At 41.8% G+C, this 281918-nt stretch overlaps 22 protein-coding genes, 1 long non-coding RNA gene and 1 pseudogene across 37 annotated transcripts in view; 15 read left to right on the forward strand and 9 right to left on the reverse strand.

The window, feature by feature from the left end:
* Window positions 1–5315: 5315 nt before the first annotated feature.
* On the reverse strand, window positions 5316–13158 carry ythdf3 (YTH N6-methyladenosine RNA binding protein F3). 2 transcript variants are annotated; one of them, XM_058633952.1, is made up of 5 exons: window positions 13030–13158; window positions 12454–12478; window positions 10943–11022; window positions 8696–10465; window positions 5316–6345 (listed from the first exon to the last, which is right to left on the reverse strand). In XM_058633952.1, exons 3-5 carry the CDS (start codon window positions 11006–11008, stop codon window positions 6322–6324), a joined length of 1860 nt encoding a protein of 619 aa, XP_058489935.1. In that variant the 5' UTR covers window positions 11009–11022; window positions 12454–12478; window positions 13030–13158; the 3' UTR covers window positions 5316–6321. The 2 variants fall into 2 exon arrangements, with proteins under 2 accessions (XP_058489935.1, XP_058489925.1); XM_058633942.1 differs by having other exon boundaries at window positions 12940–13074.
* On the forward strand, window positions 13115–19755 carry abhd10b (abhydrolase domain containing 10, depalmitoylase b). Of its 2 annotated transcripts, none has more exons than XM_058633966.1 (5): window positions 13115–13256; window positions 15612–15798; window positions 18261–18372; window positions 18618–18755; window positions 19030–19755. In XM_058633966.1, exons 1-5 carry the CDS (start codon window positions 13115–13117, stop codon window positions 19369–19371), a joined length of 921 nt encoding a protein of 306 aa, XP_058489949.1. In that variant the 3' UTR covers window positions 19372–19755. The 2 variants fall into 2 exon arrangements, with proteins under 2 accessions (XP_058489949.1, XP_058489957.1); XM_058633974.1 differs by lacking the exon at window positions 13115–13256 and adding an exon at window positions 15058–15203.
* Window positions 19756–21496: 1741 nt separating this feature from the next.
* Window positions 21497–25052, forward strand: tagln3b (transgelin 3b). The gene is made up of 5 exons (XM_058637056.1): window positions 21497–21663; window positions 22363–22567; window positions 23595–23769; window positions 23849–23951; window positions 24034–25052. Exons 1-5 carry the CDS (start codon window positions 21566–21568, stop codon window positions 24173–24175), a joined length of 723 nt encoding a protein of 240 aa, XP_058493039.1. The 5' UTR covers window positions 21497–21565; the 3' UTR covers window positions 24176–25052.
* Window positions 25053–26559: 1507 nt separating this feature from the next.
* On the forward strand, window positions 26560–28524 carry c1qtnf9 (C1q and TNF related 9). Its single transcript, XM_058638127.1, has 3 exons — window positions 26560–26905; window positions 26998–27060; window positions 27335–28524. The coding sequence occupies exons 1-3, from the start codon at window positions 26719–26721 to the stop codon at window positions 28096–28098; spliced, it is 1014 nt and encodes a 337-aa protein (XP_058494110.1). The 5' UTR covers window positions 26560–26718; the 3' UTR covers window positions 28099–28524.
* Window positions 28525–29568: 1044 nt separating this feature from the next.
* On the forward strand, window positions 29569–46003 carry spata13 (spermatogenesis associated 13). Of its 2 annotated transcripts, XM_058639034.1 has the most exons (13): window positions 29569–30114; window positions 36565–38139; window positions 40347–40805; window positions 41105–41249; window positions 41464–41594; window positions 41884–42063; window positions 42565–42744; window positions 42993–43172; window positions 43268–43500; window positions 44368–44497; window positions 44610–44985; window positions 45133–45207; window positions 45301–46003. In XM_058639034.1, the coding sequence occupies exons 1-13, from the start codon at window positions 30106–30108 to the stop codon at window positions 45480–45482; spliced, it is 3855 nt and encodes a 1284-aa protein (XP_058495017.1). In that variant the 5' UTR covers window positions 29569–30105; the 3' UTR covers window positions 45483–46003. The 2 variants fall into 2 exon arrangements, with proteins under 2 accessions (XP_058495017.1, XP_058495025.1); XM_058639042.1 differs by lacking the exons at window positions 29569–30114; window positions 36565–38139 and adding an exon at window positions 39382–39899.
* Window positions 46004–46260: 257 nt separating this feature from the next.
* On the forward strand, window positions 46261–55027 carry tmprss7 (transmembrane serine protease 7). The gene is made up of 18 exons (XM_058638208.1): window positions 46261–46479; window positions 47302–47506; window positions 48106–48236; window positions 48324–48391; window positions 49248–49438; window positions 49515–49550; window positions 49621–49849; window positions 49989–50113; window positions 50481–50593; window positions 50688–50794; window positions 51027–51163; window positions 51290–51397; window positions 51480–51587; window positions 51785–51901; window positions 53054–53237; window positions 53798–54066; window positions 54452–54588; window positions 54793–55027. Exons 1-18 carry the CDS (start codon window positions 46405–46407, stop codon window positions 54952–54954), a joined length of 2502 nt encoding a protein of 833 aa, XP_058494191.1. The 5' UTR covers window positions 46261–46404; the 3' UTR covers window positions 54955–55027.
* LOC131465475 (suppressor of tumorigenicity 14 protein homolog) lies at window positions 54954–67045 on the forward strand. 2 transcript variants are annotated; one of them, XM_058638188.1, is made up of 20 exons: window positions 54954–55036; window positions 55590–56017; window positions 57684–57870; window positions 57950–58074; window positions 59102–59169; window positions 59274–59467; window positions 59560–59655; window positions 60385–60604; window positions 60691–60833; window positions 60933–61030; window positions 61196–61305; window positions 62028–62161; window positions 62256–62360; window positions 62484–62594; window positions 62676–62789; window positions 63678–63797; window positions 63871–64054; window positions 64135–64406; window positions 64507–64643; window positions 65661–67045. In XM_058638188.1, the coding sequence occupies exons 2-20, from the start codon at window positions 55919–55921 to the stop codon at window positions 65826–65828; spliced, it is 2685 nt and encodes an 894-aa protein (XP_058494171.1). In that variant the 5' UTR covers window positions 54954–55036; window positions 55590–55918; the 3' UTR covers window positions 65829–67045. The 2 variants fall into 2 exon arrangements, with proteins under 2 accessions (XP_058494171.1, XP_058494179.1); XM_058638196.1 differs by lacking the exons at window positions 64507–64643; window positions 65661–67045 and having other exon boundaries at window positions 64124–64290.
* Window positions 67046–67920: 875 nt separating this feature from the next.
* flt1 (fms related receptor tyrosine kinase 1) lies at window positions 67921–117665 on the forward strand. The gene is made up of 30 exons (XM_058638162.1): window positions 67921–68204; window positions 70962–71058; window positions 72023–72228; window positions 74630–74754; window positions 78112–78289; window positions 78386–78522; window positions 78706–78877; window positions 79119–79236; window positions 79983–80152; window positions 80274–80421; window positions 87461–87584; window positions 88744–88852; window positions 91210–91521; window positions 93675–93821; window positions 93903–94034; window positions 94926–95032; window positions 95669–95804; window positions 110026–110130; window positions 110218–110331; window positions 111101–111189; window positions 111639–111756; window positions 111851–111942; window positions 112037–112159; window positions 113257–113368; window positions 113498–113597; window positions 114421–114526; window positions 114648–114745; window positions 114903–114972; window positions 115671–115774; window positions 115883–117665. Exons 1-30 carry the CDS (start codon window positions 68150–68152, stop codon window positions 116046–116048), a joined length of 3870 nt encoding a protein of 1289 aa, XP_058494145.1. The 5' UTR covers window positions 67921–68149; the 3' UTR covers window positions 116049–117665.
* Window positions 117666–117888: 223 nt separating this feature from the next.
* Window positions 117889–133786, reverse strand: pan3 (poly(A) specific ribonuclease subunit PAN3). Its single transcript, XM_058638221.1, has 18 exons — window positions 133077–133786; window positions 132011–132132; window positions 131285–131357; window positions 131112–131182; window positions 130799–130943; window positions 130223–130440; window positions 129872–129976; window positions 129702–129759; window positions 128832–128993; window positions 128328–128444; window positions 127199–127300; window positions 124351–124516; window positions 123976–124063; window positions 123681–123820; window positions 123096–123225; window positions 121399–121463; window positions 121172–121310; window positions 117889–120407 (listed from the first exon to the last, which is right to left on the reverse strand). The coding sequence occupies exons 1-18, from the start codon at window positions 133414–133416 to the stop codon at window positions 120267–120269; spliced, it is 2382 nt and encodes a 793-aa protein (XP_058494204.1). The 5' UTR covers window positions 133417–133786; the 3' UTR covers window positions 117889–120266.
* A 921-nt stretch (window positions 133787–134707) lies between these two features.
* flt3 (fms related receptor tyrosine kinase 3) lies at window positions 134708–147175 on the forward strand. Its single transcript, XM_058638176.1, has 24 exons — window positions 134708–134964; window positions 135882–135964; window positions 136264–136415; window positions 136507–136631; window positions 136733–136844; window positions 136934–137076; window positions 137160–137335; window positions 138541–138679; window positions 138774–138951; window positions 139064–139164; window positions 139477–139594; window positions 140125–140321; window positions 140394–140503; window positions 140592–140724; window positions 142441–142545; window positions 142627–142737; window positions 143157–143316; window positions 143430–143530; window positions 143647–143762; window positions 144327–144449; window positions 144547–144658; window positions 144753–144852; window positions 145773–145878; window positions 145972–147175. Exons 1-24 carry the CDS (start codon window positions 134955–134957, stop codon window positions 146191–146193), a joined length of 3033 nt encoding a protein of 1010 aa, XP_058494159.1. The 5' UTR covers window positions 134708–134954; the 3' UTR covers window positions 146194–147175.
* Window positions 142456–145878, reverse strand: LOC131465502 (uncharacterized). The gene is made up of 4 exons (XR_009241320.1): window positions 145726–145878; window positions 143963–144118; window positions 142602–142712; window positions 142456–142527 (listed from the first exon to the last, which is right to left on the reverse strand). It is a non-coding gene; the product is annotated as an uncharacterized LOC131465502 (long non-coding RNA).
* Window positions 147176–148041: 866 nt separating the features above from the next.
* Window positions 148042–151723, forward strand: urad (ureidoimidazoline (2-oxo-4-hydroxy-4-carboxy-5-) decarboxylase). 2 transcript variants are annotated; one of them, XM_058635762.1, is made up of 2 exons: window positions 148042–148255; window positions 151082–151723. In XM_058635762.1, exons 1-2 carry the CDS (start codon window positions 148081–148083, stop codon window positions 151429–151431), a joined length of 525 nt encoding a protein of 174 aa, XP_058491745.1. In that variant the 5' UTR covers window positions 148042–148080; the 3' UTR covers window positions 151432–151723. The 2 variants fall into 2 exon arrangements, with proteins under 2 accessions (XP_058491745.1, XP_058491736.1); XM_058635753.1 differs by lacking the exon at window positions 148042–148255 and adding an exon at window positions 149064–150943.
* Window positions 151724–153104: 1381 nt separating this feature from the next.
* pdx1 (pancreatic and duodenal homeobox 1) lies at window positions 153105–157701 on the reverse strand. The gene is made up of 2 exons (XM_058653610.1): window positions 156129–157701; window positions 153105–154549 (listed from the first exon to the last, which is right to left on the reverse strand). The coding sequence occupies exons 1-2, from the start codon at window positions 156556–156558 to the stop codon at window positions 154161–154163; spliced, it is 819 nt and encodes a 272-aa protein (XP_058509593.1). The 5' UTR covers window positions 156559–157701; the 3' UTR covers window positions 153105–154160.
* On the forward strand, window positions 153126–153872 carry LOC131456953 (2-oxo-4-hydroxy-4-carboxy-5-ureidoimidazoline decarboxylase-like; annotated as a pseudogene).
* Window positions 157702–158497: 796 nt separating the features above from the next.
* On the reverse strand, window positions 158498–162580 carry si:ch211-140b10.6 (protein POLR1D-like). Its single transcript, XM_058641147.1, has 3 exons — window positions 162428–162580; window positions 161130–161204; window positions 158498–159393 (listed from the first exon to the last, which is right to left on the reverse strand). The coding sequence occupies exons 1-3, from the start codon at window positions 162451–162453 to the stop codon at window positions 159045–159047; spliced, it is 450 nt and encodes a 149-aa protein (XP_058497130.1). The 5' UTR covers window positions 162454–162580; the 3' UTR covers window positions 158498–159044.
* A 763-nt stretch (window positions 162581–163343) lies between these two features.
* lnx2a (ligand of numb-protein X 2a) lies at window positions 163344–175507 on the forward strand. Of its 2 annotated transcripts, XM_058641136.1 has the most exons (12): window positions 163344–163504; window positions 164599–164726; window positions 165935–166492; window positions 170360–170595; window positions 170711–170848; window positions 171462–171661; window positions 172172–172585; window positions 172697–172870; window positions 173043–173220; window positions 173315–173540; window positions 173681–173839; window positions 174722–175507. In XM_058641136.1, exons 3-12 carry the CDS (start codon window positions 166089–166091, stop codon window positions 174855–174857), a joined length of 2265 nt encoding a protein of 754 aa, XP_058497119.1. In that variant the 5' UTR covers window positions 163344–163504; window positions 164599–164726; window positions 165935–166088; the 3' UTR covers window positions 174858–175507. The 2 variants fall into 2 exon arrangements, with proteins under 2 accessions (XP_058497119.1, XP_058497109.1); XM_058641126.1 differs by lacking the exon at window positions 164599–164726.
* Window positions 175508–175597: 90 nt separating this feature from the next.
* On the reverse strand, window positions 175598–177986 carry gtf3ab (general transcription factor IIIA, b). Its single transcript, XM_058639451.1, has 9 exons — window positions 177783–177986; window positions 177601–177695; window positions 177408–177504; window positions 177236–177324; window positions 177075–177148; window positions 176912–176992; window positions 176549–176781; window positions 175939–175992; window positions 175598–175832 (listed from the first exon to the last, which is right to left on the reverse strand). Exons 1-9 carry the CDS (start codon window positions 177894–177896, stop codon window positions 175698–175700), a joined length of 972 nt encoding a protein of 323 aa, XP_058495434.1. The 5' UTR covers window positions 177897–177986; the 3' UTR covers window positions 175598–175697.
* Window positions 177987–185168: 7182 nt separating this feature from the next.
* On the reverse strand, window positions 185169–188089 carry rpl21 (ribosomal protein L21). The gene is made up of 6 exons (XM_058628782.1): window positions 187983–188089; window positions 187199–187277; window positions 186999–187060; window positions 186525–186637; window positions 185404–185554; window positions 185169–185293 (listed from the first exon to the last, which is right to left on the reverse strand). Exons 2-6 carry the CDS (start codon window positions 187263–187265, stop codon window positions 185204–185206), a joined length of 483 nt encoding a protein of 160 aa, XP_058484765.1. The 5' UTR covers window positions 187266–187277; window positions 187983–188089; the 3' UTR covers window positions 185169–185203.
* Window positions 188090–188440: 351 nt separating this feature from the next.
* Window positions 188441–194898, forward strand: usp12a (ubiquitin specific peptidase 12a). Its single transcript, XM_058628758.1, has 9 exons — window positions 188441–188601; window positions 191060–191140; window positions 191237–191450; window positions 191775–192010; window positions 192109–192185; window positions 192594–192677; window positions 192845–193042; window positions 193768–193846; window positions 193924–194898. Exons 1-9 carry the CDS (start codon window positions 188554–188556, stop codon window positions 194023–194025), a joined length of 1119 nt encoding a protein of 372 aa, XP_058484741.1. The 5' UTR covers window positions 188441–188553; the 3' UTR covers window positions 194026–194898.
* A 2946-nt stretch (window positions 194899–197844) lies between these two features.
* On the forward strand, window positions 197845–201240 carry gpr12 (G protein-coupled receptor 12). Its single transcript, XM_058628771.1, has 2 exons — window positions 197845–198180; window positions 199881–201240. The coding sequence occupies exon 2, from the start codon at window positions 199893–199895 to the stop codon at window positions 200919–200921; it is 1029 nt and encodes a 342-aa protein (XP_058484754.1). The 5' UTR covers window positions 197845–198180; window positions 199881–199892; the 3' UTR covers window positions 200922–201240.
* Window positions 201241–205395: 4155 nt separating this feature from the next.
* On the reverse strand, window positions 205396–219518 carry wasf3b (WASP family member 3b). 2 transcript variants are annotated; one of them, XM_058644298.1, is made up of 9 exons: window positions 219448–219518; window positions 214437–214595; window positions 211377–211511; window positions 210350–210503; window positions 209400–209517; window positions 208485–208666; window positions 208119–208394; window positions 207199–207503; window positions 205396–206194 (listed from the first exon to the last, which is right to left on the reverse strand). In XM_058644298.1, exons 2-9 carry the CDS (start codon window positions 214567–214569, stop codon window positions 206037–206039), a joined length of 1461 nt encoding a protein of 486 aa, XP_058500281.1. In that variant the 5' UTR covers window positions 214570–214595; window positions 219448–219518; the 3' UTR covers window positions 205396–206036. The 2 variants fall into 2 exon arrangements, with proteins under 2 accessions (XP_058500281.1, XP_058500279.1); XM_058644296.1 differs by having other exon boundaries at window positions 207193–207503.
* A 1376-nt stretch (window positions 219519–220894) lies between these two features.
* Window positions 220895–228720, reverse strand: cdk8 (cyclin dependent kinase 8). Of its 2 annotated transcripts, none has more exons than XM_058634893.1 (13): window positions 228250–228720; window positions 226866–226941; window positions 226513–226623; window positions 225882–226022; window positions 225182–225239; window positions 224932–225063; window positions 224711–224854; window positions 224032–224101; window positions 223762–223834; window positions 223574–223671; window positions 223290–223413; window positions 223025–223183; window positions 220895–221953 (listed from the first exon to the last, which is right to left on the reverse strand). In XM_058634893.1, exons 1-13 carry the CDS (start codon window positions 228375–228377, stop codon window positions 221828–221830), a joined length of 1440 nt encoding a protein of 479 aa, XP_058490876.1. In that variant the 5' UTR covers window positions 228378–228720; the 3' UTR covers window positions 220895–221827. The 2 variants fall into 2 exon arrangements, with proteins under 2 accessions (XP_058490876.1, XP_058490884.1); XM_058634901.1 differs by having other exon boundaries at window positions 223335–223413; window positions 228250–228719.
* Window positions 228721–229898: 1178 nt separating this feature from the next.
* On the forward strand, window positions 229899–235697 carry rnf6 (ring finger protein (C3H2C3 type) 6). Of its 2 annotated transcripts, none has more exons than XM_058634872.1 (4): window positions 229899–230069; window positions 231595–231750; window positions 231866–232030; window positions 232226–235697. In XM_058634872.1, exons 2-4 carry the CDS (start codon window positions 231609–231611, stop codon window positions 234070–234072), a joined length of 2154 nt encoding a protein of 717 aa, XP_058490855.1. In that variant the 5' UTR covers window positions 229899–230069; window positions 231595–231608; the 3' UTR covers window positions 234073–235697. The 2 variants fall into 2 exon arrangements, with proteins under 2 accessions (XP_058490855.1, XP_058490864.1); XM_058634881.1 differs by lacking the exon at window positions 229899–230069 and adding an exon at window positions 230084–231498.
* A 507-nt stretch (window positions 235698–236204) lies between these two features.
* Window positions 236205–281918, forward strand: part of atp8a2 (ATPase phospholipid transporting 8A2) — a 55994-nt gene continuing 10280 nt past the window's right edge. The window contains exons 1-29 of one of the 6 annotated variants that reach the window (XM_058634823.1): window positions 236206–236547; window positions 239394–239501; window positions 246573–246750; window positions 250005–250104; window positions 251199–251297; window positions 251467–251512; window positions 251792–251832; window positions 254200–254273; window positions 254489–254558; window positions 255066–255193; window positions 255415–255526; window positions 255734–255902; window positions 256011–256138; window positions 256230–256307; window positions 256493–256581; window positions 257213–257257; window positions 257451–257526; window positions 257628–257816; window positions 257922–257971; window positions 258055–258124; window positions 258214–258298; window positions 258637–258776; window positions 260161–260299; window positions 261142–261206; window positions 269727–269899; window positions 277885–278068; window positions 279306–279416; window positions 280520–280594; window positions 281026–281148. In XM_058634823.1, the coding sequence (XP_058490806.1) occupies window positions 236505–236547; window positions 239394–239501; window positions 246573–246750; window positions 250005–250104; window positions 251199–251297; window positions 251467–251512; window positions 251792–251832; window positions 254200–254273; window positions 254489–254558; window positions 255066–255193; window positions 255415–255526; window positions 255734–255902; window positions 256011–256138; window positions 256230–256307; window positions 256493–256581; window positions 257213–257257; window positions 257451–257526; window positions 257628–257816; window positions 257922–257971; window positions 258055–258124; window positions 258214–258298; window positions 258637–258776; window positions 260161–260299; window positions 261142–261206; window positions 269727–269899; window positions 277885–278068; window positions 279306–279416; window positions 280520–280594; window positions 281026–281148 (2988 nt within the window). In that variant the 5' untranslated portion in view covers window positions 236206–236504. Of the gene's footprint in view, window positions 236548–239393; window positions 239502–245872; window positions 246443–246572; window positions 246751–250004; window positions 250105–251198; window positions 251298–251466; window positions 251513–251791; window positions 251833–254199; window positions 254274–254488; window positions 254559–255065; window positions 255194–255414; window positions 255527–255733; window positions 255903–256010; window positions 256139–256229; window positions 256308–256492; window positions 256582–257212; window positions 257258–257450; window positions 257527–257627; window positions 257817–257921; window positions 257972–258054; window positions 258125–258213; window positions 258299–258636; window positions 258777–260160; window positions 260300–261141; window positions 261207–269726; window positions 269900–277884; window positions 278069–279305; window positions 279417–280519; window positions 280595–281025; window positions 281149–281918 lie in introns of those variants that run through there. The other 5 variants (XM_058634830.1, XM_058634838.1, XM_058634845.1 and 2 more) reach the window with 5 other exon arrangements.

The following is a 281918-nucleotide window of genomic DNA, read 5'->3' on the forward strand; positions in this document are numbered from 1 at the left end:
GCCTAGGGGAAAACCTGATCACAACATGCATAATGAGACTCCCTCTTTTCAACTCCCAAGAAAACTACTAGCAACAAGTCAAAGCAAACCATTTTAAAGGTTTATTAAAATCAAGCACAACACATCTACTGGCAGTCTGGCTGTGAGTGGTTTGAGGAAGTCCTCTGCAGCTGCGATGTTCAGGCCTCTTATTCAGAATCCTTCCGGGAGGACCAATCAGCTCCAAGGATCCACCTAGACTCATTCACACAGGTCAATCACTCAAAACATGCACACCTGCAACCCGTCTCACACTCACATGCAGACACATACACACAGGGAAAAAGCAGTCATGACCCTGGGGTCGTAACAACAAGACTTGTCAACTCCTCACTCGACGAGTCCTAGACTCGCAAGACTCGTCGAGTCGAGTCACGTGAATAGTCGACTCCTCACTCGACCACAAGACTCGTCAACTCCTCACTCGACGAGTCTTGCGAGTCTAGACTCGTCGAGTCGAGTCACGTGAATAGTCGACTCCTGACTCGACCACAAGACTCGTCAACTCCTCACACAACTTGTCGACTCTTGGGAAGAGTCCTCGCAAGACTCATCGACTCCTCACAAGACTCGACGTCTTTTCTGTTCACGCCCTAGGTTGGAGTATGACTGAAGTTTCAGACGTGAATTCTACTGTCTTTCATCAGTTTGACCTGGTAATGCTTTTTTGTCTCCGCCCACCCCTGCACTGCTGGTGTATATGCGCTAACAATCCCTCAGTCAGATCTGATAATATTAGCTTGTTTGTTCTCAGATCAAGGATGTGGCAGACAAACAATATGACAAAGAATCAAACAGGAGCAGAATAATAACACCAGCAAGAGAATTCATCAAAGGTTACGTACTGCATCTTTAAGTCTACGGCTTTTTCTTTTTGTTTTACGTCACGGCAAAAATAACGTGCACTTTTCATCCGTTCAGGGTGATAAAATCAACACCACATCATCAGAGGGCCCTCATTATATCAGAGTTTTCACATTTAAGAGTTTCTACATCTCGGCACCATCACACACACACACACACACACACTCGCACATAACTAGTAATTGTGTGAGCCGTGTGCTGTGAATAAATAGCTGTAGTTTGTCTGTTGTTCCCAGACAAATGGAGGCAGGAGGAGTGTGGTGTTCCCTGTGAAACCCTGATGGATGCACAAATGAACACACAGAGGAGATGAAGTCGCATTCCGAGGCCTCCAGTGTTATAATTACAGCTCTTTCGTCCTCCTCGACAAACATAAAGGGGGGGATTTTTGTCACTCGGTGCTCACGTCCTCTTACTCCCTCTCTCTCTCTCTCCTCCACCTCTCAGCGCACAGCGTGGTGAGCTGGCATTAATTGCTCCAAAAGCTGTGGAAAGCACAACAAGTGCTTCTCATCATCCTGGTGTAATTGTGTCTGTAGGAGTTGGAGAGCACGAGAAGAAAGAGGGCTTTGTAGTGTAGTCTTATAGCTGAGGACGCGAGGCGCAACGTGGTGTGATGGCGCCCTCTGGTGGGCAGACACTGACAGAGACGCTAAAAGAGAAAAGCAGATTTACTGGGAAAGATATTGTTGGTAATGATACAGTAACTGACAGACGTGTAGCTGCATAAAAGTACTTGTTTTGTTTGTTTTTTATTAAGAAAGGCAAATTCTTTTGGTCCCTTGTCGGTTATTTTTCCTTCATTTGTGCCCGTCCTCTCTCTTTTGAGATAGGGAAGGATGGATGAAGAAGGCTGTAAAGATTCTGGATTTTTACTTATATTTTTAGTTATATATACATAACCAAACTGAACAGAAGAGGGGAGCACACCACCTCTGACCTTCTAACCATCACCTGGAAAAGAGGGTAGATTTACACAAAGTCTTGTCAAATAAAATCAGATCTAGTCACTTTTATATACTCAATCCATTTGGTACAAATCCTATAGAATATTTCTTCTATAAGTACTTTTTTTTTATCACACAGCACCAAATAAAGTAGTTTCTTTAATTCTTTGAATGTAGTACACATAATTAAATACAAAACATGCACAAATCACCTCCTGTCTGCAGTTTATGGATCAGAAATTGGCCTTTTATGTAAACTTCACAGTCAGTCGTATTAAATCAGTGATACAAATATGTTTGTTCATTATTCCTTTTTTTTTTAAATTGTCTTGTCTTGTGTGTCAAACATACAGCCCGTGGGCCAGAACCAGCCCAACAGAAGGTCCAATCGGGCTCGCGAGATGAATTTGTGTAAGAATGATGAATACTGCTGTAAGAATGCTGCTGCCCCTTTCATTTTGTCCCCTGAGGTTCACATTTTTATTCGCTCCCAATTTAGTTTCAGGAATACTACATAGATGTCATTTCTGGATCTTGACGTGTTGTAATTTTTAGTTCCAGATGTATACCTGTGACTAAATGTTTTGTACTTTTGTAGATCCACTGCTCCATGTAAAGGTCAAAGGCCGTGATACAGTCGTTTCATGCACCTTAAACCTTAGTGCTGAGTCTGTCTTCACCTCAGAGATATAAAATATAAAACATTTAAACATTTTAAATGAACAGAAACTGTTGTGTCCAGCTGTCATTTTAGTAGTCAGAGGTGGAGCTGTTAAATCTGAAGGATCATGAGACGATTACCGTGGAAGGAAACAAGAAAGGTTTTCTGTTCGTCTTCAGTTTACTTTTAATTTTTTTTACTATGCTACTGAATCATTTCAAAATTATTTAAATTAATAGAATACATTTACTATACTTTACTGTACTTTATTAATCCCAAACTGGGAATTTAGAGTGTAGCAGCTGCAGCAGCAAGACACAGAAATATACATAGAATAAAAATAGAATAGAATGAAAAATATAGTAAAGATGAGGAGTGTAATGAATAATAAATACGTAGTAAACTGTTCGTTCTGTAAATGTTGGGGTGTACAAGGGACAATAGTATTATGACTATAAAATAATAGAATGATAAAAAATGTAATAAATAATGTTAGGCATTTGACAAACTGAAAAACTGCTACAACAGGAATCTGAAACAAGAGTTTATCTTATCGTATCCATAACAATTGCATGTTTTTATAATCTGATATCATTAAAAAAAAACGAACTAAATGCCAAATAAATAAAAGTATTTGAATATTAAACGTAGAGAAAAATGTAAACTGATTTTCTATGAAATATTCTGGCCTAAATGTATAAAGTGTCATCACGTTTGAATACTTTATTCATCTGTTTTATAGTTATTTCTCTTCTTACTTATTTCAGTCTCTGTTTGCCTTTTAATGGCAACCTTTGCAAGTCCATAATGTTTAGCTGTTACGATCAACTGCGTGCAAATGTATTGTGCCGATAACTGAGTAACTGCACACAGGCATTTTACACCTTTGTTTATTTAAACTACATAGTTACTCCCTCCTTCCTGCTGTAACACATGCAACAACCACTAAAGATAATATGATGTCATTTAAAGATGATGTCTCCATGATTAATGCACACATTTAATTGAAGCACATTTATGAATACACTCACCGACCACTTTATTAGGTACGGCTGTTCAACTGCTTCATATAATCAGCCAATTACACTGCGACGAGCTTCAGACGCTCAGAATAGTGATTTAAGTGACTTTGAACATGACATGCAGGCATGAGTTTTTCACAAACTACTGATCTTCAGGGGGGGTTTCCATGTACAAGCATCTCTTGGGTTTGCCGAGAATAGTCTGAAAGCAGCAGTTCTCTGGGCACAAATCCCTCATTATCGCCAGAGGAGAATGAGCATACTGGTTGGAAACAGTGTGTCACCCCTGTCACCTCATTGTGTGTCCTGTGTAACTAATAAAGTGGCTGTTAGAGAAGAAAGGTCACTGTCTACTACTTTATCCACCACATGAAGGTCGCTGGTGCCAATCAAGGTTGTTATAGTTTAACGAAAATTGAAAAAACATTTCCGTTAATTGAAATAAAAATAAATACTTCAGATTAACTGACTGAAACTGAATTGTGTATTTATGAAACTAACTAGCTAAAATGTGCTTAGTTTTTGTCTGTTGTACATTTACATGATCCTTTTGGGTTCATATGAAGTGTATTTCCTTTTTTATTTTGAGGCTTTCATAATAGAATGTTTTCAATTTGATTTTGTTTACAATGTGGGACATAAGGCTATGCAAGTAAAACATATAATTTGTTATGTTGTTAATTAGGTTGAGTTGGTTTGTCTGTTATTGGGTGTGTTGAGCTTGAGCTCCCTGAGACTCCTGGCTCACCAACAATGTTACATGTCTCATTAAGTTTATGTATTAATATTATTTATGTTGATATGTTCATATTATACATTATATTTTTTACCTAACTGCACACTTATATCCAACCTCAGCAGTATGATGCACATTGTTGTAGACATTTATATTTGATTCAGGGATGGTTGTTCATTTTGTCCTAATCATGTTTTTTTTTAAATGGCATCTTTTGCTGGGTTTTTATCACAATACATAGTGTAACCTTTCTGACTCTTGCACCTGGCAAATACTCCATATTAGGGCTGCAACGATTATTTTCATAATCAATTAATCTGTTGAGTATTTACTCGAATAATAGAGTCTTCGCTTGGTCCATAAAAGAAAAGAAAATGTTGAAAAATATTGATCAGTGTTTGTCAAACCTGGAAATGATGATGATGACGGTGTTCTCAAATATCTTGTTTTGTCCACAAATCAAAATGATTCGGTTTTAATGATTTATTTGTTATGTGGAGCAAAGAAACAAAGAAAATACTCACATTTAAGAAGCTGAAAAATCACAGAAACTGGTTTTAATTCTTTAGAAAACACTCAAACCGAATAATTGACTATCAAAATAGTTAGACGATTAATTCAGTAATCGATTTATTAATCGATTAATCGAGTACTCATTTCAGCCCAACTCCATTACACAAAAAACTAACACAAAAATTAAACTAAAATTAAGCATTTACAAAAAATAAAAACTAGCAAACCCGTTATAAAAACTAAAACTCATAAAAAATCCCACACTTTCTACTATAACCTTGATGCCAATCTCAGCTGACATAGGGTCTCAGGGACACACAGAGACAAACAACCGTCCACTGTCACACCGTCGGTCAATTTAGAGTGTCCGATATTGGAGGTGGGAGGAAACCGGAGAACCCAGCGAAAACCCTTGTTCCTAACCACTACACCAACCATGTGGCCTAGGGGCTATTATTGTTTTATTTTTGTAATTACTCAGTGTGTAAAGCATAGATGTAGTGCATACATAGTAAATACACAAAACAAGATGGTTGCGCTAAACATGGGTAATTTTTATTTAGCTTGCGAGTTACCTAGAGGAGAAAACTGTCACATTCTTGCAGTTGATGTCTTGCCGTCTTGGGGAAGCCCCCGTTCAAGCTGAGCAGGAGGGGTGGTCGTGTGGGAGGGTTTTCCCAAAAGTGCTAAGAATTGTTGAGGACAGACAGTCTGATTGAGCCTGAGGTACAGTCGAGTACATCAACGTCAGATTCCTATCAGAGCAGCAGGTTTCTCCTCAGACAAATGCACTTCAGAATGACAGAATCACAAGACAGAGCGAGAGAAAAATCAAAAGAAAAACAAAAAAGGTGTGCACTGGCCGGCGCGTGCCAACCCACTGCATAACTGTATCTTTTGGTACATAGAAACAGATGCAGAGAGGAAGGGAACAGGTAGAGAGAGAGAGAGAGAGAGAGAGGATACATCCAGTGATTGGCATGAATGTGGCTGTTTCATCCCACCTGTCAATCACACGCAGCCTCCGTCACATGGCTAAAACACAAATTCAAGTACAAGATTAATTTAAACATAATATCAGTTTTAATTCTCGTCGGGAGCCAGTGAGGCTCGCCAATATCCCAAACATTTGAGGCATTAAAAAAATTACAAATAAGCCTGGTGAAAACTGGTCTGACTCCTCGGGGGTTAGTCAGTTAGTCGCTCACAAACAAAATCAAAGAGTAACAGAGAGTTAGAGAGTTAAGGGTACTGGTACAGGCCGTTTAGAAGGACTGAAAGTGCTTAAAAGACAGAGTTCTCAAAGTGGGTTCATTTTTCTTGTGAGATGGAGGAGACACAGGGTTTTGACGCCACCGGTCAACAGATACAGATGAGTCCATCTATTGTCGTGTTCAAGTGTTCAGATACATTGTCGTCTTCGGTAGGGAAGAGATTGCAAGAGATCGTTGCTTCTTCCCCCTCCTGGTTAGGCAAATTTTTATTTACGGTCCTACATCGTTAGTGTTGCACTTGAAGCAGGCGGCTCTCGCTTGAAGGTTACTGTTTATTTCTATTGCGCTCCTGGGAAGAGAAAACAAGAACAGAGAGAGAGAGAGAGATGATCAGTGGATGAACATGAGAGCGACTCACCTCCAGGAGATGACCAGAAGCTGTTTATGAAGGTGATTGATTTTAGTAACGTTTTTGTCATGGACTGCTCTCACTGAGTTTGCACGACTCTGCAAAGTGATTCTCCACTTGTCTTGTATTGATATTTGTTTTGAGGTTTTCTTTGAGCTATAAATAGAAGAATTCGATTATCGTCTTAAAATAGAGAATGCTGTTACAGCCCGAGATCATTCTTGTTACTGTTGAACTGTTCACATTCCTTTGAATCTGAATGTAAATGGTATTAAAACGAACTAATAATACAAAATCTTTGCCTATTGTGACAGTTACACAGTAACAGTGTGACATCCCTCTTTCTACAGGAAGTACTGGTTTCCAAACCTGTTTTCGGTGATTTCATATGGAAATAGATGTATGGAAATAGATGTTGTAAAATCAAATTAGATGAGACCCTTTTGGCTACCGTTGTCAATGTAGCTATAAAGATAAACATTATGCTGGCTGGAAAACTAATCAATCACTTAGCACTTAAGTAATGATACTCACTCTCTCTCTCTCTCTCTGTTTAGTCTTGATATAAATAAGACACCGTATATCAAGAGAGTATCCTGTTTGAAAGTTGTCTCAGACTTTTGGAACCAAAAGTGTTTACACTTGAGGCATGAGACTGCAACTATTCACTATTCACACAGCACAATGTACAGTATCTTCAAAAACCTGAGTAACCATAACACACCTCAAATATCAAGTAATCCAGGGAGTGTCCTGGATTACTTGATATTAACAGGCAGAAAAGGACAAAACTGTCCTTGGATCACAGATGAATAAACCTTTAAGGTGGAAAAATATCCCAAACAAGACTGTGCGCCATACCACACAAAACCATACCACATAACTTGATATTAGGACTGATTTTTAAGTAGTGAAACTCAATTGTAGTGCAAAGCTAAAGCCACTTACATCTTTATTTATTTATAACACAGCTATAACCATAATCCTGTGCAAGGATCCTCCTTATTACAGTACATCCATTCATACATCGTATTATTTGCTAAATTGCTGATAAAATCCTGGAACAATATTTATATCCAAAGTGATCTTAAACACTATGGGAGCTGGTTTTCTGGATTTGAAGCCTCTCAAAAGTTCAGAAAGGACAAGACCAAACAATAGAGAACAATTAACCTTGTCAGGCAAAGTAGGACGAGGCCTCAGACAGGCCCATGCTGTCATGTGCGAGGTCAAGGCTACAAAAAGCTGCACAACACAATGCCTGCACCATGCCGGATGAAACAGGCTTTCTACTGACAGGTTGTTTCAGAAGCCTGAAAACATTGACTTGAAATATTTATGAGAAAGCATCCCAGTGCATATTAACAAGGTCAGCAATGAGGAGTCAATACAGCATCAATGGAGCACCAGCAGAGGGGGAATGAGAAAGAAGCAGGAAGCGGGTCATGAGGGTTTTCTAGGCGCAATTAGATTAGCATAATGGTGAATCTAGGAATAGATGCAGCCGAATTCTTGCAATGACAACTTGTTATTCTCTCCTTGGATGCCGTTTTCCTCCACAGTAGCATCCCACAGAGTTTGGAGTACTTAGACAAACATTTGTGGTACACCACTGTTATTACCATTGGAACATATTTAGTTTACCCTCTGAGGGAGCAGGCCTGCACTCTGTGTGCGCTCTTCAGAATTATGTGCACTGACAAACACAATCAAGCATTGCTATCATGATTTTTTTTGCTGGGAAACATTTTCAGAATCAACACTTTCAGAACATCTAAGGCAAGCCGTACCGTGCCGTGCCAACTCTGAGGCATGCTGGAGCCAGTTTGCAGGCCAAGGGCTTATGTTGTTAAAGACTAATAAAGCACGGGGAGCCTGTGGAGAGCAGAGAGGCTTGGTGTTCAAAGGGAGATCAGAGCATACATCTGCCTTTGTCTGAGAGAGAGAATGCTAGGAATGTGGGCTATTTCAAGAAACCTCAATGCATCTAAATCCACTTGGGCACACCATCGAAATCTCAACAGCACAAGATGGCTGATGAGGAATCAGTGATTCCTGAACCTGCTTATGAGTAATGGTGGCATATCAGCCTGCTGACAGTCCCCTGTGTACTTCCTTTTTTTATTAGTCTGTTCATTCAGCTACATGATGTTACAATCTTAGTCTAAAAGCGGATGCAACAAGATCAGCCGTTGATAGTTTATTATAAAGTGAATGTTGACCTGAACTATTTCATGAATACTAACAAGCTTTTTATAAATGCCATGACTCACTTGTGTGTTTATCTTACCTTCCTCATAGCCTCCTCCTCTTCCTGACGTTTCTCATAATGTGCAAAATCATCAAAGATTGAGGTGGTATGCTTGTAAGTGGCGATAATTTTAAGCACTTGTTTAGCCTTCTCCAGAGGCACTTCCTGAGTGTCCCTGGAGTTGGTCACTGGCTTGTTGTCATTGTTCTCCAGCCGGATGTGTCGCAGCTGGTTGTTGGGCACGTCTTTGATGAAAACCCATTTCACCTCAAACTTGCCCTTCCACTTGTCCTGAGACCAGACACCTGCATAGGCATTGTAGTCCACCGGTGAGCGCATCTCTGCCACACCGCAGAAGTGCCCACTGCCGTTGACGCTGAACAACAGGTACAGGGGTCCCTTGTTGCCCAGTGAGCGATAGGCACCATCCAGGCGCTTGTTGCCATGTTCTGTACTGCACCAGATAGAATATTTGATTGAGCGGTGGATGTCATCTTCCGAGTAGCTCTTGATAATGAAAACACGTCCATTTTTCAAGTTCCAGTCAAAGTCTTTGGGGTTGTAGTTGTTGAGGGCACGAAGTTTCTCCAGCACAGGATGCACTTCTCCAGAGCAAGGGGAGGCACTAAGGGGGACTCCCCCACCCAGTCCAAAGCCTTCACCCCGGTTCCTTGGAGCTACCCAACGGTTGGGGGGTGGACCGGGGTGCTGGGGTTGTTGCTGATGGGGGTTATGTGGGGGGCCAGGCTGAGGGGGGAGGTGCAGATGCGGGGGGCCAGGGGCAAGATGCTGGGGGTGTTGGGGGGACTGGAGAGACTGAAGCTGGAAGGGTTGGTGTTGGTGTTGATGTTGATGTTGATGTTGATGTTGGTGGTGTTGGTGGTGTTGGTGGTGTTGGTGTTGGTGTTGGGGCTGGGGCTGATGTTGAGGCTGATGGGACAGGTGTTGAGGCTGATGGGACAGGTGTTGAGGCTGATGGGACAAAGGGTTCTGCAGTAAGGGTTGGGAATGAGCTAGGAGAGGCTGCTGCACAAGAGGCTGTGGGGGCATCATAGTCTGAGCTAATGGGGATTTATTAAGTGAGCCCTTATCGTCCCAAGTACCAATGTTCATATTGTGCTTTATGGGGGGCGGGGGAATGGTGGCAAGTCCACCCATCCCCATGTTGGCTTTGGGTTTGACCTTGGGCTGTGGCTTGGCCGGCTTCTTGGCAATTGCTGCCCAGGAGGCAGGTTTAGGTGCTGCCAAGCTGACAGAAGGAGGGAGGTTATTGGCTGCCATACTGGTCATACCTGTGGTGCCTCCTAAAGGTGACCCCACAGTTTTGGTGACAGCTGCTACCATATCTGTACCCAGTTTTAGCCCTGCCATACCCTGCTCAATGCTATTCAGTACCGGCACCTTACTGAGCTGGGTGTCACTTCCAAAACCTGCTTGTCCGTCCGTGATGGCTCGACCCAGTGAGCTGGGGGCATAACCATAACTATTGCTGTAGACTGAGCTTTGGGTGGACTGTCCCTGAGAGACACTGGTACCCCAGGTGGAAAAGTCTGCATTGCCAGGGAAGAAGTTGAAGCCATGCTGGCCGAGGAATGGAGGGGTATTCCCCAGAGCTCCTGGCTGGCTGAACACACCATCAGGGATGAAGTGTGGCTCACCATTGCTCATCTGTCCATAAGTTGTAAGGTAGGGCATTGGAGGGTCTCCTGCTGTGGACCAAGCAGCCTCTCCCAGAGAGTAAGGGAAACCAATAGATGGAGCATAGTAGCTGGGCATGTAGGGGTCAGACATTGGTGGATAGCTGTTACTCTGTAAAGAAACAAACAAAAACACAAAAACCAAGGGACAATATATTACTATACAGACAGATAACAGATATACTGTACATTGTAATTAAAAGGTACAGTAAGCAGGAATTGTTTGGGCTTGTTCCACACACTGATGTAAAAAACTTCCTGTGCTGCAAATAAACCCACAAAAGGAAATAGTCTAACAGAATTTCAGACAATAAATGCTGTACAACATGTCATTATCGGCAAAGAGATTCAGAGATGGGGAGATTGCCTCAATTCATCTGTCGCACATGAAATAAGTCTGTCGGTCTGTGTTCAGGACAGAGAACGGCAACTGCAAAACATGAGAATTTTAATATCCTGTGGGTGAAATTCAACAATCAACTGTTTCTCTAGTGATCTTGCCTTACTGCAGTTTTTGATTATGAACTGGAGGACAGATCATAAACACAGACTGTCACTCTGAACAGACTAAATTATGATGCATTGTTACCTGATTTGTCTGGCCGCTTAAATAAGGCTCAAAATCATCATCATTCACACCATCCTTTTGATGCATTGATCCGTTTTGCACTATAGATGGAGAGAAAGACAACATTATAGCATAGTATATGGTAAAATGTATATAATATGTAAAACTGCAGTCTGTTGATTATATTTTTCTAACTGATTTTGAGGTTTGGGAAACACCAATTCATAACTTTCATAATTTTATGACATTTTATGGACCAAAAAACTAATCAGTTAAATGAGAATATAATCATTAGTTGCAGCCCGAGCTAATTGTACAAAATAACGGCCAGCACTGACTAGGCATGGGATTATATGAAAAATTCATGTGACAAACATCCTGAACAAAATAATTATGAATCACAATATTAGTGAAAGGACATGTGTAAAAGCATGCTTTAAAATTTAAGGTTTAAGGTTTTTTCTTTAGATTAATATTCATAAATAGGCAAACCCTTCTGTCCATACTTATCTCTTGATTTGTATCAGTAAACTTTTAGAACAAAAATATTACTAAGGTATCTTCAGGTGTTAGCGGTTGTCACCTGGATTTGCTTGATCAGAGGAGTAGTGGACGAGAAGTGAAAACTACTTTAACTTAACTCATGCAAGTCCAGTTGCCTACAGATAACTCCTGAACATGAGGACTATGACCTGATTGACTGAGAACCTTCACAGATATTACCAAGATACATATTTGAGTGAAAAGTAAATCATGAGGTCCTGGAATTACTGAAAAAATGCCTTTCCTAGTTTGTGACTACTGCGCTGTTTAAAATATATCAAAGTATAATCATCTTCAATTGCAATATAACAAAGGTTTGATGTTACTGTGTTATATTCTCCTACATTGTCCCTAGTTAGCTGTGTTTCCATCATGGTACAGTTTGGTTTGGTTTGGTACAGTACGGTACGGTACGGTTTAGAATGAGCCCTGGTAAAGCTTGCGTTTCAACTGAGAACAGTAGCTTTACACTAGACGGGGTGTGCTCTATGGCCACATCAGTGAGATACTTCATGTGGTGCCATATCGGTGCGACGCCGACGGAGACTAGAAAAGCGCTATATAAATACAGACCATTTACTGTACCATTACTGTGGTAGCCCAAGGGAAGGGTTCCCAAAAAATGAAACAGTTGGGACTAGTTATTTTGGTACTATTTCTAATGGAAATGCAAAAAAAATGTCCTGTATTGTACCAAACCGACATATGTTATTATGTAACATAACATAATGTTTTTTTTTGTTTTTTTTTATGTGGCACAAAAGCATAATTTCTCAATTGTAATAATGAACAAAAAAAATTGTGTCACTGTAAGTTTTTTGTATTTTTTCCCCCAATGAATAATTATGAGGGGTGCCTCTTTTCACTAGAGCCCCAGCCCCTGTAATGTCTGTGAATGCCAGTGGCACTGACAAAACATTTTAAATACAAACTTCTGCTCCCTCAATAAAAATCACAGTTAATTAAAATAAAAAAAACATAATCCTCACCTTTATTTCCTTGTCCTTTAGGTCTCTGAAATAATGGACAGAAGAGGGAGAGAGAAAAAAAGAAATGAGAGTATGGTCAGGAAACAAGGAAACATGTCAGTACACAAGGCCTGGTTCTGAGAACAACACGGATTAACATAAGAGCAGGCGCGAGCCCTCATCAGCCCGGATGTTCACATTCACAGGTTGCTTCGCGGTATTGACCGGATGTCAAACGCGGTGACATCCAGTAAGCGATGCCGCATTGGCAACCGGCTAAAGCCGGAGTGGGTAGGCAGTACGTGCAGTTGGCCTACATTAGGGCTAAAAAAAAAAAAAAAAAAAAAAAAAAAAAAACGCTACCACAAAAAAACCCATCAAACACTTTAATTGGAGCCTGTTTGATCCGGCGGTCCGAACCGGATCAAACTCTTGTCGCTAAAAGTTTCCCTTTTTTCCGCCTGCACGGCTAAATCCACGGCACGGTTCCGCTGACAGAACACGAACCTGATCCACTGTGGTCGCAGACATCCTCCAGGAACCGACACTGATCGCTGTTAGTGAGATTGTCCACGGCTTCCCCTCTTTCCTGCCTACCTCTCTGTCTGTCTCTCTGTGTCTCTGTCTCTGCACTTCACCGCTCTCCTGGCTCGTCCCTCGGTTTTGTCCAATCACTCTGTTAATGTTACAAAACAGAGGCTTTCTTTTTCCCCTCCCGTGTTCCAACAAAACAGCCGCCGACGACGATGATGTGCCTCTCCCACGGCGGTGTGAAACGGTGACTCGGGCGTCGGTTGTGAGTGCGTGCGATCCAGCCACAGACGGTGATTTTGGGTTTTTTTATCAGTCAATGTGAAACTGACGAGTGTCTTACTGGAATATCCCTCACCATATTCCACAATGGCGGACAGCAGGCTTCTTTACTCCCGCTTCCGTTCCGTTCTGCTGCTCCGTGACCTTCCGCCTGTGACGCTCTGAGTCATGTAACAAAACTGACACTTCACATGACTGTCACAGTCAAACTAGTCCACACAGAGGATACTAGCTCTGTTTGTTTGTCAATTAATCTTAAAAGAATACACACACACACGCGCGCGCACAGTCCCCCTGCTGTTTAATCCCTCTGGTTTAGATTGAATGAGAATTTAAATTGGGGGAATATTTGGACAAATAGTTTCATACAAATAGTTAATTTGATTTCGAAATAAAAAAGATAAAGATGGATAGTTTTTATCTCAAACACACATATTACAACACATTTACATTTACATCTCGTCACATGTTTACTGAAGTTAAAACAGCCTAAATAAATAACTATATAATACTATGTACTCTTTTCAGCAACATGGAAATACAAATAGAGAAAGTTAGAAAACTACATAACAGTTATAAAAGGTTTTAGATGTTATAAAATGATCTCCAAATTTGACGTGAGGGAGTGTTCATGTGCATTTTGCACGTCAGGAACTCGTATTTACCATAATTCTGATAGAACATGAAAGCAGCATAAGTCCTTCTCACTACAACCATTAATACTTGACATTTGCCAATGACTAACCATTGCAGTAGAAGCATTTGTTTTCAAGCTGTTGACATCATTTTACATCTTTTGTGTGTTTTACCATTGACATAAAGTCATATTTTTACAAAAATGCTCTTTTGTGAGACATGTTAAGCATTATCGGGGGGCCCGACCCTGTTGTTGTAGCCTTCTGGTCTAGGTTTGCTGATAACTTGAGTTGGGGAATATTTCCCACTCCAGGATGAACTGACCGTGAGGAGGCTTTGAAAATTAATAGATTTCACCTTGGAGTAGCTTTAGAAAGTCAAAATAATACCATTTGACTACTTTTTTCAAAGTTAAATACTTCATCGGAAGCACTTGTGAATGCACTCACAGCTGGCAGAGCACTAAATATTGTTTAAATTGATAAATTATGTCTTGACAAAAGCAGCAGAGGGAGTTTCTGCGGCTCCTCTGGGCATAACAGCCCTATAATCACACATATCTCAGTTAATATATGTCTATAGATGTGTAGAGCTCAAACTGAGGTCCACTTGAGGCTCTTTGTGGCATCAGGTCTGTTATACAAATATTTATTGGGCTCTACACAGAATGTGATCTAGCCCTCCTCACCACAACCATAAATACTTAACTATTTTCACTGTTTGATCATTCAAATGAGGCCAGCATGAATTTACTTAATTAATAGTGTTTGTTTTCAAGGTGTTGCCATAATATTGCATCTTTGTATGATCAACAACAACAAAAAAGGAAGAGTTACAATCACCTGATTGTGTGAACTGCTGTTTTTAATAACAATAATGCAAAATTGAGTAAAGACAACTTAAATTTACTGTATTTTTTTTTGCACATTAAAGAAATAATAGAAGCACAAACAAGCACACCTAAAATTAATATAGAAATACTTAGTAGATTAAGAGTTTGCTTAGAAAACATTGGATTATTTTATTAAACATGTACATAACATTGCACAAATATATATAAAATGAGCTCCACCTTGATCAGCTACAGCATGTAAATCAATTCTATACATTTATTTTATGTGATATATGTAAGAATTGACATCTACGCGACTAAAGCTCCGTGATGCTTTCAAGTGCTTCACTGACTCCTGTAACTCTCGCGATACTACCTCCGTGATCTTTTAGCAGTATGGCAGCTATCTCGCTGAGGTGCTGGCGCAGAGGACTTTCGCATGTTTCCACTAATGGAGGGCTCTCAGTTTTGTCTCCACTGCGTTTTGAAGGTTTGTTTTAAACTCCCGTGTTGTCACAGTTGATTTGTGTTCGCGTGAGTTTCATATAACGACGCTTAAACGGTCACGAGGGGGGTGTGGCACACACACACATTGCGTCGTCTTAAAAATGGTCACATAATAGTTGACGTTTGTGGCCGTTATTGCTCCATCTGCGTCAAATTCCGATGTATTTCAGGACGATACGGCTATAAATAAGTTTAATTATGTTAAGTTAACATGTCAGAATGACTGGCTTGTTTGAATAAGACCCTCATGTTTTCCCCCTCATTGCCAATATGCCGTTAGCATCTGGACAAACGTTAGCATCAAGAGAGTCACTTATTAACATTTGTTAGATTTGTCATATTAATAGTCATGTTTTTTTTTTTGTTTTTTTTTCAACCTTTGTCCCACCAGGAGACAGAAGACACAAATCCACAGTTCAGTATGCTTCACGACCACAACTGCCAAAGTTGGCCTACAGAAAAGTGACAGGGAAGAACCCAGGTGTGGTCTTCCTCCCAGGATATGGCTCCAACATGAATGGACAGAAAGCTGAGGCACTGGAGGAGTTCTGCAAGTCACTAGGGCACGCCTGCCTAAGGTAAGGCACCAAAACACATCACCTAGAGTAGTAAACCTCACTAATATTACTCACTAACAAGAGCCCCATTGGCAGAGCAAAATACACCAAGTCCTCCACACAGATGAGCATTTGTACATATAAACTGGTCATCCCACAAAAAAGAGACAACACAGTCAGTACATTTTCAATTAAGACCATATTTACTTTGGTTTACTAAATTCTGGGATGAGCCGTATTTGTAGTTTGTTCAATCACCTTGAGGCTCTTGATAGTTTTCATGTTGTCTCACAGGTGCATGTGCTTATGAACAAAGACATACACTTCTGTACAAGTGCTTTCAAAGTGGGGAAGTGGTGAAGTCTGCTTCAGAAACCAAACTCCAGAAGTGGCCAACACCTGCTGAGTTCAACTTAGAGAGTGTCATTTGTTTGCAGCTCAATAATTTCACCTTCCAGAGTGGCACGATTATCAGGGCAGAGCTGTGTGATGGTTGGAGTCAGGGAAAATACGTGTGTCTCTTTGTCCCCTCTCCGGCGTCTTCATGTTGATGATTTTCTTTTGCTACTCCCTCAAACTCTATATAATCGCTATTCCTTACAACGCAGTGTGTCTCTTCATCTGGTCTTTGTCTTTTCTTTATTACTGGCTTGTGGAGCTAATGTAACCTGCAAGCGTGCACTGAGGTCAAGTGAGCCGGTGTTGTAAACAATGCTGTAAGTGTGCTGTGTTGCCTGGTTTGACAGTTAACCCCCCAGTTAATGAAACATTAACTGAGGTGAAAGGAGAAATATAGTGTGGATGTTTGTAGTTTAGTGTTCATTATATATTTTATATGAATAAATTCACCTTCATCTCCAACACTCTGGTGCTGGATTGAATTTTCTGTCTTAATTTGTTTTCACACCTAATAGTCCCCCCTTGGGTACTCTGTTCAATTGGGGGTTGCCACATTCAGCCAGTCCAAGTTTGCTTTCACACTTTCGCACTTTAGTGAAACAAACCGAACCTTTTGAATAACGTATTCCCCTCCTCGCCTGAGGTGGCGCTGCATCAATATTTATTGAAGGAGAAGACAAAACAAGACAAACAATGAACAAGAAAACCCGCTCATCTGTTGGTTAATACAGGACAACTTCTGTTTCTGCCACAAAAGAGCAAAACATGGAGCTTCATCAAATCCACGCGTATGTTGTGCTTGTGTTTGTATTTCTCCACAATGCCCTGGGTTGTAGTCCGCTTCCTGCATTTGGTTCACTTGAAGCAAACCGAGACCTGTTTTTAGGTGGACCAGAGTTCGCTTCTTTGGTGCGCATCACAGTTCGGTTGCGCATTCACACCTCCCCAAACGAACCAGATTTACCGAGCAAACGAATTAGGATTGGATTAGGAAGGGCTGGTGTGAATGCACACTTACTGGGGAAATGGGGATGTCTCTGTACTACTTTCTGTCTGATACCAACACATAATAAATCTTAGCGACAGAGATATCAGTCTGTTTACCACTGACTCGTAACCAGCAATTCAAAAACATAATGCTCCTGTAGTAACAAATATTCTGTTACGATACAGGAAGAAACTGATATAAAACTATATTCCATAAAAAGAAATTCCATTTGTGTGTCTTTTTTCTTTTTTCCCCACATATGCTACTTTCAAGTCCCTCAAGCATAAACACTTAAATGTGGCTATATTTGCAGATATTCTTTTGAATTGTCTGTGTTTCCATACAGGTTTTATTGAAGCAAATTCCCACCAGACATATAGCTTCCACTCAATGTTCTGGTCACATAATAGCAGTGGCACTGGCACATGCATCATATCAGATTTTAAAACAAATTCCAATATCTTATCCACTGTCCTTTACGATACAGGCACTATTTGAAAACTGAGAAACACAACTACTCTCTGTAAAAATTCAACTCTGCACACATTTATACAAGTTGGGCAAGAACTCAAATCAAATACACAAGCAGGGTGACCTTGAAACCACCCACCACATCCATGACATCACCACACCAGTGAACAAAAGATCAGGCACATCCTTGTATGAATGTATTCCAGCCTATTTGTTTTACATAAATTGGTTGACCCCTGTTACCATAAAATGGGATTAAATCATCTCTGTCTTAAATAAACAACAGAAATTTTAATAAAATGACTAACTGAGAATTAATACTGACAGTTTAAACAGTCTTAAATTCCACATAATTCTTTGTCCTTGTTTTGTCGACCGCGTTATCCTCCAGCTGGAGAGAGGAAAAAATCATGCTACGACTTGTGCCACTGATGTCGACGTGTTGACACATCAGCTTTTTTGTATTTGCCCTACTAGCCACACAGGGAAGTACCTTTAGTTTGTATAACAATCTACAAATGTCAGAAATTTCTAATAGGAAAATATAATAGATAATAGGATTATCCCTGTCTTTTGCCATTTACGCTCTGATACTGATAATCGTGATTTTTCCATGTTTTCCCAGATTTGATTACACAGGACACGGAGCGTCGGAGGGCGTGATCTCAGAAGGAACAATCGGTACCTGGAAAAAAGATGTCCTTTTTGTGTTGGATGAGCTAACAAAGGGGCCACAGGTATGACACAAGTGTGCATTTGCTCTACTGAGTTCTGTTGAATTTGGAATTAAAATCTTCAACCAGAAATGCTGGCAATTGTGTGCAAATGTGTGCATTCCTCCATATTGCCAGATGGTGGCACTGTGCTACCATATTATCAGTGTACCTGTCATGATTACACTGGAAGACTTGTAAAGATGCATTTGAATTACGTTTATTCCTTTGATTACAGTCTGATTCAGTCTTTTTTTGCGTCCTCGTAGATACTGGTTGGTTCCAGTATAGGTGGTTGGCTCATGCTGCTGACTGCCATTGCAAGACCAGAGAGGATCGCTGCACTGGTGGGCATCTCCACTGCCGCTGATCACATTGTCACATCATTCAAGTCTCTTCCTCTGGAGGTAGGAGCCCATAATATCATTACATACGGTCCCAGGGCACCAGCAGCTTTGTTGTTTTTATGTCTATCATATTCTGTGATCACGGGCTTTTGGATTTGAATGATGTGACTTAGAGTTGGTCTTGTATGTTTGCAGTCTGTCGATGAACATGTGTATGTGATGCTCAAGCATTCATGTCTTGAATAGACAAACAAAGCACTGTACACATCTTATTTTATTTTGTATGCAGGTTTGTCATTTTCTAAGAGCAATTTGGCCATTTTTGAATTTGCAGACACGCAAGGAGTTTGAGGAGAAAGGAGCATGGACGGTGCCCACCAAACACTCAGAGGAGGGGCTCTACAAGTTTAGTATGGACTTTCTGCAAGAGGCAGAAAATCACTGTGTGCTCCAGAGTCCTATCCCCATCACCTGTCCCATACGGCTCATTCATGGGCTCAAAGACGAGGACGTACCCTGGCACATCTCCCTGCAGATCGCAGAGCGCGCCCTCAGTCCTGATGTGGACGTTATCCTCCGGCGACATGGCCAGCACCGCATGTCTGAGAAGGATGACATCAAGCTTATGGTCTACACTGTCGACGATCTCATAGACAAGCTGACGACTATGATATGAAAGGGTTCAGTGAGTGAGCTTGAGTGGTTATGAAGAGAAGGACTGTGGAAAAAGAAAACCAAACAATGGCACGTTCCTCTGCCAAATATGACCTTTTATTCATCTCTGTTATTCTCTCTTTACGTCATCTGTCATTTTCAGATGCTGTTACAGTGTAACCCTGTTCCCTTATTTGTTCAGGTTGCATCTATACATGTTCCAGGCTGTTAAATCTACAGTCATGTTCCTCAGCCATAGTTCTGCCATTGCTGTTGTCGCCAATGTTCTTACTGTTTTGACTCTTTCACCTCCCCCCTTTAATTAGATGCATAGTTTTTTTCCTGTGCCTTTTTTTTAAAAATCTCTTTTCACCCAGTTTGGCCAATAAAACCTATGCACACTAGAGTGCAGGTCTCAGTCTGTTGCATCGACTAACACTGCATCATAAATAGACAAACAGCATGAATGAAGTGTTAATTAGTGACATCTAATGAGATTTAAAACTAGAAACCATCAGCAAATTACTTGCCAGTTATCTCTCAATAAATCCTCCTAAAGGTTACACACTGGACCTTTAAAGGACAATTTTGACAGATATTGAAATGCATCAAAACGACTACAGAACTGTACATATTTACCATTTAATCATATACAATTGAGAGCTGTATTAGGGGAAACATTTTAAACCAGATTGGGTTTTTTTGGTTATTTAAACGGATAGATGATATCAGAATGAATTTTATCTTCATACAGTGAGTCAAAAATCATTCCGGGTTGTAGGTTACAGTCATGTGAAGTTTGGACATTCTGTTACATGACTCCCTGTACCTGCCAGCCTGTAGAGAGGCCTGCTGAATGGAGCCACTGGACTGTTGATTATTAACATGTAATTGACCACTCGCTGCACTGTGCTCAATGGGGCGGAGCCGACCACTTAACTCTGTCATGTCTGCTTAACTGCGGCTTTGACCTTTAACTTATGGTTAAGCTATCTGTTCAAACCATTTCTGTGTCAAAACTACTATCAAAATTTATGGGTTCATACAGTGTGACATTTGTAGTGCAAGCTGTAGAGATGTCGTAAAAAGGCACGTGATGCTCCTCTTCCTAAAACTAGATTTGTTTTAACTTGTGTCGTCGTTTACCAGGAAATGCTCTTTCAGTGTCCTGACTTTTTCTTTACAAAAAAAAAAGTTGTTGGAGCCAGACGTGCTGGTCTGAGTATTTCAGGAACTGTTCAAGGGTTTACTGGGAATGGTCCAAAAATTAAACGATATCCAGGGAGTAGGAGTTCCCTAGGTGAAAATGCCACGTTGATGCCAGAAGTTGGAGGAGAATTGTCAGACGCTTTCAAAAATACATCTAAAATGACAACCAAGGTCTGCAGAAGACCATCTCTGAACCTTTAGAGAACGTTCTCTTTTGGTTCTCAGAATGTTCCAAGAATATTTCTGTGTCACAACCTTCATACAACCTTTATAGAATATTCTCTTTTGGTTCCCAGAACGGTCCCCTAACGTTACTTTTCTACAACCTTCATACAACCTTGTGAGAATGTTCTCTAAAGGTTCCCAGAACGTTTCCGTTACTACTTATGTCACAACATTTATACAACCTTTAGAGAACATTCTCTTTTGGTTCCCAGAATGTTAATTTGTCACAACCTTCATACATTAACATGACAACTTTCATTATATGTAATTAATAGTAATTTAAACTGTGTACATTAGCAGGTACACTAGCAGTCTTGGATAATGAAGAGGCAAAAAGTTTTATTTTTTAATGAACCAAAAATATACAACACAACAAACTCTAAATAAAGAATAAAAACAAATGAACACACAATATAAATTAAAATCAAGCTTTATATACAGTGCTTAATAAATGCAAAGTCTCTATTAAGGGGTTGGCATTTATGGATAAAGTCCACTTGACTTCAAATCACAAAAAACTTATTTTTAAAGCTCAGTTAAAAAACAACAACATTGCATTATTATGTGTGTTGCTGAGTGGGGGTCACTTCCTGCTGCCTCCACCTGAGCCTGCACTTCACTGACCATGCACTGTCCGGCACCGGTGTCAGGTCACATACTGTGTAAGTGTTGGCTGTCTCTCGGGACTCCTCCTGGACGAGCTGGCATATAAAACGAGCCACTCTCTCCTCGCACGCACACACACGGACACAGTGAGACCAGGCTGGCCTGTGCTGCGCTTCATGGACGCTTCAGAGCAGCATCCTCATCCTCCTCATCCTCCTCATCCCTCCACAGCTCACGGTGCTGCCGGATCACTCTCACCGCGCTCTCCTCTGCAGTGAGTGAACATCTGAATCTTTATTCATGTGTTGTGTTTTTATGGAAACATATTTAAATGTGCATTTGTGTCGCAGTAGCTGCTTTGTTGAGATTTGCGCAGTTGCTTTTTTGGGTTTTTGTAAAAACGCTCACGTTGCAGAAAGCGTCGTGACGCGACATTATTTATTGTCGCTACTTCATTTTGGAATTTGTTTGATTTGATTTTTACAAAAGCAAAACAAGGGACAGAATGAGCTTTATATGCGGCAAAGAAGACTGACGTAATTTAATTAACGCAGAGCTAAATATAGTACAACTGTGTGGTCTCCACTGCAAGAGGTTTAAACTTTATTTAAAAAGGATATCTGATTATTTAATGTTTGTCCTTGTGACTTATGCCTAGTGTAGGTTAAACAGTTATCACATGGAACCAGGCTGCCGGAAACGGTTTTAATTGTTACCATAGCAATAAGAGGGGGCTTGTCCCTGCTCGGGACAGCTGCCAGAGACCACACCCTTCTCTCTCACCACAGCCTCCAAAGATGCTTCTATAGCTAGAGAGAGACAGGTGGACATCCTGGCTTTTTGTTTGTTTTTTATTATTTAGAGAATACAATAGTTTATTATTGTTGTTTCTATTCTTCTTAATTCATTCTCCTGTTGTTGTTTTTTTTGTCAGAATTGTGCAGTTTCAGCATCTCATTATTGTTCTCTGTAGGTCTGCTCGTGTCGCTGAAGCTGCCATGGCGAACAGGGGGCCCAGCTATGGCCTGAGCCGGGAGGTGCAGGAGAAGATCGACCAGAAGTACGACCCCGACCTGGAGCAGAAGCTGGTGGACTGGATCGTGGCACAGTGTGGAGGAAACATGGAGAGACCACAGTCGGGCAAACAGAACTTCCAGAAGTGGCTGATGGATGGAACGGTGAGTGGCTGCAGAGACTCTTCTTAATATTGCAGCTGCTGTTACATATATATGAATAATTTAAAGTGCATCAGTGCAGACCAAACAACTCCGTTAGATTTAAAGAGACTATCATTTATCATCATCATCTTTTACTGATTTATCCTCCACATGAGGGGGTCATAAAATAAGCAGACACATTCATGTGCCTAGTCATTATTGAAGTGTAATGCAAGACAAATATCAGCTGAAGCAGAGGAGTTATTGATAGATAAAAAGAAGTCTATGTTCCATTTTACTGGATTAATATTTGTAGCAGACACTGAAGTTTGAATTCCTAACATTTGTGACTCTGTGAGTGTGTCTGTAATTTCTCCTGGCATTACATTAATTACTCTAATAAATGTTTTTTATAATGATAAAGGAAGAAGGGCAGACTGGAAAAATGTGTATGTTCAAGCTTTGCCAGTAGGTGTGGCCATTGTGTGACTTAAATTGTATTAACCCTTAGAACACAGAGCATTTAGGCTGCTTTAAACAGAGAATGTGCAGTATAGAGTGCCTTGTATAATTTCTTTCCAGCACAAACTACAGACAATTCTGTATTTTCATTTTCCCCAACTATACAACCATATAACCCCGTATACGCCACAGAGTTAGCTCCGCTCGTTTTTAGGAACAAAATTAAAGAACAACAGTCTATTATGTGACTTTTGCACAATTAGCGCAACTCCAATTTTTTAAACCTTAAATCTTCAGCCATCTTTAAGTTTAATTTCTCACATAATTTAGGATAAGACCCAAACTAGGCGCCTTTCAAGGTTCCCTCCCTAGATACCAAGGCCGCCAGGCATCTGGACCGGATACGCTCTCTCAAGTCTTACTACCTATACTGTGTGTATCAGAGCTGGCACGCTGCTCGCCAGAACCTGCGATGATGCCTTAACTTTGCAGATGTTAGCCGCTGTCTCAGTTCTCCTCAGATCTGAGCTGTCGACAATAAAACCTTGGCTTCAGTTTTTCCCCATTCCCCTTTGTCTTTGTCCAGATCCTCTGCAGACTTATCAACAGCCTGCATGCAAGGGGAAAGGAACCGATCAAGAAGATTCCAGAAACTCAAATGGCCTTCAAGCAAATGGAGAAGATCTCTCACTTCCTGCAAGCAGCAGAAGCGTATGGAGTGACAACCACTGACATCTTTCAAACCGTGGACCTGTGGGAGGGTAAAGACATCTCACAGTATCTTCTGCAGAGGTAAGCAGTCATCACTACATTCATAAACCTCTTTTACTTTGGCCACAGGTAAGGACATGGCTGCAGTGCAAAGGACTCTCATGGCTCTTGGGAGTGTGGCGGTCACTAAGGACGATGGTCATTACAGAGGGGACAGAGACTGGTTCAATAGGTAAAAACAAAGACGACAGAACATAATTGTGTTGTAAACTTTATTTCCTATTCCTCACATTTTCATTGTCTAAAATCTGCAGGAAAGCCCAGGGCTATCGACGGGAGTTCACCGACGAGCAGTTGCGCCAAGGACAGAGTCTGATCGGTCTTCAGATGGGCAGCAATCGCGGTGCTTCTCAGGCTGGTATGACGGGCTACGGTATGCACCGTCAGATCATGTAGACCACTTCCTGCCTAACTCGCTCCTCTGCTTCCACACCTTATTTTCTACTAATACCACCGAGTGTTGTAGCCCCCCCCCACCCCAAAAAAAACCCCCTTCCTGTCCTTTGTAGCACCTGCCATGTTAACCTCAACCTCCCTGGAATTGCTGCTTTTCCCAGACTGTGTTCAAATCCACATCTTAAAATAATGATGTCAGATGCTGTAGATCGCCTTCTTCAAGCCGTCTTCCTTTCCGCCGCCTAACTTTGTTGACTGTTTCCCGACTTTCTCTATTCACTTTAGTATGTGGAACTTAGCGTCATTCAACATCACTGTAGTCTTACGGGAAAACTGTAGATTTAAATGTCCTCACAGAAACAAGCCATCCGTGTTATACATACTTTAAATCTGAATACTGTCCGCCGCTGTTAGAGCATGTTGTATGCTAATGATTTGTATGTACATATTCTTTACATCGTTAGTCATCGTTTCAGCCATTTTTTTCCTGTTACTCTGTCATTATTTTAGCCTTAAACTTAACGAAAACTCTGACGACGTCTCCACCGTCCTGTCTGAAGACTCGTCGCAGTATCCTCTGTAACCAAATCAACCTCACGTTTGTGCCTGGTTTTTGGGACTAGAGAGACCGGGTCCTGATACATTGGCCTCAAGTTACAAATGAGTTTTGAGTTATTTGTGAGTTGACGTCGTTCCGTAACGTGTCCGTTTTGTGCAAAACCCCATGTGCAGTAGCCAACATGTATGACAGTGTGAAGACATTGCTTGAATGTGCACATTTATGTATTGTCATGTTTATATTTTTGAATATATTTATATCTGGAGGCTTGTGAGAGGAATTATGTATAAAAAATAAATAAAGTGAGCATATACAGTATTCACATGGTGTCTGTGTAAAACACGGTGTGTCTTGAGAGCTGGGGACTCACGGGTGTCTGGTGTTTACTTACTATCTTGATTTAGTGTTCCAGCTCCTCCCATGATGTGCCCATCCCTCCCGCCTCTACTCACTGTACACACAATCTAATAAAGAGGCAGCAGTGTGGCTTAATAATGACAGTTCATCAACCAGAGAGGCTTTACTGAAGCCAGATCACCTCTGGCTCTCTGAAGTGACCTTGAGTAAGGTATTAAGTCTGGCTGTTTAATGGTTAATCTAACATCTGTACGCTTGCCTTTTTTCTGCAATGAAGAGCCACAAAAACTTCCACTTAAAAGTGACTGGACACTTGATTTTCATCCATACAGCTTTATACCTGCTTTTAACATGAAATTTGTTTTTTCAACATCTGCGAGGTGAGCAGAAATGTTTGTCAAAGTCACTCTGGTAAGAGCGAGCTGAGCTCCAGACCATGAAAGGTCACGTTTGATGTCAGCGATCCAGTTTATGGGGTCACTCGTGTTGACATTTTGAAGGGACACATGAGAAAAGCATGCATGAATTAACATTTCATTAGCATCCAGCAAGTAAAGTACGACGGAGTGTTAGGGCCAAAGAGAAGAGATTATTATTAAATAGCAGCAGCACGCAGATGTAACCAGCGTTATCCTTGCAGTCGACCACTACCAGACATTTCCTCCTCCAGTCCACAAAAGAGATGATTTTCTCCAAGTCTTGTGTGATTCTTTCTTCCAAACAGACTCAGTTTCATTCACAATCTTTTCAAAGTCTCTGATGCTAAAGATAATGTGGCGCTGATGTGAGAAAAATATAAAGCTTTTTCTTTATTTGTGAAGCCCCCAATCAAAATGTAACTTCACAAAATGCTTCGTGTTTCTCATCTTGACACAGGTTTGCAGCTGATCCTCTGAGATTTTGCTTGAATAATAACTATGACTTTATTCTCGAAAGATTAAGACTTTTTTCTTATAATATTACAACTTTATTCTCATAATATTATGACTTTATTCTCAAAAGATTCATATAAAAACAACCTTCAGTTTGGCCCTAAAACTCGTTGTTGTAAAGAGAGCACATTAAAATGCCGGATTTTATTTCTGTCAAGTGTCGTAGAGCGAGAAACTGAACGTCTGACTAATCCTGATGCAGCATCATCACAGTGATGAATGGATGAATAAGACATTCAGTGTAAAACACCTTGAAAATGAAGCATCCTGCTGTGACAGCCTGTAATAATCATTGGCTCAAGCCTTTTTTTCTCTGTACAGGAAGGTAAAACATGAGAAACTACTTTTTGACCTTTTCGCACGTCTGACCCCTCACATACACTTTGACTCAGCTTATTATTAGCCTCGACCAAACTGGCAAAGTGTCCAGATGTCTAACCGACACACACTCAATAAGTAAGCCGGAAAACACAGACCAATGAGACGGCTGAGACAGAACTGACGTCAGCCTCGTCCAAAGTTCTTGTCCATCTTATTCGTGTTCTTTTGCTTGTCGTGTTTTGTTCCACTGCCTCTCGACTCTTTGAGGATAAACTGCGGCACCTGGTCACGACGCTTATTGTGCCCTTGCTTTAACTTTGAGTGCAAACGCTTTTGCATTGAGGGATTTTAGAGGGTTCTTTTTGAGACAGACAATGCTGCAGATCATGTTCAGGGTTGCCCTTTTGCTCCTTCTGTTGGTGGTCTGGTGTGTTGCGCAGGAACAAGCCCAAACAAAACCGTGTGTTTGCGGACACCCTGGCATACCGGGGGACCCCGGGCACAATGGCAGCCCCGGTAGAGATGGACGGGATGGAATGAGAGGTGACAAAGGTGATGGAGGTGAGTTTAAAGAGATTCCACCACAACGTCTTAACCTTCAACTTCACATTTTTATAACACTTACACTATGATTATCAATCATCCACGAAAAGGTGAAAGGGGTCCAGCTGGTCCAGCAGGCAGTAATGGACACAAGGGAGACAAAGGGGAACCTGGTAAGTACCTGACAATACTGATAGATAGATAGATAGATAGATAGATAGATAGATAGATAGATAGATTTCACAAAACATGAAAAATGTATTGGAGTAAAAGTATTAAACTCGTCTAAAATATGCAGTGAAGTACAAGTAGAAGTAAGAGGAAAAAAATACTCCAGTAAAGTACAGCGACAGAATTTTAGTACTTAAGTACAGTCATGAAGAACGGTAGGTAGGTAGATATGATGATGTTGTATTTATAAATCATAAACATGTGTGTCATTTCCAGGTACCGTTGGCCCAGTGGGGCTCAAAGGAAAAAGGGGAGATAATGGAGAACGGGGCCCTCCTGGGAAATTGGGACCCCAAGGCGTCCAAGGACCCTTGGGTCTGAAAGGAAATAAGGGAGAGCTTGGACTGCCTGGACCTCAAGGGCCTAAAGGTGATCTGGGGCCAGAGGGTCTAAAGGGAGAGATTGGTCTTAGAGGTGACAGGGGAATTCAGGGACCACAGGGCCCCTCTGGTAGGCCAGGTCCTAAGGGGGACATGGGTGTCCCAGGTCACAAGGGCAACATTGGGTATCGCGGGGAAAGGGGACCTCAAGGGGAACAGGGCGATAAGGGTGAGAAGGGAGACTTGTCTGTTTTGTATAAGAGTGCTTTTTCTGTGGGACTCACGGCGGTGACTAAACTCCCAGCAGCCAGTGCACCGATCCGCTTTGACAAGATCATTTACAACCAGCAGAATCACTACGACCCACAAACGGGGAGGTTCACGTGCGCTGTAACGGGCGCCTACTATTTCACCTACCACATCACCGTGTTCTCCAGAAACGTAAAGGTGGTTCTCATGAAGAACGGCGTGAGGATCATCCACACCATGGACAACTATCAGAGCAGCGAGGACCAGGCCTCAGGGGGCGCTGTGCTGCACCTGGAGGTGGGTGATAAGGTGTGGTTGCAGGTGGCTGGAGGAGAGCTGTTCAACGGGCTCTTCGCTGACGAAGATGATGACACGACCTTCTCTGGATTTTTAATCTTTGCAGCACAATAGTTTTTAGTATATACACATTTATATGGAATGTAGCCTAGATTGTATATATGCATGTATATGTAGACAACAACTAAATATTGTTTTTGATTTATTTGATTAGTGGTTTGGTTCATAACATGCAGGAAATGCTGTGTTAAATCCAGTGTTTCCCAAACCTCAAACATTGGATTTATTTTATTTACTATATTGTCACATTTAAGAAGTGGAAAATTATAAATATTCCAGAGCTTCCTGAACTTCAAACATCTGAGGCCTACTGTATATTCAGATTTGTGCATAGACTGTGAATGTAGCAGAATATATGGAATATGTTTTGCTCTTATTACAGATGAATAATTGTCATAAATATTCATGAGCTCAAACTGTGAGTAACATTTTGACTATAACTGAGAAACACATGTCATTAAAATGCCAATAACAAAATAAGTCTGTGTATGAATGTATGAATGTATGAATGTATGTATATGTGCACACTCACACACACATATTATTGTAGAGCATTCTTAGTGAGGACACTAATAGACATAAATGCATTCCCTATCTTCATTCCCTAAATACCTAATACCTAATCCTGAAATGTCTTTACCTTCAGGAGCCCTTTAAATGTCTTCACAGATACTATGACACACACAGGTTTGTGCAGCTATTCTTCTTAGGACACTGCACTGACTGACAGCCTAAACAAACCTTAACCCTAACCAGTCAATGCCTTATCCTAACCTTAACCTAGCCCTAAACTTAAACCAATTCTTCAAAAACTGAAGTTCTGCCTCATTGATCCCAGGTCTTGGTCTCCATGGGGTCCTGGTAAGCTCACTGTTTATGCCAGAGGTAACAAATACAAGTACGTGTGTGTACATGTCTGTAGTAGGCTGTGTGGACCAATTGTCAAACAAACCTATCTTTGTGAGGACATTTCGGCTGGTCCACACAACTTCAACAGACTTTTTTGTGGATTAAGACCTGGTTCTAGGGTTAGGGTTAGAATTAGGTTTAGGGTAAGGCACTTGAGATGGTTGAGAGATGGTTAAGGTTATAAGAGGTTAGTGTATACATTATGTCCTCACTTTGGTACAAAACGTGTGTGTGTGTGTGAGTGTGTTCATACATACACACATATGTCACTTACATGTGTCATGTTTTCTTTCTGAGTGTCTTCTTGTCTGTTTGTCTGACAGTAAAGACCAGCAGCACTCTTTAAATCATGCTGTCTTCCTGGTATTTTGGGATGGGCATTGCTCAACAGAAATATCCAAAACATTAAGGCGTGATGTCACAGAGACGTGACACGTGGGAGACAACTGGAATGCCCAGTCTTTTTTTGTCTCCAAGACGCGCAGGAAGTGAGGACGAGCTGTATTGTCTCGTCTTAACCTGTTGTTTTTTCTTCTTCTTCGTCTTCAATGGAGCACGTTCCACAGTGGGCGTGGCCGCCCGGTCAAGGACTAATCTCCTGAGCTGTCATTGGCTGTCAGGAGACTGGTCACGCTGTGGTCATCCACTCACCTCTATCGTAACCTCTCTAGGCCCCGCCCCCCTTTGCAAACACTGCAACAAGTGCATTAAAGATGCTCGAGTGTTTCGGACCTTCTTCTTTAACTGGAAACACAAGGAAACCCACGGCTTTTTCTCGAGAAAACGCGGAAGATAGGACACTAATGAGCACGAATCCTCTGCGCTTGTTTGACTAAACAACAGGTTTTGCCGGTCGGCGAAAGGGAAATTACAAACCGCGGAGCTTGCGCAACTGGGAGAGAAGTTTCTCCGCGAGAGCCCGTGAGCTAGCTCAAGTTGCTAGCCCCAGTGTGTCCAAGAAGCCAGCTATTTGTCGCAATATGTTGCGGGGTAACAGCTAGTTAGCACAGGCTGCGCACTTGTTTGCGTTTCCTCTTCCGACATGTTTTGGCGACAAGAGGACAGAGAGTCGTGGGAGAAACACAGACGTCTTCACTATGGCTGAACACAAACAGCTGCTCTGTTGATGTGAGGAGGACAACATCAGCGATTATGAGCAGGGTGAGCACAACTTTTATCGTTTTATCTGTGTTTAATGCTTAGGTAGATGAATGGATGGGACATATTCCAGTATCCAGGAAACATTGAACAATTAAAATCAGTATCAAAAACAGGGTAAAGAGCCACAGAGCTGCCAATGACTCACTAAAAGTGGTGATAATGTCTACAAAAATACGTTGATAGAATTGTTATTTTGTACTTAAAATGTATTTGAATTAGTGGTCAATCAATATCATATTAATCCTATAACCATCAGTTACACATTTATATTCATTGTCACGCTTTCCAGGATTGCTCCAAAGTACACTATTGATTTGTTTCAAATCCAAGTTATTATTAAAGGCAAATTTCAGGTTCTTTGTGTATTTAATATTTCGTATACACATTGTTTATTATTGAGAATATTTAAGTGCACTGTGTAGGTGCAGCTTGGATAAAGTTTATAAATTTTGTATGTATTATTTGTTATTATAAAACTGTTACTGTGAGGGGTTAAGGAAAGGAAAGCCAAATGTATATACCAAAAGTATCCTAAATGAGCCATATCAATTGACCTCTAATCATTAGTTTAAAAGACAGGTTAAACAAAACAACCTAAAATTGTGTGTGTGTGTACCAATAAACAATTAGATTCATAACATTGTGCCGTTGTTGTAATAAAACTGTTTGAATGATTAATATCATCCGCTCACACTTGCAGTTGCGGTGATATCCGCCCTTGTGTTGTAGGTTAAAATGGGACCGGTGGGGGTTATTGTGGTGCATTACAGCCGTGGTTGTTATAGTGATGTGGGAGATGCCAGGCTGTGCTGGGAGTTGGTGAAGGAGGGGTTGGGGGCAGCAACTACAAAGAGCTTTATGGCCAAAGAAAGTTAATTAATGCAGAAATAAATAAGCAGTTTGAACCCCAGGTTCTTTATGAGCTTGGAAAACTACTCGCTGTAATCCCTTTTTCTGAGCTTATTGTTTTCAGGGACTATTTTATTTCTCGCTGGTACTAACGTAGTCTGCAGTCATTAGAACAACTTACTCTGACTTAATTAACCTGTTTCCATTTCTCCCACGATAGACTTTAAAAGCTCGGAGTAAATTGTGGTGTGTGCACCATCAGTAATAAACAGTCCCTTCCTTGTATGTCAGTCGTTTGCTTTATAGTGCTACAAAAGTACCTTTTAACAGGATTAACAACTGTGCAATACCGTTCACGAGGCTGCTTTCTCTTCTCTACAGTTGTTATTTATACTTTATTGCAGACTAACGGCTGGGAAAGGAAATAAAAACAGTACAGCCACATTACCCAAGACAACACTTAAAAAAACCAAAATTAAGAACACACACACACACCAAGAGAGAGAGATCAGTGACGCACAATGAGACATCTGTACCATTGTACCATTGTCTCTACAGCTAAGACTGGTTATTCTCATCTCATACACAAAATGTATAACACCTACACCTTTTGTTTCTGTAGTTAATTTACCTAATCTGCTTTGCTTTAATTCCTTTTGAAACTTCAGTCCATTGGAGAAGCAAGGAGTTGTTACTTTAAAACTTTGAAAGGTTAAAAAAAGGCACCAAGGAAGTTCTCTTTTTCTGATAAATGAAAAAAAAAAAATGCATTGACACTGTGGGAAAGTGAATGGCCTTGGCAGATGTTTCTACTCTCTAAGTACTTTCTCTAGTTGTCAAGTGCTTTTAGATAATTGGAGTAGGAGTATAAACTCCTTCCAAGATTAAATGCCAATGGGAAACTGTCTCAGCTGCTCACAGACTTCTGTGTCATATTGGTCAATTTGGATTCTTCAGAGGTTTTGTGTTCATAGAATGAATATCGACGAATTGGCCTTTTGATTATTGTTGTGGAGCAGTCGGGTTACATTGTGAACGATTGAGTGGCGAGACTGCATTGTTCTGCCAAGCATTGTTCACCGCGGTGTTTGATTTCTTGTCGTATGTCTCTGTGACAGTTCAGATGAGAGCAGGTGAGTGAAAGGCTGCCTGTGTTAGAGTGGAGACACTCCTTAGTCTGGCTTGTGACCACACTTCCCACGCTCGATAGAAAAGGGGCGTGGCATCTCACGTAATCCTCGTGCCTTGCGTTATCAAATAATGTGAACCCGGGGTCATGGGCAAAATATGAGAATTTAACCAGGAAGTGCTTATGTGCTCGCCTGATCCAGGACAGGATCTTTTTGTGCAGTGCTGTTCCACAACAGTTGATGTGCTCCTCATGAGCTTTCTTGCTACAGTTCTAATATTTATCTAATTTTCATCCTGAAACCACATTACACACTCAGGCTATGTTGTTCCCCCCTACAGCCAAGTCCTGGTGGGCTGTTTTTGGCTTCTGGTGTCACTCTCAGTCAGCACTGAATAGCCTGGTTGTCTCCCTGATTAGGCTATCATGTGCAGATGAAACCAGTCCTGAACACAGACTGGTAAATCTCTGCTAATCAGATTATAACTGGGAAGGAAGACACACACACACACACACACTCCCACTTCCACATGCTGACACTTAAAAACAATAAAAAGCGTGTAAAGCTTGCATGCAAGCGTGAAGAATAAGAATATTTTAATATGGATAATAATATGAGCCAGCCACTTTCAGCCACTTTGTACTTTAAAAGTCCAGCATGTGACATTTGCTGTGTAGAGCACAGACATTTGAACAGCTTTTTATATATGTAAGGCTTTAAGGATGCTGCCATCTAGTCTTATGACACCATTAACCCCAAAACCTAAAAATGGATGTAGTCTTCCAGGTGCAAAACAAACTCCCCTTGTGAAGCCAAGAGATTTGTAAATTTGACGGGCACCATTTCACTCTTTGAGACAGGAAGTTTCACAGACTGTGCTGTATTTTATTGTCCATTTTCCTCCAAATTGGAACATAATTTACAAAATCACGATTGAGACCATAAGCACAACTGGAAAATGTTAACTCAAGTGATAAGTAGGTTCATTTTACCATAGACTTCCATCCTTTCTGCCATCAGTTGAAATGCTCCATGGTGACAAACCCAAACAGACAGACCCAGCCAAAGTGGCATTTTGAAAACGAAAGCTATGCGAACTAAAAGAACCAACATCCTTTCTGGTTCACAAAAGCAACTGTGGTACCTGTGTTGACGCACGTGGTACAGGGGGTGATTACGTGTAACTAATGCTCACACAGACACTGACTGGGCACACTGTGTAGTGGTGTTAGGAAATCTGAGCGAATCGTCTTTTCTCAGCCTTTATCCGTCAAGACAAAAAAAGCAACTGGTAAAGTGACGGCTTAAAAAGGAATGGCGATGTTGCTCCAGGGCAACTGTGTGTCTCTGAGTTAAGCTAGACAAAGGAAAATGAAAGAAGATCTGGTCTTTCCTTGATGCTCTCTGTCTGGTGGTCTTTGAATTCAATGCTTGGTTCATTTTGGCCTAATGATGTTTATCCTGGCCTCAGGCAGGACATACCTCTGCAGAGGTGAACTGTGGCCAGGAGGTTACCTATCTCTTTGCATATAAGATTGATTATGTAACTGCACAAGCTTCTAACAAAACAGGAAGGGAGTCTGTGATTTAAGCACCTTTACTCCCTGTTCAGTTCTGCACATGCACACACTCGCACTATTTGAGAGGATGCTCCAAGTATTCGCCACTGTGTTATTGGAGTGCATACCTTTAGCCTTTATACACATGTTTATGTATCTTGGTGCATGCACATCCTCATCTCTGGGAGTCTAATCTGAGGCTGGCTCCAGCTGGCTGCCATGTGTGTGGGGGGGGGAACTCCTCCCTTAGCTCTTAATTAACTCTGGACCAGGGCCCCAGTGTGCCGCTCCCATCCATGGCTCAGTAGGAGGAAGACGGAGAATCAGTGACACAGGAAGGTATATACCGGAAAGTTTAATGTTGTGAAATTGATCTGCAAAGGCTGTGATGTTGACGTATACGTAAGTAATATTTGTCTGGATGTTACAGTATGCATAGTTGTAGACGAAGCAATTGTATTTGCGTAGCTTTTTTTTTTGCCATATTTTCCTTTCGTTGACTGGAGAAATTAACACAATTTTAACATTTAACTGAACTGAACAAGAGCCTTGGCAGTACATTTAAATCATCATGAGTGCGGCTTTGATTGCAAAACACTGCCACTTAGATTGATTGATTGCTCATCAAACCCTTATAAAAGGGACACAGGTAACAGGCGCACAAGCTAACATGCTTAACACTTGTGTACATTGTTGTCTTCTTGTGACATGGTGGCCAGTGTCCTCAGTTTGGTGCTGAGGACACATACTTCAGCTCTGCCAAGTATTAGTAGACGCCAACTAGCCTGTGACAGTCAGCGCCAAGTGCGGGGAAGAGAGCATAAAGGTGTTTTTAAAGTAGAGCACTGTTGAGAGGAGCGCTGATAGTATGATATGATACTAGCAAAACCAAAATAAATGCCTCAGCTTTGAGAAATTCTTTATCTGCCCAGTTTATGCTTGGAAAACACAGAGTTTTGGATTGGGCATTTTTCCAGTTACCACTCAACGCGATTTCTCTGTGGCAGAGCAGATGAAGAAATGACAAGAAGACAATTCAGCAGTGCTTTGAAAGCAGCGCATTGTTCATGAGGGACTGTTTACTGTCTGTCAGCAGTGGTGCTTGGCAGGAGCAGCTCTGTGTTTACATAAGTGTTCAATGTGATGGAGCGAGCTGGTTGAAGTGACAGCTGATTTCGACGGAGAAAGCCCATCTGCTGCTGAACGTGCATGAGGACGGGAGGCGTTGGAGCATTCCGACTCCCTGTATGTGCACACACGAGGCAATGCTGCATTCAAACCCTCGTTTAATGTATGTTGACGCACTGATGCTGACGAAATCGCAATATTTTGAATTGAAAATAATTATAATCACAATATTTCAGGGGTATTTGGTTCCTTTTCCACACAAGCGGCAACAGAATATGTTAACACTTTTAGCAGTATAAGTAATCTATAGAAAGTCAGTTGCTCATTTAAGAAATGCTTGTCTTTTTAAAATGGTATTGTTAATGTTGTGGTTAATAACTGAACTGGTATAAAAACGAACAGTGGATTACATTATAAAAATTGTAATATTGCCTTCATTAGAGAAGTTAAGCACATGCAACATTTAAAATGTTCCTATGTGCTTATATCTACATGTACATCTTATTTACTTATATTATGCTGTATTACATAATTCCAGAAACATGTTACGAGCATGTTACTGTGTCACGATTGTAGTCTAAAACTAGTGCCATGATTTTAATATCAGAACACTTAATCACCATCAAGTCAAAAAAGCACTGCACAGGGAAATGACTGTGTTTTATTCATGCATGCTGCAAGGGAAACATGCTGATGCCTCAGGAATAAGATGCAATAAAGTGATTTCTATGTGCTCTATATATTTGTTTTGTTTTTGCTGGCAGTGCAAGGGGGTCTTCATTTTAGTAAATCATCACAGTTTGTATGACAGTCTTATTCAGTTGACTATTTCTGGAAAATGGCCATTAAGATAAGTTTCTTGCATTCTAACTTGTCTTGATTCAGTGGCAAAATTTACACGTGGATACTCGCAGTGTTGTTTTTCAGAGTCTGGAAATAGTGACGTTTTAGGACACATTTGAGAAAGGACAATAAGCTTTGAGAGATCTGGAAGACTGGTCTAATCATTCAATATTTGATTTTTGTTATCTTATAGTCATTATATAGCACTGAACACGAGCCAAAAGTACAAGAGTTCAGGCCTAAAAGAGACTTTGTGTCTTGATAATGGCGCTATTTCACAGAAGACATTGAACCACAACATAGATTTGTGTGCTTTTTCTGCTCTGACAGGGCAAAATGTTGCTGTAAAAACCACCAAACGGGAGCAAACTTGTAAGGGTCAAACTCTCACTGATTTGATGATCACACAACCCTTTACCCTGACATCACCTCACCATGGAGGCAATCTGGAGAAGACGGAGCAATTTATTGCATTAATCACAATGGATTAGCAATTTTTTTTCATTGCTTAGTCATGCTCACAAGGCTTCCACTTCAAAGGCTCAGCTGCATTAACCACTGCTCTGAATCTCTCACACACACGTACACACATACACACAGCACGCCACCACCCCAACCTGGGCCTCAGTGTTCTGTAGACATTGAAATATGGCAGTCAAGGACAAATGCACATAGTGTTCAGTGAAAGATATTTTACTACGTTGAGTCTGTTAGTCTGTGTTTCTTTCCAGAAAATGTTCTCTTAAACATACTTGCATAGATAATGCTGACGCTCAAGCACACTGCATGTACTAATTTATTCAGGCTAATGTTCTTTTGAGCAAATTCAAGGCCTTCCTTGAACATTGTGTGCTCTTTTTGTTTCACTCATTTTTATTTTATTTAATTAAAGCAAATGTTAACGAGCAAAGCTCAATAAATGATTCTGTTTACTTTTGCAGGCAGAACAACAGGACGGAGGCTTGTCAACAAGCGAAGAACATTTGCCATGCTTCCATAACTCCAAGGCTGACCCGCTGACCCGGAGCCGACCGCTCAGTGATATATATCCATTTCATAACCTAGGTGACAGTAGTGCAGTCCCGTATCTGCTGCCTGGATGTGGAACCCAGGAGCAGCCGGTGACTCCAGGTCCCGTCGCTGACGAGAACAAACTGAACAGCATCCACTCCTCTGCTTGGTCCAACCCTGTCATAGGTCAACCTGAAGGAAAGCCTTATTCATCAAGGATTATGAAGCTTTTTTCCAACTCGAGGAAGGGCCCAGTCCCTGCTCACAGTCCAACTGCTGACGGTCCCACATCAGTCCACAGAAACAACAGTGCCCCTCAATCCTTGTCAGGACGCTCAGGATTGGGTGTGGTGGACTCTTTCAAAAAGCTCCGCTCCTCTGTGCTTCAGGGTATTCAGAGTAGAGGGGCAACAAACCACGATGAAGATCATGTCGTTTCGTCAAATCAGGAAATGGTTAGTGGCGCAATTGTGGCAAAAACTGACCCTGGTCTAGAGAATGGAATGAATCATTTAAGGACAGCAGAAGGATGCAGTTTGTCTAATGGAAATTGTACTGAACAGACATTGGCAGCAATAAGCCGAACTGGCTTGGACATTGAGGAGTATGATGATGAGGAGGAAAATGATGAAGGAGATGTTCTCACCCGGAACTCACGATTATCAAGGAGTATCAGGAGGGCGTACGGGGCAGGACGCATTTCTTTACTTGACACGGGGAGAGGCAGAGATGCAAAAAGTGGCATGAGAGAAGCTGTGGACATTCAGAAACCAGATCAGACATCCAAGGTGAATATTCAAACAAAGAACATGAACCAAGACATGAATATGAAGGTGCCAAACAGAATGAGCAAAAGCGCAGAAAATCTTCATATATTTAAGGCACCATTCAGACGCAAAGCCCCATCTCAAGGTTCTCTTTCGCCTCAGGAAGAGCCTCAGAGGACTCCCATGTCAAATGGGACACCATACATCCAGAGAACAGCCAGTGCCTCCTCAGTGGACCTTCGAGGCATCTCCTGCAATTGCAGAAAAAGCCCTGCAAAGACTAAGGGGCCAATGCTGAAGCTAGTAGGCAGTATGACTGACCTAACTGTCCGGCGCAGGCAAAGTCTCTCCCCCAGCCCTACATCTCCCATGTCACCCCTGAGCCGTCTCCATGACGACTACTCCCGTCGTGTGCCTTGCTTACAAACCAGCGAGCGCCAGCGCCGGCCTTCGCCTGTCAGAGTGCGTGCCATGTCTGTCGAACACACACCACTGGTTCATACGCGCCACCCTGAGCGTGACACAAACCCAGAGCAGCACCAGGTTCTTATCAGCTCCGTCTCTGTGGATCTCCCAGATAGAACAGAGACTTCACCTGGTTCTTCTTGTCATGAGATCTTCGTTGTATCCACAACAGTACATGGCTATAAAGAGGTGACAGAGTGTGATTCTTCACCACTCAGCCAAAAAGAGCCGTCACAACAAGAGCAGATTGAGGCCAAGTTGCTACCAAACAAGGTGAGATGAAGTTTTAAGTGAGTTGGAAAATTGTGTGCATGGAGTTGTCAGGAGACTGAAATAATTTTGTTTTTTATATGCCAGTAAACATTTCTAATGACATCAGAATAGATTTGTATCTGTTTTAATGACGCAGCTTTTCAGAGCTTATGAATTCCTGCCTACCACATTTGCAATTTTTGCTTTGAGAGTGCTGACGGAGAAGTATAGAGAAGGAGATTGGTGTCATTTTATTATCGGGTGCCAAGAGAGGAACTGTGGTATTTTACGAGGAAGTTGGGAGTGGCAGAGAAGAATGTGTGGGTGGTGCAGGACATGTTTGAGGACAGTGAGACAGTGGTGAGGTGTGCAGGAATCCACGCTGAGCCCTTTATTATTTGCAATGGTGATTGACGGATGAACTCAGGCCGGAGTCTCCGTGAACTATGTTGTTCGCAGATGATAATGTTATCTGTAGTGAGAGTAGGGGACAGGTAGAAGAGAACCTGGTGAGGTGGAGGTCTGCACTGGAGAGAAGAGGAATACCTGTGTGTGATGACAGTGAGACAGGTGGTACAGTGAAGATTCAAGGAGTAGAGGTAGCAAAAGTGGGCGAGTTTAAATACCTGGGGTGAACTGTCCAAAGTAAATGCAGTCCACAAAAGAGGTGACGATGAGAGTGCATGGTGGCGTGGGTGGAGATGAGTGACGTCTGACAGGAGGATAGTTCTGCAGGATAGCAGCAAGTGAAAGTGAGATATGCTACTGTATGATGTATGGCTTAGAGACATTGGGAGTGACCTGGATTGGCAGGACTAGAAATGAGCATATTCGAGGGCCACACCGTGAACACATGAAGTCCTCTATATTTTAATTTAATAAAGGATGAAAATGTAAAGATATGAGTTGTTTCCTAGTATGATTTAAATTACATTTGTGATTTTGTGATTTCTGTTTATATGCGATTAATTGTTCAGCCATCATTAAAATACAGCAAAGCTGCACATGTTCCAAGAGCTGCCTTAATCGCTACAAACAAAAGCATTGGATTAGAAGTTGTTGGGAAGACAAATCTACAAAGAGGAAGGAATCACTGAAAGACAGAGGGAAGATTTCCTCTGTTCCTTATCATGTAGATCATTAATGGGTGCCAGTCTTTTAGCTGAATGGCACTGACCTTTGCCTTACGTTACAATTTCATGAAGTGCTCTTCAACTTTGACTCATTCTCTTGTCAGTGTGATATTTGCTAAAGGAAAAAAAACTGAGCTGTCAATTAAATAGTGACCTAGGCACAAAGTTGCTTTTCTTTTCCAGTTGGTGGTGTCTGCTGAGGCAGGGTCACATGCTGAAGCCAGATGTTCTATGTGAACAGGCACACTGAAGGAGCACTCGGAGTTAATGATTAGGCTTTGTTTATGATTAGTGGGCCTTGCGCAAAACAAATCCGTAGTCCTGTGGTGTTGTGAGAGGGTAGGAAACCACGAGTGAGTTCATCCACTGCCCCGCTTTCCCTCCCACTCCAACCCAGAGGATCAAAGTCCAGCACCACGGATACTGGGCCCGGGACAGGGAGCAGCACCACCACACAGATGGGACTATAAACACACTTTTGCAGAGAAATATTTTTTTTTTGTTTAAGAGATAGAATTTGCCTTCGAAGATGAGGAAGAAAAATCAGATTTGTTTGTTTTAGACAACGATGTTTGTATGTGTTCCACAATGGTGCTACCTTTCCAGTGTATATGCTCGGGACCAGACTCCGATCGAGAAAACCAAGAGGTGAGGTTAAATATCACTCACTGAAATGTATTCCAGATGAGTAACCTTTAGTCAGTATTTGACCGCTGAGCATACAGTACTTGCTGACATACATACAGTATGATAACATGTGATAGTGGAGATTTCTGTTGCAGTTTCTTGTTTGAGCTTGATAAGCCACTGACTGTGTGAACTCTCAAACACTAATCAAGTTTCTCACGAGAATTCTGCTCAACTCAGTTGAAATAGTTTCACTCTGATTCTTGTGGTTCTACGTCAAGAGCCAACCAAGACACTTGTTTCTACTTGGGGCGTTTATGACTCGCGGCACCACTCTGCTCTGTTTCTGATTAACAGATGTTCCTCCCGACAGATATTGTGCTCTACATTTCAGATTGTTGAACTTCGAAAAGGCAATATCATCAACCATGCTGAGTTTTTATCTCTCACTCCTCTTTTCATTTCTAGGTTACGTCAGAGCAACAATTACGAGAAGCACTTCTCCAAACAGACCAAGTGTCTCCAACAACCAGCAGCAGCACACCGCCCATCTCCCCAACATGCCTCCTCGATTCACCCACATCACCCACAGACGCGGCAAGGGCTTCCACTGAAGCATCCTCTGTTAAACCCAGGCGAAGAAGTGGGCGCCCGAGACCTCGGCCCATTTCTGACTACGGGCAGCTTTTGTCCAGGAAACAGTCCATTCCCGAGGAAGTTGCAGATCTTCACGTTGAAGAAAGGACAGAAAATGTGTTGTTGCATAAAGAGTGCAGTGATAGAACCACCTGTGAGAATGGAGAGAGCCCTGAAAACTGTGGCATGAATGGGGATGTCCTGTGCACGAGGTTGCGGCCCGTCTCGGTGATTGGAGTTGTGGATCTGTTTTCTCCTGATGCTGAAGAGAAGGACGACCTGCTTCCTTCTGTGAGCTGCTTCTACATTGTAATTTAAAAAATGCCAATAGTCCACTTGTACATTTTCTACTTTTTAAGAGCCAAAATGATTCATTTTTGCAAGCAAACTGTCTTCATATATATGAAAATGGCTGTTTCAGTTTAGAGAAGAAACCAAGAAACAATATTAAAAAAGTAAAAAAAAATTAGTTTAGTTTAAAAATAGTTAAAAAATAACTAAATGTAGTTGTCAGTGCTGTTTGTGTGACTCATCTGGAGAAATTGAGCTCTTTCTAAATCTCAGGATTTCTACTCTTGTCCTCCCTGTAGCCTGTGTCACGGCCGCCCATCCCCTCCCACCAGGTTCCCCCCTACAGAGCAGTGTCTGCTAGGTTTCGCCCCCCGACTCTTTCCCAGAGCACCCCCATCGGGCTGGATCGCGTTGGGCGACGAAAGCTGCACAGAGGGCTCAGCGGTGAGAGCTGGCGTTACTGCTATGCGACACAACATCACAAATTCTAGTTTGTGGGGAAAAAACTCAAGTTTTGGAATTTTAATACTTGTGTTGGAGGAAAATGTTGGTTCAGAGCCATATGTGGGTGTGCATGCATCTGTGGCTTGTTGTGTGGGTCCTCCCAAATCTTATCAGAAATGTTTGCAGCTCTTTAGCCCCTCTATATATGTTGCAGATGGTATCTCTGAGTGCGTGGTGACACTTGACGACAGTGTGAGCGAGGAGGAGGAGGAAGGCAGCTTTGATGAGCTCACGGATGTCACGCCCTATCTCCAACCAGGGGTGGAGATCTCTGTGCTCAACGAGGTGAGGCTGACGAGGGTGACTCACTTGTTGTGTTGCAACGCTCCTCGACATCTTCCCCCCCAAGAATGCACTTTAAATTTATGATGCAGCGTTTATCTTGTGTGCATGCCTCGCGAACAGCCATGTGAAAATATTTTTGCGTGTGTGTTCTCAAGATGTCTGGCCTCAGTTCAGCACAGCAGACAACCTCAGCAGTGTCCACATGTCTAGACATAATCTTAACATGTTAGACATGGGCTTAGCCTGCATGTAATTGCATATTTATCTCATCTGTGTGTGTCTTCCTCAGTGGATAAGCTCGGGCCACACGGTGTATGCTGAGGCTCTCTGGGACCATGTGACCATGGAGGAGCAGGAACTGGCCTTCAAGGCTGGAGATGTTATCCGTGTCCTGGATGCCTCTCATAAGGACTGGTGGTGGGGCAGGGGGGCTGACAGAGAAGCCTGGTTCCCCTCCAGCTTTGTGAGGGTGAGTGGACTATCTGACCTGTGTGTGTCTGACACATGTTTGTTTTCCTGCGGGCACAGAAAAGTCATTGGCTCGTCTCCAAACAAACCTCGCAGCCCTCTTAACGGTGTTTGTGGAAGGGTTTAAACCTCAGATGTTCAAATGGTTTCTGTGGTGACCACAGCTGATTGACAGCTGACTCTTAATTAGACAGGCTGCAGTTACCATGATGAGGTCATTTGATTGGCAGATAGGCATCTGCTGTGTGTTTGCCTGCAGCTGAGTCCATTCTGCCCAACAGGAGCTGTTTAAGCTTAAACCTTTCTGTTACTATAGTGATTTGGAGTAGATCTGAATCTTTTGAAGTTTAAGTAGCTATTGTGATGACTTTCATTGTGTCACATGAATTTGTACAAAAGAGTGGATCAAAAATGTATCCTGACTTGAAGTTGGCCTTAAGCCTTTGACGTATTCTTGATCGTTTGGTGTGAATGCTGCTCATGAGGTCCCACTGTGTTTCAGGTGCGAGTGAACCAGGAAGACTCGAGTGCAGAAAGTGTCGAGAGCGTAGCAGACCAGGAGGATCCAAGTCCCAGGGACACGCACAGTGCTCAGCACAAGGAGCAGATGAGAACCAATGTGGTTCAGGAAATCATGAATACTGAACGCATCTACATCAAACACCTCAAAGACATCTGTGAGGTATGTTTGTCTGCTTTTTAGTATAAAAAGTTCAAAAATATTTAATATTTGAAATGGCATACTGTATTATAATCAAAGAGGAACATTCTTATTTGGAAAACCAAAGATGTGAACAAAAAATAAATGTCAATCAGGGTACTGAAATTTATATACAGCCATCTTAAGCTGAACTCCTCCATCCAGCACCTCCTGTTGGCCAGTATTTGAAGTGTTAGCAGAAACATGACCATTTTAATGCGTCTTTTCAGGGTTACATCCGCCAGTGCCGTAAACACCCGGAGATGTTTACCGAGCTGCAGTTGAAGACCATCTTCAGCAACATTGAGGACATCTACAGGTTTCAGAGGCAGTTTCTGAGAGACCTGGAGAAACAGTACAACAAAGACCAGCCGCACCTCAGCGAAATAGGCTCTTGTTTTCTTTTACACGTAATGACCACACACACTTAATCACTGTGTTTTACTTCATACATATGACTGATTCAGTCGCTCTTTAATTTTTAATGTTTGATCTTATTTCCCAGGGTGAGGGTTTCTCCATTTACTCAGAGTACTGTAACACCCATCCAGCAGCCTGTGCTGAGCTGCATCGCCTCATGAAGTTGGGCCGATATAAACACTTCTTTGAAGCCTGTCGGCTCCTCCAGCAGATGATCGACATCTCCATCGCTGGGTTTCTGCTCACGCCTGTCCAGAAGATCTGCAAATACCCGCTGCAGCTGGGAGAACTGCTCAAATACACCCCCAAACACCACAGGTACTCATAAGGAAATGTATTATTTACAGTACACCTCTCTTATATTGCTGTTAGTTAGTCAGAGTAAAGTCTTAAGTCCTCTACACTCACCAGTCCCTTTCTCACCTATTGTTCAAGGCTAAAGTCCTTACACCTTTTATAGTAAAATCTATAACAGTTTGCATCAGAAATGGTCACAGAGCCAAACTGATATCTTTGATAAGAGGGAGAGCAGACATGGTGAGCAGATGCTGTTACACTTCATCAGATGCGTGCTATTTAAATCGCACAATATGCCAGCTGTGTTGGATTCGGTGTGAAGAAGCAAAGGCAGCATAACCTGATATCTGCAGTATGTCAGGATCGTTTGAAGGGCAGCTGCTTATTCGTGTGGGATTCAGATGCTTTTATAGTGTGGATGAATTCCTCTGACTGCTTTTAAGCTTAGAACCACTTCATCACCTTACCGTCCTGTCGTCGCCGCCGACAGGATTTGGCATGCGTACTTCTCATTACCAGAACTCCTAGACTGTTTGTGATATCTAGAAAATTACAAAACTACCAGAAAGCAAATTAGTAGAACCCAGCTACTTCTCATTAGGGTAGCCCCTCAGGACTTCTGTGGAGCGGCCGTCCAATCACAGACAGAAGATTCACCAGAGCTTCACACATGTGGGACGTCAGGTTCTCAGTACCATAATTCCTAAACGGTTGAATAACTGCCAGAAGTTGAAGTTATCTTGGAAAAAGTGGCTGAAGCACTCATTCACTAAGCAATAAAATCAAAGTAAATCCAGGTGGCCTGATTATCATGATGGTCATAAGTACACCTCTATGTTCAAGGCTGAAGCAGTGTGTGACCATAAATTACTTTTTTTTTTATTGCAGTGACTTCATCGGAGTGAGCAAAGCATATGAGGCGATGAAGAACGTGGCGAGTCTGATAAATGAGAGGAAGAGACGTCTGGAGAGTGTCGACGCCATCGCTCACTGGCAGGTGGCCATTCTGCGCTGGGAGGTGATCATTTATTTATATTAAATCTGGTTGTTTGGCCAACCTGTTGTGGTTTTGCGTTGTTTAAATCATTTGACCCCTGCGTGAAGGCCTCATTGTAAATGTGTCGTCATAGGGACCCGATGTGCTGGAACGAAGCTCAGAGCTGATCCACTCTGGGGAACTGACCCGCGTCCTCCGACAAGGCAAAATGCAGCAGCGCAGCTTCTTCCTGTTCGACCACCAGCTGGTCTTCTGTAAAAAAGACGTCCTGCGCAGAGACCTGCTCCACTACCGCGGACGGCTGGACATGGACCAGACCGAGGTGGTGGATGTGGCCGACGGGCGGGACCCAGACCTGGGCCTGACCCTGAGGAATGCTCTGCGCTTACGTCATGCCTCCACGCTGGAGTTTGTGTGCGCACTGTGCTGCAGGAAGGCCCAGGACAAGCAGAGGTGGTTGGAAGCGTTTGCCAAGGAGAGACACAGAGTCAGAGAAGATCAGGAGATGGGTGAGTGGAATCAGATTCCTTTCGATACAAAACAGCTTCTGTGAAGAGACGTCAAATAAAAGGTGAAGAGGGTGAATAGATTGTTGGAAAATGGGGGTGTGTGTGTGGGGAAATATTTTGACCTGAAGGTGTCATTCATTTTGGCAGGAATGGAGATCAGCGAAGAGCAGAGAAAACAGGCCATTGTTAATGCCAGACGAGCCAAACAGGGGAAGATCAAATGTAAGGAATTGTTTGTTTGTTTGTTTGTTTGTTTTTAAATGTTTTCTATTTAATTCACACCATATTCATTTAATCCTTTCCCCCTGTTTCTAGCCATTGGTTACTCCGGTTCTGTCCCACCTCACCACCAAAACCTCCACCCACTTCACCAGCGTCACGTCACCATTCCGACCAGCGTGCCTCAGCAGCAGGTTTTCACACTGGTCGAGCCCCAGAGACGAAAGCCTTATCACCTGTTGTACAGCATCACTCGCAATGCCTTTTTCAGGAAATGAGGCTTTTGCTCCCTCACTGTTAATGTTTGTTTTTTTGTTCTGTGTTTAAACCGTCCTAAAGACTTTAAGAACATCTCGGTTTTTTTTCTTGTTCTTTCCTGTCTGTGAATGTACCTTTTAAGTTTTGTCCGTGTATGTCGTTCTCTACGTGTCTGTTATAGTTGCACATTGAAGTTGAGTGCCTTCACTTTGTATGGGGGCATGATGAAAGTGTTAAAATAGTGTCTGTTTGTTTTGAAATGCTGCTCTCGAAAGCCCATGAGACCACCCCCCCCCCCTCCTCCCCCCTTTGTTTTATTAATTCCAGCTGAAAGATTTGTTTTTATCTAAATTGTGACGACGATGCATCTTCTGCTTTTACATTGACAAACATGGTTGTAGGTTATTTCACGAAGGCTGGACCCTTTTTTTTTTGCTGTGAGCCTGTCAGCTCTGAGCACACACACACAGCCAGAGGATAAATTGACTAACATGTCCATCTACCCTGTTAACACTGTAAATAAAAGGCTTGTACAAACAAATCAAGAACGTGTTCACTTGTAAAAGTAAAGTAATTATTTGCTCATGCGACTTGCTACTTAGCAAGTGTTTGTCCTTTGTGTTTATCCTGCTGAACATTAGTTTATGTGAATTTGTCAGAAGGTAATGAATGAAACCTAAGCCACAGACCTGGAGGAGGTGCGATGCTGTCAGCGGGCGCTCTGTTTCTCCGTTGCTCGTCTGAGCTGAAGGATCTGGTTTCACACACCTGTCAGCTGTGCATCCACACAGTGCACTGTGTGGCTCTACAACACAACGTTTTATTGTGTCTACTGCTGCTGCTGCCTTTTTTTCAGTTTTTCTTGTGAAAGGAAACAGGAATGGACCTTAAGACTCGGACATCAGGAACGAGATGATCGAGGCTTGATAGGATGCCACTGTCATGGGCACAGAGTGCGAGGAGACCCAGCAGGCGAGCGCAGGCGATGATGGTGCAGCTCAACAGGATGCTGCCAGTGTGAGTAACAAATATTCTCTTGTTTTAAAAAAGATGAGTAAATAAAAGAGTAATCTTGAATTTAATTTGTCCAGATCAAATTTTAAATACTGGATTATAGATAAAGTAATTCTATACATCAAGTCTCTTCAGACAAATGTGTTATTTTACTTCTTATACCATAATATTTATAATTTTTAAAAATATTTTCCCCTCACTGGGGGAATCTATACCCGTTTAACTTGTGATAGATTAAGAGCAGCTTGCACAGTATGGGATGACACTGTATGAATAATATATGTGCATTGGGTAATTCAATGAGTGCCAAATGTGAACTTCTGATGGACTTAAGTGCATCTTTAAGCCATTTTCCTTTTATAATTTTATAAGATAAAGCAAACCGTGAAGGGGGCGTCATCATGAGCAGACACAGGCTCTTATAACTGTTAGTACACCAACGACTAACCGTCTCACTGTAAACACCAGGGTTTATCATACATGCTCTAACAACCCTTCAGACACTTGCTCACCAGAGTCTGATGTTTTTTTGGATCGTTTAGCCGTCACTTAGTCTATTCTAATGTAAACTAGCTGACCTGGATAAGAGCGAGCGATGGTATCGGCAGGAAAATTTGAAATCCGAGTGCTCTCGTACACTTGGAGAGGCATCTAGAATATCAAGAAACTCTAGTTTGTTCTCATATTATTTCGGCATCATTAACCACGTCCTTGTTACACATCGAAGCGACTGCTTGGAAAGGTCAAGTGAGATTGACTCCCACCATAACAGCACTTTGCATTAGAGTATGAATATGTCTCTTCCCTCCTCCATCCTGGCTGCAGATTGCTGATGTGTCCGTGGAGGTGGCCACAGTGGACCACACTCTGCAGAAGCTTTACAGGAAATACAGAAAGACTCGACGGAAGCCCAAGGGACTCAAGAGGCTTTTGGCCCACCTGTTAAACGTCCCACACCTTGCTCTCATCATTGCAGCGGTGGTGTTTGTGGTGGTGGTGATCGTATGGTCACTGCTATGGGTCTTCATATGTAAGTGGAGGCGTTAATATAAAAAGTAATTATATAATGAATGATATTTTTATGTCTAGTCTTGGAAAAAGCTTTGTATTAAAGTCGTTTTTAAAGGGTCCAGAGTGTAAGAATGATCAATTATCATTGTTGTTGTAATTTGCAGCTCACTAAAAATGAATTTTAAACACTTTCAAATCCACAGGTGTTTCAAAGTACAGTGTGAGAATTAGTGACATCTCATGGTGAGACAGCAGATTGTAACAGAGGATGATGCTGCTTCCTGCACTTACTGTACCAAGTGCATCAGGGACCGACGGTATTCTTCGCATGTCCTTTGTGTAGTAAACTTCTGTCTAGAATAGCAGATTCTGGCTGTTGGAGCTGCTGGCACAAGATGTCAGTCTCCATAAAGCAAAGGCTTATTCTATTTTATTCTCATTTTTAAACAAGTATAGTATAAACGTTTGGGAATTCAATATCTGCCAGTAGTCCACACCAATTGTTACACACTGGTCTTTAAAAATAAAAAAATAAAAAGTTTTTATATGATCTAGTATGTTTTGTGTCATGATTCTTGAAACTGCTCCACATCCACATGATGCACAGTTTGTCTTCAGTCCGCAGGGAAAGCAACAGTGGAGCTTACTTTGCCGGGATGTTTCGTCTTGCCAACGTGGAGTTTATGCCCGAGTACCGCCAGGCAGAGTCCCACGAGTTTGTATATATGGCAAATAAAATACAGCACGTGGTACGTATCACTGTGTTCTTGTTACTTGTGATGTTGCAAGTGTTAAGCTGAGGGAGACTCTTGTTGTTAAATGTCGGTGTCTCATAGGTGAGCAACGTGTACAAGATGTCCTCAGTGGCCCGACTGTACAAGCAGACTGTCATTTCAGACCTCAGGTACAGTAGGATTGTTAGTCAACAACATGAATCATGTTTTTGCTCCAGTCCTAAGCATTTCCACCTAGAATAAGCAACATATCCTATTTTTTTTTTCCAACTGATACAGTTGATACAGATAAAAGTTGTTGTTTTTTGAAAACCCATGGATATAATCATATAGTAATAGAAAAAAATATTTTTTATTTGTGAACTGGAATAATGTCAGATGTCGGATGTATGGCCCGCGGGCCAGACTCGACCTACCAGAGGTTCCAATCTGGCCGGCTGCAGGAATTCGTAAAAATTTAACATGATTAGAATCTAATTATAATGTGAAATACTACATTTTTCAGCTCCAGATACCTTAATGCACATGTGTAAATGGTACATTTAGGCATAATATTGTTGAAATTGCACTTATTTTATTCAAGAAAGTTCAGATTGTTCATAATGTGTTTTGTAAAAATTAAATTAAAATAAATTAAATGTAAGAGTTCTTGTTTATAAGTTAGTATGCTATTATTTCACTGTCCTGAGTTATACCATGTGAAACAATATTGGGGTGTGAGTGAATCAAGGGAAATAAAATGAAAGTTACAGAATAAATATGCAAACAAATGAATAAATAAATAAATAAATACATGTGGAGAACATGTGCCACCATGCAAGTTGAAGAACCTGGAAGGAACTAGCCCTTCTTACCTCATTGAGCAACACATTATTATTATTCTTCTTGTCTTATTGTCCAGCCGCAGATTACTGCAAATATTAGCAGTTTATGTTTAACACATAACCAACAGCATTTTGAAAGGTATGTGTAATGTACAGTGATAGGTTTTAATCATGTAAACCTGTGTTATTCTCCTCTATCCAGCAACAGTGACAGCGGTATTTTGGTGCATTTCTGGATGTTGTTCGTCGTCCCTCGTCTAAAGAGCCCGGCCGTGTGTGAGGAGTGCGTTGGCGTGATCTTCAGAGACTCCGTCCACACGAGCCTCAGGAACCGGACGTCTGTCGGATACCTCCTGGGTCTCCCGGTCGACATCGACTCCATCCTCATCAATGGTGTGTATTATGTTGTGTTATGGTTGGTTTTTCTAAATGGCCGCAGAGACTGACTGTTGTGTCCTCCTGGCTGCAGCTGTCCAGCGCTCAGATTACACATCAAACACAGCAGGTAGGTGAAGACATTTCGTTTTTGACAAATAAATGTATTGTTTCTCCATGACTCCCCTCATTCCTCCCAGGCTCACAGTGTGTAGATAAGATGTATGCCAGCCTTCCCGGGGTGAAGGTCCCTTTAAACATCTTTTCATCGTGGGGTGGGGTGAGTTGCCATGTGAAGCTCACGGCCATCCCCTGCTCTCTTATCCGTCTGACCATCAACTTGTTCCTCATTGAGCCCAGTGACTGTGTGAATGATGCTTTGACCGTGTACGACGCTCTGCTGCCCATGAGGGGGCGCATTCTCCACAGGTGAGTGTCCGGCTCCCTTTCTAAACCACCAATTGTCTCACTGTGTGTTTAGAAGATAAGCTGCATGAAACACACCAGGCTGTTAATTTCCTTATACACGAATTTAAACGTGAAGTGAGGTGTGTAATCTGTGCTACAGGTTGTGTGAGCCAGTGTCCGGCTCCATCTCCCTCGTCTCTACCTCCAATGTCATGTTGCTCTCCTTCAGGATGACTAAAGGCAACAAAACGTTCAAAGGAAACTTTGAGGCCATCGCTGCAGAAAGTATGACACCTTTCTATGATTAGTTCATACTCTGGTTGTTCCCAACCTCGTGTATTAACTCTGGAATCATTTGACAACACATTGTTGGATTAGAAAGCAATTTATGTCAGCGTTTGAGTTTAAACTCATTTATTATTTACAAGATGTTTGTTTTTAAATGCCCTGCTGAAGACTTGGATTCAGTGGAGCATTGTTCTGGTTTCCTTTATGCTGGAGAAATGAGTTATAAGGAATCTGGGATTTTGTTTTTATTTAGTTGTACTGTGAGGTGTTTTAAATATCCACTAAATATCCACATCTGAGAAGGTACAGGATGAGTTTTCCAGTCCTTATATTATAATACTCATTGAGTCTGTCTTTCTTTCAGTCTGTATGTCTCAAATTGAGACGCAGTCAGGGTCTGGCATCAGCGCTCAGATCTACAGCCCCTTCTACCCGAGCCTGCTGCCCCCTCAGTGTTCCTGCACCTGGAGGTTTGAGGTAGATCTCACACATGCATACAAAGATATTTAAAACTTGTAAAACTGTACATAAACATCTTTGTTTTTTTTTCCCTCTTTGTATTTTATTCTAGACTTCAAATAGTGCTCTGGGAGTTGCTCTGCACTTTCAAAACTATGTACTGAATCCAAAAGGCATGAAGGCCTGTGACCACGGCTGGTGGAAGATCAATGAAGTCATGTATGTGCATACAACTCTGTACATTAAGCTCAAAATCAAGTCTTTCATTGTCTGTGTGTCCACTTTTACACAGCCAGCAATGAAGGGCAATGTCTCTGACAGCTACAACAAATCATTTGGTTATATGAGTTAGTGTTGAGGATATTTTCACGTAATATTCATCGTGCATTTACTCATTTGTCCTAAAACAACATCCTGTTATGGTTCGCCGGTTCTTGTTCTCTTCCCACAGCTTCTGTGGCAGCTACGTGGGCCACAGCACAGTGTTCCGCATCTATGACCGGAGCCCAGAAGTGGAGTTTCGCTGCAGCTCACGTAACGCCGCTCTGCCGTTTCAGGCGTCGTGCAGCAGCTACAACATCAGCCAACGTAAGCAATGCAAGAACAGAACATGACTCACGAGAGGAAATGACTGCAGGTGTTTCATTGTGCCTCTCGGGGCCTAACAATTGTGAAGTACTTAAGAGTTACTGTAGAGTCACTGTTTTCTTCCAGCCTGTGCTGAGAACCACTTCCTGTGCTCCACTGGACTGTGTGTGGAAAAGAACCGGCGCTGCGACGGCCTGGACGACTGCCAGGACGAGAGCGACGAGGACTTCTGCTGTACGTTGTCCCGCGTGTTGGGGGTGGTGACAGTTGACCTGAGAAAATCCACTTATATCAGTCTTGTTTCTTATTTTCACAGCGAGGCCCACAATGAAGTGTGGTGGCAACCGTCCTCCGCACCCTCTGTTTGTGTGCAATGGAGAGACGGACTGCACTGATGGAAGAGATGAGATCAACTGCACTCAGGGTATGGATTCTGTTAAAGTTTTGACTCTTAAATGTGATGCTGACAGTGCTATGTGCAGCTGGAGACAACATGGCTACTAGTGGGGTCACAAGGAAAACACACAGAAATATTAACATAAGCAGGTGCACATTCTAATAGGTCAGGCCGCACTCAGCATAGACATTACCTCAAATAACTATCCCTTCTGTTTTTGTCAGAAACGACCTGCTCTGCAATCAGGTACCAATGCCGCAGTGGCTCCTGCATCCTGAAGAAGAACGCTAAATGTGACGGTGTTCACGACTGTGAGGACCGCAGTGATGAGGTGGACTGTGGTGAGGATTCTTCACTTTTTTTTACATTTTGAACAATCGTCTACATTTAGAAGTCACGCCCATTTACAAAACCAGTTCCATACGTCCTCTCTCCTGTCCTTGTAAACTCTCCATAGACAATGTTTTATTATATTTAATGTCTGATTCTCTTTTTAGAGAGTTTCCTTTTTTAGGTTTTCTTTGCTGTGCAGTGATTTGTTGCAACTGGAAGTGGCTCGTACGCAGAATAGGAACAGCCAATAGCAATGAGCTCTGATTGGTCAATGATGCTATAGATTTAGTTGTGTGGCTGTAAATGGAGCTGAGAGGAGGTGCAAAGATGCCCTGACATACAGTACATGACACTGAAAGGTCAACATGCAAACATTTATCCATAACGCCAAATTGTACCTTTTAAATGACAAAACCTAGGATTTATTGATGTTCAAGACCTCTAACTCTTTGATAGCATTTTGAACATTTTCAGGCTCATTGCTTTACATTTCTTGCTTATATGAAGATCCAGTTCCAGCCAGAAACATTTTAAATAATAATAGAAAACACAGTTACAAAATAACTTCACCCTTTTATCATCAACTGGTCTACGACTTCTGAAAGAAACATGTCTTAAGTAATCCAGTGCAACAGTCACTACATTTAAGCTACACCACACCTTTGTAATGCAATCACTGATGCTTCTGGAACCAATGGACTGCCACTTCTCCTCCAGTCCTCTGATGTGGAGCCATGAGAAAGTCGCTGTTATTTCATAATAATTCACTGGGCAGTGACCTGCAGCAGCGAGGTGACCCCCACTGTTATTTTATTACCATGAAGATCCAAGGTGACGAGAACAGGCCCGTCTTTGATCACTTGCTGATACTGGGGCAAACACACACACACACACACACTGACCAGTGCGTGTGCACACACACACACACATGAACACACACACATCAAAGCTCTACTTTTTTAATAAGGTGGTATTAAGACCCGTCAGTCATGGCAGTGATTCAGCATCTCATACTGTGCAAACATGCAGACTATGGGCATATAAATCCCTGATTGGTGTATAATAAAATTATAATAGCTTGTATATATGTGTAGAAAGATGACATTATATATTATAATAATAATAATAGTAACAAAATCTGTCACTGTTTTGCTCTTAAGCTTGTGGTCTCCCCCCTCCGGTGAAGAAAGACGGCCCAGAGCGCATCGTGGGCGGGGTTAACTCTGTGGAAGGGGAGTGGCCGTGGCAGGCCAGCCTCCATTTCTCTGGTAACATGTACTGTGGCGCCTCGGTCCTGTCCTCTGATTGGCTCATCTCAGCCGCACACTGCTTCAGCAAGGAAAGGTCAGGGACTGATAATACACCCGTTCCCAAATTGTGATGAAACTCTTGTCAAAGGTTAATGTCTCTGTGTAAACGTGGATCTTCAGCGTAGGAAATGAGAGATTACCACAGGTTAGGAACCAGTTTGTGTACGAGCTTCATATCAAATTCATCTCATGTCAAATTCTGTGCAGTTTATGATAAATAAAAAATGAATTTATAGGAATAATATGGTTACTGTTTGTCGTCATTAACGTTAATGCCTAATGTGTTTTGAACCCTTCAACACCTAAAGTCTGGACTTTAGGTGCACAAGTGCACAAGTGAAATTACCGTAATAACCACATGTTGGCTTTGACATGCAACTTCTCAACTTTCAGAAACTGTTGGAAATTTTTATTTACGGTCATGCAAAGTGTCTTCGTTCGGTGTTAAAGGGGTAATAATCATCAGAAATCATGATTTTACAACCCATCTGTCAGTTAATTTATGGTTTATGGTATTAAATGAGCTTTCAAGTTTTATGTCCAGTATCTGGTATAGTATTCATTGCCTGTGTTACCTGACCTCTTGCTCTGCAGGCTGTCTGACCCTCGTTACTGGACCGCTCACTTGGGCATGCTGACGCAGGGCAGTGCCAAACACGTGGCCGAGATCCAGCGGATTGTGGTGCACGAGTACTACAACGCGTACACGTTTGACTACGACATTGCTCTGCTGCAGCTGAAGAAGCCCTGGCCTCCTTCCCTCGGCCCACTGGTCCAACCCGTGTGTCTGCCGCCTACTTCACACACCGTCACTGACAGCCACCGCTGCTGGGTTACTGGCTGGGGATATCGCTCCGAGGAGGGTGAGCGGCAACTTGACGTGATATAGCTCAGGTTTTTTTGTGTAGTTTTGTACGATGCTGACACACAGTCTGCACTGATTTCACTGTACGCACACCCAGCACACAGAATCAGCCACAGACGATTTGGTGTGAAAGAGTATGCTCTTTACAAACTGTATAAAGGTGAGAAAAAGCACCTTTTCTCACCTGGGGGATCACACCACAGATTCAGCGCCAACGATGTGTCAGTATCTCATAAATGCAACCACACTTTCAAAAAAAAAAAAAAAACAGAATTATCACTTTAAGCAGAGTTAAGACACTTCATATTTTCTGTTAACGTGTTGCAGGTTCACAGAAATAACCTCTCCTGTCCTCTTTATGTCCATGTCTTGTCTCCCTGCAGACAAGGTTTTGCCCTCAGTCCTGCAGAAAGCGGAGGTTTCCATGCTGAGTCAGAGTGATTGTAAGAAGAGATACGGGCCGGTCTCGCCGCGCATGCTGTGTGCCGGGGTTCCCTCGGGAGAGAGGGACGCCTGCAGGGTGAGTTTCCATCTGACTCTGTCACCTGTGTTCAGGAGCATTGTAACAGGGTTGGCTAAGCTGGAAGAGGGTCCATAAGAGTGGCTGATTTTTGTGAGAACCCCCTTAAATCATATGACAAGGCTTCACACATGAGGATGAAAACCCTCATAACAAAGCCTGTTGTGAGCAGTGATTTAAGCTTGTGTTTTGTTTTTATTTCAGGGGGATTCTGGGGGTCCTCTGTCCTGTCAGTCATCAGACAGGGGTCGCTGGTTCCTGATCGGTATCGTCAGCTGGGGCGCCGGTTGTGGCCGACCAAACCTGCCTGGCGTCTACACCAGGGTCAACAAGTTCACCTCTTGGATCTACAACCATATCAGCTGACATGACGAGAGTGGCAGCAGGCGTGTGAACCGTCTGCTGCTCGGAGCAAATAATAAAAACATTTTCAGACACATTGTACCATGTATGTATTTCTCTTATATCTCCTTTTGGTGAGACACCTTATTACCCTTATAAATAATCACTATTTTAATCATCTTTATTACATTACCTCTTTAAGTCCTGCAGAATGAATGGAAATGGAAAAGTTTTATTTCTGTGTTGGATATCACCCCAGCTAACAATGTTTGGTTCCCTGAAGGTTTCCGCCTTGCTTCTCCTGTGGTTGATATGGAAAGTGTACATAACACTCCCCTAAAGTTAGTTTTCGGTTGCACATTTGGTTCCCAGAACATTACTTTGCCACAACCTTCATACAACCTTCAGAGAAAGTTCTCTTTTGGTTCCCCTAACGTTACTTTTAAACCACTGCTAGTTTAGTACTAAAGTTTTTTGGGGGTTAGTTTGAGGTCCATTTTTATGGGGCCCCTAACTATCCCTTGAAACGCCTCTGGTTGAACACTGTTGAGTAAGTGCAGCTTCTGTGTGTGTGTGTGTGTGTGTGGATCATCAGTGTCTCAGCAGCCAAACTCCAAACCTCACACACGTTTCCCTCAAACAGTCTTTTGTCCTTCCAGATCCAGCTCCTTCATACACAGTGAGGGAGTTTGCCCACATTATCTGTGGCACGGATGGTTGTGGCGATTGTACCCTTTTCATAGTGGTCCCATTGTCCCCGCACTGCATTCTGGGGCTCCGTGTTACACCTGCCGCCCAGTTCAGGTAAACTGGAGGCGGTGAATGGCAGCAGCATCCGAGCCGCTCAGGGTCAGATTTCTGCGCTTTTTTTTTTTATTTCAAAGGAAGCGACAGCGGGGGTTTCCTCTCCCTCTCTCTTTCTCTCTCAATCCATCGTTTCTATGCCTTAGCTACTGTTGCATATCACCTCTTCGGAGCCAACAGTGCTATGAGGACTCTCCCCAAAAGTAAAACTTGCGAAGTGTACTGCGTCTCTGGACATGGACACTCATCCTGCACCACTGCTGCCGCTGCTGCTGCTGCACAGGTAAGAAGACTGCGCTCTTTTCTCACTGTGCGCAAATGAGACTCTGTGTGCTTTTTCTGCAGGAAGTACTTCCTCAAGTGATGCACATTTATTATTAAATGTGTTGTATTTTGCAACAACAGATGCATGCTTAAAGGGATAGTACACGTTGTTGTGTAGCAGTATGATGTGCCTGTGCACATTAACAGGGCCGACCCTATGCATTTTGTTGCCCAAGGCAAGATTGTAATTTGCCCCCCCATGATTTTAATACACTTTATATATATATATATAAAATCATATCTGCACGTTATATGTTAGAGAAGTTTATGTTGCTGTCAGGCCTTCTCTAATCACATAGAAGCTGTGTGCGTTATCTGTGAGCACTGAACGTGTTTGATATATTGCCATGAATTGGAATTGGTATAAGCACAGACAAATTCTGACAGTAAGAACATTTATATGCATAAACAGTGTACTGTTTCCTTTATCTTAGTGGGATGAGTGGAAGAAAAACCGCTGCCAACTAGTGTTTAGAGCAGGGATGGGCAACATTTTTTCCAGAGGGCCAATGAAGCAAGCAAAGGTCCACAATTACAAGTGTTTAAATCAATAATAATTATTAAACCCAACATGTGTAACATTTGCATTTTAAATTGTCTTCATATGTCTCACTATATCACGACTTGAGGTCACCTGTGAGGACATCCAGGGGCCGGATAAAGCTGTTTTTTGGGCAGCATGTGGCCCCAGGGCCTTATGTTGCCCATGCCAAATTCAACACAAAACCACTGTGAGGAATATTCAGATATAAATACAGTGCTTAAATAATCTATACTCCTATACTTCCTTCCTGATGTTCCTGTTCACATCAAAACGGTTAATGTTCCAGTTGTCCTGTCTCCCTCTGCAGTCAGACAATCTGAACGCTGTCTACTGACTCTCTCCACCTCTTCAAATCAAGACTGAAAACTCACCTGTTCCGGACCGCCTACTCCCTCTAACCCCCCCTCATTTTACTGCCACTTCCCCAAAGTTATTGTGTTGATTTTATGTGCTCCTTTTTTGGTTTTTACGTAATTGTGTGATTTTAATTTTAATTCATCTTGCTTGTAAAGTGTTCTTGAGTGACCTGAAAGGCGCTTTTAAATTAAATGTATTATTATTATTATTATTACTGTATGTAAAACACTGACTCTGCCTGAGAACAGTATACACCTCTTAAACCCCCCCCCCCACCACAATTTTTTGAGATGAGTACAATCAAAACGAGTCCCCGTTGCTTTATTTTGACAGTGAAATCAGTCTCTGGGAGTTTGGGGCCGGCTTCTCATGAATGTCGATGCCACTCGATTGAGTGGTGACACGACAGAGCCAGGCCGTGGGAAAGCGCCCCCCCCCTCAGCCACGCTTTGTCTTCTCCCCCGGGGAACCCTGCCAACCTCTTTAATGTTTTAGGAGATCCTTTCAGCTCAATGATGTTCAGCGTTGCTCCCAGTAAATCAGCGTCTGCTCCGACTTAAAATCAATGACGCATTGATTTTGGCGCACAGGCTGCTGCATTTTTCTTTATTGCTCTTTTGTGTTCGCACAGAAATAAAATATACCAAACAATTAATAGCGCGACTTGAACGCGGACATAAAACAAGCTGGTATGATATCTGAGTCATGTTCTCGTCTCTGGAAGGGAGAGGGGGAGTTGAAGGAGCCCACCCAGTCACTGAGCCCCCCCACGAAGCCTGAGGAGTGGGCAGAGCAGAGGGCGGAGGGGGGTCGAGCTCCAGCCTGTGGCCCCTGGAGAAGGTGGATGTTGGGTCTGCTGCCTTTCTTTCCCTTCACCGCTGCCATTGCACTGACCCTTCACTACTTATCGTGTGAGTACATCTCTGTCTTCAAACGTGTGTTCACTGTGACGTCCAGTGCATCTGTTTAAATCTTCCTCTTTCTCCTCAGCTCCGCCTCCCTCCGTGTTCTTCATTGGTGGCAGTGTGGAGTTCCCAAACCTGAGCTTCTCCTCAGAACTGACTGACTCCACCTCCCCTCAGTTCCGCCTGCAGGCTCAGGCTTTGAACCATTATGTAAGTGGAGCTCAGGACGTGTCTGTGCCTCTTCTCTGGATGACACTTAAGAGTCCTTGCTGACCTTCCCACTCCCCGCAGCAGCACTGCCCTCTTTCTCCGTCCTTCTCCATCAGTCAGCCTTTGCATTTTTTATTCATTTCCTTTATTTCCTCATCTGCATTGTCCTCCTCTATTTTCCTTCCTTTCTTTCTTTCTTTCTTTTTTCCCCCCGCACACCACTTTCCTGTCCTCTGTTCTTCCCTCTGTCGGTGTTAAATGTAAAGCTGAAACAGGAGCCGTGCACAGTGTTTGTGCAAGTTCCCAAGAACCCCAGGGACAGGGCCCTTTCAGGGCCGAGGACAAGCCCGGCATTTGTGAGCGCAGCTATGTCCAGGCAGCGAGAGTGAGAGGAAGAGCAGGCCTTCAATAAAAACATTGTCTGTGTGGCTTTCACACAATCAGCCACTCTGTGTGCGACGCTGTGTGTGTGTGTGTGTGTGTGTGTGCAGCAGAGAGCAGTGGGACCTCAGTTTGACACTGAGGTTGAGAGGGAGAGACAGGGCAGTAGGGCAGGCCGGGACGACTGATGGGTTGGTGGCAGGACAGAGATGCGAGAAGTGTAACGGCCGCACATTCCTGCTCAGCATCTGCGATATTTTGCGATTAGATAAGTGGAAATTCCCAAAAATCTGCAGTCCTACTATCCAAAACAATCCCTGTAATCCGCCGTGAGGGTGACTCGTAGTATCTGTGCAGGAATCTGCTCATTAAAGAACAGGTGAAGTTGAGGCCGGGAGCCTTCTAACAGCCAGGGTTTGTACCTGTGCACAGCAGGTACACACACAATGGAGCTCTGTGCTGCTCAAAGTCAACATACACACACACATGCCGAGTCCATGCTTTTGTTGAATGATCCGACAGGTTCATGTGTTGATTGCGGGCGAGCGGTGACCTCATTTGCACTGCTGTGATGTCATGATGTCACCTGTAGCATGTACAGCGTGTGGTTTATGTTCTTTCTTCTTTTAATTTTTTTCAACAACAGTTCTCTGATCTGTACGAGCCCTCTCCGTGGAGTTCTTACTACCTACGCTCGGGAATTACCGCCTTCAGGTATCAAAAAAAAAAGACCCTAAAAAGTATTTATGAATGTATATGTAACATACATGTCGACAACTTTAGGGAAATAGCAACAATGTGAACCCTTTGTGTGACAGTGAAGCAGCAGAGGGGCTCACTGTCTTCTACTGGAGTCAGTTCTCGGCCCCTGACAATGTTGCCATGGCGATCCAGGGGTCCAGCCCAGAGAAGCTGCAGCGCAGGCTCCCGGGCAGCAACAAGGTGCAGCGGGACAGCCTCAATGAGCAGCGCTACTACATGGAGCAAGATGAAGACATGCTCCACCTACTGGGTACAGGCTCTCACTGTTGTTAGTAGTAGTTTGTCCAGTGTGAAGCTTTTACACGAAACAATAAATGATAGAATGTGTGTGTGTTTGTGCAGGTTTGGACCCCGATGACTTTGAATCTGACGAAAAATCAGACAAGATTAAGAATCCAAACAGCTTTCAGAGTGGGAAGTGGCAGCTTGGTTTTCAAGGTGAGAGAACAACATCTCTGTTTTGATGTCACGGAGCGAATTCTCCATAATATACTGTATATTGTAAGGTTGTCTGGTCTATTCTGTTAAAACTAACACGCCTACATGAGAGAGTGTAGTTGACTTAATGTGTGACTAATGGAAGGAAGAGCAGGGATAAATGGGAAGAGAGAGCTGACACATCCTGATGTCACTGAATATCATGAGTGTAATGTATATGAGCTTCATCTAAACCACGGGAGTCGAACTCAAATGACCTGGAGGCCAATGAGCATCTAGTCTGGTCATGAGGGGGCCGGTCTATAGAGGAACACTTGGGACTGTTCAGTATGGTCCAGTTTCCTCGGGTGGGGGCGAGATGACCTTAAAACTCTAACACCATATTCCATCATTATATCGCAATAAAGAAATATTCCAGGTGATGTTTCACAGAATTTTAAAGTAAAAGTACTTGCTTTGACATGGAATGATGTATGTATACTGTAAATTGTTCCATGTCAATAATAACATATTTATGATGCAAAAAAAAATCTACAACTGTAATTTAAACACCAAACAAGCTTATATATGTCATTTAATGTTAATTAAATGAGCCGACAGTTTGACACCTCTGATCTAAACTATGTTGCATTGCAGCTGTTGTGGTGTTTTGTCGTAGCCTCATGATGTCACACCTCCTGTCATTAACACAGACGGCGTCACTAAACGTTTCCATCTCTTCCTCCGCAGCGATGTCCTTTGACCTCTACGCCAAATACGGCAACAACCGCACCCTGAGCCTCGTGAGTCCCAAGAAGCCGTACTACCAGTGGCGTCTGCGCGTGCCATCGGGTCATGTGGTCCGACTGGTTATCCTCACCCTGCATGGCGCCACACCAGGAAGCTGCACCGCCCACAAGCTCTCAGCGTACGACTTCCTGCTTCCTCTGCAGAACAAGATCATAGCCAGGTGAAGACATTTCATGTCCAAAACATCTACAACAAATAACAACTGATTCAGTGCAAAAGCAGATTTCTTTTTTTTGTGTCTCCCAGGTGGTGCGGGGTGCCCATCTCGGGTTCGTCTCCCGTCATGAGGCTCACGTCTTCTGGGAACGTCATGCTAGTCACCTTCTCCTTCAGCAGACAGAGGGATGGAGCAATATTCAAAGCCTATTTCCAGGCCATCCCAAAAGTTGGTAAGAGTGGAATAAACTGTGTGTTTTTTTACTGAGACTTGGGATGTCATTTCCTTTTTGTTGTGAGACGGTTGTCTGTGTGACCGTCTCCCGCTGCAGGTTGTGGAGGATCCGTTTCCTCTTGGAACGGCTCCATTTCCTCACCCTACTATCCGGCTTACTACCCTCCTAATGTAGACTGTGTGTGGACACTGCGGGTGAGTCACATGAGCGCTTATTCATATGTATGTTTGTGGGTGTGTGTGTGTCGGGAACGGTGAAAGAAGAACAAGAAAGAAAAGAGTGAAAGACTGAATCATCTTTCTATTATTTGACCGTCCACATTCCAACATTCACTAGTCACCTTCTGACTTCCCTATCAGGCGCCGTTGCCGGGATACCTGATCTCTATGACAATCGTGGCGATGGACATTCAGGATTCCTCGTCGTCGGACGGCTGTGAGAAGGACTGGCTGGACATTGGAGGGGTCAAGTGAGTCATGGAACTGAACTGTGTCGCGGCAAAGATGCACACGAGTGAAAAGACTAGGATTAGAAAATCATCCACATTCATTCATAGGGATTTTTGTTCCTGTTGATGTTATTGTTTGGTCTTTGTGAACAGAAACAATTTAACGTTATTTGAATGCCGTGTATCTTAATACGCGGTCAGTCATGCAATACTATCAGACCTGGTAGAGGGCGCGTTTGTGTGTATACACTGGCAGAGCAGGGGCGGGCAGGCAGGCGGGCCGGGGCAAGAAGCGCTTATCCTGTCAAACTGCTAAACACTTTTTTTTGAGCAATAGATTGTCTTAACTTAATTGTCATAAAACAACATTTGTGTCCTGTGTCCAGGACAGGAATGTCTCCGGGCGACACAAGATCTAAACACTGCTACACTGAGAGACACAGAGTTGTGTGGAGCTTTATCAGCATTGTGTAATCAATGGTTTAAATGTAACAGACATTTGTTCATATTTAAAAGTCACGCACTAGAGTTCACACATAGGAGATGACGGGAAAGTGGTCTCTATTATCTGTGGAGTCACAAAATCAGGATAAATCAGTGCGGCCTAATCTGATCTTCTCTTTGAAATAGTATCCAGTGTATCCTGTTTTTGAAAGTAACATCTGTGAATGTCATCCACTTTTATTTTCGGTGACGTCTCAGAAGTTAACGCTCCTTACTTTTGTGCTGCCACACATCTCCAGACTGTGCAACCCGGTGTCGGACAGCAGCAAAAAGCGAGTCTTCTCCTCTCCTCTGTCTCTTCACTTTCACTCCGATGAGTCCCTCACCCACAAAGGCTTCTACCTGCTCTACCGCGCCTTCTCCCCGGAGAGCAGTGAGTGAAACTGTCGACACTGTCGTCTCTTAATTAACTGGCAACTTCTATTCCAAACACAGCTGGTTGAGTTTCCCTGTCGCCTGTCCTCCAGCTTGTCCTCGTCAGTTCCGCTGTGGAGATGGACGCTGCGTCCCTCTGAGGAAGGTGTGCGACGGAGTGAAAGACTGCTCAGACGGACGGGACGAGGCCAAATGCTGTTAGTGTAGCTACCTTTTTTTTCTCTTTTTAACATGAAATCAGCTTTCTCTGTACATATGAATATACATTTTTATATTTATTTCGAGGCCGCAGACTCACAGATTTGTGTGTTTTTGTTCAGCGTCCTGCAGGCCCGGGGACGTGTTGTGTGCCAACGGCCAGTGTAAACCTCACAGCAGCCAGTGTGTCGGTCAAAGCTCCTGTGCAGGCAGCAGTGAGGAGGGCGCCTGTGGTGAGTTCACGCTAACTTAACACATACATTGTTTGTTTTTTTCCGTCGTTAACCGGGCTCACTGTTTTTTCCTCCCATCAGGGGGAAAATGTTACCACCTGTGTCCCAACAAGGTGTGTTTGCCAAAGTCCTCGGTGTGTGACGGGGTGAGCGACTGCAAGGACCGCAGTGACGAGCTCAACTGCACCAGAGCGTGTGAGTAGCCGCGGCATCGGCCGTCACTGCTTTCACTGTCTGTTTTCACATGTTTTTCACACAATTATGACAAACACAACGAGAGATGAGCAGGAGAATCTTAGGAGGATCCAGACGAAGTGCGTGGACACTCCTCTCTCCAGTTGTGGATTGTCCGGAGTTTCTTTCTGCTGTATTCTCACATCATCTCACTCTGAGATTATTAGACTAACAATATTATTATTAGACTAATAACCACACATTGTCTTCAAATCTGGCCATGGCAAAGATCTCATTCTTAAATATCCAACGTAACTTATCACAGTCGTATAAGTCAATAAATAAATCAGGGGTCTTCTTTCCCTGGACTTTTCCCTCAGCTCAGTGCTCACAGGGTGGTGAAGAAGAAAATGAAATTCATGTCCAACAACATTCAAATCACATAACACACATGAAAGCTGCTCCTCAGGGAGCCGGACCTTAACTGAGCACACAGTGACCTCTGACCCCTTCTTAAATGATATGTTAAATAGGGTTAAATAAGTGATCGTCTTTAATTTGGACGTCTGAGCTTTGGTTTACTCAATGTTAATGGCTGCTTTTCTTGTTGATAAGTCAAGGAAATTAAGAGCGTGTATATTTTTGGATGCTAAATGGTCATCTTTGTGTCATCATTGCTGCTGTCTTCTTCTGTCACAACAGAAGTTGCTTTGAGAAGTTTACTGAAGTGTTTTACTTCAAAAGTGGATTAATTTCCAAAAGAATCATGTTGCACATCACTTTTTGATTGTTGGTAAGGTAGTATTATTACTTTTTAAAGGATGAATATGTATTAAGTAACTTATTTCACCTTAACTTGCCCAACACTGCTTAAGAAACGATTTCTAATCGATACTTGTTTGCCTTTAGATTTCAAAGGCTGCTCCTCGTCCTCCTACAAATGTGCCAATGGAAAGTGTGTCAGTAAAGTCAACCCGGAGTGCGACGGATTTAAAGACTGTTTCGATGGCTCTGATGAACTGCGCTGTGGTAAGAATTCACGCTCAGTTTCCTCTTCTTGCAACTGAAGATGGATTCTCACGTCGCTGCGTTTGTCTCTCAGGATGTGGCACAAGGCCCAGGAAGCGCACTAAGATAGTGGGAGGCTCTGATGCGGCAGCGGGGTCGTGGCCGTGGCAGGTCAGCCTCCAGATGGATCGATACGGCCACGTCTGTGGAGCCACGCTCGTCGCCAACCGCTGGCTCATTTCTGCCGCTCACTGCTTCCAGGACTCGGACACTATTAAGTAAGAACGACGCCCCGATGGCCTCGTTTTAATCGTCATAAATGACGTGAGTGTGCTCTTCATGTATAGCATGTCTGCAGGTACTCGGATGCTCGTTCGTGGCGAGCCTACATGGGGATGCGCGTGATGACTATCGGGAACAATGGAGCGGCCACCAGACTGATCCGGCGGATCCTCCTCCACCCTCAGTATGACCAGTTCACCTCTGACTACGACATCGCTCTGCTCGAGCTCAGCGCTCCCATCTTCTTTAACGACTTGGTGCAGCCGGTGTGCGTCCCCGCCTCCACCCACACCTTCACCACCGGGACCAACTGCTACGTCACAGGCTGGGGAGTCGTCATGGAGGACGGTAAAAGTGTCCGATAAATCTCCATGTCTTCTTAAAAACCTCAGGACGGATCGCGTCAGACTTTTCATAGCACTCCACTATGTTTCCATCTTAACCGCAGGTGAACTGGCCTCTCGCTTACAAGAGGCCTCAGTGAAGATCATCAGCAGAAACACCTGTAACAAGCTGTACGATGACGCTGTGACTGCCAGGATGCTGTGTGCCGGGAACCTGCAGGGTGGGGTGGATGCCTGCCAGGTGAGTGTGTGCATCAAGTTGGGCTCGGTTGTGTCACAGTGTTTTGTAATTCGCCTTTAGTCATAACCACATTAAAAATGTGGCCTCTTTCGGTTTCTGTCATTTCCCACACTCCGTAAAACCACAACTGATGACAAAAACCCATTTTTATCTTGACGTTACTCAATATCCACAGCATCAGTCCCACACCGTGTTTGGTCACTTATCATTTCAGTTTTCTGCTGCGTATGACACTAAAGCTCGGTTCATTCATTCATTCACTCATTCCACTCTCTTTCTGTTGCACCTGCATTTTAAAATGTTTTCCTTTTTCACTTCATACATGTAATTGCTTTGAATGAACTAATACCGGGTTCTCTGGCTTCCTCCCACAGTCCAAAAACATGCAGATTAGGGGATTATGTAAATTGGACACTCTAACCGTAGTTGTGAGAGTGGACCCTCATGTGGAGGATGAAGCGGTAGAAAATGGATGGATGGATGGAGTTAGTCCATGTATTGTGAAAATGACTTAGTGCAGGACATGGAAACTAAATTGACAAAATGATATATAAGTCAAGTATAAATCAGTCCAAAGCACCCGCTCTCTCAACTGTCAGTATTCATGTAAAATGCTCAATAATGCGTAAATGTGCGGTATATGTGGTGAAGTGAACGAGAGAGTCTCACAGCCTTGGTGTCTTGGTGATTCTCTTGAACTTTCTATGATCAGACCTCACTTGAAGGGAAAGTTGAGCTTTTATTGAAGTGTGCGTGTATGAGGCACTGACGCACATCATTGTTGACTGGTTCCGAGAAGCAGTCTGAGTCATGGTCCTGCGCGGAAAAACTGAATTAATCCACTGTCAGGAAGTTCAAATATGTTATTTTGTGACTTCAGTGTGACACAAACAAGGCTGCAGCAGACGAAAAAAATGCACATTTTCTTTATGGACTTTGGTGCAGGAGAGAAAAGGGTTTACAAACTTCAGTTTTCAGTGTTGTTGATGATGTTTTTTGTGTTCTCTGTGGCGTCAGGGAGACTCCGGAGGTCCGCTGGTGTGTCTGGAGCGAGGCAGACGCTGGTTCCTGGCGGGCATCGTGAGCTGGGGCGAAGGCTGCGCGCGGCTAAACCGTCCCGGCGTCTACACGCAGGTGGTGAAGTTCAGCGACTGGATCTATCAGCAGACTAAAGGACAGGTGTGACGAAAAGCACCACACTGACACGGGGCCCACATGACAGACTTAACACGCAGGAGGAAGGTTTCAGACGCCGGGAGTCTTATCGTTGGGGTTGTTGTCGTCGTTATTATACGGCGACGCGGTCAGACGACGAGTTTTTGGGAGCGTGTTCACTGCCAATGTGCCAGTCAGCGGGGAAGAGGGCATCATCATCAACATCATCATCATCATCATCCCTGATACACAAACCTGCTTCTGTAAAATCTCCTCACCATCAAACCTGGTCACAAAACACATTACAAGGCATAAACAGATTATTAAATTAGACAATTACACACAACACTACAGATGTAGACAACTGTGGGTCAACATGCTCATCATCATCATCATCATCATCATCTGTATATGAATATATCAGGAAAACATGTAGAAGAAAGCTGTGGTGAACATCATGTGATCCCAGAGTCCACCACTTTGAATGAGTCTGGTGTTTAATTTTCCATTTTCTCTCTACATTCTGTGTCTCCACTTTCTTTGGATATAAGTCATCAGCTGAGCTGCACTTGCCCCCAAAAAGGACGTCCGTGTCCTCAACCTAAAAGCACAATATTTGCTAAGGACGTGAATGTGAATCCAGAGGGGAAAGATCTGACATTTACGCTTTTAAGAAAGTTTCTCAAAGAGCAAATGTGTATATACACTTCCCTGAGTCTGCACCAAAGACCGGCCTGTACAGTAGCAGATGAACGGGGACGTGCGGTCAGTACCTGCCTTTACCTTCCACCGCTGTCGCCCCGGGCTTTTCCTGTTGTCTCTGCTGTCCCATCCTTGTCTTTTCCTGTCCCAGCGACACTTTTCACAGCAGAGTTTGTTGCCATGAAAAAGTCAAGAACCAGATCAGACCTGGCGACCGAAGGTGGGACCAGTTCTCTCCCCTCGACTCCACTCGTCCAAGTACTGTATACGACACAACTGTGTGTGATGTTTTTGTACTGTAAGCAATAGCCTTATGTCAAATATATATTCTCTAGTCCCACAGTAGGAGGTGGTAATATATTGTGTATTTTGCAGATTTTGCAGTGATGTTTTTAATTTATCTGTAACGGTGCATCCTTTCCTCTCCTCTCCACGCTGAATATAAAAGCATGTTCACGGCCGGTGTACGACCACGATGGAGCTGACGCTGCTGTGTGAGGAATAAACAAGATCATCGGGTTGGAAAAAAATAATAATAATTTCATGCAGACACTTTATTCTTGGCTCTTCTGCTTCCTTTTCTCATTCGACGCACATCACCACCTAGTGGCCGTTTCTATCATTGTATCCTGCAGGAAAGATGCGCCTTAATCCTTCCAAGTGTCACTAGAAGTGTGGTTTTATGTCTTTATATTAAATGTGTCCATGTAAGTTTCCAGTGCAGCAGCTCAAATGTCAAATATTTCACTTTATTTACATTTGTTGTAATTTTACACACATTAACTGTCAAGGACAAACAATAAGTGCACAGTTGTGACTACAGTGTTAAATGCATAGCAGATAATTGGCACCGACAAACACAGGGTAACCTGTTTCCAGGTGATTAAGTCATTATTGACTTTGGCCGTGAAAAGTGTGTCGCGCTCGTCTTTCTGCACGAATGTTTATTTATTTTTTAGAAGGCAGATTTCGGTCACACGCGTGTTTTGCCAAAATGTGAGGAACGTGACTGACAATTTGTTGATGAATACACCACCCGTTCACCCCGGTGCCTACGTGCCGATCGTCCCGTGCACCAGTCCAGGGAGCACGCAAGATTGTGCTTTACGATTTACTCTAAGCGCATCACTCGTGTCATGTGGTCATACGGTGCGGTCTCTCATCCTGGCGCACTTGCCAAACACCGAATGAGGGCTTTTTTCGCGCGTAAACGTTGTGAAAACTGGTTAAAAATGGGAAATTATTTGGATGTTCCAGTGTATTTCTTTCAACAGTAGCTCCCTGGTTGATGGGGAGAACTAAACGTGGGCTGCTGTTACGCGCTCTGGGTGTGTCGGCTGACGTAAGGGAAGTCCGCTATCCGGTGGCTGCACTGTGGGAACAGTATAAATCCGCGCCACTGTACCACTCAACGATGGGAAAAAGTTGCACTGGAGTTCAAGCGCGGTGTCCTGTTGCGTGATCTCCCGCAGTTTAAATCAGGAAACCAATCATCTCCACTCACTGAAACCTCGGCACAACAGCCTGGCGCGCTGTGTGCAGGCAGCTCTTTGCGGGGGGAAAAAAAACAACCACCAGGAATTAAAAAACAAAAAAAGAATATTTTTTTATTTTTAAAACTACTCTCTGCCTCGGAGTCGCCGTACACCATGAAGTCTGCTCTCATCTGCCTGCTTTGTGGATTTTATGGTGTTTTAGCCAAAGGTGAGTAACAGGTTTCCTTCATGGTGCAGAGCGCACAGAGCACCTGCTGTCAACAGTTAAACCGTGTTTATCGCGACTCACTGATTGTTATATATACAAAAAAAAAAAGAAAACTGTAAAAGGATTTAGTTTCAACTTTGTAAACACAAGTGGGGAATGAAAGTGCTCGCGCGTGTTGCGACCTGTAGAAAAATGCCTTTTACGCACCACTTACGCACGGCTTTTGTCATGTGGAGCCTTTAAGTGGCTTCTTTTACATCTTGGCGTTTTTCCAAACTACAGTCATGTACTTAAACGTCAGTCATTTCGTTTGAAACAGAAATTAAAGAAATATTTCTATCACGCTGTGGTGTGTGTGCGTGCGCGTCCCATAAATTGCTATGGTTCGTCACGGTTGCCTTCACGCGTGTCACACTTGTTCACCCTGTAAACCAGCTGTTTGCTCCAAGTGCAGTGAGGGGGATTAGCGGTGAACGGTTTGCAAAGCTGGACTCACGCCGGGCGTTGTTTCCCGACAATGACGAGTTTGTCAAATTAAGGTTCTGATAATAATTAACTTGGGAACAGAAGCCGGTCATCTGGAGAAAACAGGAACCAGAAACCCAACACTGAGTCGCGTTGGTGCGCTCAACTCATCCAAGTGCTGTGTCATTGGTCACTTACTGATGAAAAGTTGTTTCAGCCAAAGGAATTTCTACCGAGAATATTTGTGTCACTTCATCAAATGTACCCACATTTGTTTCAACTGTATTTTTAAGTATATTTATCACATAAAAAAATGACATTTAGACAACCAAATAATCTCTTGTTAATTATCTATGTAACTATTTTCCTCCAAGTTATATAGTTAGATTTTTTTCCACTAACCCTCAACAACTGCCTACACTTTTCTTATCAGAACGAATGAAATAAGATTTCATTATAGTCAATATAACTGCTGTGCTTGTACACTAACCTTAAACAGTGCATCGGATTCAAATGCACACTATTCAAACACACACAGGATTAATGATTAATGATTAATGACGATGCACAAATTCCATTAGTCAAGGTTTCATCACATTTACAGTTCTTGATTTCTTCTAAAAAGAAAAGCAGAAGTTCTTGATACATAATTGATGACATTCCACGAAAGTTATTACTGTTTTATTTCCCTGTAATTTCTTCAAACTGAGGATATTGTGTAAGCAGCACTGACTATAACCTTTCCATAAGTACTAGTTTTGACATATTGAAACATTGATACCAACAGTGTTGATGTTGCCAAACCAAATCTTTTAGTTTTTAACTTTAAACGATGATAAATCAATAGAAGGGATTTAATAATGAGAGATTGGAAAGAGAATGATTTACTTTTTTTTGATGAAGTCATTCGGCTTTATTTTTGGCAGCTTGGGGAAACCCCCCCCTTCCCCAACAAAGAAAAAGGAGAAAGCCACAAATGGCCTTGAGGATCCCTCACTTCCCCTTATTTACTGTGCTGTGCTGTGATTGTGTGAGCATTCAAATCTGTCTTTGTGAGGACAGTTTGACCTTGTGAAGGTTAAGTAAGACTTGGTTTTAGGTTGAGGCTCAGGGTTAGGTCAAGTCAGTTATTCCCATCCCTGGTCCTCACACCTGATTCAAATGGTCAGGTCGTCATGGAAACATCTGGGTAAACATCTAAAACATAAGACTGAGAAATACTGTGTTAAGGCAGGGATCACTGCAAAATTTCGTTATGTCCTCATAATGACCATAAAAATTCTTGATTCTTGATTCTTGATTTTAAGGGTGAGGGGGATGAATCATACCGTAAGTTTCCTCACTAAACTTTGCTGCACAAGTGTGTGTGTGTGTGTGTTGCCTACACACACACTGTCAAATTCAAGGAAATGGAATAGGAAGTGCTAGTAGTGTGAGTAATGCTGGATCTGCTCAATGGGGCCTCCACTGGGAACAATGATGCCGACATTGAGTGGGAATAATAGACTTTAGTGATAAGTGCTTTATGAGTGATTTAACTTCTCACAAAGCAGCGGGGATGGTTTTTGTTTTGGAGACCACTCACTGGCACGGTCAGTAACGAGCGGTCAGAGTGAAGGACAGACTTCCCTGAATGATGTTTCCGCTGCTGTTTGGAGGAAGGAAGGGTGGAGAGCCATCTTTATCTCTCATTAATAAACCTCACCGTTGGAGTGGAGAGAAGTGCCTTGGTTTCGATAAACAACACGGACGCTGCTGCTGCTGCTGCTTACGCATTTCCACGCGAACCCTGTCAAGTGGCCTGAGCAGGAGAGGTGCAGTGAGGGTCACAGATGCCGTGTCCTGCATGCAGGACGTGCTGCCGAGCGGCTGGAAGTGACCGACCGAGGCAGCAGGTTCTTCAATCAGTTAAGAGTTGGGTTCGCTCCAGTTTGTAGTGGACAGAGTTTACAGGATCTGGTCAAAGTATTAATTAAGTGGAAAGCGTTTTGTCGTCCAGGATTTCCTCTAAACACAAGTCACGTGTTGACTTTTGTTAAGGATTTGGCCTGAGACTGCAGCTACACACAAATGCAAAGATATAATATACACACACCACTCTAAAAAGCTGTAAAGTCTGCCTGAGACCCTATGTTACAACCTGACCTTGACCTCTTCGCAAGAGAAGGGCAAATAATGCAAATCAATCTTAACTTGACTATAAACAAGCCTACTACTTCTACACATTCATACAATGCTCTCGCTCTGTAAGTGAGACATTCTCCTCTCTCATCCTTTCTTCTCCGTCTGCAGATACAGAACAAAAGGGAAAATACAACATCCCCAACCTGGACGTGAAAACTCGACAGCTGATCGTGGACGCCGACCAAACGCTACTGCTCAGCTGCAGGTGAGCAACAATTATGGTGATTTTTGTTGCTGTCGATGTTGTTCTTCTGCCTCTCGTTGGCTGTACGTACACAAAAACATTAACATTGTTACATTGTGTCACTGAAAACTGTGACAGCACAGTATAGAATCCACCTCTGACTCTTCGTTTCGTTTTCAGTCAAACTCCGACAAGCAACTGTTTGCAGCCGTCTCGCTTTAGTAGCGCAGTGTCGCTGCTGCTGCTGCCACTTCCGTGCGCCCTTGACATAAAAAGAATCACTTCCTGCGAGTGTCATGAGATCTTAACAAGCTGCTACGCCGAGAAACGCAGAGAGCGAGTCGTGTGTGACACTGACAGACCTGTGTGAACTCATCTGACAATGGCTGGAATCTGAGGGCCAAATATTTCAAGATATCCTTGATTTTTGGCAATGTTCTAATGTAACAAAGTACAAATACTTTACAAATACCTAAGTACAAAATTCATTGAAACTCCACTAAATTTCCTCTAACGCTCTTTGTCACTCGTTACTACCAAATAAAATCAGAAGAAGAGTAGGTATTATGGTCTGTATTTATACGGAGCTTTTCGGAACTGCTTTATGCTACATTTTTCACACATTCACCCGCTGCAACGTGGGGTTAAGTGTCTTTGCTCAAGGACACATAGAGACTAGCAGAGCCAGGAATTGAACCCACCAACCTTCCATTTGAAAGACAACCCGCCCTACCACTGATGCACCATGGCTCCATCCGAACTCCTTTTTAAAATACTTTTACTTCTAAAACTTAAGATATTTGATACTTAAGTACAGTAAATGTCATGTACTTAAATACTTTTACTTAAGTAATATTATAAAAAAAGTGACTTTCTGGTAAGACGCTTGTACTTTTACTCAAGTATCACTTTAAGGTACTTTATACAAGACAAAAAAAATTTGACTGTGATTTTTTTTTTCTCCTTCCTTTCACCTGCTGACCAGGGGTCGCTGGGAGCTGACGTGGGCGTACCCGGCAGGTGTGGCCGAGGACCAGGTGCGAGTGGAGGAGTCTCGCTGTGGGAGGACGAGCCAGCACTACTGCAGCCGTCTGACGGTCAGCAGCAGCCAGGTCCAGAACACGGGCGCGTACCGCTGCAGATATCGCCACCGACCCCTGAAAGTGTCCTCGGTTTATGTGTATGTCACAGGTAAGACACCCCCGCGCGCCCCGTCTTTCACTCGCACTCACTCACTCACTCCCTCACTCCTTCACCTTCATGTCATGCGTCTTGTTTTTAGCCCGCGGCTCAAACAGGATACACTGGGTGCTAAATGCAGACCAATGCCAGCGAGACAATTATATCTAAACACAGTTTGTCTCAACAACACATCCTTCTGGATGACTCTGGCACGGTTTCACTGCCCTCCTCCCCTGCCTCTTTTTTCTCAGCACAGGCCAACATCACTGTTTGTCTATATATATATATAAATCCTTTTTTTACTTTCATTTACGTGCTACCTCGAGGCCAGGAATAGCCCAGCTGCTGAAAGACTCAGACTCGGGCAGAGTTTCCCAGGGCATCAGCCTTATCTGCTCTGTTCAGCCTTGCTTGAAGCATCCTGTGCTTGGGGGAGGAGGGGAACGGCCTGTAAGGGAGGGGTGTTGCTGGGAGGGGATGTCACTGTTTCTCTACAAGGTGGCGACGGGGAGGTATGTGGAAGTGTGTGTGTGTGTGAAGAGTCGAGAAGGATAGGATGAAGGCCGGGGGTATCCAGGGGCAGAGGAGGCACAATGTCTGCCCTGCCAGCTCCTCCCTGTCCTGGAGGGTGACGCGGTTCGGGGCCGGGCCGCGCAGGGGCGGCGGAACCGGGCCGATGGCCAGGGTCACAGGGCATGCTACTGTTTGGCCAACAGGACTCTTGGGGGCCATCAATCGCTCGGGTCGCCACGTCCATTAAGCAGCAGACTTGGCCCGCGGCTGTGCTCAAACGTTGCCTCCCTCCCCGAGTCCTCTATTAAAAATCAAAGCGAGCGGAGGAAGCCTTAAGTCTGCTAGTCCTTGGGGTACTTTTGTTCAAATGTTCAGAGATTTGCTTTCCTTGAATAACACCCTACGGTAACAAACAATACAGCGAGCAACACCCACACCTTTCAATGGCACAGGACTGCTACAGTCGTCGAGCGGGGAAGAGAAAACACAGAGAGGCCGTTTGATTACTTCTAAACACTTTGTGCAGTCATTGTTGACCGCAGGCCGTCATTTGCTGAATGGGTATTCAGTGAATGGGCGTGGAGGGCAGTGTGTGTGTGTGTGTGTGTTTAGGAGTGTGTGCGTGTGTTTGTTTTTGTGTGTTGTGCAGATTTGATACCCGGCTGGGCCGCTTGTTTGTGTGTTTGCGCAGAGAAGCGAGTGATTGTTTGCGCTCCTCTTTGTTTGTGCATGAAATTAAAGGGTCACTTCACAGAAAGTGATTTTTTAAAAGAGCCCATTTTCTCACCCCGTCCGGGGGGTTGTCGTGTTTCCTAACAATACAGCTTGATTTTTCGTAACAAAAGACTCCGTAAGTATTCTTCTCTCATTGTGAGCGAGAAGTGTTGATGCGGTCACTTTCTATTTTCATGGGCTCAAAGTAAATATCCTGCAACAGGTAGCTGAATGCTGAGGACTCAAATTTTCATCCTTAAAAGCCACAACTCTGTACAACCTAGTTGGTGAAGGTTATTGGGCCTTTATGATGCCTGAAGGTAATACATGCAAACACCAATAATTAAAAAGAAAATCAGCATTTTTATGTACAACTCAATGAAAGCACTGAAAGATAAAAAAAAAAGTAAAGCACTTCTTGTACTTCTCAGTCTATTTATGACGTTTCTGTTGCACCCTTCCACACAGACGGCACTGGTTTTATTAATGGTTTGTCTGTATTTGTGCCTCTATTACAATCGAGGTGACATCTGTATCTTACAGCTTTAAGCTTGGATGACACACAGACAGAGAGCACACATCAGCAAGGCCGTTAAATCCTACATTTCAGTTTCACTCTTATAAGAGAAAATGAAACAGGACGCTGGGTCTGATCTGAGCCGTTTCATTGATCTCAGCACTTTTTACACCAAGATATTAGACAATCGATAAATTGACACCACGTAAGCGCCGTCTCTTTCCTTTCAGGTGAGAAATGTGTGAATTATTCAGAGTTCCCTGGACTCTGGAATCAGATTTTATCATTCATTTAATTTCACTCATCCTCTGACAGAGGCTAAATAACAATAACAATAATAATAAGATAAAAAAAATCTATTTACATACATCATTATTGCAATCATTTTGCCAAAGGATCAATAGTTTATGTCATTTTTTTAAATAAACGACTTTATTATATCTCTTTATGATATATAAAGATATATAAATGTAATATAACATGACATGACATTTGAAGATGAGTCTTCAGTTTGATTAACTGAGAAAATGACAGTAAATATTCGACTCTAGAATGAATGGCCTATTTCAACCGTGCATTATGTCATTGTGTGAAAGTCTTTTTAAAGTCTTCGTCTTCTTCATGCTTCCAGTATCTGTGTGCCTGACCGCAGTGTTTGGGTTTCAGACAGCCAGCAGCCATTTGTGGAACATCCGGATATGAGCCCCGACGTCTTGTACCTGATGGAGAAGCAGCCGCTGGTCATTCCGTGCCGAGTCACTCACCCCAACGTCACCACCACACTGGTCAAGGTCAGTGTGAGTAAATATGAATCAAATGATGTTCTTCTAATTGCACACACACACACACACTGATCTCACCACAGAGACTTCATCATTAGTCATCTACTTTTCCTCCTTCCGTGATAGCGTTAAGTGCGCGTACAATGCACTGTCCTCTACACCTCCCTCCCTCCCTCCCTCTCTCTCTCCATCCTTTGCCACATTGTTGTCACATCTTGGCAGCCGCTGCACTGTGGCGTGTGTGTCCGTTTGTTTTTTGTCCGTGTGCGGATATGTGTGAAAGTGTGTGCGGATATGTTTGTGAGTGTTGGTGCTCGAGTGCTGAGTGAGGGGGAGCGAGAGCAGACGGCGTCACTAAGTGCATACAGGTGTATTTTGGATTGCCTGCTTGCTGTGTAATCTAAACGTGAACGTATCCACGTCTGTAGAGTACATGTGGTGTTTAAGTCCGAAAAGGAACGTGTCCCGTCTGTTCCCATCGGTTCCAGATATCCCTTTTCTCCATGGCTTTTTCCATCCAGTTCTGCCCACAGCAGCTCTGCCCTCACCTCTGGAGCCAGGACGCGGGGTCTGGTTTGCCCGGTTGGCCCTGAGCCGAGGGCATTTCCTACCTCTCTTGTAGTAAGAATCCTGGCTGCCCACTTCCCCCTCCCCAACTGATGCTTTAAACAGCTGGCGTGTCTGGTGGAGGAAGCAATGGTAGCTGCTGTTTGCCCCGACACATCAAAGTACAGTGTGTTCTCTTTAATCGTGATTATGATGCCTTGTGCGTCACAGTAGGAAGCTCATTGTGCTGGAACTACAATAGAGGAGCTGTCAAGACTCTGCCAGTCCAACTGAGAATTGTTAAGTAGGGGTTGATTTAAAATCTTGGGTTTTCTATTTCTGTATTACCAAATATGCTTTGACTTTTCTGAACCTGTGTGGTTCAGTGTTTAAAGTTCTTAGATCCTGCATCCTTCCGTTATCTACACACATGCTTCCCAAACTTACTATAATTGGCACCCACTTTTAAACGATCGTAACTCAAATCACAAAAGAAATTGTGACAAAAGCAGATATGTGTATAATGTTCAAGTACTTTACGGCCATCTTTCCAACTTTAATTGGTAAACTAATCACTTAAAACATCATTTCGTACAAGTCAATTAAAAACATATATATCGTTTTTTAGAGAGTTTAAGTTAAAGGTCGGGAAACCATCTGTGGATCTTGATCCCATGATCCATACCACTTACCCTGGAGTGAATCCATCCACACAGATACAGGTGTAGGTGAACACACATGCTTTGTTTTTTTGTCGGAGAGGCGTTCCGTCCACACGGAGACAGCGTTTTAGGGGACCTGAAACGGTATTTTTTGAAAATGCCTCCCAGGGTGGGAAAAATTCAAAACGCCGGCCTTGTGTAGACAGCGAATACACAACTTTAGGAAAACGATGAGGTCATATTCCCAGCTCTCTCTTGCGCTGTCATTCATTGTCTTGTGTTTGGAGATTGTTTGACAGTAAAGTAGCATTTAATCATCCTTCAATCCCAAAACAAATGACTCATATGAATTTTAAGTGGAAGTGCAAGACCCAGGTGAACACACTCCTTTCTTCTTCTGCTTGATTTTTCTTTTCAGCAAACCTTACTTTTTACAACGCTGAAATGTTGCTTCATTTATTTTATCGGCGACTTCACTCGCTGTTGAGTTTGCATGAGTAACCAAACCTGAAGAAAAGCCGCGTATATCTGCACAAACATGCAGACTCAACACAAAAAGGCCCAGGCATTTGAAGCAAGAACATTCCCGTGCACCACCCAAATTCCTGTTAAATGTCCAGGTCTTTCTTACTGCTAGCACCACATTGTGTCACTGGAGTGGCTAGGATGGTCTCCAGATCCGAGACCATGGTCCTAACCTGGAAAAGGGTTACGGGAATGAGATCCTGCCCCATGTGGAGGAGTTCAAGTATCTCAAAGGTCTTATTCATGAGTGAGGGAAGAATGGAGCTGGCCATAAACAGGTGAATCACTGCGTGTCTGCAGTAATGCATATGAGGCGGCTCTAGCATCTGGTTAGGATGCCTCCTGGACGCCTCCCTGATGAGGTTGGAGGTCTCCAGGGAAGACCCAGGACTTGCTGGAGAGACCTCACTCAGTTGACCTGGGAACGCCTCTGAAAAAGCGGGATGAAGTGGCCAGGGAGAGGAAAGTTTGTGCTTCTCGGATGTTTGTACGCCAATATCACTGAAGTTACTGACGGTTCAGTGTCTATCATCTTGTGGTAAAGTTGCATTATCAACCCTTAAATGCACAGGAAAACCTAAAGTGGTTGTCAAGCTTATATAAAAATGTAGAAGACCCTCATAGACCTCGTTGTTGGCCACTCTAGAAACATGGCAGACTGTGTGGAAGAGGACCTCCTCCTCCTGATGTAGATATTCCTGAAGACCAAAAATGAAAACCCAAACTGTGAATAATATGTCACATCTCTGCTGGTAGATCATTCTAAATTCCAGTCTAAATATAGACGTCAAACAGGTCTGGGTGAACAGCACTATAGACATGTTTTTTTTAGTGTGTTTCTTCCTTCACGCTCACAAAGGTGATTACTCTAAATATAGCTTCCCTCCTCTTCCCTCATCTCCAGTCTGGAACAGGAATCCACTCACTGTCACAGTCCCTGGAGTGTTTTTTCCTGGAAGGATTTTGCACTTTGCTTGGATCTTTGACTTGACCCTTCACGGCAGGAACAATACCCATGAGGCCTTGCTCTCGTTGTGAAAGTGAGCAGCAGATCCCGGAGGCGCGGCTTGATGGCTTGACATGGGGTTTCAGTCAAATTGTCTATATCCTGAAGCAACAGGATGCGAGGAGAGAGACTGGAGGGCGCGTTTTCTCACATCCTCACTCCCCTTGACTCATTAACTCCTCCCGATGTTTCCCCAAACCCGCGGCGCCTCCACCTTTGCCTCGTCTCTATGTCGGGGTAGAGGGTCGGCGTGAGAAGGGGCGGAGAGGGCACAGAGTTTGGGATGAAAGCCGAGTGGGAGGCACTCAAAGGAGTCAGAATATCAGAGGTGATGTGGGAGTTTGTGTGTGATGTGCGATGGGAGTGTCTTTTTTGTTGTTTCGTGAGTGCGTTTGTGAAGCGGTCGTCTACCTGGTCCCATGAGAGTGGGTGGGAAGTTTCCACTGTGTCACAGTCACATTTCCTCAAGGCGACTTCCAAGAAAACAACAAGGCTGCACAATGTAATGCGTCCATAGCTATAAAACTGTATCATAAAACAAACACTGTGGGAATATAAACAGTTCCCTTGCATGCTCCTTTGACTTTAGACATTAGGCACTAATAATGCATTTCCCTTCTCCCACAGTTTCTCCCACAGCTCCACAACCCGAGCTTGAAACCAGACCAGATGAACATCATCTGGAACAGCAAGCAGGGCTTCACCATCCGAAGTCCCACCTTCTATTACATCGGCCTCTTCTTCTGCCAGACCGTCATCGATGACGTCACATACAAGTCGCGGAAGTACTTTGTGCACAGGCCAGGTGAGCACGCCCTCTGCCGCAGCACATACGTCCCATTCAAACAACTCCAACTCTTCTCTGACCTCTATTTTTTGTTTGCTTCCGTCTTTCCGTCAGTGAGTAACATCATGGAGGTTTATCTGAACGGCAGTGGACGCGTGCAGGCCCTGAAGGGGAGGAGTCTGGTCCTGAACTGCACCGCCACCGGGGAGCTGAACACCAGAGTGACCATCAACTGGGATTATCCTGGAAAGGTCAGTCAGCGGAGACCAGAGAAGTGTGATGGTGCAGTAAAGCTGGGTCAGAAAGTGCCATGACTATGTTGTCACTGGAGAAATTCAGTCAGAGGATGAATCACAGTGGTTTGGAAGTTGAAACTCTTTCAGGTTTCCTCACACAGATGACAACATGATTTTTTCCTCTCGCTTCCTCTTCAGGTTAACAACGACGCGTTCATCATCAGGAGGCTTGTGAAGCACAGAACGCACATGGAGTTCTACAGTATCCTGACAATCCCCAAACTTCAGCGGACAAACCAGGGTGTTTACACGTGCCGCGTCAGCAGCGGCGAGAACGCCAAGCAAAAGGAAGCCGCGGTGACCGTTTACGGTGAGTCTCTCTCTCCTTATAAAAAAAATAAAAAGTCCCCTGACACGTTCAACCACACATCACTCATCATTTATGTAAATGGTTAAAGCAAGTTTCATTCTGATGTCGTCTTGTGATAAAGACACTGAGTCACTGTCATGGGAGGACAGCAAAATCTACCTCCAAGAATTCAAAGAAGTTCCCTCTTTGTTACATAACGTCACAGGACGTGTTTTTCATTTTCGTTCTTCTTTCATTTTAGACCGTCCGTTTATCCGTCTGAAGCCCAGAAATGAGTCTGTGCTGGAGGTTCAAGCCGGACAGAAATCTTACAGAATCGCTCCCAAATTAAAAGCTTTTCCTGCCCCGAAGGTCATCTGGTAAGAAATCAGAAATATCTAAGTTCACACCTCATCCTCATGTTTGAGATCAGAGTTTCCTCTTCACTGTTCCTCTCCCCCGTTTTTCCCTCCCTGTTGTTAATGACTAAACAAAGGCTTGTTTGCAGCTCCATTTGAATCACTGACACTCCCTGCACCAAGTACACGTGAAAGGCCCGATTATGTTTATTTAAGCAGACAATCACTGCTCATCATGTTAAACATGAATTTGCTATTAACTCTGCATTTGTTATCATCCAGAATTGGTTTGGCTCCGAAAGTGGGATTCCTTCCTTTCCCGTTTAAATCATTTAAACATCCTAGTTTTATTTTGGATACTTCCATTATTTGAAATTAAATTATTCCACAAACACCAACTCACTCCAGTTCTTGACACTTGGAAAAACGCTGTTATAACTTTGTATCTCCTTCTCAACAATCCTTTTTGTCCTCAAGTCTAAACTGGTTTCTTTTTGCTTTTGGCACGATGCTTTCTCAAGTGACAGCTCTCAATGAAGATTTTATACTGTGTGTAAATTGGGAGATAACCCTCAGATTTAAAGTTTTGCACAGCAATGGTTTGCGCGACGGCTCAATAAAAAGGTCACTTCTTAAGGGCGCTAATCATTTTGACCCTGGTAGTCAAATAATGCAAGTATCCAAAATAAAAGTAGTTTGAAAAAAGCTGCGTTCAAAATTCTCTTCTACGTAAATCGTTGCTCAGAGTTTGTAATTTTTCTGGCCAGGCTGAAGGACGGCATGGTGGCTGCAGAGCAATGCTCCCGATACCACATGGACGGGAATTCCCTGGTGATCCGGGACGTCGCAGAGGAGGATGCCGGGAAGTACACGGTCCTGGCCAAAATCCAGGAATACGGACTTTACCAGAACCTCACGCTCACACTCGTCGTCAACGGTGAGAATCGAGAAACAATCCAAATCTAAAAAAAAAAAAAGGCCACAGTAAGCTCTGATGGTGTACTAAATGTTGTATCTGTTTGTGTGTGTGTGTGTGTGTACACTTTCGTGTGTGACAGTGAGTCCTGAGATAGGGGAGAAAAAGGTTTCATTGCAGGACCCGGGTTCTGTGCCACGGGGGAGCAGACGAGCCCTGCACTGCACGTCCCACGGAGTCCCACCTCCACACGTCCAGTGGCTCTGGCATCCTTGTCCATCTAAAGGCCGGTAAGAAGACCAGCAACAAACTGAAATACTATGCAGTATGAGCAGTACATTTATCAGAGTTTAATTAGGGAACAATGAGTTCTAATCACCTTTGAGACCTCCCCCAAAAAAGAACTTAATTTAAAGCTGCAGTGCGTAACTTATTCTGCCTCTCAGTCTTGGTAACATTATATTTATGCTGCGTCCTTCATCTGAAATCTGGCTCTGTCGAGAAACACTTTAACACGTGACTGAGGGAGCGTTTGTGTGTATACACCAGCAGTGCCGTGATGGGCAGATATTTATTTATTTTGTCAAACAGCCGAACAACTGTTCTTCTTTGTGTTGTTAGTCAAACTCCAACCTCTTTTGCACTCGTCTAACTTTACTAGCACAACATTGCTGTTGCCTCCAACTGTCTTGGCATGAAACAAGTGCCTTCACACGTGTGCAGTGCAGTGATGTCCCCGGGTGACACGAGCTCTAAAGGCTTAAACGTTCAAACGCAGCGGTCATATTTAAAAGCTACGCACTACAGTTTTATTTGAAGTGTAACCTAAAATCGTGAATTCACTTTAAATCATTCAGTAAACTGCAAACAATATCAGATATCTTTATGTATTTGAACTAAAAAAAAAAAAGGTTAAAAATAATCTTTAATGATAGAAACACACAATGGTTTTTTTTTTTCTCCTCTGTTAATTGTGTGAGATTTCTTTTTGCAAAACCCAGACATGTTTTGTCTATTTCAGCATGTGTTCAGACAGCGTTTCCTTCTTGTAACCAGAACAGATGCCTTTGGGGGCCTTTCATGTCGCGGGAATGTGTGAAAAAAATGTGTGTGTGTGTTTATTTGTGCATGTGCAAACCCCCCACAACGCGTGTGCGTTTCATGGTGTCTCCGTTTTTGTACGTTTGCTTATTTGATCAACTCTCTCTCTCTCCGTACGTTTGTTCTACTACTATCCTTTTCCATAGGTTTCTTCATGTACATACACATGTGTGTGTCATTGTGTGTGTGTGTGTGTGTGTGTGTGCCTGCCTGATACATTCACAGACACAGTACACAGTGTATCTCAGACTTGAAAGGGCAGAGAGAGAAAAAAACACGCACACTTCAATCGAGGGCCAGTTTCGTGCACTCAGTCACGATTTGTTGGTTTTCCAAATCAAACACTATGATTTAATGAATTTCCTGCGGAGGACATAGGGTGAGAGGGCTGTTTATTATTGTGATTGCTCACTGCATCCTGTGATGCCTTTTCTCATATGTGACACACACTCTGTACTGTGTATATATGAAGTTCCCATGCCCAGCCCAGCGATGCACCGCACACCTACGAGAGTTTGACACTTGGCAGAAACATTGATTGGGCTGATCTTGGAGGTTACACACGTATTGTGTTGCTTCTGACCAAGTCAGAGAGGTTAAGTGTTACCTGAGAGAACCGCGGCAGCCGCCCTTTACTCTATTCCCCCTCTGAGATGCGCTGACATCATCAGTGTACTTGATCCTTGACCCCGACACTCTGACATGGCACCGTGCCGAGATGCCTCCACGGTGGTTTCATCTGTTTTTCCGCCTGGATACAGTTGTCATGCACAGGAAATGTTAGCCCTTTACTTATAATATCTGCCGCAATTTATTCAGATTTTATGACTAATTTTACATCCATTTGCATGTGGAAGAACAACCTGTTTATGAAAGTTATTTGTCTCTCAAATCTCAAGTTAAGTCTCTCTAAGTGTTGAACTTAAACTGACTTTACATCACAGTCCAGTATCAATATAAATTGCACTTGGGACATAACAGATTTCAACTTTATAATGTTTTACATTTAAAACTTTTTTTGAACCCCCAAAAATTTCATTTTATGACTGAGTTTGTTTCATAAATGCACTCCCAAAACTGACACACATCTGTGTTTAATATTTGTTCTCACTTTGATAGTTTCAAACATAAGCGATCCTCGTATATATTCCTATTTCCTTCTCTTCATTTAAAGAAAGAGTTTTATTCACCACACCACAAAAACATATCTCTAGTGTTTTAGAATACTAAGAATTTATTAAAAAAGATTCCAGATATGCAACTTTATTTATTATTCTAATTGCGCTTTGCTAAAGCCGCTAGAAATTCTCAAAATGAAGCGTTTGCCTGGTTATTTTAACACGTTATTACTATAATATTATCCACCTGACACCAATGTTATCGAGCTGAAAACTGCATTCGAAATAAGCATAATATTACCTATTGTGACTGAGCTAAATTATAAAATGTTACCATTTATTAATTACACACACACAACAGTGTATACATACTTTTACACATACATCTCAACAGACATGGAATGTGTGTGAAACTACAGCTTGTTGCACATAAGCAGATAACGTTCTGGCCTGATGGTAAAGCTTGACTGCTCAGTCCCTGTGTTTAATGTTTAAGAGATGGTTTATTTGTTGCATTAATTCAAAATCTATATCTATAACTGGGGAACGGATAATTAGATTCTTCAATTATTGGCTGTGCACACTTCCATTAGCCACTTATTAAATGTTTATTCACTGGGGGACGTGAAGTAAAGTCTTATCCGTCAGACTTATGGTCCTTTTCTTTTTTTTTTCTTTCTTTTTTTTTTTTTTAACAAAGCTCTGTTCTGGTTCTGCTTCAAATGTCTTAAGTGTGGATCCTCACTTAGGCCCCTTGTTCTTTGCAGCCCGGCTGCACCACAAGCCTGACGCCGCGCCAGAGGAGGAGGCCCAGTGACTGTGCACCCGGCTGGGCCCGGCTGATGGGGGGCCCTCACGCCTGGGTCCTGGGTCCATTCCTGGGTCTGGCCCTGGGAACCGCAGCGCTCTTATCTGGCCCAAGCAGGAGGCGCACTGGGCTTCCTGTGCAAAAATCAGAGCGCTTTTCCTCTCGTTGTTTGGCTTCCTCTCCGATGCGAGACGCTTCCCAGCAGCGTGATTGTCCCTTCGTCTTCAAACGTGGCACAGTCCACTTCCTCAAGAGCTTGATCTATTCTTGAGAGCCCCTAACCCCCACCACCACCACCATCACTCCCCTTCCCCCCATCTCTGCTGCCCCCACTCACATACCTCACCTAACCCTTTCCTTCGCCACCACAACCCAGCGTTTTCTCTCCCTATCCCAGAAGAACAACTGCCCGCCCATCACCTCCCAAACCTGGAGCTCACCTCCCCTCTCCACAAACTCCAGCCAGAACTCTCAGTGACATCACCGGTGATCCTATAAGCCACCCATGGTCCTGTGCTTGTTAATCTGCTGTAGAAAGTGAGGAGCGTTGAACACTGCTGAGCAGTGACGACATGGGGACACAGGAAGAATATATAAGTCACATCACGAAGGATATAAGGACTCCTGCTTTACTCTTATTATTTATTTATTGTCTTCATTCCCCCGACTTTCATTCCTCCCCTCGCTCCCAGTCATCATGTAGTTGTTTATGCTTTTTTTTTTTATATATATATATAACATTACACAGACATTTTGAGCCAGAAGAAGTGCAATCCTATCCATCTGTCCATCCATCCATCCATCCATCCATCCACCAGCCACATTTCTGGAGCTGCTTTGCTTGTTTTTTGTGTCCTAGAGTGGTACTATAATGGGTGCATGAACCATGCCATGTCTCAAGCCCACGATCTGATTCTGACATCCACCAAAGCTGTGAGTTTCTGTTCCGATTTTTTTTTTTTTTTAGCCGCTGGTAGAAGGTCACCGTGTGCTCACCGTTGGATGGGCAAAACAAGAGAGAGGACAAAGCTTTGTGTTGATCACTATGGGATGCCCACAGTTCTCTATTAAAAAAAAAAGAAAAAAGGTCTAACGCAGACAACCTACCATGTAGGACGTCTCCACCGACCAGAGACTATGACTGCCCGCTGTCGTGTTATGTCATCCTGTGTTGTCCAGCGTCCACAGCAAAATGTCTTCCGTTTGTGTGTCCGTGTAGTGACAGTCCTGTCGTCTTTGTATCAAGTAAAAAATATAAATGTACTGTACGTGTGATGCTACAACCTATTTTAATAGAACGAGTGGATCCTGTTTAAGTACATTTAATTTCTCTGTGTGCGTGTGTGTGTGTGTGTGTGTGTGTGTGTGTCCTATTCTACGGGTGTCTCCCAATGTGACTCATTCCTTTGTATACAGATGTTTTATGAGTAATATATGAATCTAATATTTAATAATTTTATACAACTAACTTACATATGATGAATGACAATATTTGCCAACTTTGTATGAATCTGTTAAGACGTTGTTATATCAGTTGTCTGTGGGATTTTTTGGGGGGATTTTTTTTTTTCATTTCATTAAACTTTGCTTATATTTGTGTACTGGTTGGCGCCGCGCTGTGGTTATTTTTGGGGGGTCGAGACAGGAACACAGAGGGACAGGTTTCATTTTAGGCAGCTGAAGAGAGAACAGGACAGGAAGAGAAGGCAGGAGATGGCCGCCACTGATACACAACCTGCAACAGTTCATTCATAGCTGCTCACCCTGTCACCAGGCACACACTGTGTGAACGTGTGTGTGTGTGTGAAAGTGTGTGTGTATACGTGTTCATTTTCTGTGTTTAACCATGTTTATGTCCACACATCCATGGAACTAATCACATCTCTATGTGTGTCTCTTTGATTGAAAATGGTTTTTCCTGGGAAGCATGGGAGTTTCTCTCTCTCTCTCTCTCTCTCTCTCTCTCTCTCTCTCTCTCGCTGTGTGTATGTGTGTGATTTAAAACACAAAAAAATAAGTATGTTTTTGTGCATTTGTGTAGCAATTTGTGTGTATGTGAGTGTCAGACTTGCATGCACAGGGCGGGCCGCACATTATCTAGATTCCAAGAGGAAGGGCAATCAAGCGAGCACAGAGGAGGAACCAACCTCAGGGAGGTGCTCGGGTAAGACAGACAGAGGGAAACGAGCAGAGAGGGACAGTAACTCATTCATAAACACGCAGAGGATCATTCACAAAGAGGAACACAGCTTAATCCCCCAAGTGCTCACACGGCACAGATCTGTGCCGCAGGTGCACCCTTGGTAAATTGCCATGGGAATAATTGTGTGTGTTTATAGGTCACATATTCAGACTTTAAAAAAAAATTGATTCATTTATGATTCATTTTATATCGCATTTTCAGTAGTGATGTAAAATCGCAGTAATTGTGCGGAAGTCACAAAATAGAGCGTTTTTTTTTCTTTTGTTTCTGTTCATAAAAATGAGCCGAGTGAACTTAAACTGTGACGTAGTTGGTGAAAAAAATGAAAAATTTCAGATTTCCTATAGGTTGTGCTGAAAAAAAAAGCATACAAGACACTATATTAAACATTCTTATAGCCTCTGTATATATTGTAGGTTATAACAGTGATGGAAAAAAGCAAGGTGTTCTAAGGATTAATGTCCAAAAATAAAGCTTCCTTATACGATAACAATGTTTACATAGACAGACACATACTACATTCATACTTAAACGCAGTACTGTGTAAAAGTCTCAGGGCACGACCAGCTTTGCTGTTTTTCTATATGTTAAATGATCTCATCAGTGGGTGATGATGTGACTGAAAGTTTTAGTCTATTTTAACAAACTGTCAATGAGTTTGATTCGTATTCATGTCTTGAATAAACCTGGTGTAAATGATCTTTTTCACAGCATATTGTTATTTCTCAACATGAAATAACATTAATTAAGGGAAGCTCACACCAAATACTTGACACGTTCACCTGCATGTGTTCCAAAAAAAGGGATTGAGAAGAAATAATTATGCTGCATTTATAGAACAACAACAACTCTAATCAACACGTTGAAAGACTTTTGCACAGTGCCGTGTAGAGACTACTCTTTCCATCATGATGACGTTCAAAATACATTATCTTAGCTTCCTGAAGACATAATCTTATCGGGCACTCACTGAAGTACTTGGAAATTATTTGCAGGATTGGATTATTGGAAAATTTAGAAGGTAGCATATAGTTATGGTTCCTGTCAGGAATATATATTAGAATATACAAGAAAAACACAAATAAAGTGAAAGGAACATTATTGTTCCCCAATCCTGGTCCTTGGGGACCCCTGTCCTGCATGTTTGAGATGTTTCTCTGCTCCAACACATCTGATTGATTCATCACCTTATCATCATTAGTTTCTGAGATATAACCATAGATATTTTGATGTCTGCAGAAGTTAACAAATATAGTTATTTGCCTGGTAACGTGTTTTAAACTAACTACTACTACTACTACTAATGAACCCTTATCCTAAATTCTGCCACAGTCAGCTGTTGTTGTAATGCCTACAGTTAGAATCTTATTTTATGTGAGTATTGACATACAAGGTATTATAAATTATAAAATGATATAAACAAAAGTAGTATAGAATATACAGTATACAATTTAAACATATTTTATGACCCTCATGTGGAGGATAAAGCGGTAGAAATGGAAGGATGGATGGACATTATGTGTGTGTGTGTGTGTGTTAAAAAACAATTTATTTATTTACTTAGAGTTCTCATCCTCAGGCCCCAGTGTAGTCTGTGCAAAAAATAACCCACAAAGCGCCTTGTGTAAGCCGCGGTTCCCACAGCTCCACTCGTGTGTAATCTATTGATTTGGATTTGTGCGAGTCATTGACAGGGACAGGAACTCCAGTCCTGGAAATGTGGGATGATTTGTTAAGAATGGAAGGAAGCTGATCCACAGGATGACAGAGACCACCTCTGCTTCCTCTATTGATGAACAATCCCAGCATTACATAGCACTCCAAAGAGCCACCATTGTCATGCTGCAGAACAGTAGGAGGAAAAAAAAAAGAGGATGTGATGCCATTGATAGAAATGGTGTGGTGATGATGATGATGGGGCTTATGTAAATGAAGATATCATCCAGCAGCAAGCAGATTATTCCTGGACTTCTAGTCTTCCTCCTGACAAACACAGCTGAGAAAATAAATAGACAAACACACCTGGAGTCAGTGTAAAATGACTTGTATCAACACAGCTGAGTCCATGTCCCTCTTCCTCCCCTTCCTCCTCCATCAAGGTGTGTGTGTCCGGCGTCCTCCCCACTATGGCGTCCTGTGACAGAGAGTCTCCCCGCCATGTCCACACACAACCACATCCTGAGTGTCACTCACAGACAGGAAGTGCTTCAGGGGAAGAAAAAGGTGAGCGAAGCACACAAACACAAACATTTGCAGTGACCGGAAGATTATTTTACAGAAGCTATGTACAAATGTTTGTGATGTCACTCGTAAGAATCTGAACTCCCATTTTGATGCTTTGAAGATATTTGCAATTTGATCGATCAGAAAAATGTTTACTGTTGTTATAAATCAAGTGAGAAGTTCTTTTTGCAACCAGCAAAGTCTCCCCCTTTATGGCTATTCAGTATATTGTTACTTCTGGGTTGGTCTCTGGCAAATTAGAAGCTTACGTCCACTGTTTATATACAGGTTATGACAAAAACACAAAAATAACGCCAGCATAAGTAGATGTTTGGTCATAAAGTAGTATATTGCAGTTCTTTTTTGTGGCAAGGACCCAAAACCAGAAATTACTTGGAGTGCCAATGGAGGTGATGCAGCTCAGCTAAAGCTCAGGCGTTAACGCAACTAAAACTCAGGCCTTAGCCCAGCTAAAGCTCAGCTAAAGCTCAGCTAAAGCTCAGCTAAAGCTCAGCTAAAGCTCAGCTAAAGCTCAGCTAAAGCTCAGCTAAAGCTCAGGTGTTAACGCAACTAAAGCTCAGGCCTTAGCCCAGCTAAAGCTCGGCTAAAGCTCAGGCCTTAGCCTAGCTAAAGCTCGGCTAAAACTCAGGCGTTAGCCCAGCTAAAGCTCAGCTTTAGCTAAACTTAGCTCAGGCTTTAGTTTAGCTAAAGCCTTGTAAGTTGATGTACCATCAAAATATTCTTGTATTTGACGGTTGAAATTCTACATTGTGTGACTTTAACACAGTGGTCCATTTGCACGTATACGACACTGCAAAGCGGCCTTGTCTTGGCTACGTCTCGTTTGTAAAACTGATGTTAATCTCAGTGTCTCTTCCTCGTGAAATAAAGGTTAAATAAATGAACCCCCCCACACACACACACACACAGGCTCACACACATTCTCATTCAAATTTATCGACGGCCTGCACCCACTGGGTTGGAAGTAGGCAGGAGCGTTGGATCACAAACCCCTATTGTCTGCTGAGTGGGCGAGTGGAAAACTCAATTCCTGCTATCAGTGGCAGAGGTAACGAGCCTGATGAAACTGTGTGTGTGTGTGTGTGTGTGTGTTTTATAGTGTGTTAAATGTTCATGCGGATGTTTGTGCTCTCCACAGACAGTGGGGGTCCTGACTGTGGCAGAAGCCTTTGTGTCTGGAGTGTATCGCTGTGTTGCCTCCAACCCTGTAGGCAAAGACCAGCTAGACATCCACTTCTACATCACAGGTGATCCAAAAATAAATGACCATTTATAACCTACAGTTTGTTTAATCATAACAAAAAGAAAGAAAATTGGGAAGTTTCACTCCTCAGTATTGTCTTCCTAAAATACACAGTTTCTGTCTTTATTTGGTCATATGCTTTTCTCATTTTACACTCATTTTCCTTCCTTAAACATGTAACAAGTATCGTTTTTAGACACTGTTGTTATTTCTCTTTTCATTATAAATAAACATTTCTGAAACTCAACATACCTATTTTCCCTGAATCCATTGGCCCCAAAACTTTTAAGGTCAGACTGTCTGACGTGTCCCTTCCGGCACTTTTTGTCAAATATTACATTTTATGAACATTCATAATTTTCAAATCAAAATGTGAAACAATGTCATTAGCAAATTAGATTATTGTATTCCATTCCTATTAGGTTAGGTCCTAAAGGTTACCAAATTCATACTTTTAAAGTTGAGTATTAGAGTATAGAAGTTCATGAACTGAGTTTGTTTGGAAGAAAGAATCACAGAGACTTGGAGGAAATCATCTCTTTTGTGGAAGAGGAAATGGCTGGTAAATGTCAGTCAGTCGGTCATCATCTACCGCTTTATCCTCCGTCAGAGGGTCGCGGGGGGTGCTGTGCCAATCTCAGCTACATCGGGCGATAGGCGGGGTACACCCTGGACAGTTCGCCAGTCCATCGCAGGGCCACACACAGATAGAGACAAACAACCATTCACTCTCACTCTCACTCCTATGGTCAATTTGGAGTGTCCAATTTACCTATCCCCACATCGCATGTTTTTGGACTGTGGGAGGAAGCCGGAGAACCCGGAGAGAACCCACGCACACACGGGGAGAACATGCAAACTCCATGCAGAAAGGCCCTTGTTCCAACCGGGGCTCGAACCCGGGTCTTCTCGCTGCAAGGCGAGAGTGCTAACCACTACACCACCGTGTGGCCCGCTGGTAAATGTTTTAAATTAAATTAAATTAAATTAAATTAAATTAAATTAAATTAAATTAAATTAAATTAAATTAAATTAAATTAAATTAAATTAAATTAAATATTGATGAAAAATCTCGTAATATTACTACTTTAATCTCGAAATATTAGATTCTTTCTTGTTTGGTCCAAATACTCTTATGTAATGTAAAGAATATTGCAAATACAATTACATGCAAGAAAAAAAATCGCAATATCACATTTTACCCAAAATGTTCGCCCAGCGTTAATTATTATGACATTTTATCGTGTCCCCAATTTATGTGATTTGTCTTCAAGCTCATGAACACAAACATTCATACACAGAACTTTATCTTTGACTTCATTCAGTTACTCTGTAGCTTTACTGTTACATCTACACTGTAACAGCAAGTGAACGTACTGCTTTTTTTTTTGACAGCCATATTAAAAGAGAAGGGAATTGTATGTGTTAGACTTACAGGACTGTATATGAAGCAGTTCCTACTGTGTTGATGTCATTTCACTGTCAAAAAGACAGGAGGTGCTGTTCCAGAGAGTAGGAGGCTGCAAGGTCAGTTGGAAGTCCATGATGCTCCAAGATAAATTAACAGACCACAGATGAAACTGGACCAGGAGCCTGCATGCACATTGTTATGTGGTGTTGTCAGATTTATTTTGGGGATAAGCAACTATTTGGATGATTCTACAGCAATCATATTGCGTGACACCGCAACATTAAAAGCCTTACTGCATGTGAGAGAGCAAGCACAAATATTAATGTAGGTTGATATACTTGGCACAAGTGCTGTCGTACGTGCAGCGCACACGCTTAATGTTGCACTCGTGCGCCTGTGTTTGATTGGGGGTTAGACTTTAAACTAAGCCAACAACTAGGTTAAGAGTATTTGTGTGCATGTGTTTTTTTCTGAATGTGTGCAAGCGTATGTATGTGTCTGTGCACAAGAGCGAAACAGGAAGCTGGAGCTCTTATCGTTCCACTTCCCCGCGCAGTGCACTTCCTTGGACTGGCAGGTCCACTTTATTTCGGGAGGCCTTGGGGTGTTTGGGAAAGATAAACACTATCTGCCATCAGGAAACTCTTGAGCCGTTTCCATGGGAAGTTTTGAATGGCTTAAGTAAATAAAAAAGCCTTTTCACTATATTCTACTTGCTGCTTTTACCGACAATAGCCATTCAACATTGTCATCAAAGGTGACTGAAATGGAGGTTCGTTGGAATCTGCTCTTACCGTGTATGTTTCAGGCAGGAACCAGAACGTGCACAGTGGGCAACTGAGATGGATTATTCATGAAACAGGAGATCAGGGGGTTTATATTTCATGTTCCTGCTCCCTAACTTCTTCCCTTTCAATCCATGTCTTCCTTCCTTCTGTTTCCCCCGTCAGACGTCCCAGGAGGCTTCAGTGTAAACCAGCCAGAGGAACCCAGAGAGGGCGGGAACCTCCACCTCACCTGCGTTGCCAATAAATACCTTTACACGGCGTTGTCGTGGCAACGTGTGAATAACACAGAGGAGGATGTCCAATCACGCAGCCCCGCCCCAAGTAGCCGGCAGCTCACATCGGGGGAGTTCTCCAACTCTCTGGTCCTGTTGCTAAGCAACCTGACGGCCGGAGACTCTGGAACTTACAGGTGTTCTGCCCGCCACCTCGTCACCGGACAGGAAACACATCTGGACACACAGGTGGTGGTCACAAGTGAGTAATCTCAGCTTTAAGATCTCATTTTCATCCTCATCTCCAAACAAGTGGATATCTCACAAATATACCGAGCACTCACACAGTGGTGCAAGGACATATTATTATTTTGCTGCGTCTTTGATCTCAAATTTCACCCCCTAAACGAGCGGGAAAACGGACAAAAAATGGCACACAAATCAGAACTGGCGTTAAATTGCAAAACCAATGCAAAATGGCTCACTAGCGCACCCTCAGATCAGAGCAGGCGGAAACTTTGACAAACAAAAATTCCCATTGGCACCATGACCTCGACTCAGGAAGTCGGCCATTTAGAACGTTCATCTTGGCGTTTTGGAAGTTTTGTAACGTAATGTTTCGCAGATTCAAAAGAGGGGCGTGGCCACAGAGTTATTTTGTGAAATGAGTCACAGCTGTGCGTCCTTGTATAAAAAAAGGTTTGGACACACTGTTCTGCCGGGATTAAAGTGATTCATTTACTTCCTGTTTCTACATATATATATATCTATACACATAGTGTCAGCATCCTCATGTTTGCTGTGCACGTACGATCTGTTTCACATACCTGAAATCTATATACATCCATGCATGTGTTTAAACACCTCCACACTCTCACCGTGGTCCTGCTGCTTGGGAATTGGGTCCCCACAGCTTCCTGGGGCCCCACCCTGCCTTTGCTCTTGCGCTCCAGCTCAGCACCTCTTTCACGTGGGAATGAGCTCTTGTCTGGAGGAAGAGTACACAATGGCACTTCCCCACAATGCCACATTTACAGGCCCCTACACAAGGCCAGGAACAATCAGCCAATCAGACACTGTCAGGCCCCAGCCCCCGCAGACAATCATCAATTGTTGTCCAGGAGGAAGATAGGGGAAACAACAATCCGTCGCCTTGGTTAAGTGACTTCTCTTCATGTCCTCCATGTACCGCTGTTCTCTATACAATCAGGCGTCAAAACGACAACTTCCTCCCTTCGGGACCCCACAAGGGTATTACTAGAAAGACAGGGAGAGATTCAAGAGGGGGAGCTGGAGAATTGAGGAGGGGGGGATTAAAATGTGGGCTTATAGATATTACAGGGAACTTCAAGGATCCATCTGATCTAATTATAGAATATGAAAGTGAAAACTGGACACACACACACACACAACTCATTGTGTGCAGTCTTTGCAGTTTCGCGTTGTGACATTTGTCAGGTTCCAGGCACGAGCTGACTCACTGGTTGAGCCTCTGCAGAAATGTGTCACCGTGCACCGCAGTTATTATGGCACTGGTCCAGCAAAAGTGTGGAAAAAAATACTGTCGGATTTCACTTCACTTCAGAAATCTCTCCTCGTCTATAAATAACTGCAGCTGGGCTGGGGCAAATCGTTTGTCCCATTTGAATACTTTGCTGATGTAATATTGGAAACACCACAGTGTGAAATATATGAGTTACATCCTCTATTCAAAGTTTTCTTAGTATCAACATTATATGAAGTCTAAGAAAATGTATGTGTATCTATATATGTATCTATATATATATATATATATATAGATACATATAAAGCTAAAAAGAGAGTTAACATTTTAATAATAAATTAATAACAAATAAGGTGACTATCAGTGTAAATATTATTAATGATCTGTTTAATTGTACATATGTTGTTGTTGTCTGATTGTTGGATGGTGTGCAACTAGTGCACAACAAATTGTCCTTTTTTGGGTTAGAAAAGAAGAAGATATGAAGTATTTTATTTTTGATTAAACCAAAGTGGATTAATAAACAATGACAGTGTATTGTACAGTACAGGTACATACATACAACTTGAAACATAAAACTTACTAAATTTTTTACCCTTTTGCTATTTAAAAATGCAATTTTGGTTGCTTATAGCATAGCACCATCTATTTATTGTGATTCTAAAAATGAATTAATCACATAAATACTGTATATATGTGTGTAAATATGTAATCTCCCACAGCTGTAAGAGGCGGAAGGAACTTAAGAATGGACATTTATTAGTCCTTCAGTTTAGAGAAGGTGTATGAACCTTGCGCATAAAATATAAACACCACACTAATATGCATGCACTTATGAGTTTATGAGCCGAAATGGCACCAGTACTTCAGCATTTCCACTTCTCATGGTGCGTTTGTGTGTCTTCCTTCAGTCCTGGAGCCTCCGTTGCTTCTTAATAATTTGACCGATTGCACGGTCAACGTCAGCAGCTCAGTGACCCTCAGCTGTCCATCTCAAGGCATCCCACCCCCAACCGTCACATGGTACAAAGACGAACGTGCGCTTTCACAAGGATCAGGTAAAAAAAAAAAAAGGCACACACAAAAAACATTACACATGTGAACTGCTGCTGTGATCCAGTATCTATTTTCTCTTCAAGGAATCATCATATCACCAGAAGATGGGACTCTGCATATTGACCGGATCACAGTGGAGGATAGGGGACTGTATACGTGCCAGGCCACCAATAAGAGGGGATCTGTGGAGAGTTCTGCATACATATGGGTCAACAGTAAGTGTCTGACCACCTTTAGGAGGAGGAGGAACCTCCATATATGGCTCTGTCTTGAACGTCCATTGTTCTCCCTTCTTTAAATAGCTGTATATATGTCGGTACGTCGGATCGTTTTCATGGCCCCAATATTTATACATTGAGCTGTGGTGTATCAGGTCTATTCATGGAGGATGACTTATCAGTTTTCTTTGTAAACTACATTTCAAGTCTGACTTGACTCCCGCACCGGTGTGGGTTACACTCACCCCTTTGTTACACAAATACACACTCATTCATGTCCGGTGGTGTCAGAGAAGGGAAGGTCTTGTGGTGGTTCTACAACCCCAGTTTGAGGGCCATTTCCTGGCAGGAGTGGTGGATGTGTTTCCCAGTCTGGTTCTGGACAGAGGAGTGGCTGTGTGTGTGTTTGTGTGTGTTTGTGTGTATATATATATATGTGCTTTGTTGTTGTGTTCTGATCCATCAGGAAGGAAAATGTCTCCCATTTTTATTTCCTCGGGAAAGGGCCCAGCCTGTATCTCGGAATGGCTCTGCGTTGCACTGCACTGGGCATCGCTACTTGAAGGATGGTTGGTCATGACTCTGGATCATGGTGTAAATATAGGAAACACATTGTCCCCATTTAGAAATCTTAAAATATCAATATTTTTCATGATGTCATTTCTGTCTCTTGTCAAATTATTTGAAAAACTATCTCAGGGGGACATGTGTTGACAATCAAAAGCCAATCAGTTAAAATAGAGTAGATGAATAAACAAGCTCTATAAAAAAGCTCTGTGGTGTGAAAGGAACAACATGCTTAAACCTGGACACATTATCCCGGATTGTGATCAAATTAAGATTTGAAGGACTGATTCAAATTGACTGTGTGCCCTTGTTTTTGTGCAGGTGCCTCAGAAGTGTCATTTTTTGAAATTCCCACCCTCACCTGCACCTGTGTGGTGGCCACTCTGCTCTGGCTGCTGCTCACGCTCTTCATACGGAAACTGAGACAGGTGAGAGGAAACACGAGGCGGCAGGTACATATTTCATGTTATGTTTCCTGTGGAGCTTTGTCGGTTTTATTTTTCTCTCTTTTTTGACTGAATTCCACCTTTATAATCGTAGACTGATGACGACAGGTGAATGATGTGGACAGGTGAATAGTGAGGACAGGTGAATGATGAGGACAGATAGGTAAATGGTGAGAACAGGTGAATGGTGAGAACAGGTGAATGATGAGTACAGGTGAATGATGTGGACAGTTGAATGATGAGGACAGGGGACTGGTGAGGACAGACAGGTGAATGGTAAGGACAGGTGAACGTGAGTGACATTTGTCACCTTTGACCCATGTTGACTAAACCCCAACCTTTGTTAAAAAAGTAACTTTTACTTAAGTAAATTTAAAACAAGCTACTTTTTTTTACTTTAACTTGAGTACATTTTTAGACCAGTACCTTTACTCTGGTCTATGTGAAATGTGATCAAAATAGTGGTACTTTTACTTTAGTGGTACTCTTTCCACCTCTGACTATATGCAGCATGCTGGTTAAAGCTTAAACCTTTGAAGGCAACAACAATCTAAACCAATGTAATGCCATATAAATTGTGTGTTTAACAGAATATTCTCCTCTCTTCTCTCTCTGAAGTCCAACAACTCAAACGCCAAGCCGGAGTACCTGTCAATCATTTTGGACACAGGCGAGGGGCCAACAGAGGACCAGTGTGAGAGACTGCAGTATGATCCCAACCAGTGGGAATTTCCTCCTGAGCGGCTCGAATTAGGTACATCCCTTTCCCTAAAAAAATTCACTAAAATGCGGACAGCTAAAAATTATCAGTATCACTGACTTTAACTGGAAGTATTTCGGGAACGTAGTCGCATTGATGGGAGGCACGGGAGGTATTTAAGATGTCATTAACAAATACAAGGACTTTCTCACAGGTCTTATCAGGTTATTATTGGGAGTGACTCTCATTCCATTAATCAGACTTTATGTCTGTGTTGAGCTAATCAGCTCCAGCAGTGGGGGGGGTGTGAACTGTGTTTACTGGAACTAATCAGCTCTCACTATCATCAGGGTCCCACCCTGATGATAGTGAGATTGCAGTGAGATTAACTCCTGATTGACTCCTGATAGAGTCTTAATTCTTCTGTTATCGGCTTCTCGCATCATGGATGGAAGACGACCAAAGCAGCAAGCAGCACTGTGCGGGCCCTTCGCAGCTGCTGTGCTGCCAGCAGGTGGCGCTATGCCCTTGACTGAGTTTTCATGCGCTGATGATTTCTGGCCAGGTCGCTTGTGTCACATATAAGGTTTTGAGCTGATCGGTCAACGCATGGCTTTAATAGCTTTTTCTGTTTGACATTAACTTGTAGATCGGAAGAACTGGTTTCAATTCCTTAAGGGCATCTGGACTTTTAAAACTCACTCAATTACTATATTATGATCTTTTTGGGTGATTTCAGACGACGTACTATAGTATGAAATATTTGGGTGATTTTGGACTACTATACTTTGACTTTTTTGACTGATTTTGGACGACATACTATAGTATGACTTTTTTGACTGATTTTGGACGACATACTATAGTATGCCTTTTTTGTCTCATTTTGGACAACATACTATACTATGACTTTTTTGAGTGATTTTGGACGACATACTATAGTCTGACTTTTTTGTCTCATTTTAGACGACATACTATAGTCTGACTTTTTTGTCTCATTTTGGACAACATACTATAGTCTGACTTTTTTGTCTCATTTTGGACGACACACTATACTATGACTTTTTTGAGTGATTTTGGACGACATACTATAGTCTGACTTTTTTGTCTCATTTTGGACAACATACTATACTATGACTTTTTTGTCACATTTTGGACGACATACTATAGTATGACTTTTTTGACAGATTTTGGACGACATACTATAGTATGACTTTTTTGTCTCATTTTGGACAACATACTATAGTATGACTTTTTTGTCTCATTATGGACGACATACTATAGTATGCCTTTTTTGAGTGATTTTGGACGACATACTATAGTCTGACTTTTTTGTCTCATTTTAGACGACATACTATAGTCTGACTTTTTTGTCTCATTTTGGACAACATACTATAGTCTGACTTTTTTGTCTCATTTTGGACGACACACTATACTATGACTTTTTTGAGTGATTTTGGACGACATACTATAGTCTGACTTTTTTGTCTCATTTTGGACAACATACTATACTATGACTTTTTTGTCACATTTTGGACGACATACTATAGTATGACTTTTTTGACAGATTTTGGACGACATACTATAGTATGACTTTTTTGTCTCATTTTGGACAACATACTATAGTATGACTTTTTTGTCTCATTATGGACGACATACTATAGTATGCCTTTTTTGAGTGATTTTGGACGACATACTATACTATGACTTTTTTGTCTCATTTTGGACAACACACTATACTATGACTTTTTTGAGTGATTTTGGACGACATACTATAGTCTGACTTTTTTGTCTCATTTTGGACAACATACTATACTATGACTTTTTTGTCACATTTTGGACGACATACTATAGTATGACTTTTTTGACAGATTTTGGACGACATACTATAGTATGCCTTTTTTGAGTGATTTTGGACAACATACTATACTATGACTTTTTGTCTCATTTTGGACAACATACTATACTATGACTTTTTGGACTGAGATTTCGGACAAAATACTATAGTATGAATTTTTTGTCTCATTTTGGACAACATACTATACTATGACTTTTTGGACTGAATATTTTGGACAACATACTATACTATGACTTTTTTGTCTCATTTTGGACGACGTACTATACTATGACTTTTTGACTGAGATTTTGGACAACATACTATATAGTATGACTTTTTTGACTGAATATTTTGGACAACATACTATAGTATGACTTTTTTGTCTCATTTTCAACGACATACTATAGTATGCCTTTTTTAAGTGATTTTGGACGACATACTATACTATGACTTTTTTGTCTCATTTTGGACGACGTACTATACTATGACTTTTTGACTGAGATTTTGGACAACATACTATATAGTATGACTTTTTTTTCTCATTTTGATCGACACACTATAGTATGCCTTTTTTGAGTGATTTTGGACAACATACTATGGTATGACTTTTTTGTCTCATTTTGGACGACATACTATACTATGACTTTTTGTCTCATTTTGGACGACTTACTATACTATGACTTTTTTGACTGAATATTTTGGACAACATACTATAGTATGACTTTTTTGTCTCATTTTAAACGACATACTATAGTATGACTTTTTTTGTCTCATTTTGGACGACGTACTATACTATGACTTTTTGACTGAGATTTTGGACAACATACTATATAGTATGACTTTTTTGACTGAATATTTTGGACAACATACTATAGTATGACTTTTTTGTCTCATTTTCAACGACATACTATAGTATGCCTTTTTTAAGTGATTTTGGACGACATACTATACTATGACTTTTTTGTCTCATTTTGGACGACGTACTATACTATGACTTTTTGACTGAGATTTTGGACAACATACTATATAGTATGACTTTTTTTTCTCATTTTGATCGACACACTATAGTATGCCTTTTTTGAGTGATTTTGGACAACATACTATGGTATGACTTTTTTGTCACATTTTGGACGACATACTATAGTATGACTTTTTTGACAGATTTTGGACGACATACTATAGTATGACTTTTTTGTCTCATTTTGGACAACATACTATAGTATGACTTTTTTGTCTCATTATGGACGACATACTATAGTATGCCTTTTTTGAGTGATTTTGGACGACATACTATACTATGACTTTTTTGTCTCATTTTGGACAACACACTATACTATGACTTTTTTGAGTGATTTTGGACGACATACTATAGTCTGACTTTTTTGTCTCATTTTGGACAACATACTATACTATGACTTTTTTGTCACATTTTGGACGACATACTATAGTATGACTTTTTTGACAGATTTTGGACGACATACTATAGTATGCCTTTTTTGAGTGATTTTGGACAACATACTATACTATGACTTTTTGTCTCATTTTGGACAACATACTATACTATGACTTTTTGGACTGAGATTTCGGACAAAATACTATAGTATGAATTTTTTGTCTCATTTTGGACAACATACTATACTATGACTTTTTGGACTGAATATTTTGGACAACATACTATACTATGACTTTTTTGTCTCATTTTGGACGACGTACTATACTATGACTTTTTGACTGAGATTTTGGACAACATACTATATAGTATGACTTTTTTGACTGAATATTTTGGACAACATACTATAGTATGACTTTTTTGTCTCATTTTCAACGACATACTATAGTATGCCTTTTTTAAGTGATTTTGGACGACATACTATACTATGACTTTTTTGTCTCATTTTGGACGACACACTATACTATGACTTTTTGGACTGATTTTGGACGACATACTATAGCATGCCTTTTTTGAGTGATTTTGGACGACATACTATACTATGACTTTTTTGAGTGATTTTGGACGACATACTTACTATAACTTTTTTGTCTCATTTTGGACGACATACTATAGTATTCCTTTTTTAAGTGATTTTGGACGACATACTATACTATGACTTTTTGACTGATTTCGGACGACATACTATACTATGACTTTTTTGACTGAATATTTTGGACAACATACTATAGTATGACTTTTTTTCTCATTTTGATCGACACACTATAGTATGCCTTTTTTGAGTGATTTTGGACAACATACTATGGTATGACTTTTTTGTCTCATTTTGGACGACATACTATACTATGACTTTTTTGACTGAATATTTTGGACAACATACTATATAGTATGACTTTTTTTCTCATTTTGATCGACACACTATAGTATGCCTTTTTTGAGTGATTTTGGACAACATACTATGGTATGACTTTTTTGTCTCATTTTGGACGACATACTATACTATGACTTTTTGTCTCATTTTGGACGACTTACTATACTATGACTTTTTTGACTGAATATTTTGGACAACATACTATAGTATGACTTTTTTGTCTCATTTTAAACGACATACTATAGTATGACTTTTTTTGTCTCATTTTGGACGACGTACTATACTATGACTTTTTGACTGAGATTTTGGACAACATACTATATAGTATGACTTTTTTGACTGAATATTTTGGACAACATACTATAGTATGACTTTTTTGTCTCATTTTCAACGACATACTATAGTATGCCTTTTTTAAGTGATTTTGGACGACATACTATACTATGACTTTTTTGTCTCATTTTGGACGACGTACTATACTATGACTTTTTGACTGAGATTTTGGACAACATACTATATAGTATGACTTTTTTTCTCATTTTGATCGACACACTATAGTATGCCTTTTTTGAGTGATTTTGGACAACATACTATGGTATGACTTTTTTGTCTCATTTTGGACGACATACTATACTATGACTTTTTGTCTCATTTTGGACGACTTACTATACTATGACTTTTTTGACTGAATATTTTGGACAACATACTATAGTATGACTTTTTTGTCTCATTTTAAACGACATACTATAGTATGACTTTTGGACTGATTTTGGACGACATACTATAGCATGCCTTTTTTGAGTGATTTTGGACGACATACTATACTATAACTTTTTTGAGTGATTTTGGACGACATACTATACTATGCCTTTTTTAAGTGATTTTGGACGACATACTATACTATGACTTTTTTGACTGAATATTTTGGACAACATACTATAGTATGACTTTTTTGTCTCATTTTAAACGACATACTATAGTATGACTTTTTTTGTCTCATTTTGGACGACACACTATACTATGACTTTTGGACTGATTTTGGACGACATACTATACTATGCCTTTTTTAAGTGATTTTGGACGACATACTATACTATGACTTTTTTGACTGAATATTTTGGACAACATACTATAGTATGACTTTTTTGTCTCATTTTAAACGACATACTATAGTATGACTTTTTTTGTCTCATTTTGGACGACACACTATACTATGACTTTTTTGTCTCATTTTGGACGACACACTATACTATGACTTTTTTGTCTCATTTTGGACGACACACTATACTATGACTTTTTTGTCTCATTTTGGACGACACACTATACTATGACTTTTTGGACTGATTTTTGATGACATACTGTAGTATGCTTTTTTTGAGTGATTTTGGACGACATACTATAGTATGACTTTTTTGTCTCATTTTGATCGACACACTATAGTATGCCTTTTTTGAGTGATTTTGGACAACATACTATGGTATGACTTTTTTGTCTCATTTTGGACGACATTCTATACTATGACTTTTTGTCTCATTTTGGATGACACACTATACTATGACTTTTGGACTGATTTTGGACGACATACTATAGCATGCCTTTTTTGAGTGATTTTGGACGACATACTATACTATGCCTTTTTTAAGTGATTTTGGACGACATACTATACTATGACTTTTTGACTGAGATTTTGGACAACATATTATAGTATGACATTTTTGTCTCATTTTGGACGACATGCTATAGTATGCCTTTTTTGAGTGATTTTGGACGACATACTATAGTATGACTTTTTTGTCTAATTTTAAACGACATACTATAGTATGACTTTTTGGACTGATTTTGGACGACATACTATAGCTAGAATTTTTTGACAGATTTTGGACGACATACTATAGTATAACTTTTTTGTCTCATTTTGGACGACATACTACACTATGCCTTTTTTGAGTGATTTTGGACGACATACTATACTATGACTTTTTTGACTGATTTTGGACGACACACTATACTATGACTTTTTTGTCTCATTTTGGACGACACACTATACTATGACTTTTTGGACTGATTTTGGACGACATACTATAGCATGCCTTTTTTGAGTGATTTTGGACGACATACTATACTATGACTTTTTTGAGTGATTTTGGACGACATACTTACTATAACTTTTTTGTCTCATTTTGGACGACATACTATAGTATTCCTTTTTTAAGTGATTTTGGACGACATACTATACTATGACTTTTTGACTGAGATTTTGGACAACATACTATAGTATGACTTTTTTTGTCTCATTTTGGACGACACACTATACTATGACTTTTTTGTCTCATTTTGGACGACACACTATACTATGACTTTTTTGTCTCATTTTGGACGACACACTATACTATGACTTTTTGGACTGATTTTGGACGACATACTATAGCATGCCTTTTTTGAGTGATTTTGGACGACATACTTACTATAACTTTTTTGTCTCATTTTAGACGACATACTATAGTATTCCTTTTTTAAGTGATTTTGGACGACATACTATACTATGACTTTTTGACTGATTTTGGACGACATACTATACTATGACTTTTTTGACTGAATATTTTGGACAACATACTATAGTATGACTTTTTTGTCTCATTTTAAACGACATACTATAGTATGACTTTTTTTGTCTCATTTTGGACGACACACTATACTATGACTTTTTTGTCTCATTTTGGACGACACACTATACTATGACTTTTTTGTCTCATTTTGGACGACACACTATACTATGACTTTTTGGACTGATTTTGGACGACATACTATAGCATGCCTTTTTTGAGTGATTTTGGACGACATACTATACTATGACTTTTTGGACTGATTTTGGACGACATACTATAGCATGCCTTTTTTGAGTGATTTTGGACGACATACTATAGTATTCCTTTTTTAAGTGATTTTGGACGACATACTATACTATGACTTTTTGACTGAGATTTTGGACAACATACTATAGTATGACTTTTTTTGTCTCATTTTGGACGACACACTATACTATGACTTTTTGGACTGATTTTGGACGACATACTATAGGATGCCTTTTTTGAGTGATTTTGGACGACATACTATAGTATGACATTTTTGTCTCATTTTGGACGACATGCTATAGAATGCCTTTTTTGAGTGATTTTGGACGACATACTATAGTATGACTTTTTTGTCTAATTTTAAACGACATACTATAGTATGACTTTTTGGACTGATTTTGGACGACATACTTAAGTATGAATTTTTCGACAGATTTTGGACGACAAACTATAGTATAACTTTTTTGTCTCATTTTGGACCACATACTACACTGCCTTTTTTGAGTGATTTTGGACGACATACTAGAGTATGCCTTTTTTGAGTGATTTTGGACGACATACTATTCTATGACTTTTTGTCTCATTTTGGACGACATACTATACTATGACTTTTTGTCTCATTTTGGACGACATACTATACTATGACTTTTTGGCTGAATATTTTGGACAACATACTATAGTATGACTTTTTTGTCTCATTTTAAACGACATACTATAGTATGACTTTTTTTGTCTCATTTTGGACGACACACTATACTATGACTTTTTTGTCTCATTTTGGACGACACACTATACTATGACTTTTTTGTCTCATTTTGGACGACACACTATACTATGACTTTTTGGACTGATTTTGGACGACATACTATAGCATGCCTTTTTTGAGTGATTTTGGACGACATACTATACTATGACTTTTTTGAGTGATTTTGGACGACATACTTACTATAACTTTTTTGTCTCATTTTGGACGACATACTATAGTATTCCTTTTTTAAGTGATTTTGGACGACATACTATACTATGACTTTTTGACTGAGATTTTGGACAACATACTATAGTATGACTTTTTTTGTCTCATTTTGGACGACACACTATACTATGACTTTTTTGTCTCATTTTGGACGACACACTATACTATGACTTTTTTGTCTCATTTTGGACGACACACTATACTATGACTTTTTGGACTGATTTTGGACGACATACTATAGCATGCCTTTTTTGAGTGATTTCTGGACGACATACTTACTATAACTTTTTTGTCTCATTTTAGACGACATACTATAGTATTCCTTTTTTAAGTGATTTTGGACGACATACTATACTATGACTTTTTGACTGATTTTGGACGACATACTATACTATGACTTTTTTGACTGAATATTTTGGACAACATACTATAGTATGACTTTTTTGTCTCATTTTAAACGACATACTATAGTATGACTTTTTTTGTCTCATTTTGGACGACACACTATACTATGACTTTTTTGTCTCATTTTGGACGACACACTATACTATGACTTTTTTGTCTCATTTTGGACGACACACTATACTATGACTTTTTGGACTGATTTTGGACGACATACTATAGCATGCCTTTTTTGAGTGATTTTGGACGACATACTATACTATGACTTTTTGGACTGATTTTGGACGACATACTATATCATGCCTTTTTTGAGTGATTTTGGACGACATACTATAGTATTCCTTTTTTAAGTGATTTTGGACGACATACTATACTATGACTTTTTGACTGAGATTTTGGACAACATACTATAGTATGACTTTTTTTGTCTCATTTTGGACGACACACTATACTATGACTTTTTGGACTGATTTTGGACGACATACTAAAGGATGCCTTTTTTGAGTGATTTTGGACGACATACTATAGTATGACATTTTTGTCTCATTTTGGACGACATGCTATAGAATGCCTTTTTTGAGTGATTTTGGACAACATACTATAGTATGACTTTTTTGTCTAATTTTAAACGACATACTATAGTATGACTTTTTGGACTGATTTTGGACGACATACTTAAGTATGAATTTTTCGACAGATTTTGGACGACAAACTATAGTATAACTTTTTTGTCTCATTTTGGACCACATACTACACTGCCTTTTTTGAGTGATTTTGGACGACATACTAGAGTATGCCTTTTTTGAGTGATTTTGGACGACATACTATTCTATGACTTTTTGTCTCATTTTGGACGACATACTATACTATGACTTTTTGTCTCATTTTGGACGACATACTATACTATGACTTTTTGACTGAATATTTTGGACAACATACTATAGTATGACTTTTTTGTCTCATTTTAAACGACATACTATAGTATGACTTTTTTTGTCTCATTTTGGACGACACACTATACTATGACTTTTTGGACTGATTTTGGACGACATACTATAGCATGCCTTTTTTGAGTGATTTTGGACGACATACTATACTATGACTTTTTGGACTGATTTTGGACGACATACTATAGCATGCCTTTTTTGAGTGATTTTGGACGACATACTATACTATGACTTTTTTGAGTGATTTTGGACGACATACTATACTATGACTTTTTTGAGTGATTTTGGACGACATACTATACTATGACTTTTTTGAGTGATTTTGGACGACATACTATAGTATAACTTTTTCGTCTCATTTTGGAAAACATACTATAGTATGACTTTTTTGACTGATTTTGAACGACATACTATAGTATGACTTTTTTGTCTCATTTTGATCAACACACTATACTATGACTTTTTTGACTGATTTTGGACGACATACTATAGTATGCCTTTTTTGAGGGATTTTGGATGACATACTATAGTATGACTTTTTGGACTGATTTTGGACGACATACCATAGTATGACTTTTTTGTCTCATTTTGGACGACATACTATACTATGACTTTTTTGTCTCATTTTGGACGACATACTATATTATGACTTTTTTGACTGATTTTGGACGACATACTATACTATGACTTTTTTGTCTCATTTTGGACTCCATACTATAGTATGACTTTTTTGACAGATTTTGGACGACATACTGTAGTATAACTTTTTTGACTGATTTTGGACGACATACTATAGTATGCCTTTTTTGTCTCATTTTGGACGACATACCATAGTATGACTTTTTTGTCTCATTTTGGACGACATACTATACTATGACTTTTTTGTCTCATTTTGGACGACATACTATATTATGACTTTTTTGACTGATTTTGGACGACATACTATACTATGACTTTTTTGTCTCATTTTGGACTCCATACTATAGTATGACTTTTTTGACAGATTTTGGACGACATACTGTAGTATGACTATTTTGACTGATTTTGGACGACATACTATACTCACTCAAAAAAGGCATACTATAGTATGTTGTCCGAAACGAGACAAAAAAGTCATACTCTAGTATGATGTCCAAAATCACTCAAAAAAGGCATACTATAGTATGTTGTCCAAAATGAGACAAAAAGTCATAGTATAGTGTGTCGTCCAAGATGAGACAAAAAATTCATACTTTAGTATGTCGTCCAAAATGACACAAAAAAGGCATACTATAGTATGTTGACCAAAATGAGACAAAAAAGTCATAGTATAGTATGTCGTATAGTATGTCGTCCAAAATCAGTCAAAAAAGTCATACCATAGTATGTCTTCCAAAATCACTCAAAAAAGTCATAGTATAGTATGTCGTCCAAAATCACTCAAAAAAGTCATAGTATAGTATGTCGTCCAAAATCACTCAAAAAAGGCATGCTATAGTATGTCGTCCAAAATCAGTCCAAAAAGTCATAGTATAGTGTGTCGTCCAAAATGAGACAAAAAAAGTCATACTATAGTATGTCGTTTAAAATGACATACTAGTATGACTTTCAAAAAAGTCATACTATAGTATGTTGTCCAAAATATTCAGTCAAAAAAGTCATAGTATAGTATGTCGTCCAAAATGAGACAAAACGTTATACTATAGTATGTCGTCCAAAATCACTCAAAAAAGGCATACTCTAGTATGTCGTCCAAAATCAGTCAAAAAAGTCATAGTATAGTATGTCGTCCAAAATCACTTAAAAAAGGCATAGTGTAGTATGTCGTCCAAAATGAGACAAAAAAGTTATACTATAGTATGTCGTCCAAAATCTGTCGAAAAAAGTCATACGACATACTATAGTATGTCGTCCAAAATCACTCAAAAAAGGCATGCTATAGTATGTCGTCCAAAATCAGTCCAAAAAGTCATAGTATAGTATGTTGTCCAAAATGAGACAAAAAAGACATACTACAGTATGTCGTCCAAAATCACTCAAAAAAGGCATAGTGTAGTATGTCGTCCAAAATGAGACAAAAAAGTTATACTATAGTAAGTCGTCCAAAATCTGTCGAAAAATTCATACTATAGTATGACGTCCAAAATCACTCAAAAAAGTCATAGTATAGTGTTTCGATCAAAATTAGACAAAAAAGTCATACTATAGTATGTCGTCCAAAATGAGACAAAAAAAGTCATACTATAGCATGTCGTTCAAAATGAGACAAAAAAGGCATACTATAGTATGTCGTCCAAAATCAGTCAAAAAAGTCATAGTATAGTGTATCGATCAAAATGAGACAAAAAAGTCATACTATAGTATGTCGTCCAAAATGAGACAAAAAAAGTCATACTACAGTATGTCGTCCAAAATCAGTCAAAAAAGGCATACTATAGTATGTCGTCCAAAATTAGACAAAAATGTCATACTATAGTATGTTGTTCAAAATCAGTCAAAAAAGACATACTATAGTATGTTGTCCAAAATCAGTCCAAAAAGTCATAGTATAGTGTGTCGTCCAAAAATCTGTCAAAAATGTCAAAGTATAGTATGTCGTTCAAAATGAGATAAAAAAAAGTCATACTATAGTATGGAGTCCAAAATGAGACAAAAAAGTCATAGTATAGTGTGTCGATCAAAATGAGACAAAAAAGTCATACTACAGTATGTCGTCCAAAATCTGTCAAAAAAGTCATACTATAGTATGGAGTCCAAAATGAGACAAAAAAGTCATAGTATAGTATGTCGATCAAAATGAGACAAAAAAGTCATACTATAGTATGTCGATCAAAATGAGACAAAAAAGTCATACTATAGTATGTCGTCCAAAAACAGTCAAAAAAAGTCATAGTATAGTGTGTCGATCAAAATGAGACAAAAAAGTCATACTATAGTATGTCGTCCAAAATGAGACAAAAAAAGTCATACTACAGTATGTCGTCCAAAATCAGTCAAAAAAGTCATACTATAGTATGTCGTCCAAAATGAGACAAAAAAGTCATACTATAGTATGTCGATCAAAATGAGACAAAAAAAGTCATACTATAGCATGTCGTTCAAAATGAGACAAAAAAGTCATACTATATTCAGTCAGTCAGTCATCATCTACCGCTTTATCCTCTGCCAGAGGGTCGCGGGGTATGTCGTCCAAAATCAGTCAAAAAAAGTCATAGTATAGTGTGTCGATCAAAATGAGACAAAAAAGTCATACTATAGTATGTCGTCCAAAATGAAACAAAAAAAGTCATACTACAGTATGTCGTCCAAAATCAGTCAAAAAAGTCATACTATAGTATGTTGTCCAAAATCAGTCCAAAAAGTCATAGTATAGTGTGTCGTCCAAAATCTGTCAAAAATGTCATAGTATAGTATGTCGTTCAAAATGAGATAAAAAAAAAGTCATACTTATAGTATGTCGTTCAAAATGAGACAAAAAAGGCATAGTATAGTGTCGATCAAAATGAGACAAAAAAGTCATACTATAGTATGTTGTCCAAAATGAGACAAAAAAAGTCATACTACAGTATGGAGTCCAAAATGAGACAAAAAAGTCATAGTATAGTGTGTCGATCAAAATGAGACAAAAAAGTCATACTATAGTATGTCGTCCAAAATCTGTCAAAAAAGTCATAGTATAGTATGTCGTCCAAAATCGGTCAAAAATGTAGTAGTAGTTTTGTTGACGTTCTAAACTTGTAAAAAAAAATTACAGTTTGAAGACATTTTTTGATGTCATACAATGTGATGACGTTTTTTTTCCATTCAGTTTTGAAAACATTCTATTTTGACAGTTGCATTGACAACACACAAAGTGGAGCAGTCACATCACAATACCAGCAGCAGGTGTAATCTGAACACCTGTGATCTGATCACTCAGATCGGATGTTAATAGCAGAGTGTCATCAGAAAATCTAAGAAATGTGTGGATCGTTCTAGCAGCTGCTCCTCCTCATCCTCCTCCTGCATCATGTGGAAGTTCCCAGTTGGTAAACAGAAAGTGGAACATTCCAAATTGTTCAACACAGAAAGGAGGAGTGGAATGTACCTAGTCACACAAAGTACAACACCATGGCCTTCAAAATCAGTAATGAATCAATGTCGATGGCAGCTGAAATTGTAGTCAGTTGAAAGCAGTTGCTGAAACACAGGAAAACCCACCATGTTAGGAAATGCTGCCCCCTGCTGGACGTACACCTCCCCCATCTTTTAAAAGCTACTGAAAGGATTCACCCTTACCTTAAAAGTATCAACAAAGATAATTAAGTCCGTGTTGAAATTCCATACGTTCCATTTCTGAGAAAGTGTTGTTGTTACAATTACCTGATATTTCCCTGTTGTATTTTACAGTTGGCCAGGAAATAATGTAGCACCCTTTGTTTCCAATATTTGACTCATGTTTGTTAAAAAAACACTTTCCCTCTTCCTTTACTTTCTTAATAGACTGTTTTAAGTCACTCACAGTGGTAGTGCAGTATATTTGTAATAACAATACTAGAAATGATAATCATTCCTAGATGAAGGATGATGATGATTTTAAGTGATTTTGGACGACATAATATACAATGATGATTTTAAGTGATTTGGACGCCACAGTATACAATGATGATTTTAAGTGATATACAATGATGATTTTAAGTGATTTTGGACACCACAATATACAATGATGATTTTAAGTGATTTTGGACGACATAATATACAATGACGATTTTAAGTGATTTTGGACTGTTTTAAGTCACTCACAGTGGTCGTACAGTATATTTTTAATAACAAAACTAGAAATAATAATAATAAGTCTTAGATGAACAATAAACTGGTTCTTGCATTACTGTGTGAGCACTCCCTGATTAATAATGTCGCTCACTTAGACACAAACAAACTCCCTTTTGCCCTCCCCAACAGCATCATGTTCCTCCTGTGTGTTACAGGGAAGCCTCTGGGCCGCGGAGCCTTTGGTAAAGTGATACAAGCGTCTGCGTTTGGCATCGATGGTGCCAACAGCTGCAGGACTGTGGCTGTGAAGATGCTCAAAGGTACAACATGAGGTTCAATCACAATCCTGAGCAAAAGACACATTTTCTACCACTTGTTTTTTTTGCTTTCCACCTGTTGTCCACCAGAGGGCGCTACAGCCAGCGAGCACAAGGCTCTCATGACTGAATTGAAGATCCTCAACTACATTGGTCACCACCTGAATGTTGTCAATCTACTGGGAGCCTGCACCAAGTCTGGAGGTGTGTTTATTCTGTACATTGTGAACATGTTAGTTGAATTGTTTTTATACAACACATTTCCGACATAAAATGCAACCAAAGAGCTTGAATAATACATTGAAAAATATAACAAAACAAATAAAATGAAGCACATGAAACAAGATGAAGTGCACAAATACAACAACAATCTGTGACAATAGGACAATACTGACTCATAAACATGTACATTTGCGACAAAAAACACATTTGTAAACAGTTAACTCCTAAACATTCTAACCACATTGACTGAAATGTACACCCACCTGCCATTTTATTACACGACACCTAATAAAATGCCACGCGGTGTTGTCCTCTCCTGCTGTGGTCGCTCTGCTTCAAGGTCAAAATTGTGTTGTGTTGTGTTGTGTTTTCAGAGATGTTCTTCTGCACACTTTGCTTGTAACCAGCATTTTCGCTAAGAGAACAGCTCACTGGATGTTTGCTCTTTATTTTGGGACCATTCTCTGCAAACCCTAGAGATTATTGTGCATGAAAATGTCAGTAGAACAGCAGTGTCTTAAAGTCTCAGATCACCCAGTCTTGTACTAGCAATAATGCCACGTTCATTCACTTAAATCTGATGCTCAGTTTGAACTCCAGCATGACGTCTTGTCCTTGTCCTCAGGCCTAAATACCATGTAATTGTCTGTGTGTACCTAAAAAAATGGCCGGTGACTGTAAGAAATGACTCACATTATACAAAAGGTTTATCTTCTCATGACTCAAATCGATGTTTTCCGTGTGTGTGCAGGACCACTGATGGTCATCGTCGAGTACTGTCGCTATGGAAATCTCTCTTCCTTCCTGAAGAGCAAGCGAGACGTATTCGTGCACAATCAGGTGACCTCAGCCGCCTCAGCACACGTCCACACATGCAGTTAGACGGTGTCGAGATAGCCGCGTTCGACAGAAAACAGGACCTGCAGTAGTTAGTTAGTTAGTTCACACTCTCATGACCGTGTGCCCAACTCGAGAGGTTAAAAAAAACAAAACAACGGTGTCATATCTCTCCGTGCTGCACAGAATTACAAAAACGTACCCTCAAAAAGGTCACTTCTGCAATGTGCAGTGTGAAGATGTTATCACTTCTTGCGAAGGTTGTTTACTTCCTTAATTTCTTCACAGGTTTAAAAATGACTGAATTGATGATTTCCTTTTTTTGGGGGGGGTTAAAAAAAATCACCCCAAACGACCCCTAACCCTGCAAACACTGCATTTGAATCATTAATTGTCCTGATTTTCACTCACTTTTACGTCATAATTAATAACAGTTACTTGATGTATCCCAGTTTGCTGGAGGAAAAGCTGGACAGAGTTATGTCAGCAGTGATTCTGAGAGCCAGTGCAGCAGCAGCAGCAGCAGCAGCACAACAGAGTTTGACCACAACAACAAGGAGAATGGCCTTGGTAAGACAAACGCTTATTAAAAAAATACTTTCAAATAATTTACTTTTTCTTTTTTTAACACGCCCCGTGCCTGCTTTCGTCTATTTTCAACTAGATCCCACATCTGTGTCTCCTTTATTTGTGGAGGATCTGATCTCCTTCAGCTTCCAGGTGGCACGTGGAATGGAGTATCTGGCCTCTCGCAAGGTTTGCTTTAGATTTAGGAGAAGCTGGAATGAGAAGAAGGTACATGTACATGTGTATATTTCATTAACCGATGTCATCTTGGCACACACAACAGTGTATCCACAGAGATCTGGCAGCCAGGAATGTCCTGCTCTCGGACAATAAAGTGGTGAAGATCTGTGACTTTGGTCTGGCCAGAGACATCTACAAAGATCCTGACTACGTCCGCAAGGGAGACGTGAGCAAACATCTATAAATGCATCTGTCTGTCTGTCTGTCTGTACTTGGATAACAAATGCATGGCATGTCTGTCTGTCAGTGACCATTGCAATGACCTCACTGCACCAGTAACAATAACTAGAAACACTCTTATTTATTTTTTTAGGCCATTTTTTTAACTCTTATACAGGGCCCCTTCCTGATCTCTTGTTTTTTTTTGTTTTTTTGCATGTTTGTCACACAAAACAAATTTAAATATTAGACAAAGATAAACCCAAGTGAACGCAAAATGAAGTTTTTGAGCGATGAGATCATGAAGTAACTGTGGTTCCACTCACCACACGCCAGGCCTGATGAATCGAAAGATCACTTCAATAGAAGCTGTCTGACAAAGAGAAGGAGGCCAACAGATCCCATAATCTGAAACATTTATGTGACAAACACGCAAAAAAAAGAAATAAGAAATCAGGAAGCAGGCAAATACTATTTAAATGCACTGTATAAATGCAACTTGACTTGTTATGTGACAGCTGTGAGACATGTGACAGTATTTTGTTATTTTAATGAATAATCCAGGATAGTAATCTTACTTCAAATGTGCACGTCCATGTGGTTGAAACTGGGAAAATCATGCATGGTTTCAATATAATTGATATTCAATATGAATAAGTATGGAAGAGTATTAGGGCCACATGTAAAAAACAAAAAAACAGCATGAATTCTGAGATTAATTCTGAGATTTAAATCAGAATTCGAAGATTAAAGTCAGAATTCTGACTTTTTCCGTAATCTTAGAATTCTGACTTTAATCTCAGAATTCATGCTGTTTTTTGTTCTTACATGTGGCCCTAACACTCAACATAAAAAAGCATGAATTCTGAGATTAAAGTCAGAATTCTGAGAAAAAAAGTCTCAGCATTAATCTCAGAATTCTGACTTTTTCCTTAATCTTAGAATTCTGTTCTTTCTTTCAATTTTTTTTTTACACGTTTTTACACGATACTCTTTCGTAAATAAGGAATAATCTGTCTCACTAGAGTCACTGTCAATATTCATTTTTCCCCTCACCATATTTTGTGACCCGGCTCCTGTGTCCTCTCTGATTGGCTCTGACAGGCCCGTCTCCCTCTGAAGTGGATGTCTCCCGAGTCTATTTTTGACAAAGTGTTCAGCACGCAGAGCGACGTGTGGTCCTATGGCATTCTGCTGTGGGAGATCTTCTCTCTGGGTGAGAACCTTTTACCTCGTTTGCTCTCAAGAAACGCTCAGATTGTAATGAAACCTTATACGAAATATCTGTGATACAGTCTTTTCACAAAATGACTCCTATCTGTGTGTGTGTGTGTGTGTGTAACAGGAGCTTCCCCCTACCCTGGTCTTCACATCGATGAAGAGTTCTGCCACCGACTGAAGGAAGGAACGCGGATGCGAGCGCCGGAGTACAGCACGCCTGACATGTGGGTAAAGGTCTGGAAAGAGGGAGAAAAGAAGTTACAGTGATGACATTTAAACACAATTTGGCCTTTGACACGTTTTTTTTTTCTTCTTCCAACAATATCGTATTATATTTATTTTGAACACAGTTTAACAATCACGCACTACTGAACATACACAGCATGCCCTAAAATTAGTAAAATAATAAACACAATAAATTCAAATAATGTTCATAATAATAATCAAAAATAAATAAATAAATAACAAATATGTCAGACAGTTGTTTGTTGAGCACTATGTCATGTTGGATCAATGCTTAATCATTCTGTATCCACTACTATAGATCTCCTCCAGGTGGGCAAATCTCAAAGATTGTTCGTTTGCCCTAAGCATATGTTATGACGTATTATTTAACGTATCTATAGATCATAGCAAAAGAAATAGAGTTCAAAGCTTTTTGTTATTATTTCAGGCCTCGCAGTAGCGACAAATCACTGGTGCAGCTTTTATCTGAACAAGTCTTTGGGAAGACAAATGAGATTGTTAATGATTCCAGTCACGTTTGGTCTTTTTCAGACGTTTTAGCTGCTGCCATCAGCCACACGCTGGTTAACATTTTGTTTTTGTTTCGTTTAGTCTTGTGTTTTCAACTCAATTGATCTTTATTTATCTATCAGGGACAGTGCAGTGAGACATAGTGGATGTAAAGTGCATCTGATGTACTGCACATATAATACAGTATACATATATATATATATATATATATATATATATATATATATATGTACATACATAATTTAATTCCATTGAATTGAATAGAAGGTGTGTGTGTGTGTGTGTGTGCAGTTACAGCACGATGCTGTCATGTTGGGAGGCTGCTCCTTCAGAACGACCCACCTTCACCAACCTGGTGGAGACACTGGGAGACCTGCTGCAGGCCATGGTTCAACAGGTCAGGCTTCAAGCTCATAATCCAAAGCATTATCAACATGCAAGGCATTCGTTTTGGTGCATGACAAACTCTACTGTACACTGTACGCGTCTCATTTCTTTCTTTTTTTTTTTTTCAATAGGACGGGAAACATTACATTCCTCTGGGATCTTTCATGGCTGGAGACACAAATCACAGCGGGGATCTGGCGGAAAAGCCACTCGCAGTCACAAACCTAAGGTACGGTCATGACAAAATAAAAATAAAAGTACAGTGCTACATGTAACGTCTCAGTTAATGCGTGCTTTAAGTGTTTGTGTGTGAGGTCAAGACAGGAAACGGACTGAGTAAGAAGAGATCTTCCTAACTTGTGTTTTGAATCTAAATCCTCCATCAGTTACATGAGAGGGATGGCCACACTTCAGACTTTTGAGGAACTCCCCTGTGAGGAGCCCGACATGTCGGAAGTAAGAAAAACACCTACACTTCTGCTTTTATGGACATGAATGACACCTAAATGTCAAGAGTACGTTCTTTTTACAGACTTGTTTCTCTCTGTAGCAGTATTTTTTTTCCCACCCTGCACACAGGAAGTGATTTGTGCTAATATCAAAGACATACACCGAGAAATAACAAGTGAATTCTACTACTAAATAAAAACAAAAAAAAACTGGAGAAATGCCCCACACAGCCCGGCGCTGCTGGTGTATACACACAAACACACCCTCAGTCAGGTCTGAAGGACACAGCAGACAAAATGTTACATTGTTTCTTTCTTACAAAGACCAAACCAGTTTACACACATAATTTAAGGGAAATATAAGAATGCATTTATTATTATCATTCATATCATAATTATTATGCTATAATTAAAGTATGTGATATCAGTATAATTCTTTTGTCTCTACCTCAGCTCCCTCTTGTCCTTTCTGTCCCCCCTTCCTCTTCTCTGTCCCCCCATTTTTCCTTTCACCCCAACCTGTCTCGGCAGATGGCCGCACATCTTTGAGTCTGCTTCTGTCAGAGATTTCTTACTGTTTTTCTCTCCCTCTCCACTGATGCCTGAGTGCTTGCTCACTGTGTGAACTGTAGGGTTTCTCTGCTCTCTATAATGTTGTCAAACTTGTGTGTGACAACATTATATGTGTTTTCTTCACCGCTTCAGGAGCAGCAGCAGAGCGACAGTGGGATGGTTTTACCCTCTGAGGAGCTGATCCACATCAAGTGGAATAACAACAACTACAACACTAAGAGCAGAAAACTCAGCAGGTAGTGGTGACTTCTAACCTCTGACGTCTAAAGCCTGCTACAATATTATTATTATTATCTACTGAAGCTGCAGTGTCATATTGACAGTAAATGTGAATACTTTCGCAGGTTTTTCACCTTTAAGTGTCGCGACACCCAGGTGCCGTTCCCGCGCCATGACACGGTCGGCATACGGGACAGCGAGCCGTCGTTTCCGCCTCGTGACTGGGAGTGCGACGGTGGCGGCTCCCCTCCTCCAGACTACAACTCCGTCTTCCTCTACCCGTCCCTTTAGCGTTCCTTCCCTGGCAAAGTCTTTGACGATATTTGACAGGGTAAAAAACGCTGTTATTTACTCACTCAGAACATATTCTACTTTAACTTTACACTGCAGTCCTCATCTGCTACCTCATTATAATACCTGCAGGTATACAGTAATACCTCCGTTACCATCCAAGCATAGTCCCACACAAAGCTTTCCCAGGAGCTGATTCACATGCGACAGTACAATTTATAAATAATGTATTAATCGATTCACCACAAGAGCTTTAAGTATTGGTACCTCATGCGCTGAGCTTTGTGGAGAGGAACACTGCTGTATGGAATAACTGTTCCTCCTCCACAGCCACTATATGCTGGACTAAAGTTACATATTACCTTTAGCTTTTTACTCTGTGCTAAGAACGTATACCTCTATATTTATTTTAATGCCGTAGTCGGGTTATGAAGGAAGTCACCTGTTAAATAACCGCTCAGATGTCGGTTTATTGGGAACGCCGAAATCTAATCGTTTGGAAATACATATATGCATTTTGTTAATTTCAGAAATGGTGACCAAAAAAAAAAAAGATTGAAGATAAAACGCTACCTTGGTTGTAGTGGTGGTAAATTCTAATAAGATGGAGCGTTATTACACTTATTAACTATGTTTGATGAGCAAAAAAGAAACCCTTTTCATTTACACTATATGGACAAAAGTAGATAGTTCACCCTTTAACACCAAGCATAAGCAAGTGCACTTTGCGTTACTGTAATTCAGAAACAGTTTGGGCAATCGGAAACTAAGAAGTTGCACGTCAAATACGTGTGGTTAAGTGGAAAGGGAACTTGTCTTCTAACCGGAAGGTCGCCGGTTCAAGTCCCCACCAGGTAGAAAGGGCTGGGGTACCCCTGAGCAAGGAACCCAACCCCCACTGTGGCAGCCCACTGCTCCTAAAAAAAAAAAAATTTGGGCAATTTCACTTGTGCGTCACAGGAAGCCAGCGAATCAGGTTCTTAGTTACCAGAGGAGAGTTGGAAAAACACCTGTGCATAAGATTCCATTATTTAGCCCGTTTTTGGACATTGAGACAAAAAGTCAAGCAAATGTTATTTTAAATGTTTTATAGCGTTTAAATTTCAGATTTAACACACAAAATCAGGATTATTTTTTAAATAAAACCTTTTGTTTTTCCTTTTAAATTGTTAAAACAGTATTTCAATATGCAGTTAATTGTGAATAATATGAATAATAATAATAACAATAATGATTGCCAGATATTGAGAGTCATTCTGTAACAAATTGGCAAAAGCACTAAGTCACAGGACATTTTCTGGCCCTTATGGTTAAAAGAAGGGTTTGAAGTATTGAATTCAGGTGTTATCTTCAGTATATACCAAGACATTTTGGACAATGCTACGCTTTCAACTTTGTGGCAAGGACTATAAAGACATGGAAGTGTGGAAGAAGTCGATTGGCCCACACAGAGCCCTGACCTGAAGCCCGTCGAGCACCTTTGGGAGGAACAGGAACAGAGGAGATTGTGAGCCAACATCGTCCAACATCAGTGCCCGACCTCATAAATGCTGTACAGAACGAATGGACACACATTATATAGAGGACGAATTTCATATTAAAAGTCCTGCATACGTATGGTCAAGCGTCCCAATACTTTTGTCCATATAGTGAATAACCAAGTCAGTTCCTGAGAACAAAAACATACAAATGCAAGCACTGCAACAGAACACATATCCTGCATAAGACGAATCATTGAAGGATGTGATAGTTTGTGTGTATATTGACGTTACTTTCTAACCCCCGTATAAATAAAACATTTCATAATGGGAAGCCAAGAGCTACAAAAACAGACAATGTGTTTCTGTTTTGGTATTCTTTATTAAAATACTGCTGTACACACAAATATTGCAAAATTTGAGACAATGAACATAAGAAGAAGGGCGAAAAACATACTAAGATGGCGATTGTAGGTGATGACGATGATGATGATGATGTTGGGGAGGAGAAGGAGGTTGTCACTAATATGAAGTGGAGTGTGTGTGTGGGGCAGGGGGGGTGGGGAGGTGAGGTGGTCATGAGGTGGTCATGAAGATTGTGATATGGGTACTGACATTGTGTACGCCGAGTTGGGGGGGGGGGGGCTGCACTGTGTGTGTGTGTGTGTGTGTGTGTGTGTTGAGGGTTTTTCTAAAGCACCACATTCACCAAATGTTTTCGTCTGTCTCGTTAAAATAGAGGAAGTAGTAACACGATCCAACACAGCCGGCTCCCTGCACGTTTGTTGCCCTCAAGAACAGATCATTGACGTCCACAATACAACTTTGAAAAGTTCGATGTGAAACCGACTGCAGCCTCTTCATTGTTGTCTCTTATCTACAGACTTAGACAAAGATGACAAAGACAGTGGTTCCCAAACAGCTTGATGATATCTTTTCGGTGTAGAGTCGGCTGGCACTAAACTCTCTTGCTCAATAACTCCTTCCACGATCAACAGAATATGATTTGTGCTTAAGGGCAACGTGAAAAAAAATCCCTCGCAGCTCGATTTCCACAACGCTGTTAACTTCCTCAAAAAAAACCTCCGTGTGAAGACGTCCCACCCACTCTACTGAAGCTCATCTATCTAACTGGACAGGGGGCAGCCAGTGACGGCCAAACACATTCAATCACTGGGGCCCCTCCAGCCGTTTGTCATCCTGAGAGAAATCCTAGTCGTCCGAGTGAGTGCAACAGCCCGCGCCACCGCTTTGTCTCAGCACGTTTGTATTTCATGTTTTTTAAAAAAAGAAAAGAAACAAAAACAACAAATCAACCAAAACAACAACTCTTGGTGTTCCTTGTCTCCTTTGCCCCTTTCCCCAAACCCTTTGCTGGAATTGGTCCACAGATTAATAAAATAATTAATTTGAGACAAAACAAATATGAATTACCCTCTCATTTCCCATCATGCATTCCTGCACAAAAAAGCTGAGCAAAGTGAAAGACCAGCTAGAAAAATTCACAAAAAAGCATAACTTTTCTTTTCCCAAAAGTAAAAGGGGGATCCGACTTCCTGATGGGAAGTGAAGTTTGACATAAAAGGAGGACAGGGGGGGGGAGGGACAGGAGGAGGAGTGACAGACCAAATAAGGACATTCCACAAAAGAGGCAGTTGTGGCTCCACCTCATCAGAAGCCCGACTCACGGCTACAAGTGCTGGACATCCAAAACCAAAATGACCCGTCACGAAGCAGCTCACGTCACCAGAGCGTCCGTTAACCAAAAGACGGCTGCTGCACGTGTAACAAACAGATGGTAGACAGCGTCGGAAACAAAAACGCCCCTTTTTCGTCTGCAAACTGAAACCACATTTCACCTTCCAAATCTCAAATCCTGTTTCACACCAGCCCACCCACGTCACATCGCACGAGCCTCATATCCCAACGTCTGCTGAACTAAAATGTCAGAGATTCATCAATTTATTTCCAGTTTTAAGAACCCCCATCCCTTCCTCCCAAGTGGTTTGTCCTTTCTGTGGGGGGGGGGGGGGGCAACAACCAAGGCAAAGGTGGGCCGGCCCATTTCGTTAAACAAGTGCCATCCTGCCCCCAACAAAAGCCTTGAGTGGTGTGTTCCGTCTCCTAGTGCATCAGAATGAAGGGGTGTGGTCTCCAGCTGGAAGAGAGGTGCAGTCAGTAAAAAAAGCTTGATCTCTTTTTCTGGTTTGTTTGTTTGTGTGTTTTAATTGTGAGTCTGCTCTGGTATTTATGTCCATGTGTGACTTAAGCTCTCTCTGTACACCCTGTTGGCCACTCACACATTTTCATAAAAATAACAAAACAAAAATAACAAAAAAATTAAAATCTTAGTGCATCCTCTTCAGAAAAATAAACCCCAACTGTAAGAAATGAACACTAAAAGCAGGAAAAAAGTTCAAAACACCACAATTTGTTTCTCGTTTTGTTCCCCAAATCTAAAAAAATGTCATCATACTCGTCTTGTCACAGCTTCCATATTTGTCCTTTTTCTTTTGTTTTTCTCGATTTTTCAGCTGCAGGGTTTAGGAAAACTAAAAAAAATACACTTTAGAAAAAGCCATCCTGGTGGACAGGGTCAGTGTATGTGACTGAGGTTCACGAAGCCCTGCCTCGCTGCCTTTCGCCATTGCTGATGTCGTCTTCACAAACCTGGTCCTTCGCTGTAGTGCAATAGTGTGCTCCAGGTCGGGGCCGTCCCACCCCGGGCCCAAAGAGGGCGCTACAGAGAGCCAGAGGCAGCAGCCTGAAGCTCCTGGAAGGTGCTGTCAAAGCAGCGCTTCAGGTCCGAGTAGGTGACCACCAGGACGCTTTTCTCGTCCCGAGAAACCAGACTGATCTTCTCAGGAACACCAGCGTCGAGCTGAGGAAACAAATGAACATGAAATCACAGGGGTGAAGATTTTTTTCTTGGTCTGCAAATTTAATAGATTTTAAGTGATCAAAATGACATGTATCACATGTTATGTGATAGAAACCGAAACACAATTGTGTTGTCATGAAACACATAAAACTTGACTAACGCCACTTTTCCACAACATGGTCCCGCCACGCCTTGGCTTGGCACGGCACGGGTCGACTCGAATCTACATGGGTCGGTTGGTTTTCCATTACTATAGTACCTCCTCAACTTAGGAGGGGTCGTCACAGCACAAACTAGCGACTTGTTTTCAGTGTAACATAATCATTAGAATCAATTGATTAAAAAGAGTAGTTCAGTTACTTCCTGCCTTCGGATGTCTTGCTCATAACTCTTCCTGTGAAGAGTGTCACGCATAGTGTCGGCTCAGCTCGAGTGGTACCTCACCAGAGCAGGTGCTAAAAAATAAAGTACCAGGAACCAGGTAAAAAAAAAAAAAGGTGCTGTGCCGAGGACCATGTGGTGGAAAAGCGGCATAAAACTATTTGTTGCAGAATTACAGATAACAGGTTTTCATGCTTCTCTTATTTCTTGAGTATCTCGGGCAGGCTTTCTGAGAATCTTTAGCGTGCAAAGTTACGCAGATATTAATAACAGGAGAGTCGCCCTTTTTAAGTACAAGTGTCAAATCAAAAAAAGAGGAACAACAAATGTGATAAAAGAACAAGAAAGATCATTTGTGGCCTCAGAGAAACAAGCTGACTGACTTTGTTGAGGCAGGAGACGATGTGGCTGAGGTCGATCCAGGGCGTTCCGGCCTCCGTCACCTGGTGAAACAGGTGATCCCGGAAAAGCTTTAACAGGTAGCGGTCGCCCGTCTCCGACCACGACGGGTCCTTCTGAAACCTGATGAACACAAGACACAGTCATGGAATGGCAGAAATACAACTTTCACCCACTGACACACACATTCTTCAGGAGATAGTGGACTTACTCTGGTCGCTCATTGATGGTGCCCAGCTTGGCCAACAGGCGGAAGAGGCGGCCATTTTGCACTTCCTGGTGAATAGGCAAACAGCAGCTTTATTCATCAGGCTCAAATATTTAGATATTTAGATTTCAAGGAAACCTGTGCAGACAGCATTTTAAATAACTAAAAACAGGTGACTAAGTCATGAAATGCTTTGAAACTGAAATGACCACACATTGTGCTAGACCATATGTTCTCTACCTGTAACATTGGGGGAATAAATAAACACAACGAATATATGTTCAGCTACAACATCTCATGAAGCGAGGGGAAGGGAAGTTGACCCTGTTCATACCCACCGAGCAGGAAAATCAGAGAGGGATTAAAACCATTACCTTTTAAGTGGTCATTTAAAGAGTGGATTACTTGTGGAATGTATGACTGTTTTGTGCGGTTTGGGAAATGACCAGGTAGTGATGCCTACCACCTGAGGGTAGCGTTTCAAACGCAGTGAAAGGTGGACGTTTTGTATCTGCTTCAAATTCCCTCTGCATTGCTCAGGGGTCTGAAAATATGTTCAAGGCTGTTCAGGTTGGTACAGGGAGCTGGCAAAGTGCATCATTGAATACTTTTACGTTTAGGAGACATGTGGTTATGCTCCTCGCTTCTGATCTTAGGAGACTGTAAACAAGTTAAAGCTCACCTTTCATCTCAGCAGATCTCATTTATTCCCCTTATTATCTCATCTCACCTTGTGACATGTTTTGTGGACTAGAGGATGTAAAATGTAAAATGATTCAGACTGAATGTGTTTGCGTCCTTTGGCCTGTATTTAGGAACAAACCCTACAAACAAGCTTTGCTGCATGAAATTATAAATTATACAACTGGATATACAGTATATAAGAATATAGGGAAATCTGGCAAACACAGCAGCTTTGCACAACAGTGGCATTGAAATGATGAAGCCTCGACACCCTACAACACATGACAAGAAAACCAGCCTATGCCACTGCTCACATTAAACGCAATAAAAATGTTTTATATAAATGATGCTTTCATCAACAAATAGGCACAATGAGCAAGTAAAGAATACTGCCACTAATCTGTGTGTGTCGCCACATATTCAACTAACACATACAGTAGTGACTGTCTAATACACAGGAAACTGTTACACCGTCACCACCAGCACAGGTATCAGCAGATCACAGGCAGTTTCAATAGAAACTTCCTTATTCTTGAAAACCCACTTCTCTGAAGAAATAAAACAAGAGGTTCATTCCCAGACATGTACCTCAACACAATTTTAAAATGTGCATTTGTTTGATATAAGACCTGCTGGACAATATAAAGAGGTAGAAAAGTGTAAATATGCATTTGCATTCACTATCAAATGTTTGGTTTGGTGGAAGTGAGCAGATTCGGGGAGCTAAGAGGAAGTAAGAATATAAATTAGAAAAAAAAAAAAAAAAGGTGAGGGTCAGTCACACCAACACTGGTAAACTAAATTCAAAGTGAGACTCTGATATATCATACAACCTCCTGCGTACACACAACTTCCCTCAAAGCCAACTAAACCAAGGCCCTATTTCTGACCAGCATCTAATCACCAGCCTGACAAGAAAAAGGCTTGGTCATGCATGGTTTCCGTCTAGTACCGAGTTGAGGCACAAACAGCATGTGTAAGTGTTCTTGAACTATCCTGTAGCTCCCTGCTTATACCTTGGCCAGGTCCTCCTCAATGACATCGTTCCTCATCTGCGATGCATCTAGTTGCGTGTAGAACCGCGCTCCAATCATTGGCATAATGTCATTGACACTGCGCAGGCGAGACTGTTCAGTCAGCAGATACCTGCACGAACAAAAACACAGCCAGAGGACAAATGGGTGAAATGCACTTAGGTGGTTAAAAAAATATAATCATCATCTTGACCTGAACACAAAAAAAAAAACATTCTGTGGTGTCTGTACCACTGTCCACATTCATTTTAGATAAGTGTGTAACACGTGATGTGCATTGATTTTGGAAAGATGACTCCTGACTCAAGAAATGTATAATTCAAGCAGGTTAAATCGTGACAAAGTCATATTGTCCCAGCCCTAATTTTACTGTCAGTTTCAGGCTAATCTAAATAGAAAAAGTATAGATTAGGTTTGAAATAAAATCTTATTATATGTATACTAAATGCAAAAACGACAGTTGTGGAACCATGATGTAGCCTGTACACTCATATTGGCCACTCAGATTCCAGATTCTAAAAAAATTCTAAAATGGACAACAGATTGTGTGTCATTCAGGTTTCTTACAGAATGAGGTTCTTGAGGTCTGAAGAGTAGTTGATTGACACCAGCTCCATGGCCTTCTGCAGATTCTCCCTTTGAATGCCAGCCAGGGAGTTACACGCCAACGCCAGCACCACCTTGCCCAGTGACACTAGGTCTGCTTGCTACAGCGGGGGGGGGGGGGGGGGGGGGGCGGCGCACCACAAAAATACATACGTGTTAAGGATCTAACTTCCTATTATGAAGAATAATTCACCACATATCAGCGTATAACATAGGACTCTCTCCATTTGCATAGGTTGCACTAGCAACATCATACCTGGTACTGTGGCATTAGGGCAAGATGATTGGTCTGACTGCTATCAAACGTTAAGACGTCAAACACTCCAACGCAGTTCACCCGTAACCTCCAGAGATAAGAGAACATTACTGTTAGTTTTGTGCATGTGTTTAAAAAAAAGAAGAAAAAAAAGGAAGCCTCTACTGAAAACACCGTTTACCAAAAATGTATTAAAAGCAGAACAGTCTTATCTACATTTTCTGGAACCTTTTATGACTATGTGTGACAGGAAGGAGCTGATCAACAACATTCATGACAGTCGTCTCTCTCTGCTCTTTTAAGTGTGTGTGAGTGTGAGTGCGAGTGTGAGTGTGAGTGTGAATGTGAATGTGAATGTGAGTGTGAGTGATATACCTGGTTTTGCCAGTGATGAGAATCTTGCTAGGGTCCATGACACGACAGGCCAGACCCGCAGTGTGAATGGTGCGCAGGGCAGAGCTGAGCTGGACGATGTAGGCCCAGATCAGGGATTCTGGGAGGAGACCTGCATGCTGCCGTGGTGGTGGAGGCTCATGTTGTCCTGAAAACAGTGACATGCTGATTCACCACAGCCCTAAACCACGATTAGGACATAATCCAATAACAATATATATCGCAGTAACTGTGCCAACATACTATGAGACAAGTGTTAACTGGTTTCTTCAACTTTCATTATTTGACATTTTATAGCGATAATTATCAATATCACACCAAACCTAAAACTGTCACAAACTTTCCTGGTAACATTATCTTCACAGACAAACTGTCTGTGATGTCATTAAGAAACACACATTTTCGCCAACCTTGGGGCTGGACATGATGGTGCAGATATGACCCTTCGGTTACAAGCCAAGTTCCCTTTCCAATAGGCCATGGGCTGCCCAGAGGTACAGAGTTTTTTGTTTTTTGTTTTTTTTTATTCTGTATGTACAACAACAAAAAGGGCAGCCCCGTCAACTCACTGCATATTTTCATCTGTGTCTCTGTGTATCTGACAAATAAAACTCCTTACATCTGACTTCACATCATTTTTTTCTCATCAATAACTGTGCCAGTTATTTTCTACTGATTAAATTAAATTAAATTAAATTAAATTAAATTAAATTAAATTAAATTAAATTAAATTAAATTAAATCAAATGCTATTTATATCTTTATATAATCAGAAATGGTGAAAAATGAATGATATTATTTCAGCATTTGAATTAATAAAATAAGTGAGAAAATCCAACTCACTGGCAATTCCAGACATGTTGTTTACTCTTACATGCAGAACTTTGCATTTCTTGCTAAAGGCTATAACTACTGCAGCCAACATGAAGTTGTGAAATTTTGAAAAGGCAATCGTGTCAGGGTGTGTTCTACACAACCAAAGCCACAACATCACACGAGAGCATCTAAAATGATGTTCCCCTAAACACATTTTGAAAACGCCTTGTTACTATAATATTCACGCATTATGGTTTGGTTTGTGTGTTTGGTACCGGCCAGACAAAGCCTTGGGTCTGAATAGTTTTGCTTCCTCTGTTTACATTGCTGTAGTTAGGCCCATACAGCACCTGCCCTAGGATCAGTTTCAGCCACAGTTTCCTCCAAGCCCCCCCCCCCCCCCATCTCTCATGCATAGACACATGAATGCCAACTGTCAAACGAATGTGCTTTCCAGACTTCCAAGCATTTACATTCTCCTTTGACATCCGTGGAAGTAGTTTCAGGCATTTAGACGTCTTGGGTAACATGTCTTTGCTTAACTGGGCGATTTTGTAAATACAATCTAATGTGACAACAATACACCGAAATAGACAGACGGCAATGACATCATTAACAAACTCAAACTGTGTGAAGCAGAGAGGCAACATCCTGTGTGCACACAACTTCCCTCTGAGCCGACTAAACCAATGCCCTCAGTATAGATACATAGATTATATTGTAATATTATAGAACTGTTATATATCTGCTCCTGGTCTCTCTCTTCTGTCTCTTTCCACTGAGCCCCATACAGCTTGCTCATTGGGTTCCTCTTTTCCTCTCTCCATATACTGTAAGGTTTCTGCCTTACTATGTAAAGTTCTTTAAGATTACATACAGTTGAAACCAGAAGTTAACATACACTATATAAAAAAGACACATATGCTTTCTTTTCTCAATGTCTGACATGAAATCAGACAATCCCTTTTCCTGTTTTAGGTCCGTTAGGATTACCAAAATTATTTCTATTTGCTAAATGCCAGAATAATGAGAAGGATTTAAACAATATTATATTTAAACAATTTGGGAAAGCCCAAATGAAGATGTCATGCCTTTGGAAGCTTCTGATAGGTCTATTGACAACATTTGAGTTAATTAGAGACATACCTGTGGATGTATTTTAAGGCACACCTGAAACACACTGCTTCTTTGTGTAACATCATGGGAAAGTCAAAAGATATCAGAATTTTGGAGAGAATCGTTACATTTGGAGGAAAAAGGGGGAAGCTTGCAAGCCTGAGAACACCATCCCAACTGTGAAATATGGGGGTGGCAGCATCATGTTGTGGGGTTGTTTTGCTGCAGGAGGGACTGGTGCACTTCACAAAATAGATGGCATCATGAGGAAACAATATTATGTTGAAATACTGAAGCAACACCTCAAGACATCAGCCAGGAAGTTGAAGCTTGGGCCCAAATGGGTCTTCCAAATGGACAATCACCGAAGCATACTGCTTCTGAATCAATCTGGAAATTGCACCCAAGGATGAACCAGACTTGTGCAAGTCCACAATTCTCTTCCTGATATCTTGGCTGATTTCTTTTGACTTTCCTATGCAACACAAAGAAGCAGTGCATTTCAGGTGTGTCTCTAAATAACTCAAATGTTGTCAATAAACCTATCAGAAGCTTCCAAAGACATGACATCTTCATTTGGGCTTTCCCAAATTGTTTAAAGGCATAATAGTCTTAGTGTATGTAAACTTTTGACTTTGAAGAAAGTAATATAAAATTGTCTAAAAAAATCCTTCTCTCATTATTCTGGCATTTAGCAAATAGAAATAATTTTGGTAATCCTAACAGACCTAAAACAGGAAAAGTGATTGTCTGATTTCATGTCAGACAGTAAGAAAAAACTGTGTCTTTTTATATAGTGCATGTAAACCTCTGGTTTCAACTGTATGTTGTGCTTTGGTGCTGAAGTGATGCTGGCTCTATTTCAATGCGAGAGCAGATGGGAGGCAAGACCAACTTACCCCACTTCCTCTTGGTAAAGTACGAGTCTGCTGCTGGGTCGTTGAAGTGTCTGCCGAACATGGTCTCTGCACCCGCATGGAAGTCGTAGGAGAACACCAGGGCTAAAGCAAAAAGTAGATGAGGAAAAAAATGATGAGAAACATTTAAATACGGTATACCTAGTTAAATTAGGCCAATTTGTTCTACAAGTTGTTGGGGTTCTTCACCCCTCCTGGTAACTTTTGAGGGCTTCAAAGACAAACCTTGAACCATGATCCAATTAAATGCTAAATTAAGACCACATGTTTAACATGTTTTAACAAGGATATTATCATCATACAGTAAAATGCAATTTTAAAATAAATTATGCAGGAGGAAAAAAATGCTTCAATTAGTCTTTAGTGTGACCTTCCCTTTCACTAGCACAGCCAAGGCACTCTTAAAACAGTAGTGAAACCCTAATTAATGTTACAGATAAAACCTGGGTTTGTCCTACTATATAATGTTGAGAATTATCTGCTGTGAAAGAAGTCTATTATGCCAGGTTTATTCAAGACGTGCTTGAACATTACATACACATGTTGTAGGAGTTAAACTCATTGACAATTCACTCCAATCCAAATACCAGTCATTGCAGAATTTGACAGACAAAAACAACAGAGCTGGTGGTGCCCTCAGACTTTTATACAGTACTGTATATCTATAGCTGTATCTCTGCTAAATTTATGCACTTCACTTTTGAATGAACACTCAGTAACTGGCAATTTCTTAACTTGCAGCAATTTCTCAGTCATCTTGACTTTGTCATTCAGGTTTTAACATTTTTGCCTAAAATAGTACATGTAAATGGACTGTAAATACCTTACAAATAAAAGATGTTATTGAGATACAAGACACAAGTGTAGAATTAAAGTCACAATAGTCATACATATGACTGTTTGCAAACACTTTACCTTGAAACAATGTTCTCACAAACCATAATTTATCAGTTTCAATCAATTCTTTGTTATATGGTGCAAGGAGAAAAAAAATATTCACATTCTGGAAACTAATTATTCAAATAAACACTCTAACAGATTGAATCAATTATCAAAACAGTTGACAATTAATTTAGTAATAAATGAATGGATGAAGCCCTCAAACACTTACAGTGGTCTCCAAAGGCCTTGGTGGTGAAGACCTCCCTCAGCGTTACAGAGTTTGAGTGCTGGATCTTCTTCCACATGTCTACCAGCATCATGCACTTGGTGTTAACAAGACGGAAACCTGAGAACATTTTTCAAGGCACGCGCCAAACATACAGAAAATTAGATTGACACCATCACAACATACTGTGCCACAATTAAATTAAGCCACAGAGCATGCATTTCAGGTTTCTTCCAGAATTAAGTGAAGAGACATCACATGTCCTCAACTCCTAATCTAAAATAAACTATTGACTTTAAATGGAAGTGCCATGTGTTGCTTTCAAGACAGTCTGAAAGTATAAAGTAAACATTAATTGTACGTTTTCTTTCCTAAAATATGTATTAATTATAATTTGGAACATATTGGTTTGCTTTGGATGTAATGTATAATGATCCCTGTTGGCTTGCTACTTTTATATTTTGGTTTTGTGGCATCTGCATCAGTTTTCTTGAAAACACTTCTTACCATGTATCCTCCTCAGGCAGTAAGGCAGGTCATCCTTGCTATTGACAGCCTTGTAGCAAGAGGTGATGTAGCTGAAGTTGCTGGTCTTCTGCATGCGATTGGGTGGGGGGAGAGGCTCGAGGGGGAACAGGCTGTGGTAGCTGTCTACCTCACCTGGTACATCTTTTTAAAACAGAAGCAAAAACAACAATATTAGCCACTCACAAAAAAGTCCCAATTACTTTCACACTTTACTCAATGTGCAGGGTGCAGTGCCATGGTTACACAAACACATGGGTAAGACACAGAAACTTCAAACAAACATTTCAACACTCTTCCACACCACCTTTATGAAATCAACTCTAAACTAGACATGGCATTTGTTTTTAGGACCAATATACAACATTCTGCCTCAAAAAAGGAAATCAGGAAACAAAGACAACTATAAATATAGTATATAGCAGAGAAATGATGTGTTGACATCACACTCGCTCTCTCGTGTTATCAGTGTTCTGTTCCAGTAGCTGGTCTGCTGTGTTTGAACTGAGTTGTTTATCACGTTCACAAAATAAGCACACTTTAATGCTTGTGTTGAGCTAAAGGTGACTCCAGATTAAATTTCAAAATAAGCTATTATGATTGTTAAAAGTATGAAAAAAGAAAATAGATTATGATGGAGAAATCAATGTGCTGCAAAATGTCTTTTTCCTTTAAGCCAGCTGCACTTTTGTGTTTTTATGTGTGAACACCAACAACAGAGCATCAAAATGGTCTCTTATTTGATATGAAACTTATTTGTGCATTTTTAATTACTTAAAGTGTAAGCACACACAGGTTTAATACCAAAATCAAAAACAACCCTTTGTTATGACAACAGAGAAGACCTTTTACCCGAGTTCTCCGAGTGGTCAATCTGGGCCATGGTTATCAAATGTCTGTTTATCAACTCCTGAAAGAGAAACAGGGAGTCGGTCACATTAGAAATGCAATTCAGAAATGGAGATTAGGGGGAATATTTTTTTTGGGGGGGGGCAGGTTAAAGGAATGCAAGTGAGTAATACCTGTCGAAGCTCATCAGCCATGAAGAAGGATGGGGCATTTGCTTTTGGCTGCATGTAAGCCACATGTGGTGCAGTGGGGGGATATATATGGTAAGTAGGAAACACCTGTGATGAAACCAGAAAAAATTTTTTTAAACACAGCTTCCTATTTGTTGAAAAATGAAAGCTAGTGTAATATCACATTTTAGTCTGACAAGAAGGATATAGCCGTGTGAATGTCATGAAACAAACCCCTAATGAGGTTTTGAAATGTTCTGGAGTTTATAATGTGATGTATGGCCAAAAAAGTTTTAGTGTACAAACATTTTCTTCATTATAATACTGAGAATAATGCAAGGTGCAAACACATACCATCCCAGCCATTGGTGCTGGGGTGTTGTCAGTGTAGAAGTAGGTAGTCCCCCCGACAGTTTCTTTTTGGATAATGTGAGCACCCTGGTCGGCTGCTGTGGTGGGCACCATGTAGTTGGCAGGGTTTGGAGTATGACTGCGCCGACGAGGGGCAGGTGAGGTGTGCGGTGTAATTTTTGGGGAGTGGAGAGGAGAAGACCCCGCAGACAAGGACATGCCTAGAAAAAATATGGAATATAACCTCAAAATATGTCATGCCGCATTGTCTTCAATTATTAGATGAATAAAGAGCATTAAAAAGAGAGAATAAATCACAATTTGTTTTGACAGAGCATACACAAGTTTGTGGAACAAGGACATTTCAGAGCAAGATAACAAAAAAACTGTTATTTGCTATTTTATTATTTTGCAAACAGAATAGCTGTTATTCAAGTAAAATTACAGAATTAACTGTCTGACAAAGTATTATCATCAATCAATAAAAACTGAGTCATTAAAAGTGGGGCAAATTAGACAACAGGTTTCTATTTTTGATGTCTGATTTCTCAGTTGATAGACCCTGTCTCAAAAACCCACCTGGAGCCAGAGCTGTAGCTGTGGAACTGCTGATACCAGGATGTGGGAAGGGAGGCGAAGGGAAGGCCTGGACACTGGACTGAGCCATGGTGGCCATTCGTGGAACTCCCTTAGGAATGAACTCACTTGCTGCTGGGTTAGGAGTCTGGTGGTACATGGAAAAAGTATTACATTGAGAGAGATCTCATATCCGGTTGATGACATTTAAGACAAAGACAGGAAATTAATTGATCAAATTTAAGTTAACAAAAAAAGTGTTGTACTGAGCTTTTAGGTAATTTGGACACCATAGACCAGGTGCTTGTGTGCTCACCTTCCTCCTTTGGGATATACTAAGAGCACCAAAATCGCTGAAGAGTGAGGATGTCGGAGAGTTCACTGGATCTGTGAAAGAAACAGATTGTAAGGACTTCAGCAGTGTTGCATTCAATAATCAGTGAATGAGTGCTGACTACTGCTTTACAGACTTCATCGTCTGAGTCTTACCATGAGTGCTGTGGCTGTAGTTCTTGGCACCATCGTTAAGGAGACTAGGAGAGCTGCTGCTGGTAGTCATTCGCTAGAGAGAGCAGCATCAAAAAGGGTTAGCACCAGTTATTAGTGGTTTAATGAAATGATGTGAAAACTATTTACAGAACAACAAGCTGCATGCACAACATTTTCATCCATGTAAACAGCCATGTAAGCACATTGACATCTATTTCCAAAACAGTCTTAAGCTACATTTCCACCAAGCAGTACAGTGCAATTCAGCTTGTCATGGTACAGTTTAAACACTGATCTGGCTTGGGTTTCCCCTGTGAGGTGTGTGGGTCAGGTGGCATTAGCATATCAGATACATCGCATGATATCACCCCAGCGCAACTAAGAAACACAGTAAACACTGCAGCATGCTGACATTTTTCATCAAAAAGAAACACAAATGGGCTTAACTCTCTAAATTGTAATGCTTAGTATGTTTGAAGGTGTTTTCTGTTGTTCCCATTGTTCCCAATGTTGTTGCCCAGAGGTGAAGCGCAATCGACTGCAGTGTGTCTAGCTTCAACCTACTGGACAACTTTGCTTGGTACCGCAACAGAAGGGCACAAAATAAATGGTTGTTTTTACTATCCAATACAGCTTTTGATGATCACAATGCAATGTACTATACAAAGAGGGCTTACGGCACAGCAGATGGTTGTAATAACCACAACGACAGTATCTCTTTTGTACCTGCATCATTGAGTATTTAGACTCTGCTGGGCTTCCAAACCCATTGACCCCAATGAAGCTGCTGCTGAAGTAAGAGTTGGTGAGACTGGCATCGCTCAGGGCTGCACCCTCCATCCCTGGGACTGTGGAGGACAGAAATTCAAACCTGCATTGACTGATGAGTTTTTGAATATCAGAGCCATAAAAGTTTTAGCATGCGTTCCCGCAGCACTACAAATGTTTGATTAGCAAATCACAAGACAAGTAAGAAATCGTGTAAACAGATTTACAAAGTGAATTTTTAAGCCTCACGCTGGACTACTCCAACATGAATGGATCCTTGACATACAAACTTTTGGCACCAACGAATACGAAAATGTCCGCATAAATTGAACATGGACAGTTTTTCATGTTCATACGGTTGTGAATGCCAATTATGCTACTAATGTGTTTACGATGAAAAAAAGAACAACAACAACGCAAAAACAAAGCCGTGCGCACAGTTAGCGCGCTAACGTTAGCAAACATTATAAAGTTTTATCTAAGTAGCAACATTAAAGTTCACGGTTCAACAATAACTATTTGAAGTTAAAAAAAAAGAAACAAGACCCCAAAAACAGAAACTATAAAATACAAGCAAAGAAAAACACACCAACTCCAATACAAGTAAACACGGTTGAAGTTGAAAGCAGCACATTTAACGCACGTTTAGCTATTAGCTACCTAGCTATTAGCTGCAGTGCCTAACGTTGGTGGGTCGCGGATTTCTGCCCACTCACAGCTGTCCTACAAAAACAGCAGGCCTCCTGTGTGAGCTGTTGCCGCAGCGTGGAAAACATTGCACGTTGTTACCAACTAATGGGTGGGACTATTTACAAGATTGCTTCACGCAGCAGTTCGCACAATTTGCATATGGTGGCTTTTGGGTCATGTTTAGCAAAGAAAAGCACTACACGCTGTTTTGGGGGTGAGGAGGCCTCGGTGAATCCTCGGGCTAAATTTTTAACACAGCCCCACAAGGCCGAGACGTAAAGTCACACTCAGTCTCCCCCGTGTGAGGCCTTGCCTCGCTATATTTGACGCTCACCAGTTAACAGCTGACCCTCCAGCGATGTACCTGCAGGCACCATTGCTTCGCTCTTCTTGGGCACAACGGTCCCCCCTCCACCCGGGCAGGCTGCCGCGGAGCCTCCGAGGGAATACCCCGCTGGCGTCCCGCCACCGCCGGCCATGGACAACGGCACGGGGCTACTGCCCCCTCCGTGCAGAGGCAGGCTTGCCATGGACGGATCCTCGTGCAGGAACTGACACTCGTCTCCATAGAAGCACGTTTTGTCTTTCGCGTAGTATCGGCAAAACTTAACTTTGACACTGGGTATCCCGGCACCCCCGAGCGGAGCAGCTGAAGCTGGGAGTCCACTGTTCATGGCACCGCTGCTGCCGCCGTTGCTGCCGGAAGACACTCAAACATAGACGCAGATAGCTAGCCAGCTAGCTAGCTAGCCAGTAAAACAGTTCCCACTATAAAACGAGCGTAAGGAATGGAACTTCAGCGGGCGGAGAGTGCTTAAGACCATGTGGTACTCACATTATAAAGCTACGGCGCATTTTGTTTAAGGAAATACCATTGCATTGCGTGAAATCCTCGTTGTTGTTGTCGTTATCCATGCAGCTGCCTTCTTCGCAGAGTAGCCTGTTGTTGTTTTTCTTTGCTCGCAGTTAGCCTAGCTTTGCAATGCATTGTGGGTACATAGCTGGCAGAGTTTACATGCTGCAAACACGAGCCTGCAGCACAGGAGTCTGTCAAAGAGCAAAGTGATGGAAATGTAGCTCAGTGTTTGGGGATGAGCAGAATTCGTTTTTCGGTTGTTGTTTTTTTACTGTATTTGTATTTGCTGTAGGTAAACCTGACAACACAATAAAGTAACATAAAGTAAAAAATTATTTTCACAATAATTATCTATCCATAGAATAGCTTCAGAAAAAGCTGAATAACGTTTGACTACTGTTTCAGAGTTAAACATGCAGTGTCTTCGGTACATTGGTCTTTTGTGTTTTTAATCTCTTTAAAAAAAGAAGGCATTGGTTTTTCTGTAGCCTTTGATTAAATAAACCTTTCTATCTTTATTCTGTATCTGTTCGAAGAAGAATGACATCCTTTCTTAAACTGCGTTTGAATAAAAATTAAATGATCACCACTGCTGCACCTCAGCCATAACTGCAACTTTTAGTTCCTTTTAACCCCCCCCCCCCTTTCTTTTACCTCTTTATTTCAATGTTTTTATTTCTCCTTCTCTTTTTATTTTAAATCACTTTTAATGCTAGCTAAATAAATAAACTTGCCTTGCATTGCATGGTACATATTATTATAGCCGAGGAGTCCTCCATTAGATTAAAATCTCACACAATGAACCTTTAAATACACATTCATTGGAGAATAGGCTTCCAACAAAAAGACAATACATTTAGAGTATTGTAAAGTCTAAACAGATGAGGCAGATGCCTTTTTTATGTAATCCTCTTTAAGTATTTGGGTGCTCAAATTTGAATTCACATTTTAAAAAAAAATCAGATTGCATCGTATTTGTGGTAAGGTTTGTAATCACTTTGACAAATATGTGTTGCCTGTACTTATCACTTTATTCTTTTTTAATTAGTCAGACAAATAGGATTTGGATTTAATTCGCACTTTTTAAAATTTTAATTAGACAGACACTAAAACATCATACCCCAAACTGCAGCCTCTGTTTATTCAATTCAAACTTCAAGTGCGCACGTGAAACTGCCTGTATGCGCTGTGACAGGGAGCAGCGAACTGAGAGGAGGGCGGGGCTTTTAAAAAAAAAAAGTCAGTTTACTGTTCCTCTTTTAGAGGTATCTGGTTGAGCCCATCAAAGTGTGACTTTTATGTGAGAGTTATGTGAGAGGTAGAGAAGCATCAGTGCGGAGGCAGACACACGTAAACATGACTGCAGGTGAGTCTCATCTCACATTAAACCTACATATGAAAAGGGTGAAAGTAACAAGCTCCAAACTATTATTATTGTTGTTTCACCTATTTATTTTTTACCACTTGGTCAACTGAAGTATACACTTGAAATCATTATGATGCTGCTGTGTTTGTTTAATTCACATTCTATTACAGAGTCGGATTAAATTTGACAAGTTTAAATGCATTTATTAGATTTTTTTCAGATCTTTTTTACTCATAAAACTATAGGTGTAGGGCAGTGTAGGGCTTTTATTTTTCTTTGAAGGAAGTTACTTTGACATCGACTTTTTGTCAATTTTATTAATTTCTTTCCTCTGCTGTTGTGGGAATGAGACGTGCATCTCACATCTACACATTTATCTCTGGAAATTAGTTAAAAAAAACTGTATATTATTTGGCCCTTTAACTATGCAGTTCATTAGTTTTGAGAGTTGTCACATATTTCTTTTTTGCATTTGCATTTATGTTTTTGTTTAAACATCTACTTTGGTAACACTTTGAATTACAGTTCTGTAAGAATATGGCAATAGTGTGGTAATTAGATAATAACATGTTATTTCTATAGTAATCACTCAATAATGGCTTGAAATTAACAATGGAAAATAAGACAAACATTTTTGATGTGACTGTATTACACTAATGATAGCCTACAGTAATTTACAGTAACATTATCAAATGTTATTCCCTGGATACTGGAAATAATATGGTATTATTGTAATGTTATGTCCTTACAACACTGTTACCATTGTTATTAACAAACTGGAAATTGCATGAGAAATAAAAGGGTATTAAGATAAAATGTGTCACAAATACCTTTTTTTTTTTTTTTTAAATGAGAGAGCATTTACAAATGTATTCAATTTAAATGAACTCGCATTCTTCTTCTTCTTCTGTGTGTAGCTGTTCTCCTGCTCTGTGTTGTCGGGGTCGTCTGCTCAGACATGGCGTCGGCACAGTCCCCGGCGTGTGAGCCCAGTCCTGAGGTATCTCTAATGTTAATGTTTGAACTGAATAGTGACCTGTCACACTTTTGCATTTCTGCAACATTACTGTCATTTGTTGGTCCAATCTCGTGAGTAAACATAGAATGAGAATTGAACTGTGTGCAAAAGGACTAGCTTTAACAACAGTGCAAGAGACAACATCTGCGAGGGAAATGATACAAACCCAACTGAAATGACTCCTCTTTCATTTTCTGTTTTATTAGAACAGAAATGAGTGTTAACTGGTTTCGTGCCACCTCAGTTTGATGTAAAGGTCTTTCTTTCTCTCTTTTTCTCAGGTGGCATGTTTTGCACCACCCGATCATCTTAATGCATTTGGACCCGTCCGCCTGTCAGCGTGTGCTGGTCAGACTCTCAATATAACACTGGAGAGCTTCAGTGGAGGCTCTGTGTGCCACTGGACCAGAGGAAAAGAGCGTGTAACGACAGTGTAAGTTACATTTCTTGTTTGCATCAATTCTCTCTAACCACTTTAAGTGATTAGGATCAATATAAGGATTCCCCCTCCCCCCACCAAACAGGAAAAATAGAAACACAATTGTCCTACCACAAGTTTCTGAGAGAGATTCTGGCGAGTACACGCTGAGCTGTGAGACAAGCAATGGGACCAGGTCTTCGATGCCTGTGTCCTTTCATGTCATCACGAGTAAGTATTAACACAATCTTAATTACCTAATTTATAGGACGTGTAAATGAGGTAAACACAGTGGTAATCAAACTAGGTTAATCATTTTAATTTTTTTCTAGGTCGGCCCACAAAACCACAGCTGATGCTGAAGCGTGCAGCTGTCAGCAGAGCATCGCCTCTTTTCAAATGCGTCTCTGAGGGCTGCCCGAGGCCCACACTTCAGTGGTCAGGGTGAGAAAAGAAGAGGGTGTTTATGTGATCTAGCAGTGCAGACCAGAGAATTATACTCTCATCATTTCTTCTCTTTTTTTGTGCTTCAGGGCAAGTGTGGATACAGAAAACACAAAAAGTGGTTGGGCGGCAGAGAGCACAATATCATCAACTTATTATCATGAGAAAGGAGTCATGTGCTGTGCTACTAACGCCCAAGAGGAACAGGAATGCTCTCAGCTTTATGACTATGGTAATTAAATATACCAAACACAGTATACAGCCAGGGGAAATGTTGTCTCAAACAGTTCTGGTCAGGTGTGTTTGTGTTTTCAGATCTAGAAAGTGATGGAATGCAAATAGATGAGGTCTCTAACGTGACTCTGAGCCCCGGTCAGTCGTTACTGCTCCGCTGCAGATTACAACAGTACACAGGTCCAGCTGCTGTGTGGGAGAAAGTTGGCAAAACGCTGGATGCTAAAGTGTTAGCATGCTCCTCAGATGAAAAGAAGGTACTATCATTTTCTTAATTTAATAATTTTATTGATTAGTTACATTTACTTGCGTTACTGTAATTGAGTAGGTATTTATGTACTTTAATCTTTAAAATTTTACTTTAAAATCTTTAAAAACATACTTACTTACAGTAAGTATGTTTTTTGGAAGTACTGTACTGAGTGATGATGACAGGTGAGTGATGAGGATAGATGAAAGATGAAGACATGTAAACGATGAGGACAGATGAATGACGAGGACAGGTAAATTATGGAGACAGGTGAATGATGATGGGGCAAGTGAGTGATGAGGACAGATGAATGATGAGGATAGGTGAATGATGATGGGGACAGGTGAGTAATGAGGACAGATGAATGATGAGGACAGGTGAATGATGAGGACAGATGAAGGATGGGGACAGAGGAATGATGGGGACAGGTGAGTGATGATGGGGACAGGTGAGTAATGAGGACAGATGAATGATGAGGACAGGTGAATGATGATGGGGACAGGTGAGTAATGAGGACAGATGAATGATGAGGACAGGTGAATGATGATGAGGACAGATGAATGATGAGGACAGGTGAATGATGATGAGGACAGGTGAGTAATGAGGACAGATGAATGATGAGGACAGGTGAATGATGATGAGGACAGGTGAATGATGGGGACAGGTGAGTGATCAGGACAGGTGAATGATGATGGGGACAGGTGAGTGATCAGGACAGGTGAATGATGATGAGGACAGGTGAATGATCAGGACAGGTGGATGATGATGAGGACAGGTGAATGATGATGAGGACAGGTGAATGATGAGAACAGGTGAATGATAGGGACAGGTGTATAATAAAGGACAGGTAAATGATGAGGACAGGTAATTGATGATGAAGACAGGTGAATTGGCGATAATTAAGGTCCCTGAGTGAGTGACATTTGTAACCCTTGACCCATTTTGACTGATACATGTTATACATGTTTATTCAGTCAGCACTTTAATTTGTAAAGTTTTGCCTAATTAAAAACAATTCAACAACCTTAACCAAGTAACTTTTAATTAAGACCAGTACTTTTACTTGTTATCTAAATGTTATCAAAATAGTGGAATTTTTTACTTGATTAGAATATTTCAGTACTCTTTCTTTCCACCTCTGTCCATACATAGGTATGAATCAAAAATAACTGTTACGGCCATCACCATTTATGTCATATGTTTTATATACAGATCTGCATCCAAGAGGACAGGCATTATAAATCTTTAATGACGTACCTATTCATCAAATCAGTCACTGCGGAGGACAGTGGAACCTACACCTGCAGGAGTCCAAAACACAAAACTAAGTCTGTTCATGTCCACATCCAGGGTTTGTAGATTTAAATGAACTTTTGAGTTTTTCCAAAATCTCGTTTGTATTATTTGTAGTTCTAAGTTCTGAGTTTGTTCTCATTTTGCCTCAGCCAAAGGTTTTCTCTCTGTCCAGCTGAGTAAGAGCAAGATTGTTGCAGCTCAGAATGCATCCAGCTCCTGTCTGCAGGCCAGTGTCTCCCACCACCCTGTGCTCCAGCACTGCTCCTGGGAGGCTCCCGATAAAACCATTACCAAATGCATTAGGGACAAGTGGGTAACAAAGCACAGGTAAATTCTGCACGGTGATGTTTCAAAATCAGTTACTATGTAAAAACCTTTGATATATTATGGGTACGGCGTTAAATAGACATAACATTTGAATTGGGACGTTGTTTTTTAGGACTGTGAAACTATGCAATCAACTCAAAACCGGAGATTACAAGTTACACTTGGAGGCCGGAGGACAAAAGGAAACAAAGACTGTATCAGTGTGTGTTGTCGGTAAGAGATTCCTTTAATAACGTGACCCTTGCACAATTATCCATCCATCCATTTTCTACCGCTTTATCCTCCACATGAGGGGACAGTTCGCCAGTCCGTCGCAGGGCCACATGTAGTGACAAACAACCATTCACTCTCACACCAACAATCAATTTAGAGTGACCTAATCCCCATACTGCATGCTTTTGGACTGTGGGAGGAAACCAGAGAACCTGGAGAAACGCACACCCACGCACACACGGGGAGAACATGCAAGTCATCTTCTACATTTCAAAAGGCACACCTCTTTAAATCCACTTTATTTCATTTCAGACAAGCCGAAGTTCAGTTTTGACATCAACTACACTAATGACGTCCTCACCATTGAGGTTGTGAGTCTTGTGCCAGCGAATTACACCTGGATGGTTTGTTCCTCTTCACATAACAACAGGTATGATGACTGTCCGAGTCTTCGTAACCCTTTCTGTTAAATAGTTTAGAACACAGAGCATTTCAGCTGCTTTTTTTTTCATTACTATGTTTAACCGCACAGAAGATATAAGAAATGTGCAATACAGAGTGTCTTATATCCTTTTTTTTTAAATTTTCATCAACTACAACAAACACTAGCAAAAAAGTACTCAAAATGTTGAAAATCATATTGATTTTGGGAAATACGCCACAGTTCAAAGTTCACTTGGCTCGTTTTTGTGAACAAAAGTAAAAGATAAACGCTCTATTTTGTGACTCCTGCAACAGTTATTGATACTTTATATCGCGACTAAAAATGTGACATAAAATGAATCATTACTTTGACTCAACAACACATAAGAAAACTCACTTTTTAAAGCCTGAATATGTGACCTATAAATATGTCGATATAAGGAGTTGTGTATTATTCCCACGGCAATTTACAGAGGATCCGTGCCGCGTGAGCACTAAGGGTTAAATAAGAGAGATATTTTGCGCTCTCTGTTTCAGCTGTGACACAGATTCCTCCTGGACAGGAATCTCACACACCTTCCAAACAGACTCTGACGTCTCCTGCAACAAAACGTTGAAGAGCTCGCTGAGGAGAGAGCAGGCAAACGGGCCCCATTTAAAGTTCTGCCTCACCAACTCAGTTGGGTCCTGGTGTCACGAACTATACTACCCACCTGTGCCCCAGACCTCCACAGGTAAAGAGATCTAGTTTAAGTTTACAAAACGATCAAATGAAGTTTCTTCACTCGTCACATTATTGTTTGCAGGCACTCGGGTGGACAACAACAGCGCGATGCTGCTGAAAGTGGGCAGCATCTTGTTGCTTCTGGCTTTGTCTGTTGTCACCATAGCGCTCATGTACTTTGTCAAAAAGAAGGTAAAAAATATTTTTTTACGCTTTGAAAACAAAAAAACTAATGGAATAACGACGAAGAAATAACTGCGACTCATTTCACGTCCAATAGAAACCTCAGTATCAGCCACAGCTGCAGATGATCCAGATGGTCGGACCCAACGACAACGACTACATTTACATCAACTTTAAGGACTTTGAGTACAACCAGAAATGGGAGTTTCCCAGAGAGAACCTGGAACTGGGTATGAGTTACAGCCGCACGACACCATGCTACGTTATCACTTCATGTGTCTATTTATGGCTTATTTTAAAGAGACAGATATAGTCCCTAAATGAAGAGAGATTACTTTAGTTTAAATGAACAAAAAACTATTTAATATCAACACAAAACTGTCCAAGTCTTGAATAGGAGCAGTGATAAGGAGCAGAAAAAAGAAGATAAAAGATTAAAGAAAGTAGAGACAAAACAGGGAATTTTCTAAGACATGAGTTACGAAAATAATTCAGATTAGCCCTGCTAACAAGTTTGTTGCTGATTTGATCGCTTTAAGGAAATTTGCAGGAAATTTCCGATGACAAGGTCGTGCGTTACAGGACGTTCACAGACAGACAATGTAAAAAAAAAAACAACTGTGTGTATAAAGGATGTTTTACAGAATTAAACTATACCGTTGCCAGTTGAGGTTGCTGTGGTTTATACCTTGTGCAGCTCTGTGCGTATTTGAATGTGTTTCCAGTGAAGTTTTAAGAAGCAGGACCCTTTAAAGTCATTTTAATACAGAGATATAAAAAGAATTTGCATTACTTAAAACTTGAGTGTTTGCTGAATATGCAATTGTCGCAGTCTGCTTTCAATCCAAGATTAGATCATAAACTGAAGGAAAAGAAATAAATACTCACTCAAAGGCAAAAGTACAAAAGCACGATAAGTTACTGTTATTGTATGTTTTTGTCACTTCTTTTGCGTTTTATCCCAATTTTAGCATTTGTGGTTTTATCTAAACTTCCTCTTTTGTCATTTTTAACTATTTGCATAGTTATTATTTCACTAGTTTTTACACAATGTAATTTTATTTTTTAACTTCTTTTAAATTTTATATGTGATTATCTATTAATTGGGATTGGTCTTATACAGTATATGTTGTTCTCATTAGTTTTGGTCTAGCATTCAGATTTTTTTTAATACATTTTTATTATTATTATTATTGTTCTGTATTCCTATTCTGTGCTCCCTTTCATCTGAAAAGCATTGTGCACTTAAGCATAGACGGTGCTTTATAAATAAAGTGAACGACTATTATTATTACCCATACCCATATTACCCATACACCCATACAAACAATGAATGGTCTGACATTCATGCTACTACTGCAACAAAACAAAACAAAAAAAAGCATTTTTTAGTATATATATATATATATATATGTATGTATTAATATTATTTCTAAAAAGTTATCACGTTGTCTCCTTTAGTTTAGTTCAGTTCAGTTTCCCTCAACTGAAACAACCCCTGGACACTGTGTGGCATTTCCTGTGATTATATAATAATCATATTTATTAAATTGTTAAATTGTGTAATAGTGACTGTAACTACAGGCAGTGGTTTATCGAGGTATAGACTTTAGAATTTGACTATAAGGTTAGTGTAAGACAGGGGTATCAAACATACGGCCCGCGGGCAAGAACTCGGCCCACCAGTGGGTCTAATCCGGCCCCCTGGATCAATTTGTGAAAATGTCACTTTATGATTAGAATCTAATCATAATGTGACATATTATATTTTTCAGTTAATGCATAATATTGTTGAAATTCCACTTGTTTTTCTCAGGAAATGTCCGGCTGTTTTGATAAAAAGATGCTTCATTTAACATTAATTGTTTTTCTTAGGTTATTATGTTATTATTAGTCTGGTCTGACAAATGAAAGCATGCACAAGGTCTTACGTGTGTCTTCTGCAGGTAAGGAACTGGGCTCTGGGGCTTTCGGGATGGTGGTCCAAGCGACCGCCTATGGCATCAACAAGCCTGGAGTGTCACAGCAGGTGGCTGTAAAAATGCTGAAAGGTCAGTGTTTTCATGTATTCAGTATAGTGGATATAGTGTAGGGTTGGTGTTCTGACCTCGTCACTGTTTGACGCCCGACAGAGAAACACCAGACAGTGGAGAAGGAGGCGCTGATGTCGGAGCTGAAGATGGTGACTCACATCGGTCACCACACCAACATCGTGAACCTGCTTGGGGCGTGCACAGAGACAGGTGACGTCACCACTCATGATCGATTGATTGCATGATTTTGAATATTTCCATGGGTTTACCATGCTGTCAGACACACACACAAGCACTGTACAGTAAACCTTTGGCTGTATTTCAAACACAGTGCACAGTTAGGGGTCGTCCACATCTTCTCCACGTTTTATTTTCATGAAATGAAGCGTGCACAAATCAAAGAGGGGTTTTTATGAATCCCAAAACCTTGCAAAACACAGTCTTCTCCCGTCTCCCTCTCTACACTGAACTCTAACTCTGTACAAGTACCTTCCAAAAGAAAACCTGAACTATCAGTATATTCAGTTTATTTGTTTACATTTACAGTACGTACGTATGTTCGGCTGAGTTGTTACCGACTTATTGACTTAACCCCCGAGTGTTAATGATTGTATACTTACCCCCTGTAGGACCCATATACCTGATTTTCCAGTACTGCTGTTATGGAGACCTGCTGAACTACCTGAAGAACAACAGCGAGCGCTACCACAAGTCTGTGACTGACGCGTTCAACAAAGACCGCTTCAGCAGCCTCTACCACAACCTGCCGCCTCAGGGGTCCGGCTCCAGGTGGGGCCACGTGCAAACAGACAAACACGGGTTTATTGTGAGAGTCTGCTTTTAACTTTTCACTTTAAACTCACATCACAGTGTTTTTGTTTGTGTGTTGTTGTTTTTTTCAGGGAGCTACAAACACTGGACAGTTATGTGCCCATGTACCGCGCGGCCACCAGAGGGCAGGAGGACATCGCCCTCCTCACCAGTGACATAGATGTCTATGAAGGTATAAGACACATATTAGACAGACAGACAGACAGACAGACGGATAGAACATGAAGAGATCCCTCTGATCTGTGTTGATCGATACCTGACTCTTTTTTCTTTTTCCTGCAAACTCAGAGATGTTTGAAAAGCTGGACGATCAGACAGAGGACCTGCAGACCCTGACCTTTGACGACCTGCTGAGCTTCGCCTTACAAGTGGCCAAAGGCATGGAGTTCCTCTCCTCCAAGAATGTAAGAAGCAAACACATCGAAACACTGGGGTTCCTTTCTTTGATAAAGATAACTGTTAAGTGCTCAACCTTTGGAAAATGTACTGTTTTTCATTGTTTCAAAGACATAAATGGACCTTAAAGACATTAGCGCAGCAGTTCTCTGACCTCACTCTCTCTGGTAAACGAAAACAATAGGTTTGTTTGAGAAGAGTAGCTCACCTTGGCTGTTTGGCTTCCCTGTACTGGAGGAAATGATCCACACAGGCGCGGTTATCTCCAACGTCCTCTCCACTTTCAGTTGTCTTTATGTTGTGAGGCCTTTTTTTTTTTTAACATTCCGACAGCCAGCTGCTGTCTGCTCACACTGCTCACATCCTGTGTGTTAGACAACAAACCAAAACATGAAGAGAGTTCAATTTAACATGTTTCCTTCATCTGTGATGACATAATCTGGTCATTTTACGCATTTCTTATCCACCTTCTTATCATGGTTTTATTTTGTTTAAAAATCAAACAGTCAGACGAAGAAGATTCTGCACGTGGTGTGAGTAAATAAATATATAAATATCCTGTGCATGTGCAGTGTATCCACAGAGATTTGGCCGCTCGCAACGTGTTAGTGACGAAGGGTCGCCTGGTGAAGATTGGCGATTTCGGACTGGCCCGGGACATCAACAACGACAGCAACTACGTCGTGAGAGGAAATGTAAGAGACATTGTCATGACAGTGACACACAGTGAAATCCTCGTGTCATCACTTCTCGCACGTGACGTGACGTGGTTTCTGTTCGTCTGTCTCTCAGGTCCGTTTACCGGTCAAGTGGATGGCACCAGAGAGCATTTTCCAGGGCTTGTACACCATGAAGAGCGATGTTTGGGCCTATGGCATTCTGCTCTGGGAGATTTTCTCACTTGGTAGCTTTTACTTTACTGAGCAGTATTTGTCTGCGCACAGCAGCACATGTTTAAATAACAATGTTAAATCTCCCTTTTTCCTCGTGGTTTTCAGGCGTTACTCCGTATCCTGGGATGAAGGTGGATCACACGTTCTACTCAATGATTGAGAGAGGATTTAAGATGGAGTGTCCGTACTATTCCGACGTGTCTGTGTAGGTATCCCAGTGTTTCTCTCATTAAAGAAGATGTACATGCATATGTTTACTTTATTAGAACTATTTTCTGCTAAAAACAATTGCAGTGGGACTTTTTTATGCAGTATAATTAAGTTTGATTTGTATATATATTTATACAGTGCTTAACAAATGTATTAGACCACCACCTAAAGCCACGGCTGCCCTAAATTAACAGCATTGGTAATTATCAAAATCATATTCTATGTTTCTGTAATGGTTAATACACCAGTACGCAGAAATGATCATTTTTAATTCTAAAATATAACCTGAGGTAAAAAATAGTAAAGCACATTAATATTTCTCTAGTAAGATGTCAAATTGTAGTTGTTTACTTTAGAAAAATTTGGTTTAGTGGTTGAATGTTATGCTTGGGTGAATTCTCACTTAGTTGTTTGCCACAAAAATAACAATAACTATAATTAATTATATTATAATAAACTATAATTCATTATAATTAAGAAATTAAGAATAAAGAAATGTGTGGCCACATACTAATACTAATTTGTGGCCATAAAATACTAATTTGTGGCCAAAAAGTACAAATTTGTGGGCACAAAATACTTATTCGTACTCACGAAATAGGTATAATGTCCATCTATCCATCTCCATTTATTTCAGTAATTATACACTTATACAAATATAGTTATGGTAGTAAATTTTGTTTCAGCCAATGACCCTTCCTAAATGTTACACTCTGGATCTCTAAGAAATTCACAATCCTTCTTATGATACACATTATTATCAAAAACCTGTTTCATATGGACCAAACAAATGCAGTCCTTCAGCTTCCTATGCCTTTTAGATATTACTGACTGAACATCTTCATGGACCTATGGTCCTTGTAGTTACCATAGTGATGCACAGATCTCCCATGTGCTTGTTTTCGTCTTCTCCAGGTACGATATGATGTGCAAGTGTTGGTCCCTGGAACCGTGCGACCGCCCGTCTTTCTCCAAACTGGTGTCCTTCATGTGTGACCAGCTGACGGACAGAGAGGAGAAGGTGAGCCTGTGTAGAACAAGGTCAAACAAAAGCACAGGTGAAGCTCCATTCCATTGTCCAACCTCTTTCTTACCAACCTTCCCACTTTTCTAGCTCTACCATAACATGCTCGACCAAGCGTCCGGCGACAACCAGAACGCCCTGGACACTTTGGACATCGCGGCCTTGGCGAAGCAGGAAGTGGACAAGACACAGTCTTCCAACGATTACTGTCAAACCCGCGCAACTGAAGAAAGCAAAGTGGAAGTGGAAGTGTGCGACGCCGACACTGTGGCCGCTGAGGAGGAACTTGTGAAGCCATCTGATGGAAAGTGATCACCTATAACCAGCCTTGTATAAAGTATCTTACAAAGTTGCAGTCACTTTTTATAATATTACTTAAGTAAAAGCCTTAAAGTATATGACATTTACTGTATTAAAGTACCAAAAGTCATTTTCTGATATAAAATGTACTTAAGTTTTAGGCGTAAATGTATTTTTTAAAAAGTGAGACGTTATGATTGAGAGATGATGGCTCAGTGGTGAGTTGTCTTTCTACTGGACGGTTGCTAGTCTATATGTGTCACTTAACCCCACGTTGCAGGATGTGAAAGGGTGTGAAAGACGTGCGAAACAGTAAAAACGGTAGTGTAAAGCAGCTCTATAGAAATACAGACCATAATACCAACTCTTCTTCTGATTTTATTTGGGTAGTAACGAGTCACAAAGAGAGTTGAGAGGAAATGTAGTGGAGTAAAAGTAAAAGGTTGCAAGAAATGTAAATAACAAAGTAAAGTACAGATACGTGAATTTTGTATTTAAATACAGTAACAAAGTATTTGTACTTTACAACACTGCCCATAACTAAAATCAGTGTTGCTGTTCAAACTGTGTTATCCAACTGTTTGCACTTGTTTCTTTGTCATTGGTGGATTTATATAACATACGTTGTCATTAAGTCAGGGATCTGGATCTGGATCTGGATGTGGATCTGGATCTGGATGTAAATACAGTATTTTTTTAATCATGATTTATTGTGCAGCTCAGTGGAAAAACAAGTGTCATAAAAGACATGTAAGCTATGACTTATGACTGCATTAGATACTGGAGTGACTGATCAACAATATGAAAAATACTGTATATCCCTGTTGTTGTTATACGTCAAGTATTTTAAAGAGAATTCCAATATTTCAGCTACAATCCAGTTTTGTATGCGTTTCTATAAACAGTACAGTATTTTTTACATTTAAGCTTAATATTAAAATGCAATAAAATGTACTCTACAACCAATCATTGCAATAAAGGTTTGTTACTTTTACTTTGCAGAAGTTTTGTCCTTTTTGCTTTTGACCTATAAGTTTATTCTGTTAATTTAAGAAATGTCTAAAAGTCTATCATTTCAGAAACGTGCGTTCTTGTATCCACTTTTGTGATATATTCTGGAAACTGTCTGTAATTTGCATATCTTTCTGCTAAATAAAATTGCAGTGGGACTTTTTAATGCAGGACTATGTTATCGTATCTTATCTTATCTTATAAATAAAAACAGTTAAGATCAGAATTTTATGAAGGAGTATCAGGGCCAACCTGAAAAGAAAAAAATATTTAATCTATCGAGAATAAAGTTGTAATATTAAAAATGTCATAACATTACGAGAATAAAGTTGTATAATAATAATAAGAAGAATAAGAATAATAACTCCTTCAGTTTCAATAGGGTTCTACGCACCTACGAACCCTAAATATAATGACAATAAAGTCGTAATATTATGAGAATAAAGTTGTAATATTATGAGAATAAAGTTGTAATATTATGAGAATAAAGTTGTAATACTATGAGAATAAAGTTGTAACATTATGAGAATAAAGTTGTAATATTACGAGATTTTGTATTATTATTTAATTTAATTTTAAAATGTTTCTCCGATTTATAGTATGCCTTTATTCTCGCAATATTATGACTTTATTCTTGTAATATTATGACTTTATTCTCGTAATATTTGATTTTTTTGTAATTGTTTGGCTCTAATCGTGCGTAGAATTCAAACATGAATCGGTTTGTAAAATTTGCCACAAATGTTTGTCAAAGATACGATTTAAGCGTCAGACGCTCAGGGGGTTTGTTCTTGTGTCCAACAGAGCGTTAACCTTTGCTGCAGAGGATTGTACAAAGGTCAACAAAGACTGTGACTGTGACTGTGTGCAGCTGCTACACAGAAAAACATGGACATCAGTGCAGTAAACGCTCTTCCATACGAGGAGTTTGAGAAGATTTTTGGCAACGTGGTGGAGAAATGTCCCATTGTAGCAGCTGCTGTGTGGTCACAGTGTCCTTTTAAGAGTTTGACTGCTTTGGAAGACGCCATTTTTGAGTTTATTGACACTCTGCCAGAATCAGGTGAGACTATTTTATTACCTTTTTATGTCATTAAGCTCTTTGAAAGGTTTTTATGTCACCGTTGGGACACACATTTACTTATTATGTGTGCAGTGACGTTTACAGACATTTTATCATGTCACATGTGTGTCCAGGTAAAGAGGGCTCCCTCAGGTGTCATCATTTTTTTATCCAGCAGATGGTGGCATTGTTCACTGATTATATGATTCCTGATTTTCACTTAGAACCCTTAGAATGCAGAGCATTTAGGCTGCTTTTTTTTTACCATTACCATGTTAAATACAGAGGCTATAAGAATGTGAAATATAGAGTGACCTCCTTTTTTTTCAACTAAACCTATTATATAAACACACCTTCAGACTTTACAAAAATATTTTAAAATCAGATTGAATATGTCAAATGTGGAAATACTTCACAGTTAAAGGTTCGCTTGGCTCGTTCTTATGAACAAAAATAGGTCTATTACATATACAATTAGCTACTAAAAAAAATGCAATATAAAATGAATCATAACTTTGACTCAACAACAGATAAGTAGACTTTGTAAAGTCTGAAGATGTGACCTATAAACACACACCCAGCCCAGGATGTCCATGGAACGGGTTGTGTATTATTCCCACAGTAATTTACCAAAGGTGCACATCTGTGCTGTGTGAACACTAAGGGTTAATATTGAGATGAAACTTGTAGTCTTTTTTCACATCAGAATCCAACTGAGACTTAAAGAGAACATGAAAAAGTCAGGGCTTTAGTTATTAAAATTGTTCAAAATGGGGTAGGAAATCACATTTTGGTGCTTTTCACTATGTAGTACCACCTCGCCTCACCACTCTACACAGTTTGGTTGGTTTTCCATTATTATAGTACCTTTTCAACATGGGCTGCATGAAACTGCCGTGCCTTTGTTTCATACACAACACACACCAATTAGTGACTAGTGACTTTTAAAGCAGTTGTTTTCATTGTAACTGAAACATTAGAATCAGTTAATTAAAAAAGATTTGTTCAGTAATTTCTCCATGACCGGAGCACAGACCCCATCTGACACAGTCACTGAAGTGAAATACGGCTGAACAGGTTATGATTCACGATCGCAGGCTTCCAGCAGTGCTGTCACTAAATACACCACTCCTCTGTTAAATATCGACAGTTTAGACATTTCCTTTGCTAAATGTTGCAGATTAATGCACGTTTTCAGGATTTTTAAGTCTTTTTAAAGAACTGATCTACAGTTCGGCATCGTTCGCTTTGATTCTTGTGTCGGACGTCGCACTCATGACTCTTCCAGTGACAACACTCTCTGACCAATCCGTGACCAGCAGTCTGACGGCATCACGCACAGTATCGCCTCAGCTCGCTTGGAACCAGGTACTATCACTAATGGAAAAGCAAAATAACCGTGCCGTGCCAGGACCATGTAGTGGAAAAGCGGCATAAGAATCCACATTCTGAATTGACCTCTTTACTGAAATGAATTCACAGACTTTATAAGTGTGTAACTTTGTCAGGGGTATTGCAACAAGAGGGTACTGCCTGGGGCCTTGAACTGAGAGGAGGCCCCTAAGAACAGCTGATGACAGTACAATATTTTGTCAGAACCCTCAGAAATTCCATTATCACATAATGTGCAGTAGCAACCAGAGGTGGAAAGAGTACGGAAATATTCTACTCAAGTAAAAGTACCACTATTTTGATAACATTTGACTTAAGTACAAGTAAAATTACTGGTCTAAAAATGTACTCAAGTTAAAGTAAAAAAGTTTAAGGTAAAATAAAATGTACTCGTCGTGCAAAAGGACAAGGGGACACAAATCTCACATGAATTTGTTTTAATTAAAGGCAAACCTTAACAAATTAAAGTGCTGACAAAATAAAATATGTAAACCGTATGTAAATCAGTCAATGTCACTCAATGACCTCAATTAACGCCAATTCACCTGTCCTCATAGTTCACCTGTCCTCATTCACCTGTCCTCATTGTTCACTTGTCCTGATCGCCCACTGCCAACGTTTCTGGTGTGAGATTTTTCTTTTTTTTTTTTAAATTCAGGCCAACCTTTTTTTTTTACTGAGTAATGGATGTGAATTCAAATGTAGTGAAGTACAGGAACTTCCAAAAGAGTTAAGTAGAAGTTAAATTGAGTACACAAAAAAACCTACTCAATTACAGTAACACAAATAAATGTAAGTCATTGCTTTCCACCTCTGGAAGCAATGACACCATGGAGAACTGCCAGGGGGCCCCAAATGCCCTTAAACGCCCCTGAATTTTGCGTGCACTTTATTTACATTTAAACGAATCAAGGATGAGGGCGTGAATATATATCTGTACCTAACTACATGCAGTGTCTTGAAACAGCATTCCTGTCAAATAACCCTGAGGGGTTTGTTTATTTTACCTCACACAACCTATCACGCAGCAGCGAAGGCTGCTGTCTCTGATCGACCGGTAGAGTAACTTTGTTTCTTAACCAGTGTTAAGAACTTCGTAAACTTTAGAACAGCAGGACAGAATGGACATGAACGCGGTAAACTCTCTTCCTTTCGAGGATTTTGTGAGAATATTCGGGAATGTGGTGGAGAAGTGTCCAATGATAGCAGCCGCGGTGTGGTCGCAGCGTCCCTTCGCGAGTTTCCTCGCTCTGGAAACCGCGATAAGTGATTTCATTGACGTTCTGCCTGAGTCAGGTGAGAAGAGATGACCTGTGAAGTATCTGTCAAGGTTTGGTGTTTCTGTTTTGTTTCAAGTTTGGGTGGCAAAGCTGTGCGTAATGGCGCAGCTATGAGCCAAACTGAGCGTAGTAATCAATCCTCATGTGTGTCCAGGTAAGGAGGGCATCCTCAGATGTCACCCGGACCTCGCGGGCAGAGACCTCCAAATGGGCACCCTGACCCAGGAGTCGCGCGAGGAGCAGAGCCGAGCCGGACTGGACGCGTTGGAGTCCGCGGAGAGAACGCGCATGGCCCAGCTCAACGAGGAGTACAAGGCGCGTTTCGGGTTCCCGTTCGTCATCTGCGCTCGGATGAACGACAAAGCGAACATTCTACGGCAGCTGTCCGAGCGCTGCCAGAGCGAGCGCGCGGCGGAGAGAGCACGCGCCGTCGACGAGGTGAAGAAGATCTGTCACCTGCGTCTCCAGGGCCTCGTGCGCACTGACGCTCCAAACAAGCTGTGATTCCTCAGGTTCACCTGTTCCTGCCAGACCTGTAGCTACATGATTATATGTTTAATTTTAAACGTGTAGTGCAGTTTACTCTTCATTTATCATATTGTATGTTATTTTTGTAAACGCATGTCCATATTATTGTCTGGAATATCAACATTTGGGATTTTGTTGTTGAATAAAATACAGTGGTATCATGAAGTTAATCCCATATTGTCCCTATGGGAATGAAAGGAGTGCCAAACAAAACTCAGTCATGATTAAATATGTACACACAATAAAACGTGAATACAATTAAAACACTCAGGTTCTATGGCTAACTTGATTTTTTGGTTTTTATACAATTCAGTGAGAAATGTGCTGATAAGCATGCGATAGAGTGATGTCTTAAATATTGAGATGAAATTAAATTGTTTCAACAATCCAACTAATGACTCGGAGAGGATAGAGACGTCTTTCATTCACATTCAAATATTTTAACGCACAAACTGGGTATTTGTTGCGATAGGAAATTATTAGCCTTGAATCCACCCGAACAAGTCAGCAGAACTAAAAAAAAAAAAACTAAGGGCAAACAGTTTCCAGCTTTGAGTTTGTAGAGCTTAAACACTTTGTTACATATTATCTGATTACATTAAAATTAAAACTAAGCAAACTCAAGTGTCTCATGTTAGCAGAGCTCAAACATTTGAAGCTGGTGATGCATGAGCTCTTTTATTAGCTTAAAATAAATTGAAGTCAACTGTTTATACTCTGGTAAAACTTGACTTTTGAGTTGGTTTAATCTTTCAATTTAATCTTTCACTTTTGTGAAGTACCTTTTTGACTTCCGCTAACTTAAATTGTGTTCATGTTGTTGTGTTTTCTGTTAATAATGTTGTGTTTTCTGCTTTTGTCGTGTTTTCCGTTAATGTCGCTGTGTTTTGAGTTAATGTTGTGATTTAAGTTAATGTCGTTGTGTTTTTTCCTCTCTGTGGTGGTGATTTGGGCTTCAGGGCCACCATAGAGTCTCCTCTCCTAAATGTTTCAAGCCCTGTGAAGCCGTTGTCAGAACCGGAAATCTGTGTTAATTTTCAAAATAAAAACACATATGTATATATATATATATACATACATATGTATATATGTATATGTATGTATATATATATATATATATATACTGTATATATATATGCTAGCAGTCAAACATTTGGACACACCTTTCCATTTACTTGAATGATGAAGTGTGTCCAAACTTTTGACTGATAGTGTGTGTATATATTTACATGTCTGCTCCCAAAATGAGATACTGTGTGTTGCAACACAAAATACATACAATTATGTTGTCAGGGGTGCTGCAACAGAGTGGGTCAAAACAGGCAATTGCCAGGGGGCCCCAACCTGAGAGGAGGCCCCTAAGAACAGCTAATCTGAGGACCCCCCCCTTATCATCACACTTGTACATTAGATTGCAGTGGTACTATAACGGGTGACCCATGAACAACTAAATCTGCTTTGGTTTAGTTGGTTATGGGGCCCATAGGGTCTCCTTTGACTGGGACTCACAAATGCTCTGAAACGCCCCTGCATTTATGAATGAGGGTGGGGCCGATAGGAACCAGTCAAGCCATACAGTACTGGCATGGTTGCTTTTTACCTGTGACCTCGTCTCTTAACCAGTGTGAAGGTCAGTGAGAAATTCTTAAATTTTCGAACAGCAGGACAGAATGGACATCGACGCGGTAAACGCTCTTGCTTTGGAGGATTACGTGAGAATATTCGAGAATGTGGTGGATAAGTGTCCAACGATAGTAGCCGCGGTGTGGTCGCAGCATCCCTTCGCGAGTTTGGAAAATTGCCTGTTAATTATTTGTCAATATATTTCTGTTTTGTTTTGTTTCAGGTTTGGGTGGCACAGCAGTGCGTAATGGCGCCGCTGGGAACCAAACTGCGAGCAGTAATCGATCATCATTTGTGTCCAGGTAAGGAGGGCATCCTTAGGTGTCTCTCTGTCCTCGCAGGCAGAGACCTTCAAATGGGTACCCTGACCCAGTAGTCGCAGGAGGAGCAGAGTTTAGCCGGAGTGGACGCGCTGGAGCCCGAGGAGAAATTGCGCATGGCACAGCTCAACGAGGAGTACACCGCGCGGTTCGGGTTCCTGTTTGTCATCTGCGCTCGGATGAACATCAAAGCGAGCGCGCGGCGGAGAGAGAGCGCAGCATCGAGGAGGTGAAGAAGACCTGCGACTCCAAGACCTCGTGCGCACTGACGCTCCAAACGCTTGTTTCCCGATGGAGTTAGAAATGGCCACTGCTCTCACACCTGTACAGGCTGTGATACGTGTTTTATTTCAAATATGTGAGCTATTCTTCCTTCCGTTTAAAGTTATAAACAATCATATATGTGCATTATTCATTAAAACTTTTTACAATTTTCACGTTGTCGTTATATGTACACATGTGATCACAGATTAGTCCTCCAGTCATATGATGCGTATTTACACTCATGAGTCTGGTGGTGAATCAGACGCTTTCTCAGAAACAAGACTGAATCATGAAGTTTAAGTCTCCTTAGTCCACGCACGACGCACATTGACATCCACAACACAAGTCTTGTGCTTTTCTTGTTGAGTTAAGTAGGAAAATATAATAGTTTCTTTCACAAATGTGCTCATGTCACCGAGTTTACAGGCTTTTATTCCTCTCTCACTGTGATTGCGGGTGTCCATCTTGGTGGAGGAAAGGCGCCTGCTGCTGGTCTAATTACGCGGTCTCTCGAGATCCAGGGGCGGACAGAGAGTGAGCGTGCAGCGGGGAAACGGGCGGCGAAGCAGCGTGAGGTCCGTTCGTGGAGGAGACCCCTCCCGCCGCCGCTTCCCCCTGGTCTCCAGAGGTGATCGAGGAGTCCTGATCAGGGTCGGACCCGCGCGCCTTCCTCCGGTCCTCCTCCTTTTTCCACTTCATGCGCCGGTTCTGGAACCAGATCTTGATGTGGCGCTCGGTGAGGCTGAGGGTCAACGCCAGCTCCACGCGGCGGGGCCTCGAGATGTAGCGGTTGAACAGGAACTCCTTCTCGAGCTCCAGCAGCTGCGCGCGCGTGTATGCAGTCCTCGTGCGCTTGTTTTCCTCAGTCTCTGCCATCACGTATGGCCCTACAATGACAGAAAGAAACTTCATTAGGCATTCTGTTTTTTGTTTGTTTTGTTTTGAAAGTAGAAATTATCAACATGCTTCACGCCAAATAAATTGGCAAAAATGTTTACAGCCTCTTACTTGAGATGTATTAAATAACATCAACATGTTGACGTTTTATACAGTGGATCTCTTGGAAACATCTGTTACATTTAGAATAATATCAGGTGATGACAGTAGAAATGGTCAAAATGTTACATAAAAAGTGTAGACTCTTCTAATCACATTTGCTCTGAGAGCTGCAACAGGCTCCTGCAAAACCACACTGAATATTTGCCCAGTGATAACCAGTAAAATAAACACTTACTAACCTGATGTGCTACAAGTAAATTATAATCACTTGAGATCTTTGCTCGACTAAAACATAAAACGTGGAAACAGCAGTGAAACAGCACTGGTGCATCTAGAATTTTGTTTCTACATCACAAAATTGAACTTAAGGGCAAACGATGGCGGTATAAAGGTAAATTAACTTAATTTTTGGGTTGTTTTAATAACATCAAATTCAAGTTGCACAAACTGAAAGTCATTAAAAAATACCGTAAATCTCGTTTATACAATGACTTATCCATAAACATTAAATTATTTATATCACATATTCACAGCAAAATAGTTGTTATATTATATATCATATTATTTCGTTATAACAGGTACGTTTTTGTCAATGCAAATGGTTTTAAAGCATCGTGTCGATTATTTCCACTGTTTACGCACGGTTTATTGACACAATTACCGCAGTTATTCTGGTGATAATGCGGGGAAGCTTGGGCCTATAATGTTTGTGTGTGTGTGTGTGTAAGTGAAGAAGAATAAAAACACATTTTTGGGATAATTTAAAAAAAAAAATCTCAGGGATAGTTGAATGTCAATTTCAGGACCAAATTAAAATCAAATGATTCACCATTTCGATTAAATAAAATAAGTATTTTAATAATGTCTTTAACCTTTAACAACATGGGGACGAATTGTAACATAAAATGGCCACAGGTCTTTGCCTCTTGTGTTGCATGAGCTGTGTTTTAAGTTTATTATGTAGAATGGTTTGTTAAATAGCGAACAAAATCATAGACAAAAAACTCATATTTGTTGGAACGATAAGAACCAATAGAAGCGATAATACTGACATGGTAAAGTGAAAAAAACAGGATCATATTGTTGGGATCATAAAGTCATAGGCCACAGAAAAACTCAAGTAAAAGTCACTGGTTAGTGCCATGACTAATGCTGTATGTGACCCAAGTAAACATGAATTAACAATTGACTCTTAACTCTTTACTTATTATATACTATTAAATTACTTATTATGTATTCCTTACACTAATCTTAAACTGCTTATCTATTTGTTTAGTGTTGGTTTTTATGTGTAAGTGCAGAGAAATAAAAAAAATCTGAGATAAATTCCTTGCATGTGCATTATTTACCCAACACTTCTGATTCTGGTGAACATAAACTTAACTTTTGTATTACACTGCAATAACACATATCTTCAGAAAGAACATATAGGTTGAACTGGTAAGTGTTTTGCTTTAAGGAGTTTACCTGCCCACTGTCCCCTCCAGGTGTGCGAGTGGGATTTTGTGCTCTTCATCCACGGAAACGGCAGGTGATATCTGCTTTGCTCCCCCGCGTCTCCATAACCTGCGGCGGGTTGGACAGTGTGTTGCTGGAGCGCCTGTGGGTGGTGGAGCTGCGGCACACCTGCAGGATCATCCCGCAGACTGGCCAGACTGTAGGAGTGCGCGATGTCAGGAAGCCCGGCGTGCTCTAGGACTCCCATGGCCGGCGGTGTGTAGACGGATTGCACCTGCCTGCTCATGTAGAGACAGGGCGGCGGGCTGTGGCTGTAGTCCTCGCCCTGTGGTCTCTGGTAGGCACACGACTCTTTAAAAAGCTGCGTGGGGTAGTAATGATCTTCCCGATTCATGGCTGCCAAAGACCCGGTGGGCTGTGGGGCCGTTTGCGCGCACATGCACCGTAGCTGCGCCCTGCCTTGGGGGTGCGGACCTACTCCTCTCTTACCTGCCTCTGGCGCAACTGTGAGGGCCTGCACTGCTGCACACAGGTGTGTCACTTTATCACCACGTGACTCTGCAGCGCACACGCCATTGGTTTCACTGTTTGCTCAAAAAGACACCGTGGACCCTCAGTTTCCAGGATATTCTGCAGCTCACCTGTGTGCGTGTGTGTTTTCAGTAAACTGAACGCCATTAGCGCGTAAATCAATGTCCCTCTGTAAATACCACAACGTTTACCTGTCACCCACCTGTGTTTGCCGCTACAGCAGCACAATCTGTGGGATCCTTCGTCCACACATGAGAAATGGGTCAAAAATGGTCCCGTTTTAGTCTATCTAAAATGCGCACTTTTGCCACGTATAGGTCGTGGATTATCCTCATGTAGCCATTGACACTTTGTATGGACGTGTCTCGTGTCTTGCATATACTGCGCTGTTGTTGATAGATCGATACGGATGGGACGCAAACACCGGTTGACCGGCTGCCAGATAAGAGACCTGGATTAAGAGACAGTTGTCTTGGAAACTCACGTGGGAGAAAAGTTCAAACATCACAGACAATTTCCACAACCTTACGACCCTCTTAAAACCGCTCTGCGCCATTTCCATGTCAGGTGTCCACCTTTAACATGTTCCCATTACATTGCACTTGTGCAAATGCGTCATTTAACACCATTTAGCGCGTGTCCCCAACACGACGGGTCCTTGAGCTGCATGCACTCTCACCGTGTTTGCTGTCCATTAGGCTTTAGCGGGCGCGTGTTCGCCCCATTAAACGGCAGCACTCGTGCTTAAACCAATTAGGACTGGAGAGAGAGCGACAAACAGAGTGCATGTGCGGACTCATCTGCGCCTTTTACGCAACATGTTACAGCTAAAAGGACGAATAATTCATCTTTTTCAAATCAAAATTTGAATTTTAAGCAGTGGAAATAATGGCTATAATGAGGCTGCAATTCATGATTATTTTATAAAGCTAACTACTGTATTTGTTTTATACGTCTGAGCTATAAAATGAATGTTTTGCTGTTTTTGTCCTGGTTTCTTCAAGTTTGACTCAAGAGAAAATAATCTGACATTTTTATATATATACTATATATATATGTATACACACACATAAATAAATGTCATATATATATATACACACATAAATAAATGTCATATATATATATATATATATATATATATACACATATACATATATATATATATATATATATATATATATATATATATATATATATATATATATATATATATATATACACACACACACACACACACACACTAATTTGCAAATGTTTCTTACAGGTGAGCTGTGCAGGACAACAGAGCTTTTACCTTTATCTCTACACTATTTGCACGGAGTTCTTCAAAAACCCAAGTATAGCCACTTTCCACTGTATCTTAATGGGGCACTCAGCAGTGCAATAAAGTACAAGTAAACCAATTCTCCACATATCAGCCCCCATGTGCCTCGGCTTAATGGTGTTTATATTTGATCACTGTTTCAAAGAGGAAGGAAACAGTTAACCGAAGGTATTGGGAAGAGGACAACGTGATTTACGGAGCGTGAGGAGCGTTAACGCATTTTAGCCTGACTTTACAGACTGATTTTTTCTTTGCATAATGGCTTTAAGCGAGGAGTAACTTTGCTATAATCCACATTCAGGTAATGGTGACCAGAGAAACCACAGACGACAGTTGCTACATTTATAAAAGTGTGGATGTGGAACAATAAAATGTGAAGTCTAGCCTTAAGCACATGGACAAAGGCCAAATGGAAAGGAAAGATATGAACAGCATTACATTTTTAACGCTTGAGCAAATGTCCATCTGTTCCCGCACCCCCCCAGGACTCAATAACCCAAAGAATCAAGTAGAATCACACAGGTTTAGCCATTATAGTAAGAGTAGGTATTATTTTATTTGCCTAGTTAAATTACTATTATCCTACTCATGGTGTATCAGAGGATGTGGGTGTATTTTCTTTTTCTCCTTTGACAAACAAAACTGTTTCTGATAGCGAGAATATATACGTCAAAAAGTTGGGACTCGTGAAGAAATGTGCTTTCCCAGTGGCGACAGCGGCAAGACTTGTGTAAACATTAGGACCATTGAATGACAGGAGAATGATAATGGCATTATAATGGAAAACAAGCCTCCTTTTACTGTCGCTGAATTAGAATGACACCAAATTATGAGTAATATTAAAGCGAAGGGCATGGAAAAAAACAAATGAAAGCCTATTGTTTTCTTCTACATCCACTTTAACCAACCCAACTAAATCTACTGTATTAAATAGTTAAAAGGTTAAAATTTAAATTATCTAACGTGTAAGACAGTCGTCCACCCTGTCATCTTTTCGCTTTTTCAGTAGAAACAAAAAAGGTAAACAGCAGGTGTGTGAGGTTGCTCACAGTTTCAGTCGTGTGTCCCCTTCATTCATGAGGTCTATGTCCATTCTGCCCATCTTTCCCATGTCTCCTGTCCCTTTTATCTCCATGTCTGTGACTCCTCTCTTTGCATCTGTCCTCTTTCTTGTCTTTATTTCTCCTGCTGTCTCTGTGGTGGTGTTTTTTATGGTCTGTATGGCCACTATCACCCCTACCATCTCGAGGAGGCGATCTGCTGCGGTCCTGCTTTCTGTCGTGGACCTTGCTCCTCAGGAGTGAACTTGTCTCGGAGTACCTGGCTCTGGGCTCACTGCTGGTGTGCTGCTGGGCGCCGGTGGAGCGCAGAGTGTTGAGGAGGAAGCGCTTGTTGGTGCTCTGCAGAGGACACTTCAACCTGACAGGAGGAAACAAAGATTTCAGTAGTGATATTTGACAGGTTTGAGGGGATCACCAGCATCTGGAAGAGCCAGCGTACCAGTGTTCATGAGCAATAACCCTTTGAGCACAGCTTTTCTTTAGCAGTCAATTAATCTTGGTGTTAAAACAGCATAAAAGAGAGTTACACCGTGGTTGTTTTTAAGGTTGATGCCACAACTATGTTTAGGTTTAAAATAAATAAGGCTTTAACTAAACTAAAAGTAAATGTTAACTGAATAAATACAATATGAAACACTTACAGGAATCCTCTGTTACTGTAATTGAGTATGTTTTGTGTATTTCAAATCAAACCCGTTACTGAGTTAAAAAATGTTGGCCTGAAATAAAATAAAATAAATAAATAAATGAATCAATCACACACCAGAAACATTGGGTGTGAATGAAGAGGACAGGTGCATGATGTGGACAGGTGAATGATGGGGACAGGTGAATGGGGGTTAATTAAGGTCCCTTAAGGAGTGAGTGACATTTGTGACCTTTGACCCATTTTGACAGATGCATTATGTGTTTAAATATTTTATTTTATCAGCACTATAATTTGTAAAGTTTTGCCTTTAATTAATAACAATTCATGGAAGATTTGTGTCCCCTAGTCCTTTTTGCATGACACAAGAAAAAACCCCGACTTTGTTTAAAAAAAGAAAAAAAAAGAGTAACTAAGTACACTTTAGACAAGCTACTTTTTTACTTTGAGAACATTTTTAGACCAGTACTTTTACTAGTAAATTGTTATCAAAATAGTGGTACACCTCTGACACAGACAACATGAGTCAGTTATTGAACAATGGTGATCTGGGCTTGTTTTTCAATTTCTAACTGCAAGGGAAAAAAATAGTAAACATGGTTTCATAAATATAAATATACTGGTTTTGAGTAGGGGTTGGTCAATATATCGATTTGGTGATATATTGTCGCCCTTCTTTGTGTAATATGATAATCGATACACCAGGGCAAATATTGATCTTTCAATTAACAAATTAAGGCGCTAGTCGGGCATCACAACTTTAACAGCTGCTCAAATGAATGAGGGATATTTTGGTGGAAGTTACCTGGTCAAAGGAGAGGGATATTACAGTGGAATAATGCCAGAGAAAGCTATTCTAAGAGATGCTTCATCCGAGTTCAATACTTGATGCACTTCTCTATGTTGTGAATAAATAGAGAAATCCTGAAACTTTTAACTTGCCATTGTCTTGCAATATATTGATTATCACAGAATCATTGTATTGTGATAATATTGGTATCATGGGACATGTATCACGTATCGTATCATGAAGCACCAAGTGATTCTCACCCCCAATCCTAAAATATTTCAACAAAGAGAAACACCCATTCTAATTTTAGTTGTAGGGGATGAAAATACTTTTCTTTATTCTTTAATCTCTCTGAAGTGATATAATAGAGACGTATTATCATGTTTATGAGTTGTTTATCTCACCGTTTGTGTGTAGTAGTGTTGATCTTTATTCATTCTTTCTTATTACTTAGCTGTTGTAAATCGATGTGGACTCGGATAAGAGTAGCTGCTGCTGTTTTCACAAAAGATCGACACCCAAACAGTGCAGAGACTGAATCTAAACATATCACCAAGTGCAGGCAGTACAACACAAGAACACTAAATGCTCCTGTGCTAATAAGAAGCAGCAGTTACATGTCCACAGATGAGAGAGGCTTGTCAAACACAATGCTCACCATCCTGCAGGGCCCATGGTCTCAGCTCTCACTCGGGCTCTGTCAGTTTCCCTCAGAAGCTCCTCTATGGCACGCCTGCGTGGATAAATGAAAGAAATCAGTTATCTAAAAGAGCATCCAAGAGGATAATCATTTAATCAAGTAAGATAAAAAGTTGTGTATATTTTATTTTGTCAATGCTGCTTATTTGCTACCGATTTTTATAGTATATAGTTGTATATTTTTTAACAAGGACACCTGCGCAGGTAAAACACAATATTGCACACAATTACGATATCATAGGGTATGCACGATACATATAGATCATCAAAGTGACCATTAGTATTCTCCATAGTCCATAATAATCCATTTTACACTCTTAACAATTAACTACTTTTCATCTTTGTATTGATTAATTTCAGTGCTGTCTTTGTGTTGTTTTTAAATGTTTTTGTGCAGCACCTTGAATGACCTTGCCTTAAATCAGATAAATGACCAGTGGATCTCAAAAAAATATTCCCACTACATACAGTGGTGTAAATAAGCCAAGCAAAGTCAGCTGCGGACTTTTAAACGAAAAACCAGGATGGACTAGGTCATGTTCGGGACATCTCTGACTACTAGCATACTGTAAACCAGAGATTGTTACTGTACAGTTTTGAGAAATTTCAAATGAAATGTCTCATATTCGCAATTTGTAATAGAAACAAATTTCAACAACTCAAAATGGGAATAAGTTCTAGACAAGACTGACCGGGTTGTGTTAAGGACATCTATGACTACTAGCATACTGGAAAGCAGAAACTGTCATTGTACAGTTATTGAGAAATTTCAAATGAAATGTCCCATATTTCGCACTTTTTAATCGAGAAAAAAAAAGATTGCCTATCCCAATATGGCCGACACGCTGAGGTATGAGGCGTCTACGTATTTATATGTCTATGGTTCCCTTTTCCTTGAGAAGACTGTTTAATACTCCTCCCACCTGTGAACATTAGTGAGTGAGGGCAGCGTCTTGTCCTGGTTTGACCCGATGCTGCTGAATCAGCAGCGTCTCAGTGGAGGAGACGCACCGATTTAGCCGACCTTTAACCGCACAGCTAACAGCGGCAGCTAACCGTATCTACGTGTCCTAACAGTCACTACTCACTCACTCACACTAAAATAAAACACACAACAGCTGTGAAACAAACACACTCGGCTCAGCTGCTGCTGCTACTGCTGCTGTGTTACAGTTTAAAGAGGAACGGCGGCTAAAACGCATACAAACAACAACACAAACATGTCAACGGAGAGTAAAGAGTGAAATTGTTGCGTACTTTTCCAGCTCGCTTTCCTGCGCCATCGCGACGCGAACTATGCGGCGTCACAGTCGAGATAATTCATCTAAAAGTCGACGGAATTAGCAGCATCGTCAAAAACGGTTTCCTTGATCTGTGGGGTCCTTCCTCCGAGGACCCTTTGTTGTCCTTTGCGATGCCTGATTTTTTTTTTTTAGGCGAGCTATTTGACGAAAGTGCCAGAAAAACTATTCTTACAAGTGACAGATAGTGGAGGTTATCATCGTTAACGAAAACCGAAATAACGAAAACTAATAAAAATCTAAAGTAGAGTTAAAAAAGATAACTAACTGAAACAGAACTGTGTGTTAACTAACTAAAATTGTAGCCAAAAGGTGCTTAGTTTTCGTCTTTGTACATTTATTTCATGCATACGCCTTTGGGTTCAATTTTGAAAGCATGTGATGTGTCTTATGAGGGTTATTTATTATTTTGTTATGTTCATGTGTGTCTTTAGTCCGTTGGCTATTTGATTTCACTAACAGCTAATTTCTTGTAGACTGTTATATTTGATTCAGAGATTTTTTGACACAATACTTATCATGACCTTCTTGAATCTTGCACCTGGCAAATAGTCATTATTACAAAAAACTAACGCTAAAACTAATTTAAAAAATACTAACACTAAAACTAAAGCATTTACAAAAAAACTGGCAAAACAACTCTTAAAACTAATTAATACTAACTAATTTTGTAAACAGTCGAAACTAAATCAAAAACTATAACTAATGAAAAATCACATGCTATATGATTGTCTCGCAATATCATGATTATCACAGAATCGTTGTATCATGGTATCGCATGTATCGGGTGTTTGTGAGCAGGCAGTGTGGAAGCCACCCATGACCTGCCTTGGATTGACAGCCGAAGACTCCGCCCCTCGCCGCTGACGGACACCAGTAGGCGGGACCAGAGCCGCCAAAGGCAGGGGGGCGTTTTCGTGCGGGTTTTGCGGACGGTCCGTTGCGGCGGATGCGTGATCGAGGTCCCGCGTCTCATTGTCGTCCCTTCTTCCCCGGGGCCGGAGCGGGCGGCGCAGAGGAACGACGCGAAAGGGTAACGTCACATGTGCACATATTGTATGAAGGGTAAGAGTGTGAAGCAGCAGCAGCAGCAGCAGCATCTGTGGCTTTGCACTGATGTTGCCATTGTCGCTTCATCTGTCCTCGCTTCTCTTCTCCGCCTGTGGAGGGTGGGATGGATGGATGGAGGGAGGGATGGATGGAGGAGGGTTGGAGCCAGACATGATGAGGACAGTGATTAGAAAAATCCTGTAGTCTGTTCAAATGCGGTTGCTTAGATCATGACAGTGCAGTTTGGCGTGTTTCCAACAGAAACAGGGGCTGAGGATTGAAGGATTGACAAATGTCAGTTCTATCAGTGGCATGTGTTGTTGTTATTGCACGTCTGTCTGGACTCTTGTGTGTGTTGGGGGGGGGAGAACAGAACCATTGCAACAGATCTTGCAGGCCTGCTTTTGGATTTTTGTGTAAGATAAGAGAGGGACGAGATGATGGTGGTGGCGGTGGTTTGGGGGGGGGGTTATAAAAATGTAGGCTAAGCCGACAGAACCTGATATTTTAAATCTGTGGCCTAAAACATCACCATCTCATCATCGTCTATGAAACGTGCACGTGAGCTGGTCCCAGAGCTCGTGCTGTGTGTGTGGTAAGATTAGACTGACATGTGTGAGAAATGAAAACATGAGTAGGGACAGGTGCAGCAGGGGCTGGCACAGTTATTTATTAATACACTACGAAAGCAGTGCAATGACAATAACAGCATGGCCTTGGACTCTCTCACACACACACACACACACACACACTGAGATTAAAAGAAAGATATTCCACAAGCATTTGCCTGCCCTTGTTGTGTGAGTTGCCACAGATCTCAGCTGTGTTTTAAATAGATTTAAGTGCTTTTCGTGGCCGAGGCTCTAAAAACTGCTGCCACAGTGAAAACCCTGAATGCTTTACTTATTGATAAAGGGACTGTTTGCAGGAATCAGGAGCCTAAAAGAAGCTTCTTCTGCATGATGCATTGTTTTTTTTTTACAAGTTGTCTACAAGTCACTGTGTGTGTGTGTGTGTGTGTGTGTGTGTGTGTGTGTGTGTGTGTGTGTGTGTGTGTGTGACGTGGTGATGTCACAGCTTTGTTATAGGAACAGAGAAGCCTTGTGTCCTCATGATTAATTCATGTCCAGCTGCGGGATTGAAACAGAAGCGACCAGTCACACATACAGGAGACAGGAGCACGTACTTGAAGGAGGCTGAAGTCAGTAAGTACAGGTCCGCCGGGCCAAGGAGACAGACGAGACAGGTTGTGGGGTAGCAACAGAGACAGGACACACAAAAAAAGGGAGACCAAGGAGACTGTCATCATCAGTGCCTGCACTGTCTGACAAGTGTTCAGGCTGTAGCAGAGCATCCTGCTGAGAGGAGTGCATCTGCTTTTGTGGCTCGGCTGCATCCTTCTCCAGCTACACTCTGAATGTCAAGCCCCACTGAACAGAACAGGATCCAGGTCGTCATGGAGACAGGAGCAGACCCTCACTGGAACAGAGGAAGGTAGTCAGTGGGGTTTGGCTGGCCTGCTGTGTGCTGTGGTACGCCCTCTGCTGTCTGCTGAAAAGCACCGAGGCCCCACGGGAGGAGGGGTGGGGGAGTCTGAGTGGCTTCGGATGTGAAATGCTGTGGAAAATGATGAGCGTCCACAGAGTGCGTTTACCTGTGGAGGCTCGATCTACTCAGCAGAGAGCTTTATTTCGAGATTTTTTGCTCCAGGCATGTTCTCTTTCCGCTGCAGAGGAGACTGTGAGAGTGCATCTGCTGCTGCTGCTGCTGCTGCTGCTACACGTGGCCTCAATGGAAACTATCAAGTTTACAAAGTAGTAGTAGTTCTGTGTATGGGATACATATCCTGGTACGTTGTACTGTGATATTTCAGGATGCAAGGTGATATATTGCAATTTCCCCCCCAAAAAACAGTCTATATGTCTCAACTCAAACTATATGCATAAACAAATCGATTTTTCTTGATCCAGGGAGAGGACTGTAATCAACACAGTATCATTCCATGAAATATCGCAATAGTATCGATGTTTTCTTGCTCTTATCTTCCCCTTAATCTCTTTTAACCCCTCTTCCTGTCTCATTTCTTCCTCACTCTTGTCTTTATCCTCTCTCTTGCTTTCTCCACTCTCACTTCCGCTGATCTGTGTCCTCTCTCTGCCCCAATCCCCCGATAATTCCCCTCTCTGTGGAATTGGAAGATTGCAGTAGGCGAGAGCAAAGGAGAGATTATACTGTCAGATTAGTGGACGGAAGCAGCAATACATAATCTCAGGCAGCGCACACACACACGGTGCCACTCTCCCTCTCGTGCAGACACATGCACAAAGCATTTGCCACATGAATAAAAATGCACAAACACATAATCAGACACCTGTTGTTTTTTCCTGAAACAGCTTTGCCCTCTGACCTGCAGGGTGATGTGCCAACAGCCACAGGGGGGCATCTGTCCTCTCTGCCACTTATTCATCCCCTGAAGTTTATGGGATAGGAGTGTGTGCCCCTTTCCCAACACTGCAGCACCACTGGAGTCATTTGTGCCAAAGCTGAGTTGTGCTGAAGGAGCAGACATGGGCAGCCCGGCCTGCGAGGTGGCTCTAGCCGCGCCGCTGGAGCCAGCACTGGAACCCGTGTGCACCGAGTGCGGTCAGATCCACCGCAGCCGGGAGAACCACCTCTACAACTACCGCCTGGAGGTGGACGACGACCTGGTGTGCCACATCTGCCTGCAGCCGCTGGTGCAGCCGCTGGACACGCCGTGCGGACACACGTTCTGCGCCCGCTGCCTGCGTAGCTTCCTCCAGGAGAGGGACTTCTGCCCGCTGGACAGGACGCGGCTACAGCTGCAGGCGTGCCGCAGGTCCAGCATACTGGTGCACAAGCTGCTGGACAAGCTGTCGGTGTCCTGCCCTTTGACCCCAGTCTGCTCCCTCAGCATGCCACGCTGTGACCTGGAGGCACACCTCAAACACAGGTAATAAATCTTGCTCGCTCACTCACTCACTCACAGTACAATAGATGGATACAAACTCACCCACATATGGTCACACATCAAACACTGTGAGCAGGTAACCCAGAGGTAGATCAGATGACTGAACAGTATGTGAACAGAAAAGATAAACTAAGGGGTTTTCAATCATACCCCCTTTAGTTTATCTTGACACAAAGTTTTCAGTCATACCCCATACCTGTTTGCAACCCTCTCGTTTTACGAGTGCGACGTTTCCGTTTCCTCCTTCTGTCTTGACACAAAACAAATCCCTGTCGCCGGGTGACACGAGATCAAAACACCCCTGAGAACACCGAGAAGCAGAGAGAGAGTCGTGTGGAACTCATCTGACAACATAATGGATATTTGTTTGTATTTAAACGATCACAATATACTGTGTGTCAGTGGCAAAGTCTTTCTTTATATCCATCCACTTATTTAGAGAAAAAGTAATAATGCAAATACCTGTTCCGTTAACTTCAAATCCATGCCAGTGATCCTCTGTGATTGGCTGCTTTCTGTTGGTGACATCATTAATCCCAGTGTCCTGATCACTTGAACTCTCCCTCTCAACATTCTTTAACCTGAGATGCCAGAGCGCCGTCCACATGCTCTGGCTTTTGGCCCGTTTGGACCAGGTGCTATAAGAACGCCTCAGGGGGATTATTGTGCTCACGGTCATGTGATGAGGGATTAGTGGTTCCCTGACCACAGTCATGGGGTTTGACTGAGCAGGAGCTCCATGTTCTCAAACCACATCTGAAACCATGCTGAGCAACTTCAACACCAGAGACCTTTTCAACCATTTTTTCTGTGAGACGGCTAAGGGCAACCCCGGCCTGTGGTGAGTCCGACGTGAGGCGATGTCTTTTTTCTCTGGACTGGTTCTGTCCTCGGTTCTGGACCTGCTCTCTCTTGCTCTCTCTGTTGGCTGGTTGTGCAGAAACAGAACAGTGTGTGTGCACGCGTGTGTGTATACCTAAGCGTACGTGAACCTATGCGAGGACTATTTTGTCTCATGAACCATAGGAATTGAGGACATTTTGGCCGGTCCTCACTTTTGTGACACTGGATTAAGACCGAGTTTAAGGATAAAGGGTTTGAATTCTGTTCTCACAGTAGCTGTGTGTGTGTTCTCTTACGGACCTTTTCTGGTGCAAGGACCAGGACCGAAAACCGGTCCTATAGGGCTAATATTTGAATTGTGGTTTGGTTAAAGTTAGGGTTACACATTAACTGGTTTATGGTTAAGAATATTGATTTTTGCTTAGGCTAGAAGTCGAGGTCGAGTCCTCAGTTGAGACATCTTGGTCAAAATACAATTTAAATGTGTGAAAACAAGGCGGGAACAAGATCTTAATCAGGTATTGATTCTGTGACTGTGATAGTGTGCATCGCTGAAAACCCCTCCACTGGTGTTTTGACACCAGCTTATTGACTTGGTTATCCAAGTGGCTGACAGTTTAAGTCGAGGAGATCTTCCTTAACAAGCTCACGCTAACAAGCTGTGAAGAGCTTTCCTGAGTCAGCTGTTTATCACGGAGGAGTCTTTAACGCGAGACCACGTTGTTGTTGCTTAGTGTGCTAAACACTGTGACAATTACAACACAACCCCCCGCGCTGTGTTTAAATCAGTGAGTAGGTGCAATTATATTATTATAAATATTACATTTAATATGTGAGATTTTGAAAAAAAATCTGTTTTATTTTGAAGATTACATCATTTTAAATGAATAAAATGTGAAAAGGCAGTTTCTGATTTCTTTAGTATCCCTCCTCTTAAATAAATAATAAAATAAATAAATAAAAAGGCAATAATACACATTTATGTTAATTAATAGTACTTAATTGGGCATAAAACAACAAGCACTTGCTAAATAGCAGAACTTTTAACACATGTGAGGTAAAACAAGTGTGTTAAACGAGGTTATTATTAGTTTTATTACATTAATAACGTCCTAAAAAATACATTTTATTTTGTCTTTTAACCGGTGTTTTTTCTTTTATTTAAGGAGCTTTGTTTTGAGAAGTGTTATAAAGATAAAGATTACTAATAAATTTGAATATTGTATGGAAATTGCTTTTTCTTTTGAAAAACTAATAAAAAGCAGATATTTCAAAAATATCCAAGGGGTAAAAACTATTCTTTTGTAGCTCAGCTGTTCCTTCTTTTCTCTAAAATTATCAGAACACAAAGATTCCGTCTTTCACGGCGTCGTCAGCCACTTTAAAAGTTATTGGCAGTGGCCTCTTTGCCGGAGTCTTTTAATCAATCTCGTTGGCAGATGGGTACGTGTCAGGGAAGTTTGCACACACGGCGCTGCGTTGCCAGGAGGACGAGGAGAGATCCATTAAGTCAGCTCGGATGAGGTCACTGTGAGGACTAATGTGTCACGCTCGTGGACTCGCTGCACTCACTGCCCCACAGACCCGGGGACGGAACCTGGAGCCAAGAGAGTCTGTGACTTTGTGTTAGTCAACATTAAGGTGGAGATTAAGGATCTAAGATTAAAAGACGAGAGTGTCAAACCTCAGTGGTCCAGATGATGATGGTGTGAGAGCTGCGGTGCTTTAAGTCTCACGTTTAGTCTCAGCGTCTGCATGAGCTTAATCTGTTCACGTGTTAGAGTAAAATTTGTTTCAAAGGTTTACTTCTTCCTCCTCATAGCAGGAAAAAAAACATGTAGGTGAAAGACGGACGTAAAGAGGACAAATTAAGATACTATATATGGAAAGGAAAGGGAAGAAATAACGTATAACTGATTAAACCAGCGTGCAAGTGCCACATATAGCAAAAACTTCATAGTCGATCCCTTGAGTCTGTGCGTATTTTTAATTGTTCTCCTGTGAAGAGTTTCTATTTCTGGGTCAGGGTAGCGACTGTACAACCTCCTCCATCTGTTTCATTAGGTTCGTTTTGCAGCTTGAAACAACTAAACTTGCAAAATGTTCCCCTCCCATCGTCTTTGGTATCATGGTTCAAGTTAAATATACTGTATCCTTTGGTTTTGACAACTTTTAAAAACAGCTATAAAAGAAATTTACATCGGATTTCCAAAGATCCCAGCATCGACCGAGCTCTCGTTTTGATCTGTTGTAGACTACAGGAGCCTGTGACGGACATCTTTCACTATTATACAATTAAAGCTACTCTCTGTGAGTTAAAATACATCTTGCCAATCTGTAGGGTTTGTTCAGTGACACGTGTTTCTCATCCACTAATCAGGAGCCATAACTTCTCCTCTCTGCTTGTGAGGTTAGGCTGTTTGTTGGTGACAGTGATGTGTTTACAGCAGCTTTAAATGAGTTCTAATTGAATGTCATCATTGTTTCAGGGAAACATTTCTTGGCTTTCACAGAAAAGGCAGAGCACCTTAGGGGACATGGAAGAAAAATACAGCGTCCCGCAAGCTCCCGTTAGCATCGCGGCTAGACTGCATTGGCGAGGAGACACAACTGTTGTATCAGTTTGAGACATTTAAAGAGAATTGTCGGGGAAATGGGACTCTGTCGACAGGAGTATTCGGACCTGGGGGTCATTTGCAAAAAGTATCGCCAGATCTTGCAAAGCTTCACCTTTTTTTTTCTTCTTCCATGTCCCCCAAGGGTCGTATTAACATCGAAACATTCATGTCGCTGCAAATATTCCTTCCTTCCCTTCATTCATTCATTGTCTACTGCTTTGTCCTGTGAGGGTTATGAGGCTCCTCTGACCACACATTCTGACCTCCTTTTGACGAGGAGGAGACAAAACAGGCACCGGTTTCATCACATTAAATTTGCTGATGATGAACCTGATTCTCTTTACACGTCAGATGGACTAACAAACTGACACCTGTTGCTTGGTGAAAGGTGTCCTGGGACGCGGTGTCAGCAGACCAGCGTGGACGCCCCGAGGTGCGAGAATGGGGACGAGCGAGCGATGGTGTCCAGCCCTCCCAGGTCACCGCGCTCCCCTCAGACAGACCTGAGAGACCGCACGCCCTCTCCACCCTCCGGACCTAATAACGCCTGCAGCAATGGGCCCGTGTGGACGGACGACGCCGGCCTTGATAACCCTGCCTTTGAGGAAAGCACGGAGGAAGACAGTGCGTCACATCTCCTGTTGTTCTCTTTTCTACGTGGAGAGATTTGAATTGTCAACAGGTTTGGATTGATGAGAAAACAGTGTTTAATCACTTCATCTCTCCTCCCCGTCCTCAGGTGTGGTGGGGTTGGAGTGCGTCGTCCCCAGAGTGAAGCGGCCCCTCAGTAATCCCTGCATCCACCTCCTTCGCTCTGTCAGCTCCACCTCGTCTGGCTGGGACTGTCCTGAGTCCCCGCCTCTCTCTGCTGAAGAGGGTATGACATCACTTCCTCTATTTTTAGCTAGAGAACTGTCAGATGAAATGTTGCAGCTTCCTTATGAGTGTATGTGCTGTAATCTGAGATTTTAAGAGAATAAAGGTGCTGTGGCTTAGATGGTGAAGGTGCCTGTCTTGGTTGGTCACGAGAGAGGAGAGAGTTGAAAAAGACGTTTATACTGTTCAAATTTCAAATTTAACACACGGAAATCTGATGTTTGTGTACAACTAGAGTGTTTTTTCTTCAATTTAAATTGTTAATACACTATTTTAACTTGCAGTAAATTGTAAATAACTGCCAGATATTCTGGGTTATTCTGGAAAAATCTGCAAATCTCACAGGACATTTCCTGGCCCTTTTATGCTTAAAATAGGCACAAATAAAAGTGCACTTTTCAAGCTTGGGTGTTAAAGGGTTAATATTAGAAGGATATTTCAGTATAAGAGGTTGCGTAGGTTTATGTAGCAGCTGAATTCACCACCATCCGCTTGTCTACATGCCGACCTGTCCCTGAGCACGAGAGACACAGGAAGGATAGAAAAGCACGATATAAATACAGATTAATGTCTGAAATGCCGTTGTGTAATGTGATTTGTGTTGTCCATTACAGGCTGCGTGAAGTTGCCCTCGCTTCCCGAAGGAGAGATAACTGCCATAGAGGTCCACCGGGCCAACCCGTACGTCGAGCTGGGCATCAGCATCGTCGGCGGAAACGAGACGCCGCTCATCAACATCGTGATTCAGGAAGTGTACAGGGACGGCGTCATCGCGCGGGACGGCAGGCTGCTGGCCGGGGACCAGATACTGCAGGTAATCTTTGTTTTGCAATCATTTCATACTACTTTTTTTATGTGATACCAATAAGACGACCTGAAGTGTCTACTGATAATGACATCAGTCCAAGACGGTCATTTTTACGGTCATAAGTTATTGTCGTCACTCTCGGCCGACGCATGAAAAGCCTTTTTTCAGCAGCATAAAGATGATGAAACTGCACTGTGTGGCACCTGTGCAACAGCAAGCCACAGACAAACCGTTAAAGCTGCGTACGTGAAGCATTTAGCACCAAAACAGCCATTTATCTCTCCCTGACGTCGCAGACGGAGCTAATAGAAGAAAGAGTCTTGGACTTCCTCCTGTCAGGTGGCCAGACACAGCTTCTAATTAACGCTGTAGTTGCTCCACGTCTGCTTAAAATGTAAATTGGCTACTGTTTTTCAAACATCAGCAGCGCTGTAAGGTGACAGTAGGTCAGTGTTTGTGTATACAGTGAATGAAACATTAATCCCCGTTTATCTCCTTTAACACGTCTCTTCCAAGGTAAACAATGTGGACATCAGTAACGTGCCCCACAGTTTTGCTCGTACCACCCTGGCACGCCCGTGCACCTCCCTGCAGCTGACCGTGCTCAGGGAGCGCCGCTGTGCCTCCCGAGCGCCTCCCTCCTCGTCCTCCTCCACTCCGGCCGTGCCGCACGCTCCCTGCTCCACTCCTGAGGGCTCCCCGTCCAGCCCCACCACGCTGAGAATCACCCTGCACAAGCGGGACTCCACGGAGCAGCTCGGCATCAAGCTGGTGCGGCGGACCGATGAGTCAGGAGTGTTTGTGTTGGACCTATTGGACGGAGGCCTGGCGGCGAAGGACGGCAGACTGAGGAGTAACGACCGTGTTTTGGCAGTCAACGACCAGGACCTACGCAACGGTACCCCAGAGCAAGCTGCACAGATTATACAGGTTCATTTATGCTGGATTTCTTTTTTCGAAAAATAAGAGAGAGAAGAAAATTGAGCAAATTAAGTTCAAGTTTGATTAAAGCTCCTCATTTTCACTACTCTGACTCTGCAGGCCAGTGGAGAGAGAGTCCACCTGCTCATCGGCCGACCCAGCAAGCCGACTCCACCCCCGCCACCAAAATCGAGCTCCACCAGAGACCTCTACTGCCTTGATCACTTCCTGCCTAACCACAGCTTGACCCCGAGTCCTGTGCCCCTGCTCCTGTCTCGCACCAGCACCCACAGAGTGAGAACCTACACCTCATGTCATTCTTAGATAGATAGGCTAATGCAATGAAAGAATAAAACACATTTTAATATTGGCATAAAGTAATAAAATGATGCACTGGACTTGATAGAAAGTCTTGTTCTCAGTCTCGTTCCATTTGTGTTCATGTGTGTGGTCTTGCGTTGTCCAGGACCTTTCCCAGTGTGTGTCCTGTAAGGAGAAACACATCACTGTAAAGAAGGAACCCCTCGAGTCTCTGGGAATGACCGTCGCAGGAGGGAGGGGCAGTAAGAGTGGCGAGCTGCCCATCTTCGTGACCAGCGTCCAACCACACGGCTGCCTGTCGAGGGACGGACGAATCAAGCGAGGTGAGCGTTCTTTCCGCGTGCGGTCAAACTTAAAGTTCACGCGTCTGCGTGTTCTGTACTTTTAGTAACGGGAGCATTTCACCTGCTCCTTCAGGTGACGTCCTGCTGAGCATCAACGGGGAGGACTTGACGTACCTGAGCCACAGCGAGGCTGTGGGCACCCTGAAGGCCAGCGCTGCTTCGCCCTCCGTCCAGCTGCGAGTGCTGGAGGTCAGCATGGTGGAGGAGCACGACCACGACGAGCTGCTGTCCCACACTCACGACAGCGACTTTGATGCCAACTGGTCGCCGTCGTGGGTCATGTGGTTGGGCCTGCCCAGGTAAACAAACAGAGGAGAGGAATTCAAGTCAACTCTCAAATGTACAATATTGTCTATTTCTGCTCGTTATTTTAGGGTCAGGGTTGTTTTTATTTTGTCATCTTTCCCTCACTCTCTCCTCTTGTTGCCGTTTTCTGCAGCTACCTGCACAGTAGTCATGAGATCGTGCTGCGGAGGAGTCATCCCGGCAGCTGGGGCTTTAGCATCGTCGGGGGATACGAGGAGACCCACGGAAACCAGGCGTTCTTCATCAAGACCATAGTCCTTGGCACACCTGCGTACTACGACGGCCGCCTCAAGTGAGTCATCGTCATCGTTTTACCTCATGTGTAGCTTCACACTGGCAGTGACACAGTGGTGAATTACCAGGCAGACAGACCGTGATGTCCAGTTAAGTGATTAATAAGGGTGGTGTGATGATAGGTTAGATAGATGTGTATATAATGTAAGTTAAAGGAGTTTGGTTGGTTTTCCATTACTATAGTACCTCCTCAACGTGGGCGGAGTCATTGCAGCTTCGTTTTATATACGCCACACACATACACACACAAACTAGTGAAACTTGTAAAGGAGTTGTTTTCAGTGGAACTGAATCCTTAGACTCAGTTAATTAAAACGATTTGTTGAGTACTTCCTGCGTGACTCCTGTTAAATATTGAGATTTTAGACATTTCCGTGCTAAATGTTGGAGATTAACGCATTAACTGATCTACAGTTCGGCATTGTTCACATTGATTCTTGTGGCGGTAGTCGCGCTCATGACTCTTCCTGCGACGACACTCTCTGGCCAATCAGTGGCCGGAAGTCTGACAACGTCACGCACAGTATCAGCTCAGCTCGCTTGGAACCTCGCTAGAGCAGGTACTAAAAAAAATACCTGCTAACGGGTACCGTCACTAATGGAAAATCAAAAAAAAAAAAAGTGTCACGCTGGGACCATGAAGTGGAAAAAGAACATTCTAACACGAAGTTTAGATTTCTATTCAGGTAACTGACCGTCCCCATTTTGTTTTACCTTTTAGTGACATTGATAGGATAGAGTGAGGAGTGAGATATTTGGAACTAGTTAGCCAGGGTCGTCTTTTTTTATTGGTTTTGATCGAGAGGCAGAAATCACATGCTGCAAATGTAAAGCTGTTTGAATTAGCACATATTTATACTCCACTCATTCATCTCTCTAGGTGCGGCGATATGATTGTTGCAGTTAACGGCCTTTCGACAGCAGGAATGAGCCACTCTGCTCTGGTGCCCATGCTGAAGGAGCAGCGCAGCCGGGTGGCGCTGACTGTGGTCTCCTGGCCCGGCAGCCTGGTGTAGCTGGGGCCAGATCGTAAGCAGGGCTGCGCACCACACTAATCCCACCCAGAACGTTCTATATATGGAACAACCTTGGCCAAAGTGAAGTGGTACATCGCTCCATACCGGGCTTAATCCAGGACCAAAAGCATTCAGAACTGTAGTAGACCCAGCAGGACTAAGCCTGTCCTGACCAGGCGGGAACTGATCCAGATCGTGCCACGTCACTCGACAGGCTGCGCTCACAAACGCACTGCTGTGTTCATATGGTCATGTTGTCTTCACTCCCGCAGGGAGAACGGTACTGCAACTGTTAACAGGCGATCTGTGCTGTATTCATGTCATCGGGCAGTTGTAGAATCCGGGGCTCTATTCAGGTGGATGCATCGTTGCCGGTAGAGATAGATTTAAAAAAAATAAAAAATGAAAGTAGCCCGTTATCTGGAATAATGACCTGAAATCACGTTTAAATAAGTTCTTTAACACCAGCGCTGTATCCAGCTGAATAAGCCTCAGGCCTTATTAGAAAAAAAACCTGCCTCGCCCTGGGGGGGGCTCAGATACCCTTAGGCCTCATCACCATAGCAACCAGTTGTCCCATCAGCTGGAGTTTTATACATGTGTGAATGTGTGTTTGTTAAATAAACATTTCCTTGAAGGGACCAGTTCTACAGTACCTTCTTTTTTCCACCCCAGCACCATGTGAAGTGTGAAGTGACCATGACAAGCAGACAAACACGTCACACCACAGTGTGGTAATATAGTGCTGTATTAATGAGGCTTTATTTTTATATTCGCTTTAAACAAAAAAAACTTCATTTTTAAATGATATCACAACCAGACCTTTTGTATAATGTAGCCTCAAGATCTCTTATCCACTAACGTTGTATTTCTCAGCTTTGCAGCAAGCTTGTTGGCGTCTGTCACATTGGCTGCAGCTGGCAGTCTGACCTGCTGTGCAGTCTGACCGGGCTGGTTCTTTTTAGGAGGCTGTTTCTGAAACAGAAGAGAAAACATTTAAAAAAAAAAAAAGATGAGATGCAGGAGGGGGGAAAAGTCAAATTCTTTAATAAAAAAAAAAAAAAAAAAAAACAACGGTTACCTTCAGCTTTTTCTTTGCGGGGTCATGCACCGCTCCATGTCGCCACAGGCTTTCCTGACGAATGAGACCAGATACAATCAGCAATTTAAATCACAACATCTAAACACATGTGCATCATCATAGTTTCTAAATTTCACATTCATGCACTTGAGAGAATGTGTAAATGAAGGTTATTGTGTAGACATTTAATGGAATAAATTCATGGTCACAATTTCCCTAGAGAAAATGCTCTGGATAATTAAACTGAAATTTTTAGCTGAAAAGAACCCAATTTTAATCTCTTAAACACTAGAGCTGAAACAATTAATCATGATCAAAACAAGATTTGATTGTTTTAGCTTCTTAAATGCGGTACATTTTCTAGTGTCTTTGCTCCAAATAACAAAGAAATCATTAAAAGACAGTTAAGAGCATCATTTCCAGGTTTGACAAACACTGTTTTTTTTTCATTTGGTGTTAAACGATTAAAATCGACAATCCACAGATTAATCGATTATGAAAATAATAGTTAGTTGCAGGTCTAGTAAACACTTTTGACACGTAAAACTTAATATCAGTGTGGTTGTACAAGTTTAATTTGAGTGAAAATTAAAAGACAGATAGGTTCTACCTTCATGGCAAAGCTCTTCCCACAGCCAGCAACGGCACAGCTGAAAGGCTTCTTCCCATCATGGTCACCGAGGACGTGACTTTCCAAGTGAAAGCGACGGGTGAATTTTTTGTCACAGCCGTCTCTGGGGCACAACAGCATCCTCTTCTCCCCAGAGTGAACATGCAGCTCGTGCTGGCGCAAGAACCAGGTGTTGTTAAACTGCTTCTTGCACTCTGCACACGGCACCTTGCCTGGGAAAACAAAACAAAACACAGACGTCATTGTGAAGTACATTTTGCCACTGGTGACTCAGCACAGCAGCTCACGACTGAGAGAGATGTTTAATGCAACAGTTTCCCCCCCAAAGCATCTCATTCATACCTGTGTGTTCTTTTCTGTGCTTCAAATATTCTGTCCACGTCTTTCCCTGGAAAGGACACGCCTCTTCTTTACAAGGGTAACCTGCAACAGAGAAAGACAGGGGCTTTCTATCATAACACTGATTTAAAAACAAAAAAAAACAGCTCTGTGCTCATCAACCAACCTTTATGTATTTTCTCATGCTGCTTCAGCTTCCCATGAGTGAGAAATTCTTTGGAGCATCCATCGAAAACACAGCTACATCAAAAACAAAACTAGAGTTAAGATTGCACAAGGACAGGATTAGTGTAATATTCTTGCACCAGATGTTGAAGAACTACTTACTGAAAAGGCGGAAGCTGACCATGCTCGACCTTGTGGCTTTTAAGCTGGTTCTTCTTGCTGAAATCCTTCCCACAGCCCTTATAGTCACACTAACGAGAGCAAAAGTCACCCAGGGAGACCAGAAACTCATACCAAAACAGATTAAAACATTTTCTTTTTAAATATTTTGTACTTGATATCGCTTCTCCTGGTGTTGATGAACACGAGCCATGTGGTTCTTCATGCTGGTGTTTGTGACAAAGGCCTCGGAGCAGCCATCAGCCAAACACCTGGAGGCCACAAGCAGATAATGGGTCATACCATAATGGATCTGGTTAAAAAAAACAAAAAAAACACAATAGTAACTAGTTCAAATCAGGACTTACTTGTGTGGTTTCTCTCCACTGTGACTAAGCTCGTGTCTGGTGAGTTGATAGCGAGTGCAGAAGCTCTTGTCACAGCTCTCGCATGAGAATGGTTTCTGGTGTTTCAGGGGGAAACATGACAATGGCGTGGGTAAGGGACACCTTCATTGTTAACATGTCGACGTGCTCACATTTATTCTTACCAATCCTGTGTGTTTGCACAGATGAGCCTCAAGCTTCCAGGACTTACTGAATTTAGCGCTACAGTCGAAGAACGAGCAAACATAACTTTTCTGACTTTGCAACCTCTCCCCCATCTTTAATTAGAGGTCAGAGGAGTAGGACATTCACTGACCCACAACAAGCACCTCACCTGTTCTGAATTTATCTTAACGGGACGTACCAACTGTGGGATGAAGTGGAGGGGGGTTATACTACCTCACTGAAACTGAAAAATACACTCAATGGCCACTTTTTTTTGGATGTTCCTAATAAATAAAGTCCAGTGTGGTCCTCTGTGGTGTCTTCGGTCTGCTTCAGCCCACCTGCTGCAAGGTTTAACATGTTCTTTATTTGAGTTGCTGTTGCCCTCCTGTCATCTTGAACCAGTCTGCTCGTTCTCCTCAGACCTTGGGCAGCAACAAGGCATTTTTCATGCAGTGAACCACAGAGGTGATTGCACTTGAAAATCCAAGTAAATCAACCATTTCTAAAATAGTCAGACCTTTAAAATAACTTCAATCACCTTTCTTTATCCTTCTGGTGTTGGTTTTAAACTTCAACAGTGAGTCCCTGTTCACGTTCTACGTGCCTGGATGCACTACGTTGCAGCTGTGTGACTGGCTGATTAGATAATTGTGTTCATAACGTGGTCGAAAGAGGTGTACCTAATAAAGTGGACATTATTATTAATGATCAGTAAAAGCAAATTGGAAGTTTGCTTCAGTGATACAGTAATCGCTCATGGGAGTGTAGCTGATCCAAGGAATGAATGAGTGACAGTGACCCCACTGACACCCAGACATTATAAACATGCGTGACTCATTCGCTTATGTTTATTGATTCAGGCTTTAAAAGTGTCACCCAGGCTCCTTACAGTATGTGTGTGTGTGTGTGTGTCCATATCTAATGATCTGCTCTGTCTGTCGTCCACGACCAAGGAGAGAGGCGACTGTCTGTCTGTCTGTCTGTCTCCGTTAATCACACACACACACGCACAGCACTATTCACTGCTCTAATCTTTACCTTATCAACCTTACAATATTGCTCACTGATAGTTTTGATTTATTGTCAGAAAACAATAACTGAGGTCCTTTAACCCACAAACCTGAAGCCAAATCAACTTCTCACAGCTTATATGGACCGTATTAAAATCCTACACCAATATTAAAATATGCTACAGCCGTATTTGGCCCATAAGCTCACGGTTCATATTAGCTATTAGCTTAGCAATGGTGGCATCCCATTAGAGATGTTATGATTCTCTATTTGTGCTACTGTTGGGATATTAATGCATCACAGATTAAGAAAAGCTACTTGCAAACTGCTGTGAGCTAATTAAAGCGCTAGCTGCTCTAAATGGAACTTCACCATAGAAGCTATAGCACCACGTAGCTAAGCTACACATACATGAAAAATGTAGCTTACAACATCAGACGCTACTTAACTTTACTTAATTTAAGATGCTTAACTGTGGAAGAAAGGTAACAACATTTAAAAAAATAAAATACCATGACTTCTAAGAGAAAAGGGTCAGAATTCTGACTTTAAAAAAAGTTTAAAAACTCAGAATTCTGGCTTTTTCACTTTTTTTAAAGTCAGAATTCTGTGATTAATCTCTGTATTCTGAGAAAAAAGTCAGAATTCTGGGATTAATGTCAGAATTCTGACCTTTTTTCTGCAGATTTCTTACTTTTTTCTCAGAAGTCAAGGTGTTTAATTTTTTTAAAATGTGTTTCCAAAAGTATTTATTTTCTTGTGGCCCTAATCCTCAATCATACTTAAGTATCTTAAGTTAAGTAGCTTCGGAAGTTAGATTTTTTTTAATTTAGTTTAATCACATGTAATCCTCTTCCGTACTGAACTAACATTTTATCAGTGATTAGTATAACTATAGGTTCTTTCTTTTTTTGATGTATTATGGTAGTTGGTGATCATAACGTAGCATCACTGCCTCCTTAACTTTAGCTCGTGCAGTGAGTAAAACATACACAGGTTAGTTCATGTTTTCAAATAGCAATACAATAGAGATCAGAACAATAATTTACAATGTCTTGGCATAATATAATAACGAATGTGAAGTCACATTATACTTTAAAGGTAAAAAATGTGATAAGTGAACAGGACTCGACCACAAACACATTTTTTCATTTCAGTGTGCTATGTTTTCTCAAATTCAAATCTTAACCCTTCAATTAAGCCTCAAAATGTCCGTCTGGACTTTTTTGTGTGCTTATTTTAATGCCAGAATATTATCCTGTGACAAAGGGCCTTTGCCCATTTTTCCAGAACACTTTGAACTTTTGATACGTGGCAGTTATTTACAATTTACTGCATGTTAAAGGAGTGTATTAATAGATTAAAGACTTTTTTTTTACATTTTAACTTTGTACAAGCGTTTTTTCCAGCTCTTTCCTCTCTGGAAAGACGCTGATTTGCCAGGCTTCCTGACTTCTCCGCTTTCAGAAACCATTGCAATTTTTCCAGTAGCACAAACCATCACGTAATTACGTAAGGTGCTTGCGCAAACTGCGATACGTTCGGTGTTAAAGGGTTCATTTGAAAACGGATTTGACTTTTTTTTAAAGAATGACAAAAATGTGACGATTTAAAGGGAAAAAAAGTCAGAGGCACAAACAAATCCAGACACACTATCTGCTTCTCCAAACATGGGAGATGACCCCCTGTGCCCATGCCGTGCTCTTACACGAAACCTTTGGCTGACTTTTGTGAATGAGGCCTATTGAGAGCCTGTTGGGCGTTAACTCAGTGCCCTCCCATGCTACAGGTGAACAGGCCTCTACACTGTTATCAGCCTCCTCCTCCTCTTCTCATCCGGTCCCCCCACCCACCCACCCACCTCCTCCTCCTCCTCCTCCTCCTCCTCTGCTGTCAGACCCCGGGATCAATACAGCTGGCCCAATATCCACATATATGACCATGCCTCCCCCATCTCTGATAACCACGCACTCTATCAGGCCGGCTATCGCACACACACACACACACACACTCACAGATACAGATACAGCATGCACTCTGTTTGGCCTGAGGTGGGATTTCCTTGTGCCTTTGTCAAAGCCTCGGGCCGATCCCTAACACACAGATCATGAGAACACACACAGTCACACCCTTGCACCACAGGCACAAATATTATTGTCATGATCATTGAAGGTCTTTTTTTCTTTAAGAACTATGAAGGATAGTGAGGGTGATAAAAAGAGAACAGAGTTTAAGTGGATGTGAACTTAAATTGAGAATTTCATATTAGATTAAATTCCATTTTATTCTCCTTTACAACACATTATATTTTACCAGGACATTTTTGTTGTTTTTACTCCGTTATATTAGGACACGCTTACATGTTTGAGTGATGGATTAAGATTGAGCACACCCTTGATCTATTTATGAAATAGTGAATATAACAGGTTACTCCGCCCAACATTAAAGAAGCTCCACCTTAACACTGAAATACTGCTGATGAGGAGTTTGGGTACTTTTTCATGCTGCTGATTTAACTTTGTGATATTTCTATTGTTGCATTATTCTGCCATAGCCATTTTAAGCTTAACACAGTTTTTTCCCCCATTACTATATTAAAGGTTATTTACAGAGGCGATAAGAATGTGCAATATAGAGTGTCTTATATTTGATATATTTATATCTAATATTACATTAATATATAATCAATATACAGTATATATATATATATATATAATAAATATAATATATAGATTTATATATTTTTCCTATAGGTAATTTTATTTTTCACCAACTATATAAATGCACCTGAGCATTTTTTTTCCAAATTGAATTTGTGTAATTTGGAAGTACAGTATGTTATGTTATAGAGTTTGCTTGGCGCATTTTTATGAAGAAAAATTGTGTATTTTGTGACTTGAAGTATGGATATAGAATTAATCATAACTTTGTTTAAAGAACACAGAAAAACTGCATTTTCTGAAGATCTGAAGACCAGGACCATATAAATACTTGAGTAATATTCCCTCAGACCTGTGCCGCGTGAGCACTAAGGGTTAAGTTGCAGAACACTGAAACATCCAAACAAAAATTATGACTACAGCAAAATTTTGACACCGAGTTGAATCCTTTTGAGTTTTTTCTAAACAACTTTTTTCAAGATTGGTGTCCTGATTCATCCATTGAAGAAACTACTATCTCTATTACTATTTCTTCTTACTATAAAGCAAGTTAGAAAGGTTATTTTCAGAATACAAATTCACCTCTGTGGTAAATCTCAGTAACATGTATTTGACTACAGATGATAACAAAATGTAAGTGTGACAAAAAATTTTGTCCTGTTAAGTTGTATCATGGAACATTTCCACAGTGGTTGGTGTGAGTCCTGACTCTGTCCATATCCAATCCTCTACTCTGTATGTGTGTGTGTGTGTGGTTAATATGTAACACCCTGAGTCGATACAGCTGCTCCAAGCTGCTGGCTGAGCTGACAGACTCAATCTGTGTCTGTCAAACATGTGTGATTAAGGAGTTCATAGTTCTCCACAGCTTTTATCCGGCAGCCTCGTCTCTCCCTCCCTCCCTCTTCACTTGCTTTCTGTCTCTCCTCCTTTTGTTTATTTTTGTTCCTTCAATCAGTAACTTCCATGAGTCAGTGCCACACACACATGACACTGGTGTATCTGTGAGAACACACACACACACACACACACACACACACACACAAAGGACCTACTGTAGATGCATAGGCAGGATGAAAATGAATATCCTGTATATATTTGTAAAGTTGTAAAAAAAAAATAAAGTTGTAAAATGTACATTAAGTCAGTGTAACGTGGTCATCAAAACCTGTGGGAACTATTTCAAAACGCAAAGATAAAAATCGTCCTTATCTAAATACTCCAAAAATCCCGACCTCACGGATCAATACCAAGGGCTTTGGCTGCCATTGCGCTCATTGATTGATTGCATTTTATTTTTTCCTGGTTTTGTCTCTTCAGCTTGTTGGACACTTATTACTCTGCCCTGATAAGACCCGTGTCTGAATCTCCTGACCTCAGGCCTAAAAGGTTAAAGAGACGGAAACACGACCTCTGGAGGTTGAGAGATGCCGAAACCGTCAATCTTTTCTTTAAAAATAACTTTAAAGTATCAAAGATGAGCCTATTAAATGAAATGTAATCCCTGACGGCCTCTTCTCTCCTCGTCTCTCTCTCTCTCACACACACACACATACATACTTCATCCTGTCAGCTGCTCGCCCTATCTCTGTAAACTGGTGCTAATTCGTGTAAATATTGGGTAAAGTACTGAGGTGGGATGAGATAACCTATTTGTCACATAACCAGCCAGCCATTCAGCCTCCACTGATTAAACAGCACACACCAATTGCCACACACACACACACACACAGTGCTGCAAGACTTACACAATCAGTTCTCACACACATATAAAGCTTGGTTGTACATATTTATATATGTAAACCATTAAGTTGCTACTTTGCTTATAGTATATCTACATATATAGATATAGATATCTGTTGTCGAGCTAAGTTTACTACATATTTATTATTCGTTACAGTCCTCATCCTCATGTACATACAATTTCTATTTTTATTCTATGGATTTGTGTCTTGCACACAAAATGTGAAATGTTACTTTATTATTGTAAAAAAGAATTTGCTTTTACTTGATTACTTTTTTTTTTTTTATTCATGATATGGCTATTATAGCTGCAGTTACTAGATATATATATATTATACAAGGAGTTCATTAATTCTTTTTCTCCACTTAGAATGAAGATTAAACTTAATCATTATGATGCTGCTGTTTGTTTAATTCACTTTCTGTTACAGAGTCGGATTAAATTTTTATTCATTTGATTTGATGATTTTCCAGCTGTAATTTCCTCCAGATCTTTTACTCCTAAAACTTGACACACAGTAAAGAGCAATGTGGGGCTTTTATTTTCTTTGAAGGAAGTGACTTTGACGTCAACTTTTTGTCAATTTTATTACTTTTTTTACAATTCTATGTTCCTGTGTTGTAGGAATGAGACGTGTATCTCAGATCCACTCTCTGATGACTGGATAACACATTTATCTCTGGAATTTTGTAAAAAAAAAAAAGGAAAAAAAAAACAAAGAAAGCTCATTGTTTGTTGGGGGCAATGTCTTGCTACATTTTTTTTTAATAAAACAAAGATGTTGTCTTGTATGTTGTACTCTATGTGGGTAGTCACTTAATACAAATTCTGACAATTCTATCGAGTAAAATTCTACACTTTTCTACCCTTTCTAACAGCACTATTTTATGCACTGAGCACGTAAGGTTTTAAGCTCAGCATATATTGTGGTGCACAGCGCCACCTGCTGCACAAAACATGTAAAGAAGTAACTGCAGCATCCACAAATAAAGTTGCATTTTTTTTTTTTTTATGTTAACTATTGACAAACCATGTGACTATTCACTGATAGTTTGACACATGGTGTTAATCAAAAATAATAATGGCTGAGTTCCATTTAGCTCAGTGTCAGGATGCATGCTACTACACTTACCAGTAAAATCTGCTTTTCCTGCTAAATCATTTCAAAATGTGTCACGATAAAGGATCAAATATTGTCCCCCAGGTGAAACTTAGCAGATATGAGGTTTGAAGTTTAGTAATTTAAAAAGTAGACACCTTGCTGTGACTGACTCCTGCTTGTTATTAGTTACGGCTGAATGATCATTGTGTACAGACCATAAACTGCACATAAAAGCAAATGCCATGTATGTACAACAGTGTGATGTTTCAACAAAGCACTCACAATAGAATCACTAAATTTCACTTGCACTTTGTGTATGATGAATGTATGTGCTCTTGAATTACTGCTGCACAAGCTCATTATTCCAGTTAAAACTTACATGCACAGGTGTAATAATTAATATCAAAGGCAGCTGTATGTGGCCCAGTTTGAAGAACCATAAACTGTATGGAACTCAGCCATTCCAATATAAGGTTTTTGTTTTTCCCAGGTTTATTCTTGCTTACTCATTTCTCTAGTCAGTCATTTTAAAAATGGCTCTTAGTTTAAGACATAAATGTATCACTTTTCCCACTGGTGTTAAGAGCCTTAAGATTCCTGCAAGTCAGTGGACCCTTGACCCACGTGGTAATTTACTGACCGTACAATGGAGAAAACCCTTGGCTCCTCCTACAGGTGAAGGTGTACAGATGCAAATGCTTGTGCAACTTGTATGCCAGTCACTCTCAGATCGCCGGTGAAATTAAGCAATGCTTTTTTAATTTCATTTTGAAATCAAAGGAGGCGAAATCATCACTGAGTGCTGACACATCGTGGCACAAAAACATACAACATTCACATGAACAGACGACAACACCACAAGCAGTTGAGTGTACAAATATTTTTATTCCTGTGAGCACTTTATGCCATGAACTCGTAGGGGATGGGCTCCAGCAGCTGTGGCTGGTTTTTCTTGGTGCTGACAAAGTGAGCGTCACGGGGAGGAGCAGGCTGCAGAGACGACGGGGAGGAAAAGTCTTAGGTGATCGAATGAGAACAGTGTAAAAAGTAAAATGAAGATAATTTCAGGCAATAACGAGGGCTCTTCAGAGGAGTCATACCTGACGCTTCAGTTCCACCCAGGTGCCGTTCTTCTTGGCCTCCAGCTTCTTGCTCTCGTTCTCCTTGACACGCTGCAGGAAGCTGTCCCTGCTCTTTGAGTGCTTCACATGCTCAATGCGCACGTTGATCCTCTTGGCCAGGATCTTGCCCCTGTGAAAGCCCAAAAGACTCATGTTCATATCCAACGCAGACAACCACACACCAGGTTTATAACATGCAGGCCACTTTTGCACAGAATTTGAATCAGTACATAGTACTCCTATGCTGTCCCCTCAATACAACCCAAGGTCAAACAACAGTTAGACTCGAGTGCTTAAGGATGAAATGCTTTTCCCCACATGAATGACCACCAAGGACATGAAGAATCCCAGTGGCAAAGTGAAGGTGGGGGTTCAAATTTGTCTAAGACAGCATATACAAAGCATTTTTTCCCCCCCAAATCTCCCTGAAGTCTTTTTGACAACAATGCAAACCCTTATTTCTCAGGCTATTATAATAATATACAATCCAAAAGTCATTTGAAAAATGCAATGTGTAGCTTTTTGTACCACTGGGAAACTGATGGATTCTTGTGTCAATTGTGTGTGGTAATATTTGTCAATGAGGACAGACAGTGCAGACCATTCCGATATCTTCTGGAGATGTCGGACAATCAAGACTTCCTGGGTTAACGTGTCTTACTATAGGAAAGATTGTGGGATACAAGATTCCTTACGATGTTATGGTTCTATATTTTTGGGTCTTGAAAGATAGTATGATTGTCAAGAAAGAAGTAAAATCTTACTAATGGCAGGCAAAAAAAAACAATTACAAAGAGCCTGTATAAAACTGAGTCTCCAAGTCTCAATCAGTGGATCAACAGGGTTAAAGAAATGTATTCAATGGAAAAGAGATGAGTGCAAATAGATAGATAGATAGATAGATAGATGATTCCTGGGTCTTGGATCCCTAATGCAGCACCTGTCAATCTCATGGCAATAGCACACCAGCACTGTCAGTGGTAATTGAATAAACAAGTTGGTAAATGGTATAATCTGTTAATCAGTAGATGTTTATAATTTGAGTTGAGTTTACATACACAATTAATATGTCACAAAATTACAGGTAACCTTCAACTTACTTGACTTGCTTGTTGACAATGATGCCGACAGCATGTTGGGTTACATTGTAGACTCGTCCCGTCTTCCCATGGTAGCACTTGTGCGGCATACCTCTCTGAATGGTACCTGTGCCCTGGAAATAACAATGCATTAGAAAGAGTTCCCTATTCCCCCCAAAACTAGTCACAAGTGAAGTGAACCGATTGTATATAAAGTTCATACAATGTGTTAAATCTAACAACACTGACCAACTCCAACTCAGTTGCCACACATTTCCTTTACTGAAACGCGGAGTGACTATTCAGGTAAATTTAACTATTTTGATTTATATTAACCCAGATTTATATCACAAACATCACTTTTCCTTGGTTCAGCCATTTATTGAACCTTGAAAAGGTGATATTCAAATTTTAAATAACGTAAACTTATAATTGCCATTTTTGAACAGACAGACACATTGACAGAAGTATATTAATCTGTATGCTGTGTCTTACCTTGATATCAATAATGTCGCCCTTCTTGTAGATGCGCATGTATGTGGACAGAGGGATTGGGCCTGTGAGGAAAGTACAATGAATTTGTTATTAACGTACAACTGCCTGACACCACATACAAATACACCATCGATACAATAAATTGATAAATTCAACGTCTGCCCTCAATTGTTCAAGACGCACTTCAAATGTTTACTCACCATGTTTGCGGAATTGCCTGGCAAACATGTACCTGGTCCCCCTCCTCTTGCCTCTGGTGTTCGTCATGATGCCTGATTGCTGAAAATATTTAAGAAAATTGTCAGTCACCTTTCAGTGCAAGTAAGAGAAATACGCTTTAATTATTTAATTTAACAGCACCTAGGTGATAGGAATTGGTAAACACGACTTCAATATCAATATCAAACTGATTACTTCACAAATTAAATCTTCTGCGTTAGGGAACAGTAAGGAATGACAGCAGATCGGCAGAACGTGATCATGTTGTCTGACCCTTCTTTCGCCAGCCAATATCCACGAATAATTGAATAACGTATATGACAATTAGACTGCTAAAAGAAACAGAAGGGCGAGTAAGCACAGGTGATTGTACCGATTATGGATTGACGCATTATTAGCAGCTAGCTAGCTAATTCAAAATAAACTGCAAGCTTCGCAACCTAAACAACTAACGGATTCACTAGTTTGCAATAACACGACTCGCTACAAAAGCTAGATACGACTATTTTCAGCACAGGAAATACGGTGTCAAAGAAATATCATCTTTCTACGAGGGGTTTCTCAGCCTGCGGAGCCCACATGGAGAGCCACGCCGCTGCTACTGCGCACTCTACACGAACACTTTCGCTCGTTTTGGCAATTTTCAAATCAACTTAACCACATATACACGTAAACACGTGTCTGGGGTGTGTGTGTAAAAATGATCGTGTAGGAATCATGTGTTAAACGGCTAAAAATGTTGATTTAGTACGGAGAGGATCTTACCCCCGGTCACTACAAGATGGCGGGTACGGCGGAAAGAGAGATCATAGGACCCCCAACTCCGCCTAGTTAAATACAATACAGGCAGTCCGCGATAATGCCTGAACTAAATGACTGTGAGGCGAGAGAGAGATGCGGTCCGTTATTTTTAATTAATCGCAAGTGTCTATCCATCACCGAACCTTTTGTTTATTTGAGACTCTTTTCGCTGTATTTCAACACTAGTTAGGTTAGACAACTTTGTCTCACTATTCAGTCATGGACTGTTGTAATTTACTTTTCTATATTCTCAAATACTGGTCCATGTCTCTGTCCTCTGTCTCTTATCTGTCACCCATATTTTCTTGTGCCCCCTTTACCTTTGTATATCTTATTTTTTTATTTATTTTTTGCAGTAGTACTAACATTTTGATCCACACTCCATACCAGAAGGTGGCGGTTATGCACCAAAGCGTCCCTTGCCAACCGTCATTAAACACGAGAGAAGAAGAAGCATTGGCAGCATCAGACTCGCCTGCTGCCCTCACGAGGACAGTCAGCGCACGGCGGTGTGGTGGAAGATGGCGCTAGCCGAATGGAAATCCTAATGACTGTCTCAAAATTTGCCTCTTTTTGTACCATGGTGAGTGCACATCGATCTCATAACGTCATCAGTCTGATTGTAGGGTGATACGACAGCCGCGTCTGCGCGGTGATCGGTGTTACGAACCGCACAATCGCTAATTAAAGCGGCTCATTTGCGTGTCCGTGCTAGCCAAGCAGTTTTCCGTCAATGGAAAAGCAAAGCAGCAGCGACAGCAGCAGCAACCACCCACTGTCTTCTCCGCTCTGCTCTTTCCGCTAACGGCGGCGGACTGACACTCCTCTGTTGCATGTTTTTAACTCATTACTCGCCGACGCATTCGGTTGTTATTTATCGCAGTTTCTATGAGGCTCAATGACAAGAGTTGGGATTCACGGCTAACTAGCTAACACGGAGGTAACCGCAGCTAAATCTGCGTTTCAGATCGACAACAACTGGAACACAGCTGTATGATGGATGGCGGCGGGAGATTAAAATACAAGAATCTGTAGGAAAAGCGTAAAAAAATGAAGTTAGCGTCGCCGCGCAGTTTGACAAAAACACGATATATGAATATCACGGGCAATGACGACATTGTTTAACATTAGCTACGCAGCTGTGGACCCGTTCTAACTCTAGTAAGTCCACTCTGCCCACTTTGTGGCCGTTTGTCTGCGCATCCTCACGAAGCTTATTAACACTTAAATACAGAGTCGTAATTCACATCTGTGCGGGTCACTATGGTTTATTTTGAACAGATGTGTTGTTTTGTGAGATTCAGAGAGAGAGGCCCGGATATAGAAAATCGACCAGGAACATCAGAATATTTTAATAATTATATATAAGTCGGCTTAATATATGTAAATGTAAACAAACTTATTAGGTAAACCATCTCCTACTGTTAATTAAGTATCCAACCAATCAAAAAGACTGCAATTCAATACATTTTGGCACATAGACATGATCCAAACGACCTGCTTAAATTCAAATTAAGCATCAGAATGTTGAAAATCTACTAGGATTTTTTACAGTATGTAGAACTATGGGGTACTGTGAGAGAATGTTCCAAAAAAAAGAGAAAATATCCAGTGAGTGGCAGTTCTCTGGGTGAAAAGGCCTTGTTGACACCAGAGCACAATGGACAGACCAGTTTGAAACTGACAAGCCTAGCACAGGGGTGTCGGATTTGATAATGTGAAGATTTCCGGGCACCAATGGCCCCTTAGACCTTTAATTTAACAGTTAACTGTACATACAAATGCACTATTTTATAATAATTTAATTTTCATCATTAAATTAGCATTTTTTTTTAATGGCAAGGAACCAAATCTAAATCACGCAGGAGTGAAAAAACAGAGTCAAATAACATAATAGACAGAATCTGTCTATCACAGGTTGGTTTTCAACCCTGGAATTTGGTTTCATCATACAACTCCTTAACAGCTAAGCTAATGGGGTGAAAACTGGAGCTGCGGGCTGTACAAAATCTGACCCAGGGCCGTGATTGGCCCACTGGCCGGACTTTGGACATGACTGGACTAGATTGAAAAGCAGCAGTAACTCATCACTCATCACAACCTGGGTAGGCAGGAGAGGCAGGAGAGCTTGGTCTGTTCCCGGTTGCCTGTTCATTGTTCTTATCAGCAGCCGCAATTTTCTGCTGAGACATTTTTAATGGTAGGGTTAGAATTTAGTGTTCACAACATGACGACATGACTCCATCACACCTTGTATCAACTGTTCAGGCTGGTAATGATAGTGTAATGTTGTGAGTGATATTTCCTTGGCACACTTTTCCCCTTTGGTACTAATTGAGCATTGTTTTAAGTGTTGTTGACTTTGTCCATTCCAATATGACTACAGATGTCTACATACAGGCCAGAGGCAGGCTACGTCTATGGTCTTTGTCTAGGAAAATGCATCCTGAAGCTTAAATCATCTCTAAATGGATTTTTAAACAGGATAATAAATTCACTATGCTCACATGACCCCCACAGCCACCGGATCTCAATCCAATAGAGATGTGGCGGAAAGGGAGACTTGCACTGTTGGATATGTGTCACCCTGTCAAAGACCAACGTTAGAATTAAAGCTTTCCTGGGGTCAGAGGATGTCGCGCTCGTCAGAATTCACCGATGTGATCTGTCAAAATGTGGCAATTATCTGTCCTCTGAGCTGGGTTTTTACATTTAAAAGCTTTATTGGGTTGAGAATCGGTACTGTTCAACTTCACTGCCAGTCAAGATTATGCATGTTGGCTTTTAGCTCTTAGCTATAATGGCATTAAAGGGCAGCTGAGCTGGTATGGAAAAAAATGCCTCATCTTGGACGTTTTAAGCACCCATTAGTTTATTATTATTGTTGTTTTGTTAATGTAAATAGCTAATTACCGTGAACATCCTAAAACGCTGCCCTCTCTGGCAGGCGCTTACATATGGACACATTTTTGTCATTGTTCTGTTTAAAATAAGAGGTGAACATCGTTTTCTTGTTCTTCTTCTTTTCTCTGTATATTCAGGGCGCCAATGCCTCTGCTCTAGAGAAAGAGATTGGATCTGAGCAGTTTCCGGTCAATGAGCACTACTTCGGCCTGGTCAATGTAAGTGAATAACGCTTTTTGTAAGGATTCGGTGCCTTGTTTTTTCACACATTGCTCACATTGATTCTCACTGTGTACCGCATGTATGATTTATAGTTTGGGAACACCTGCTACTGCAACTCGGTGCTGCAGGCTCTGTACTTCTGCCGCCCATTTCGGGAAAAGATTCTGGCGTACCGCAGTCAGCCGCGACGGAAGGAGAACCTGCTCACCTGTCTGGCCGACCTTTTCCACAGTATTGCCAACCAAAAGAGGAAAGTGGGCGTCATTCCACCCAAGAAGTTCATCACTCGACTACGCAAGGAGAACGGTGAGCTGATAAGCTAGATACGTTTTGTTTGTGATTCTCATTGGTTTTGCTTTTCTCCTCTTCATATTTTGTTTTGTTGGGTAATAAACCCTGATTTATTGAGTTTATGTTTGCGTCGCTCACCCTGAAGCTGTTCCACTATGTTTTGAGAAATAAATCAGTTTTTGTGCCTAAATCTGCTGTGGCAATGGTTACACTTTGGAATGGGGAAAAAAGGGCTATCACAAACCTTCTGAGATCATGAATTACCCGCTGAACATGTAGAACAGGTGAATTACAACTCTAAAGTCTCTTTCTATACATGTGTTTTTCCCCCCCGTCTAGAGTTGTTTGACAACTACATGCAACAGGATGCCCACGAATTCCTGAACTACCTTCTGAACACCATTGCTGATCTGCTACAAGAGGAGAGGAAGCAGGAGAAGACCAACGGCCGTCTCGCCAATGGCACGCTCGACTCCCAGAACAACAACAGCAATGCTACTCCTGCTCCCACCTGGGTCCACGAGATCTTCCAAGGCACTCTGACCAATGAAACCCGCTGCCTCACCTGCGAAACGGTAAGAAAGTGGAGTGTTCAAATAGTGTTTTCAAGTAAATAACAGAAGTTATAAGTTTGCTTGTAGCTTATTTCGATGTGCTATTGTTCTTTTTTCAGATAAGCAGCAAAGATGAGGACTTTCTGGACCTTTCTGTGGATGTAGAACAGAATACCTCCATCACACACTGCCTCAGGTAAAACCACCACGTAGGGCTGTTGTTGATTGATAGAAAGTTAATCGGCAACTATTTCGATGACTTATAAAGTTGTTTTTAAGCAAAAATAAATAAATATTTCATGTGAAGACACCTCCAGTTAAATATGATGCAAACATTGACAGAATAGTCGCTTCAAGGGTAAATATAACTTGTCATTTACATCACATTTCTGCATTTATTTCTGTATTTAAGTTTAATACCAGACGCTTTTGACTTCAGGCTTCTGCTTTCATCATAAGACGTTGAAATATCAGGGGGTTTTTTTAAACGTCTTTTCACAATTTTTGAAGAGCATGAAGTGAAATTTGTCCATCAAGGAGAATTTAAATGTTTCAGGATCATAACATTCTGACTTCAGACTTCCTCTTTATTTTGTTTCCACAGAGGTTTCAGTAACACGGAGACACTGTGCAGTGAGTACAAATACTACTGTGAAGAATGTAGAAGCAAGCAGGAGGCGCATAAGAGGTGAGTGACCACTTTGTTTCTCATATATATATATATATATATATATATATATATATATATATATATATATATATATATATATATATATATATATATATATATATATATATGATTCAGCATTTTCCCTGCTTTGACTGACACGTGCTCATGTTTGGTGACGATGGCAGGATGCGCGTAAAGAAGCTGCCAATGATCCTGGCCCTGCACCTCAAGCGCTTCAAGTACATGGAGCAGCTGCAGCGCTACACCAAGCTGTCCTATCGCGTTGTCTTCCCCCTGGAGCTCCGCCTCTTCAACACCTCCGGGGACGCCACCAACCCGGAGAGGCTCTACGATCTGGTTGCTGTGGTGGTGCATTGTGGGAGGTGTGTAGGTGAACACGCACGCAGCCAGAGCACAACACCTTACTGTGCCTCTGTCCCCAGAGTGAAATACAGACAAAACCCCTTGTTCAAATAACAATAAAAGTACATTATAAAATCTAAAGACACAGACTCATCCGTCACTGTTGAGCTGTGTCTTGTTTTTCTCGGCACCGTTTTAAACCCAGCGTGAGTGGGAGTTAGTGATCGCATTACTGATGGTGCTCAAGTGGCATTTGTTTGTCTGCTTCAGCTGACGATAAACAAAAACAGACGCATAAAAGAGCAACGTTCAAGTGGATATTTTAACATTTTAATGCCTCACTCAGAAAATTATATTTATCATAAGTAATAGTGAAATGTTTTTGGTTTTTTTTCTGCTCAAAACCATTTTAAAAACAACCTACAGTTTTTTAGAGCAGTTGTAAAATGTTAACTATGATTTTATAGAAACATCAAAAAGGTGGAACTTGGACTTTTAATAACACAGAACCAATATAGATGTAACTTTACAGTGCCGTGGTGTTTTTAATCTTAAAAAAATATCACCTTATCTGTGTTGACACAACCTTTGTTCTGTTAACACTGAATTATTTTCTGTCACAAGTGCCAGTTGAATAAAATGTGAGTGTCTCATGACACAGCCACATGATCTGGATAAGGAATTCAATCAGGAAGGCTGTAAATGTTCCTTTGCAAAGCTAATCCATGGTTTTATTTCGCTGCAGTGGTCCAAACAGGGGTCACTACATCGCCATTGTGAAAAGTCACGACTTCTGGTTGCTTTTTGATGACGATATTGTCGAGGTGAGTGGGAGTTTTCAGTTGTTACGCCGTGTCGTTTTTGTTTTCTAACCCTCGCCGTTTGTCACTTGTCCTTGTAGAAAATCGACGCGCAGGCCATAGAGGAATTCTACGGTCTCACTTCTGAAATCTCCAAGAACTCTGAGTCGGGCTACATCCTCTTTTACCAGTCCAGAGACTAAATGTGGATTGGCCACAGAAACCAGGAGAAATACTCTGTTCCCCCTTCTCTCTTTCTCTCTCTCTCTCTCTGTGTGTGGGGGCCTGGGGGGGACCTTAAACGCACCATAGCGGCCCCATATGGTGTCACACTCGCTTGCACAGCTGTAATCCATACCTGTGCTTTTTAACGCACTCCTGTGCCGCAGCTCAGCCGTGGAAGTTCCGCCTATGTACCAGCTGTTCCTCCTGGCCTCTGTGGTCCTTCCTGTCCCCCGTCATGCCCCCCTTTCACTTTGGCTGGAGGCTGCTGCCTCTGCTGCTGCAGGGACAATGAGACGATTGTGAATGAAAACTGTCAAGATTGTTTAAAAAAAAAAGAAAATAAGATACAAAAAAAGAAAAGAAAAAGACGTTGAATGAGGGTTGTACAGATGTTGGTTGGTATGAGTGGTGTATTAGTTTTTGCTTTGGGTGTGGGGTTGAATGGGTATTTAATAATTCATATGTAATATTGGCCTGGTGTCTTCACCCCCCCCACATACTCTTATTCTGCACTGGGATGTACGGAGAGTGGATCATGTCTTTGATCATGGATGGTAAGGAGGACATGTTGGGGGGACGGAGGGAGGGTGAGTGTCCCACTTACGTGGAGCACTGAGTTGTGTATTTCAACAGTGTACAGAATGGCATTTGTATAAATATTACAGGAAGATATTATCATTGGAAAACGTTAGACCTTAAGAAGATGTATTAACACTATGGTGCACTTTTGATACCGTTTTGTAGGTGTTGGCAAGTTTCATGTGAGGGTTTGCTTGGAAAAAAAAAAAGGCCTGTTGTGAAGCGATCATTTTCTGTTTTAAAGAAAAAGAAATAAAGCTGGTAGGATTGAGGCTGTGGCGTGCTCTGCTTTCTGTCCCCACACAGGTGCGCACTGATGACTCATGTGGCTCAGTGTCGCCCTCTGGTGGTGCAAATGTCAGCTCTGCTTCCCTCCCTCCACTGCAACTGGGTTTATTTTTTACATCCATTCAGACTCATAAGGCAGGTGTGTTTTTTTTTTTTGGAATAATTCTCATGCACAAAGGCCTGGTGTGGTCAGACATGTGCACATCAATAACTCATCAGTGGTGGTGCTGCAAGGATGGAGGGATGAGGGCAGAGAAGATGGAGGATAGGAGGGAGGGAGGTTGGTGACACACATTAGGGATTCTGTAAATAGCACAGACGGGACAGGAATAGCAGGGCGTCGCTGGAGGAAAGCGACTCCCCGCATCCAGACATCGTCGCATCTGAAACTTAAGCCCGGCTGCACGGAAAAAAAAACCACCAGAGCTCAAACACTGCAGTTTACTCATCATTCCCTTTATAGCTTATGGATGCAGTGTTTGTTTTTCCTCAATTAACATGAAGAAACCAAAAATATTCACTTCAGAAACCTCAACAGACCGTACTGGCATTGACAGAAATCACAGAACTTTTTATTTTACAAAAACCCACTCATACCTATTAAATCAGTTATCAGATTAGTTTGCAATGGCAGTTTACAGGAATTACAAAATAAAGTGTGTGAAGTTGGTGGATTTGTACGTTGCTGCTGAACATCCCTCATACTTATACTGTAGGAGAACAGCTTTCAGTCAGCATCAGAACTCATCTTTAGTTTTGTCCAATGTGGGCTACTGTGAAATCATGGTGGTCCAAAATGGCGGCCTAAATCTAAAAGAAAAACTAGAATTCATACAATCAGGTGTAATTATTTCACCTATGTTTTACACACCAGGGGCCTTTAAGATGCTGAAATTAGAGCCCTTATTTCATAAAAGAAACACAAATTGACAGACCAATGGTGCCGTTTCAAGAAGTCTTCACTGGATTTCACTCATTGATCACATTTTGTTTCTGTTTTTCCTTTATTTTGAAACTGATGCAGTCAGTGCTCACCTGGTTGGGTGGAAAAACCTTTAAACACACATGCAAACATCACTTTTAGAGCACGTACAGCCCACATTAAGATTTATATGCTTGACTATAAAATGAAGTAGATTGTTGGTTTCAAAGCATTTAAACAGTAAATACATTTTTCAAGTAAAGTAATGATGAAAGTAACTACACAATTGTTTTTCAAATGCAGCACATTTTAGCAGAGGTGGAAAGAGTACGGAAATATTCTACTCAAGTAAAAGTACCAACGTACAAGTAAAATTACTGGTCTAAAAATGTACTTAAGTTCAAGTAAAAAAGTAGCTTGTTTAAAACTGGCATTACTTAGTTACTTTGGTTGGGGTTCTTTGTGTCATGCAAAAAGGACAAGGAGACACAAATCTCACATGAATTGTTTTTAATTAAAGTCAAACCTTTACAAATCTAAATAATAAATAAAAAGCAGTTAACATGGGTCAAAGGTCACAAATATCACTCACTCAGTGACCTTAACGTCAATTCACCTGTCCTCATCGTTCACCTGTCCTCACCAACATTTGTTTTACTTCGTAATGGATGTGAAAGTAAAATAACAAATTTTAATAAAAATGACTTTAAAAAGTACAAGTGCACAAACAACCTACTCAATTACAGTAACACGACAAAATGTAATATATTACTTTGCACCTCTGTATTTAACTAACATGACTTCAAGCATTTGCATTTTTTCTCCTTAACCGGCTCATTAACATGACTTAAAACCCAGTTTCATCCCAGAAAAACAGGCAAAATCTCACCGGCTGCTTCTTCTTCTTCTTCTTCTTCCTGGTTTGAACAAACTTTATTCTGCATATACAACTAGTTTTGATCCTCAGACACTTCTCAAACTGCTGCTCTGCAGTCAGTCAGTGTGTGTGTGTGTGTGTGAGTCCAGGACCAGTGATTAGCAAATCACCTACAGCTGTGATGCACTCAGGGAGGAGGGGGCGTGGCCCACAGTTCACCTCAACTGTGTTACTGACAGCAGCAGCAGCACGGTGCTAAACATATTATCCTGTGACTAAGTGCTTTCACCCAGAATAACCTTTGATATCTGGCAGTTATTTACAACTTAATGCATGTTAAAATAGTGTATTAACAATTTAAAATGAAGAAAAATGATATACGGTTTGTATTTATATAGCTCTTTTCTAGTTTTGATTACTGTTTTGCCATTCATCCATTCACTCACACTTTCATACCCACAAAAACACCGTACTTTGCGTGTTAAATTTGAAATTAGAAGAGTATAAAACATATTTACAGGCCAACAAAATGGAAACTTATGTACAGGTGTTTTTCCAACTCTCTCCTCTCTGGTGACAAAGACTTCCTCCAACAGCGCGAGTGAAATTACCGTAATAACCACACGTTGGCTTTGACGTGCAACTTAATTTTTCCGACAGCAAACTGTTGCCTAATTGTGGTACATAAAGGATTTTTTAAAAATGGTTTCATAAGCTGGTATTATACAGTAGAACAGGATTTCTTTTTTCCTCCAAGTACCACCAGTGGGACGCTTGTGTCCCACTGGTGGTACATGTACCACAGGCTGAGAACCATGGTATGACAGGATATTTCTTTTTATTATTAAATAAATAAATAAATCGTGCACTGATTTCTTTTGGTTTATTGTTCAAAGCTGTACATGTACAACTGTAAATTATTTTGTGACTTTTGTTATGTACTTAAATATTGTTTGAACTGTGATGTTGTTTTTTAAAATCCTCATCACGTGACCCACGAGACAATAAAATGTAATACGCTTCCTTTTTGGCTTGAGTGATGCAACACGTTTGTCTGTGTCTCACGTATAAATGATAAACAATCATCATCATCATCATCTGACACACACCTGCCTGTGAGTCCAGTGAATCTGTCTCACTCTTCATCATCACCACCATCCTCATCATCCTCACCCCCCACCACACCGCTGCTCTCTGCACAGCCGCAGTCCACGACAGAACCGCGCCACGCTCCCTTCGTTTCCTTCTTCTTCTTCCTTCTCCAGCATCCATCTCTCTTTCTCTCAGGCAGAAGAAACACCAGCATCCCTCCTCCCTTCCTTCCTTCCTGCCTTCCTTCTCCTCCTTCCTCCCTCGAGCTGCTGCTGCTGCTGCTGCTGCTGCTGTCTCTGTCCCTCACCAGTGTCATGGGGACACAAGGCGGCTGCTCCTCCATCTAGACGGGAAGTCTCACCTCACAGAGTCAAGGTAGGACGGGGATCATGTCTGAGCATCCTTCATTTTTCCTCCTCTCCAGTGTCCTCTCGCTGACGTGGAGCAGCCTCACTGTGTTTTCTCATGTAAAGGTGCAGCATGTGTGTGTGTGTGTGTGTGTGTGTGTGCGGTGTTTGCGGTGACAGACAGCTGCGTGAATTGTTGCCGGTGCCCGCTGCATGTGGAGGTTTATGAATGCTTTGCTTTTAATTATCTCCTCGTGCTTTTTCCCTCCTCCTCCTCCTCCTGCATTAATAAATAAATAGGTCTTCACGTGTGGTCTAACCTCTGTTGGTTATAATGCAGGCCCAGTGTGTTCTTATCATAATAATAATATTATTATTATTATTATTATTATTAATGTTATTATTATTATTATTATTATTATTATTATCATGTTAGCAGCCCCGCAGCTTAACATTTTAAATGTGATTGTTCAGTTTTGTTGTGTTAAAATAATGAATATTGTTCCAACAGTGTGTGTGTGTGTGTGTGTGTGTGTGTGTGAGAGTGTGTGTTCTTGCATAATTTGCCTCCACAGGCCTCACACACACTCACACACACTCACACACACACACGCACACACTGGTGAGAATATCACCTTGGCCGTGTCCAGTATCGTGTTGTGTTGAATGAATAACAGGCGATTTTATAAAAGCAGCACAAATCCAGTGGCGTGCACAGACAGAGGTGGGGCATAGAAGCGGAAGAGGACGCCGCGTGTGTGTGTGTGCATTTTTACTCTGTATTAGGTGCAGTAGATGAGAAATTTATCTTATATTAATGTCTTTTGATTTCTGAAAAGCCCAGCCAGGAACAGGAGTTACAAACGAGCAAATTGTGCAGTTCATCAGGTGCACGTTGTGTCCACCATGTCTCACTGCGTTGTCCCTGATAAATTAAGATTAGTTGAATTGAATTAAAGACGGGTTGTATAGTACAGCCTGGGACATCTCTCACTGTCCCAGGAAACTGAAAAAAATGTTTGGCAGCAGGCACATGAGGAAAAACAGGTTTCCTCACTGACTTAATGAAATCTGTGTCTGCTTAAGGTCACATTGTGGCGCTTTTCCACTACACTGTTCCAGCACGGCTCGACTCGACAAGGCGCATTTGTGCTTTTCCATTAGTGATAGTACCTGGTGCTTTTTAAGTACCTGCTTTGACGAGGTTCCAAGTGAGCTAAGCCAATACTGAAGCCGCTTTTCCACACATGGTTTCTTTGCTAAATGTCGGAGATTAACGCAAGTTTTCAGGATGTTTTAGGTCTTTTTAACTGATCTACAGTTCAGTTTGTGTTGGACGTCGCGCTCGTGGCGACATTCTCTGACCCTTAACAATGGCCGTCAGTCTGACCAGGTACTAGGTACGATCACTACGTAAAAAAAAAGGAAAAGTGCTTTTTCTGGTTGGAAACAGGAGATTTTAAACCCCCCCTCTCTCACCCAACAACAAAGTCTATAGAGAAAATCCTTGTCTTTTAGCTCTGTTGGTACATGTCGGCTCCACCTGTAAGTTCAAATGTGCCAGAGACTAAAATCTCTTGTTGGATGTACTTAGCTTATAGCTAATAAGGTAAAAAATAAAATTACCCAGAAAGAGATTTATTTGAGATCCTGTATTTCTACTTGTGTTGTTCAAATATTTACCATTAGCCAGCAACTACAGTGTGTGTGTTTGTGTTTGATTTTCAGACGGGGGGCACAATGAGTGAAGAGCCTCCGGTCACCCCCAACTGGCTGAGCCCTGACCCCACAGCGTGGGCCAGCGGAGGCGGGGGACCATTGGACAACAGCACCGGTCTGGGGACATTTCCGTCGGACAACTCCCTCCAACCCAGCCAGCTGCCGCTGCTCGTCAACCCCTGGGACATAGTGCTGTGTTCATCTGGGACTCTGATAGCCTGTGAGAACGCCCTGGTGGTGCTGGTGATCTGGCAGAACCCGGCGCTCAGAGCCCCCATGTTCCTGCTGATCGGCAGCCTGGCACTGGCCGACCTGCTGGCCGGCCTGGGCTTGGTGCTTCACTTCACCTGTGCCTATTTGCTCCGCTCTGACTCGGCCCAGCTGCTGACCGTGGGCCTGGTGGTGGCCTCCTTCTCCGCCTCTGTCTTCAGCCTGCTGGCCATCACCATCGACCGCTACCTGTCGCTGTATTACGCCCTGACCTACAACTCGGAGCGGACAGCGGCCTTCACTTACACCATGCTGGTGCTGCTGTGGGGCCTCTCTCTGTGTCTGGGTCTGCTGCCGGTCACGGGGGTCAACTGCCTGGCAGAGGAGGCCACGTGCAGCGTGGTGCGACCACTGACTAAGAACAACATCGCCGTGCTGTCCGTCTCCTTCCTGCTGCTTTTTGGTCTCATGCTGCAACTCTACGTCCAGATCTGCAAGATCGTGATGCGCCATGCTCATCAGATCGCCCTGCAGCACCACTTCCTGGCTGCCACGCCCCACTACGTCACAACGCGGAAGGGCGTGTCCACGCTGGCCATCATCCTGGGCACCTTTGCCGCCTGCTGGATGCCGTTCACCGTCTACTCCCTGATCGCCGACTACACCTACCCTCCACTCTACACCTACGCCACGCTGGTACCTGCCACCTACAACTCCGTCATCAACCCAGTCATCTACGCCTTCAGGAACCAGGAGATCCAGAAGGCGCTGTGGCTGGTGTGCTGTGGCTGCGTGCCTGCCAGTGTGGCCCAGCGGGCACGGACCCCGAGTGACGTCTGACAAAGCAGACCCAGGCGGGAAGAGAGAGAGGTGTCCTGGGTCAGCTGTGCTCCTCACCGGATCTGTCCGGTGTCACAGAGAGCAGCAGCAGCAGGGGAGGAGGTCGGCGTCGGAAGTGGCCGAGGGGGCCGTGGCTTCAGCTCTGTCTGCAGATATGTCACCGGCAGAGGCGGTGTGGTTACTTACTCACAGCCCTCCTCGATGGATGGCGTCCATGTTTTTTTTTTGCTTTCTTACAATCACCATAGGGCAAACGTATGTCACACTGTCTTCCCTGGTTAAAGGCAGCCACTGCGCCTCCTGTGTCTCCCCCCCCCCCCCCCCCCCCCCCCGTCCCCCCATTCAGCCAGTGCCACACCCTTCCACTGATGTGCAGAGGACACTGAGTGCATCACATGTTACACCAGGCAGCAGCTGTACAAGTATATGTGTATATGTATATATGTATATATATATATATATATATACACAAATACAGTGTTTGCATATACAGTAGTTAATAGCACCAGACCTCTGGATGACACTTGCTTGTTTTTGCTCAAATGGGGGAGGGGGTTTTATGAGGAGTTTGTGCGCCTTTGTGCGTGCGTAAAAGCGCGCGGATGATTAACAAAGGAGAGGGAAGGGAGAAAGAGAGAAGGAGAAAGAGAGGTAGAGAGCGGCCGCGGTTGAAAAGGCAGGCATTTCCAGAGTAAAGCCTGTCTGGAGCATCATCCCGGCTCTCCGCTGCTGCTGCTGCACTCTGAACGTGCGTCGAAAGCTAAAAAGCCGTGGAGAGCTATAAATAGACCTGGTGCTCCCTGATCCGCGCCTCGCGTCCTTTACCGACACAAAGAAAGAAATCAAGCCGCACCTCCTCCTTCTTCTCTTCCTTGCCTCTCCTTTTCTCTCTGGATTGTACGAATATTGTTTTTTTTGTGTGTGCTTTTGTCTAAGAGTGTCAAGACAAATCCCCCCCCCCCACACACACACACAACACACACTCCTTCAGTCTTCTCCATTAACCCACTCTCTTCCATTTTTTATTAATATGGAGGCACTAAACATAGTATAGACTTGTTGAATTATGTAACCACCATAAACCCCCCACTTTTACTTCCTGAATTGAAATTATTTATAAGGAAAATCTCTCAGTAAAATGATAAAAATGAATATCCTATAAATCCTATATTCTCGAACAGAAACCTACTGACAAAATTATATAGAGGCAGAAATCTGAATTGATGTAATTTCTTTGGCTCTTTAAGTGATTTAAATGATCAGCATGTGAGGTACGGACACACTGTCAGCACTGACTGTTGAAAGTGTCGCTGAAAACACGGCTGCCAGTGGTAACACGTGGGAAAAAAACACTTAAATAGGAGCTCGACTTATAGAATCAACACTCGCTTAAGTCTACGATATCTGAAAAAAAATTAAAGAGCAACTCTGTCGATTTCACAAACAGCTCACTCCCCACACCAAAGTCCTGAGAGAAAATCAGCAGTTTTCCATCACGGCACAGAGGAGTTCTGTGTTAATCTGCTGTGTTTGAAATCCTTGAAAACTTAACCAAAGGAGGCAGCAGTGGACCAACAGCTCCCAGGCTGAAAAAAACACTCATTTATTCTGTGAGCTTTGGTGTGGGAGAGTGAGCAGCATACAAACTTCGGCAAATGTTCACTAAATGTGACACACTCTGTGAAGTTAGTGCTGACGACTTGTTGTACTGTACCTCATCAAACCACCTTGAACTATCCCTTTAAAGAGCCTCACACCAGACATCAGATCACAGATCCCCCTGTTTTTCCTCCTGACTTCACTACAGTAGGTCACATAAACCACTGCAGGCCGAATATCCTGACGTCACCGCGGCCCTAATAATTCTGTTTTTGTGCCGCAGTGTACTCCGTGTTTTCTGAGCAGATTCCCCTAAAGCTCTGCTCTGATCACACTTTGCGATCAATTAGCTTGCATATGAAGGAAGCTCAAACCAACACCCACCCACCAGCTGCTCGCCGTTAGTTACCCATTGTTCAGAAAGAAAAAGCATGCCCCGCTGATTCCTCATCCATGTCAGCAATAACTCGCCAACGGAGGGTAGTTATTTTTTAGATGTGAAGCAATACTTGGTCAGCAATAACATCCACCGTTCCACCGCGACTTGTTTTTCTGCAGAGTGGCCGCTCGGGTGTGGATGTGTGGTGCGCTGAACGGGCTCCAGTGATTCTTCAAGCAGGGTGGCAGGATAATCACTCCTGGGCCGGGGGAAGATGTGGACAAAGATCAAGCGACTCATTTGCCTCGTTCCTCCACAGTGCTTTCTCTGACCCACAATCAGGCTTTTGATCATTTGTCACACTGGGATGTCTTTTTTTGTCGTTGTCGTTATTGTTCTTGTTGTTGTTACCTCTGCCTTTCTGTGAGTGTACGAGCTGCCCCAAGAGTGTCACAACCGCAAGCATCAGTGCGTGGTCTGATCTGGGGATTTTTGTGCACATAGTATGTGTTGCATGGCCTCTGGGTGTGTATGTGTGTGTGTGTGTGTGTTTGTGATCCAGCAGCTCAGCAGACCATAATCTGTCTCCCCCGCAGAGGTGGGGGAGAGTAAAACAGGTCTGGGGAATATAAATTCCTGTTGAACCCTCCCTGACCTTGGAGGGAAAATGCTGCCAGTCTTCCTGTCAATTTTTGAGAGAAGTGGCCTCGTGTGTGCGTATTTGTTAAAGCTTTTTTTAAAACGGGAGACAGGACTTGGACGTGGACGCTCCAGCACTTCAAGCCAAAGTGAAAGGGACTCTGTCTCCGAGTCCTGCTGGTGGATTCGCGTCTCCTCTCTGTATCACTAGCGTTCGACTCTACTTTAAATCAATCTAGTCCGATCGAGGGCGGGTGTCCGTTAAGTGACCTCTGAATGATTCAATGAGCTAAAAATGGCCACTTCCAAATATAAAGATGATGCCTCTTCTTTCCTTCCTCGCTGCCTCCTCTCGTCGTTGGAGGAGCTCCCACTCTTCATCCTGTTTGGCCTCAGATCAGGTGCAATGTGTGTGTGTGTGTGGGGGGGACAGGTGAGGAGGAGGAGGAGGAAGGAAAGCTGAAGAAGAGCTCTTCTGAACATTGGAACGTAGCCTGTGTTTGTGAACTTGTGCACCGTGTCGGACTGAACCCTGTGGTGATTCCGACGGGCAGCGACAGGGTCAGGCTGGCACGTCACAAACTCTTATTCCTTTACCTTTGAAGAAAAGTCTATTTTGTTATATTTCATTGAGAATTTCTATTTTTTTCCACTTTCCGTCTGGCGTGTGTCTGTATCGTTTTGGGACTTTGATGCTGTACGATAACAATGGCGCTGTAAAGCCTTTTTTTGAATGTAGTTAGAAATTGTTTAACTGATAACTGATACCACCCCCACCCCTCTTCCTCCTCCTCCTCCTCCTCCTGACTCGTTTGTTTCTGTAAATAAGGCATGCAGAAGAGGGGGAGTTGGGAGACTTTATACCACCGTGCATGGTGCTACCAAAGCCAGTCAAACTGGGGTGCACATGGGGGGCGTGACATTTCTCCACATCAGCTGTTAATGTATAATTTGTCCTGTTAGGGGTTTTTACTCTCCTTGCTTCAGTATGCACTGGTTAATGTACAACTGTGAGTGGAGCTGTCTTCACAGATGTCGGCGAATGTTATCGGTGTCGTCGAGATTTTCCCGTGGATGAACAAGGTGTGAACAAGGGCTTTGTATCCAAGAATAGTGACGAGTGTGATGCTGGATTGTAATACTTCTCTGTATATACACACACACACACACACCTGCTTTCTCTTTACCCGAACGGTTTCACGCACGTGTGTAAAGCAACAGGTTTTGTAGAAAATGTGTAGTCTGTTCATGGGAGGCGGTGGGTCTCTCTGTGACGGTTGCTAATTTAGAGCTAAATATCAAAACACTCAAGGGCCTGTGAATGTGTGAGTGTGAGTGTGTGTGTGTGTGTGTGTTTTTGAAATATCGGGGGAGGGGGGGGGAGGGGGCACCACAGTAACAGCATCTTGTGTAGACGTATGCGTAGTTTCTCAATGTGAAATGCACTTTATTTTTTGGGGGATGAAAATGATGGCACAACAAATTAAAAGTATCTGCAAAACGAAACGTATTAATGATAATCAACATGCACTAACTTAACTGAGATATTGTAAAAAAAAAAACAACTACAAAAAAAAACTTATTCCGTGTGAACGTGGTATTTTTCCAAGGTGTTAGTCGTACTTTTTAATTGCTTTGGTTAGCTCACTCACTTGAGAAATCTTGTTAATTTTGTATTAAAATAAAAATGTGCTGTGCATAAAAAACTCTTGCCTTGACTGATTTTTTTCACCCCCCCCCCCTTTTTTTTCACACTCTTCTTCTGTTTCCCTGGCAACTCCCTTCTTAGTTGTACCGTCACCATGGAAACTGTGTGTCCATACACAGACAGTGGATCAGTAATGCGACGTGTCATGATATCCTTCATTCATCATTTTATTCATTTTTATTTGTTTTCCTCTGGGTTAAAGGTTACACAGCTCACACTAGCATAAACATTGGCCCCGTCCCCACCTGGCCCCTCCCACAGAGCGGTGACGCCTCGATCAGTTTTCATATTTATGGATCAATAAGACTTTTATTTTTTTAACACTTCACCCTCTCATCTTCGTTCTCCCATCACTTCTTCACTTCCCGTTATTGTCGTCTACGTGTTATAAACTTGTGTTTTTGAGTAAAAACATTTTCCAAAAAAAAAAAGAAAGACAAGTACATTGGTTAGCTCAAGAGGAAAAGTTACTAATTCGTCTATAAATCTCTCAAGCTTTGACTATCACCTTCACACGGTGTCTAAAGTGTTACGAGGGGACGGGGGTGCATTCACAGTGTTTTGTTAATGGGCCACAGAGTGGTCAGCGTTTAGGTCTATGACTAGTCTCTTTACAGTGTTTATGCATGTTGAACACACCCCCAGATTTCCAGTTTTGGACCATTCAGCTTATATCAACCTACCGTGTGTGTAGGTGTAGCAGTGTGTGTGTATGTGAGTGTGACATGGACTGATTGTATGTGTGTGTGTGTGTGTTTTCAGTGGTTCTCCTGGTTTTTCCCCGTGTGTGTTAATCAGACCAGTCGTTCTCCTCCAGCTCAGAATCGTCCTCGGAGTCGGAATACTCCACGGCAATGCGCCGCGACAGGATGGTGGCCACGTCGTTTCCGACGGGCTCCCTCTTTGCCTGCTGCTCCTGCTGCTCCTGCACCTTCTTCAGCTGGATGCCTGTGACAACGAGTGCACATTCAAACATTTAACTCCCATTCAAGTCATGAAGTGTAAAACATGATGGTAATTAAAGCAAGAAGTAAAATGTAGGGATGTCCCGATACCACTTTTTTTGTGTCATTTTAGACCATTTATGGACATATGGAGCTGTGAACAACTCATTTCAAAGACATAATTCTCCAACTGTGTTAAAAAATATTGTTCTCCCAAACATGACTCAGCTAAAACGGTTTTGCTGATTTTTCTTGACGTTTTTACAGCCCATTCTTAGTGAAGCACGCCAATATCTGTCTGCTATCCGATCAAGTTATTTTGACTTAGTAACAAAGTAGTTTAATTTAAATTATTAATGCCATGAAAGTAAAAAAAAAAAGAGTAAAGTAATAGTTACAAGTGAAGAAAGTTATTATTTTGTCACTCTAATTAAACAAATATAAATCTCATGTTTGATAAACAGGCATTCCTCATCTTTAACGTACAGAAGTTTGGAAAACAATTATGAATTCGCTTTTCAGTTTTTACTTCGTTCTTGTTTATTTTTAGTTTTTTACTAAGATGCTTAAATAATATGTTTGAACTGGATTAGTTTCAATCTGTCTGATCCATTCAAGTGTCAGAGATTAGGGAGTGTCAAAATATTTATAACACATTTTTTCTCCCACATGTAATCTTAATCTTTAAAAGAACCCTCTTTGCAACCCTTAAAGGCAATAACACATAATTTTAGCTATTTGTGAATTATGTTATCTACCATGTACTTACAAAGCAATAAAAATGCAGCTTTACTACTTTACTAAAGCTGCATTTTTAGTAAATGCTTTACTACTAATCTTTTCTCTTAATCCGCGTTAATTAAACTACATTCAATCCTCCGATTTCATGCTGTTGTTAAACTGGTACTGTTGCATATTTTTTTATAAAACTTAATACCTTATTCAAACAAAGAAAACCTAAAAAGACACATTACATAATTATAGTCACACAGTGACTCTCACCCATACGTATGGCGGCGAGCAGATCGCTGCGGGCGTCGTTGACCACTGAGGGCTCAGCGGGCACAGAGGACATCATGTGGGCTGTGGAGAAGGAGGTACCAGCTGGAAGTGGAAGGGGTGGAGGACCGGGAGGAGGCGGAGCTGTCTGCATTCCAGACACAGGTGGTGTGGGCGGAGCGTAGCCGCCGGCGCCAGCCATTGGTCCGGGAGACATCAGACCCCCCGGTGGTAAAGCGAAGGCAGTCTGGGCAGAGGGGATGAGCGGTGCGGGTGGAGGTGGCGGAGGCCCGGTGTTGCCGTAGCCGTCCATACTGAAAATAAATATAAATAAAACAATAAGGACAGAGAATTGGAAGAGAGGAAACAAAAAATAATGTCTGTGGTTGATGTTACACGAGGAGGCAGTGAGTTAATAACCCACTAGGTGGCAGCATTCTATCAAATTTAATAATAGCATGAAATATCTTTATATTAACAGTGAGATTAATTGTATGTGTGTCATTTCCTGTCTGCTGTTGACTTAGTGGCTTTTTTAATCATATCTTTTCTTTTGAAGAAAACAATGTGCTCAGGGTTTGTTTACCCCAGCACTGACTGTTGCTGTGGATAACAATAACAACAAAAACAAAACTTAAAACTTATAAGTCTAGTCTAGTAGAATAAGTCTAAATGAAGTGGAGAGAAGTACGATTACAGTACGAATTACTGGCCAAAGGGAACACAATGAACTTAGTAGTTTAAAAACTAAAGATGGAGCAGCTTTTATCTTGCAACAAAAAATATTCTGGATCATATAGAATGGAAAATTGCAGAAACAAACAAAGAATATCCTTGTTGAGGGCAGAAAACTATCCTTATTATTTATAAAACACCACAATTTGAACATGATGAGCAGCAATAGGTTTGAGTTTGGGTTGTGCGTTTACCTGTAGTCGGCAGGTGGGAGGGACATAGAGGCACCGTTCATAGCCTCAGAGGGTGGGGGAGGCAGTGGGACCTGATGGTGGTGAGAACGTCCCAGTGTCCCGCCCTGATAGGCCATCATGGTCCTGCCCCTGTTATCATGTTCACCGCCTCCGCGCGGGACGTGTCCCGCGGCCATCTGGGCAGCCAGGACACTGGGCGGGGGGCCAGAGTAAGTGTGGGCGTGTCCCGCGTGGTTCATGGCGTTGGGGTAGTGGTGAAGCTCGGGACCGAGACCCCTGATAAGAGATGACAGAAGACAACTTGAGAGCTTCACCTCCTCCAGACTAGAACACATACAGTATATATCTGTTTTAATTTAGTCAAACCTGTTCTCTGGTGACATGGAGCCTTCAGATGAAGCTCCTCGGTCGCGGTGTATGGTGTGTCGATGGTCCGGCCTCAGCTCCTTATCCAGAGCCATCATGTTCCACTCCTGCCGGCGGTTCCTGGCCTTGCGAACCTTCTTCACCTCCCTCTGCAATGTCCCGTCCACACATTGCCGCTGCTCCTGTAACAAACACAAAGGAGCAACGTTTTTAGAACTACTACTAGAAGTTGTACAGTCTTAATCTTTTAAAGATCATATAAGAAATGTGTGTATTTGCAGAGGTGGAAAGTAATGAATTACATGTACTCGCATAACTGGTTTTCTTGTCATTTTTTAAGTAATTTTAAAAATTACTTTAAAACTTTGGCAGATACATTATGTGTTTACATATTTTATTTTGTCAGCACTTTAATTTGTAAAAGTTTGCCTTTAATAAAGCACAATGCATGTGAGATTTGTGCCCCCGTGTCCTTTTTGCACGACACAAGAAAGAGCCCCAACCTTGTTAAAAAAGTAACCAAGTCACTTTTACTCCGACTACATTTTAAATAAACTACTTTTTTCTTTAACTTGAGTACATTTTTAGACGAGTACTTTTAATTGCTCGATGACTTAATTTGCTTGAGTAGAACATTTCAGTACTCTTTCCACCTCTGCTATTGGTCAGTAATTCAAACTCTAAAATTAGGAGCAGCTGAAGCTGCTATCAGTAAGCAAGTACAATCTTAAAATTCAACCATGACAAACTTCAGCCTTGGGTCGAGATACAAAAACAAAATTACGTTTTGACTAATTTACCAAAAATCTCTTTGAAATAACAAAATTACAAATTCAAAATGACACCGACACTGCCATGTGTTATAGATATGGTTGTAAATGAGTCACATGGGAGATCTTTGTGACAGAATGATACCTTCTGCTTCCTTTTCTCCTTCCTCTTGTCCTCCGTGTCCTGCAGCATCTTTTCCTTCCACAGTTCAAAGAAGTACGAGGGGTCGGTGTAGAATTTAAGCGCTTCCTTCTGGTCGTCTCTGCGGAAATGGACAATAAAAAGAAAGTTTGACGTGTTTTACATTATGTCTTTGTGGAGAAACCCGCATGAAATGGAGTCAATGCACCGTCCCCTGCTTCAAACACAATTGTAGGTTTTGTGTTCATTCATCATCCAGTTGGGAATAAAACATAAAGGTGGTGATCCGGAGTTTTTTTACCGGACATGACAAGGAGAGATAAGACCAGGGAGAGTGGAACGTGTGCTAAGTCAGGGATCGGAGATGAACTCTCACGGGAGCAGAGCCGTGCTAAATATGTAATGCACCTGAAGTAGTGGTCGTGGAAAACACACGGCTATGAAAGCAGCGGTAGGGAAATCTGCAGCTTCACTGTGAATGTAGGTCAGACTTTTAAACGGGGCCAGTGAAGTCAAATTTAAGAAGACCTAATTAATGTCACACAGACTGTAGCTCGTTAACTGTTCACGCTCACATGAGCCAAAGTATTAAAGTAAGAAAATGGATGAAGCAAGAAATGTCAGGACAGACAAAAGAAAATCTTAATGAATTAAAATGTGCATTTATACAGGAGATTTTGTCAAGACCTGCATATAAAAAGCTTTCGTGGTTTCACAATATTGTACCAAAAGTTATTGGCATAAGGTTTTTAATTTGCAATTTTAGTGTTTAACAGTTAAATATTTAATTTAAACGGTGTGTTTGGGCTTTCCACATCATCAAGAGGAATTGAGAAAACTCACATTACAAGATTTAAATGCTAAACATGATCTTTTCAGGGGATGAAAAGTGTCTCTGGTGATAGAAACATGTGGCTGCTTGTGTGACTGTGGTTCCAGAGACAAACGCTGACCTGTACGATGAGAGGATGTTGAGCGGCGGAGGCTTGTCGCTCAGGTTGTACATCTCTATGACAGGGATGGGCACGCTGCTCTTGGACACCACCTGCTGGTCCTGAATGGTGGAGCTCTTAAAGGCCTTTCTCATGTTGATATCTTGAAGGGAAACTGACGGCACAAAAAGAGGAAGAGAAGCGGATGACTGTGAGAGGGTCGGGGGGAAAATGTGACAATTGAAATAAAGAATGGGAAATCCCTTATAGCCAGATATATCGTATAGTTTCACTAAACCTCTACCAGGACTTCTTCCTCATCCCACTGGCTCACAGATGTGTTGTTTTTTTCTCAATCTTGAGTGATTAATATATGTTTGTTGTTTTTTAAATGTGGCAGCAACCATTCATAAATCATTTTAAACCAATGCAAAGATTGCCTTTTGAGTAAAAAACCTGTTCCTGCCACATAAATATTTGTAGTTTTTTTCCCCCTTTTTTTCTTACCTGTGACTGTTTCTTTCAGTGGTATGTGTAGCAATTATTATCATATGTTTAATTTATTTAAACAATTTTTAATGTATAATTCCACAAAATGTGTTTAATTGGCCATTGTTTCAACTGTAGGACTTTTGTTTCCGTTGTTGTTCCTCCTTTCTGCTGCGACATTCCAAAGAAAATGTAAGCAAATGTGTTGTTTGCTGTACCCTCCTCACAATCTAAACTTATCTATATTATTTTGTTTATTTCTATGCATGTCCAACTGTAAGTTCTGTCTTTGTTTGTTTCCACATTCTGTGAGAAATTAAACATAAACTGCCTCCGAAAACATTTGTCGTCTGGTGCTCGCTTCTTTTTTTTTATGTGTGGGACAAGGGTGGATTACGGTAGAAATCCACTATGAAGTTAGTAATCTTGCTCCCTTTATGTACTTTCTCTAAACTGGAATTTGTGAATCTTAGTTGAGGTCATAGAGCATGAGGCTGACATTAAATGATTGTAATGAGCCCCTGCACCTCTGCCCTCAGACCTCTACCCTCTGACCCACCTTCCTCCACCGTGGAGTCCAGCTGCGTGACCTTGACGGCCAGCCGGTCGATGCGGTCCTGGAGAGAGTTGGCGCGAAGGTAGAAGGTGTTGGCCTCGTTAAACAGCTCGCCAAATATGTCCTCTGCATGTTTACCTGGGGAGACGGGGAGAAGGAGACGGGATATGATGAGGAGAAAAGCAGGAGGATTTGCAAGGGTGATCTGGGGCCAAGAAAAACCCACAGAGAGTGAAGAGAGAGAGTCAATACACCGGTAATGTGACACAATGTGAAACACAAGTCTGGGAGTCTGTGCAGGAAATGGCTGCTCAGACACTCAGAAGATGCTTTCCTGATGAATAATTTATTATCATCACCATCATGAATATGAGCTCAATACAGTTTATACAAAATCTAACAGGTGTATGATTGTATGCAGCTCTTATCTTATTGCATCTGTAAAAGGTAGAATAATAAACAGCTTCCAATGAAAAAGATTTACTATTTCATCATTTCTGTGGAACTGTTTAGCAATTCAAAGGTGACCCTGGTTTCCAGAATCTGTAAGGCTTTTCTCTGTTTACACTCATGAACTCAAAGGCTTGAGAGGTGTCAGTAACCATGAACTAAACCTTAATACACTTGCTATCGCTGCTGGAAAAGACTCAATGGTTTACCAGCAACATCCTGTCCTGTCAATTTTGCTAAGTTTATGTTTTGGGTAAGGGGTCACCAACCTTTTTGAGACCGAGAGCTACCTGAAGGTTAGAGAATAATATGGAGGGCTACCATATTAACATTTTATGCAGTTTACCATTTAAATGATAAATATTATGCATTCAATTGCATACACATTAATTCCAGTGCTTACTCCTAATGATTATCACAGTTTTTATAAACAATATCAAGGACATTTTACTCAGTGATCATATGGATACATACAAGTGAGGTGAAGTGAAATGAGCCCACGGGCACCTCATTGGCTGCTCGCGGGCTACCAGGTGCCCGCGGGCACCACGTTGGTGACCACTGTTTTGGGTTGATTCCTGTGCATAAAGTTCCAGTGTGTGTTATTTAGGAGGATTTACTGGCAAAAATGTCCCACAACTATGTTTAAAATAAAAAAAATGAAGTGTGTGTAGCTTTAGAATAAGTATTTTTAAAATACTTTCGCCAAGGGCCTTGCTTTACTGAGGCTTCCATCTTACACGGTTGTGTTTTTACAGCATCCCCAAAGACTAACCCTGTCAGAACATGCATTATGCATGACATGAACAAAGATGAACAACATCCTTTGCCGTCTCTGAAGGCCACCATAGCTTCCTGATGCACTTGGGAAAGGGAGTGGTGAGTGGAGGAGGCGTCCATTGGTTACGAACCGCAGTCTCGCCATTAGAAGTAACTAAGGAGCTGTCCGCATGAAAACGGGTCTCAGAGAATCCGCTTAAATCTTTATCGTATCGGCATTTTATGTGAGTTTTGAAACAGGTCCCTGAGTAAGGTAAATCTCAAATCACCACTCTTGCATTTTCATCGCGACAACCAACACGCTACTACTGTGTAGTAGTAAGAGAAGAAGAAGTAGTCTTCCTCTTCTTGTGTTTGGAGTTGTTTTGGTCTGTTCTTTCCATGATAATTTTTATTTTCTTTCCTTAGCCGCCCTGGCTTTCTTCATTCTGTCTCGGTTTCTGTGATTGTATACATTGTAAGGTATACTTATTCAAAAGTATATGCTCAACGTATTCTCCAGTTTTGGTGTAGATTCAGCGCCACATACAGGCCTGGCTCCTAACTCTAAAAATGAATCCTGCTATGGTCTTTAGGAGTCAACTGTAAGCAACTGGAGTTGCTAGAGTCGAGTCTATAAGTTCATTTGCATAACGTTAACTCCTGAAAATGACTGAGAACCATCACAGGAAACCCTGCTATGGGTTTAAAAACAGCTGTCATGTATGTGTACTTGTACATATACACGTGTACGTGTATTTGTGAGCTGTAAGCTCCAGGAAAGTCAGACAACACTAAAAAATGTTTACTTTTTTTCAAGATCCGGGTAAAGAGAATCATATACAGTATATATATATGGTCATATGGTGTACAAACACACTAACACATGTTCTGGGATATTTTTGTCCTCCTCGCTGACAGGATGGCCAGCAGGAAAAATATTTAGAGGAAGGAAGAATCACAGATCCGGCATGCTGTGCTCCATCAACTCTGACCTCTCTTGAGGGTTCTTATGGTTTTCTAACACAGACATGTACACACACACACACACACAGACATGCTCAGTGTGTGTTTTCTGTCAATGGGCCCCGCCAGGCCCATGTGATCGTTTATATTTAACCCACACAGCTGTTGTTGAAAGGCCCACTCCCAACACAGGAACTTGACACAATATGAAACACACACAGCAAAGTGTAGGGTTAACAGAACTGGTTTGAATTTGTGCTGGTGTGACACAGAATGAACTCTCAACAGTGTGAGAAGTGAGGGCAAAAAATGAGTGCGGCTGAGGATAAATGGGCGAAGGGCAACTGTCCCATGACAACACGCAGCTCAGTGGTGATGGGTTATGAAACAAGGACATGGCCGCGGAAGATTCATGTGAGCATTGATGCCCTCGGTGGAGCAATAACTCAGTCGAATACATCAGCAGGGAACATAACACTCAGTGTCAAACAGTTCTCCACACATGTAGGTACTATGTGCTGCACAGACCAAAACACAGTCACACACACGGAGCATGTTTTCACTGTCACATGCAAAACAGCTGTCCAGTTAATTTCATTTGCGCAGAGCCATCTAAAAGGATTACATGTTTCAGTGTGAGGCTGCTGGAAGCACGCTGCTAGCCCACTGACCCCCCCAGGCCCTGTAACCGTGACAACGTCCAAATCAATCTCTGCTTTAGGATTAATGGTGAAAACATGTGATCTTGTCTGGCCACAAAGAGGCGACGCACAGAGTGTGGACTGTCGTCACACGGATGTTGTTGAAGTTAGAGCCCCGAGGAGGTTGAACATTTCAGTTTAAAGCGTGACACAAAAACTTCCTTCTACTTCTTCGTGTGTGTCTTACTCAGGCTGCTGAGCTGGCGGATGATGGCAGAGAGCGTGTTGTTCATCACACACTCCAGCTCACTGCCGATGCCGTTGGGGAGCTCCCCTCTGCAGAGGTGACGGGGCTCGATGTTCCTCTTAACCAGCGGCATGGCGAGGCTTCACACCGACACTCACACTGCAGGGAAACATGGGGAAGAAAAACACAAGGCTGTGTGTAACAGAGAAACCAGGTGTTAGACATCATCCGCTCTGCTAAAGTGTCCATGACCATGTGAAATTTCCTTAGGGAAACATACTAGGGCTGAGCGATTAGCGGAAAAATCGAATTGTGGGTTTTCCGACAGATATTGTCATGCTGCAGGTTAATATTCACTATGTAATAGATTAATAGAAGTAAATGAGGGAGCCACACAAAAACAATACAATCATATACTACTCCATACATTAAGGATGAAAACAAAGATATGAATTGTTTCCAACGAACAGTTACATCGTTTCAGAAGTGGGCTTTGTAAATAGTTATATTAATACTATTCTATCAGTTCTAAGTACCTTCTTTCAGTTATATAAGCAAATATTCGAGAATAACTGCTTAAATAATCAATGAAATGTGTTTCTAAATGTCTCTAAAAGCACATAATCATGCTCAAAATAAAGTTTAATAACCAAAACAGGTATTCAAAACAATTTTGTCAGGATTAGTTGGAGTTCAAATGTTAGTAAAATGTTGTTTATTTATAAGCAGATTATATCACCCTTTAATAAATATTACTTCCATATCCACCACCATACTGTCTCTCTATATAATAATTCTCTATACAAAAAGTGATTTTAACGCACTGCTTGTAACAGTTTTTTTTACAATCCTTTTTATCCTGTCCACCTCCTTTATAGTTATTATTGTATGTAAAAAGACAAAAGTATGAGTTGAGCCTGACAGAGAAGCAACAGTGAGGACCAACAGTGTCCCAAAGCCAGGAGACTTGTGGTGACCAGCAGAGATTAAAGCATTAGGGATTGGAAGATACAGCATGCCAGCTAATCCCAGGCCATCTTGTCACTGGACCAGCTGGAAGCTTTAAACACACACACAGATTTGTGTTTATGGTCAACACCAACCACATAGACTAATACTGGCCAAAAGTTAAATGGGAATAAAAACATAAAATAATCCCAACTGAGACATATCTGCTCTATCAATTCCTCCAGATGATAATCTGAGTTTATATGATGGCCAAACAAACGACAAATTGAACGGCTATCTTCAAAATTAAACTCTCGTTGGCTTTGTTGGATGCTCTGAACCTTTTGTAGTTGAAAGGACTACAGATTAATACTCATAGCAGGAGAAATACTGGGGTCCACTGAAGCAGCCATCTTATCGGCTCTTCTTCCTGCTTCCTGTTTTTGTGGTCTCAGTCTGGCTCCTGTTTCCTGGTCCTCCCCGTGTCTCATCTCTCCATCCTGTCCAAACACTTGACCAGAACAATACAGCCGTGGCTCAAGAAGCAGCGGGGAGGACAAACGATAAAGAAAAAAGAGGCAGATGGAACCTAGTGCACACCCTCTTCCAATAAAACACTCACATGCACATCATTTCTCAATCTTGCCAACCACATTTATATTTATATTCATAGTGCTCAATTATATTTATATTCATATTTATACTAATTACAATAAAGTTGAATCTCATCTCACATTATTTTTATGCTTGGTTACAGTTCCAGAGCTTTTCCTGTGCAGCCATGCCAACAAAACCCCCTCATCGTTTCAGGGAAAAGCAGCCTGGAGAGACAGTTCTGGCACACTGACAGACGGCTAATAATAGTTGACAGGTAGTAGAAATATAACTCACATTGTCTGGGCTTTGGGAGCACTATTCATCTAATTTATTCCCACCCTATCGTAAAAAATAAAATATAGGTCTTTCAGTCAAATTGAATATTCATTATTTCCTGTTTGAGAATCTTTTTCTAATAAAAAAAAGTCAATTAAGTGTGGTTAAAAAAACAACAAAGCAAATAGCGGTGGTTTGTTATCAGTGTCATAGCAGGAAACTACTGTAATTACCGATCTTGTCGTTACAGCTGTCCATGACAGAGAAGAGACACCTCTCCAATTACCACAAGCCGAGTCCTCATCTGGCCCTATTTTCTCAGCTAGTGACCCCCTGCCAACCTCAACGGCCTCGTGCCAATGAGGGAAAACAAAAAAGGCAAAATTACACCATCTTATGTCGCCTCCGAGGACAATGAATACAATCACCAAGGTCTGGTTTGGAGCGGAAGAGCTGCTTAGGTTCAGCGGTCTAAACGCTGCATAAACATTTGGGAAACACTGTGCTTCTTGTTGCAAAGGAAGGGGATGATGCAAATGAGAAGATTGCATGTTTTTGCTTTTACTGTCTGGCTGGGATGACAATCACATCAATGAGGCGAAATAATGAGGTGCTGAGGGGAGGAGGGGACAGGGGGGACAGGGGGAGTGGGAGGAGGGATGGGCCTGCATGTGGGAAATGAGGAGAAAGTAGAAGCAAAGGAGAGTGAATGAGAGAGGGAGAGAGACAGCGAGTGGGATAAGAGCGTGTGACCGAAAAGAGACAGTGAATGAGACAGTGTGAGGGAGAGAAAACACTGAGAGGTGGACAAAAGTATGAATGAGTGTGTGTTTATGTGTGTGAGGGGGGAAAAGAGTGTATAGGTTGGGGGGGATGGGTAGAAACAGGGACCTCGGGGAAGCCACTGAAAGGTTCCTGGGACAATAGAGCTGCGTTCACAAGGCAACAGCACTAGCTCTCCCATGCATCCTCCTCCCCCTCCTCCTCCTCTTCATCTACCTTCTTTAAGGCCCCCTTTACTCTCGCAGTGAAAGCATAAAAAGTAATCACTACTCCTTCATCCAGCACTCACCCTGGACTAAGACAGAAAGAGCAAACTTCAATTTCAACTGCAGCAGCAAAGAGGAGACACATTAGATTCTCACTCCCGTGCTTCTTCTGTTGTCATGTGTTTTGAGGAATTATTACAGCCCACCGTGCACATGTAACATGCACATGCAAGCAATCAAGCAAACAAACATGTACAAAACACCAGGTAGCCTCTCAAGTGTCCCATTAGCAGCGTTTGAATAGCGGATTCAGCAACAAACATGTCTGATCCTCAGTGGGGTGACAGTCTGGGGCTGCGTTCACTTCCTCTGTGACTCCTGTAAATGCCCACGTCTTCTATCCACCGGGAAAGAGGAGGCCTTTACTACAGACGTGAGAACTCCATTAAGATCTGAAAGGGGAGCCATTACCAATTTATGAGCCAACTACAGCTCCATGTGTTGTCGGCTGTTTAGCTTGTTCTGATGTTCTGAATAATGCGGCCTGGATTATGTCAGGTCATACTGCCCCAAATATGACTGAGAAAAGATGTTTCTGCAGTGACAGTGCTTCTCCTTGTTCCAGTATTACTCAAGAGCATCTGTAGTGAAACATGGACGGTACAAGTGGTTTTGATGCACTTTGGGTAAAAGCACAGAACAGGCCAGGGAGCTTTGTTGTAAGATTAACCTGTCTTTTCTAGTAATCTATCATGTATAAATTAAATAACATTTCCACGCAAAATGAACTAAATTGGTTGCTGAAATGTCATGTAAATTGCTTTGAAGGTTTAATTTAATTATTATGTGATGGCATATGTATGTCCCACATTGTGATATGGTAATGTTATTACTTTTTCAAGATTCCGTTTAAAGGTCAATATAGTATATCTATCTATCTATCTATCTATCTATCTATCTATCCATTAAGTGTCTTATGTTGCAATGATTCCATCTTTGCAGCACTTAACTAATTGTCCACTAACAGCCCAAGATGGTGGACATATATTTTCTTTGAAAGCTGTCATTACACAATTTTTCTGTCATAATATTAACTTCAGTTAGATTTCAGGTGTGACTGATTAAATGTTGTCACAAAAAATGCCACTTTGAAGAATGTAACGTGATGACCGGGTACCATTTTTGCTGTTTCATGCTTTCAAATCCAACATTTGACTTTACAACACAACAGCTCTTTCTGAGAGAGCGAGCGAGAGAACGCTTTATCATTTCACTACATAAAAATCCCTCCACCCAACCTCTGCACACTCTTGACATTGCACAAACTGCACACTCATACTATGTACTTATACTGTATATTGGTGTGAGCTCGAGTATCTATCTATCTATCTATCTATCTATCTATCTATCTATCTATCTATCTATCTATCTATCCATCCATCCATCCATCTGTCTATCCTTATTTGGACACTGCATTGACCAACACCTTTTCCTCCTAAACATAATCCTAACCAGTACTTGACTCTAACCATAACCTGATAACCTTAGTCTTTAACCAGAGCCTCAGTCTCATGAGGTTCAGAATCATTAGAACCAGGTTTTGGTCCCCATGAGGACTACTGGTTCTGAAAAGTCAGTGTTGAAACCAACAAAAAAGCATCCTCACGAGGGAACAAAAACGAGCACACACACTTTCTCCCTCAACCACAGATGACAACCACACACACTGGGACAACCACACACACAAAAGCACCCATTTGGACAAAGACACACTGGGACAAACACACACATGGACAAACACACAGGATCAATCACTGGTCCGCACCATCGCTTCCCGTCACTGATGGATTGACCCACATCTGTTCATCTACATCGGATTCCGCCAGTTTCACTCTCAGATTTAACGCACCGTTTTCGGTCTACACGTCCAACAGCTGATTTAAACGTCAATTATGTGGTTTTGGTGAAAAAAACAGAAGGTTTAAAGTGGTTTCACATACAAAGATTCACCTCATTATCCTCCTCATCTAATGTGGGCTCCGCTACGAGTGACCACTTGGTTAGCTAGCTTATGTCCAGCGGTCCGACTTCTTAGTTTTTTGGATAAATGAGACTAAAGCCAACATAAATAACCACATATTTGACTAATTTGACAAAAAAATGTTCATATTAGTTGTAAAAAAGTGTCATGAGAACCTCACCAGCACTTGAACTATTAGAAGGAATATTAGAAGAAATCCGCCGGTCAGCACGTCCCGTTAGTTACTCGTATCCTGTGTGCCCCCAGCCCCGTCTGGCCACTCAGGGGAAAAATCCTTTGAGGACTGGGACACGCCCACCGGTCCACATTCACCAATCACGCTCCAGAAGCGGGGATTTAACACTTGATGTACGTGCGTTTCAACCAATGGGGCTCCTTAAAACAAAAGACTGACAGGGAGACTCCCCAGAGGACCCAAAGGGCTGTAGTAAATGCAATGGGCGGGGCCACAATTGGGCGTTGCTGAAGAGCTTAACAGGGTTTTTTTTTTTTAAATTTAGTCCCACAACTTGTCAAAATTATAAGCGTTATATATTAATTGTCTAGCTTTTTTTTTTAAATGCACACATATGATTTAGATAAAGATGATCGGCACAGAGAGAGGTTTATTATAACAAGCCTCAGTCAGACAGTGATGCTGGGATAGTATTGGATAACAGAGTGAAGTAGCAGGGCCAGCATCCTGAAGGAAGAGGCTCAGGGAGAGGATTTGCTATTCATAGATCCATGCCTTTCTCTCCCAGGTGTGTTTGCGGACAAAAAGAATCACCTTAAAGCAAAAGAAACAGTATGTATTATGTTAATGTATATCTGCCTTGCACTGATATATAGTCAGTGTATATCTAACTATGTGACACATTTTATCTATAAGGAATATAAAACATAATGCTATATGTCTTGTAAATGTCTAATTCCTGAGGGACAGGGTAATGACTTGGGTTCATCTATAAGGCTTTATGTTATGTTGACATGTGTGTATGCAAATACAAACATGAATACAATTGAAAATAAAACAGTCCAAAAAATTAATTCAGTTGAAAGAAAACTACATTAAAAAGGACTGAGAGTTTCCTAATTGAAAATGCGAGTTCTATTCCTGGACATGAGGCAAAGCAAAGGCCTGCATATGTTATAAAGCTGTCAGTTGGACATATATAATTGATTAAAGCATGAATACTAAAAGCACACATGTAGTGTGCGTGACAAATTTAATTTAGTGTGACTGTAGAGTTAAGGAAAAGGATGCTGGCATGCTTTGTTACCAGTTTGTGAGTTTGTAAATAAGACAGAATCAATATTTCTGATAAAACTAGTCAATATTACCACAAAAAATGGCATTTTGTAATTCATCTTCAGCTTATGCCTTAAGAAATTGTTATATTTCTTACCTATTTCATACCCAGAGACCCAAGAGACAGACTGGGTCATCTTCTATCTGAAAAGTTAGGGTTAGTCACTTAAACCGACATTACTCCAGCACCAGCAGCGGGTGACAGGATATATAAAGGACTTTTGGTCATCAGGACTAAAAACACACCAAAATACAGACGCATTGTGTTTGAACGTCGATGAAACAGTAGCTGTAAGTGAGCGACCCTCCCAAAATATCAAGGTTTCCACTTTTATTGTCATGTTACTTGCTTGCATGTTACTTGCTGTAAAATATTCCAATACAATACAGTACAATGCATGTTCCAACTGCCATCCTCCATGCAATTGGTTGGTTTCGTCATCATGATGTAAGGCTCGCCCACAGCACAGAGCAGCTGAGCTTTCAGCCAGCGTACGCTGCTGTGCCACTCCTGCCATGAAAACAATATCATGAAAACCAATTAAATTATAAACTACTAAAATCTTTATGTTTTTTTTAAAAGTCCTTTCAGAACAAAAACCCTCAATGCCCCAGCTGTGGGGGGCTCCACATCCTCCGAGCGTGCTTCAACAGCAGCTCGGTTCAGTCCTCAGACGAGGCCCTCACCAGGCCACACACACACAGAATTAACAGACAGACAGACAAATGGGAGGACAGTGAATCTGTCGACGCTGGCAGTCACATAGCAGCTTTCAATCTCATCCAAGCTTCAACCGGAAGAGGTTAACTGTCTGGGGGAAGGATGTTGGTGGAGGATATGTGGACAGATGTGGATGAAGAGGGGGAGGAAAATGACACTAAAAATGATCATGTGCCCCTCTAAAGCCATCTTCTCCAGGCTGGTTTGATAATGTGAACAGCAGATACAGGTCAAAGTCACAGCATCCTTTTTTTCCTCTCTCATCCTCCTGTCTTGTGTTTCACCTGTCAGGGTTTTTATTTATAATCAATGTTTCAAATACTGGGGTGAAAGGTGAAGACTGAGGGTTGTTGCCATTCTGGTCTAACAGACGACTGCTGCTGAGAAGGTGCCCTCTGAGGTCAGGTGGGGTCGGGATTTGTAGCCTTGGACATCCCCACATGCCTCAGTACATTCGTTCAGGTGGGCATGGCGAGGGCTGTGGTGAATGTGTCATGTGTGTGTGTACGTAAGTGCGGGAGGGGTGTTTCAGTAGCGATGGGTCTGGTGGGAGTACTGGGGCGGTTGTTGGGAGGTAGTGGAGTATCCCATGCTGCTTTGGGGCAGTGATGTGCTTGGTCCAGGGTTCTGGTAGGCAGCATGTGGATTGGAGCGCTGTATGGAAAAAAATAAATACAAAGAGATATTTTTTGTTTGCTTATTAACAATGTGGCTTCCGCCACAGCTTTCACACAGTTTGAGATGCTGAATGGGAACAGCCCCAAGATATGTGACTTTTGACTGCAATGGGAATTAAGTCCTGATCAGCGGTAATGTTAACATGACAACCACATCATTTTGCCATGTAATACTTGACTGTCTAGTTACAGAGTCTGCACCAGTATGTGCAGTGATGTAAATCATTCCAGTGTATCATTCCAACAATTGATTGTTTATAATACTTTTGCCTCTCAGTAGTACAAAACAAAACCTAAACTCATCCATCTACTGGTCATATTAAAAAAACACTGCCTATGCTCACTAATTTTAGTGTAAAATGTGTATCAGAAGGGTTACACAGTGGTACAGTGACTAACATTTTTGCCTCACAGTAAGAAATTCACTGGTTTGGATCGTGGTTTGACTGAAGGCTGTGCTGTGTGGAGTTTGCATGTTCTCCTAGTGCTAGTGTGGGTTCTCTCCAGGTACTCCAGCTTCCTCCCACAGTTCAAAAACATGCAGAGGTTAATTGGACACTCTAAATTAACCATAGATGTGAGTGTGAGAGCGAATGGTTGTTCGTCTCTGTTTGCAATAGACGAGTGACCTGTCCACGACGTACCCCATCTTTACCCACCCCTATGTCAGCTTGGCTGAGATTGGCTCCAGCCCCCCTCAACCCTCATGTGGAGGATTAAGTGGTAGAAAATCAATGAATAAATAAATTAATATCAGATCTGCACCAAGTTTCATCTCCCTTTTGGGACACTGGCCTCTTTTCTGAGCTTGTGACAGACGAGTTGACACAGACAGAGAGACGAGAGCTATTTTTTTTTTTTTTTTAAATCTATCTGTCGAGACAATTTTCATTAAAATTCATGATGGTACAAAAAACTTTTGGGGAATGTGACCCATTTACTCGCTTGAGTGCGTACAGAACAAATAACATTAAAAAGAATACAACATTATCTACAAAAAAAAAAGGATTCAACAGGGAGTCATGAGGAAATAAAGCGGGAGACATACCTGGTAGTCTGAGGTCATGATGAGGCCACCTGAGGTAGTGGTGGGCGGGACGACACGCACTTTTTTCAGAGGCGGACCCTGGGCGTGACTGTTGTCAGGGTTGCCAGTGTGCCCCGCCCCGTTTGTGTGGTTGTTTCCCTGTTGCTGCTGCTGGTTTTTCTACAAGCCAAACAGTCATTGATGATTTGATTACTCCACATACAGTATTTGCATTGTCAGAGATGCAGTAACATTTTAAAATCAGCCATGATGGATGTCTCTTTACCGATTCTTTGCTGTAATGTTTCCCTGAAGCACAGGGATTTCTTACTTTGTCTGCCTTGTCCTCTGGCTCCTCCTCTGTCAGGAACTCCCTCTTGGGATAGGGAATCTGGCAACCGGCAAACACACTTGAAAAAGAAAAAAAACATGAAAAGACATTTAGGACCCATGACTTCAGTGCAATACACATCCCAACACGTTGTAACACAAGGTAAGGAGTAGCACAAGATAACAATAAAGCAGACACAGACTGTATATGTGTGGGTTTGTGTGTGTGTTCTGACTCACTCAGATGTGGGCAGAGGTTCCTCAAGAAAGTAAGGGTCCTGCATGGCCTGCTCAGATGTGATTCTACGGATGGGGTCCATTGTCAAGAGCTTCTGTAGCTGAAATGAATTTCACACGTTGGCGTCAAACAGGAGCGAAATTATGACAAAGCAAGCTACAAGGGAACATGTAACAGGACTATTACTTACCAAGTGGAATGCTTTGCTGTCTGGTTTGACTTTATGCTTTTCCATGTACTTTATAAGGCTGCAGTTTGTATATCTGTGATAAGAAGGAGCACATTATAGTGATATGACACCTATGGTACAATTACCTCACACAGTGTAAGAACAAGCAGACCGTTCACATGATTACGTAAGAAGCTGTTTTCCGGCAGACACAGCACTTTGTTTTGCTCAGCTTTGCCTTTTGTTTCACATTTTGAAGAAAAGTGGGACAGTGGGGCTGTGCACACTCACGTGTTCCTCCTAAAGTCTTTCATCAGCGTAGAGTGTTCTGGCATCTTTTTGATGTCCTCCCAGTCTTTATCTGTAAAAATGAGGGAGCAAGAGGATTACATCACTACACCAGGACACACCATCCCTTTCCTACAGAACAGAATAAACTCAATAAACCTTCTTGTGTTGCCTGAGTTAAATTTCTTTTTGTTTCACAGACTGTACCTACACATTACTTAAACTGTAACTTAAAAAAAATGTGATTCTTCCTTCCATCCATCCATCAAAAAGAACGGTGCATTACACAAATAGAACAGCAGAGATGGTAGGAGGGGGAAAAAGACCAGAAGCAGATTAAGTGAACTGGAAAATATAGGCCCAAATGTGGCCCTGCAAGTCAAAGTTTCTATGTTTGTGACTTGGCTTCATCTATCGTGTCAGTGGATTGATGTTCAGAGGCCACAGACCACATTACTGCCTAAAGAGAAAGAGCGAGAGAAGACAAGGGAAATAATTATCCAAATATGGATTGAAAAGGGAAAACGGCAGCAGCAGTTTGGAAAAGTAATTCTTTCCAATATATCAAGCAAAACATCCCTGTTTGGAGGAATGCTGGCTCACAGGAAACTAATCAGTATGAAATTGAAATGAACAGTTTTTCTCAGGATATTTTTTTTGTGTGTTAGCAGTGGAGTCTCACCAGCAGGGAAGCCCATGACGTTAAAGATGCGGTCCAGTTGGTCATGGTGGTAAGGGTTACTGGTCTTGATGTCCTCCTGGCGACAGTGAAATATGGGCTCAGACGTCAGCAGCTCTGCAAAGATGCAGCCTATCGCCCAGATGTCTGAAAGAACAAAACAATTACGCAGTCAGTTAAGCATAGAGGAGCTGCACGGACAGACTGTGTCGCACAGTTCTCACCGATGGCTTTGGTATAGTGCCGAGCCCCCAGCAGCAGTTCAGGTGCTCTGTACCAGAAGGTGACCACCACGGGGTCGAGATCGGCTAAAGGCTTTAGCGGTGAATTAAATAGACGGGCAAACCCCATGTCCGCTGTAGAAGAAGAAAAATCACGTTATCATGGTAAAGTAACAAATTTAAATAATAATAATAATAATAATAATAATAATTGTTCACTTTATTTATCCAAACAAAAGACATGTATACATACCAATCTTTACTCTACCCCTCTCTGGTCCTTCGCCCATCACTAAAATGTTAGCTGGTTTCTGGTGGAGAACAGGAGATAATTCAACATTAAATTAAATAAGCATGCTTCTACATTCTAATAAGTATGCTGCATTTGTTTCACTAGTTTAATACAGTCATAAATGGCATGTATTATCAAGACTATGTTGCTGCCCCCTAGTGGTAAATAAAACACACCAGCTTTATCCCACAGGGAGAGGCTTTTCAATCATTTCCATCTCACCACTGTCTGTCTGTCTGCCAGTGAGCCAAATGGAATCTAATTTGGCATGGCAGTAATGAAGCTGTTTAAAAGCAATACACTATAGATATGCTATTGACAGCGTTTGTACAGTATTGTTATTTTAAAGGAACAATTGCATTACATCATGTACGTTTTGTTTTTTTTGCAGAAATCAATCACTACAGCAAGTACACAAATAATTTGTATGAATAACAGTCAATACTCTGCTGCATGATCATTTTAATCAACTTAAACAACTAAAAAAGACATATGACACAAGACTAGACAGGCGGAAACAGCTTCACTCCTCTTCCCACTACATTCCAGTCTTTCATCATCGCTTGCTCTTCCCTTCTCCCCCCCCCCCCCCCCCCCCCCCCCCGCCACCTCTTGTCCTGTCCCCTTTCCCCCTCTGCCCCCCTCGTGCAATCCTCCTTACAAGGTCTCTGTGGAGGACCCAGTTGGCATGGAGGTAATGGATGCCATCCAGGATCTGGTAGAGCAGTGACTTGACCATTCCTCTAGGCAGCTGAAGTGGCTTCTTGTTGGCCTTAGACGCTCTGTGAAACTTAATAATGTGCTATGGGAAGACAAAACAATAAAAACAAAATTTAAAAAAAGGACTGCTGTGTGTAAACCAGAAGTGTTCTCTTCCTATATTTGCATACAGACAAATGCAAGTTTGTCACCACAGGCAGCACGAGTGAGGCTGATGTTTGTGGCGTTTGTTTCCACTGCTTAACGAAGCAAATATGGAGCGCTGCAGCTCTGTGGCAGAAAATTGCCTCGGCTCTGATAACACGCCAGTTCAAACTATCAACTGTAAAGGCAGCAGAGGCATTGCTCTAAAATGCTGACTTCTTGGTGTATGTGTGCTCTAATGAGACCTAGCAGTGCATAATTACCGCCATTTTGAGTTTACTAAGGGCTGATGGGGAATATGAGAGTATATGTAATTCCTGGGAAATCTTAAAAGGTTAAATATTTACAACCTAATACCTATTTAGGAATTATGTTCAGTAAGTCCTGTCATGTAGCTTCGGTGTGCTTGTTTCGCGTGTGTATTTTACCCAGAGATCATGTTCAGCGTAGTCAAAGAGCAGCCACACTTTACGGTCTGCATGTGACAGGAAAACCTTCTGCAGTGAGATGACATTGGGGTGCTTCAGCTCCCGCAGCAGCTGCAATAAACAAACTCATTCTGAGAATTAACCACGTTAAAAGACTGTACACAAAGACTATAACCCAGTGTAAATGCATATTCATATTCTGTGACTCTATGCCTGTTGGTGCTACTGACATAACAAACCCTAATTACGACAGGAGGGTGATGTCACATGTTGCATAAGCCACCTAGGAATGGAATGAAGGGTGTTCGACAGAGATCAAACAATAGGCACAGACTAAGCCAAGAAGTTCTTACTGCAATCTCTCTGCAGGCTGACATTGAGATGCCAGTGCCTTCAATCTGCTTGAGGGCGTAGTCCTTGTCATCCTTCCTACAAACACAGAGGCAAAGCAACATCAACACCAAACCAGACTGGGGGGCCTCGTGAGGACTGTCTGCACAGAAACATAAAGGGGGGCACATGGCAGCTGGTACAGGGACTCTGAGCAGAGCCCGAGTTGTATTACCTCCAGATTTGTGTAATCAAGCTCACCTCTGAGGATCAAAACAATAGACTGGGAGAGGAATCAGGCAGTTTGGCAGCTGGTGAGGGACAAACAGCGCACTGGGACTGACTCTTACTTGCATAAAATGGTTACAAGCCTTCCCTCTCCCCTGGTTTAAATCATCTCATAAACCCATGCTTTGTGCCTCCTGCAACGGCACAAATAAGCTCACGGAGTCTCACAAACAGCAGCCGCTTTTTGTAAACACAAACGTCTTTAAACACTTTGGGGCTCTTTTGTGTGGTTCTGGCTGCCAGTATGTTCTGAGCTGTGATAATGGGCCTGATGGCTCGAGCTGCCTTCAGATCAGGTCCAGACACAGCTATGGGTGTTGGAAATAGAGAAGAGCTCTAGAAATGAAAGTGTGTAGTGTTGACCAACTACAAACCACAGCATCAATGTTGCCAGGTGGGTACCTTTGCCTGTTATCAGCAGCTTTCTCTAACCTTATAAATAGCAACATGAATGCACAAAAAAAATAAAGACATATTTTAATCAAAGAATCAAAGGACGACTTGTGTTAAAGAACTTTGAACTGTGATTACTGACTTCAAAATGTGATGAGGAACTTCATGTTATTGTTATTAGCATTACTGTCGTAGGTTAGAGCTTCTTTGAAGAGCTCTGACCAGCGATAAAGAACTTACAACTGCGAATAAATAACTTTAAACTGCACTGGACAGTTTTGAACTGAACTACATTATGTTGAACGGCCAGAAATGATTTTAAGGTTCAAAAGGATCTGGTTGCTACAACAATGTTATTTTCTTTCCATCTATCGACTCATAATACTAGTTTTGCTTCCTTAGCACAAAACATGTACCTGGCATATGATAAAGGTAACAGTTTTCACTTTGATACAGTCACTTGCAAATGTCTGTAGATTTATTTATTATCAAAATGTAATATGGCCATATGGCAATGGTTTGTAAAAAGCGTCACATAGCTGCTTCATCATCCTGACAGAACAGAATGTTTCAGTACGCCCGTCTTTCGTGCTGTTTCATGCCTCCCTCCTCTGCCATTGGCCTTGAAGGGGGGATTTAGAGCAGTAATTAAACTGTATCTGGGAGAGGGAGGGAGCTGGCGCAGGGTTCACTGGCTGAAGGCCTTGTTGGTCATCATTTACTCACCCATCTTTTCTCTTCGCTTTGTACACATGACCGTAGGTGCCTCTTCCCACTTTGCATCCTTCGTACTCAAACAGGTCCTCGACTCGTTCTCTCTCGCCGGTCAGCTTGACTTTAAAATCATAGTCCATTTTCACCAGTGTTCGGGCTAAATGTGTCCGCTCCTTCCCTTTTTTTTTTTTAAAGCGTCGCCTTAAGGAGGCAACTAAGCTACTCCAACGAGCTCGCTATGTTTATTCGGCTAGTTGCCTTCCCCAGCGTGGCCCTTTCTTCCTTCAACCCAGCCTCAACATCGAGCTATCGGGCTGAACTGAATGCGCCGAAAGGGGTGCGCGGTGGTCGGACGGAGTCCCGGTGGAAAACGAGCTCGCAATTTGTTCCTTTCTCTTGTTGCTGCGTTTCCCTCAGCCGGTATTTGCTTCCAAAGAGACGCACTTCACTCGGTAACGACGGCGGATTGGCGCACGGCACTGTCGCAAAAACGTCGTGAAGACAGCCCTGCAACAGAGCGAGAGGGAGAGAGAGAGGGGGGTGGGGTTTAGATAGATCTTAACACCACGTGGAAATACTCACTTGTACAGCTGATGTGTAAATTCTTGAATTCATCAAGCGAATCTAGCGAACGATGAAAAATAAGTTTTACCACACTAGTGCAAATATCTGCCCTATAATACGTACTCTCTTTGAAATATCTTGTCTTGCTTTTGTTTACCACTACAGTATAGCATTGAATAGAATATTATCATGGTTGTGACCATATAACAAAACAATAACCATAATTCTTATTCTATTATTATTTGTATGAGCCAGTATTGCGTTAATTAAGTTTAGATTTAGTTAAAATGATTAATGCTGGATTACTTATTATACCTTTTTTTTTATTCTTTATTATTATCATCATCATCATATTAACATTGTTTTAAATTAATTCATTTAGTATGACTGCTGGTACAGATAAATGCGTTAGAGCAACATCCAATTAGGTTTTCTTTTTTAAGTGAATTAATTCATAAACATTTGTTTAAAAGTCACTGTGATATTATCACAAGTAGCCAAATGAATTACAGGACAATCACTTTGACCAAAGAATGTCACAAAACAGTAATATGAAAATGATCAAATACATACTGTTAGAGTCATTTGGGACAGAATAACTGTGTATTTTGTTTTGTTAAGAATAAGTGACTCCACAGTTTTTATTGAAGCATGCGTCAACTATATGCTTGGACTCTATGGCTTAAGTTGACATTTTAAAGAAAAGACGGCGCCACATTAACACACACAAATATAAATATTTGAACTACTTCAACAAGAAAGACGTTTTTTATCCCCAGAATTACCTGTTGCTCTTTTCATTATTTGATGTTGGCTACATTTGACTATTGTCCACAGTGGTGCTCTGATGATGAAAGTCTACAAACCAATGCTATGAGATGCGTATATGTCACCAGGTTATATGGTGTGGAAAACGTCTGCCCACCTTTTATCTTTTGACTGTTTCATGTTGGAGGTCTCCACCAAGGTGAGTGGTTTAATTAAACCACTCAATTTTAAGCATTTAAGTGTAAAATAACACACTTTCGCAAGAATATATTTTTGGCATATCCATGTAAGTGAGTTTCTCTTCAGTAAAAATCGGCGCTATTCCCCAGTCAAATGTAGTGGACGTGTTTCGTTTCAATGTTTTGGAGACCTAGGAACTAATGTTGCCAGGGAGGTTGTTCAGAGCGGACATTGTGGTAATGCAGCACCACTGGTCCCATCTTGGTCTGAGAGAGAAAGGAGAGGAAAGCAACCCGTCCATATTACAGCTGCTTTGTCAGGTACTAAATTCCGTTTATCGTCATTGTCAACTTTTAAAAAACCATGCCCGGGTTAAGTGGCAAACGTCGCGCACAGTAACGGCTCGTTAAAACGGTCTGTCGTGTTAAAATCTGAGGACTTATTCTGGCTCGCGGCTCGTCGGCGAGTGTCGACGGGCTACTGCTGCTCGCTAACGTTAGCACTCAGTTAGCAAGTAAAGCGTTGCGCATTCAAAATGACACTCCGTATTCTTGAAACGGCCACAAAACCGAGTGTTGCGTTTGGGCGGTGGCGTGTTTAATCCGTGGCCGCCGTCTACATTTAAATGATGTGATTATTTGAAGCCACTGACAGGATTCTTTGTCTTTCCTTCTTTACCCTGCGTTTACATGGAGGAGACAAGACGTCCGTGTGGTCCACACTGTCCCGCCTCTGCATGGCAGGGATTGGGTGTTTGACGTGCCTGCCAGCGTCTTTAGGCCGGTGATTGGTGGTTAACCAGGATGACAACGCCAGTTTTATTGCATTATGCCCCTACCTTCAACATGGCCTTCCGTGTAGCTACTGTTGTAACTTGGCTAGTTTTAGCTTTCTTGAAGACTACGCTGTTGACAGGATGTCTATTTGGATTTCTTGACAGCCAGTGTTTAACAAGTATTTATCCTCATATTGACTAAGATTGATACACGGCACGAGTCGTCGTGCTAAAAGTTAGCTGCGCTAGCATGATGACTAGTCTTACCCAGTCTCCTGTTGGAGTCGAGAAAATGGATGTCGTTGTTTTAACTGACGTTTTTGCTTAAAAATTAGTCACGACAAGACAACAGTGGAAGCTGACAACACGTTTGTTTGCCCCTGAGCATTTTTCTTTGTCTTGCTATAAGACACATCGTCTATCAGCTTGCTTTATTGTTGTATAACGTATTGTAATGACAAAGGAACGCCCTCTTGAGCTGCAGAGGCATTGGTAAATGTAAACCCGTAGTGCTGAAAATTCAGGTCTTCACATGCTAATATCCTGAGCACCTGATCATAAGTGGCCAGCTTCATGTATATGCCTGGACATGCCCGGTGTGTCTTCAAATCTTTCATTCATTCATCTTCAACTGCTTTATCCTCCACATTAGGGTCATAGGGGTCACTGGTGCCAATCCCAGTTGACATAGGGTGAAAGGTGGGATACGCCCTGGACAATCCATCACAGGGCCACATAGAGACAAACAAACACACACCAACCTCACACCAACGGTCAATTTAGAGTGTCCAATTTGCCTTATCCCAAAAATATGCATGTTTTTGGATTGTGGAAGGAAACCATAGAACCCTGAAAAAAACATTTGAACATTTGGACATGTCTACATTCTTTGCATACATGAATGCAGTTTTTACACAGTGTCCATAAGTCGATTTGATTGTAATCACCACCACAATATTAACACTAACTGAAAGGTGCTTCAGCGTTATCTTTTTTTAAATTATTTTAAACCTAAAGCTGTAGGTGACATTTTGTCCCAGGTTGACTCCTTACACTCACCTGTCTTCCAGCACTTTTCACTGTGATGGAACCTCCCGGTGGGGGAGATGAACGGCAGAGGCAGGCAGAGCGTCTTCGGCGGGAGGAGGCATATTATCACTTCATCAATGAATTGAGTGAAGAGGAGTATCGCTTAATGAGAGATGGCAACCTGCTAGGCACACCTGGTGAGAAGAATTACATCATTCAATGTTAATGCCCTCATTGGGATTGCAGAGATTCTTCTTTGTGACTCTCTGCTGTTTGATCACACGATATTCTGCATGTCCTAATGTTTCACAGGGGAAGTGACTGCTGAAGAGCTGCGGCAGCGTCTTGATGGAGCAAAAGAGCGTGTTTCCTCTCAGCCTCGTACTGAGCAACGCTCACAGACTGCAGATTCTGGGGAACAGCAGAGCAGTAGTGGTGAGGGAGAAGAGCGAGGGGCTGTAGGTCGACGAGGGGCAGGTACAGTGGAGGTCTTTAGTTTTCCAAGATGCATATGACATTAGAGAATGGCTTAGGAAAAATCACTATTGATAAATTAGGTAACCAAAAATGTACTGTAATAACAGATGACAAACAGAACAAGGTTTAAAAAAGATTTCCACACAGCTTTCAGGATGAATACATGATAGTGTACATATTTGTTATCTTTTACAGGAGGCACAGAGCCTGGAACAGAAACATCTAATGGTGACTCATTACTGGAGTGGCTGAACACTTTCAGACGTACTGGTAATGCTACTCGCAGCGGACAGAGTGGCAACCAGACATGGCGTGCTGTCAGTCGGACCAACCCCAACAGTGGAGAATTCCGCTTTAGCCTGGAGATCAACATCAACCATGATCAGCCAGAACCAGGGGAACATAATGACACTGCAGACACTGCAGAGCTGCCGGTGACTGCCCCAAATACAACCTCACCCTCTCTTCATACTGCTTCCACCTTCACCAACCCTCGTCCTTCAGCCATTTCAAGGCCAGCTCCATACCCTTCTTCTCGTCCTGCCCTCAGTAGAAGGATGCAGACACGGCGTACACGCACCAGTACTGCCACTCTTTCTATGAGCCCCCCTGCACTTCCTGCACCAGAGCCACTGCAAGCTGCTGCCCAGAGAAGAGGTGGCACTTTGCGCTCTTTAGCACCACCCTCCACTGTTCCTAACCTTCCTCTGGAACAAACCACACCATCACAACATCAAGCCCTCAATTCAGAAGCAGAGCAGGGACGTGATAATATAGCTGTTTCTATAGACTGTCCCCGTGTATCACCTCAGTCTGGGTCACCAGCAGTAGGACATGAATCACGTGGCAGTCGGACTCGATCGCGTGGTCGTGCACGTAGGGCTGCTGCAGGGGGTGGGGTTTCATCTCGCTTGTCTAGGCGAAGCCGTTCTCCCTTGCACAGAATACCTATCACTTCCACTCCACCATCCAGCAGTGGTGGCAGTGGCTCTAGCATCAACACTGTTGAGCCAAGCAATGGCACAAGCTCTGTTTCCATGGAGACGGGAGCTGCTGTGGCAGAACCTGCAGCTCTAACAGAGCCAGCTGTAGAGTCAGGAGAACGTGATGGTGAATCACACGTTGTAGGAGCAGGAAGTTCAGCAGCACGACGGCACCCAACTATCATGTTGGACCTGCAGGTGAGAAGGATTCGACCCGGTGAAAACCGTGATCGGGACAGCATTGCCAGCAGAACACGATCACGTGCGCGGGTTGCTGAGAATACTGTCACATTTGAAAGTGATAGTGGTGGATTTAGACGTACCATTTCCCGCTCTGAGCGCGCTGGGATCCGCACCTATGTGAGCACTATCCGGATTCCCCTGAGGCGCATCAGTGAGACAGGGCTGGGGGAACCAAACTCCACTGCACTGCGTTCCATCTTGCGCCAGATTATGACTGGTTTTGGGGAGCTGAGCTCCCTAATGGAGACTGAGGCTGATTCTGGAACTATTGCACCTAGTCATGCAGATGCTATTGGCACAAATAGTAACGCTACCCCAGCCAGTCGTCTGCATTCAAATGAGAGTATAGTTGGCCAGGTTGCCACAGGTGGGGTAAATCAAGAGAGGGTGGGGCTGGTCGGTGGTGAGGAGGACCAGGGTGGGCAGGCCAGACTCGGAGGAGGAGGAGTAGTGAGCACCACAGAAGCACGGGCCGCCAGCAGAGACACCAACAACCTGGTAGAAAACGGTACTCTACCCATCCTGCGGCTGGCACATTTCTTCTTACTTAATGATGAAGAGGATGACGAACACCCCCGGGGCCTGACCAAAGAGCAGATTGACAATCTATCCACTCGTACCTATGGTCAGGCCAGTCTGGAGGGGGAGGTGGGTCGAGCGTGCAGCGTCTGCATTAATGAGTACGCCCAAGGCAACAAGCTGCGCCGCCTCCCCTGTTCTCATGAATTCCACATCCACTGCATCGACCGCTGGCTCTCTGAAAACAACACCTGCCCAATTTGCAGGCAGCCCATACTCACAGTGCATCATGACTGAATAAGGAGCTCACAAAAACAACTGTCATGTTCCTTGCTGGCTGAGCTGAGCAGACACAAGTTGGCTTTGCATGTAGATAGGGCTTTTATGGTTTAATTTCTTTGAATGTCCGCTGTGTTGAAGTTGAAGAAGGTTAAACCAAAAGTGCGGGGAAAAAGAGAAACTATAAATGCAGAGAATTTACAAAACTTTATTTTTTTAGACTCCTTGTTTTCAGCAACTTATTGTTTTATTTTCTTCCTCCACTGACATGTTTCGCTGGTCTCTTATGTCAGGGGCCCATGTCAATGGATGGCATTAAAGCTTAAGGAGCTCTCATAGCTGCTGCTGACTAGTCTCACTTTAACTCGCTAATGTCTAACATTTGTGACGTCTGTATCACAACTAGACTACATGAATCACTTCTACACCTGATTTATTCAATATAAACTGTAAATAATTCACCGGTGCTTGTGTTTAAAGGTTTTGAAGCTCCTCCCACCTGCCATCTCTTTAGAATGGAAACCGTTTTTTAAAAACATGAACCATTTTAATGCTTCAACATCCATTTTTAAAGTGTCCCATTACAGTTGGTTGGAAAATGTATGGTTTAGCGTAATGTTTATGAGCTATGTATTTAATTTTGAAATTAGTTTTATTCTGCACATCTGAATATTATTATTTTAGGCCTTCTGCATAAGCCTGTCCCATGTAAAGGCAATACAGAATTCAACCTTTCCAGTAACTAGCCACTTTAATATCATTTACATTATCCATGTGAACAACATAATTCAAGTGAAATACAAACGGCATGTGATAATCAGGAGTTCAGATTTGTAATTTAGAATGAGTTGTGCAATACAGAGAGAAGACAGTATTGTTTGTTGTTTACATTGTAATGCCTGATTGTCATCTCCCCTTAAAAACAGTCTTGTAAACCCTGAAATCCTCTTGATTGCTGTTTATTTGGAGCCATACCTCACACACATCAAGACCAGTATCATGGAGTTGCTTTGCGGATGTAGCCTCAGAATCCATTGTCACATCTTTTCCAAATTGTGCCCATTATAGTGCAATGGTGGCACCCAAGTAAGGCAGTGTTAAAAAAATATATCTGTGTACGCTATTCATGGTTTGTTTTTCTTTTACCACCACATATTTTGGCCTTTCTCATATAGCTCAGGTGGATTATTTAGTGGGACCCGCCTCATCCAGCTGGGTCACTTTGTACGTCAACATTAACAATTAGTACACAAGAGCTACTGTCACTTACATAGCTGCAGGCTGGATGCAGTGTAGTGTATGTGAGAATATGTGAGTGAGGTACGTGTTAGTGAGTCAGCCGTGTGTGCATGTGAGCATGTGGGTACGGAAGGAAAGGCTTTCTGTCCCACTACCTGGTTCAGTGGACATCCACCTCGGACACATGAAGACAGGCCGCGGCCACTCACTGCGGAAGTGAATATTTATTCTGTTACTATTTAATAAGATGGAAATCGACTTTTGAAAAACATCACTACGTATTGTTAAGATGTGTGAGAGTGAATAAAACACTTATGATCAACATGTTTCTATGTAATAACAAAGAAGACATGGTTTTCTTCTCTGCTCCCCAACAATGGAATAAAATGCAGCTTTGTCATGGCCGTAGATCTAACATTGGTGTTTATGTGTGTGCTAAAGATCACTATAGCAACAAACAAACTATCTCTATGTCGCCATATTATGCATGTCACCATCTGACGCGCGCTCAAATGCCTGGAACGGAAAGTCTTTGCAAAGGATTTTCAAAATAAGGCCATAAAACAAATTAATTGTGATTAATTGTATTTTAAATTGAATTTTAATTCTAATTGTAGTGAGTAAAAGTATCATAAATTCCTTGAACACAATATAACAGTGTACAGTATTTATTAATACTAAACATGTATGTGCACATGACGTGACATAATATACTATTGCTATAATGCTATTGCATTAAAATAATGTGTATTTGGGAACAGTAGTTCTAATCAACATACTTTTTTTTTTTTAAATCATAGCGATTGCTATTTCCAATTTGTTTCTTTTTTCCCCAAATGTAGTACATTTTATAAATAGCTTATTTTGAAAACCGGAAGTTGGGCGACTCTTATAGGGCATGTACCATAAAGGTGAGAATACAGGCGCACTCCACATTCAGGGGCGGCTGTTGTGACCACGACTGTTAGTTGACGGTAGTTCTGGACTGGTGCGGTCTTCGACAACAACACCTCCGCGGTCCAACTGAGAAATAATGACCAGTGAGAAGCAGAAGCAGCAGCACCGCAGGCCGCGGCGGCAGCAGCAGCACTTGTGTCGCGGAGCCGCAGCAGCGGCGGCGGCGGTTTCTGTCCGTGAGCCGTGAGCATGACACCACTCCGGCCTCCTCATCTCCTCTTCAGCCCCAGTGACACTCGTTCAACACCAGCAGGATGTATTTCAACCGGAGAGCCAAGAAGATACACAGCGAGGGAGGTAAGACTAGAACACGCCGAATTCACCACCTGTCAACATACAGAAAGATGGTGTCTTATTATGTAATTATGGGTGAAATTAGGCCTAATCTCAGGGCCTGTGTGTGATTGTACGTATACTGTATGTGTCTGGCATCATCTCGGGACTCGGTATGATCCGGGACAGCAGTAAGAGATGTGAGTTTTTTTTTTTAATTTCTCCTCCAGTCTCATTCATTGTTTTTTGGCACCGTGCTGGTGATGCAAGGACAAGCAGACTGCAGGTGTCTGCGGAGCTCACGCTGCACTGTCTGCCTTTTTACCGCAACCTATAAATACAGCTATTTATCAAATATCATGGCGAGTTTCAAGGTCTGAGTTTGAATGGATGTTTTTTTATATATTTTATTTTATTTGAATCATCAGGATGAATGTGACTGATTTGTTTGACCTTAGCAGTATTTGTGGGATGTACTGAATTGAACATGGCATCGTTATGATTTTATATAGATAGATAAGATTATTTTTATTTCAAACACATGTGCAACATTTACAATGACAACACATTTACATCTCGTCACATGTTTGAAAAGGAGTAGGCAGAAGTATAAACTTATATGTACCTACACACAACTCAATTATAGACTACTTTATCTCATCACCAAGTATTTACATATTATTTTATGCAATTATATTCTTAATGTTCTCAGTACAACACAAGAAGAGGTCCGGCTTTAAAGATGCCTATTTCCATCACTGTCCTGGAAACTACTGTTCTTCATCCTTATATTTATTTAAAATGTGTATTTTGTATATTCTTTGAAACTGATGTTTATGTTTTTACTCCATTTACGCTATAATTCAACCCCCCTAAGATTGAAACACACACACACTTTTTAAAGTTGTCATATCATAGCACACTGGGATATTTAGTGATAGTTTGACTCGCCTAAACATCAAATTATATGATTGTAGTTTTTCCCACATGTGATATTAGTGAGTCATTTCGGTTACGTCCAGTTCAAGCTTCAACAGATCCGTCCTAGAACAGTCAATTACTTTAAGACCACTTAAAGACCATGTGACCGCCTTTACTCTGAGCTCTCACCTCACCTGTCGGGTCATCCACACCTACAGGTTTACCTGGAAAACACATGGGTCGGGTTTGTTTTCAATTAAACAAGTGTTTCCTCAACATTTTTTGCATAGGACAAACTCGTGTGACCCTATTCAGAAGATAAACTGAGACAAGGCAACTTTGTGCATCACAATTCTGACTATCATTATTGTTTTTGTTGCACCTACTAGAATTTTGAATGTTTTAGATCATCAAGACAAACTGTTGATCAAAGTATCCCTCAATGGATTTCTGATTGGGAGGTGATTTGAGTGGGTTTTTATGAGGTAAAAACAAGCTCTGGTTATTTCCTGGTTTCTTTGCTCTCCTGTGACAGTAAACAAGACGTTTGAGAATCCTTTCTGACATTTGCTGGTTAAAAACTGATTAAAATTTTCAACATATTAATTGACAGTGAGAATAGGAGTGTGTTGCAGTGGTGTGGTGTGACGTTTACAGTTTACACAGCAGCTGACTTGACTGTTCTGGGTTGTCCTGGAAGTGATACATTTGTTGGCTCATCCAATGACATATTGTATAGCTGCATTGCTGTTGTGGGTGTGTGTGCGCGCACATGAGCGTGTTTGTGTGGCTGCATTCTTTTTTGAAGCTTCCAGAAATAGAAGGTTAATTGCAAACAGAGATGAGCGATAACTGGCCAACGCTGGAAGTTCCCAGACCTGTGATGTGTCATGTTTTCTGCCAGAGGAACAGTCAAAGGTTAAAAGCTTTCTATTGTATGGAGAGGAAGAGCACATAATCTTTAAGCCCCTATATTTGTTTTTGTGTGTTTAAAAATTGGCCTTCACTTTAAGAGACGTTTTTTGTGTGTATGTAAAAGTCACCATATAACAGTGTTTACTGCTGTATTTAAGGCACAGCATGGAAACAGAGTGGTTTTCCTTCAGTGTCGGCATCAGTGAGTATATGTAGAGTACATGTGTTCCCTGCAGGATTCCCCATGTTGCCTTCGCTGTAATCTCTTGGAGCCTGACCTCTTGATTCTGTGCTCCAATTAGCGAGCCGCCACATCCGCGCTGATGACGTCTGCAGCTGCCAGTCTGTCACATTTACTCCACCACGTTCACACATGGGGAAGAATTCTTCCATTTGTTAGTACTAGTAGAAGACAGGATGAACAGTGTCTGCTTCAAACTCTGAACATGTCTCTTTAGAAAGTACTCACAAACAAGTCACTGCACTTTTCTTGTTGGCTGAGAGAGACGTCTTCTATTCTGGAATTGTGTCACAACATAAAGGGAAATCAACTCAAACTAAGATGCCACTCAGTTATCTTGTCACTGTGTTGGCGGGTCTAGTTCAAGCACTTCACGCTGCTCAGCCAACTGTCAACAATTATGTGTGTTTGGGGAAGATAATGACTGGTTGTCATGGCTGCCAAGCTACTGTAGATGCCTCCTGGGAGATAAAAAGATGCCTCATAAACTGCAGTCGTGTGGCAGTTGCATATGTCGTACACAGGGGGGCACTCCAGGGCAAGCTACTGTACATGCATTTTGGTGAAGTCCATTTCTAAATGTATCTATCAGATCCATCTTTCATGACGGCAGGCATGACTATCATCTTTGTGTTTGTGCTTGCAGAGACCGACACATACAAACACATTTAAAGTGCATTTATTGACATGTAGATGTGTGCGGTATGTGTTTGTGTATGCGTGTTTATATTGACTTGTTGTTGTCTTGTGTGTGTTGTTCTCCCTCCCGCCACGGCTTCGCCGGTTCCCACAGAGCAGTTAGTGTTGACCACCATTAGGCAGGAGGCTTCTGACCTTCAGGACCCAGGCCAGGGTGCCAGTGCTACCATGCGCGCCCGCCTCACAGACAGGTTTGACAAAAGTGAGTTTGCTCGAAACTGGATGAAGCCCAGTTTGTGCCCCGAGTATCGAGGTTGCATGTGGCCCATGCCATGCGTAACGGTTAGAAACAGCTGCCTCTCAACCCCCGGCCCTCAAGAGCTACAATGACTGTCTCTGGGTTGTCTTCTGACAAAAGGTCGAGACATAGTCGAACAGCTGTGGAGCCTGAAGACCCTGTAGCTCCTCGGGGCCTGGAGTGACGATTGCTGAACGGGAATTTACCCTCTCACTGCATGTGCTTGTAGACGGTAGCGTGAGCGCTGATGCCATAGGTCTTTCCCGGGATGGGTCAGGTGTTTTTTTTCAGTGCAGTATGAAGGTATTGATGCATTATCGATACTGAGTGCACCACCGTGCATGCTGCTGAACGTAACACCATTCCTTTTAAGCAGCCCGGGACCCAGACACTAGCGGGGGCAGATAGGAAAAACTGATTTTATCCAAGTCTACAATTATGTTAAGAACACGTTTGCCGCTTTTTTTTTGCCGCTGACAGCCTTTACCAGCTGGGAATTGAAGTTTGTAAACCTCCCGCTCTCCTGTGCCAAAGTCCATCGAGAAAATCAACGTTTTTAGCTCACCAGAACATTTTGTGTCACTTTAGTAAATCTCAACGAAGGATTTCCAACAGCAAAGTCACAAAATAACACTCTTTTCCCAATGGTTTTTGTTGCAGGAAGTGACCACTTTTACAAACGACTATAGATGATGATGATGATTATGATGATGATGATGCTATAGAAGATGTTTTTATTATTCACTTCCGTGAAGAGGCTAAAATCGGTTTTCCCGTCTGTCCCCCTGAGGAAGTCGGTGTTGATTAATGTGTCGATAACTTAATTTAAGCAAAACCTTCAGTGTGATTACATTTGCATGTTGCATGTATGACATGTGGAGTATGTAGCTGTGTGAGCTGGGTTTAGAGCGGGGGCAGGAGAGTAGCTGCATGCTGGGGCCTTGCATGATTTCTGTCTTTAAAAGATGTTTGTGTGAGAGAGAGTGTGTGTGTGTGTCCATAATGCATCGTCTATCAATGCTTATGTGTGTGTATTTGTGTAACGTGTGCTCCGTGTTGCAAACTTACCTGTAGGATTATCAGGTTATGGATTAGAAGCGGGTGAAGTTGCCGAGCAGACACAGAGGGGATTACTGTGTGCGCTCACTTGGCTTGTAAGAGGCTTTCTTGACTTACCTCGTACTCAGTGATGGTGGAGAATGGACCCACCGTGAACACCCGGGACCAGGTCAACCAGGACCTGCATTCAGGGCCTGCAGGTCTCTTCAAGAGACCGGGACAGCCATGGCTCGTAGGGCCCGTCCGGGCAGACGGCACTCTGTTGGTAAATGCTTTCTTGACCACACAGATGGATTGTGAGCTGGATATAATGTATGGGACATGGGGGAAGAAATGACTTGTTTATTAACATTGTTCATGCTTTATTTTGAAATGACTAAAGCAATTGAAGTAAGCAAGGTTGTGGCTGCTGCAGGACAGAAAGTGGACGTCCTCTGAACGCACACGACACCGATTTCATCCGAAATGTTAGGACAGAAAGCACAGAAACTGTCAGAGTCGCTGTCATGTGGGGGTGAGGACGCTTTCCTCAGCTGTCAGTAATTGTAGCTTTGGCTTTTATTTATTTATTTACTTTCTCTGTCTGACATGGGTGAATTATATGCATTATGAGCATCTAAGAACCTGCATCTCTGTCGGTTACGGACACCGCCGTGTGCAAGTTTTTTTTCTCAAGTGCAAGCTGGGGCACGGCAGCAGCACGTCAGAGTCAGGGGGTGTTTGCTGAAATATGCTCTGCCATACTGGAAAATGTAGATGAATTATGCATTCTGTTTCAATTCATTATTCAGTAGCCACGTCTGCTTTTATACCTTGGAAAGTTTGGCACGGGACCAGTGCATATTGGTATCAGCCAGCAGAAGTTTGTGATGAGTGAAAGCTTCTTCAAACAACAAGTGTTAATAGCTTTAATTATATGCGGGTACGCATCACTTTATCCTCCTATTGGATTAATTAAAGTAATGTGGTTAGTGTTTGGTCTAATTGCAGATAGCAAATACTCAAGGGAAAATATACAATATAATTGCGTTTTGTGACATAAAGGCCTCTCAATAAGTCGAATGTGGTAAATCTCCTTTATCGGGAAAATCGGGAATGGGGAAAATTGTCAATATTTCATGTCAGCAACATTGAGAATGCCACGATGCGTCGTTGCAGTCATTCCATGACCCGTGATTGATGTTGATTTAGTTTAAGACTTATTTTCCACTTAAAAGAATTCACCAAAAAAACAGCACATTTTATATACAGTATATTAACATATTTTATGTTTATGTTTACTTTTTGGTCATATCAAACATTAGTTAATCTCTTTCCTTCCTAAACTTTTAGAATCAGAAATATTTTGATTAGGATCATTTTGTGGTAGAAAGTTAGTATGTGCATGGACATTAGGTTAAAGAAAGTAGAACACGTCTTTTAATCCTCACTAACTAAATGGGTGGCTGCTACAAGAATGAGATCAGGGTGTTTGTTGAAGCCGCGTCCGTCTCTTCTTACCTCTCAGGGCAGAAGTCTTGTCAGATGATCATCAGACCTATGCTACCCATCTGGCTTTCGCTTTTGGTGCTTAAAGTGAAACTGACCTGGCCAAAGCCGTAGCCTGGTGCCGACTCATCAGTGACACATCAGTGAGGGGGTGAGGGAGGTGACTGCTCCTCCTCTGCTCCATCAGAGATGAGTAACCGAGGCATTGATCTCCTCGAGAGATGAATCAAAGCCAAAGAGGGCTGCTGAGAAAGCCCTTATTGATCATCTGGGGTTAAAAAGTAGAGCTTGGGGGGGGACGAGAATACTGTAAATAGTTCTGCAAGCACTGAAATATTGGAAATGCATCACAAAGAGAGAAAGGCATAAAAGTGTGGGGTTGTTTGGCAGCAGCAGGAAAGATGGCATTATTAGTTTTGGGCGCATTGACGTCCATTACCTTTAACCTTGTTTCACCCTTAATCATTTCCTAACAAGCACCTGTTATCTCGGTTGAACTCGGGGCCGTTTGTGGAGTGGAGTGGAGTTACGCCGCGCTCTGTCGGGTCTGCAGTCACAGATATAGAGATGAGCGATATGGTGCTCATTATCATTTTGCCATTGGAGAGACTTTGACCTTTGCTCTCTGCCTCGTATGTGCAGAAACACTGAGGTCTGGTGTCGAATGTGGAACTCAAGGCTGGAGTTTTCTGTTTCTGTTTGTCAGTGTTTTGTCAGTTTCTCTTAAAAGCGTGTTGATTTGAAGGCTCACGTCTGTGCTGTGTTTTGAGAGGCTCCATTCATTTTTCTGCCCAGCATTTTATTTTCTTACAGCACTAGCTCAGTGAGTAGGCAAAGGTATATAACACCTTATTTTCTACTTGGTGTGACTGTATTTATTTGTTCATCAGAAGGAGCGGCTACACGTAACAGTTAAGGTAAAAACATGAATACTCTGTTGTGCATATTCTGTATCATTGCCTCTTGTGACATTCGATATGGCTCGTGGGTTATCGTCTCATAGTGACGCGTCGTTGGCGAACGAGCCGGCTCTAAGATTCAATTCTTTGTAGCTCTGCTGAGAATCCATGCAGGCAGGGGACTTTATTTTGACGGACACACCGTGCGGCCAATGACATGCGAGGGGCAGACTAGGATCAGACCATTATAATAAAGAAGGAAGGGGGTCAGACGCTCCAAAGACAGCCAGTGTAGTGGTACACACAGAGAGACAGAGGGATCCAGATTTAAATGAAGAAATGAGCATGTGGCTGCATTTCAAAGATACAGGAGACTGAGAAGCTCTGTGCGGGGTTAGGTTAGGTTAGGTTAGGTGCAGGTTCTGTGTTCAGTTGTTCATTTAGAGGTTTGATTAAAATAGTAACTGCATAACTGTGTAGGCTTTGATGAAAACACTGATTTTAAAAAAAAAAAAAACTACGCAACAACACACAAACCATTCATAATTGCTAGATTAGGCTGAAATAGAAAGCTGAGACAAAAGAGCCGACTGTATCATTCAATTGTGGCTTAAGGAGGGGAAAGAAAATTATCGATACTATGGAATCACAATCGTCTACCGAGTATGGTAACAGAGGCATATTTTAACAGCGCATCATGCCCTGCGCATTCATTTTAATAAAAAAATTGAGGTTTACCCCTCTAATAAATACAAAAAACCCAATGACACGCCTCCTCTTAAGATTGCACTCAGAGGAGAAGACATCATAACGGTTTCCTGTAAACACATGCACTCCATGTCTCCCTGGGAAGTGGACGTCTAATGTGTCATTAGGCACATTTATCCAGTAGATAAACCTGACCAATGCATGGCCCCGCACGCTTTAACGATTCCTCGCCGTCTTCAGAGCAACATACATGAGTGGAACATAACCATATTAACCTAATTGATTGATGAGGGGAGTGAGTGACCCGTTCATCTGTGGGATTCGTTGAAAACTGAGTTTCGAGGCCGCCAGAAATTCAATCTGCCCCCTGCCTCCACCAGCGCTTATTCTTTTCTAAATTATTGATGCATTTGGTCTGTTGTTGTTTTCACTTACAGACTCAGACACACAACACAACACAAAACACACACACAGTGCTGTGATAAATAAGCCATTCCATAAAAGACACTGATTGTATAATAATTCAAACAAGAATCTTAGTGCTTCAAAGCAGTGTTTCTCAAATGGGGGTCCAGGGACTTCAGAGGGCTCATGCCAATATGTATTTTAATTTTTTTTTATGGCTGATGTCAATATCCAACTTTAGAAATCAGTATATAATGCATTTTATTTTTATATAACGGTTTAATAACAACAAATCATATCGGGAGCATTTGTCAAGTTTCTGACAACAAAATGTGTCCAATTTGTAATAATTAAGCTGACTATATAAGCAGCCAATGCTGTTTTAATATGTAATAACAAATGTTGTGATGATAAACTATTACTAGTACCATAAATACTTTGAGTTATGAGATTATTGCGCATTATTGTACATGAGGGGGTGCCCAGAATGTTTGTCTTTTATCTTATAAGGAGTCCTTGGCAGAGGAAAGTATTGAGAATATTTAATTTGTTATTTATCACAATATCTATCAGTGTTTAGATCAGCTTTCGTAAACTTTTTATATGGACTTCATTTGTTAGAATAATTTTCTGTAACGTCTAATGTTATCTTGAGTTGGTAAAGTAACTGTCGCCAAGGTATTTGTTTGATAAATGAATTACAACATCATATTACACCATTTCGCAAGTGTTATTTAATAAATCATAAAGCAAATGACTAGAAAAAAAAATCTACAATATCTCCTGCCCTTTTAATATTTAAATATGCTTCCTCATGTTTTATATTCCATGATATTTATGATAAATGATTATAACTTAATGTTTACCTTTCAGAGTACATCAAAGTACATTTCTCTTTATTGTGCAATGAGTCTATAACAGTTAATTGATGACTTTTCTAATCCTAATCGATGTACGGCCATTTTGCTTCAAGGCAAATCCGTATTTGAACCTAATAATAAATGCTAATGAAGATTGATAGAAGACAAATATACATTAATCAGTAGAAAATTGGAGAGCAGCTTCAGGAAGGAAACTAAAAGTAACTCAACACCGACTGTTGGATATTCCCACACCATAAAAAAATAATAATAAAAAAAAAAATATATACATATATAAAGAAATATACCTCGTAGAACATGGAACATGATGTGAATGTGAGGATTTTGGAAGTTTATCTTACCTTCACAGTGGAATAATCAGTGTTTGCATGAGTGAAGATGCAGAAACCTGTTGTGAGATCACCTGTGTGTGTGTGTGTGAGTGATCTCCTGATGGCCTCAGATTATGTGGGTGTCATTTGACCCATCTGTGCTGCCTGCACCATCAAACCCTGATGGCGATATCAGGCTCCTGGCCCTTTAAAAGCGCAGCGCCCCGGCGTTGCCCCTCCGCCTCACACTGACTCGAGGAGCTCCATATGGCTTCCCCTCGTTGTCTGAGTCGCTAGTAGTAGCCCAGCGTCACCCCAGAGGAGGGGTGGTCGGAAATAAAGAGCTTTCTCGAGGCGGCAGGTTTGCCGGAGCGCGGCGGGCCACTTCGATCTGTCACCGGGAGCTGGAGCTTCCTCTTTGGCGAGGACGAAGGAGGAGAGAGGAGGTGCTGGTGCTGCTGCTGCTGCGGCTGCGGCTGCTTCTGCTGCGTCTGTCCTCGCCCAGGTCCGCAGTTGTAGCAGCAGCTGAGTAAACTCTCAACACACAGACGCTGCTCTTCTGTGTGCGTGTGTGTGTGTGTGTGTGTGTGCGCCACAGCAGCGCACAGACAGACGCACGCAACGCACTGTGCCGTGAGAGAGCTGCGTCCTGCTCACGCGTGGGTGAATGAGCTGTGATCACGACGCTTTATTTCAAAGGGAAAACGGTTGGAGGTGACAAAGGCAGCCAGGCGGGTGAGCTGAAGAAGAGGAGGAGGAGGAGGAGGAGGAAGGAGGGAGTCTACAGGACATAAAGACACGCGTGTTGCATCCTTTTCTGCTGCCACTTTATTTTTGGGGATCACTTCATTGGATTTTCTGTGTGTGTGTGTGCGTGAGTTAGTGTGCAAAGTTAACACGCTGTTAAAAACAGGCGAACCCCAGCGGTTGTTTGTTTGCCATTGTGCATCCATCAGCACATCCATTATCTGCGTGGGGTCCCGTGGGCGCGCCTGTGTGCATTGACGGTATATACCTGCATAATAATAGTGACAGACAGCAGGAGCAGGAGGGGGGGGGTGTTTATAACTGGAGACATCACTGATTCATCCCCACCGGCCGCAGCACATCAGCAGCAGCAGAAGAAGCAGCAGCAGCAGCAGCAGCAGACTCTGGTAGTTATTGTTTGCCTTTTGAACTGTAAACCACGTCTTTGTCGCTCTATCCCCTCCTCCTCCTCCTCTTCCTCCTCCTCTCTATCTCTCCCTCTATCACTATATCTCTCCCTCCCTCGTACTCACTCAGCCTCGCCTCTCTCCCATCAATCCAACGGTGCAGGACCCGCTTGCTCGTCCGCCGGTTACCGCAAGGCAGAGGATGAGATGTCCGGCACCACTTCCCAGGCGGATCCGGTAGACGCCACGGCGCGCACGGTGCTGCTCAACCGAGCACAGAACACCAAGTTCTGCGACAACCATGTCAGGTAAGTCATTTCCCTCTAAAAAAAAAAAAATTAAAAATAAATCTGATTATTAAGCTTTAATCAGCTCAGCATCATAAGCAGCTCAGGTCATGTTCACTCTCTGACTTTTTGCACAACAGGAAGACTTAAAAATTGATATATTTACACATTATTTTACATCTATACTTTTATATCAGGGCTCTTTTGCAGGAACAGGAACCTTGTTTGTACTTGTGCGAGAACAATACATGTTTGTATTCATATACAGCCTTGTGCGGGGCGGATCAGGATATGTTGTGGACTTAAAGAGATGTTTTCTCACAGAGGCTTTAAAACACATGTGTGTAAAAGTTGAGTGGCTCTTCCTGGTTGTGCCATGTGCAACATGTAGACTTTAGACTCTCTCTCTCTCTCACTCTCTTTCATAGTCATTCCCCATTTCCCTACTGTTGATCACGTGTCAACAGTTTACACTGATTTTACCAGAGAAACCGTCACGATAAGGATATTCCTACTTATTTCAGTAAGGCGTTTTCAGTGTTACCACGCGGTGACAGTCTCAAGGACAGTTATGGTACAATCCTCAATTCAAACTATAAATCCTAGTCCCAAATAATCATTTGTCAATGCTGTTTGTACTTTGTTTTTTTGTGACGTTTGTTGAATTGTAGTGGTGTTTGGTGTTCATAATGTTGCGTCATCGCATTCTTCCGTGTGGATTTTCTTTCTCCTTCCTTGTTTCTCACACTATTTGTAGCTGCCCTGTATGATGCTGACTTGGCTATGTGTCATTTTTTTAAAAAGAGATTTTAATCTCAGTGACACTTCATAGGTAAATAAAGGTTGAATCCAATTAATAACTCACCCATTAAGTCATTATTGGCAGCTGCTCTGCTGCCTCACAGGGTGAGGCTGCCATACATACACGGCTGTCTGAATTCCACTTAAGAGCCTCAGCCAAACAAAAAAAGTGCTCGGCATATCAAATTAAAATGACCGTGTGGCTTAATCGATACCACGCTCATGTTTATTTAAAGCTGCCAAATATGAGGAAACGGACTGCACCTATGTGTGCATGTGGATGTGATGTTTGCGTTGTTGGATACATTTTCTCACGGAGCTTTTTAGATGAGTCGTGTGATTTTTTTATGTCTCAATCTCGCCTATCTGCAGATACCGAAATCAGTCCGATGCAAGTTATTTGTGCCATTTCAAGCTATTTCAAAGACCTAATGCTCCAACTGTGTTACAAATATTCTTCCCCCAAAAAGAAGAAATAAACAGCTGATTTTTATTTACATTTTTACAGTGAAGTATTTGATATACAAGATACATTTGTGTCTGTCTGTTGTCATATCAAAAAATCCAATTTCCCAGGACTCTGGGATGTGTGATGTTGGTTGTCATGACGTCGTGTGGTGTGAGCAACTCGCAGCAGGCGTCACATCTTTAATAAAGCACACTGGAGTTAATTTCCTGCTTGTGCGTCGTCTGTTGTGTGTCGTCACGTACGGCATCAAATGACACGCGGTTCAGTATCGGCAACATGTTGTTGATCTGTTTTTGGTAAAGTCACAGTCAGTCAAACAATATGCCCCCTTTTTTTTCCTGTTTAATAACTGTCGCTGGCGCCATCGCGAGAGTGGCAGACTGGTTGTAAATCAGCTGACGTTTCAGTGGTCTCGCCATTACTGTCGAGGGATTCGGTTTCACGTCCAAAAAGAGCCCGTTTCTGCTCTCCTGATAACATGGAGGTGGGCATTCACTGCCTGCTCCTGATTGGATCACACGCAGCGTCTCCTGCCGATTGGCGAGCGCAAGTTCTCCAGAGGTGTGCCCTCTGATGTCCCTGTGTTCCTGTAACTCTTTAGTTTATGTTTTAAAGGTTCAATAGCCTTATTGATTTTTGTCCGAGATTAAAGCCTTGTAGCTTTTATCTGTACACTCCACTCACCTCCTCCCCATTCCCCAGGTTCTCCTCGTCCATATTTCACTGTGTGTGCAGTTGTCTCTGTTCAACCACGAGCACTAGTGCTGCTCTCCTGCACACGGGTGCAGCAGAGTGTCTTGCTCATCGGTCTTAGGAGTACACAAAGTGAGGATTTCTTCTGATAAACGCTTGCATTTCCAGCAGATATGCCCGCTCTTCCACTTTTGACTTCAACTTTGACCTTTTTTTTCAATAAAAATCCAAACACTACAAAGCAACATAGGAGCAGCAGGAGAACTTCACCCCTGCAGCTGACAGCTGTTAACACGCTGGACATCTATAGTATGACAAACAACCAGCCAGATGTTTTTAACCTTTTTCCCAGTGGAAACATGTGTCATTGGTGTGTGTGTGTGTGTGTGTGTGTGTGTGTGTGTGCGTGTGTGTGTGTGTGTGTGTGTAGAATCTGGTGTCGCTTGTCTTTGAATAGATTAAAGCAGCTTTATCTGCAGCTTTATCTGAGTCGGGTCATTGTTGTAGTATCACTGACTCTTCTCTATGCAGAACAGGGGCAGGATACTGTGTGTGTGTGTGTGTGTGTGTGTGTGTGTGTGTGTGTGTGTGTGTTTACTGTCCTGCTCTTTGATAGTCCTGTGACTCTGTGAGTGATGCAGTCGGAAAAAGGCCACGGGTTCATTCATCTCCGTGGAGATTTCGGAACTGTGATGGAAGTGTGTGTTTTGCTATTCAGTGCATGCACTTGATGCACTCAAACACATAAAAACACACACACACACACACACACACACACACACTGTCCATTAAACAAAAGCCATTACAGCAGCTCTTACTTTTCACTCAAGCCCCAACAGCAGGGCCTTGACTTCAAGGTTGACATTTTTATTTTTGGCCTCTAAAAGGTCTTACGGTAGCTCCCGTTTATAATAAGGCTAATCAATACACTTGTCTGATCAATACTGCTGACTGACGGACTGGTTGAGACTGCCAGCATTCCTTGCACCTATTTTTTTAGGGGCTTTGGGTCTAAATTTAGCCTAATTTGATTAATTGTAGTCGTGTATTTATAGGTGTGGATTGTGCACAGCACCGTAATTGCTGTATTTGCCCTCTGTTAGCAGAACTGCATGTTTTTAATAGATTTCCAAGTTCTGCAGTATTAAAACCCAACGGTAGTGCGCTATAATTCAACCTTTTAAAGTAATGTTATATGAGCACATCAGGTTAAGAAGTCATTAGCACACAATTTACTCAGGATTTCCCCAGGTTTACGTACTAATGCACTCTCTGGCCCCGGGCCGTGTCTTCTTCTTTTTTTTTTCCGCAGTACCACCAAGTATGGAGTTCTCACCTTTCTGCCCCGGTTCCTCTATGAGCAGATCAGGCGCGCTGCCAATGCCTTCTTCCTGTTCATCGCACTCATGCAGGTAAACCCCACGCACAGAACTGGGTGTGCTTGGATTTCACTTTGATGCCGCGGCCCACACAGAGTTTTTAGACACCGATAGATCCTGAAAATGTCACGGCCATTCCCACACAAGTTCAGCCATCTCACAAAAAACGCTGCATCGCCCGTTTTTTGCAAGAAGGAATAGAATCATTCCAACCATCGTATTTAAAGGTCACCCCTTACAAAAGAGCCACTTTGCTGAATTGTAAGTATTCATTCATTCATTGATAGGATGTTTCTTAGTGTATCACGGTGGCAGCTTTTATACTTAAAGTGCTGTAGTAGCTGCCTGATAACTTTGTAAAATCTTCTCCGTCATGGCTGCTGTGCATCGACATTGTCGTTGTGCGAGCTGGACTGGTTATTCTGAGGCGCTGGCTGCTTGTGGATCAGCACTTCTCTGTCCACAGCTCCTTTTTTTTCGTCAGATGCAATTGTTTCACATTACAACAGATCAACGAAGGCAATCTCTCCATCTTTGAAACTCTGCCTGCCCCACATTAAGGAGGATAATTAGCCAGATTTCTGTCCCGATCTGGCCCTTCCGATAAATCCTAGGTGTGCTCCGTTTTTTTAGGCTGATTTGAGCAGATTATTTGGCCAAATGATCCTGTAGTGTGTGGTATTACATACATTTTGTTTTTAGCTTGTTTACTGCGTATGATGCATTTACAGTGCTGCAGGAGGGAACTGTATATACAGAGAAGTTATTGTCAAACAGTCAATAGGAGCTCTCTCTCATCCGCCCAGTATTTAGTCGAAGCCTCCCGAGACGCATAGTAGTTATATTTACTCTCTCAAATGACCCTATGTTGATAGGGTATCTATTTTAGTTATGCAAGGAATTGGTGTCTGTCTGGTAAGCGCACAACTGTCCAGTGGGTATATTCAAACTTGGCAGGCGACTCACTGAGGGCACCAGTGTTTGCCGTGTCGAGTTTCACGTTGTTTGGATAAGAAATGCAAGAGGTGGCGACACAAAACACATCACATATTGAATGGGTACCTGCACTAGTTGTGAAGCAACAAGTCACTGTGTGGATGCAACAATGACTCCTTTTCTCTCGTCAGCAAATCCCTGATGTATCACCGACCGGTCGCTACACCACGCTGGTCCCTCTCATCTTCATCCTCACCGTAGCCGGGATCAAAGAGATCATAGAGGACTATGTGAGTAGAGAGCAGCGGCAGCAGCAGCATCTGCAAACGTGGTTTTGAAGTTTATTAGAGCTTTCAGCTCACTTACAAACAGCTTTGTAGAACACAGAGAGAGAGAGAGAGAGACATGTAAGGGTGTCATTCTTTAATGCTGATGCGTATCCTGTTTGTGTCTTTACAGAAAAGACACAAAGCAGACAACACAGTCAATAAGAAGAAGACAACAGGTAAGGGTGTATATTCTATGTGTGTGTGTGCGTGTGTGTGTGCGTGTGTTTATGAGTGCGCATTAACTGTCTGCACTTTTCCATGAGTGTGCTTGTATCTATTTGCGAGGGGTTTTGTTTTCCTTTCATGGCCGAGAAGAATGGGCTCTTTCCTGTCGCTCGCTGCAGCGCAGACCACGCAGCCCCCGACAGAAGTTCAGCTCAATTAGCTGCCATGAATACTGTATGAGAGCCACTCTATAGGTTGACTGATGGCTGTGTTGTCCTTGTCTCTCTCAGTGCTGCGGAACAGATCCTGGCAGACAGTCATCTGGAAACAGGTATCACTAACGACACACACACACACACACACATCTCATCACATCACATCACATCACATCACTCATCATCCGTCTCTCATTACCTGGTGATCTGGAAAAAATACTTTATATTTCCACAAGAAGCAGAGGAAGTGAATATGTAAATTGTATATTTATATTGTAACATAAAATGATATATTACTCGGTAACGTACCGTGGGGTTTCAGTAAAAAAAAAGAAAAGAAGAAACACGCACAAACACCGACTATATTCACGAGACAGTTGATCTGCAACCATAGAGTAACTAGCACACCACTGCGCATCTATAGGCTACTGCATCATTACCACCACATCTTCCGTTATGTCACTCAGCAACCGCAATTTCACAAGCCACTATATGACACAAAAACAAGCTTCCACATAAGCGAAGGCGTCAGCTACGCAGGGAACACGTCCCAGGCACTATTTATGATCAACAGTTTTGTCCTCACCACTTCTAAAAAATGTTATCAATTTATCATTAACACTCCAACTACCGTAAATGATGTACCTCTTCGGTGTAGGTCTTCCTCTTGAAATAATTTCCTTCTTTTCTCCAAACGATCGCTGTGAAAAGTGCACACGAAGGAGATCAGAAACATGACATCGGTGGTGTTAATGCAGTGGTCATAGCTTACTTCAAAACCCGCCAAAGGTTCAAACGTGGTTGATGACAACAGCGGGGGCTAGCGCAAGACACATCGCTGGGCCTGGGGCGTTCTGTCACTATGCATCAAATTTTGATTGGCAGACGACACACGTCAGTCAAAGTTATAACCACATAGGAAATGGCAGCTTCAACGAAAGGCCAGCAATGATACTAGAGCAGGTCCACGGAGCTATGATGCGTTTAATGACATATTGAAAATCCAGCTCAGCTTCACAAAAAATAACCATATTCTTTCTGGAAATATAATCATAACATTGAAAAATAATTGAATTCAGACACGTTCAGACACACATTAATTTGATTATTAAAATAATAATAATAAAAAAATATGCTTTTTTGATATTGTCAGGGCCAGCAGAGAAGGCCCTGCTGGCCCTGACAGCCCACTACTGATATTACTCCGTATCGGTTTGTTAAATCTCAAATGCCTGGACAAACATATAGCATTTAAAGGTCCAGTGTGTAAAATTTAGCTGAAATTTGTTTCATTTGGCAGGAATTGAAGATAAAATAATAATACTTAATCACAAATAAGTGTACAATCACCTGTTTTACTGATAATCAGCTCTATGGAGGCCGCTGTTTTGGACCACCAGCTTTTTACAGTAGCCCACAGTGGACAAACACGTTTTGAGTTTTCGGTGATAACTGCAGTTCATGTAAACAACGGTCAAAAATCAGCTGGGGCTCGGGGCAAAATGCACTTGAAAGATCCAAAATTGTCCTTGACATTTGCACACACAACTCCCGCCCTTTCTGCTGCGACACAATCCCAGGACATTGTACGCTGGGGCAACAAGGTCATGTAATATTTGAATGTTGGTCTGTTGTGCACATAACTTGATTAAAAAAAACTTCTAGAGCTTAGAATCCATATCAGTCCCCAATTATATACCTCAGAGTGTTGCAGTAGTGCAGGCTTAGGCATTACATTTCATTGTAAGTGGTAATAAAACATCTTAAATTTGATTTTGGAGATGCCTGGCAGCATCCTGAAAGAGGAAACAAGGTATTTTTCAACATTTGATAAAATTGCCCCTGAAATGAACCTGAGATATATTTCACAGGGTGTCCAAGCTGTAAACGGTGCAAATTTTAGCTCCCATTACGTGGGTGACGACAGGGAGTACGCCCTGTTCTCTTTCCAGGGTCAGTGCAGATTAAGGAGATGGTGTTAAATCGTCTCCCTGAAAGTGTCCATTCTTTCATTCATTGCTACAATTTTTTTTATTCCTTAATCCTTCTCACTGTGATTTTGGAGAATATTTTTTTTTCCAACTAAATGTGTCCAAAAACAACTTGATACACAACTTGTTGCACACTCAGTTTGTCGAAAAGCCACTAGGAAACTTTACACATCGCTGTAGTGAATGTTGCACTAGACTGTGTCCAGACCTGTGTGTTTGTCCTGATGATAACATTTCTCACATGCTGATGTTATCTTGTTATTTAGTTTCTCTGCAACTTGTGTTTTTGGGGGTTGCCTCTGTCTTTCGCTGCAAATAAAGTGGTTTCAACTCTGTCCTGCTCCACTCATTGTCAGGTTATCTTATGTCTCTAGCTCTCTGTTTGCTGGTCATTAATTAACCTGCCTGTTGTTGTTGTTGTGTCTCCCCCCTTCTTCCTCCCCCCCCTTATTCTCCCCCTTACCCTTGTTTATGGTGCATCATTTCCACAAGGTGGCAGTAGGAGACATAGTGAAGGTGACCAATGGCCAGCACCTTCCAGCTGACATGGTGATCTTGTCCTCCAGGTCAGACTACGACTACTCGCGTGTTTTTATGGATGTTTAGTAACGTGTGTCCAACGTTATCATTTGTTTTGTGTTAGACTACGCTTTACATACATTCACAGGTCAAAGATTTGAATTAAAATTGAATGAATGATGTAAAGGAAGCTCTTTTTTATGTGCCAGTTGTACTAAAACGGTCATTTTATTGATTGATTTCCTGCCTCCTTTGCATACAGTGAGCCGCAGGCCATGTGTTACATTGAGACCTCAAACCTGGATGGGGAAACCAACCTAAAGATCAGACAGGTATGAAGTTACTGTAAACTTTAGTATTTGTTCACCTCTGTAACAAGGAGCTGGTTTAAGTTGTGTGCGTTTAGAAAAATCCATACAAAATGAGTAAATTAGTCAGAGAATAGTGACCTAAAAATTTCAGGAGTCTATCAAATGGAACCTGATTACATTATAGTCCTCACATTCACAAGTGGGTCGAGATCTGATTGTATTATCGTGTGTTCTCATCAGTGTGTTGTCATTCTTGTTCTGTCTATTGATTTTATCAACTTGTGCCCTTCAATGAACGTGCCTTGATTTGACTTGTTGGCATTTTTAAGGGGTGCAGCTCACTTTGTCTGTCGAATCTGTTCATTTTCTTGATTAATCTATCAGTTGTTTGGACTATAAAATGTTGAAAAGTATTGATCGGGGATTCACCAAACCTCAAAATCAGCAAAGTGAAAAATAAGAGAACTTGAATGAATCATTGCAGCTCTAGTATTTATTTATTTATCAATGTATTTATTGTACGTACAGGGGCTTACGCTCACGGCCAGCTTTCAGGCCCTGGAGGATTTGGTGGCGCTGACTGGTCGTTTGGAGTGTGAAGGCCCAAACCGACACCTGTATGACTTCACTGGCACACTGCGGCTAGAGAACCAAAAGTGAGTCCCCTCATATCTTTATCAGATATTGACTGGCAAAAAGCATTTGAACCTGCCAAAGTCATAAAGTACTTTTTGTTTCTTTTTGTTAATGTACAGCAATAAATACACGTGGCTGAGACAGCAAGATAAAACTTCTAAAGAGTGCAGGCCTTTCCCAAAAAAAAACCCCTGCATCATTTATGATGCTTTGTCCTCATTTCTGTTTATTTTCTCCTCAGTCCGGCTCCACTGGGTCCAGATCAGGTGCTGCTGCGTGGCGCCCAACTCAGGAACACTCAGTGGGTTGTGGGAATTGTTGTCTACACTGGTCATGACTCCAAGCTGATGCAGGTAAGTTCATTTTAGATATATCATCGTCAGAATATTTCAAGAACCTCAGGACTGGTTTAACTTTAATACTTTTACTTTTAATCTGCAGTTCCGGTTGGCCAACACACAAAACTACCAATGTTCAAAATGAGTTTCATGTTTTTATTTATGTCTGGGTGTAAGTTTAAGACTCTTTTCCTCTCTAAAACTTCTGTCTTTCTCACCCAGAACTCCACCAAGGCACCACTGAAGCGCTCTAATGTGGAGCGGGTGACAAACATACAGATCCTGGTCCTGTTTGGTATCCTGCTGGTCATGGCTCTGGTCAGTTCTATTGGCGCTGCCATCTGGAACAGGGAGCACACTGACGACGCCTGCTGGTACCTGTCCCGGACTGGTGAGGAACACTTCCAACAAATCTCACTTCACAGTTGATTCATTCTGAAATGAAGTGTCAGTAAATGAGGGATAATTGTGGGTTTTTTTTTTGGTTTTTTTTTTACAGGCGACATCTCCTTAAACTTTGCCTATAACCTGCTTACGTTCATCATCTTGTACAACAACCTGATCCCTATCAGCCTGCTTGTCACTCTGGAGGTGGTCAAGTTCATACAGGCCCTCTTCATCAACTGGGTATATGAATCTATCTATTGCCACTCTCACATATAGTGTAAATAATGGGTCAAACATTCATGATAACTTATGTTTTTTTACTTTCCCTCAGGACGTTGAGATGTACTACGCGGAGACAGACACGCCGGCCATGGCTCGAACATCCAATCTCAATGAGGAACTGGGCCAGGTCAGTTATTATTAATACAGGTCACTTCATACAGGTCTAGGGTCGCGGAGGGTGCTGGTGCCAATCCCAGCTGACATTTATGGTCAATTTAGAGTGTCCAATCTACCTAATCCTACCTAAATCTGCATGTTTTTGGGAACCAGGAGAATCTTCATGACCTGTCGTTTCTTTTTCTTTTTCTCCAGGTGAAATATCTCTTTTCCGACAAGACGGGAACTCTGACCTGCAACGTCATGCACTTCAAGAAGTGCACCATTGCAGGAATAACATATGGGTCAGTCATCTCTCTCTCTCTCTCTCTAAATTACCTTAAATTATCTAAATTACATGCTTGCCTCTTTGCTCTTTGTGTGACATGAACCACCCACTAAAAGAAAATGAGGGTAGCATACCGCTAAATGTCCTTTTATTCTTTAATTGTTAAATAGACTAACTTGGAGTTAAAGGTGATTTAATCCAGTTGATTAAATGGTAACTCTTTACATTACAGTTCAGTAACAGTATGGAAATGGGGATGTTATTTTTATGGTGGTAGCGTTTTTATTTCTCATGAAATATCCAACTAATAGGTTATGAGAGTGGCTATAGACTCTCATCGTTGTAATACTTTCACATGGAAATGCATGGGAATAAATATTGGTTATAAAAATGTTTTTTTTAACTATAAATTTTTCTAATACAACATTGTGTGGTTATTGCCAAGCTATTACCTGGATATTGTTTGGAAAAAAAATGTTCTTACCACAATATTCCGTCCTCGTTTCCGTGCTGTATCCATGACATTTCTGAACACCATTGTAAAGGGTTAATAGTTAAACTTGCACGCTTTGACGAACAAACTAATCAACTTGTCCATTAATTCTGAACCAATTCCTTTTGCTATGCAACCGCACTCATCACTGCAGCCACTTTCCTGAGCTTGACTGTGATCGCTCAATGGAGGACTTCAGGTACGTGTCTTCCCCCCCCCCCCCCCCGTCTTCCCCTTTTCTCATGATCTCTTCTGCACATTGGACTCGGGCATGTTTTTACGAGAATAACGCACAGCGCACGCTTTGATTAGAGCGAAAACAACGAAGCCTACAATGCCGTTTGTGTTTCGACGCGATGAGTACGTTGACGTTGATATTTTCTCTTCCACAGCAATCTGCCGTCCAACAGCAACAACTCCACAGAGTTTGACGACCCGGCGCTCATTCAGAACATTGAGAAGAACCATGTGTGTGAAGCTTATCCCCCCTCACATTCTGTCCAAAGCAAATGTTTTATAGCGTTGTTATTATTAATAACAACTCTCGTGGTCTGATTCTGTGTGTTCAGCCGACGTCGCCTCAAATCAGCGAGTTCCTGACAATGATGGCAGTTTGCCACACGGTGGTTCCCGAGAGAGAGGACGACCAGATCATCTACCAGGCTTCCTCGCCGGATGAAGGCGCTCTCGTCAAAGGGGCCAAAGGACTCGGCTTTGAGTTCACAGCGCGGACCCCCGATTCAGTCATCATCGACGCCGTGCGTGTTTTTAATCGCCCGTGTCCTCCCCCACAGAAGAAGCTACTTTGTTTGCTCTAACTGCAGGAAATAATATGTTGTTGTTGTTGTTGTTGTGCCTTTCAGAGAGGCAAAGAGATGAGATATGAGCTGCTGAACGTCCTGGAGTTTTCCAGGTAAAACCCCCACAGACATTCCGCCGACGGCCTATGAATAACACGATAAAAGAGAATCTTAAGCCCACGGTTTTCTTTTACAGTAACCGCAAACGCATGTCCGTGGTGGTCAGGACGCCCGACGGGAAGCTACGGCTGTACTGCAAAGGAGCTGTATGTATATCTCATTATCCACTCCCCCCCCCCCCCCTCTTAAAGCATTGTATATCAGTTCCCGTTGACTTGTTTTGTGCTTTTTACAGGATAATGTCATTTTTGAACGTCTGAATGAGGCGTCCCAGTACAAGGACTTAACTATTAATCACCTGGAACAGTTTGCTACTGAAGGTAAGAAGTAAAACGTTGATGTTGTTACTGAGAAATGAAATAACTCTGTTGGGGTCAGAATTAATTCAGGTTTATTTTAAAATATATAAATATGTCATACCTTACCCTGGATTTTGGCCTTTACTCTGATTGTTAACCAGACTTTTAAGTCTTGGCGTTACTTAATCTCTCCTCTGCGCAAATTTTTGATTGTTTAAATTGTATCAGACCCACTGGCTCCGGGTGTCTGTCTCCCTCTTAACTCTCAAAACATCATTCCCTCCAACTTAACACGATCTATTTCTCCCTTGCGCAACCGCACCGATTGATTTGCCTTTACTCCCGTCTGATGCGCTCAGGCCTGAGGACGCTTTGTTTTGCGTACGTGGACCTGGAGGAAGGCGCCTACCAGGAGTGGCTGAAGGAGTACACCCAGGTCAGCACCATCATCAAGGACCGCGCTCAGAAACTCGAGGAGTGTTACGAGCTACTGGAAAAGGTAAACACGCATTCCTCCAGTCTGCTGTAATGTGACTTTTCCCTGCTCTGACCTTAAGCGAGAGGTCTGGATGCAAACAAAGTGTCCGCAACGATTCATTTCAAAAGGTGAGTTACGAAAAAGGAGCGATAAAGTGTGTCAAGGCGGCTGTTTATTTTGAATTAAATGTTCTCTCTTGTAGCAAAAGGAATATCGAGTTATAGAAAAGTCAAACCAGAGAGCTGGAAGAACAAAAACCCTTCTCTCCCTCACGTGCACACTAGATATTTGCCAGCAGGTGGCAGAGTGGCTCCATTATTTCTCTCACATGAACAACCATAGTCTTACTTCAACTCGTTCTTACTCATCGCAGGACATGTTTTACAACACACACTCAATTTGAGTTTTTGTCTTTTAATATAAATACAAAAGTTGCTCTATGCCTTAAGGTCCATGAGGTAACACAGATATAATGACACATAGATTTTAAGTTCAAACTTAAAGGTGGGGAAACCGGGGATGTAGAGGAGAGAGCAGTGAGGTGAGAAAATTAAGTGAAGAGAGAGGAAGCAGCAGCAGCAGCAGGAGGAGGAGGAGGAGGAGGAGGAGGGGGGGAGAGTTCAGACTGGGAGACCACAAGGGTAATTACCTGCGCCAGCCTGCCAAAAGCCCCATAAAACTGGAATCAACAACACAGTAGTGTTAACTTGTGTGTCTGCGAGCATTTGTGTGTGTGTGTGCGCCCGAGTGTGTCTAATGAGGGTACATGTGCATGTAAATGCTGAACAAATTAAAAGCAAGGGAGAGAAATGTAATGGGTTCGGTCTTGGCACGAAGACACAGAGAGTTGGTATGGCGGGTCCAGAAGTGAGCTCCCTTACCAGCTGAACTGACCTCTCTCTTGCATCGCTGCTCTCATTTTTTAAATTGGATATGGATGATGTTGTGTGTTGTGACAGAGGCCTCGCATGCAGACTATTATTTATAGACATAGGCAGCCTAAATATGTCTTGTATGAACCTACTTTTCTCCTCCTAGTATCTATTTAAAGCTCCAGTGCATAACCTTTGACGTATATGTGTTATTATTCTGCCTTCTCTGTTTCGTCCATCCATCTTCTACAGCATTCTCCAACCTCTTTGCAGTCGTCTCATTTTATATAATATATTAATATCACAAGGTTGCTTTTGCTTTGTCTGTCTTGACATAAATCAAATCATTTCCTGTGTCCAGTGTGAGGCTGTCGTCAGGCGACGTGAGATCATGACACTGCTAAACGGAGAGAGAGAGAGAGTCATGTGGATCTTAATCTGCATTGTTTTAACTCGCTTGAATGTAACAGACATTTGTTTGTTTTGTTTTGAATCCCACCACCGACATCCTTTCTCTTCTCATCCACCTACAGAACTTGATGCTGTTGGGCGCCACCGCCATCGAAGACCGCCTTCAGGCCGGTGTGCCAGAGACTATCGCCACTCTCATGAGGGCTGACATCAAAATCTGGGTCCTCACTGGGGACAAGCAGGAGACGGCCATCAATATAGGTGAGAGGAAAGCAACGCTGTGGACAAAAAGTTTAAGTCTCTTAATGTGAATCCAGTGATGGTGTGGAAGCTGCTGCTCCTGTTGTGCAGTGGGATTTGCAGTTAATTCTGTTATAGCCAGAAGAATAGCTGGCATTATGTGTGCTGTTAAAATGCCAAACATGTCTCCAGCCTCTTGGTGAGGAAGAGGGGACATTTGATTTACACTGGCAGACATGCGGCGGATCAACCAAATAAGAGTTGAATCTTTTGTGTATATGCTGGTCACCCATGGGACTTCATCTGTAGTAAAACTTCACTTTTACACATCTGTGTGCGTGTGCATTTTCTCCAAGATTGACATCTTACGGTTGTGGTCGTAGTTTGCAAGTATTTGAAGCTAAATATTCCCCCCCGGAGGTGGACGTGATGTGGTGGTGATCTGTTACAGACCACAGGTTTTAGGACCAGGACTGATACCAAAGGTGTGGTGTGTGTTTTTATAGACATCCGGTGGCTTTTAATGCCACAAGTGTGTTTTTTTTTTTTTTTTTATGGAGAAGATGTTGATGTTGTGGAGGAAAAAAAACCACCCATAATCTTTACTTTTCCAAGCCCGAACCAAGTGCCTTTAACCTAATCACAGGTTACTCGCTGCGCCCTCATTTCCTCAAAAGCACGTTAAGTGGTGAAACATCATGTCGATACAGCAGCATGTGTGGCTGTAGTCCTTTTTTTTTTATTTAAGTCTTAAAGCGGGGACATTTGCAATATTACAGCAGCACAGATGTGGCAGATCAGCTGTGTGTGTCTGCTTTGGGTTTCAATAAAACATATCTTGTCTCTCTACCTGTCCGTCTCAGGTTACTCCTGTCGCCTGATTACACACGGCATGTCCCTCGTCATCGTCAACGAAGACTCTCTGGACGTGAGTAAACCTTCCTCCTCCTCCTCCTCCTCCTCCTCCTCGTCTGTGTGTGTGCTCTGTACAGTTTTTTTTTTCTTTTGTATGCTTATGTATTTACAGTAGCTTTGGGGACAGTTCGGGGGGGGGGGGGGTGTCTCAGGAGGGTTACCGTGGGAACCTGGGTGTGGTCCTTTCCCCTGGCAGGTTGGTAGGTGGGGCTCATTGTGTGCTCACATCTGCACGTAATTAAAGTCTCTGGTGTCCCTTTGGAGAAAGGGGATGAATGGAGAAAAGCTCTGAACTGTCACCTCTTCCCCTCCTCTTCCTCCTCCTCCTCCTCCTCCCCTGTCTCTTTCACATGCTGTGTGTGTATATATGCACTCATACGTACACAGTACCTGCCGTTCTCCCATCCTTGGCCCAGGCTAATGTATGTCTGGGTTACTGTCACGTGTATTTAAGTCCCAGTCATAGACGGAGCTCGGAGACTATTCTGTGTCTCCAGATTCGATTATTCTGCCTCATGATGTGTTCTTTACAGTCAGGTTTTGATGTGTGACTTCACCTAAATGGCGTGACTGCTGTCATGTGTCCCGACGCTTCACACGCAGCCTCGCACAGTATGTGCTCGCCACTCGGAGCACACACACAAACACACAAACACACAATCATAGTGTTTTCACTTTTACAGTTTGTTTTTATGTGAGACAGGGGAAGATTATGGCTCGTAAACTTTAACCATAACCACCCCGTGTTTGTGCGCTTGTGTATATTTGTTTATGGGTTTGCGTGTTATTTGGCCCATAGTGTGTGTGTGTGTGTGTGTGTGTGTGTTAAACCCCTCGATGTTTACATTCATAATTTCCTTATTTAGCGTGTAAGTCCCTGTGCAGATGGTGGGTGTTTTTATGAGTGCAAAACATGATGATTTTAATGGTTTAACTTTGCACCAGTGATCATTGTTCAGTTTTATACAATGCCAGCTGCTAGTAAAAGAAAATTGTTGTGAAATTTTACCCCTTTTTACTTGCATCAAAGTGGCATCTCGAAGCTCCCAGACTTCCTGGTCCAAAGCCAGACGAGGGCACTTAGAGTCAGACAGGGTGAGCGGGTAATGAGCTACAGAGAATTGCCTCAATAGAGAGCACAAGTGGTTGAAAGCTGATACAGTTTGCACTGTAAGTGGATCATTTTTTAATACAGTTTGGGAGATTTTATTAGCATAGTTGGGTCACATGTTGTACAGCTGAAGTAAATAACTGGTTTCTGGACAAGACGATGAGGGTTTGGAGGAAATATTTGGTTCTAACAGCTGATGACATTTATTTTCTTCGGTCATCCCCCGTCATTGTTTATTGTTTGTATACGCTTGACATTCCTGTCTGGAGATTTAACTGCAGCCATGTGTAATGTAATGTTAACACATGGACAAGCTGTTTTTTGTCATTAAGTTTGAACATTTTTGGCTCCAGAAAAAGAAAAATAATATATATTTTACAACTGAATGACTTTTAATGAGGCCGTTGCTGTTAAAAGTGAGTGTTTCACTTGTTTTGAGTCCTGGATTTCATCTTTCATCTTTCAAAGACTGGCCCCGGTCCGATATTTTGACAGCAGTCCACCCTACTGATGTGTCCTTGAGCAAGTTTTTAAGTATCCACGCGCTACATGAGGCAGCTGTTGTGTTCGGACTTTCCTGCATAGAAGGCCAAGCTCAAAAGGGGGAATTTGTGGAACAAAGCTCTCAGAAGCAGCCGGGACAGCTGGCTGACATGAAATATGTGTCAAGTGTCGGTGCATAATCTACATTTACGCGTTGGTGCCAAACACTTCTAAGTGGGTGTGAATGTAAACCATGACGCAGAATAAACCGCTGCCACAAAATCACTTAAAATCTGGTTTGCGTCTGTCGATGCTCAAAATCCAGTGATTTTGATGTCCTGCAGATCATCAGATATTTTAAAGTCCAGGTCATTGACTATAGAAAAAAAAATTGAAAAATGGATCATGGATGTCACCGGCTGTCTGGTGTCTGTTGAAGAAGATCTTAAACTAGTGATTAAGAACATTACCTGCTCTGGAAAATGACGTTATAAATGAAGTGATGTAAGCTTATTTCCCCTTACATTCATATGGAGCTCTATGATATAGATATGTGATACCCTCACAGACCTCCACAGAGTTCATATTAATAACCACACACAAACCTGGATTAACACGTGAACACACGGAGGTGAAAGAAACATTATCTGTCATGGAATGTTATCACGGTCGTGCTCCCTCGATATGACTATAGTGTCACAATGCCTGGTGTGTGTCGCAGTGTGGATAAAAGCGACGCTGTGCCGTCGGTGGCGGCGGCGCAGCGCTTAGCTATCTGGCACTCAAAATAACTCGCACCACCTTTGACTTCTTCATTCATGTGGGCCTGTTCTTGAGAGTGTTGCCGACACACGAGAGAAAACACAATCTCACCTCGAAAAGAAACTTGTCCCACATACACAGAGTCCACCTCACCCTCTTTCTGCTGTCAGCAGCGTGAGAGCGGTGCATCCCTGCAGTGGCCAGTCGAGGTTTGAACAAGTAATACTTTTTAAGTTGAATAAATGCAACCCAGACCCAGGGTTTATACTCCATTTTAACTATTGCAATGTGAGAGATTGCTAAATTCAACACAGACACAGCGTTTCATATTTTTTAGAGCTGCAACTAACGATTATTTTCATTATCGATTAATCTGTCGATTATTTTCTTGTTTAAATCGTTTGGTCCATAAAATATCAGAAAACCTTAAAAAATGTTGATTGGTGTTCGTCAAACCTGGAAATGATGATGTTCTCAAATGTCTTGTTGTCAAAGAAATAAAGAAAATATTCACATTTAAGAAGCTTAAACCATCTAATATCTTGTTTTAATCATTAAAAAAAGCTTCAAACCGATGAATCGATTATCAAAATAGTTGTCGATTCATTTAGTAACCGATTCATTCATGTTTCAGCTCTAATATTTTTGCAATTAATAACTTGAAGTTACAAGATTCAAATTGTATCTTATCTGCCAGAAAAGTGTGCAATTGGATATTTTAGACTCGTCCTCCTGAAGGACGATGCATGCGCCCCACGTCTCCTCCACATCACTGTCTCCACATCTGTCAGCGCCCTCTCCGAGCACAGGAAGCCACTATGCACTGTCTCTGGTGAGTGACAGGAAAGAATGAGAGCAGCAGCAGCAACAACAACAACATTTTTGTTCTTATCTTAACAAAAATTATCTTATTGGTAGAGCAGGAGTGTGTTTGTGAATAAAAGGGGGGGATGTTTATTGTACTTCATGCAAGAGATGGACAATTCTTGATAGATAGAGGAGAGGGGGGGGGGGGGGATGTGGCTGAACCATGTGGAGGCGATGAGTGAGTGGTAATGTGATCTCCTTTTGGTGCTCCTCTGCATCAAAACAAACCCCAGGAGCGATGCCTCCTGGGTAAACGGTCTGTGAGCCGTGAAGCTGTGACAAGTGCCATCTGTCGCCGTCAGAGCCGATGCCACACACAGACTGACACCACACTCTCCCTCCGTTTATTCTACACTGAAGCATGTGATCATACGCGCACACTGTTTACCCAGAATGCTGTGGCACAAACACCCCCCCCCCCCCCCCCCCCCCCAACCACCACCCCCAAATGAGCCTGATAGCTCTGAATATACATGACATTTAACTTTCCCACAATCCCCTTCTCTCCTGTCATGCTGCCCGCAGTATAACTCTTGAACAAACATCATCACTCTTCTGCTCATTAATCATCTGTGTACACACACACACACACTAGTGTATCAACTTGCATACATCATTGTTCTGGCATGTTTTTTAGTTTGTAATAGTTTTTTTTAATAACCAGGATTCCCAGTGGTAAACACCATGTGTGTGTTTGTGGTTTCTTTTAGTGGAGAGAGAGTATGTGTGTGTGTGTGTGTGTGTGTCTCAGGCGGTAGAGGATGTGGGTGTTTGCACAGATGCACACTCTGATAATTAAACGGTGTATTAAATCTCACTGGTGACAGAATATGCACCTTAGATATGAGAGTTTGTCTTCCTCCACCTTCTTTCCCTCTCTCTCTCTCTATCTCTCTATCTGCTCATCCCATGTTCTCCCTCTCTTTGTACCTTTTCCCCACTTATCTTACTTAGTCCTTTTTTGTGTGTGTATGTTTTACTCCCTGCTTATATACATTTGATCTAATGGCTCCAGCAGTTGAGGTCTGGAGAGGATCAACATTTGGCTCTCCCTGTCTTCCTTCCTTCTATTTCTATTTCTAAAATATATATATTATTGTTTTCATTATTGTTGTTAACAAAAAAATAGTAAAGCACATTATTATTTCTATATTACTCATTTAACACCGAGCGTATCGCAGACGACATGTTCGTGCAAGTGCACTTTGCATTATTGTAATTATCCGATTTTGCGTGGTTTTGTGCTCGGAATTATTCCAGTGCTAATTACGGTACGGTATTTTTTTTATTTTAAATATGTTTTATACTGTCCAAATTTCAAATTTAACACGCAAAATCTGGTGTTCATGTACAACTACACAACAACTTTTAGTTTTTCTTCATTTTAAATTGTTAATACACTATTTTAACATGCAGTAAATTGTAAATAACTGCCAGATATTGAAAGTTATTCTGGAAAAATGGGCAAAAGCACTCATTCACAGGACATTTTCGGGCCCTTTTATGGTTAAAATAAGCAAAAACAAAAAATGTCTTGAGGCTTAGGTGTTTAAGGGTTAAAATGTCAAATTATAGTTATTTACATGCATTCCTGAACAGAGAAAGTTTTAGTGGTTGAATTTTCATTCATTTCTGACTTCTCAGAGAAGAAGCCCAGTGAGCTGGCTTAAATGTAGGTATAATACAGTGAATTCAGTTTATTTAATAAATAAAGTTTTTTTAACAAGCTATTGAAAGATTTCTTATATAGTATTTGTTTTCATATATCTCACCAGGATAGATAGATAGAGAGAGAGAGAGTTTGAGTTTGTTCTCATGCATTTGATGGTAAAGAATGCAGCAATCAAGAGAAGGTGACCTGCGATATCTCAAAGTGCCTCCATGCCCTGCCCGGCTTCTTTTTTTTTGTTTTTCTTTTTTTGTTTTTTTAATCCAAATTTAAACCTGATAAAATTCCACACAGACGGGCTCTGTGAGTTTACGCGGTTTACAAAAGTATGTGTGTGTTTAAGTTTCCGCCCTCTTCGGGCTCAGATGCACATGGAAAACAAACATTTAGTTTGGAGCTTAAAAAACGCTGTGCTAATGAGATCTGTCATAATGAAAGTGGTGCAATCAAAGAATTAAGCTCTTTTTCTTCCCCCTCCCTTTCTCTCTCTCTCTAAAGTCTCCAAAAATAGGTAGTTTAGCGTGAGAACGACGGAAACGAAACAGTTAGGCATTTTTTTCCTTTGGCCTCGTGTTTGTTCTTTTTGAGAAAGTGTTAACAGATCATAGTGGACCCAGCTGTTTCTTTTCATCTTTAGACGGCGCTCTTTTGTCAGATGGATACAGTTGGGTCTGGACTCGCTGTATTTAGTCAGCAGCCGACTGTTTTCGCTTTAAAAGCTAACTAGTGTTTGCACTTTAGTTACCTTTTTAATCCTCCATAGCTCCTTGCAGACTTAGCCTGGTTATTATCCCCCGGTTATCTTAGCCGCCGCGGAGGCTTTGACGGGACCTGCTGTGACAAGTCACTGTGTGTGTGTGTGTGTGTGTGTGTGTGAGTGTGTGTGTGTGTGTGAGGGCCTTCACGCTGGTGAATGTTTGCATTCACGTCCATGTTGACCCACATAAGGGAGCCTCCCTGTGCCTCTGCGTCCTGACCACTACTCAGTCCACAATTGTCCGCTCACACCGTTTCATTTTGAGTGTCAAACCCTCATAAAAAAAGAACAAGACTTCATGCATTAACACCCCGCGCTCACTGTTTTTATACGTCATGTGTCATTTTTCACCTAAGTGCTGTTTACCTTGTATTACTCTGCTGCAGAGAGCAGCTCCTCTGTGATGGAGTTGGTCGGATTCTCAACTCGCTTGCACAGCATGTTCTTACACACTTCACATTCACGTGCATGCGTACGCGTGTTTTAGCCCACTGTAAAAACACTTCACGCACACATATATATACACGCCACACAGACACACACAGAGCCCCTTTGTGTCTCCGAGCTCTGACAACCTGTAATCTCCTTTTAATCCTTTCATTATGTTTTTGTTTTCCTTTCCTCTGTTTGGGGAAAAAGGTGAATGCAAACAGGAATTCCGGCATACAAAGGAAAACACACAGCCTCAGGCTGAGAAAACAAGAGCGGGGAATTTTTTTTTTGTTGGGAAGAGGAGGAGGAAGAAGAAGAAGAGCGGCTGATTTGTTGACAGGATTGTGTTGCATACATTGAGCTGTACATGTATGAGCTTGGGTCGCATCTGCTCGCCATGTTTTCCCGTACTCGTGTGGATTGTTTGACAGGGAGGGTTCACCGCTCCGTGGGTCACTCGACTCGCTCAGGCGTCAAAAAATGCCCGCTGCGGGAGAAACTATGTGGATTATTAAACGGGCTCCAAGTTTCCCTCTCATGTTTGTGCACTGAAGTTTAGTCTCGTGTAGCTGATTGGTCTCTGTTTCCATAAACACTCCACGTTATAGAGGCATTAGACTGTGCGTCAGTCCTTGTTTATCATGTGTATACAGTAAGCTGAATTCAGCTTGTTAACCTGTGCGCACTGAGAGTTAATGATGCATTTTTTGACATTACAGGATAATACTTATTATACTTTTATGTGCTTTTGAAGTGAAAAGAAGCCTGGCCTTTTTTCTTTTTCTTTTTTTTTTAAAATGTGGTTTCATGAGGTACTGATGCTGATATAGAGGCTCTCCCTCACTGGAAACATAGCTGCCAGTTAAACATATTTTAGCCACTTGACAAAAGGCTAAAATAACACTTTTGAACTTACCGGTGGAGGATCAACAACTCCTGTGTGTGTGTGTGTGCCATGAGGAAAAGTAGAGTGGTTTACAAAGAGACACAACCTTCAGTTTCCAGTTCTAATGGAGAGAAAATATGGCATAGAAATATCCTAGCGTTAAACAGGTGTAGGTTTAACTTGGTGAATCTTTTGTGAAGAGGCTAAAAATCTGTTGTTTTTCTTGTGTCCTTGACCCCTGGGGTCACATATGTTAAAGTCAGTGTTTGACTGCCTGTCAGTTCCCCAAATAATGACACTTGGAAAAAGCCTCGACTATCATTTTCATATTAAGAACTCTCAGTAAACCGTAAAATGGTCCATACAAATTGTCCATAATTGATCTAAACACAGTCGTCACTGTTTTGATATGTCGTAATTGGGTTTTTAACTAGTTTAAAACTGTTGATTGCTGTTTACCAGACCTGGAAATGATCCGTTTTATGATTTATTAAAAATGAAAAAATCAAAAGGGTTGATGATTCATTTAGTCATGGATTAATCATTAAAAAATCGTTGCTCAAAATGGATATTTTTCTTTTTATTAGTGACTGGAGTACAAACATTCACTCATTTTGACACATACACTGCTATTCAACCATGTTTATGCTCTGTTACATTACTTAAATAACTCTCTTATTTAAGTCTGTTGTAAAAAAAAAAAAGTAGTGTGTGTGTGTGTGTGTGTGTGTGTGTGTGACTGGTAGCTTGTAGCATGCCTGCTCCTCCACATGGAATTCATTAAGGACTTTGTGGGATGTTTATTTTCTCTATTAATTCCTGTTCCTCTATTATCAAGAACTTCTTCCAAACTGCCACAAACTTCTGTGCCCTGCACACACACACACACACCATCTCTTTCATATAGTTACACGTTGCCATATAAATGAACAGTTGATTTACTGCAACATTCATCCAACTTTTCTTGTCTCTCTTCATCGGTTTCCAATGTTTTTCCTCCTCCCCCTCCTCCTCCTCCTCCTCCGCCGCTGCGTTGCTGCTCTGTGTCGGAGGAAGTCGTGGCACCGGCGCGTTGTCATGTCGCGATGATTAGAGCGACTGTGAACTTTACATTGGCATTCATAATTGTTTACACAGAAGCACATTCTTTCCGCAGATGAAAGGAGCCTGTGCAGGCAGCACCATATGTCTTCCATTTATCGCCAGCGGTTTTTAACCTTTCAACAAATTGGGTTCGTGCGTTGGCTTTTCAGCGCTGCCGAGGCCACAATATCCCCACATAACATGAAACCTGAATATGTGGTCATTTTGAAAGCGGCCACCGCCAGAATGGATGAGAAGAGGAGTCAATCCGGGGTAAAATTTGAGCCGTTTTTAGACTATGACTGGTCAGAGGGCAGATTAGGTTTTCACATGATTGTGAAGTTTGGTTTGTACTTAGGCCAGTGACATTTCATCCTGCGTCTGTGTAAATCATTCATGTGTTGCTCTCTTGAACCAATGGCAGCAAAGTATCCATGTGTGATGCCGTCTTGTAAATCCCGTCGTGTCTTTGTCTCCTCGCAGGCGACTCGTGCCACTCTGACGGCTCACTGTTCGTCGCTAGGCGACTCGCTGAGGAAGGTGAACGAGCTGGCGCTGATCATCGACGGTCAGACTCTGAAGTACGCGCTCTCCTTCGAGCTCCGCCAGGCCTTCCTCGACTTGGCGTTGTCCTGCAAGGCCGTCATCTGCTGCCGGTAAGCAGCCCCTTAATTCATTTCACATAAATAAGCAACCTTTGGATTCATTTCAAGGCATCTGTACAGGTCTGGGGAATTCAGGAAAGTAGGAATTATTAACCCTTTAACACCTAAACCTATCTAGCAGTTATTTACAATTTACTACATTTTAAAATACTGTTTTAACAATTTAAAATGAAGAAAAGCAAAAAGAACACTGTAGCTGTACATGAACAACAGATTTTACACATAATGTTTGATATTGGAACAGTATAAAACATCACTTTTTTGAGTCTCTCAATATGTAAAAAATGGAAACTATGTACAGGTGTTCTTCCCACTCCCTCCTCTCTGGTGACAAAGACACTGATTTGCCAGCTTCCTGTAACAGTGCGAGTGAAATTACCGTAATAACCTCATGGTGGCACGTTGACGTGCAACTTCTCAGCTTTCAGAAACTGCTTTTTTTCCCATTGAACAAACGGTTGCGTAACTACGGTAATGCAAACGATCGGTGTTAAAGGGTTAAGTTGATGAATCCCCGTCTTTGCACCCTCAGACCCTGAAGGAGGGAGTTTTTTTTTTGTGTGGTTGTTTCTCTTCCCTCGTCTTTTTTCTCTCTCCCTTCCCCTACTTCTTTAGGGATTTAGTATTTCATTTTTGAATCTGCTTATGTGTTTGGAACCGTTATTCATCAACATTTATCCATGGTGCAGTTAATGGGAATCAGTCAAAACAAAAGGAAGGCACGATTTGTCTCGGTCGTCTGATGAAATTTCATTCTGTTTTAAAATGGAGCGTAAAAAAAAGGGGGGGGTTTAATCTTTCTAAATCAGGGCAGATTGAACATCCCACAGAAACATGCTCAAACAAAGTAGGACAACAAAAGTATTTTTAAGAGCATATTGACCTACTGTTTTTAACCTCCCTGGTGTCCTGTACTTGTAATGGCTTAAAAACGTACATTATCAACCATTTCCAGTGAAACACCTGTGTACGAAGAGGCGAATATATAGTATACCTTCACGCTATCCCATTACCAGTACTTCTTTTATTACATGGAAACGACTTGCGGTTTGACCACAAATGAAGTAACATTAGACCAGCGATTCTCAAATGATCCTGCCTTTAGGACCCACATTTATGCCCGAGTCATTTAATAATGACGACTGGAGTTGTGCGTATTATATTTATGCACATAGGTTAAATTTGGTCTTTTATAAAAAGCAGCTGACGGCCAACACTGTTCACACGCCACGACGAACTGTGGCTTTGGTTCTCGTTGTTAAATAAACCCATATTTAATGTAGTCGGTGTCATATTATTATCTCCTGAGATGACAGATGACATGTTGTCACGGCAATTATAGCTGCGAGTGGCTACCGGTCCACGTGCTGTCATGTGGGAAAGTGTTAGTCCTTCAAAATAAAAGAAAGGAAAAAAAAAAACCTCCTCACCTCAATTTTCTTTTATTTGGCTAAGCCACCCACTTTTGGGCTTGGACCCAACATTTGAGAAACACTGTGTTATGAGACGAATGCTATTAAATGACAAAGCACCGATGAACAAGTGAAGCTTCAGTGTTGGCAGAAGTAGGTTTCATTGACGTGAAATTGCACAAAAACGAGCAAGAATAAGATCCAGTGAACCCTACACATGATACATGTGTGTGTGTGTGTGTCCGTAGTGCGGCACACCTGCACGTCCATGCTGTGTCTGTTAAAGTCGTCTGTTGCCCACGGTCAGCAAGTAAACGAGGATGATAAAAGGCAGGAGCAGTCGAATACACTCAGCTGCAAATGTCAAAGACATGACTCACTTGCTATTGGTACCCCAGGAACAGTACCAGTGTGTGTGTGTGTGTGTGTGTGTGTGTGTGCGCGTGAGAGTGTGTATATACACACACATATACACAGACCAAAGATGAGTGGAAACCTTTTTTGTTTTTTTATTATTATACATCACAGATGGTGCTGAGAGAGCAACATGACCTAAAAAGGGGAACGTGCAGTAAACATTGTATGAACACGGTGCACTTTGTATCAATGGACATGTATAATAGGTGTGTGTGCGTGTGTGTGTGTACATCTGTGAGTGTGTGTGTGTGTGTGTGTGTGTGTGTGTGTGTGTGTGTGTGTGTGAGTGTGTGTGCCCCCTGCCAGAAGGGAAGTAATTGACTCTCTTGCATATCCAGTCCATATCCGGACTCAGGTCTCACAGGCCTTGCAAACAGCCTGCAGCTCCCTTTCCTCTTCTCCTCTCCTCCATCCCTCACTACATCTCTCTCTCTCTCTCTCTCTCTCTCCCTCTTCCCTTTCTCCATTACTCTCTCTTTGTCTCTCTCTCGTCTAGAACTTGGTAGCAAAAACATCCATTCTTTTTTTTTTTATTATTTTCAGAACATAACGTGACCGAGTTATTTTCTGATTTGAATGAATGTCCTCACCAACAGTTGGGCCAGTGGCAAAATTACGAGACCGACGAATCCTGGTGCATCTGCGTGATAGGAAATCACTTTCCTTACCAGCAGGGGGCAGTAGTCTGTATTTGTTAATTGTTAGGGGAAAGTAGAAGACCGTGCAGTGTAGCGCTGTGTCTTTTGGCTACACCAGGACAAATATCGATATTTTAATTAACAAATTAAGGCCATGTATCTCGTATTGTGTCGTGAGGGAGTACCCTGTGATTCCCCGCCCTTGTCTATGGCTAGTTCATGAAGTTGCACACTGCAAGGACACACGTTTAGGTGCAGCGTTCAGAATGATTTTGAAGCTTTTTTTTTAATAGAAGGTTATCGTTTCGTTGTGGGCCTTCGTGAATTAAATTTGTAAATATTGACTGTCCTGCCAACAATCTTCACGGATCGACGCTGCACTGCTCAGGGTCCCTGCAGCAACAGATTTGGAGTTAAGTGGATTAGTGGCTCATCCTGATCAAATGACAAAGACATACAAACATATTCCTGTATTTATTAGGAGCAGCTGATTCTCCTTGAGAGGGATTTCATAAGGATTCGATGGAGGGGAAAACATGTTTTGTTGTGGTTCACTCATTTTTGTGTTTGGGTTCCTTCACCGGTAATTATCTCATAAAGCCTTAGATTTATGTTTCTATCACTTGGGCAAACCAGTGCTGACTGCTGTCGTTGGTGTGTGTGTTCTGTTTATGAGGTGCCGGAACATAATGAGCTATTGACTTTTAAGTACAGAGATGTCCGTGAGATAATGTCTCATCTGCTGCACATGTATGATTTAGTGCACGTGTGCACGTGCCTGCGGGGCGGCGGCATGCACGGCTTCCCGACTTCACTGTATGTTTGTTTATTTGGAGGACTTGGCGGCTGCTTATTTTCTGCTCAGCTCCACCGTAGAGAGCTCCACCAGGACGCCTTTCATCTCACCAGTGCCACTCTGTACACAATCCCAGACACTGTGTGAGCCGCGTTTGAGAGGAAAGGTAGCGCAAGAAAGAAAGAAAGAAAAGGGAGAGATAAAGGGAGATTTGCGGTCGGAGGCCATGAGACGCGCAGGGCAGACGCACTCGCACATACTTCAGACGCAGCGACGGGAAAAAACAAAGAGCGGAGGTTGATTCCATCCTTCAGCGTCGACTTCAGAGGCCAAGTCTCTGAGGTTTTTTCCCCCTGGAAATATGCTGTGGTGTGTGTGCTTGTGTGTGTGTGTGCTTCTGCATGTGTGTGTTTTTGCACACGCCAGCGTATGAATGTTAAGCAGACCACCCAGCTCTGTGAGTTCAGCTTGACCGGTACATGATCCTACTTACATATTCACAGAAGATAGAGCATCTTTATGACCTGTGGGCTCCAGCCGCGCGTGTGTGTGTGTATGTGTGTGCGTGTGTGTGTGTGTGTGTGTGTGTGTGCATACAGTACTTGTACTTCTGTCTTTGTGAGGACCAGTTTTCCTTTACAGACCTTTTGGCCTGTCCCCACTTTCTGACACGCCTTCAAAGGGTTGTGTGAGGGTTAAGACCTTTTAGTTGTCGCGTTGTGGTTACAATAAAGGGCAAAAAGAATGGTTTTATGCTGTCCTCGCAGAAAATCCGCGGGCATTAGAGGCAAAGGCCTTTAATTGTTTTACGCCGCCTTTCTCGTATTACACAAACTCCTCTATATTTTTGCTGGTCTGGAATACCTTCAGTGGCAGACTGGGCCCAGATTACATATCCATTTAAACCCTTTCAGTTTCAGAGTCAGTGCTAAATGGCGGTTAATGTTAGGGTGAGAGGTTATGGGATACCTTTTTTTTTTTTTTTTTTTTTTCCATTATGTGAAGAAGTGCAAGTATGCACATGTTTGTTTGCGACTGTGTGTGCGTGGACGATGGGTGCCGCAGCTGCTTGTGATTTGATTTGGTCATATCTATCATCAAAGCGGCATTCTGTGTCCTGGTTGCATGTGATGCCTGCACATAACTCAATTTTCTAATATCTAAGATCAGAGCGTCGACAGACACACGGCACTGTATGCATGCACGGACATACACACATCAGAGGGACAAGTAGTCATTAAGTGCTCTGAGACGTGCACTCAACTCTGGGTGTTTTAATCAAATTGTCCAGGAGGAGCTGCGCGTGAGAATGCAGATTTAAGTACTTCTCTTTCCTGTCAGCTCCTTTTTAAGAGTGCGTTCCCTCATGTTTTCTCAAGCGAGATGCCACTCGTCAAATGATCCGGACACTCTCCTGCTGTTGTGAACGCGCCTGACCCAGAAAATCTGTGGCTGCGTACCACATGTGAACAGCAAACCCCCGAGAAATGTCCACACCCCAATCAGCATCGGGAAACGTTCTGAAGTTCATGTCTGAAGACCATTCCATTCTCTTTATAGGAACATTTTTAACAATCGGCCGCACGGTTTTTCAAGTTGCTATAACCCCAAAATCTATGGAAGTACAATATAATTAATCGATAAAGCTACATGACACCACATGTCAAATACACTGTTACCAGACACTTAATAATTATTAAAGGTCCAGTGTGTTAAGCCGGTTTTCACACTGACACCAGGCTCACAGAGATTCTGCTATGTTTTACAAACAGTTTCTCCATTTTCAAATATCCTAAATAGTCCTCTGTACTTCACTATGAGGCTGTGCATCTGTCAGTGCTGCACATATTTCACAATAAGACTTTGTTGAGAGAAAACCCCCCCCCCCCCCCCATGTAATCATGGAATTGAAACACTGGAGAGTTTTTTTTTTTTTTTTCTTTTTTTTTTTTTGAACTGGAACAGGACGTGTTGTGTTTGTGACATATTAGAAGGAAGGAAGGTAATCATCTTTATTGTCGTTATACAACCGAAATTGCACAATGAAATTTCAAGGGTCAGGTGGAGGGGTGATCAGAGCCGCTCCGACTGAAAGAAAGACAGACAGAAAGACATTTAAACTGCAAAGAAAAAGGAATTGTCACTGTTTCTGTGCATATCATGCAGCCAGTGTGAACAATGAAAATGAGAGACGTGCCGCAGCAGGTTCTTTTTCATTTCGCCTTAAAAACATGAAATTTAGCTCTGGATACTTTGTCCATTTGAGTTGCTGTCAAAACATGGTTGCACAAAATGGTGGCCTCTTATTAGGCAAGCCACTTGGCCTAAATTACATATAAAAGGCTTATTCTAACGCTAAGAACCCACAATATAATATTTTATTTTAAAGCAGTCGTAAACAACACTTAAACAAACATACCAAGTTAGACGCTGGACCTGAAAAGCTAAATTATAAAAAATTTTATTCCTACACTTAAGCAAACGCCACATATTACCAATTATAAAAAAAAGAACACTTGCCAGTTTTGTCTCTTATTTTAGACATAGGCCACAGCTGCAAGTCCCTGTATTATAAGGAAACATAATTTGCTTTGTTGTACAGTTTAATCCCCGCTCTGGTATCAGTTTTCCGTCATGTGCGGGGTTTGTTTTCGTCGAACATGTTGTAGGTTGTAAGGGCATGACTAAATTTAAGCTGCGTGCATGTGAACGACAAGTCAAACTGGCAGCGACGACGCCTCCTCACACAAAGCGAGCTTTTTGAAAACAGAGACGAAGACAAACTCCTAAGTCTAAGTCTCCCCGGGTCAAGAATACAGCGTTTAAGAATGTAAACACCGCGTGTGGTTGGAGTTTTGAACCTCACACAACCGTCGCTCAGATCACTACCACTTAAGAGTGATCCTCCCCCCTCCCCCCTCCCCCCTATCCCGGCGGACGCTCGTGAGAGGCGAGGAACACCCCTTGACAAGTCACCCATCTATTACAGGCCAACGTAACAGAGTTTATTCACATTCACACCTACGGGGCAGTTTAGAGTTACCAATTAACTGAAGCTGCATGTGTTTGGACTGTGGGAGGAAGCTGGGGGAACCTGGAAAAAAGCCACACACACACGCACAGGCACAGGGCGAACATACATACTTCACACAGGCAACCTTGCTACCCCTCGGCGTTGTATAATGAACCATATAAATAAAAAAAAAAGTTAGTGCTTAAATGCATGTGAAAAGTGGGGGTTGTATAAATGTTTGGGTTCAATTTATGCTTCGCAAAATTGCGCGTGTGATGTGATTCGATCTCCAGAGCTCCAGGAATCCTACTAAATAGACCTTGTGTTACTCAAACGCGCTTATGCCAACAAGGACGAGAAATCCTCACTAAATTTTCCCAGACAAATTTTCCCACACCAATCAAAACTACTCTTTAAAAAATGTACTTTATTGTAAGATTTGGGGGGGGGGGGGGGGGGGGGGGTCGACTTACGAGTACGGGAGCGATGTTGCCACTTCACCGATGCAACACACGACTCCATGAAATGAAAAGAAATATCCATGGCACTTACACCATCCACTCTCAATGGCCCGGAGGCTAAGCGTCTGTAATCGAGCCTCCCGTTCCTCCATTGTCGCCGCAGAGACAGAACCGGTTGTAGAGAAAGGATCAGTGATACAGGGTCAAGAGGGTGGAGCACCACTGACTGGAGGCTCCCCCAACTCACACACACACACATTAAACGTGAGCTCGACAGAGTCTTATTAGCAGAACAGTGAATCATTGTTTCCTAATACCAGGGCGAAGAGCAGTCGACAGAGCTGTGTCAGCCTCTGTCATCCGTCACTCTCTTTTCAACTGTAGTGAGTAACTTCTACGTATAAAGAAAAGTCCAATAGATTCAAGAGTTCACACACAGTGTCTCTCAGTTTACATTACTCGGCGACATTCCCACACACGGGAGCACACTGGAAGTGATTTTATTTAATCCTCTTATGACCGTTGTGATAAGCAGGATTTATTCCGATTTTATGGCTGTAGAATTGTCAAAAAAAAAGTGAGTGAGTGCTTCTTCTAACCCCTTTATCCAAGATAATTTTCACGTTCGATATCTGGCAGTTATTCAACCGTATAGGAATTACGGGACTGAGAAGCTGACGTCACAAACGTGTGAGTCCTGAGGGCTACCATAATGACAAGTGTATGGGTGCAAAGCTCTATTTCTCTGCTTTCCGGTATCCATACATCCGTCTTCTACCGCTTTATCCTCCACATGAGGGTCGCGGGGAGGTGCTGTGTCAATCCCAGCTGACATAGGGTCACGCCCTGTAAACAGATCAGCAGTACATCGTTTTTTGAATTTTCTAGATATCACAAACGGTCTAGGCGTGACGGTAACGAGAAGTACGCATTGCGCGAGTAAAGAAGCAAGAGTTTGACTGAAAACATGAATGTTTGAGAGGTCAATTCTATCACTCAAATCACTTGATTGTTATTCTGATTAGTTCCCACCCTTCTCTGCACTGCTGGCGTTTACACACAAACGCTCCCTCAGTCAAGTCTGATAACATTGCTTGACCGAGCCCCCCCTTTTTTTTTTTTAAATGAAGGAAGTTGCACACTGCAGCTTTAATCTCGTGTTTTCTGTCCTGTCGTTCTTAAAAATGTGTCATGACCCGGCCTCTCTTTTTCTCTCTTCCCCCCCCTCGTTGACCTCAGAGTTTCTCCGCTGCAGAAGTCCGAGATCGTGGACATGGTGAAGAAGCACGTGAAAGCCATCACGCTGGCGATCGGGGACGGTGCGAACGACGTGGGCATGATCCAGACGGCTCACGTCGGAGTCGGGATCAGCGGCAACGAGGGCATGCAGGCCACCAACTCCTCCGACTACTCCATAGCGCAGGTGACGTCACAGACACGAAGGCACTCGCTCATGCATGGTCAGCGTCAAACAAATATGTCAGAGGATGGACGTAGATAATGGATACGTGTCTGGTCGCCCAACATGCTGACGTGTATCTTTAGGCAAGACACCAAATCCTTTCCTGCTCACGGTTCACTTCAACACGATCTTTGACCTTCTTCCTTTGGGGGTGGTTAAGAGGGGAGTTTGTTCACAGGTGTCACTCAAGTATTAAGTTGTCAATACAAACGCACAGCTCTTAAGTTTGTATATTCTTTTGAGAGAAAGCAAGTCAACAAACAAACACCGGTATTTGTTTTTATCTCCGTGAGTTAAGAAAATCACCTGCTTTGTGTTGGTTTTGATACTTTTTTCACAGAAGTGCTTTAGGCATTTGTTTATGTGGATTTTCTCTGATTTGTAACATACATAAAGCTGCTGTTAGTGAAATCCTTTAGTTAAAATACATGTTAAATAGCTTTATATTCTGAAAGCTACCGCCAGTGTACCAAATTTATCCAATCAGGAGCTGTTAAAAAGTAGAGAGGGGATCCAGAAGACAATATCTTTACATCTTTTATTGGGAAAAGTTACAGTTTCTCACTCTTGATTGGACAGAACAAGCAATTTGATCGATTGTCTGACATTTTCTGCACCCAGAGATTTATTAATAACTAAAATAATTGTCTACCAGTAACTTCACAATGAGAACTCGGGCCACAACAATTATTATTTATGAATTAATTCATCGTTTTTCTTAATAATTAAAACAATCTTTCTGATTTTTCAGCTTCTTAAATGTGGATATTTTCTGGTTCCTTATCAAAGATATCATTAAAACGGATTCATTTTGTGGACAAAAACAAACCCAGGTTTGGTAAACACCGATCGACATTTACCAACATTTTCTGATAATTAAAGCCCAAACAAGTTCTCTATTAATCAAGAAAAATAATGGTCCTAATGGTTGCAGCCCTAATGAGAGCGCCGTAAACCTGTTAACAAGATGAAATGCAGCCCGGAGGTTCAGGAGTCTTATCACTTACACTGATGGAGCTGTTTTTCACTTAACCCTCGAGCGTCTTGCACAAGCGTCGTCCTCCCCTTCACTCCCGACCCCTCTCTGTCTCTGATAAGTACGACTTTATATCTTTGCATTATCTCTTCCTGTATGTTAAACTCCCCTCTCTCCCTCTCTCTCTCCCTCTCTCCCTCTCTGTGTGTCTCTGATTGGCAGTTCTCTTACCTCGAGAAGCTGCTACTGGTCCATGGAGCGTGGAGTTACAACCGCGTGACCAAGTGCATCCTCTACTGTTTCTATAAGAATGTGGTCCTGTACATTATAGAGGTGAGATATTTTGCTACCACACCCTGTCTGTTTCACACACACACACACACACACAGACACACACACAGTGACTTTAACAGAGATGTTTTGCAGCTGTTTGTCGACATGGCTGACAGTGATGGACGAGGTGCCCTTCTGGTGTCTGCTTTCTGTCTGTTTCTCACACGCACTTGTGTGTGTGTGTGTGTGTGTGCGTGCGTGCCTGTTATGAGGGGCATTTGTCAGCTGTGCTCCACCCCTCCCACGCTCTGTCTGACATTAAGGATGCCAGCAGGTGCAGGTCCTCATGGGAGCTGCAGCATGTAGACCACTGCCCCTCCACACCACTACTACTGTGTGCGTGCGTGCGTGTGTGTGTGTGTTTCTATGATTATCTCACATGATTGGCTCCCAGCAGAGTCCTCTAGGTCAAAGGTTGGAGACTCTGTCCACTTAGTGGAGACAGAATAAGGGGGGATATATATATGTGTGTGTGTGTGTGTGTGTGTGACCTCACCTCCAGGCTGTTTGGTCCACTGTATGCCCCCAGGAATGCCACAACTCCCACAAGTGGCCCCAAACATTTCCTCTATCTGGCCTCAGATCAGGCCGTGTCTGCTCCCTGACTCTGTGTGTGTTTGTGTGTGTGTGCGAAGCGGGAGTGTTAATGAAGGTTACCTCTGCGTTTTATCGCGCCACGTCTCTGTAATTTAACTTCCTATAAAGTCAGAGCCACGTCCAGCCACAAACTGTGTGAGGAATGCTTTTAAAACGTCACGCTGGAAGGCTTTTAAGGGAGGCTGCAGGAAGCGCAGCGACTTACACAAGCATATTTTATAGTGAAAAGTCGATATAATCATAATACACTGGGATAGGTTCTGTCAACAACCACTTTGTGCTTCGGACTGTAAAACCCTGGTTTCCCGAAATTAGATTCTTCCAACTTTTTCGACGTTCAAATAACTGTAGAAAATGCTTTCCCGGTTAATTTTGCCGTGTGTATCTTGATTTAGACGCATTTAAATGGTAATTTCCCAGCCCTGCTGCCCCCGCTATCAGTGCCTCCCTGAGGCAAATTTACCCTCCACCATTGTCCCTCTCATCCCCGTCTTTGTGTGTTCCAGCTCTGGTTTGCCTTCGTGAATGGCTTCTCTGGACAGATCATTTTTGAGCGCTGGTGTATAGGCCTCTACAATGTGGTGAGTTTCCGCCCGCACTCCACACTCCTCCTGCTCCTCTGTTTTACATCGACGATAATTGGCCTCCTTGTGCTGTCCACCTATCTCTCAAATCATTCTCACTCTACTTTGTCTTCTTATCACCGCTCTCTCTCCACAGGTCAGAGACAGCCGTATGCTTGTGTGTGAGATTAAGAGAGTGTGTGTGTGTGTGTGTGTGTGTGTGTGTGTGCTCCTGTGTCTGAGTGCGGACGCCTTTAGGCTTCTCGTCTTTAAAGCATTATGGAATTCCTTTTAGTCTAAAAAGTGCATGAACACTTTCTTCTTGGAAGTGCATGCATATATGTATACAGACCAACCCGTCATTATGTGCATTAATGGATGTATACCTTTCTCTCTGTGTGTGTGTGTGTGTGTGTGTGTGTGTGTGTGTGTGTGTGTTTGTGCTACAGATATTTACTGCACTACCTCCATTCACTCTGGGGATATTTGATCGGCCGTGCAGCCAGCAGAACATGCTCAGATTTCCGCAGCTTTACCGAATTACCCAGAATGCCGAGGGCTTCAACACCAAGGTAAAGACACACTCTCTCACACACACACACACATTCTTGTACATCATTGAGAGTCCGAACACTCACAGAGATAATGCATTCCGAGCCCTTTACCGTAACCTTTGCTATTTAATGCCTAACAATTAAACCAACTTTAACCTAAATCTAGTTCGAACCCTTTACAGCGCAATCATTGATATAATAAAGGTCCATGAAAGTACCATATATGGTTCCTTGCCCATATACATATAAGAATATACAAGAAAAACACAAATAAAGTGAAAAGATTTTAGAATAGGGGTCTCAAACTCGCGGCGCCCCAGTCAATATCTTGCGACCCTACACTTATTTTTAAATTATAATTAAAACTGGCCTAAACTGACCAACAGTGCACATTATTTTTATCATAATGTTTATCATAACAGTATTAAATTCAACATTTAATTAAATATAAGCTGTTTTTGTTATTTACAGATTCAGTGCAATATCATCCTCAATCATTTTAAATGCCACATCATGATGGATAACCAACATATCATTGTAATTTCTAATCACCAAAGAGTCAAATTTTCCCAAACAGTTTTCTGGACTTTTTTCAGCCCCCTCCTCCTGACCAGACTAGAAGTTCACTCGCCCCCAGGTCATTTTGAGTTTGAGGCCCCTGTTTTAGAACCTTTTTAGAACAGTGTTGCCCAATCCTGGTGCCCGGGGAGAACCAGGATTGGGACTAACCATCACTAACTATCATTAGTTATTGAGATATTACTGTAGGTGCAGGAGAAGACCCCAGC

This window comes from Solea solea, chromosome 1, assembly GCF_958295425.1.
Source record: "Solea solea chromosome 1, fSolSol10.1, whole genome shotgun sequence".
NCBI lineage: Eukaryota > Metazoa > Chordata > Actinopteri > Pleuronectiformes > Soleidae > Solea > Solea solea.

Bases quoted from the DNA above. Each gene is read 5' to 3' on its own strand.
- wasf3b (XM_058644296.1), bottom strand. From the start codon at position 214,569: ATGCCGCTGGTTAAGAGGAACATCGAGCCCCGTCACCTCTGCAGAGGG. The intron at 210,504-211,376 runs GTGGGTCAGAGG...TTGTGCCGTCAG, and splicing joins GGACTCCACGGTGGAGGAAG to TTTCCCTTCAAGATATCAAC. The intron at 207,504-208,118 runs GTAAACGCACAA...ATTTATTTTCAG, and splicing joins CTCCCACCTGCCGACTACAG to TATGGACGGCTACGGCAACA.
- gpr12 (XM_058628771.1), top strand. From the start codon at position 199,893: ATGAGTGAAGAGCCTCCGGTCACCCCCAACTGGCTGAGCCCTGACCCC.
- cdk8 (XM_058634893.1), bottom strand. From the start codon at position 228,377: ATGGACTATGATTTTAAAGTCAAGCTGACCGGCGAGAGAGAACGAGTC. The intron at 224,102-224,710 runs GTGAGACTCCAC...TCATTTTTACAG, and splicing joins CGTCATGGGCTTCCCTGCTG to ATAAAGACTGGGAGGACATC. The intron at 223,414-223,573 runs GTGAGTCAGAAC...TTCTTTTTCAAG, and splicing joins GAACCTCTGCCCACATCTGA to TGTGTTTGCCGGTTGCCAGA.
- ythdf3 (XM_058633942.1), bottom strand. From the start codon at position 12,963: ATGTCTGCGACCACAGTGGATCAG. The intron at 11,023-12,453 runs GTGAGGATTATG...CTCCATCTATAG, and splicing joins TAAAGGACAAGGAAATAAAG to TGCAAAACGGATCAATGCAT. The intron at 10,466-10,942 runs GTAACAATGCAT...GTTTCTTTACAG, and splicing joins TAAGCGGCCAGACAAATCAG to AGTAACAGCTATCCACCAAT.
- si:ch211-140b10.6 (XM_058641147.1), bottom strand. From the start codon at position 162,453: ATGGCGCAGGAAAGCGAGCTGGAAAA. The intron at 161,205-162,427 runs GTACGCAACAAT...TTATCCACGCAG, and splicing joins CAGGAAAGCGAGCTGGAAAA to GCGTGCCATAGAGGAGCTTC. The intron at 159,394-161,129 runs GTGAGCATTGTG...TCCTCCTGTCAG, and splicing joins ACCATGGGCCCTGCAGGATG to GTTGAAGTGTCCTCTGCAGA.
- LOC131465475 (XM_058638188.1), top strand. From the start codon at position 55,919: ATGAGGACTCTCCCCAAAAGTAAAACTTGCGAAGTGTACTGCGTCTCT. The intron at 59,170-59,273 runs GTATCAAAAAAA...TTTGTGTGACAG, and splicing joins TCGGGAATTACCGCCTTCAG to TGAAGCAGCAGAGGGGCTCA. The intron at 64,055-64,134 runs GTAAGAACGACG...GCATGTCTGCAG, and splicing joins CAGGACTCGGACACTATTAA to GTACTCGGATGCTCGTTCGT.
- pdx1 (XM_058653610.1), bottom strand. From the start codon at position 156,558: ATGTGCGCGCAAACGGCCCCACAGCCCACCGGGTCTTTGGCAGCCATG. The intron at 154,550-156,128 runs GTAAACTCCTTA...CTGTCATTGTAG, and splicing joins CTGGAGGGGACAGTGGGCAG to GGCCATACGTGATGGCAGAG.
- urad (XM_058635762.1), top strand. From the start codon at position 148,081: ATGGACATCAGTGCAGTAAACGCTCTTCCATACGAGGAGTTTGAGAAG. The intron at 148,256-151,081 runs GTGAGACTATTT...ATGTGTGTCCAG, and splicing joins TGACACTCTGCCAGAATCAG to GTAAGGAGGGCATCCTCAGA.
- c1qtnf9 (XM_058638127.1), top strand. From the start codon at position 26,719: ATGCTGCAGATCATGTTCAGGGTTGCCCTTTTGCTCCTTCTGTTGGTG. The intron at 26,906-26,997 runs GTGAGTTTAAAG...ATCCACGAAAAG, and splicing joins AGGTGACAAAGGTGATGGAG to GTGAAAGGGGTCCAGCTGGT. The intron at 27,061-27,334 runs GTAAGTACCTGA...TGTCATTTCCAG, and splicing joins GGGAGACAAAGGGGAACCTG to GTACCGTTGGCCCAGTGGGG.
- tmprss7 (XM_058638208.1), top strand. From the start codon at position 46,405: ATGGGCACAGAGTGCGAGGAGACCCAGCAGGCGAGCGCAGGCGATGAT. The intron at 47,507-48,105 runs GTAAGTGGAGGC...GTTTGTCTTCAG, and splicing joins ACTGCTATGGGTCTTCATAT to TCCGCAGGGAAAGCAACAGT. The intron at 49,551-49,620 runs GTAGGTGAAGAC...CATTCCTCCCAG, and splicing joins TTACACATCAAACACAGCAG to GCTCACAGTGTGTAGATAAG.
- flt1 (XM_058638162.1), top strand. From the start codon at position 68,150: ATGAAGTCTGCTCTCATCTGCCTGCTTTGTGGATTTTATGGTGTTTTA. The intron at 95,805-110,025 runs GTACATCCCTTT...TGTGTGTTACAG, and splicing joins TCCTGAGCGGCTCGAATTAG to GGAAGCCTCTGGGCCGCGGA. The intron at 114,527-114,647 runs GTCAGGCTTCAA...TTTTTTCAATAG, and splicing joins TGCAGGCCATGGTTCAACAG to GACGGGAAACATTACATTCC.
- pan3 (XM_058638221.1), bottom strand. From the start codon at position 133,416: ATGAACAGTGGACTCCCAGCTTCAGCTGCTCCGCTCGGGGGTGCCGGG. The intron at 130,944-131,111 runs GTGAGCACACAA...ATGTACCACCAG, and splicing joins GTATATCCCAAAGGAGGAAG to ACTCCTAACCCAGCAGCAAG. The intron at 129,760-129,871 runs GTATTACTCACT...TTTCTCTTTCAG, and splicing joins TGGCTGATGAGCTTCGACAG to GAGTTGATAAACAGACATTT.
- tagln3b (XM_058637056.1), top strand. From the start codon at position 21,566: ATGGACGCTTCAGAGCAGCATCCTCATCCTCCTCATCCTCCTCATCCC. The intron at 22,568-23,594 runs GTGAGTGGCTGC...GTCTTTGTCCAG, and splicing joins AGTGGCTGATGGATGGAACG to ATCCTCTGCAGACTTATCAA. The intron at 23,770-23,848 runs GTAAAGACATCT...CTTTGGCCACAG, and splicing joins AACCGTGGACCTGTGGGAGG to GTAAGGACATGGCTGCAGTG.
- usp12a (XM_058628758.1), top strand. From the start codon at position 188,554: ATGGAAATCCTAATGACTGTCTCAAAATTTGCCTCTTTTTGTACCATG. The intron at 192,011-192,108 runs GTAAGAAAGTGG...TTCTTTTTTCAG, and splicing joins GCTGCCTCACCTGCGAAACG to ATAAGCAGCAAAGATGAGGA. The intron at 193,043-193,767 runs GTGTGTAGGTGA...ATTTCGCTGCAG, and splicing joins GTGGTGGTGCATTGTGGGAG to TGGTCCAAACAGGGGTCACT.
- flt3 (XM_058638176.1), top strand. The intron at 137,336-138,540 runs GTACTATCATTT...TTTTATATACAG, and splicing joins GCTCCTCAGATGAAAAGAAG to ATCTGCATCCAAGAGGACAG. The intron at 145,879-145,971 runs GTGAGCCTGTGT...CCACTTTTCTAG, and splicing joins TGACGGACAGAGAGGAGAAG to CTCTACCATAACATGCTCGA.
- lnx2a (XM_058641136.1), top strand. From the start codon at position 166,089: ATGGGCAGCCCGGCCTGCGAGGTGGCTCTAGCCGCGCCGCTGGAGCCA. The intron at 170,596-170,710 runs GTGCGTCACATC...CCCCGTCCTCAG, and splicing joins GGAAAGCACGGAGGAAGACA to GTGTGGTGGGGTTGGAGTGC. The intron at 171,662-172,171 runs GTAATCTTTGTT...GTCTCTTCCAAG, and splicing joins CCGGGGACCAGATACTGCAG to GTAAACAATGTGGACATCAG.
- abhd10b (XM_058633966.1), top strand. From the start codon at position 13,115: ATGTTACAAAACAGAGGCTTTCTTTTTCCCCTCCCGTGTTCCAACAAA. The intron at 13,257-15,611 runs GTGATTTTGGGT...TTGTCCCACCAG, and splicing joins GTGCGATCCAGCCACAGACG to GAGACAGAAGACACAAATCC. The intron at 15,799-18,260 runs GTAAGGCACCAA...ATGTTTTCCCAG, and splicing joins CTAGGGCACGCCTGCCTAAG to ATTTGATTACACAGGACACG.
- spata13 (XM_058639034.1), top strand. The intron at 41,595-41,883 runs GTGAGGCTGACG...TGTCTTCCTCAG, and splicing joins AGATCTCTGTGCTCAACGAG to TGGATAAGCTCGGGCCACAC. The intron at 43,501-44,367 runs GTACTCATAAGG...TTTTTATTGCAG, and splicing joins TACACCCCCAAACACCACAG to TGACTTCATCGGAGTGAGCA.
- rnf6 (XM_058634872.1), top strand. From the start codon at position 231,609: ATGGAACCTCCCGGTGGGGGAGATGAACGGCAGAGGCAGGCAGAGCGT. The intron at 231,751-231,865 runs GTGAGAAGAATT...AATGTTTCACAG, and splicing joins CAACCTGCTAGGCACACCTG to GGGAAGTGACTGCTGAAGAG. The intron at 232,031-232,225 runs GTACAGTGGAGG...TATCTTTTACAG, and splicing joins TGTAGGTCGACGAGGGGCAG to GAGGCACAGAGCCTGGAACA.
- gtf3ab (XM_058639451.1), bottom strand. From the start codon at position 177,896: ATGGGGGAGAGGTTGCAAAGTCAGAAAAGTTATGTTTGCTCGTTCTTC. The intron at 177,696-177,782 runs GTAAGAATAAAT...CTGAAACACCAG, and splicing joins TGTGCAAACACACAGGATTG to AAACCATTCTCATGCGAGAG. The intron at 177,149-177,235 runs GTAAGTAGTTCT...TTTTTGATGTAG, and splicing joins GGTCAGCTTCCGCCTTTTCA to CTGTGTTTTCGATGGATGCT.
- rpl21 (XM_058628782.1), bottom strand. From the start codon at position 187,265: ATGACGAACACCAGAGGCAAGAGGAGGGGGACCAGGTACATGTTTGCC. The intron at 186,638-186,998 runs GTAAGACACAGC...TGTTATTTCCAG, and splicing joins GCGACATTATTGATATCAAG to GGCACAGGTACCATTCAGAG. The intron at 185,555-186,524 runs GTAAGTTGAAGG...GGGCTTTCACAG, and splicing joins ATTGTCAACAAGCAAGTCAA to GGGCAAGATCCTGGCCAAGA.